This window comes from Aethalodelphis obliquidens, unplaced genomic scaffold (genome assembly GCF_003676395.1).
Source record: "Aethalodelphis obliquidens isolate GAN/ISIS:26980383/991018 unplaced genomic scaffold, ASM367639v1 scaffold13, whole genome shotgun sequence".
Classification (NCBI taxonomy): domain Eukaryota; kingdom Metazoa; phylum Chordata; class Mammalia; order Artiodactyla; family Delphinidae; genus Aethalodelphis; species Aethalodelphis obliquidens.
In genome coordinates, this window is record NW_020837957.1 from 34,660,123 (window position 1) to 34,948,480 (window position 288,358).

At 36.8% G+C, this 288,358-nt stretch overlaps 4 protein-coding genes and 2 long non-coding RNA genes across 21 annotated transcripts in view; 3 read left to right on the plus strand and 3 right to left on the minus strand.

Moving 5' to 3' along the window:
• Window positions 1-13,063: 13,063 nt before the first annotated feature.
• On the minus strand, window positions 13,064-64,849 carry FRRS1 (ferric chelate reductase 1). 8 transcript variants are annotated; one of them, XM_027114446.1, is made up of 17 exons: window positions 55,296-55,396; window positions 47,867-48,062; window positions 46,724-46,857; window positions 45,569-45,663; window positions 43,827-43,974; window positions 40,116-40,298; window positions 34,287-34,385; window positions 32,972-33,119; window positions 24,932-25,045; window positions 23,502-23,614; window positions 21,720-21,806; window positions 17,829-17,926; window positions 17,533-17,591; window positions 16,565-16,708; window positions 15,330-15,391; window positions 15,124-15,247; window positions 13,064-13,111 (listed from the first exon to the last, which is right to left on the minus strand). In XM_027114446.1, exons 1-16 carry the CDS (start codon window positions 55,353-55,355, stop codon window positions 15,155-15,157), a joined length of 1,833 nt encoding a protein of 610 aa, XP_026970247.1. In that variant the 5' UTR covers window positions 55,356-55,396; the 3' UTR covers window positions 13,064-13,111; window positions 15,124-15,154. The 8 variants fall into 8 exon arrangements, with proteins under 8 accessions (XP_026970247.1, XP_026970249.1, XP_026970248.1 ...); XM_027114448.1 differs by lacking the exons at window positions 13,064-13,111; window positions 55,296-55,396 and adding an exon at window positions 63,530-64,849 and having other exon boundaries at window positions 13,543-15,247; XM_027114447.1 differs by lacking the exons at window positions 13,064-13,111; window positions 55,296-55,396 and adding an exon at window positions 57,819-57,838 and having other exon boundaries at window positions 13,543-15,247.
• Window positions 64,850-66,869: 2,020 nt separating this feature from the next.
• Window positions 66,870-110,179, minus strand: LOC113624537 (uncharacterized). Of its 4 annotated transcripts, none has more exons than XR_003434378.1 (3): window positions 110,078-110,179; window positions 97,403-97,510; window positions 66,870-66,917 (listed from the first exon to the last, which is right to left on the minus strand). It is a non-coding gene; the product is annotated as an uncharacterized LOC113624537 (long non-coding RNA). The 4 variants fall into 4 exon arrangements; XR_003434377.1 differs by lacking the exon at window positions 66,870-66,917 and adding an exon at window positions 83,280-83,669; XR_003434375.1 differs by lacking the exon at window positions 66,870-66,917 and adding an exon at window positions 86,978-87,846.
• A 26-nt stretch (window positions 110,180-110,205) lies between these two features.
• Window positions 110,206-189,188, plus strand: AGL (amylo-alpha-1,6-glucosidase and 4-alpha-glucanotransferase). The gene is made up of 34 exons (XM_027114454.1): window positions 110,206-110,532; window positions 111,071-111,220; window positions 122,423-122,633; window positions 122,948-123,114; window positions 124,518-124,721; window positions 131,512-131,693; window positions 131,858-131,969; window positions 135,015-135,138; window positions 135,482-135,584; window positions 135,680-135,777; window positions 136,422-136,561; window positions 137,609-137,796; window positions 139,538-139,661; window positions 140,251-140,414; window positions 140,690-140,791; window positions 140,903-141,058; window positions 141,152-141,302; window positions 143,517-143,641; window positions 143,731-143,843; window positions 143,962-144,096; window positions 146,528-146,658; window positions 149,752-149,888; window positions 150,161-150,294; window positions 151,201-151,376; window positions 155,590-155,692; window positions 158,863-159,088; window positions 160,315-160,426; window positions 172,705-172,840; window positions 174,187-174,299; window positions 175,157-175,368; window positions 176,569-176,666; window positions 178,447-178,534; window positions 178,644-178,777; window positions 186,721-189,188. The coding sequence occupies exons 2-34, from the start codon at window positions 111,139-111,141 to the stop codon at window positions 186,836-186,838; spliced, it is 4,599 nt and encodes a 1,532-aa protein (XP_026970255.1). The 5' UTR covers window positions 110,206-110,532; window positions 111,071-111,138; the 3' UTR covers window positions 186,839-189,188.
• Window positions 189,189-204,762: 15,574 nt separating this feature from the next.
• Window positions 204,763-211,908, minus strand: LOC113624538 (uncharacterized). Its single transcript, XR_003434379.1, has 3 exons — window positions 210,861-211,908; window positions 205,335-205,450; window positions 204,763-204,941 (listed from the first exon to the last, which is right to left on the minus strand). It is a non-coding gene; the product is annotated as an uncharacterized LOC113624538 (long non-coding RNA).
• A 10,712-nt stretch (window positions 211,909-222,620) lies between these two features.
• On the plus strand, window positions 222,621-266,554 carry SLC35A3 (solute carrier family 35 member A3). Of its 5 annotated transcripts, none has more exons than XM_027114469.1 (8): window positions 222,621-222,641; window positions 246,038-246,242; window positions 248,830-248,984; window positions 249,062-249,184; window positions 251,139-251,310; window positions 255,312-255,430; window positions 257,248-257,381; window positions 262,775-266,554. In XM_027114469.1, exons 2-8 carry the CDS (start codon window positions 246,056-246,058, stop codon window positions 262,863-262,865), a joined length of 981 nt encoding a protein of 326 aa, XP_026970270.1. In that variant the 5' UTR covers window positions 222,621-222,641; window positions 246,038-246,055; the 3' UTR covers window positions 262,866-266,554. The 5 variants fall into 5 exon arrangements, 4 of the variants coding, with proteins under 4 accessions (XP_026970270.1, XP_026970267.1, XP_026970268.1 ...); XR_003434380.1 differs by lacking the exons at window positions 222,621-222,641; window positions 262,775-266,554 and adding exons at window positions 232,529-233,102; window positions 255,738-255,975 and having other exon boundaries at window positions 257,248-257,359; XM_027114466.1 differs by lacking the exon at window positions 222,621-222,641 and adding an exon at window positions 232,539-233,102.
• Window positions 266,555-267,362: 808 nt separating this feature from the next.
• The window catches only part of SLC71A1 (solute carrier family 71 member 1), a 46,437-nt gene continuing 25,441 nt past the window's right edge, over window positions 267,363-288,358 (plus strand). Inside the window, exon 1 of one of the 2 annotated variants that reach the window (XM_027114461.1) lies at window positions 267,363-269,204. In XM_027114461.1, coding sequence (XP_026970262.1) covers window positions 269,097-269,204 — 108 coding nt within the window. In that variant the 5' untranslated portion in view covers window positions 267,363-269,096. Of the gene's footprint in view, window positions 269,205-275,483; window positions 275,699-288,358 lie in introns of those variants that run through there. The other variant, XM_027114462.1, reaches the window with a different exon arrangement.

Below are 288,358 nucleotides of genomic sequence, written 5' to 3' on the forward strand. Positions count from 1 at the left end.
TGATGAGGGCAAGCATTACCTGGAGAGCATCAGCCTCAGATGAGGTGTCTGCAAGGGGCAGTTGTTCTCTAGGAGGAAAGAGCTCCTCTGCTGGCCTGGAATGTTCCAGGAAATCTGGAAGGTCAAATTTCAGAAGCACTTTAATACAAACACCCCTATCCCAGGTCCAAGGGTCCCATTCCTTCTTTTTCATGCTTCTGACTTTAGCATAAGTGACTTGTCAAATCTGCACATTCTTTTGTAGCTCTGCCATCCTTGTGATTAAATCACTGGGTTTGGGTTTTGGTTTTTGTACACAAAAGTTTATTAGAACACTGCCTGGCACCTAGTAAGTGATCAATAAGCAAATGAATGAATAAGTGGTTCAGAAGGGGAAAGATGTAGTCTGCAAGGGGAGGCTGTGTAACACCAGTTGGGTTCAAGCAACATAAGCCTGAATCTGTCTGGCAGATCATGAGGCACGGACCGGGGCTTGTATGCAGAAGTGGCCCAGCATGGCCAGAAGGTGTGGGAAGTGGGAACTGGTCTTTTGCCTGGGGGTAAAGCGGGCGCTGCTGCAGAAATGGCTGCCAGGTGGGCAGAATGGGGTCTGAGTGCAAAGCTGGAACCGGTCAGTCAGGGCTGCTGAGGTGAGTCTGGACCATCTACACACCAATCCACTGGCTCCTGTGCTCAGGGAAAAGGAAAGAAAGCTGGAAAACCGAAGTGAGGTGCCTTCTTGCTGCTATTGCCATGCAGCATCCCTCCAGTACCCTCTACTGGCAAAGGCTAACATTGCTTCAGCTGGCAAAGAAGAAATGTTTACATCACAAAGCAGGGCAAAGAAGGGTGGATTTGGAGATGAAGCATTAAATGATGAAGATAAAGATGAAGAATTAAACTGGCACAGTCCACTCGTTTTTCTACCCAGCTTCCGTGTTTACCTTTCTACATACTGTTGACCATTCAAGCAACTAAAAAACAACTGTTTCCATCTAATAAGATGCAGCTATCCTTTAATAAAAAAGATCTCACCTTCTCACCCAAATGAGGAGACACACACTCCCGAGTTATGCTACCCACAGCTAACTATATTCAACATTAAAGAACAGTTTTAGATTAAGAGAAAAATCCAAAACATAATACAAAGTTCCCATATACTCCACACCCAGTTTCCCCTATTATTAACATCTTACATTAGTATGGTACATTTGTTATAATTAATGAACCAATAATGATACATTATTATTAATTAAGGTCTTATAGTTTATTCAGATTTCCTTAGTTTTTACCTAATGTCCTTTTTTCAGTTCCAGGATCTCATACAGAAAACCACATTACTTTTAGTTGTCATGTCCTCTTAGGCTCCACTTGGCTGTGACTGCTTTTCAGACTTTCCTCGTTTTTGACAAGCTTGACAGTTTTGAAAATTACTGGCCAGGTATTGTGTAAGATGTCCCTCTATTGCAAATTGTCTGATGTTTCTTTCATGATTAGACTGAGGTCATAAGTTTGGGAAAGGAAGACAAAAGAGTAAATTGCCATTTTCATCACATCATATCAAGGGTACGTACTTTCAACATGAAAGTACATAATGTTAATGCTGACCTTGATAACCTGGCTGATATAGTTTAGTCAGATTACTTCACTGTAAAATTATTCTTTTTTGCTGTATGCTTTGGCAGGAACTCACTATGCACAGCCCATACTTAAGGAGTAGGGAGTTAGGCTCACTCTCCTTGAGGATAGAGTATTTACATCAATTATTTCAAATTCTTCTGCACAGGAGATTTGTCTATTCTCCCGCATTTGTTTATTTATTCAATCATTAATTTAAATCAGTGTAGACTCATGGGTGTTTACACTACACTTGAGTTATAATCCAACACAATTTGTTGCTCAAATAGCTCCAGCTCTGGCCACTGCAAGTTCTTTCAGTTTGTTCCTATGCACCTTTGACATACACCCATAAATGTTTTGAACATGAGATGACTTTCCATTTCATCAGATCTTCTTCAGTTTCTTTCAATAATGCGTTGTATTTTTCATTGTACAAGTCTTACATCTCCTTAAATTTATTCCTCTTTTATTCTATTTGATGGTTGTGAATGGAATTGTTTTTTTTTACATCTTTATTGGAGTATAATTGCTTTACAATGGTGTGTTAGTTTCTGCTTTATAACAAAGTGAATCAGTTATACATATACATATATCCACATATCTCTTCCATTTGCATCATCATCCCTCTTACCCTCCCTATCCCACCACTCCAGGCAGTCACAAAGCACCGAGCTGATCACCCTGTGCTATGCGGCTGCATCCCACTAGCTATCTACCTTACGTTTGGTAGTGTATATATGTCCATGCCTCTCTCTCGCTTTGTCAAAGCTTACCCTTCCCCCTTCCCATATCCTCAAGTCCATTCTCTAGTAGGTCTGTGTCTTTATTCCTGTCTTACCCCTAGGTTCTTCATGACATTTTTTTTTCTTAAATTCCATATATACGTGTTAGCATACGGTATTTGTCTTTCTCCTTCTGACTTACTTCACTCTGTATGACAGACTCTAGATCTATCCACTTCATTACAAATAGCTCAATTTCGTTTCTTTTTATGGCTGAGTAATATTCCATTGTATATATGTGCCACAGCTTCTTTATCCATTAATCTGTCGATGGACACTTAGGTTGTTTCCATCTCTGGGCTATTGTAAATAGAGCTGCAATGAACATTGTGGTACATGACTCTTTTTGAATTACGGTTTTCTCAGGGTATATGTCCAGTAGTGGGATTGCTGGGTCATATGATAGTTCTATCTGTAGTTTTTTAAGGAACCTGCATACTGTTCTCCACAGTGGCTGTATCAATTTATATTCCCACCAACAGTGCAAGAGAGTTCCCTTTTCTCTACACCCTCTCCAGTATTTATTGTTTCTACATATTTTGATGATGGCCATTCTGACTGGTGTGAGGTGATGCCTCATTGTAGTTTTGATTTGCATTTCTCTAATGATTACTGATGTTGAGCAACCTTTCATGTGTTTGATGGCAGTCTGTATATCTTCTTTGGAGAAATGTCTATTTAGGTCTTCAGCCCATTTTTGGATTGGGTTGTTTGTTTTTTTGTTATTAAGCTGCATGAGCTGCTTATCAATTTTGGAGATTAATCCTTTGTCAGTTGCTTCATTTGCAAATATTTTCTCCCATTCTGAGGGTTCTCTTTTCGTCTTGTTTATGGACTCCTTTGCTGTGCAAAAGCTTTGAAGTTTCATTAGGTCCATTTGTTTATTCTTGTTTTTATTTCCATTTCTCCAGGAGGTGGGTCAAAAAGGATCTTACTGTGATTTATGTCATAGAGTGTCCTGCCTATGTTTTCCTCTAAGAGTTTGATACTTTCTGGCCTTACATTTAGGTCTTTAATCCATTTTGAGTTTATTTTTGTGTATGGTGTTAGGGAGTGTTCTAATTTCATAATTTTACATGTACCTGTCCAGTTTTCCCAGCACCACTTATTGAAGAGGCTGTCCTTTCTCCCCTGTACATTCCTGCCTCCTTTATCAAACATAAGGTGACCATATGTGCGTGGGTTTATCCCTGGGCTTCCTATCCTGTTCCATTGATCTATCTTTCTGTTTTTGTGCCAGTACCATACTGTCTTGATCACTGTAGCTTTCTAGTATAGTCTGAAGTCAGGGAGCCTGATTCCTCCAGCTCCGTTTTTCGTTCTCAAGATTGCTTTGGCTATTCAGGGTCTTCTGTGTTTCCATACGAATTGTGAAATTTTTTGTTCTACTTCTGTGAAAAATGCCAGTGGTAGTTTCATAGGGATTGCATTGAATCTGTAGATTGCTTTGGGTAGTAGAGTCATTTTCACAGTGTTGATTCGTCCAATCCAAGAACATGGTATATCTCTCCATCTATTTGTATCATCTTTAATTTCTTTCATCAGTGTCTTATAATTTTCTGCATACAAGCCTTTTGTCTCCTTAGGTAGGTTTATTCCTAGATATTTTATTCTATTTGTTGCAATGGTAAATGGGAGTGTTTTCTTGATTTCACTTTCAGATTATTCATCATTAGTATATAGGAACGCCAGAGATTCCTGTGCATTAATTTTGTATCCTGCTACTTTACCAAATTCATTGATTAGCTCTGGTAGTTTTCTGGTAGCATCTTTAGGATTCTCTACGTATAGTATCATGTCATCTGCAAATAGTGACAGCTTTACTTCTTTTCTGATTTGGATTCCTTTTATTTACTTTTCTTCTGTGACTGCTGTAGCTAAAACTCCAAAACTATGTTGAATAAGAGTGGTGAGAGTGGGCAACCTTGTCTTGTTCCTGATCTTAGTGGAAATGCGTTCAGTTTTTCACCATTGAGGACGATGTTGGCTGTGGGTTTGTCATATATGGCCTTTATTATGTTGAGGAAAGTTCCCTCTATGCCTACTTTCTGCAGGGTTTTTATCATAAATGGGTGTTGAATTTTGTCGAAAGCTTTCTCTGCATCTATTGAGATGATCATATGGTTTTTCTCCTTCAATTTGTTAATATGGTGTATCACATCGATTGATTTGCATATATTGAAGAATCCTTGCATTCCTGGAATAAACCCCACTTGGTCATGGTGTCTGATCTGTTTAATGTGCTGTTGGATTCTGTTTGCTAGTATTTTGTTGAGGATTTTTGCATCTATGTTCATCAGTGATATTGGTCTGTAGTTTTCTTTCTTTGTGACATCCTTGTCTGGTTTTGGTATCAGGGTGATGGTGGCCTCATAGAATGAGTTTGGGAGTGTTCCTCCCTCTGCTACATTTTGGAAGAGTTTGAAAAGGATGGGTGTTAGCTCTTCTCTAAATGTTTGATAGAATTCGCCTGTGAAGCCATCTGGTCCTGGGCTGCTGTTTGTTGGAAGATTTTTAATCACAGTTTCAATTTCAGTGCTTGTGATTGGTCTGTTAATATTTTCTGTTTGTTCCTGATTCAGTCTTGGCAGGTTGTGCCTTTCTAAGAATTTGTCCATTTCTTCCAGGTTGTCCATTTTATTGGCATAGAGTTTCTTGTAGTAATTTCTCATGATCTTTTGTATTTCTGCAGTGTCAGTTGTTCCTTCTCCTTTTTCATTTCTAATTCTATTGATTTGAGTCTTCTCCCTTTTTTTCTTGATGAGTCTGGCTAATGGTTTATCAATTTTGTTTATCTTCTCAAAGAACCAGCTTTTAGTTTTATTGATCTTTGCTATTGTTTCCTTCATTTATTTTTCATTTATTTCTGATCTGATTTTTATGATTTCTTTCCTTCTGCTAACGCTGGGGGTTTTTTTGTTCTTCTTTCTCTAATTGCTTTAGGTGCAATGTTAGGTTGTTTATTCGAGATGTTTCCTGTTTCTTAAGGTAGGATTGTATTGCTATAAACTTCCCTCTTAGAACTGCTTTTGCTGCATCCCATAGGTTTTGGGTCGTCGTGTCTCCATTGTCATTTGTTTCTAGGTATTTTTTTATTTCCTCTTTGATTTCTTCAGTGATCACTTCGTTATTAAGTAGTGTATTGTTTAGCCTCCATGTGTTTGTATTTTTTACAGATCTTTTCCTGTAATTGATATCTAGTCTCATAGCGTTGTGGTTGGAAAAGATATTTGATACGATTTCAACTTTCTTAAATTTACCAAGGCTTGATTTGTGATACAAGATATGATCTAACCTGGAGAATGTTCCATGAGCACTTGAGAAGAATGTGTATTCTGTTGCTTTTGGATGGAATGTCCTATAAATATCAATTAACTCCATCTTGTTTAATATATCATTTAAAGCTTGTGCTTCCTTATCTATTTTCATTTTGGATGATCTGTCCATTGGTGACAGTGGGGTGTTAAAGTCCCCTACTATGAATGTGTTACTGTCTATTTCCCCTTTTATGGCTGTTAGTATTTGCCTTATGTATTGAGGTGCTCCTATATTGGGTGCATAAATATTTACAATTGTTATATCTTCTTCTTGGATCGATCCCTTGATCATTATGCAGTGTCCTTCTTTGTCTCTTCTAATAGTCTTTATTTTAAAATCTATTTTGTCTGATATGAGAATTGCTACTCCAGCTTTCTTTTGGTTTCCATTTGCATGAAATATCTTTTTCCATCCCCTTACTTTCAGTCTGTATGTGGCTCTAGGTCTGAAGTGGGTCTCTTGTAGACCGCAAATATATGGGCCTTGTTTTTCAGCCAATCTGTGTCTTTTGGTGGGACCATTTAGTCCATTTACATTTAAGGTAATTATCGATATGTATGTTCCTATTCCCATTTTCTTAATTGTTTTGGGTTCATTATTGTAGGTCTTTTCCTTCTCTTGTGTTTCCTGCCTAGAGAAGATCCTTTAGCATTTGTGTAAGACTGGTTTGGTGGTGCTGAACTCTCTCAGCTTCTGCTTGTCTGTAAATATTTTAATTTCTCCATCAAATCTGAATGAGATCCTTGCTGGGTACAGTAATCTTGGTTGTAGGTTTTTCTCCTTCATCACTTTAAATATGTCCTGCCAGTCCCTTCTGGCTTGCAGAGTTTCTGCTGAAAGATCAGCTGTTAACCTTATGGGGATTCCCTTGTGTGTTATTTGTTGTTTTTCCCTTGCTGCTTTTAATATGTTTTCTTTGTATTTAATTTTTGACATTTTGATAAATATGTGTCTTGGCGTGTTTCTCCTTGGATTTATCCTGTAGTGGACTCTCTGTGCTTCCTGGACTTGATTAAATATTTCCTTTCCCATATTAGGGAAGTTTTCAACTTTAATCTCTTCAAATATTTTCTCAGTCCCTTTCATTTTCTCTTCTTCTTCTGGAACCCCTATAATCTGAATGTTGGTGCGTTTAATGTTGTCCCAGAGGTCTCTGAGACCGTCCTCAGTTCTTTTCATTCTTTTTTTCTTTATTCTGCTCTGCAGTAGTTATTTCCACTATTTTATCTTCCAGGTCACCTATCCGTTCTTCTGCGTCAGTTATTCTGCTATTGATCCCATCTAGAGTATTTTTCATTTCATTTATTGTGTTGATCATCATTGTTTGTTTCATCTTTAGTTCTTCTAGGTCCTTGTTAAATGTTTCTTGCATTTTGTCTATTCTATTTCCAAGATTTTGGATCATCTTTATTATCATTATTCTGAATTCTTTTTCAGATAGACTGCCTATTTCCTCTTCATTTGTTAGGTCTGGTGGGTTTTTATCTTGCTCCTTCAACTGCTGTGTGTTTTTCTGTCTTCTCATTTTGCTTATCTTACTGTGTTTGGGATCTCCTTTTTGCAGGCTGCAGGTTCGTAGTTCCTGTTTTCTTTGGTGTCAGTCCCCAGTGGCTAACATTGATTCAGTGTGTTGTGTAGGCTTCCTGGGGGAGGTGACTAGTGTGTTGTTCTGGTGGATGAGGCTGGATCTTGTCTTTCTGGTGGGCAGGTCCACGTCTGGTGGTGTGTTTTGGGGTGTCTGTGGACTTATTATGATTTGGGGCAGCCTCTCTGCTAATGGGTGGGGTTGTGTTCCTGTCTTGCTAGTTGTTTGACATAGGATGTTGAGCACTGTATCTTGCTGGTCGTTGAGTGAAGCTGGGTGCTGGTGTTGAGATGGAGATCTCTGGGAGATTTTCGCCATTTGATATTATGTGGAGCTGGGAGGTCTCTTGTGGACCAGTGTCCTGAAGTTGGCTCTCCCACCTCAGAGGCACAGCACTAACTCCTGGCTGCAGCACCAAGAGCCTTTCATCCACATGGCTCAGAAGAAAAGGGAGAAAAAGTAGAAAGAAAGAATTAGTAGAAGTAGAAAGAAAGAAAGAAAGAAGGGAGGGAGGGAGGGAGGGAGGAAGGAAGGAAGGAAGGAAGGAGGGAAGGAAAGAAAAAAGAAAGAAGATAAAGTAAAATAAAATAAAGTAAGATAAAATATAATAAAGTTATTAAAATAAAGAAATAATTATTAAGAGAAAAAAAAAAAAAGACGGATAGAACCCTAGGACAAATGGTGGAAGCAAAGCTATACAGACAAAATCTCACACAGAAGCATACACATACACACTCACAAAAAGAGGAAAAGGGGAAAAAATCATAAATCTTGCTCTCAAAGTCCACCTCCTCAATTTGGAATGATTGGTTGTCTATTCATGTATTTCACAGATGCAGGGTACATCAAGTTGATTGTGGAGCTTTAATTTGCTGCTTCTGACGCTGCTGGGAGAAATTTCCCTTTCTCTTTGTTCTCACAGCTCCCAGGGGCTCAGCTTTGGATTTGGCCCCACCTCTACGTGTAGGTCACCGTAGGGCATCTGTTCTTCGTTCAGACAGGATGGGCCTAAAGGAGCAGCTGATTCGGGGGCTCTGGCTCAATCAGGCCAGGGGGAGGGAGGGGCACGGAGTGCCGGGCAAGCCTGTGGCGGCAGAGGCCGGCGTGACGTTGCACCAGCCTGTGGCGTGCCGTGTGTTCTCCCAGGGAAGTTGTCCCTGGATCCTGGGACCCTGGCAGTGGCGGGCTGCACAGGCTCCCCGGAAAGGGGATGTGGATGGTGACCTGTGCTCACACACAGGCTTCTTGGTGGTGGCAGCAGCAGCCTTAGCGTCTCATGCCTGCCTCTGGGGTCCGCGCTTTTAGCCGTGGCTCGCGCCCCTCTCTGGAGCTCCTTTAAGCAGCGCTCTTAATCCCTTCTCCTCGCGCACCAGGAAACAAAGAGGGAAGAAAAAGTCTCTTGCCTCTTCGGCAGGTCCAGCCTTTTCCCTGGACTCCCTCCCGGCCAGCCGTGGCGCACTAACCCCCTACAGGCTGCGTTCACCCCGCCAACCCCAGTCCTCTCTCTGCACTCTGACTGAAGCGCGAGCCTCAGCTCCCAGCCCCGCCCGCCCCGGCGGGGGAGCAGACAAGCCTCTCGGGCTGGTGAGTGCCGGTTGGCATCGATCCTCTGTGCGGGAATCTCTCCACTTTGCCCCCCGCACCCCTGTTGCTGTCCTCTTCTCCGCGGCTCCGAAGTTTTCCCCCTCCACCACCCACAGTCTCCGCCCGTGAAGGGGCTTCCTAGTGTGTGGAAACCTTTCCCCCTTCACAGCTCCCTCCCACTGGTGCAGGTCCCGTCCCTATCCTTTCATCTCTGTTTTTTCTTTTTTCTTTTTCCCTACCCAGGTACGTGGGGGGTTTCTTGCCTTTTGGAAGGTCTGAGGTCTTTTGCCAGCGTTCAGTAGGAGTTCTGTAGGAGCTGTTCCACGTGTAGATGTATTTCTGATGTATCTGTGGGGAGGAAGGTGATCTCCGCGTCTCACTCTTCTGCCATCTCCCCGGAAGTCTCCAGAATTAGGTATCCTTTGATCAGCAGCAGCATCTTTTGAAATTGAAGTTGGATAGATTATATGGTGATCTGCCTCTCTTCAGAGTTCGACTGGGATATATGAGCCTTGGGAAAGGTGATATCCAAGATCCATAACGGCTCTTCAGTTCCACAATTCTACAAGCTCCTAGAAGATTGGAAGTGTGGGCAGAACCTCATCATAAAGAGGAAATCTTTTCAGATGAAAGCCTTTTAAGCCGGGGTCCCACAAGGGTCCTCCTGCCGGGTGTTGCTGGCCCCAAGGGAAAGCTTCGTTCTTTGATGAATGCACACGGAGACCGAAATATTTTCTATCAGTCCCCTTAAAGGAAAAGTTAGCTAGCCCCTGCTTTGGAGAATGGGCCAGAGTTTCTTGGTTCTTTTTATGTCAGGTAATTTTGGATTGTCGTCGGTACATCATAAAATAAAATACTGGATTCTCTTATTTTTCACCAATGAATATGGCTTCTTTTGTTTTAGCAGGCAAATAACTGGGTTGGACTGCAAACTCTGTTTCTTGTGTTCCAGCTCCAATCTCAAGTTAAATTTTTTTGTTTGGTCTAGCTGCTTTGCACCTGCGTTATGCATGTGAACATATTCAGGGATCAGTCAGAGCTATGGGAAAACAGGATTTGGGATGCCCTCTCTAGTGTTTTCCTTTCCAAGAAAGGAACTCCCCTCCTTTCACCCCACTCTCTTGATAGCTGCAGTTGACCAGCCATCAGTCCTCTGGATTTCTAGGCCAGAAACACTGCAGTTCCCCTGCCACCCCACACCACATACACAGTTGACTTCAACTGTCCTGAAACTAAAAACAGTGAAAACAGGGAACTCCAAACAATTTTCCTCCTCTGAGTGTGGACACCTCATCCAAATCTTCCTGCTTCTCATCACTCTCTGGGGCTTTCAGACAGCTGCTTTTTGAAGCTTACTCTAGTTTTCTGAAGGAGAGTCTATTTGGCAGGATCTTAGCCATTACTGGCAGTGGAAATCACATATTTAGAATGTATGGGTTCAGGAAATTCTTATCCACAGAGCTTGATTACCATGTCTGAGTACCTGATTGGGAACAAAAAAGTTGTTTATGTTCTTACAAGAAACCCAGAGTACAATACAATTTCTTTTATGTGTTTATAAGATATATGAAGAAGATATACTTCTAAAGATATCACAGGGAGATCAGCTTGGTGCTTTGCAACGACCTAGAGGGACAAGATAAGGAGGGTAGGAGGGAGGCTCTAGAGGGAGGGGATATGGGGATATATGTATGCGTATGGCTGATTCACTTTGGTGTACAAAAGAAACTAACACAGTATTGTGAAGCAATTATAGTCCAATAAAGATCTATTTAAAAAAATAAAATAAAAATTGGGGGAAAAAATCACTACTTAAGGTTTTCGGTAAAAAAATAAATAAATTTTAAAAATTAATAAAATCCATGAAAAACCACTGGAGAAAAATAAAGATATGTTCTAGGAACTGTCTCTCCTCTAAACCAGAGCTATATGACCAGGCATTATATAAAATGACATTAACTTATTTGATAACGAAATAAGAAATTAAGCTGATACAAATTTTAGGGCAAGCAAACCTCCCAGATCTTTCCACCCAAAGATATAATCCAAGAGTAGTAATCAGATAAATATTTGTTTTACTGAGGTGAAATTCACATAACATAAAATAATCCTTTTAAAATGGCATTTCTTATATTCACAATGTTGTACAACCACCACCTCTATCTATCAACAAAATATTGTCAGCACCACAAAATAAAATCTTATGCCCATCATGCAATTACTCCCCATTCCCTCCTCCACTCCCTCCCCTCAAGGCCCTGGCAACCACCACTCTGCTGTTGCTATGCATTTACCTATTCTGGATATTTCATATAATCATAATATGTGACATTTTGTGTCTGATTCACTTAGCATAATAGTTTTTTTGTTTGTTTATTTGCTGTTCCTCTTCTTATTCCAGCCCTTTGATGTCTCTGGTAGCCATGGAGAAGCATAATGTTCTGAAGGTTCATCTATGTGACAGCATGCATCAGTACTTCATATCTTTTTATGGCTGAATAATATTTCATTGTATGTATGTACCACAATTTGCTTATTCATTTATCTGTTGATGGACATGTGGGCTGTTTCCATCATTTGGGTATTGTGAATAGTGTTCCTATAAACATCAAATTTTTAATTTTTTTTTTATTGTGGTACAATATACATAACACAAAATTTTCCACTGTAACTACTTTCAAGGACACAATTCAGTGCATTAAGTACATACACAGTGTTATGTAAGCATCACCACTATCAATCTCCAGAACAATTTCATCATCCCAAACAGAAATTCCGTACCCATTAAATAACAGCTCCCCATTCCTCCCTCTCCCCCAGTCCTGGGTAATCACCCTTCTACTTTCTATGAATTTGACTAGTCTAGGTATTCCAAGTAAATAAATCATATAATAGAGGTCCTTTCTTGTCTGGCTATTTCACTTAGCATAATGTTTTCAAGGTGAATATCAAATTTTTTATCAAATAAAAACTACACATTCCATAGGTAAAAACTACTAAAGTTTAACACTGTAATCAAAAGCAATGACATCATCAACAACATGTACAAAGCACCTTTTGCTGGTACCACTTCCTTCCTTCCTCATAACTGCCCTGTGAGATGGGCTTTACAGATGAAGGAATGAGGCTCAGAGAAAATGAGCAATTTGCCTAACGACATGAGTCTTATAAATCAGACAAGCATGCTTAGGTCTTCCAGCTCCGCTCCCAGACTCCCAGTCTTTTTTATGTACAGGGTTATCTGCCTCCCAGCATACCATTTATAAGGATGGTCAGGAGACACCTATGTAGAAGGAACAGTCAGGGAAGCCTCCAAAAACAAGAAGGATTTTTGAGCCAGAACTTAATAAACTAGTTTTTGCTAGAAAGAAGGGAACAGAAAGGGCATTCCAGGCAGGTGACCATCAGTGACCTGGGTGCAGAGATGAGCCTGGTGGGTATTGGGCAAGAAGGAAAGAAGCAGGGTGTGCACAGTGACACTGTGTAACCTAATCTGATTTGAAAAGAGCTTAGAAGAATCCTTTCTTTCATTCCCATCTACAATGGATTATCTTAAACAAGGACCTTTGTCCTTTTTTTCCCCTTGCTTCACCAGAATATACAGACAAATAAAATTTCAGCCAAAAGCTACAGGTCCCCCCTAGGGCTTCCTGGTTGGCATCTGCTGCATCTGTCTCTTCCCACCACAACCTGGACTGGGACAAGATGTGGAGGGATGAATATCACTTAACACACATTAGAGCCAAAATCCTAATAACCAAGTAGGCACTTAAGTGTTATTCGATAACTTATGCCATAGGCTACCCACGTCCTTAAGATTGATTTCCAAAGATAAGAAAATAATAAAAACAAAAATAGCCTCAGTTATGAATGCTACCCCAACCACAACTTTCTAGAATTTGTTTCACTTTTTTTTCAAAAATAAATAGTTATTTTTATTTTATAGAAGAACCCATCTTTAAGAAGAAAACTCATGATTTTGCTATTTGAGGCAACATTGCTGAAGATATAAAGGCATTTCGTTTAACAATTACTCCTATCAAAAGATATCTTTAGGGCTTCCCTGGTGGCGCAGTGGTTGAGAGTCTGCCTGCCAATGCAGGGGACACGGGTTCGTGCCCCTGTCCGGGAAGATCCCACATGCCGCGGAGCGGCTGGGCCCGTGAGCCATGGCCGCTGAGCCTGTGCGTCCGGAGCCTGTGCTCCGCAACGGGAGAGGCCACAACAGTGAGAGGCCCGCGTACTGGAAAAAGAAAAAAAAAAAAAAAAAAAAACTTTAAAAAAACAGATTGTTTATTACAAAATCAAGAAGGAAAACTGAGAGGAGCAACGAATAGGCATTTTCAATTTGTAGATGTCAACCATTCATAAGCAGAAGAATCATAATTTGATATTAATGAAAAGGTTTGTTGGTCTACTAAGGTTAGATGACAAAGACTTCTTTGGACAACTCTGTATATCAATTGATGATATATCAAAATAGTACCAACAGATGAATCAATGAAAAAGAAAAGTTAAAATAGGTTAGCCTCAGCACTGGAAATCCAGCAAGCTCACGAATTTGAAAACGAAACCCACCAAGGTTCATCTTCTCCTTAAACAAATCTTTCCTTGTCAAATGTATAATATAATTTATTAAGAGAATTTTATTAACCTTTAGGCCCCTAATAATTGAAAGTTAGAGGAAAATATTTTAGTATACATTTAACTTTCTATACTAAACAAAACGTTTTTAAATAAAGGCATTCAAAAGGAAAGTTTAGACTCTAAATAGCCTGGCACTTATAGAACATAAACACGGAAAGTTCACATCTCAAACCCTAAGCTACTTATGATAAACACCTGTATAAAGAACAAAAACATATCATTTTACCCAGTGAAAGATGTAAGATACATCGCTGAGGCTACTATTTATGCCAGATAGAATTTAGGTCCTTGGGCCAATCAGAAAGAACACATAAAAAAGTAAAATATGCCTCCCTAAACTTTTTATTTTAAGAATGTAGAGTTTTGCTTGTTTCCTCTGCCTAAGATAGTTATGTTCATTTGTTACAAGGTCACGGGAATGTAAAGGGAAGTATCAAACAACGGTTATAAACAATCATGGTTAGAAAACAAATAGAATTGAAACCAGAAAATAACATTGGTCCCTAATTTCAGTTTGTAACCTATAACTGTTAGGAAAAGAAAAAAAGACAGAAATTTTTCAAATAAATATTAAGAGTTGGTGAATTTTAAGAGAAATGCCATCCCAAGATATTATCTAAGTACTAAAAATGAATCAGCACAAGTGAACAGTAACAAAGCAGTAGTATTATGGCGCCACCCACTGGCTAGAAGTCCTCATAGCAAACATGAGACCCAGTCATAAAATAGAAATTATTGGAACCGGAAGGGAAATAACATTGATAATTCTAATTCATTATAGCATCAGGATCTTCTAACAAAACAGTACCACCCATATTATTTTATTACCACAAGGACAAAGAATAACTCTTAAATATGTTCACAAGAGTGAATTTTATTAATTTTGAAATGCAAGTCTACAATCTCCAAAGGCTAAGACAACCTCAGAGTCAAAACAATTAGCATATAGAATGCCATTTTAGCTCTGTAGCTGAATATATAAAGACACTCTTAATCAGAAGATGCACACTTGCATTTCACTGCTAAGAAAGAAATTATAATATTAATAATATATTTAAATGTTAATGAAATGGTGTTAGCCCTACTTTCACCTTTACCAGGGAAGTAACAAAATACATGAAACAAAGGATATGTCCAAAACACTGGACTGAAAACGTGTTTCCAAAAAATTTTTAAGAAAGGGGGTAAGGGGAAAAAAATCCTAAAAAAAGACCATTCAGATAAACTAGTAAAAATAAATGTTTTCTTTAAAGTACCACAGCACCTTTATAGTCCAAAATATATTTACCTTAATACTATCTGCATTTTATCCTATGACATCTTTTATGTTTTTCCAGTTATTTTCTTACATGCTAACATTCTTAAAACTTCAGCATAAAAAATATTTGAGTCATTTCTCCTCAAGTACAATCTTCCCTTTAAGACTCAGAATAATACGTAAAAGCTTGACATCAGTTTGTAGCCCATAGGACCCTAGTGAATGTTGATCTCTAAAGACCAGACTTCCGAATTTCTCTACAGACATGGCCTGGTCTTCCTAATTAGAAGTCATGAATACACTCCAGTCGATACAGGCATCAAGTTTTTTGGCTTCATGATAATTATCACCTGGTCTGCAAAAGCCAAGGTCTTCGCTCGCTCATAGATGGTTGATTGCAGATAAGAACATAGTGAGAAAAGTCAAATTCCCACAGACATAAATTGCTAACACTGCCTTTTTAAAAGCATAACCCTGAAAGAAAAAAATTGAGATATGAAAAAAAAGAATAACTATCATTAAGTTTTGTGTCAATAAAGAAGAAAAAAAGACTTACTTCTGCTTCAGCTGCAGTAAATGACTGGAGGATCTGAATTCTATCATCATCCAATATTTCATCTGTCAAGAATAAGAACATAAGTTTGTAAGGCCAGTGGCTATGCAGATAAACTAATTCTCAAAAAAAAAAAAAAAAACCTGATTTGTAGCGTTTGCTGATTTCCAGGATGTTCATTCTCCCATTTCAAGTGACCAAATGTTGCAAACTTCTTGAATACTTAAGGCTCTCACAAATTAGGTCAAGCTGGCTACAGCATACATTTGTTAAAAGACTTTCTCCTAGTCAATAAACACCATACCAAACTCCTAACAATCCAAGTTTTAAGTACATATGTATTTTAAATAGCAAGCCATAATCTAGCGATCAAAAGTCCTTTAAGACTCAAAACCCATACAATATTGTAAATCAACCATACTTCAATTAAAAACATCAAAAAAAGACTCAAACCCTTATGTATGTGACCCTATCAAGAACCAAAAAATGGTAGGACAGATATTTAGTACTCAGTTCCTAAAAGCTGCCCAGGCTCCTAGATTCACAGCACACACACTAAACAAACAGGTTTTGTTTTTAGAAGGCCACCTTTACTTATTTGAGGGGCTGAGAACTAGATAGGACACAAAAGACAGTCAGACTAGAAATCAAGCTAAAATATCACTGATTCTCTACTAATCTCTTCTAATGGCTACAGGTATCTTACCCTGCCTAGAGGTGAGACCAAAACAGACCTTGCCACTAGAGAGCACCGGCAAAATAAATCCTTCCTATCTAGCGTGTTGGTTAGCTAGCTACATATGATGTATAGGGCAACCTAAGTGACAGCACACAGGAAGTTTGTCAAATAGGTAAAACCTGTCTGCAGCTTTGCCCTGTGTTGACCATGGGCATCTCTTCTTCCTCCACCTCAGGGGTCTCTCAGCTCCAGGCATTCAGGGCTCTCAGTGCATTCTAGCCCCAAGTCAGACCACCATGAAAAGTAAAAAGTACCTACAAAGAAGGCCTCTTCCCTAAAACCTCTTTCCCTTGCATTTTACTCACTGATTCTAATACTAATGAATATAAAAAACAAACGCAGAAATTTTCCACTATTTTTACCACAGACTGAGTAATCAAAAGAGAAACTTTTAGTAAGCTACCATGTAAGGGTCAACAATTAGTGTCAAGAAACTAATTATATTCCAACAGTTTGTATAAAAGTGATTCTACATAACACTGCTCTTTCAACAGGTTACCTTTTCTAGAGAGTCGGTAAGTGTGTACCTCCAGAACAATCTCTGTCCCAACATGCCAGGCTACAAATCCAATCATTGTATAGGTTTTCCATGGCCCAGGAAGATTCAATCCTGGTAAATCCATTCCCAGGAACATTGTTGCCACTACATTCATAAGGAATAAATACATATACTCAAATGCAATTCAAGAGGTAACTGTGTATGCATGTATGCATGTGTGCTAATTATATCAAGTAAAATATACTCGAAGAGTTTATGATATCAATTAGATTAATATTTAAGACCAAATAGTTAATTTAGTCTTTTTTTTTATTTTAACACCAGAAAGGCTAAGATGGGAAATTATAATTACAATCTACCAATTGTTAAAAAAGAGGTACCCAAATTTTTCAAAATGTTTTAAGTCTGCAATGTAGGAAGCGAGAAACGTATGGAAACCATTTCTGATTATACCTCCCCTTCCACGAATTTCTACAGACTGTAGAAATGTGAGGGTAGGAGGTGTCAGCTTAGATATTTCTTACGTAAAGCATCAAAGTACACTGGATAATTATACTTGACTTTTGAAAAACACCTTTCCCTGGAAGGTACCATCCCCATGGAGAAAACCTGGAGACAGAGGGCTGGGACCCTGTAGCCCACTTCAGCCCAACCCACGACTGACCCTCAAGTTGAGCTGCTTAAATGTTTGGTCATCGGCATAGCTTATTCTGTTGGCAAAGGCAAATGCTAAAAAAAAGTCTCAAAAGGAGAGTTTTAAAGTCATTTTAAAAACCTTGAAACTGAAGTAATGGCTTAAATAGTTACCTCTAGAAATTACTTTCTGGATTTCAATGTTTGACTGATTTCTCCTCAACAGCAAATTACTCCAATTACTAATGCATCTAAAAATCATTTAAGCCAAATTACAACTTGCAATATAAACAACCTGCAATTATATATGAATAAGTAGCATCACAATTACTTACCTGCTATTATTCTAGCAGCTGTTCCCATACTCCAATGAGTCCACTTAAACATTTGCCTTCTACCAAATAAAGAACCAGTCAGTATTCTTGAAAGTGATGGAACTACAATTAATTCCTAAGAGAATAAAAAGCATGTAATTTCCCTATTGCCTAGGAATTAGATATCTGAAATACATTTTAAAACCTTTTAAAGTAAGTATAATTTATCACTGAATTTTATAAGATGCAAAAAAGGAATTGGTTTCCCAACTAATGACATCTACATTAAAAGCATTTACAAATAAAGACTTAAGTACCTTGGGTCATGTAAAGGTGGTCTGAAGGCTGCCGAAAGAAGCTGAAGAACTGCTAAAATCATCACTGTACAACCAAGGTATGGGTGATAACCTGCATGCTGAACAAAGTTATATCATTTTAATGGTCTCAATCTTGCCCATCGATTAAACCCTCAGGTTAAAAATAATACACACAGATGTATTCTTAGCGTTTTTCTGTAGCTTTAAACATTTAATAATGATAGTTATAATAACAGGCACCATTCACTGAGTGTCTATACCAGGCACAGACTTCATACATATTATCACTAATGTTCACTATGATGCTTGACAGTTAGTTATCAATATCCCACTTCTACAAATGGGGGAACTGAGGCTCAGAGATATCAAGTAATGCATCCAAGGCCACACAGTGTGTACATGGTTGTGGTGGAATCCATGCACAGAATGTTGCCTCTTCCCATCAGGATGTTAGATGACCACCAACACCAGCACAGCCATCTGAAGCCCACCTAGGACTAGTTAGTATCTGCATGTCAGGAACAATCAACCCAGTGTATTTTAATTACTTGTTCAGACCTCTATGTTTCCTGGAGCTGAAGGTTCTACTTGATTCCTTGTAACCCATATGCTTAACAGAGCCTTAGTCACTCAATAAATGTTTGCTGATCAAGAGAACAACCTGTACAACCACTGTATTAAAATCTCATCTCCTCTGTTCAGAACGAAGGTCTAAACCAAGAAAAATCATCAACACAATATCTCAACAGTTTCGGTTACACTCCTCCCTCAGTGATGTGTGCCTGCTGAAAACAGCAGACAGTTGGATTAGACCACTTTGCACAATTATTTCATTTGAAAACTTAAGAGAAGAATTAAGAAGATGCTCTAATATGTTACACGTTTAAATAGAGGGATATCACAGTCTGTTGTCACTGACTCCCATGCTTGGGAAGGCTCTAAAACCTGTGATCTAGAACAAGGACAGAGTGGTTTCCAAGCCAAGATAGGAAGATTTTGCAAATTAGGAACTAAAAGTTGACAGAAGAGCACTATAAAACTTTCAAGTCATGGACTCAGTTATACACAGATAAGTTATAACCTGGACCCTGGAGATGGAAAGTGCCTCTCTCTAATAAAAAACAGTAACAGCAGCAACAAAATTCTTATATATTTAGAATGTGCTGCGACTATCCTAAGTGCTTTCAGTTAATTAACTCTCAACCCTCAGAAAGCCTATAAGATAGATACTCTACTATCCCCACTTGAGTAAACCGAGGGACAGAGAAGTTAAGCAACTTGCCCAGGGTGTCCCAAGTAATAAATGATGACATGAGGATTTGAATCCAAGCAGTCTGGCTGTACAACTGTGCTCTTAACCTTTTTACTACCATAGTCATAAACTGCAAAGACTACAAACTACAAAGTTTACAAAATAAGTATTAACACTTGTCCAAATACCTGGATAAAATAAAGTTTCAATATCTTGAGTCATATCAGAAAATCTTCATAATTTCCTTTAAAAAAAAATTAGGTTGACCATGGAGGTTCCTTAAAAAAACTGAAAATGGAGCTACCATACCATCCAGCAATCTCACTCCTGGGCATATATCCAGAGAACACCATAATTTGAAAAGATACATACACCTCAGTGTTCATAGCAGCACTATTTACAATAGCCAGGACATGGAATCTAATCCAAATGTCCATCAACAGAGGAATGGATAAAGAAGATGTGGTACATATATACAACGGAATATTACTCGGCCATAAAAAAGAATGAAATAACACCATTTGCAGAAACATGGATGGACCTAGAGATTGTCATACTGAGTGAAATAAGTCAGAGAAAGACAAATATCATATGATATTGCTTATATGCGTAATCTAAAAAAAGGGTACAGATGAACTTATCTACAAAACAGAAATAGAGTTACAGATGTAGAAGATAAACTTACAGTTACCAGGGGGTGGGGGAAGAGGGGTAAACTGGAAGATTGGGATTGACATATACACACTACTATATATAAAATAAATAACTAATAAGGATCTACTGTAGAGCACAGGGAACTCTACTCAGTACTCTGTAATGGCCTATATGGGAAAAGAACCTAAAAAAGAGTGGATATATGTATATGTGTAACAGATTCAATTTGCTGTACACCTGAAACTAACACAACATTATAAACCAATTATACCCCAATAAAATTTTTTTAAAAAAAATAGGTTGATCAATCTATAAACTACCTAAAAAGCAGAAAAGAGGTTTCCTAATAATATTGTGACCCAAGAGTCATCAATCTTAGCCCTTGTAGCAACAGCCCAAACTGAAATATTAAATTTTAATATCAAATTCTGACTGGCTTTTAAACTAGAAGAGTATAATGGAAGCATAGGCTCTGACCTTAGGTACATCTCCAATTCTCAATAAGCCTCATTCATTCATTCCATAAATATCTACTGAATATCTCATGTGCCAGAATCTGTTCTGGGTGTTAGAGATACAGTAGCAAACGTACCAGTAAATATCCTGTCTTCTCATGGAGTTCACATACTAGTGTGAGAAGACGGACAAAGAAAAGATATAATATTTAAGTAAATTATCTGAAACGACGTAAGGTAAAGATTGCTTCAGGAAAAAAAATGAAGCAGAGCAGGGCTCTTTGAGAAGCTATTATTTGAGCAAAGACTTGAAGAAGGTGAGGGAGTAGAGGAGGCATGACCAAGGCAGAAGGAAGAATCTTTGCAAAGACTATAAAGCAGAATAAATAAATTAATTAATTAAAAAAAAAAGACTATAAAGCAGGAGCATACCTAGCATTAGCCCAGTGTGAAATGAAATGAGCTATTGGATGAGGAAAAGAGCAGATCAATTCGGAGAGTAACTGGGAGCCAATCATGGAGGACTTTGGTTTTAACTTTGAGAAAAACTGAGAGGCATTAGAGAAACCAGTTTGGGGCACAGGAATGACCTCATCTGATTTACATTTTTTAAAAATCACTCTGCTTCTTGGTTGAAAACAGATTGTACACGAGCAAGGGTTGAAGTAGAGAGATCAATTAGGTGCCGCCTGCAAAAAAGTCCAGGCAGAAGATGATGGTGGCTCGAAGCCACACAGTAGTGCCAGTGATGGTGAAAAGTGGTGTTTTTGACATGTAAAGCCAATGGGATTTCCTGACGGATTTGACATGGGGCGTGAGAGCAAAGTTAAGAATAATTCCAATGTTTTGGCCTAAGAAGGGAACTGCAAACAACTAATATGGGGATGGCAGCACATGGAGCAAGATTGGGAGGAGAGGTCAGGAACTCCGTTTGAGGTGCCTTAGACATGCAAGTTGAGTTCCTGAGTAGACAGCTGTTTGTGTGAGTCTCAATCAGGGTAGAGGTCCAAGCTGGAGATACACATTTGAGAATAAGCCTCAGTTTCTTCATTTGTGACATGGGATTATTATCAATAACAACTTCATTTGAGGTTTAAATTTGATAACACATGTAAAGCACTTAGCACAGTTTGTTCAGTAGGAATGTAACTAATGTTAGCTTAGTGATAGTCATAGTATTAGTTAGAGAAAACCACTTACAGTGTTCATGTTCCTCAGATATAATGCTTTCAATTTGTACCATTCTATAGCAAGAAAATTTATTAAAGCTATATAGTGTATATTTAAAATTTGAGGCAGTCTAAAAGTACATTCCATTACCAAGTAATCTGCACTTACATTCTCACTTCATCCCTGACCACCAACCATGTGAAATAGTCATCAGATGATTCAAAAAGGAAGGAAAGAGGGATACATGCAGAAATATCTTTTTACCCATCATCTGAGAATAAAACAGCAATCTCCTTTGGCACCAAAATGAATTTTAAACATATAAATAGAATAAAAACATTCTTTTTAAGATCTACTTACCCAATTCCAGCCTCCTCTGTAAATAAAAGGCAGAAGAAAAGCAATGAAAGTGAGGGCAGAAGTAGTAAGCATGAGCATTCGATGTACCTGCAAGGATGAAATCACAAATGAGAAGAGAGTTAACTACATAAGAGAAAGGAGTTGACGTCACTATGAAGGTCATGGGATGAGATTCACAGAAGGCATGCATTCAGTTGACACCTAGCCACAATTTGTGGTCAGTTAAAAACAAAAATCTTACTATTCCACTGAACTTTAAAGAAAAGCCTAAGCTGCCAACCTCATCATTCTAAAGCATCTGCCAAGAATCCACCTGCCCAGAACAGCAGGAATGGATATTTCACACACACAGAGCACTTACTTGCCAAGTCCATCATTTTCTTCCAAACACATTTATTAAGTTCCACCACCAAGCACAGTGCTTGGATACAATGAAACTGCAAGGAAACAGAAAGTACTGTTTCCTGGGGAGTCTGGGATTTAATTGAGCAGATAAGAGAACATATTTGAAATGTGTAATTCATTATCCAAATGAGGAGAATACCGAGAGTGAAAATGGGCACTGTTAGTTGATTATGTGAGGATAACTGGTGCAAACAAAAACTATCCCAGAGAATGTAGGACATATAATCACTATATACACAGATAGATAGATACATACACACACACACACACACAGACATATATGGGGGGGTGTGTGCATATATATATATACACACATCAGCAGAAAGTAGAACATATAGTCACCCTATATACATATAGACACCATAGTTTTAAAGACAGTGGAGGGTTTGAATTGGTAAAGAGGAGACATAAAGAGTTTTCCAGTTGGGAATATCCACATGAGAAGAGGGGAGAGAGAGAGAGAGAGCAATCAAAGGCAGAGACAGGAGCAAGGATATAGCAGTCATTACTGAGAACAAATAGAACAGATTAACACTGCCAACCAAAAGCGAGAAACAATTTTAGATAAGGTAAATCTTAAAAGCTACAAATTTATATAAAGTTTCAAGAATACCTCTTATAAAGTCAAAACTGTTCCAATAAGCAGTATTTTTTTCTATAAGCAGACATGTACATTCTATCTCAACACATAGTCATTGATCTTCCACTATATGTGCAAATATCTATACTCCATGACAAATGAAAGATAAAGGTTTGTTTTGTTTTGTCTTGAGGGGTATTTATTGACTCTTGCTCATGTTTCTATTAAAAGACTGCCTCCTCATCCCACGGGAAGGGACAGCATTAAAAAGGACACTTTTAATTTCTCTTCCGATCCACACAGGAGATACATGATCTTGACTGGTGAGCTAGGGACGGCCTAACATTCACTGGCCCATCAACCAGAGGACAGACCACTGCTTTGCAACATAGTAAGCACCCACTATTTCTTTCTTCTTCTCTGCTGCCTTCCTCAACCCATCTGTACTCAGTGCAGTGGGTAAATGTTCTTCTAGTCTCTTCCTCTGCAACTAGACATGTAACTCAAGATCGTTTGGGTCCCAAAATCCATGTTCCAAAGAAACGCACATGGCACTGATACATTCTCCAATCCAGCCTGGCCCTTCATAGAGCTGTCTTTATTTTTTTTTTTCCATCAAGTACCTTGTGTCTATTCTCAGTTGGTTAGGAAACCAAAGAGCAAAAAGAAATTATGAGGATTCCAAAATTACAACTATAACCATACATAAACAAAAAAAAAATCCGCTTACTTCATGTGTTTTCATGTTGCAATTTTCAAATAATATGGAAATTGCATTAACCTTTTTCTCCACCTACCTGAAACCAAGCTGCATCACCAAATAAAGGCTTTAACCAAACAGGTTTGAAGAACCGGGCAATCAGTACACCTATGCTAACTGTAGTCATCCATGCCACAAACATTAAGGCACCTACAGGTGAGAAAATGCAATGGTTGACAACACAGTCTAATTAAGCTGTCTCTTAAATGACCAAGCCAAATGCGTAGGAAATGTAAATAGACAACAAAAATACATTCAGCTGACATAAACATAACCTAAATATCAATGCTTTTACCACCACCACTACTACTTCTAATAGCTAACACTTCCAAAGCTCTATTTCATGCCAAGCACTGTCTCTGAGTGCTTTATGTGTATTAATCTAATTGATCTTTACAACAATTCCTATAAAGTATAATTATTATTCCAGTTTTGCTGTATGGAGAAGGAAAGCACAGAGAAGTTAAGTAACTTGTCCAAGGTTACTGAGTTGGAATTTGAACCCAGGCTGGTTTGAATAACTGTGCTCTTAATCATTATACTGTCTGAAGTTATACAGCCTTTCTGAACTTATCTCAGAATCTTCTCACATTTCACTCCAAAAAATAATGGAAAACAAATAGGCACATTACTTCTGAATCCAATTACTGTTCAACTAGAGCTACTGGTAGAAGCAAAATAGCAACAATAAAGATAGCGTCAAGCTTTATTGAAACTCTCACTAGAATGGATAACTCTGGAGAATATAAAGGAAATATACCAATTAAGGAAAGTTCCCACCAATATTAATACATTACAATAGTATAGTATAGTATACACTTACACTATTTCCCTATTTTTCTATCCCGTTTTTCAATAATCAACTGGACTACTTTTCAAATGGAATCAACTTTCACTTGTAGAACCAGAGTACATCAGAGCCTTATTTCTAGGCTACTGCTCTTCCAACTTGGTTCCCTTCATCACCTTAAGTATATAATACCTAAGTATAGCACTGAGTTCTTTGTATACCCTCAAATACTTGTACATTGATCAGTTCTTCAACAAAAAAATTGTATTTTTGAAACCAAACTACTATTATAATTAAACAATCACAAACCACTCTTTTATTAGCAATTTTTAATAAATGGTATAATTAATGTCTCATAAAAGTTAACCCAATGATACTCAATCCTGGCTGCAATTAGAGATGACTATCGTACTTTTTTTAAATTACAGATGTCTTAAAAGCTCCTCTGGTGATTTTAATGTGCAGTCAGGGTTAAAACCACTGAATTATTCCTACTCTTCATTTTTAATAAAAATTATCAAACATTAAAATAGATAATGCTACCTACAAATGTTATTGATTTATGAACGTTTGCTAAATTATGCCTGGTACCATTCTCAATCTAGCCAGCACTAAATTTATTCCACAAAGTTAAGTATATTCCACAAAGCAGTAATAATATTACACATGTAACTTACCATGAACCTTCAGAAGGAGTAAAGAATGGGATCCTCCTATGTTCTCTGGATAGCCTGTCACATTGTATTTGTCATATGTAATCAAAGGTTGCTGAGAATGCTTATGAATCCGACCTGAAATTTAAAAACAAAAAAAAAGAAGAAGAAGACGAATTACTTTCTCAGGAGAGAAGGAATGGAGAGACAATGGCATGGCATGGAAACAAAATTTCTTAAGGTAATAAAAAATAAATAAATTTCAATAGACATGATACATATATATACTATTATATATTGATATTATATTAATACACATGTATTAATATAATATAAATATATGTAGTATTAGTATATAATATAATAATATTCATTATGTATAAAGTTAAATCTGTGCATGTATAGAATTATTCCAATTAGTCTGTGTATATGGATATGTATGGGTGTGTGTTCATTCTGGGGATCTATCTTACAGAAATATTTACCAAAGGTATATTTTTAACCAAAGGTATATCTATAAGCATGTTAATAGATACTTTCTTTTTACACTGGCTAAAAAAAAATTTAAACAAGCTAAATGTCCATCATTAGGAGAATGAGTAAATAAATTATGGAAAATACATTGTTTTTAGAATACAATGCAAGTGTCAAAAAGAATAAAAATAATTAAGAAATTTGATATGAGATATATATGAATCTTTGTTTCAAACAAATAAGTGTTAGACCACAGACTACACCTCAATGATTTCCAAAAAGAAATATTTATATAGGTTATATTATCTATCTAAAATGAAACAAATTAACAACAGAAAGCTAGGAAAAAATGGTCCAGCTAGATATTTAAGAAACTCCTCTTCTAGGGCTTCCCTGGTGGCGCAGTGGTTGAGAGTCTGCCTGCCGATGCAGGGGACACGGGTTCGTGCCCTGGTCCGGGAAGATGCCACATGCCACGGAGCAGTTGGGCCCGTGAGCCATGGCCGCTGGGCCTGCGCATCCGGAGCCTGTGCTCCACAACGGGAGAGGTCACAACAGTGAGAGGCCCGTGTACCGCAAAAAAAAAAAAAGAAACTCCTCTTCTAAATAACCCTTGGGTTAAATAGGAAATCAAAACTTAAATCACAAGTCTTCTTAAAACGAATAACATTGAAGGCACTTACTTCATAGCAAAACACATGTGATGTAATTAAGGCACTATTCAAAAGAAGTTTTTAATCATCTTTAAAGCATTTCCTTAAAAAAATATAAAAAGACTTTAAAGTATTGAAATAATCATTTAAGTCAAGATGTGTTTAAAACAAAACATAACCCAGAAAACCAAAAAGGAGGATTGATTAAAAATAAAGGTAGAAATTAACAAACCAGTAAGTCTAAAAATGAGAAAAAATCAATTCTGTAAAAGGCCAATAAAATCGATTGATTTTTTGACAATCTGACCACAAGATAAAAAGAAATATCACAAACAATATTAGAAATGAAAACAGTGACATAGCTGCTGATATAGAACATATTCTTTAAAATTATGTGAAAATGCTATATACAACTTTAAGTCAGCCAAAAATATTTCAAAATCTAAATAAAATGGACGAATTTCTGAGGAAATCTAGAATTACAAAAATTGATCAAAGTAGTAGTAACTCTGGAGAATCATAACAATAAAAAATTTATTTTATTAGTCAAATATTTCCATTCCTAAAGTCTCAGGCTGTTATGTGGATGAGTTCTATCATACCATTTAAAAATTTTTTTAACTTTAAAAATTCATATTTATTTAAACTTTTCTTGAGTTCTTTCTATGAGATTATCATAACACTGAAACCAAAATGAGGCCAACATGCACACGCACACAAATGCACAGAATCCTATGACCATACACCAAAATCATTTATGAATATAGATGTGAAAAGCTTAAATAAAATATTGGTGAATTAAATCAATTATGCAATAATAAGAATAATAAGACATGACTTTCATCCCAGGAAAGTGAGGATTGTTCACCATTCAGAAATCTACAAAAGTAATGATAAACTTCAGCACACATCCATGACATGAACTCTTTGTAACATTAGGAACAGAATATTTCCTAAACACAATAAAATATATCCACCAGAAAAATACGACACGATACTGAATATCAGAAGCATTCCCATCAAAATCAGGGATAAGATAAGAATACTTACCATATCACCACTGCCATTCCACATTTTTCTGGGAGAAGTAAGCAATGCAGTGAGACAAGGAAAGAAAGAAAATGAGGGCTACTATGCTTGTCATTATTTGCACAAGATATGATGTTTCATCTAGAAAATCCAAGACCATCAACTGGAAAACTAGGTGGCTACATTCAAGATAAGCAGTCGAAGATCAATAACTTTCCTATACACCAACAAATTTAGAAAATGTAAGAAAAAATAATCCCATTCACAATAGTTTGTATTAGAAATCTATAAAATACATAGGAACAAAGTAACATAAATAAATAAGCCCTACAGGAAATATGAAGAAAACCACAGGATCTGAATAAATGAAATATCCCAATATACTCCTGGATAGGAAGACTCAAGGACGTTGATTATTCCACAAATTAATCTAAAATTTCATTTCAATTCCAGTCATAACTCCAATAGGATTTTTAATGAAATTTGATAAATCATTTCTGAATTTTATCTAGAAGAGCCGATACACAAGGAAGAGGCAAGAATTCCTGAATTCCTGAAAAAGAAGGCTAGGAGGGGTATCATGCTTTATCAAAATTCACAACCTATTATTAAGCTATAGTAATTTCAACCAGTGCAGTAATAGACAAACAGATCACTGGAAGAATAAACTATAAACAAGTTGATTTACTGAAAGATTTTTAGTGTATAATAAAAAGGCTTTTGAAACAGTAGAGATAAAATGGACTATTCAAAAACTGGTGTTTGGACACCAGGTTATTCATTTGGTGAACTATTATATCATGGCTTGTTATTACAGAGAAGATCCGAGATAAAGCAGAAAACGAGAAGAGTTTTATATCGTGAACACCTAGAGACCTGTGTCAAGAAGAAAGAGACAATAACTATCAGAAGCTACAAAAATGTCAAAAAGAAAAGAATGAAAAAAACTATTGAAAATGACAAGAAACGCACTGAAGAATATAAAAATACTGTATTAGTAGAGTGGTAGTGATAAAAACCAGACCACATTCCTAACAGCCTGAGAGTCAAGTTGGAAGAAAAGTGTTTTTAAACTCTGATTCACCATGGAGCCATGGGCTAAGATGAACTTAACCTTCATTAAAGCAGAAGTCCATCATAATTTTGAAGTTCCACTGTATGGCTCCATTATAATTTAGGCGTTATGCTCTAAGGAACGTTGGGTTCATGTGTAGTACACGGCTCTACAGTATTATTCCTAAATTGTCAAAATAACAGGTCATGTGATAACAGGGTCTCTACTTCATTAATTATTTAAATTGGTAGATTTCCAAATTGGGAATTACTTATTCACCCAAGTGAGTTCTATCTTTCAGTTCAAACACTCAGCATTTCACATGACTGCTTATTTCATGATAGGATAAAGTCAGCTTTCTGGGGGCAAAACAGCAGTTAGAAAAACGTTTTAAATTTGTTTTACTAAATATGACAGTACTTTCAACTCTCAATTATCTTTAGTTTGCTTCTGACCCCTCTTCCTAGGTGACTTCTCCCATTGTGGGCCATTTCTCAACATTTTCTTTTTAAAGGAAAATACATATCTTATTTCTTTTCATTGATCAGGTCTGTAAATGTGTGCTGAAAAAAAAAATCAGAGTTTATTTATAAACAGAATAATTTACTCACAGGGAAGGTTTTTTTCCTCACTGACTTTGTGTAATGCATTAATTCCATTTGTCACCAGTGGATTTCACCAGCCTTGTTTACAAGGGAATCGGGTAAAAATTTATACTGTTTTGTTCGTTGCATTTAGTAGACATGAATGTTCAATAGTTATTAAATTGTGTTGTAAAGAAATGTGACAATATTCAGGTATCTGTTTTCTGAATGTTTCAAATTCCAATCTATGAGCATTGTTGACACCCAGAGAAGAGAATAAAATTACCTGTGAAAGGGTGAAAAAAAACCTCAGCAGTTAGAAAAAGAACAGAAAGATAATTATGTGCTAGCTTACAGCAAAAATAAGGATAACATGAAAAATTAGTAGAAAATGAAAACCTGAAAAGTTATCTGAAATCTGAAAATGTTAAGCAATTTCCCCTGTATTTTAGTTTTGATCACTCTTGCTGAATCACTTTTGCATATTTGGATGAAGAAAGTAGTTAATTTTTCTATTTTTACTAATAATGTAGCATCCTTCAGAGCTTGGCATAGTCTTTAAGAATCATCTGAAGCATCTGACTCACCATGGTGTTCCCTCTGACCTTCAGACTGCCAGTAAACAATGCCTCCTGAGAAACAGATTTGCCCAGGACGACCTCATTCTACATTAACATGGGTTACAGAGATTATATGACTGCTTTGAAAAATGGTTTCAACCTAACAAAGTCTCACTGCTTTTAAGCAGTGCGCAGCATATAAATGATCCACATACATATGACTAGATATCAGAAGTGACAGTTGATTTATGTGGTAACTGTACTTTGTTCCCCAATACAAGGGAACTAGAAAGTGAATTCCCTGAAGCGGTAACGTTTAGATTTGGTTTTTTGAGGTTTTGTTTTGTTGCTTTGCACTCCACCAGTTTAAAAAAAAAAATGGGGGGCTTCCCTCGTGATGCAGTGGTTAAGAATCCGCCTGCCAACGCAGGGGACACAGGTTCGATCCCCGGTCCGGGGAGATCCCACATGCCGTGGAGCAGCTAAGCCCGAGCGCCACAACTACTGAGCCTGTGCTCTAGAGTCCACGAGCCCCAACTACTGAGCCCGCGTGCCACAACTACTGAAGCCCACGTGCCTAGAGCCCATGCTCCACAGCAAGAGAAGCCATGACAATGAGAAGCCCACGCACCGCAAGGAAGAGAAGTCCCCGCTCGCTGCAACTACAGAAAGCCCAGGAACAGCAACAAAGACACAACACGGTCAAAAAAAATAAAATAAATAAATTTTTAAAATTTAAAAAAAACAAAAACGAGTCTGTGACATATGTATATTTATGTTAATAAACGTATTTATGTACTATTGTTTTAACACATTATGACACTATTAAAATAGAACTTTTTAGTGAGATAAAATAAATCTAAGAAAAAAGTTCTGGTATTGTTTTCTGTATCCCCTGGACTACCTTACAATATGTACACCTTCGTTGGAAGAACATTGTCCTAGAGCAGTAAGTTATCGAACCACAGTATACAGAACAATTACCTGAAATGCTTGTTAAAATGCAGATTCCAAGCACAAATAACAGAGAGTGTGGGATGGAGCTAGGGAAACTGCCTTTTGAGCAGTCATTCCAGATGGTTCTGAAGCAGGTTATTTGAGCCCCATGCTTTGGGAAACACCACAAAACACAAGGTAGAGATTTTCCCTACCATGCCACGAGCACAGCAACACCAGCAGGAAAGGGGGATAAAACAGTGCTCTATTCTGTACATGAATCGTCCACAAACTAGGTTTTTCCAGGAAAATGTTAGAATTATTACTTAACATATTGTTTCTATCAGAAAATGCATTCCAAATTCTACAATGCTGGCCTAAGAAGAAATTTTTGGCATCACCATACACCCAAAACCACACATAATTTATTGCACAATAGAATTCACCCATTTAAATGACACTGCTTTTCTTTTAAAGTATAAACTTTTTAAGTATAAACTTTTTTAAAGTACAAATGCAAACTGTTAAAATCTCCTAGCAATTTTTCATCCATTCAAGTCAGTAATCATTTATGGAGCACCTATAACATGCTGGGCACAAAAGGAAGCAGTTTGATATGATGAAAAGGGCACAACTCCTGTAATTGCAACAGAGTTGGGTTTAATTCCTGACTCTGCTACTTGTTTGATTTTGAACAAGTTACTTCACCACTCTAGGCTCCAGTTCTCTTATCTCTACAATGGGCAACATAATATCTATTTACAAAGCCTCTGTGAGAAATAAATGAGATATATGTAATATACAATAAGTGACAGCTGCAATAATAACAATAAGACAATAACCTGCACTTTAGAAATATTTGTTTAAAAATGCAAATATTTGACCTTCTCCTTAAAAATTCATTTCCCACATTTCCCATGTTAGAAAGTGAAACACTTGGGCTCTGAGGTCAAAGAGTTCAGGTTCAAATTACAACTCTACCATTTACTTGTCTGGGCAAATGACTTAACCTCTCTAAGCCTGTTTCCTGCCAGATAAAATAAGGTTAATAATAGTACTTATCTTATGTAGGTTTCTATGAAGATAAAAATGAAAACATTAATGATAGTGCTGAGCCAGCAACTGGCGCTCATTAAGTACTAAGTAATTTTTGTTCATTATTATCATTTAACCAGGAAATTATTTCCAGCTACATTTGCTATTGCTGGTGCAAGTAAGAATACATGATTTGACTAAGATAACCAAACATATCATCCACAACTAAAGCTGCAAATATTTCTAAATTTTCTCTAACACTGAGTTGATATTTTGTCCTGCTTTAAAACCTTTTGAATCCCTACTTTACTTATAGTACAAAATTTAAACCACATGAGAGAATATAAACTACTATATATAAAATAGGTAAACAACAAGGTCCTACAGCATAGCACAGGGAACTATATTCAATATCTTGTAACAAACTAAAATGGAAAAGAATCTGAAAAAGTATATATATATATACATATATATATATATGTATATATATATATATCTGAATCACTTTGCTATACACCAGAAACTAACACAACATTGTAAATCAACTATACTTCAATTAAAATTAAACCACATGATTGGGCTTCCCTGGTGGTGCAGTGGTTGAGAGTCCGCCTGCCAATGCAGGGGACACGGGTTTGTGCCCCGGTCCGGGAAGATCCCACATGCCACGGAGCGGCTGGGCCCGTGAGCCATGGCCGCTGAGCCTGCGCGTCCGGAGCCTGTGCTCCGCAACGGGAGAGGCCACAACAGTGAGAGGTCCGCGTCCGGCAAAAAAAATAAAAAATAAAAAAATAAACCACATGGTAGAATACGCAAGGCTTTTCACAATTCTGCCTGTACCACATTTCTGTTCCTGCTCCTCTTTTACCTCACCCTCATCCTTCCATTCTATATGCTCAGCTTTTCACCATTTTCAAAGTAGGCCATATGCTCAAAGTTTGGGGGGTAGTATTATCTCCAGGGAGATGAGTCACTAAATATTACACTACCTTGGCATTTCCTGCAGTTCTTCAGAATATCATTAGCCAAGACCTTAAACAAAATCTAATTATTCTTATTAATATGTGTTGCAGTACCTACCAGGGCAGTCTTAAGTATAAACTAAACATTCAAACTCTTAAAACTACCTTAGGCTACACTTGGCATCAGACTGATTGAGAAGAACATGGGACAGGAAACACAGCACACCTGCAGGGCACCATGAGGCATTCTTTTTCAAAGGGAGGTCCTGTGGAAGCTCACTCAGCTGTCCAGGAGCTATTCTCTTTACCCCTCTACCTCCCTGGAGAAAGCTCAGGTCCAAGGCGATGAGATTCATACTGGATAGGACATCCACAAGAGCCGATATCTCCTGCAATAACCCCAAAGTCCTGCTTCTAGCATCCCTGCAAAGGATCTGCCAATGTCACTGCACTCAGGGAAGCCCAAAGACATGGCTTCTTACTAGGTATTTACTCCTGGTCGAAATGCAGTCTACCAGCCAGAAATCACTTTTATCATAAGCAGATTGCCTTATAACCCAGTAAACACTACCTTTACCTAGTTTCCAGGGGAACAAAGCTAGAAGGTCAACCAAAGTCAAATTATCAGGCAAAAATGGAAGAGGGTTTAATAACTCTTTACCCACAAATGTGTATCTTAAAAAAGAGCAATTACCATAGTCTCCCCCCAAAAAGAGGGAAAGGAATAAAGTGAGTGAAAAAAAACTTTAAAAGGTAGTTTTTTATCAATATACTTACCATGATCAGCTGCACCATCTGCTAGAAATATGTAGTAGCTTGCATTTAGATCAAATCTATTCTTAACCCCAGGAAAGGTAATGTTTCTTCTGAAAGAACACTGCATAACACCATCCGCCAACCTCCAAGCCATATCCTCAAGAGGATCCTGCAAACACATACAATGGGTCTTCTCAGCACTTTCCAAAGATTTGCTAAAAATAAAATATGATCAAAATCCTGACCTGTTCAATTTCCTTTCCCTAAGTTCCCCGTTCATGTTTTGTCTGCAGCGTCATTGTTTTCCCACTTCCTCTTTGAAGAGTACAAGAAATATATTCTCCCAGTTTATTTGTCTTTATCCCACTTGGCAAAGATAGTATTTTTACGACCTAGGCTAGAAACTTTGGACGATGTACTAACTTCATCTGGCCACCAATATACAATCAACAACACTGAAGAAACACTTAGCAAGTAATACTCTAGTGGCCAAAATGCAACATGCAACTGGGGAGAAGTTCCAACCCCATGAGAAAGCTATGCAGAGAACAAAACATGTCATTAGATGATAGCTACTGTTCCATCAGAGCTCATTTGCTTGTCAGTTGCCATGTGAAAATGACACTTCTCTACCAGAAATAGGCCATCTTTGGCACAGGTGCCAACAACGGGCACTTAAGACAATTGCCCAAGGCACTGAACCAGTACCTACCATATGTGCACCTCTTTCTCACCAATCAAGAAATTCTGTGTCACTTACATAAGCCTCTTAAAAATCTGTCTGTAAGTTTTGGAAATGGGGCTGATGACCCTCTTAATAAACCATAAAATATTTTTTGTAAGATGCATTAATAAAAGGATTTAAGTAACACAAGCAAGAATTCATCTTTTCCTCAAAGAGAAACTTTTCTTATGCTTTCTAAAGCATAGAAAAAGGGCACAGTATCTGTAGTTAATACTGTACTATATACTGGAAATTTGCTAAGAGAGTAGATTTCAGGTGCTCTTATCACAAAGAAAAAGTAACTATGTGAGGCAATGGATACATTTATTAGCTTGACTCTAGTAATCATTTCACTATGTAGAAGGATATCAAAACATCATGTTGTACACCTTAAATATATACAATTTACATATATATATATGTTAAAAATAAAACGCAGAAAGGCTTCTCCCAGATTATAGTAAGAGAGGAAACCTGCTGCCAGGCCCCTGCTTGGTCTCTGCTGCTAACTGCAGGTTTGGAAGCTATCTTGCAGCATAGCCATGCCACTGTCAGCCATATAGCCAGAAGGTGGACCGGCCAGATGGAGATTCTCAGAATTTTCACACCTACCCTGGAGTCCATTACAGGGTGACTTCGCCCTGTCAGATGGGAAGGTTGTATGTGCACAGTCTGATCTTCAAGAATACACACGTAAGCATCATCATCACCCTGAAAAACAATTGCAAGTGAGAAAAAGTTCAAGGGAATTTCATTTCTTTAAAAAAGAAAAGTCCCTGGGGCTTCCCTGGTGGTCCAGTGGTAAAGAATCCGGCTTCCAATGCAGGGGATGTGGGTTCAATCCCTCGTCAGGGAACTAAGATCTCACACGCCACAGGGCAACTAAGCCCACGCGCCACAACTACTGAGCTTGTGCGCCTCAACGAGAGAGTCCACGTGCTCTGGAGCCCGCACGCCACAACTAGAGAAAGAAAACACTCATGCCATAACTAGAGAGAAGCCCACATGCTGCAACTACAGAGAGAAGACTTCAAGCCACAACGAAGACCCGACGCATCCAAAAAAAAAAAGCCCCTAATGTTATCAAATAGTATTTGATGCTTTTAAAACATAATTTACTGACTCAATCTTAAAACGATACCACAAATTCTAAAGAATTGGCTGTCTGATATATTAATTAAAAATGATTGTTATCATGCAAAAGCAATAAAATTTCAGTGTATTAAAATAGACATATAACATGGTTATATGCCCATAACCCATCATCAATTGAACACCACTGTTAATGCTTTTGCATATATTCATCCAAACCTATTTGTATTTATAACCTATTTTTCTCCCCAAATGGGAAAATATAAAGTTTTGTTACCTTTTTCACTGAACTTTTCATAAACGTTGCTCTGGATATTTATTTGTAAATAAATGTGTCCTACAATTTCCATAACTGTAAGTGCACTGCATTCTATTGGATTTGGGGGGGTAACTTTTAAGATGTAAGGTACTATAATCAAATATTGCTAATATTGTACACACTTAATAGATTTACTACTGCATATTGAGACCACAGTATCTGAGCTCAAGGGGGCATTCTTTGTCAGTCTAATTTTTATCTATCCTTTAATCTCCAACATTCCTTAGCTCTAAAAATTAAATCTTATTTAAAGTGACTATCGGAGGGCAGACTGCATCTTTAAAGCACATTTAAGTCACGGTACAAAAGAATAATCTGGATTTTAACTTCTTGCGTATAGTTTTGGTTCTTTCATCTATTCTAAACTGCTCTCCATAAACTATCTAACAAGGTCTTTTATGTGCTTTAGTCACTAAACTCCTTAAACAAGATCCAAGACTAACCAGTTATGATTTAAATTTTGCTATGAATACCAATATGATATTCTAACACGTTTTAAATTTATTTTTTAAAGTTCCAGTTTTAACTCTCAAGTACATAACCTTAGCAAAGAAATTATTCCCTGTTACACATCTTATATTCAAATCAGAATTAGTGCAACTCAAGATAAGAAACTTGTAGTCGTCATAATTTAAACGGCTGCACACTACAGCTCACAGACCAACTTCAGCCTGATGCCTGTTTTTGTACAGGCCACAGGCTGAGGATGGTACTTACATATCTAAATGTGTTTTTTTTTAATTAAAAGAATAATATTTCATGACAAGTAAAAATATATTAAATCCAAATTTCAGTGTTTATAAATAAAGTTTTATTGGAATACAGCCACCAACTTACGGATAATCTACAGCTGCTTTAGCGCTATCACACCAGAACTGAGTAGCTGCAACAGAGACCATATGGCCCACAAATTCCCAAGTGGTTGCTATCTGGACCTCTGCAGAAAAAGTTGGCTGATCTCTGATTTAAACAAACAATGTGTGTTTTCTAGAATGTTTAGCATCAGTGAGGTATAGGAATTTTCTTGTTATTTAAAACAAAATTTAATATAACAGAATGGTTGATTTTGAGGCAAAGTGATGATAAGAAGTCAACTGAGTCATTAAGGCAGACCTCCCAAATACTGGAGAGGATGACAGGGATGGAGAAGAGGAAACTCTCAATTCTCACTACTCTACAATGAGGGTAAGATAAGGTGCTACGACAACCTTAGGCTCCAGGCAGCTGTAGAAACCCCAAATTTGGAGCACGGAAGGACACACATGAGGAGCTTCAACCAAATCCCTGAATTGGACAGAACCTCTTACCCCCGTTTGTTCCTCTCATTCCAGCATTTAGAATGCACTCTATGAGAAAATATCATGTGGAGGAAATAAAGATGACAACATAGTTCTTACAATCAAAGACTATGTTTTAATAGAGGAGACAGTTAAAATAGTACATGAAATATGATAAAACAGAGATTTAAACACAGTACTATGGAAAGACAAATTAGGTAGGGCCAAAGGATTGAAAAGGCTTATCAGAAAAGATAGCATTAACTAGGCCTTAGAGAATAAAAAATATATGTGGATAAGGTAGAGCTGCGATTAAGAGAAAAGTTTTTCAAACTGAGGAACTTCTAGGACCAAAGATACAGAAATATAAAAAATATAGGGAAACTTTAGGAAACAGGTAGTTTTGTGAGCTAAAACATATACAGGGTAAGGCCAGAAATGGACTTTGAAGAGTTTTGAAACTATGCTAAAGAAAAAAACATTTTCCTATAACTACTAAAGTTTCACCTTACCTACTAAAGGCTTTTGGGGCTAGGATTGAGATTACTTAAATGTGGTCAAAAACCATATTAACCTGAGTCTATTGTAAAAATTGTGGGACACTCTACAAAACAACTGGCCTAAAAGAAAAAAGGTAGGGTAACAGTTCTAAAGTTAAAGGAGATTAAAGAGATATACCAATAAAATGCATTGAGTGATAACTGATTAGTCTGTATCAGAAATTTTTAAAATATACATATACATATGACTTTACTGGGATAATTGGGGAAATTTGAATATAGGCTCTATTGCATAAAACTATTATATATTGTGATAGTGATCTTATAGATAATTGTAGGAGAATATCCTTCTTAGGAAACACATGCTGCAAACTAGACTTAAAATGTCATGATATCTGCAACTTAATTTTCAAATAGTTCAGGGAAAAGAAATGTGTGTTAATATACAGTGAATAAGTCAATCTACACATACACACACACAGAGAGAGAGAGAAAAAACAACAAATGTAGGTGAAGGGCTTACTGGTGTTCATTGTACTAGTCTCTCAACTTTCATGTAGGTTTAAGGCTTTTCAAAACAAAAAGTTGGGGTGCATGAGAGAAAGAAGCACCTGAAAGGTAAATAAAAAAGAAGAATCTAAATCACAAACGAAGTTTCCTTGAACACCAGAGAAGTTGGTGGCAGCAATGAATGAGATAGTCCCTAAATTGCCCCAGACAGTATCTGAAAAGAAGAAAGAAATCGATAATAGTAGTTGCTTTTTTTACTATTGTTGTTGATCATCAAGAATGGGAAACACAAAAGGACAGCAGGAGGGTAGATAATAAATTCAGTTTTACAGATGATGGTCTGTGTTGTCCAGAGTACTCAGCTGGAAGAGACCACCCAGCAGCTGGAAATTCCAATCTGGACACACACAAGAGAGGTCAGGATTGGGAACGTTCTGGAATTTGAGTGTTGAGAAATTATGTATAGAATAAGACAACACTGGGCAGGGGAACGCAGAGAACGGAAGCTAATATAGTGTATATACTTGAATACTCTATCTCATATAGCAAAATTTCTGAGATGAGGAAGAAGTGTATACTTTGAATTTCAGTTAAAATTCAGATATTAGCAAGTCACTGTTAGCAAAAATATGGATAGTTGTACTTTCACCAATTTTAGTGATGAGCTCTAATACCAAAACAACTGCTATCATTAATTTATAAACCAAACTGAAAAAGCTATAATTTAGGTTATCTAGTCAGTATTCATAACATCAGATACCTTCAGTATTTAAATTTACATTACATACTGATAAGAAATAGCAGGTCATAAAAATATCCTAAGATTTTTAAAATAATCAAAAATAGAAACAACCACTTCAAAAATATTTTTGACGATGATTTATTTTCCCCCAATTTAGGCAAACAGGTGTACAGATGATTTTAATCATCAAATAGGGTTTCTCTGTAAATCAACTGCACCTGCATAATTAAGTCTTTTTTATAAACACTGTTGATGAGTACTATACTAGAAACATAAGATTTCTAAGTAAGATAAATATATCTTGAATTAGAGATAAAGGTTTTTGTGTCATCTATGCCTACAACTTAGAAATAACTGGTCTACTTGCAGGCGCCTCATCACAACACTCACTGCAACAATACTGTCTTTTCCTCTGGCTGACAGATTTCATGTGACCAGAAAAGGAAATGTGTTAGTATACTTTTGCATGAAGTTTGGCTACAATGTGACTAGAATATTTTTAATGAAGTGACTAGAACACCTATCTAAATGTGTACCCTACCTTAGACATGCACCATAATGAAGCTACACACTTATTCCAACAAGGCTACCATTGTTAACCCTTGTTGAATTCATCTTCAGAGTTTCCTTCAGAGCCAGTTCCATTCACACAACAAGCCACCAACTTTCCTTACTGCTTTACAGTCATATTTTATTTTTAACCCAGCCCCCTTATGCACCTTAGGCATAAGGTTCATTTTTGCCAGAATTGAGAATACCCAAAAGGATATGCTGTAGGTCTGATGATAATTACAAAACGGAAATGGGCAAAATGTTTTGAACAATTGCAACATCATTTGAACAAGTATAAAATTTCCCATAAAATCAACTTTAAAAAGGAAAGAGTCATAATTTATATGCTCTTTTTAGAAGATGATGACATGTCTTCTATCTCATAGGTTTAAGGTATACCCTTCATTGAATGAAAAAAGATAATGAGCGCATTCCGGAACTATATAGTAAAATATACAGGTCATATCATATATTACAATGACATCCCCCTAAAAAAGTTACACCTGGCTCCCTGCAATATTTGCAGCCAGCGTAACAAGGACCACCATGATTAGAGTGCACTTTGAAGGAAAATATTTGTTCTTCTATCACAGATTCTCAGAGTTCCTTTTCTCTTTTACTGAAATAATGATTTCCTTAAAAAGTGATGTTAAGTTTAAAACCTGACAGGAAGAAAACTCTCAAGAAAAGACGCCTTGCATTTGCTAATGTGGAAGTAAAAAGCCTTCTCCATTTGTAGTCATCCCCCTCCACAGCCAGCTCTGCTGGAACGGGACTGTCACATGTCCTGGCCTTTACACCTTTCCTCCCTCTCCCTGGGAAATCAGAACGCTAATGCAGAACTCTGCTCTTCCACACCACAGCACAAGGCTGCCACCTACAGAATCTTTTAATCCATTCAGCACTACCCAAGGAGAGGGAGAATCAGGTGAAAATAAATGCTGCCTTCTGTAGACCTGGTAAAGAATCCATTTATGCCTGGACATGCCAGGTTTAATTTTCTGTTTGGGAAATGTGCCGATGGTGGGGGGCAAGAAGATGAGCACCCCATGCTGTCGTTGCTGGCCACTTGAGAAAACTAGGAGTTGAAAAACATCACAAACAACATGAGATTGTATGCAGAGCAACTTTTTCTTAACTGCACTTCCTGTTTATCACAGAGATAGACAGACAGAGGTAGACAGATAAAGTGGCAAATCCACTGAAAATACAACTAACTTTCCTAATGTCCTAACTTTCCTCAGGACAGCCTTGTTCTTAGAGGTATGTAAGTGCCCAACTCAAAGCTGCTTAAACTTAGAATCTAAGTTAGTTTCTCTGCCCTCCCTTTCCATTCCTCCCTTAAGTATGATAATTTGACTCTGGAACAAACAGCTAAACTGCTATTGATGAGAGCTCACCCCAGTGACTCTCATTTCATTACCACTTATGTAAGTGAAAGGTACAAACCATCCATTGGTCGTGAGAAAATGCAAAGGATAAATAGCCTTTACTGGGACCGCTCATTTCAACCATCACTGACTTGGCATCTCGTGTGAAGGACAAGAAGACACAGGCAAGCTCTTTCTCCGGGTCACAGTTCAAAGGACTCCTAATACAGAACTTCTTGTTCCCACAATCTGAAGCATTGAACTAGAAAAATGACAGGGGGAGAAAGTCAATTATCAAACAGGCAGTTCATTTCCAATGACAGAAGAGCTACTACTTTGAAGTATGGGTTTTAATAAGAATACGTTTTCATAATAAGGATTCAAACAAGGGAACAAAGACACATCCCAAATTAGAAATTATCAAAGCAGTAGTTAGGCTGTGAACTTTTAAACTTAATTAATTTTAATTAAACTTTAGAAGACACAACATTAATTGGACTGTAATTATGCATGAGTATTAAAATCCCTTTAATACACAAAATACTTCATGTTAATTATGTTCTGGAGCAAAGTTTCTGGTAAATTTTGAGAATTTCTTAGGGAATATTTACATCCACATTGACATTCTTGCCTAAAGGGTATCCTCTAGTTTTCAGAGATGGAATTTTTAAAAGCAAACCCTTACCAAGTTTTATATTTAGATCCTGGACTCTGCTTCTAGAATTCAGGTTCAAATTTGACATTAAGATAATGTAAGAAAAAATGGTTACTCCTGGGCTTCCCTAGTGGCACAGTGGTTGAGAGTCCGCCTGCCGATGCAGGGGGCAGGGGTTGGTGCCCCGGTCCGGGAAGATCCCACATGCCGCGGAACGACTGGGCCCGTGAGCCATGGCTGCTGAGCCAGCGCGTCCGGAGCCTGTGCTCCGCAGCGGGAGAGGCCACAACAGTGAGAGGCCTGCGTACCGCAAAAAAAAAAAAAAAAAAAAGTTTACTCCTATATATACCACCACTCCAAATAATAGTAAGAACAATGATTTAATACAGAGCTTCTTGGTGTGGCAAATAAGAAAGAACAATGATTTAATTCAGAGCTTCTTGGTGTGGCAAATAAGAAAGAGTATTGAAAAATGTCAGCTCTACAATCTGACAGGGCAAACAAGCAGTTATCTTGTGTTAGAATGAGCTGTGACACGACATTTCAGAAGAGAGCTAAACATTACTTTAAGTAACTAGATTTAATGGGAACTGTACAGAAAAACTCTCATTTCTCCTTCTACTCTACCAATACTTCTGGCCACCAAGTGGGTGCGGCTATTTCCCACACTAAGCAATTCTGCAATTCTTTGGAGACCATCAGCTGTGTGTCCTACAATTCAATTCTGTTCTGACACTATCTACCTGAAGTTAGTGTCAGATCCCACAAGTGAAGGGCTCAGTCCCACAAGACTGCACCCACTTCAGATGCCAATCACAGATGCCAACCACAAGTCCCAGGTTGTCACCTGTACTTCTGAATGGTCGGCCATAAATTGGAGGTTTCCAGCACCTAATCCTCAAGTTGGATAATTTACTAAGATGGCTCACAGAACTCAGGAAAATAGTTTACTTAGTAGATTACCAGTTTATTACATTGATAAAAAGATAACCCAGGAAGAGCAAGATGGAAGAGATGCATAAAGCAAGGTATGTAGGAAGGGGCACAGAACTTCTGAGGCACCACCTTCCCAGCACCTCCACGTGGTCAGGAACCCAGGAACTCTCTGAAACCCATATTTCTGGAATCATTATGGAGGCTCCATCACGTGGACATGATGGATGTTTAGCTCAATCAGCCTCTCTCCCTTTTCTGGAGAATGGGGGGAGGGGGCCTGAAAGCTGCAAGCTTCTAATCATGGCTTGGTCTTTTTGGTGACCAGCCCCCATACGGGAGCCCACCAAGAGTCACCTCATTAGAACAAAAGATGCTCCCATCATCCAGGAAATTCCAAGGGATTTAACAGCTCTGTATCAGGAACTGGGGTCAAAGGCCAAATATTAACAGAAACCAGGCAGAAGCTGTTTTATTTTTTTCCTTATTTATTTCACAGGAACTTAAAGAGAAATCCTAGTCGAGTGGAGAGAACAAGCCACGAGGAGCTAGGAACCATGGGTTTTGATCTCTGCTCTCCCCTTTACTCCATCACGTTTGCTAAAGAACTTATTCTCTCAGGGTCTCTTTACCTTTAACTATGCAGCAGTGACCCTGAGGTCTCTCCTAGTTCTCTACAAATGCCATCATCCTGTGACTCTGAATGAACCTCTCTATAATTAGAGATTATAACCTTGGTGCAGAGATACAATCAAAAGCTCCAACAAGCGCTAAAGCCTTTTATATGAATTTATGGAAAGATAATAATGCTGTCAACAGATTCCTACTGGGAAGCTCAGGTCCAAACTGACTGTGGACTCGCCTAAAGCAGCTTTTAAATAAATAAACATTAACACTAAATAAACTGAGAACTAGCACAAATAATAGATCGAATTGTTTGGTCAAACAAAAGTTCATAATAATGTAATCAAATGGCTCATCATATATTGCATAATGTAGAAAAGAAGGAAAACAAAATGAGACACTGTATTGGAGTACAAGAGGTTTATATAGTATGAAGAAACAAAGAGTTACAGGGCTTCCCTGGTGGCGCAGTGGTTAAGAGTCCGCCTGCCGATGCAGGGGACACAGGTTCGTGCCCTGGTCCAGGAAGATCCCACATGCCGCGGAGTGGCTGGGCCCGTGGGCCATGGCCGCTGAGCCCGCGTGTCCGGAGCCTGTGCTCCGCAACAGGAGAGGCCATGACAGTGAAAGGCCCGCGTACCGCAAAAAAAAAAAAGAGTTATAAAAAGACAAGAAAGGGAAGGAAGAGAAAAAAATGAACTAATATTTACTGAATATCTATTAAGTACAAAGCCATTAGAAATTAGTTCTCATAGTAATACTATGTAAGAGCTAGATATTATTTCTCATTTTACAGGTGAAGAGACTGAGACTTTAGGAATTAAGTAATTTTTCCAAAGTCAAACAGAAATTAGACAAATCAGGATTCAGGCCCAAATTTGTTCTTGCAACTGTAATAACCTAATTTACGACATTTTTCATTATATTTACTTCTGAATTGATAAGTATAATTTATCAGAATTGCTTTCAGTAAAACCTTTCTAATGTTTCTAATATGCATCACCCTTTCTAAGGTATGTTTTTTTAACAGTAATTCTTTTGAATCAGAGGGCTTAAATGGAATTCTAGCTGATAAGCTTGCAAAAGCGTTTCTGTGGTTCAACACACAGAATTCCCCAGGACTCATTGGCCTTAATCAAATAAGATTGAAGAGTGATATCACCATTTCAAGATTCTCCTCCAAATCTTGTCTAAATTTAGCTTAAGCTTGAAGTTCCCTCTCCATGTGTGATATTTGGCTGTGTTTTTTTGTTTTTTTTTAAAAAAAAAAGAATGGAAGAAGGCTGCTGCTTCAGATTCACTTTCAAATGAAAACATATCCACCGCTAGTACAGACTACATGTGAATGTCATAACCACACTTTGAACATGCAGGGTCTTACACTCCTCTTATTCTAACCTATAAATCATAATGTTACAATGAAGACTTCCTCCTGATTTCCTGAAGGGAATTCAAAAACTTGCTACCACAACCCAGGACAGCTACTTCTCTACACACGTTGCCAAGCACAGAACCACAATTTCTAAGGAAGCTGTTCCTTTAGATTGCATTTGGTGAAACCATAAAAATGTTACTTACTGATTTCGTTAAATGGGAGACTGGAGACAATGTTGGCATAGGTGCTATGGTAGCTTTCGGTGTTGTAAAAGGAAGGACGTTTGGTTGTGAAATTATAGGACCAGGAATCCTCACCCAGTAGGTATCGTACTTCTCAACAACTGTGGCTCTGAAATGCAGTACCAGCGAAAGTGAGATTAGACAGAACCATGATTGTGGCCCACCATAATCAAATCGAAAAAAAAAAGTAATGAACTAGGGACATACCACTTAATACAGGTATACCTTGGAGATATTGCAGGTTCGGTTCCAGACCACCACAATAAAGCGAATGTCACAATAAAGTGAGTAACAGAATTTGGGGGTTTCCCAGTGCATATAAAAGTTATGTTTACACTATACTGTAGTCTATTAAGTGTGCAATAGCACTATATCTAAAAGAAAAACAATGAATATACCTTAATTTTAAAATATATTATTGCTAAAAACTACTAACCATCATCTGAGCCTTCAGCAAATTATAGTAGTAACATCAAAGATCACTGATCACAGATCACCATAACAAATATAATAATGATAAAAAGTTTGAAATATTACAGCAATTACCAAACTGTGGCACAGAGACACAAGGTGAGCAAATGCTGTTGGAAAAATGGTGCCCACAGACCCACTCAATGCAGGGTTGCCACAAATCAATTTGTAAAAAGACAATATCTGTGAAGCCAAATAATGCAAAGCACAATAAAACAAGGATGCCTGTAATACCTGACAGAATTTCGTGTGAGGCAAATCTCTAATGACTCTCTTCCACTTCATCACCAAATGAATTTTAATTACTCTCTCTCTCTCTCTCTTCTCTTACTTGTCTGTTCTCTGGGCATATTCACAGCAACCAGGAATGTCAGACCCCGGGACTAAAGTGCACAGATTTCCACTCCTGACATAAGAGAACATACTACTACTACTACACTTTTCATAGTGGTCAAATTATTCCAAAAGCCACGTGTAACAGGCAGCTACAGCAAAAAGCTATATAGAGGCTGCATAAGCAACCATCAATTCTTACTGGGGTCATATCCCTTTTCTCACATTCCACTCAACACACAGGTGCAAAGCTGCATTACTGTGTGCCGGTGACCTGTGCACAAAGTGAAGCAGAAAATAGTGCCAGGCCAGGAAAGCAATTCTCCCTTTAAAATATGTCTATAACACGACTCAGGAATCATTGTATGGCTTTATGACATTCCATTTCCCCCTTGCATGTAAGATTAAGAGAGAAGTACTATTCTAATTCTACTGAATTTCATAATTCTGAGGAGCACACATGATCTTACTTTTTTGACAATCTAATCTGCAAGTTGTGACACTGCAAAAAAAAAGTCATCCAAATTTCAGGACTGCTTCTTTTCATATTCTCATACTAATACAGGAACAAATCTATAAAAAAGTATTAGTCCATATACCCTATAGACTCAATTATTAATTGATGGCTCTCATTAGTGTGAAGGCACTACAACACTTCATTCACTCAACAAACGTCTATTAAGTGTCCATTAGGTCCTTGGTCCTGTGCTAAGTGCTCAGTATATATGCTGGAAAAAAAACAAACAAAAAAGCAAAACAGCCACTTACATCAGTAAGGTGGTGTCATTAATACACCACACCGCTGCCATACAGGTGAATGTCCAATAGGTATAAAAAAAGATACAGACTATCATTATTTCAATTATACTAGTTACTGAGTTGTAAACTCTTCTACTCACAGAAACTTTATGTGGTTTGGGGCACTGCTTGGAGCATTCCAATAGACTTTAATTTCTCTTTTATTGGATGGACTTGTGTGACTCACAGCTGATCCCTGAAATAAAATGGAAAAGAACTACCATTCAGACACTCAGTAGCTCAACACAGCTGGAACTACAGCCATTTTGCAAAGTAATTTACCATTGCATGACCTTGGCATTGTGGTAGACTTTTATTTAGAACAGGGACTCAGGTGCTCAATAAATACATGTTGATTGATTGACACCAAATTAGCAGCCGGCTCTATGAACAAACTAGAGTCAGCAGAAATTTAAGAACTGAAGAGAGTTATGAATACTGAGTGTGTTGATGTTATATAAAGCCTGCTCATTATTTCATTTATACTGTAAGTTTATTTTTTTATTAATAGATGCAAACAGAATGCATAAGATTCATCAAAAGAAAAAATTCCTGCCTCCAAATATGCAATATTATATTTTAGTAATTCCTTTCTCTTGAACAATCTTGTTTCCCACATTCTTTCACCTGGCAAATTCCTACGCATTCTTTGAGGTCTAGCTGAGATAATCTCCACTCTCTCAATTCCCTCCAACCTGTGTGCAGCACCTCTGCTATGCTTCTCACCCACCCTGTGTATGGTTCTAATCTAAGTCATCATACTATTCCATTTATGTGTCTGTCCTATATCCATACGTTCTACTTATGTGCCATACAGCGTATGCCCATATGCTTTACTTATGTGTAAGGCTATGAGCTCTTCAAAGAACAAGTCCTGTCCATCACCATAATCCATGCAGGAAAGTTCCTGGTATAATAAATGTTCATTAAATTAATTAATTACAAAAATTAGACCTCTGTTCCACTCTAGAACTCTATCTTCAATATTAACATCTTTCGAAATTCAATATAATAGGAGTCTATACTATATAAAATATCAAAAGCCATAAACTCTTCAAGCTGCAACCCTATCTTTTCTAGGATGTTGTATAAAAATATCTTGCCAGTAGAAAAATTAGGGGGAAAGTCTGATCAACATGAATGTACTCAGATGTCTGCAATGCATGGGTAATGTCATTGTTTATCTTGCAAACACCACCTTGTAGTGAAAAGACCCATGGAAACTGACAGAAATCAGTTTCAAACTAAACACAAACCTGTATATCTTCACAGGTCAGAAGCTGTGACACTTGACTGTCAATCAATGTGAAGGAGCCAATAGGAGGGCCAGTCAAATTCTCATCACGTGCTTCTAAGAGAAAGCCTTTAAATGGTGGCCCTGACAAAGTAACTAAGAAACAAACAAAAAGATAAGTTAAGAGTTTAGCAACATCCCCCAAAAAACACTGTTTAAAGGAGGTACATCACCAAATCGGGTGTATATATAGAAAGCTACTCCAGGAGAGAAAACAGTAGAGATCATCCTATAGTCAAAGAAATTCTAAACCGTGTTCCACAGGACATTATTCCATGAGATGTAATAGCCATTCCACAGGGAAGAAAAGGTTGGTTATGGTCAGAGTGTGGTCCATGGGGCCAAAGTAGTTTGAAAAATGCTGGTTGAAAGTAAATACTTTTGTCTTTACTGCAAACGTCTCAGGCCCTTTAACACGCTACTGTGCAGTATGAAACTCTAAGAAATATAATATGTATAACAGAGTGTTCCAAATTTATTTTTCCATATACCCTTTCTGCTAGAGCGTATCTATTAATATTCTGCATTTCTAAAGTTGCAGAAAATAGAATTTGTAAAATGCTTTTATAGATACATCCTTAATAGACTATTAAGTTTCAGCCTACCTTTTGCCAGAATTAGGGAAACACAAGAGATTATACTATGTCAAGAAGGATAAGGGTTTAACATCTTAAGCCAGATAAAATAAGCTTTATTTTATGTATTTCTATTGAGTAAATGTACTGTTAATGAAGATATATTAAGTAATGACAAAAACATATTTTCAAACCTATTCTGGGGAATTCCCTGGCAGTCCAGTGATTAGACTTGGTGCTTTCACTGCCAGGGCCGGGTTCATCGCTGGTCGGGGAACTAAGAGCCCGCAGGCCATGTGGTGTGTCCCAAAAAAAAAAACACCTATTCTGAATGGATAGTAAATATACTACTTAAGTAATATAGTCATCTGTAGTAGTTAAACACAAAAATGAGAAGTATAAGATCATGGTATCTTATAAAAGCAGAGGAACAGATTAACTGAAACTGTATAAATCCAACAGTAATAACGATTCAATTTACAGTAAAAAAGTGAAATTCAAAATGTAAATTGTTAATACCAGCACAGTACCTTTGATCTGCTCTCCTGGCCTGAATGTCATCTGACTCACTGAGATGTAGCAAGGGGGATCAGACTGTGGAGTACGACCATGTTCAGGAATCATTCCATGGCATGACTTCGTTACTTTTCCATTGGGATAATTAGCCACAGAACTAACGAGCAACAGAAGTATGAAGGCACCAAGGGTAAATCCAGGAACTGCCATCTCAAAAAGAAGATTAAAAGCACATTATTTTTAAAGGTAATTAATTAAAATATAAATGCTTTCACATCACAGGATAGTAAGTTCTAGACAACTATTTACTTTCATAGTCAGTTAACCACATTCTCAAATATATGTACTATAAAGAATGTGATGTGTGAAGTTTGTCCTGGATTTGAATCTCAGCTCTACCAGTTACCAACTGTGAAACTTTAAGCAAGTCATTAAGTCTCATTCCTTACCTGAAAAATAAGGAAATGAAAACCCTCCTTTCAAAACTGTTTTAATAAAATTTAGATACAGCCAAAGGTCTGACAAGGAAGATAATAAATGTTAGCTTTCATTAGCATGATGGGGAAATAATAAAATAATCCAGTAAAAGCAAAAGGTTTTGCTCCACTTCATCCTAGAAAGCTTAAAGAACAAATAAGAAATGTTTCTTCTGGATTTAAATATCATCACCTGAATAAATCTCTGATATGATTTCTCCCAACTTCCCATTAAACTAGTCATGGTGACAATTTAATTTGCAACACTGAAAACTGAGGCTAACAACCAATTGCAAGAGACAGTATTTCTATTACCTATAGCCCAAATACTTCTGAATTAAGAAACATGATTGTTAACCCAGGCAATTTTCTTCTCTCATCCAGTTTATCTGCCTCTTACCATCTGCCTAACAGAAAACCAGTCCCACACTTGTCTAGCTCACTTTGTGCATATATGCAGAACCTGCAAATCATAGTATTTAACAAGGCTAGAGGTAGATGGGCAGGGACATGTTATATGGCAGTAAAGTCCACACGGTGGACAGGCTGCAGATGGGAAGAGCTCAAAGGCAGTTCATTCTCCACAGAAATGGGCGTTTTCTATACATGGTCATAGACAAAAATAAAAGCACCCTTAGAATCACTAGAACAAATTATCCTTTTATAGTCATGTAAATTATAAACCCCACATTGGACCAGAGCTAAACTATAGAAATTCCTGCTAGACACCAGAAATTGTGCTGGAGCTATACCCTTTAACCAGCCCTGCACATTACACCAGTAGCTACCAAGTAGATAGCTTTGGGTCCAACTCTATACCCCTATCTTTCATCAAACATTGATGCTAGATAGAATTCTTCTTATTTAAAGATAAGCAAAAGGAACAAATGAACCATTCAAGAGCTTCTGAAAAATTCTATATCATAAGAGCAGCATAAGATTTCTCTGTAGACTCAGAGGAAAAGCATAACCCTGAAAATAGTTAATTACGATAGGAAACAATATTTAAGAAAATAACTGCTAAGGAATGGAGCAATAGAAAATCTTCTGTTCAAACATGGCTTCCAGGTCCTTTCGTTAGGGGCAGACCTGATTTTAGGACCATACAAGGTTTACTGGAGAGGATCAAGGTAATTATTTTAACCATGTGATCCTGGCTAAGTTATTATGAAAATTAAATGCAGAAATGTGCCTTACTCAAAGAATGGTACAGTGGGAAGAGTTAGTTTGCTTTAACAAATATTTATTTGGCACTGACTTCCTGCCAGGTGAAAGTGGAAACAAGACTTTATTTCTAGTCTCTGCTATGCATTAAGTAGCTGAATAACATCAATCAGGTCACTTAATCTCTGTCTCAGTTTCTTCATTTGCAAAATATAACGGATGAACTGGAATAAATTCAGGGCAATACTAACATTACGATTTTAGGATAAAGCAAAGTGGAAAAGCATACTGGGAATTATTAGAGCATGAAGTATAAGATGGGAAAGGGAAGTGACAAAGACACCACTACCTGTCATTCATTAGGAAAATATAACAAACAAGGTCAGCGAGAGAAGTAGACAACAGCAATTACTTTGTCCTTAGTCAGATACTGACCACTCAAGGTAAAGTTCTATTTTCATAACAATGGCCAATGACGGTTTCCCAGTTAATGATTTAAGGAAATTTTTTCAAATGAATACATTAATTCATTAGGCAATCTATGCCAACAGATTGCATAGTTATGAAAAGGAATAAAGAGTTATACGTGGAAACATTTAAGCTAAAATTATGGAATGTGGATATGAGCAATTATATTACGAGATCATTCTTCAAGCTCTGGAAAAACTTGTATGATTTTTGTATTTTGTATGATTTTGTATGATTTTTACAGGTATGTAAAATTTTGTATGATTTTTGCAGGTTTTTAATATTTTGTATGATGTTTATAGGATATTAATATTCACATTCTACCATGAGTATAATATAGAGAAATAAAAGAGAAGATATCATAACTTGCATTTTGTCATCCCAGGACAAAGACAGACCTATTAGTTTAAAAGGTTAAAAGAGAGGTTATCCTGATTCTCTAACTGAAATATTACCAAACCTGATGAGATTTATACAGTTTTCTTTCTTGCCTGAAAGACAGGCACTTAGTAAAAAGGTGTAACGACTGCCTTTACCATGCGCTACATACATCTCACGTGAAGATAAAATTTCAAAACGAGTGTATTCTTTATTCTCTGAATACCAGATATTGATAGGCCACTCAATATGCTATTACTGAACTAGGCCCAGTTAACAGTAGCCAAAAGTCTCCAGACCATCTGTCTTACTAGTCTGTTATGGTCCAGGAAATGGTTCCCTCTTGTTGCTTCTTCCCACAACTAGAGTTACACTATTACAATCAATGATCTTATAGTACTATATATTTGGTCAATTGTTTCAGGTTTCCTAATCATCACTAAATGTATCTGAGGTTCAGCCACACGTTGGTAATGCAAGAAACAATAATTGTGTAAAATAGGCAGAATACAAATAATCCAGCTAGTAACATTAATAAGGTCATAAGTAAGAATTTAAGCTAAGAACTTCCATTAGGTATAGCCCAGTATCTCCCCAGGTCACCTGACCAGTTTGTTTCACACCAATCACTATCTTTAAGGGAAATAATATATTGGCATCGTACATAAAGTTCACCAAAGATGTCTGCATGTACAAGGTGTGTGATGGGTAATCAACCCCTTACTGGATTGAGAAAGGAATGTTATTTTTCAAGGAGTTACATGACTGGTGCCAGAAGAAAAATCGATCTTCATGGTTGAGCAGGTATTTCTGCCTTTGGGGAAGTCTGGTTAACCCATAATACAGATGCATAGTGCACACTAGGGGGGAGGGAGGGGGGAGTGCACACACAAAGGGGCAGAGAAAAAATATTATGTTTAAATTTTTCTTGTATTGCCTTAAAACGTGAATATTTATTTCATCATAACCATAATATACAAACACTGCAATCCCTAAAGCACTTAAATGCTCCATTCAAAATTTCCATCAAGTACATACTACAAACAATGTATAAAGTAAATAACTACTTATTCAATATTGTTTTTATTTTATTTTATTACTAAAACTGCAATGGCATTATATTCTTTTACTTTGTTATAAGTATAAAATTTTCAATTAACTTATGAGTTAAACATGCTTTAGTTTCTGGGCTTTTGGCCTAGTGACAGAACCACCATTTATAATATTGCTTCCATTAAAAAATAGAATTGAAATTCCAAGCTGAATTAAAAGTTAATTTTGGGACACAGCACATGTGTAATTTCAGCATTTCATCTAGGATCTGGGGCAAACCTGGTAGGCCTGTGACCAAAACCTAGATGGACTGGGGTTAGAGGTACAAATAGATGTTCACTTGTACAGTGAGAGAATTAGGCAGAAAGTTTTAGAAAAGTAGGTAGAACCAGAGAAGGATAAGGAGGTTGATAAAATCAGAAAAGTTAAGACTAAGCACAAGAGATATACAGAAAGCAATGAAATTTCTATAACAATAAGAAAGGAAAGGATTACTTTTTTTTTTTTTTTTTTTTTTTGCGGGCCTCTCACTGTTGTGGCCTCTCCCATTGCGGAGCACAGGCTCCGGACGCGCAGGCTCAGCGGCCATGGCTCACGGGCCCAGCCGCTCCGCCGCATGTGGGATCCTCCCGGACCAGGGCACGAACCCGTGTCCCCTGCATCGGCAGGCAGACTCTCAACCACTGCGCCACCGGGGAAGCCCAAGGATTACATTTTAATACGGGGTGGGGGCGGGGGGGAATAAAGGGGCCATAGTGTGAATAAGAAGAAAAAGAAACAGACATTTGGTGGGAAACTGGTAGATAGTACATCTAATGTAATCCTTACAACGAGCAGATCTTATCATCATTTTAGAGATGAAGAAACTGAGACCAGGGAGTGTACCCGAAACCGTGTACACTTTTAGGATTAGAACCTAAATCTAACTCCAACATTCTCATTCTCTTCACTCCACATCATTGCTCCCTCCTTGGAGAGAGAAGGATGTGGAAAGTAAACAGGTACAGCAAGAATCCAAATTTCACAATGAACAATGTGAGTGGGGGCATGCTGTGACAAACGTGAAATCTAAATTAGCCTACTTGGGCTTCCCTGGTGGCGCAGTGGTTGAGAGTCCGCCTGCCAATGCAGGGGACCCGGGTTCGTGCCCTGGTCCGAGAAGATCCCACATGCCACCGAGCGGCTGGGCCCGTGAGCCGTGGCCGCTGAGCCTGCGCGTCCGGAGCCTGTGTTCCACAACGGGAGAGGCCACAGCAGTGTAGACGCCCGCGTACCACAAAAAAAAGAAAAAAAAAGTAGTACAATGCCTAAAAACACTAAGTTGCCAATAAATGGTAATTGCCATTATTTATAATCACTAGCAACTTTCCGCATCACCAGTATGTGCTAATTTCTTCTGAACACTATTGTGGTTAAACAACGGAGGTTTCCATATATTTCTTTCATCTGCATTTAACTTATTCAAGCTTTCTGAAATATTTCAGAAAATTTGCTCCCCTTCTTTCCAGCAATTTAACTTTACATTCATAGAAAACTTCCACATCAAGAGTTAAATTGACTTTGATAGCTGGATCTCAAATTATAGGGAAATTGAAAAACAGGTCAAGTATTTCCACTTCCCCAGATAAAAATGTTTCAGACTCCGTTTTCACAGCAGGAAGTACAGAGAAAAATGATTTTTTAAATTAAAAATTGGAGTTATGACATTTTCAGTAAAGATTCTAAAAAACATAGAGCATAAAAAATGGTGGCACAATGAGATCTGTCAGGTCTGATAACCTAAAATGGTTGAAAAGAATTCTGAAAAGAATTTAGAGTTTAAGTAAAAGGAAAGGTAGAGGAAACCACTGAAGAAACAGGAATTGGGAGCTCTCTGATATAATTCTGATTCCTCTAATCACAGCATCATCAGAAAGCAACTTTTCTACTTTATTCATTCTCTGGAAAAATGATTGGAAGCAAATATCTTATTACACACAGAGCTTTCATCTGGATCATTCCACATGGCCCTCACAATAGTCCTGCCCTAAAAACAATATTAGGTGCTAGGTGGAATGGTCCCTTCTCTAAAGGCACAAAACTAATAGATGAAACAAAAGCAAATACCATTAATATATCATTTAAATGATGTTACTATTTATTGAATGCCTGTTCTATTCCAGTCAACATAGTAGGTGCTTCACATGTATGAACTCTAATCCCTGGAAAAAACAAAAACGTATTTTTATTGCATGGAAATTGAAGCTCACAGAGGTTATTAAAAAAAAAAAAAAAACTACTGCCTAAGATCACATAGGGACAGAACAGGAAAAAAACTGCATTTTATTATGGCAATTGAGAGGTAAAGGAGAATATGATAGAAGTGCTAAGGGCTCACAACATATCAGGCATCATGTCAAGGACTTAGCACACATTCCTCAAAACAACCCAGGAAGGTGTGAGGGGTATTATTGTCCCCAGTATGTAAAACAGGGCACTGATTAAGATTCTTGCCAAAGTCACAGCAAATGAGTGGTGAAAAGTATGGTCTCCAGTCTAGTCTGTGAGGTTTTAACCACTAAGTCATCCACAGCTTCAAATCAGACACTAAAAGCTGACACAGTAATCCCACAGGAAAAGGGATTCAGAATGAGCACAGTTTGGGAGCAATAAAAGAAGTAGAGATAGAAAGAGCAAAGTGAGAATGGACTTTGGAGGGCAGTGAAGAATAGCCTAACTAGGTCCAAGGTCAAATGTTAGAAACAGTCGTTATAAAAAATACTATAAATCTGGTCCCTCTTCATGACCCTTACATGAAGATATCCCCAAGACTGTTTTCCTTGACCCCCACATTTCTCTACAGGCTATCCCTTCCATAGCTTCAATTATCACCCCTGAATAATATTTCCCAAGCCTTTCAAATGCCCCCATCCCGCATCTCCACAATGCTTCAACTCAAATTTCCAACTATACATAGATTTCTGTTTGGATGACATTAAGCTCAATTTTTCTGAAATGAAATTCATTATTTTTTCCTCCAAACTAGTTCTTGAATCTGACTTTCCTATTTTGACGGTGGCCTATCAACACATTTCTAGTCAACAAGATTTGAAATCCCAGGACTTCCCTGGTGGCGCAGTGGTTGGGAGTCTGCCTGCCAATGCAGGGGACACAGGTTCAAGCCCTGGTCCGGGAAGATCCCACATGCCGCGGAGCAACTAGGCCCGTGCACCACAACTACTGAGCCTGCGCTCTGGAGCCCACGAGCCACAACTACTGAGCCCACGTGCCACAACTACTGAGGCCCACGCACCTAGAGCCCATGCTCTGCAATCGGAGAGGCCACCACAGTAAGAAGCCCGCGCACCACAAGAAAGAGTAGTCCCCGCTCGCTGCAGCTAGAGAGAGCCTGTGTGCAGCAGCGAAGACCCAACGCAGCCAAAAATTAATTGATTTAAAAAAAAAAAGATTTGAAAGCCCAAATTCTCAAGATTTGACTCCAAACACTCTTTGGGACCCCAATTTCCAAATAAGTTCAGCAGATTCAACCTCCACCCTTCCGGACATCTACCTATCCCTTCTGTTTCTCTCTTCTACCTTCCATTCCCTCTATTACATCTGTCTGCAGTTTTCCATTCCGACACCACCTTCAAGCACAAAGCCTTCATTATCTGTCACCCAGATTCATGAAATACTCTCAATTGGCCTCCCTGTTTCTGTATCTCCATTCGAATCCTACGCAACACCACAAGACCATTTTCCTAAGGCACAATTCTCATCATATCACTCCGCTCACCAAAAACCTTCAACAGCTTCCCTGGAATTATTCAATTAAAGACAAAAGCATTAGGCATTTAATGTGTATTCAGCCCAATCCATGTTCTATCAACAATGTACCATTTGTACTTATTTCTGGAACAAGTACCTCACTTTTTTTCCTCCCCATGTTCTGTCTTCTAACTGGGACCTCCATTATGCCATCCATCAAATTCCTACCTATGTAAAAACAGATATATGTTAAATGGGAAAAAAAATAGATACAGAAAATATCTGAACACTGTGCTTAAACTATGTTAAAAATAAAGGTACATTGCCTATCATTTCATGTAAAATGCAAAAGACTGATAATATCCAATATAAGCAAGCATGTGGAGAAATAAGTGTGCTCATACACTGAAGAGTGTAAACTGCTGCAATATTTTTGGAGGAAATTTGACAATTTCCTACTAAACTAAAATATGTTTAATCTTTGACTGAGGAATTTCACTTCTAGGAATTTATCCTATAAAAAACCCCACACAACAAACAGCACAGGGAATACAGTCAACATTTTATAATAACTTTGTATGGAGTATATTCTATAAAAATGTGAATTACTATGTTGTACACCTGAAACTAATATAATATTGTAAGTCAACAATACTTCAATTTAAAAAAAAGAAAGAAAGAAAGAAAAGGAAAGCCCCACAATTATGCAATGATTATTTGTAATAGTAAAAGTTTAAGACAATTTAGGTGGTTACAAAAATATACTATGCTATACCCAGACTCTAAAATACTGTGTACCCACTACTACAGATAACCAACAAGGATCTATATATAGCACAGAGAACTATATTCAAGATTTTGTAATAACCTATAAGGGAAAAGAATCTGAAAAAGAATAGACATATACATATGTGTGCATGTAAGTGTGTGTGTGTGTGTGTGTGTATCTGAATCACTCTGCTGTACACCTGAACTTAACACATCATTGTAAATCAACTATACTTTAATAAAAACAATTTAAAAATAAAATACCGTGTACCCATTTAAAAGAATGAAATAGAGTAGACGATGACCAAAATAACAGCTAATAATTCCTGACTGCTTTCTAAGAGCTAGGCATTCTTTTAAGTTCTTTACGAGTGTTAACTCTTTTCAGAAAAGCTTAGGACGTGAATCTGCATGTACTTAGGTGGAAACATGCTCTTGTCACAATGAGGAATGAAAACAAGCAAACTACAAAATGATACATAATGTACCAAGTGCATATAAAAGAAAAGGGAAAAGAAAAAACACCATGCTTTAACCGTTCTCAATAGTGGTTACCCCCTAGGAAACTGTTTTCAATATGGGAAAAGAAGTCAAGATTTGACTCCAAACACTCTTTTTAATTCTCTTTGAATTTTGCATATTTTTTAAAGCCTGTAGTGCTTTGTAATTTAAAAAACACTACAAGACATGCATATTTGAAGACTGTAAAGAAACACATTAAATTAATTGTAAGGTGTTCAGATTTTTTTCTTTTTTCTATTTTCAAACATTCTATATTACTTTTACTGTTATTGTCATTCAAGGTCCATTTAAAATGCTATCAGCTACTCTGTCCTATGAGATAGTGTGTGGTAAGGACTTTGAAATCACACAGACCTAGGTTTGAATCCAGCAGGTACCACCTTAATGACTGACCTTGGACAAATTATTTAATCTCACTGGGCCTAAAATTTCTCATTTTGTTAGAGACAATGCTACCAATATCAAGGGATTTATGTGAAGATTAAATGAAATAACATCTACGAAACATTTAGCACAGTGCCCACCATAAAGGTCTTCCATTAAAATCCTTTCTTCCTTGGAATTTTGCCTAATTCCGCCAACTTTAACCAGTCTCTTCTGGGACACTCCAAAAGCTTTGGTTTTTTGCTAATAAAAAATTTTTCGGCCACAACTGGTTGACTTGTCTTAAGGCAAATTTCTGAAGGCAGCAAAGGCATCCTACTCCTTGATTTCCTTTCACAATGACTAGCAGACAACCTTGAAAACAGCACTCAATGCAATGTACTACAATGTGATTTCCAGGGAATCTGACATTACCTAAGTGGACAGGTGTGAAACAGAAGGTACAGCCAGCAAAAAGAATCCACGTACTGGCTTATTAAAAGACTTAGTAGAACACATCCCTTTAAACAAAACCATCCTTTAAAAAGTCTAGCTCGTTTTTTTCAGTAAATCAATAGACCAAATTTTAGCCTCCCACTTCTCCACTATCCAAGTAAACATTCAAATCCTTCTACTTTTTCATTAATTCAGAGAAAAAAGAAAATATCTGAACTAAGAAGTTTAGCTTTATAAAGAAATACTTCTAATAATACATTTACAAACGGAAAACTCCCCTTTGCCCTTAGGGCAGCACAAGACAGGGCAGAGGTAACACCTAGTCACCCCAGAGAGTCTCTGAAATTCTAAAGGCACACCAGAGGTGGGGGTGAGGGGAGCTAAGATTTCTAAATTAGAAGACACTTTAAAAGCCAAATAGGGCTCTAAGTAACCTCCATATAGGTAATTACGCCATTAGCTTTAGATAAAAAGGGAGTTTCCGTTGCTTAAAATTAAAAACAAAAAATAAAAACACTGATGCATGAATAAAGTCAATGCTTTTCATGATCCCAGACACGTCTCTACTTACAATCACCCTTTTCATGGGATTAAAGCTCCGTAGTCAAAGTCACGTGTCTTGTCATTAATCTAACTCGTTCGTGAGCACTCATTAGCTCAACACAAGCTCGCAAGCTCCAGAACACAGTCTGTTAATAAAGCATCCATCCTGCGTCGCCGACCGCCCGGGTCAGCACAGGCGCCTGCTCTCTCAGTACTGTCACCGAGCTGGATTCAATTTGTAAGCGCTTTGCGAAGAGCTCGGACATAAAGAAAACAGGAGACACTTACCTCGAGAAGCAAAGGCAGCCTATCCAGCTTCCGGTTTTGTTACAACTTATATCTCATTTCAGCAGCTGGGTGGAGCCAGTTTACCCATAAAGAAAAGAGAACGTTTCCCAAACTGAAACGGAAAACTGGATTTGCAAGACCAGTGCTAGTCTTAGGACTCAGTTTCTGAGAATTAACCATTCTATTTTACACAAAGGAACACTTTTTTCCAACTAATAATTGTTTCACTGAGAAAATTAAGTTCTTGTCTTTTACTATAAAACCATTTGAAAATACAACCTGTTCTATATAATGCTAAGTAAAGACAAACCAAAGAACCTGTTTGTGTTTAGGTTAGGGTTGCCAAATTTAGCAAATTAATGTATAGGATGTTAAATTAGAATTTCAGATAAACAACAAATAATTCATTAACATAAGTATTGTCCTATGCAATATTGGGGATATACTTATATTAAAAAGTGATTCATTGTTTTCCTGAAATTCAAATTTCTATTTTATATGGCAACCCTATCTAGAGAATAACAGTAATTAGCAAACTATTCCAATTAACTACAAAAGGTGTAATAGAATCAGACTGCATAGAAATGAAGCCTTTGAAAGTGTAAATGACATAATGCAAAAGAATTCTTTTATTATGCAAAATTTACCTTGGAATTTAGGAGTTCTGTTTGTTTTTGTTTCTTTTTAAGCCTTTAATCATTGTTTTTCCAAGATTCTTTTTGCAAAAAAAAAAAATCAGGTCTAGGAAAAGATAATGTTCTGAAAATATTAAACACTTCAGACCATGACTAACATGTGCAGACTGGAAAACAGACTTTGTCACAGACGCCGTGACCTGTGATCACTGGTTGGCAATCACACTAGTAAACTCTAGAACCATTTCTAAAGGGGAGAAAAGTAGGGAAAGAACACCATCACTTTAATCTTTCTCTTTAGGAACTTGTCACAAGTAACAAAAGCCCCCTTTACAGGATTTTAGAGAGAAGCTTTATATAAAGAAGATGCAGCTCTGGTTTTCTATCCTAAAGCTGCTTGGAACGTGAATGAATTTAAACTAAGTCAGTTGATCTTCAGTCCTTCTATATAAAGCGCCAAGTGGTGACATAACTTTCTCTAGTTTTAGTTAGACTCTTTCCAGTAATAGTCCCCAGTGGACACTTTACATGCCAAAAGCATGATAAAAAGTCTATAAAACAAATAATTCTTAGAATATACTATCATAATCTTTAATCCTAAAGTACAGTAGAAAAAACTGAATGGAGAGGCTCAGCACTATCTAAAACTACCCTTTCCAGGCCTGTCATTTCCCTGAAAGTCCCCAGTTATAATTCCCCTTATCATTCCCTCCCAGAAGTTCACCTCTACGGGGTTCTTCATCAGCTACTTGTCAGCTGCCAGAAAGGAAACCCAATTTATTAAAGTCTACAATGGACCTTGGACTCTGAGAAGTACATACTAGCCTATTGGGGCCCGCTCTCATGTCTCTAAATTAGCAGTTCTCAAATTTTTTTGGTTTCGGGATCCCTTTGCAACTCCTAAAAATTATTGCAGCCTCTAAGAGATGTTTGGTTATGGGGGTGATGTCTGTCAATATCTATTGTATTAAAAAAAATAAAGTGAGAAATATTTAAATACTTATTCACAAATTCCACAAATTTATTTATGGACAAATGACAATAATGAACTCTACATGTTGACATGATATTTTTTTACTCTTGCTTTTATAAATGTTTTTCAAAAATAAGAATTTAGTGAGAAGAGTAGTATTGTTTAAATTTTTACAAATTTCTTCTGTGCCTGGGTTAATAGAAGACAGCTGAATTCTCATATCTTCTGTATTCGGTCTGTCGCAATATCATATAAGCACATCATGCAGCCACTGGAAAAATCTACTGCATACTCATAAGAGAATGAGAATGAATAAGGCAAATAAAGTATAGCAAGAACAATAATAACGATCTATTGAGCTTCTGTTTTGACCGAGGCACATGAATTATCCTATCCAAGTCTCACAAGGACTCTAGGTAAAAGGTATTTGTTATGGACATTATGCAGCTGAGAAGGCTAAGAAAGTGCCTGGCTAAGTAAATAGCCCAAAGTCAGGCAGAGAAAAGTGACAGATCCGGTTCTAAGCCAGAGCTATTAACTTTCTACACTGTCAAGTGTGAATGAGGGCTGATGGGCCAAGCTTAAAAACGGGAGCGGTGTGTTTCACTGGTGGCGCAGTGGTTGAGAGTCCCCCTGCCGATGCAGGGGACACGCGTTCGTGCCCCGGTCCGGGAAGATCCCACATGCCGCGGAGCGGCGAAGCCCGTGAGCCATGGTCGCTGGGCCTGCGCGTCCGGAGCCTGTGCTCCGCAACGGGAGAGGCCACAACAGTGAGAGGTACCGCAAAAAAAAAAAAAAAAAAAAAAAAAGGGGGGGGGAAGGGTAAGCTGGGACAAAGTGAGAGAGTGGCATGGACATACATACACTATCAAACGTAAAATAGATAGCTAGTGGGAAGCAGCCGCATAGCACAGGGAGATCAGCTCGGTGCTTTGTGACCACCTAGAGGGGTGGGATAGGGAGGGTGGAAGAGGCAAGAGGGAAGAGATATGGGGACATATGTATATGTATAATTGATTCACTTTGTTATAAAGCAGAAACTAACAGACCATTGTAAAGCAATTATACTCCAATAAAGATGTAAACAAAAACAAACAAACAAACAAAACCTTCCTATTATAGTCAACATTTCATTAAAAATTACATTGAAGTAAAACATCTCCAACTGATTAGACCCTGCCTCAACTCAATAAAACCAAACCCACTGTTCAGCCTTTAATTATGGCCATCTCATCCAAATTCATCCAAATTCATCCCCTCCTCTCTATCTCCACTGCCATCACTCTGGCTTAGGTCCTCATTACTTTTCAACTGGACTATGGTCATTATCTACTAAGTGCCTCCAGTTTCTCATCAACCTAATAAGCCATCCCACATGCTATCATATTAATCTTTCTAAAGTATAACTCACATCATGTAATTCGTCCACTCAAAAAACCTTCACTTACTACTTATTACTGAATGAATGAATGTCCAGATTCCACATACAGATGGTAAAATGAAATAATATTTGTAAATCACAGTGCCTGACACAGAAGTGTTTAAAAAATCATACTTAAAAGAAAAAAAACTTTTTTTGATTTGTGAATGAGATGCCCCATCTTCCCAGTGCTTCACAATAAGAAATTGTTCCAAAATTACCCATGAACTTCTAACCAAACTCTGTTCACTAAATCCATATTTCACATGTTCTCTGACAACACAAGCCATTCTCAGTATTAGATTAGTAGTAGCAACATTCTCCTTCATAATTTTCTTTCTACCAGTTCCAGGTCACTTCACATTATTCTCCTCTAAACACAGCCTACTCCTTAAATTACTCAACATAATGCGACTTCTCTATGATGAATGATCCTGAAGAATATCTGCCACTTCACCCAAACCCTGGCTAAAATTATCTGTGTCTTCAAAAGATAACTAACGTTGTGGAAAGTGTCCAAAACGTTTAGCTTATATGAAAAGGTTGTTTCGGGACAGCATTCTTGAGAACTCGGAAATGTCCTCGCACACAAGAGACAGCTGGCTGAAGGATCACAAATGGTTCCAGCATCTCTTTGAAGTGTTCAGAGAATTAAGCATCCTGGAACGACTTGTTCATGTTGTTTAAGAACAAGAAAAGCTTTAACAATTTAATTACTTTAATGGGTTCGCAAATGTTTTTGTACGAACTTGCCTGCAGGCCGAAACATATTTTGAAGCCGATGATCTGTATCTGATTTCTATTTTTTACTAGCTGAAAAACAAGCTCATTGTGTATCCAGTAAATAAATATGTGGACGGGCAGAGGTTTGGGACTCTTGACTGTTGGAGTCCTGAGTCCCCTGCTGTTCATCTGTTTAAATCCATTCTCCTTGTCCGCCTCTTCTTTGGGACCCGAACGACAACACTAATGTTATTACTGAGACCCAATTTTGACTTCTCTGGATAAAATTAATCTCTTGAAAAAATCTTTACTTTCACCATAATTTTTTTTACCATAAAAAAATGGAGATGATCTGAAGTCATAAAAGTCTACTCTAATGTAAATACATAGAGGATAACTCTTTGTGGCACAGGACATTGCCTTCTAGTAATTATTTTCAATTGAGATATTTCCTTGTTGTAACACACTGTCCTGCTCATTGTAGAATGTCTAAGCATTCCATTATTCGAGCTATAAAATACAGAAACCCTGCTCTACCCATTAATAGTGATAACCCAAAAAATGCCACTACACATTTCCAAAGTTGCAGCAGGAAGCAGATATAAGGTATGAGAGTGGATCCACTGTGTAAAGCTGTGATTAGATGAGTCACTCTGAGTCCCTGTGGAATGAAGCATTTTGCTTTTGAAGAAAATAAATACCAACAGGAGAAAGACCTAGAGTATTACTGCATTTTAGTAATAGTACTGCTTCTTTAGGTTGACAGGTGAACTCAAAAGAAGCTTGGCTTAAAACGAATGTGAAAAGGCAAAGGAGTGTGGTGAAAAGAGCACTAGATCATTCTAGACAAATCACTTATCTTCTCTGTTTTTGTTACCTCAAGAGTAAAAATGAGACTTCCCTGGTGGTGCAGTGGTTAAGAATCCGCCTCCCAATGCAGGGGACACAGGTTAGAGCCCTGGTCTGGGAAGATCCCACATGCCGCGGAGCCCGTGCACCACAACTACTGAGCCTGCGCTCTAGAGCCCACGAGCCACAACTACGAGCCCATGTGCCACAACTACTGAAGCCTGCGTGCCTAGAGCCTGTGCTCCGCAACAAGAGAAGCCACCGCAATGAGAAACCCGTGCACCACAACGAAGAGTAGCCCCCACTCGCCGCAACTAGAGAAAGCCCACGTGCAGCAACGAAGACCCAAACGCAGCCAAAAATAAATTAATTAACTTTTTTAAAAAATTAAGAAAAGTAAAAGAGTAAAAATGAGGGATTACAACCGGAACCATATATCCTCTAAGGTTCCATGCCAAATTCTGAATGCAGGTTTCTGATGTCCAAGAAGAGACACATAATGGACCAGAAAAATACTAGATTTTTAGGGCAAAGGTCACTTAAAAGGAAAAGAATTATCACAATCATCCAACAAATATTTTGTCAAGTACCTACAATATGGCAGATATTGTGCTAGGCACTAACCTATGTTTGTACAAAATGGTTCTACATCTACTCTAATATACTGTGATTTCTTAGGTGGATGAGAAAGAAAAGAAAAGAAAAGAGAAGGAAGGAAGGAAGGAAGGAAGGAAGGAAGGAAGAAAGGAAGGGAGGAAGGGAGGGAGGAAGAGGCACAATTACCTGGTAAACCCATGTGCCTATACACACACAGTCTCCAGAAGCTGGAGAGACAAGGAACAAATTCTCACCTAGAGCCTGTGGAGGGTGTGTGCTTCTGCCAACATCTTGACTTTGGCCCAGTGATATTGATTTTGGACTTTTGGCCTCCAGAACTGTGAGAGAATAAATTTTTGTTGTTTTAGATCCCAAGTTTATGGTAATTTGTGTCAAACAATAATCAGTATTGAGGCAGCAAAGAAAAAACAGCTTTATTTGGGGTCTTAGGAATTGCAATTTGGGAGACACAGATTCAGGGAAAACCGAAAGAGTGTTCTGGGGAAGAGAAAGAGTCAAGGGCCCACAAAGACTAAAGCCACATGGCTGCCAAAGAACCGTGACCACCCCTGATGCACGTCAGGAAACGTCTGTCCTCCAGGAATCATGAGCTGCTCTAGGGCAAGGGCCCAAACAAGCAGACAGGCTGCCAGGAGCCACCCTAGAGTAACGGTCCAACAAGGATTCTGAGCAGGACAAGAATCAAAAGACCAGATTTCATCCAGGCCAAGGTGCACACAAGTCACACCTCCTCAATGGCCTCCTGGCTCATTTTAGAGAGCTCTCTTAGCAACACCAACTCCATTTTTATTTTCCTTTAACATTTGTTACAGTAGCCACAGGAAACTTATCAACTCCCCTTTCCAATTTCTTCTTTATTTTTATCAATTAGTGGTACCCATTTTCCTCACCACTCAAACTAAACCTGGAGGACTTTCAACGTTTTTGTCTCTTTCATATCTTATAGCTTAGAGGTTTTCAACTCAGAGCCACAACCCATTTGTCAGTGGACTGTAGAATCTTTAGTGGTCACAATCAGAAAACTGTTAATGAAATAAAATAGAAAAAAAATCAGAGAAAATACCTTTATATGATAAGGGTAAGTGAATGCTATTTCATGAGCTTTTCTGATTATGAGTAGATATATCCTGGTTTGTGAGATGAAATGTATTTCTTACTGTGGGCAGCAACCCAAAATGTTGAAACCAATTGCTTTTAATTTCCCCAAGTCAATTATCAGTTCCTTCTTTCTCAATATTGTTGGGAATGAAGAAATTTTACTCCACCCTTCTAGGTTCTTCTGGATGGTTTAAGAATTAAATTGACATGAAACAGAATAACAAGAGAAAATCAAACAAAAGTTTAATAACATGAACACCTGGGAGAGATCCAGGAAAACTGAGTGACTTGCCAAAATGGCCTAAATCCTCACCTTAAGTACCATCTTCAGCTAAAGACAAAAGAGGATGTTGGGGGTAGTAGTTTGGGCAATTTAAAGAGGAGGAAGGTAATTGACATAGAGGCAGAAAAGTAAATGTTTGGTAAATAAATGTTTGCTGGGCCATGCAGAAACTATGGGACACAGAGTGGACTCTGATCTCTAGGTCCAGCTGAGTCCCCATCCCTCCCCCTCCCCCGACCACACTTATATCTCTGGTGATAGCTCTATTCTGGGAACAGGCCCTTTATCTAAATTATTTAGGCAGCCAAGGAGAATGTAGAAGAGAGACTTCCTGAGTCTTCTGTTTCTTAAAAATAATCAGCTTAAATTAATCCTCATGCCAAAGAGACACATTTAGGGGTGGCAAATTTTGCTCCCCTACAATACTTATATGTAAGCCTTCTTCCCACAGACATTAGACTATCGAGGGCCAAAGGCAAAAACAGAATGTGTAAGAGAAAGGGGATAGGACAAAAAAAATAATAATAATAGGCAGTCTGGAAATAGTGAAACTTTTTGTCCATTTTTAGCATAAGCGAATTCACTGATAGCTAACTAAGAGTCCAGTCTGGATGGTGTGCCATTGAGCAGGCTGGCTGGAGTCAACAAAGATAATAATTTCAGTAGTTTATGGATTCTCCAGGAAACTTTGATAATCCCTATGGAGCAAACAGGAGCAGCTGTCTCTTTATGATGGCTGCCATGTCTGTCCATTGGTCCCAACTCTGAGAGGCACTTCTGCACTCATCTAATACTCTCCTCTAGTCTCTTACTTCCCATCAGCCAACAGCAGAGCTGAGTACTGATCACATCAGTGATCTAAGTGCTTAGGAGAGTTGCTTAGTAACTAATCACTCCCAGTGCCTTCTCTGGGTCTAAATCTTTAACACACTGTTCTCTGCTGACCCCAGTAGGCCACGTTTGCTCTTCTCTAGCCTAAAATGGGATATTTTATTTTAAGATGTTAAAAATAAGACTCTAAGTTCAGAACACTGAATAAATTCTTGACCTGAATTACTAATAACTTTACCTCTCTGAGAGCAAAGGAAGCAACAACCAGAACTTTATCTCTTGAGTCAATTCTGATCAACAGAGAAATTTTGATGAATCCAAAGATAGAAAACTTGAGGGAAACAGGAAGAAGTTGGAAGTGGTGGCATCTATTTGGATGGGAAGATTGGTGGGAAACAGGGGAGGAGCAGGTTTGAAGGGTAGAAACCAAGAGATGAGTGTTGGATATATTAGGTTTTAGATGCCATTAAAATATTCAAGTGGAGATATCTTTTCATATACATGTATAAAGATACACATTTGAGTCATTGGCACTATGGTGTGAGCATGGATGGAAAAAAGAAGAGGTCTAAAGAATAAGCCTCAAGTGCACTAATGTTTAGAGGTTGGGAAGAACAGGCAAGTTCAGTAAAGGAAATTGTGATTGATTGGCCAGTAAAGTAGGAAGATAACTGAGAGAGTCCCAAAATGTAGAAAGTGGTACCGGAGGTGGATGAGGTCCATCATGTCCAATGTTGCTGAGAGCTTGAATATACTGGAGACTAACAATTGACAAATGAGCATGGTTCTCAGAGTCACCTGTGGACCTCCTGCATCAGAATTACCTACTTATTAAAATGAGATTTCTGGGCCCACCTCAGACCTACTGGACAGACTTTGTAGGAAGGCACTCAGAACTGTGCACTTAAACAAGCATAGGGTTATTCTCACATACCCAAGAGTTGCTGTATTAGAGTTTTTGTCATTGGAATGATATCAGTCATTTCTCTAGACCCATGGTTCTCAGGCTTTAATATGCATCAGAATCATCTGATGGATTCCTTAAAACACAGTTTACTAGAACCCACCTCCAGAGTTTCTGATTCAGGAAGACTGGGGTAAACCTGAAAAATTGCATTTCTAACAAGATCCTGGCAATGCTAATGCTATTAGTCTGTGGCTACAATTTGAGAACCACTGTACCAATTTTTTTTTAAAGGCCCTTTAAAAACAGAGTAAGAGGGGTTTCCCTGGTGGCACAGTGGTTGAGAGTCCACCTGCTGATGCAGGGGACGCGGGTTCGTGCCCCGGTCCGGGAAGATCCCACATGCCGCGGAGCGTCTGGGTCCGTGAGCCATGGCCACCGAGCCTGCGCGTCCGGAGCCTGTGTTCCGCAACGGGAGAGGCCACAACAGTGAGAGGCCCGCGTACTGCAAAAAAAAAAAAAAAAAAAAAAAAAAAAAAAACAGAGTAAGAATATGTGTGATTCAAAATGTAGCCCCCTTCCCTGGCTAATAAAACTCTAAGATAACATGGTCTTCGAGATAATAAATTTCTCTCAAGTTTTCTCTCTCTCACCATAGCTGGAATTTCTTCAGGGAAGTCTCTGCTTTTAAGGCCTTTTAACATGCTCATTACTGCACCATGCTCACCCCAATATCTCGGACAATCTCCCTTACTGAAAGTCAACTGATTATGGACTTGAATCACATCTACAAAATACCTTCACAGCAACATCTAGATTAGCATTTGATGGAATAACTGGGGATTATAACCGAGCAAAGTCGTTGACATCAAACAACTATCTAAAATAGTGCTCCTTTTAACTCTCTACCCGTACCTTACTTTATCTTCTTCACAGAACTTATCACTACCTGATATTATGTTTACATATTTATTTCTTTATTTATGTATTGGCTAGCTCATCTGCTGGAATATAAGTTCTGTCAGGGAAAGAATTTTATCTTTTGGCTTTGCTTTTAACTACTGTTTGTTCAAATAATCTCCTATTTTGGACATTGTGTTTCATTCTGCTGTTTTATTATTATGAACAACATTAATGTAAATATTCTTGTATATACATACATCCTGGGTCACTTCTTCAATATTTAATTTTTAAAAGTAATCTTTTTTAAATGTCATTTTTTGGTTAATTTTTTTCAAGTCATGTTTATAGAAGTATAATTCTACAAGGAGTGAAATTTTCCCTTTTTAGTGTAGAGTTCTGTGATTTCTGACAAACATGCAGTCATGTAACCACCACAATCAAGAAACAGCATTCATATCACCTCAAAATGTCCCGTTGTGACCCTTTATATTCAACATTTGCCTCACCCCCACTCTAGAAACCATTTGTATTAGTTTGCTAGGACTCCTGTAACAAAGTACCACAAACTCAATTGCTTAAAAAATAGAAAATCTATGTCTCAAAGTCCGAAATCAAGTTGTCAGCAGGGTTGGTTCTTTCTGAGGGCAGTGGGGGAAGGATCTGTTCCAGGCCTCTCCCCTTGGTTTATAAATGACTGACTTCTTCCTATGTCTCTTTACATCATATTCCCTCTATGGTTCTGTGTCCGCATTTTCCTTTTTTATAAGGTCACTAGTGATGTTGAATTAAGGCCCACCCTAAAGGCTTCATTTTTAACTTGATTACCTCTGTAACGACACTACTCCAATAAGGTCACATTCTGAGATACTGGAGTTAGGACTTCAACGTATGAATTTTGGGGCAACACAATTCAACCCATAGCACCATTGATCTGTTTTCTCTCCTTATAGATTTGCCTTTTCCAGAATATCATATGAATGAAATCATAGCTTCTATGGCCTTTTGCATCTGGTGTCTTTCACTTAGCATAGTGCATTTGAGATTCATCCATGTCGCATGTATCAGAAGTTCATTCCTTGTTATTGCTGAGTAATATTCCATTGTATGTATGTACCAGTTTGTTTATCCATTCACAAGCTGAAGGACATTTGAGTTGTTTCCAGTTTGCAGGAATTATAAGCATAGTGACTTATAAGTCTATAAACATTATAGTCATTATAAGTCACTGTAAACATTCACATACTGGTTTTTGTGTGCACAAATGTTTTCATTCCTCTTGAGTAAATACCTAGATGTGGGATTGCTAGATCATATGGTAAGTGTATGTTTAACTTTATAAGAAACTACCAAATTGTTTTCCAAAGTGACTGCTCCTTTTTTTTATGCCAACCAATGATATGTGAGGATTTAAATAATAAATAAAATTGTATTTTGTGACATCATTTGGTAATACTTAAGGATATTAATTCAGTATTGCAGAAATGATGGAAGCAAGGGGTATAGTTTTAACTCAGAGGTTATCTGCCTATACCACTCCACCCCAAGAAAAGCCCTTTGTAAGTAGCCTATTCTGAGGGGGGCGGGGGGGGGGGCGGATTCTTCTAATTGCAACAAGTTGTTTATACATATTTAGTTCTTAAAAATTTTATCAAAATAAAACATGCAAATAGGTTTTTAAAAACCACGTAGTACAGAAGCCATATAATGAAAAGCAATCATTCTGTGTTCCTCTGTCCCCTACCATCGGTTCCCTAACCTAGAGGCAAAATCTTTTACATATATCTGCTTTGGTTTTTTGGTTATTACCATTTTTGTTAATAATATACTCTTCCTACTATTTCTTGATACAATACCTTTAGACATTCTTTATTAATTTCCTGCCACTCTCCTCTGTTCACTTCTACTCTCTATATGTTCATATCACTATTATTAGCTCCTCTAACTGGCTACTTTTGTGACTTAATATAATACCCAAACTTCTGTCTACTTGTCTCAAACAAAGACATCATCCATTGAATTTCTCCTATAGTAGATGAGGATAATAGGACCTGTAGCATTCTATTTATATTCCTTTCCCCATCCCCTCCCATCTTCTGTCAATAACTTGGTCAAGGTGAATAACATATTTACAGTCTATTCTGTAACCCTAATTAGGTCTTCCCTGTTTTGCCTGGAAATTGATTTCAAAATTGAAAACTATAAAGATATCTACATTATGATTACTGATTATTTTAGTATTGTTCACTGAAGAGTCAAGATGGATTTCCTAATTTATGTCTCCAAGTCTTGATCCAAGTGCCACTCAATATGACAATGTACAAAACGGATTCTCTTTTCTTACTTCCCACCCATTGTTAGAAATCTAACTACACTTTGTGTTGCTTCATGTTTAGAATATTGACTTTCCCATACTGTTTAATGTTTCTTTGTTTTGCTTTGGGGTTTCTTAGAATCTTTTTGTTTTTCTTGTAGGATAAAGAAGTAAATGCATTCCACCCAATATCTTTAATATCATCCAGTTTCTTATTCATTCCATCTGTTGCTTAGAATCCATATCCATTCCATTTTCCTTTAAGTCTATAGATTTCCTATTTTCCACTGGATTTTAGATTATGAGTTTCTTGTATAGTTTTTTTTTTGAAGATTTTAATTGTTTTTCCTTTCTAAAAAAAATGCATTGTATGCTCTTTGCCATGTCCTAAAGTTCTTATCTTTTTTTTTTTTAACGGATTCAGTGGTTTCTTAAATTTTTCTGAGTATTGAAGGGCTTTATCTTGTTTCCAAATAGCTTCTGTTCTCTGAATTATCTATTTCCCTGAGAATCAGGTTTTTTCTTTCATTATTTTAGTTCCTCTTTTTTATATTGTAGGCTTCCTGCAAGTGACAGGAGGTTCAGCTGCTTATTTCAATTTAAGAATGTGGCAGTGGAAAGTCTGATGAGGCCTCAACAGGAACAACCTCATTCTTCCTCCGGTGCATGTCTCTCACTCCCACACTACTGCCACACTCACTTCTCACACCAGATGTGTATGCATTTTTCCTCACACCAAGCAATTCTCTGAGACACCATCTAGGTGTCCTACAATTTAACTGAATTCTGACACTATCTACCTGGAGATAGCATCAGATCCCACAGGTTAAGGGCTCAGTTCTACAAGACTTCCCCCCACCCTCCCACTTCAGATGCCAATCACAAGTCCAGGTTGTTACCTAGGCTTCTGACTGACTGAACTGAAGGTTCCCATAACCCCCTCCTTGGGTTCAATCAATTTACCGGAATGGTTCTCAGAACTCAGGAAAACAGTTTACTTCTAAGATTACCAGTTTATTATAAAAGGACATAACTCAGGAAGAGCCAGATGGAAGAAATGCACAGGGCAAGGTGTGTAGGAAGGGGCACAGAGCTTCCAGGCCCTCTCCAGGCCAGCCACTCTCCCAGGACCACCACGTGTCCACCAGCCCAGAAGTTCCCTGAATGCTGCACTTTTGGGGATGTTTGTGGAGGCTCCATCATGTAGGCATAATCAACCATGAACTAAATTTTCAGCCCCTGTCCTCTCTCTAGAGAATGGGGGTAGAGGGCTGAAAGTTCCAAGCTTCTAATCACAGCTTGGTCTTTCTGGTGACCGGGCCCCCTCCAGGAGCCCATCACATGTCAGCTCATTAGAACAAAACACATTCACAAAAATCCAAGAGATCTCAGTGTCCGCAACCCAGGTCAAACACCATATATTGGAACAAACGACTGCTTAGGAAATTACAAGGATATTAGAAGCTCTGTGCCAGGACCTGGAGGCAGAGGCCAATGTTTATTGTCTCTATTGTCTCACGCCTTTTGTAAGAGGACAGGGCTTACGGTCAGATCGCTTTTGTTTTGGGGTGGGTAACCTATTGGAGAATCAGCCCAGACATCCTACTGGCTCCCAAATACCAAAAAGTTAATCAATAGATCTAAATATGTAGCTGTAGGTAAACTTTGAACATTACTGAAGGCACAAAGCAGATGTAAAGAAACTTCCAGTGGGACCACTAGACCAGGCTGAAGGATGTAAGCAGAAGCTCTGTACAAGCCCCAAGTGGCAGCAGAGTCCTGGAGACAGCCAGGCTTAAAAGAGCTGCTGCCATTGCCACCACAGACCCAGAGAGGCTACCCATTCAATGCTAGGAGCGGAGAGTCATGAGCAGGACCCTCAGAGAGATGAGTTGAGGGGGCAGGAGGCTACCAGGACTCAGAGCTGCCCTTGTGGTGCAGGAGCTACATCTTCTTCTTTAGGCTATATTTTTGTGTTCACCCCCTTAACCTCGGCTCCAATAACAGTGCCTGGCACATAAATAGAAGTTGAAAGTCTCCCAAATGCTGAACTCTGAAAACATAATCAAACGCATCTCAGCGAAGAGGAAGAAGCAGCATTTGTGGCACACAATACTAATTTTTCCTCAGTGCTTATTCTTCCCTTCTCCTTTTAGTAATAGATACTCTTCCTCTTTTCAGCGGGGCATATGGCCACTCATCAAGGAAATACACTTCCCAGCCTCCCCTGCATTTAGGTTACATGATTAAATTCTCTCCAGTGGAATGCGAGTGGAGGTGACAGAAGAAACCAAGCCACTGGATGATCTTGAGAAATAAAACCAACAATAGGCCTTGGCTTGCCTGTCTACTATTGTGTAAAAGAAAAATAAAATTATCTCATATTTTGTGCTGTCTGGTACAGCAAGTGTGCTTATCCCTCAGCCAATACTGTATTCAAACAACATAATTTGACTACTGAAGGAGCTCTCCAACAATATCAAGTTTGAAACCAATGACTATGTAGAAATGGCACCAAAGCCAAAGACTTATGACAGAGAGACTAAAGCCCAGAGCCAACTGAAGTATTTTAATATGCCAAGAAGATTAATAAGGGCCTACCTGCTAAGGAACGCTTAAAGTACAAGATTGAGGAAGATAGAATCTCACTAAGAGAGCCAGATAGTAAATTTTAAAATGGCAGTGGAAAATAGAACTATCAATGCCTATTTTACTTTTTTCTCAATTAAAGAGAATAATCTTGAAAGTGGAAAGATTAAAACAAACATGATCAGAGAGAATAAAATGAACAAGAGAGAGAGATGATGAAGTGCAGCTTCTGCATCTTGGGCCCAAATTACTTCCAGCCACTGATGTCTTTTACCTGAAGCTTTGGTTCTCCCAAGTTTATAAATCAGAGAGCAGGTGTCAAATGCCAGACTCAGAGGTGCCTTAAAAAGACTAGTGAAAATATGCCCTTGGGGGTGGAGGGCAAGGCCTTGGAAGGTGTGGAACAAATGGCCTGATTTGTGAGAATTACTCGGATATGAATTCATTTGGTATTTTTTGTTTGTTTATTTGTTCGTTGTCTTCTTTCCACACACACACACACATCATGCGTCAATTAAAATGTAAACAGAGACATTGTCAGTCTTGTTTTCCACTGTGCCTAGAATAGTGATTAGTACACCCACTGAGAGGGTTGCTTGATTGACTCTCTTCAAGCTTGTTTCTGGCACACAGACATGTTGCTGTTTCTCCCCGCTTAACAAAAAATTTCCGTGACTCCATTCCCCCTGACCAAAACCATCCCAATTTTTTTTTTTTTTTTTTGTCTCCCTGTTACAACATAATGCAAGAGTTGCCTGTACTCTCTGTGTTGGTCTGCTCTGGCTGCCATAGCGAAATACCACAAACTGGGTGGCTTAAACAACAGAACTGTATTTCTCACAGTTTTGGAAGCTGAGAAGTCTAAGATCAAGGTGTCAGCTGATTTGGTTCCCAGTGAGAGTTTTCTTCCTTGTTTGCAGACTGCTGCCTTCTTTCTATGTCCTCACCTGGCCTTACCTCCATGTGTGCACATGGAGAGAGCAATCTCTCTTTCTTTCCCTTCTTATAAAGCCACTAAGCCTATTCTAAGGGCCCCAATCTCATCATCTAATTTAATCCCAATTACCTCCCAAAGCCCCCATCTCCAAATACCATCACACTGAGAGTTAGGGCTTCAACATATGAATTTGGGGAGATACAAACACTAAATCCATAACATTCTACCCCTGGTCCCCTTGAATCCATGTCTTTCTCATATGCAAAATACATTCATTCCATCCCAACAGCCCCAAAGTCTTAATTCATTCCCACATAAGCTCTAAAGTCTAAGTCCAAAGCCTCATCTAAATAACATCTAAATCAGGTAAGTGTGAGTCTCCAGGTATGATACATCCTGAGGCATACTTCCTCTCCAGCTGTGAAGCAAGGTATGTGCTTCCTAAATACAATGCTGGGCCAGGCATAGGAAAGACATTCCCATTCCAAAAGGGGGGAGTAATAAAAAGGGAAAGGTGATGGGTCCCAAGCAAGTTCAAAACCTAGCAAGGTAAATTCCATCAGATCTTAAGGCTCTGGAATAATCCTCTTTGGTTCAACACTGTCTTACTTTGTTCTGCGGCTTTGCTGGCAGTCGTGGGGGATGGGGGTTGTCATGCCCACAAGGCTCTGCAGGTGGTCCCAGCCCCATGGCTCCAGAGGGGACTCCTAGTCCCAGGGTTTTATTTGGAGGTCAGAGGCTGTCTGGCCTATTGAGACTGAGGTGGACGCCCTACTGATCTCTGAATCACCTTCGGGGTCACTTTTCCCTCTTCCTGAAGAGCAGCACACATTCACAGCCAAACAGCTCTATTGTCCTGTCCCATCAAATCCAGGAAGTCCAAAAGCCTTCCTTCATTTCATCCCATTTCCATCCCATTCAGCTCATACTGGTAGTATTTCTATTTATATAATCCCATAAACTCTTTATCAAGTGAGAGTCCAGCCACATCCTTGGTATTCTCTTCAGAACACACTTTCTCATTTTTTGCAATATGGATAGGCCAAGAATTTTAAAATCTTTAAGTTCTGATTCCTTTTTGCTTAACAATCCCTTCTTCAATTCATATCTCTCCTCCCATGTTTTACTATAAGCTGTCAGGAGAAACCAAGGCATTCCTTCAACACTTTGCCTAGAAATCTCCTTAATTTGTGAAATAAAATTCATATTTATGGCAAGACAAGAAAAATTTAAACATAAAAATTCTTCTCTGCCCTTTGGCCTCCCCTCTCCTCACACTGTGCATTGTGTATCCTCATTATGCATTGACCAAACCTCCCCCATCAGCAGGAATACCTTCTCAACCATAAATAGCAACATTCTCCTAGCATCAAGACAACTCCTTGGGACTTCCCTGGTGGCACAGTGGATAGGACTCCACGCTTCCAATGCAGAGGTCCTGGGTTCAGTCCCTGGTCAGGGAACTAGATCCCACATGCATGCTGCAACAAGAGTTCACATGCCACAACTGAGGAGCCCACGGGCAGCAACTAAGGAGCCCTGGAGCTGCAACTAAGGAGCCCGCCTGCCACAACTAAGACCTGGTGCAACCAAATAAATAAATAGATATTAAAAAAAAAAAAAGACAACTCCTTAAAAGATAACATTCCTTCTTGATCTTGTAAAGGGTCACATGATCCACCACGATGGCACTTAAAACTGGTTTATGTAAGCTGTCAATAATAAGTCATTTAATAAGTCATTTAATAATAATAAGTCATTTAACGTACAGCCCTCTGTCTCAAAAAACTTATATAAACTGTGTCTTGACTTCTAAAGGGTGGAAACGTTCTCAGAGCATCCTGAAATGGTCTTCCTGGTAATGGTAATCCTCAAATTTGGCTTGAATAAAATTTTCCAGTTCCTTCTTAGATGAACTGATTAATTTTTTGTCAGCAGTTAAACGTCCAATTTCATTGCTCAAAAGGTCTACATTTCACAAATCTAAAGTACAACACAAATGAACATATCTACGAAACAGAAACAGATTCACAGACATAGAGAATAGACTTGTGGTTGCCAAGGGGCAGGGGGAATGGGGGAGGGAAGGATTGGGAGTTTAGGATTAGCAGGTGCAAACTAGTATATATAGAATGGATAAACAACACGGTCCTACTATATAGACAGAGAACTATATTCACTATCCTGTGATAAACCATAAAGGAAAAGAATATGAAAAAGAATAAATATATGTATAACTGAATCACTTTGCTGTACAGCAGAAATTAACACAACGTTGTAAATCAACTATACATCAATAAAAAAAATTTTTTTTAAGTTCTACCTTCCACAGAGCACTAAAATGGGAACACAATTCATCAAGTTCTTTACCAGTTTATGCTAAGGATCACCTTTCCTCCAGTTTCCAATAATATGTTCTTCAGTTCTATCTGAGACCTCACCAGAATCACCTTTAATATTTGTATTTCTAGCATGAACCTCAAAATTCTTCCAGCTTTTACTCATTACCCAATTCCAAAGTCACCTCCCCGTTTTAAGTGTTTGTTACAGCAGCTCCTCGCTTCTCAGTACAAAACTCTGTATCAGTCTCTGCAGAGAAACAGAACCAATAGGCTGTATATATTTATATATATATAGTGACTCAATTCCTTATAATAAAACTCTTTATATTTCCTTTATTTTTATATTTAATTTTAAAATTTTGTATATTTTTAAAATTTTATGTATATGAAGAGATTTATTATAAAGAATTGAGTCACACAATTATGGAGGCTGAGAAGTCCCAAGTTGGGCAGTCAGCAAGCTGGAGAACTAAGAGAGTCAATGACACCATTCCAGTCTGAGTTCAAGTCTGAAGGCGGAGAACGCTGACATTCTAGCCCAAAGACAGTCAGACAAAGAGACTCTTCTCTTACTCAGCCTTTTATTCTATTCAGGCCTTCAATGCATTGGATGAGGCCCACTTTGAAGAAAGCGATCTGCTTTTCTCAGTCTACCAATTCAAATGTTAATCTCATCCAGAAACACCCTCACAGACACACACAAAATATCTAGGCACCCTGTGGTTCAGTCAAGTTAACACATAACACTAACCAACACAGTCCCTGACTCCAGCTCTTCTCTTCCCATTCTCAGCTAAGCCCACCCCAACAGGTTTCTGTCCTCAGCACTTCATGGAAACTACTTTTGTCAAGGTCACAGTGTCCTCTGCTCTGCTAAGTCCATCTTCCTCATCTAGTTTGACATATTAGAAGGATTTGACATGGTGACCACCCCTCTTCCTTGATATATTCCATTTGACTCCCAGGACAGCACACTCTCTGTGATTTTCTTTACCACACTGGTTCATCTTTCTAAGCCTCCTTTGCTGCTCCATTTTTCCATGATGCCTTTTTTTTTTTTAACATCTTTATTGGAGTATAATTGCTTTACAATGATATGTTAGTTTCTGCTTTATAACAAAGTGATTCAGTTATACATATACATATATCCTCGTATCTCTTCCTTCTTGCATCTCCCTCCCTCCCACCGTCCCTATCCCACTACTCTAGGTGGTCACAAAGCACCGAGCTGATCTCCCTATGCTATGCAGCTGCTTCCCACTAGCTATCTATTTTACGTTTGGTAGTGTATATATGTCCATGCCACTCTCTCACTTTGTCACAGCTTACCCTTCCCCATCCCCGTATCCTCAAGCAAATTCCCTAGTAGGTCTGCATCTTTATTCCCGTCTTGCTCCTAGGTTCTTCATGACCTTTTTATTTTTTAATTCCATATATATGTGTTAGCATATGGTATTTGTTTTTCTCTTCCTGACTTACGTCACTCTGTATGACAGACTCTAGGTCCATCCACCTCACTACAAAATAACTCGATTTCATCTTTATTGTGGCTGAGTAATATTCCATTGTATATATGTGCCACATCTTCTTTATCGATTCGTCTGTTGATGGACACTTAGGTTGCTTCCATGTCCTGGCTATTGTAAATAGAGCTGCAATGAACATTGTGGTACATGACTCTTTTTGAATTATGGTTTTCTCAGGGTATATGCCCAGTAGTGGGATTGCTGGGCCGTATGGCAATTCTAGTTTTAGTTTTTTAAAGAACCTCCATACTGTTCTCCATAGTGGCTGTATCAATTTACATTCCCACCAACAGTGCAAGAGGGTTCCCTTTTCTCCACACCCTCTCCAGCATTTACTGTTTGTAGAATTTTTGATGATGGCCATTCTATTGGTGTGAGATGATATCTCATTGTAGTTTTGATTTGCATTTCTCTAATGATTAATGATGTTGAGCATTCTTTCATGTGTTTGTTAGCAATCTGTATATCTTCTTTGGAGAAATGTCTATTTAGCTCTTCTGCCTATTTTTGGATTGGGTTGTTTGTTTTCCTGATATTGAGCTGCAAGAGCTGCTGGTAAATTTTGGAGATTAATCCTTTGTCAGTTGCTTCATTTGCAAATATTTTCTCCCATTCTGAGGGTTCTCTTTTCGTCTTGTTTATGGTTTCCTTTGCTATGCAAAAGCTTTGAAGTTTCATTAGGTCCCATTTGTTTATTTTTGTTTTTATTTCCATTTCTCTAGGAGGTGGGTCAAAAAGGATCTTGCTGTGATTTATGTCGTAGAGTGTTCTGCCTATGTTTTCCGCTAAGAGTTTGATACTTTCTGGCCTTACATTTAGGTCTTTAATCCATTTTGAGTTTATTTTTGTGTATGGTGTTAGGGAGTGTTCTAATTTCATAATTTTACATGTACCTGTCCAGTTTTCCCAGCACCACTTATTGAAGTGGCTGTCTATTCTCCGCTGTATATTCTTGCCTCCTTTATCAAAGATAAGGTGACTATATGTGCATGGGTTTATCTCTGGGCTTTCTATCCTGTTCCATTGATCTATATTTCTGTTTTTGTGCCAGTACCATATTGTCTTGATTACTGTAGCTTTGTAGTGTAGTCTGAAGTCAGGGAGCCTGATTCCTCCAGCTCCATTTCTTTCTCAAGATTGCTTTGGCTATTTGGAGTATTTGTGTTTCCATACAAGTTGTGAAATTTTTTGTTCTACTTCTGTGAAAAATGTCAGTGGTAGTTTGATAGGGATTGCATTGAATCTGCAGATTGCTTTGGGTAGTAGAGTCATTTTCACAATGTTGATTCTTCCACTCCAAGAACATGGTATATATCTCCATCTGTTGGTATCATCTTTAATTTCTTTCATCAGTGTCTTATGATTTTCTGCATAGAGGTCTTTTGTCTCCTTAGGTAGGCTTATTCCTAGATATTTTATTCTTTTTGTTGCAGTGGTAAATGGGAGTGTTTTCTTAATTTCACTTTCAGATTTTTCATCATTAGTGTATAGGAATGCAAGAGATTTCTGTGCATTAATTTTGTATCCCGCTACTTTACCACATTCATTGATTAGCTCTAGCAGTTTTCTGGTAGCATATTTAGGATCCTCTATGTATAGTATCATGTCATCTGCAAACAGTGACAGCTTTACTTCTTCTTTTCTGATTTGGATTCCTTTTATTTCTTTTTCTTCTCTGATTGCTGTGGCTAAAACTTCCAAAACTATGTTGAATAACAGTGGTGAGAGTGGGCAACCTTGTCTTATTCCTGATCTTAGTGGAAATGGTTTCAGTTTTTCACCATTGAGGATGATGTTGGCTGTGGGTTTGTCATATATGGCCTTTATTATGTTGAGGAAAGTTCCCTCTATGCCTACTTTCTGCAGGGTTTTTATCATAAATGGGTGTTGAATTTTGTCGAAAGCTTTCTCTGCATCTATTGAGATGATCATATGGTTTTTCTCCTTCAATTTGTTAATATGGTGTATCACATTGATTGATTTGCGTATATTGAAGAATCCTTGCATTCCTGGGATAAAGCCCACTTGATCATGGTGTATGATTCTTTTAATGTGCTGTTGGATTCTGTTTGCCAGTATTTTGTTGAGGATTTTTGCATCTATATTCATCAGTGATATAGGCCTGTAGTTTTCTTTCTTTGTGACATCTTTGTCTGGTTTTGGTATCAGGGTGATGGTGGCCTCGTAGAATGAGTTTGGGAGTGATCCCCCCTGCTATATTTTGGAGGACTTTGAGAAGGATAGGTGTTAGCTCTTGTCTAAATGTTTGATAGAATTCACCTGTGAAGCCATCTGGTCCTGGGCTTTTGTTTGTTGGAAGATTTTTAATCACAGCTTCAATTTCAGTGCTTGTGATTGGTCTGTTCTTATTTTCTATTTCTTCCTGGTTCAGTCTCAGAAGGTTGTGCATTTCTAAGAATTTGTCCATTTCTTCCAGGTTGTACATTTTATTGGCATAGAGTTGCTTGTAGTAATCTCTCATGATCCTTTGTATTTCTGCAATGTCAGTTCTTACTTCTCCTTTTTCATTTCTAATTCTCTTGATTTGAGTCTTCTCCTTTTTTTTTGGGTTCGTGGGCCTCTCACTGTTGTGGCCTCTCCCGTTGCCGAGCACAGGCTCTGGACGCGCAGGCTCAGCAGCCATGGCTCACGGGCCTAGCCGCTCTGCGGCATGTGGGATCTTCCCAGAACAGGGCACAAACCCGCATCCCCTCCATCGGCAGGCCGACTCTCAACCACTGTGCCACCAGGGAAGCCCAGTCTTTTCCCTTTTTTTCTTGATGAATCTGGCTAATGGTTTATCAATTTTGTTTATCTTCTCAAAGAACCAGCTTTTAGTTTTATTGATCTTTGCTATCATTTTCTACATTTCTTTTTCATTTATTTCTGATCTGATCTTTATGATTTCTTTCCTTCTGCTAACTTTGGGGGTTTTTTGTTCTTCTTTCTCTAATTGCTTTAGGTGTAAGGTTAGGTTGTTTATTTGAGTTGTTTCTTGTTTCTTAAGGTAGGATTGTATTGCTATAAACTTCCCTCTTAGAACTGCTTTCGCTGCATCCCATAGGTTTTGGGTCATTGTGTTTTCATTGTCATTTGTTTCTAGGTATTCTTTGATTTCCTCTTTGATTTCTTCAGTGATCACTTCATTATTAAGTAGTGTATTGTTTAGCCTCCATGTGTTTGTATTTTTTACAGATTTTTTCCTGTAATTGATATCTAGTCTCATAGCGTTGTGGTTGGAAAAGATATTTGATACGATTTCAACTTTCTTAAATTTACCAAGGCTTGATTTGTGATACAAGATATGATCTAACCTGGAGAATGTTCCATGAGCACTTGAGAAGAATGTGTATTCTGTTGCTTTTGGATGGAATGTCCTATAAATATCAATTAAGTCCATCTTGTTTAATGTATCATTTAAAGCTTGTGTTTCCTTATTTATTTTCTTTTGGATGATCTGTCCATTGGTGAAAATGGGGTGTTAAAGTCCCCTACTATGATTGTGTTAATGTCGATTTCCCCTTTAATGGCTGTTAGTATTTGTCTTATGTATTGAGGTGCTCCTATGTTGGGTGCATAAATATTTACAATCTTCTTCTTGGTTTGATCCCTTGATCATTATGTAGTGTCCTTCTTTGTCTCTTGTAATAGTCTTTGTTTTAAAGTCTGTTTTGTCTGATATGAGAATTGCTACTCCAGCTTTCTTTTCATTTTCATTTGCATGGAATATCTTTTTCCATCCTCTCACTTTCAGTCTGTATGTGTCCCTAAGTCTGAAGTGGGTCTCTTGTAGACAGCATATATATGGGTCTTAGTTTTTGTATCCATTCAGCCAGTCTATGTCTTTTGGTTTGAGCATTTAATCCCTTTACATTTAAGGTAATTATCGATATGTATGTTTCTATTACCATTTTAATTGTTTTGGGTTTGTTATTGTAGGTCTTTTCCTTCTCTTGTGTTTCCTGCCTAGAGAAGTTCCTTTAGCATTCTTTGTAAAGCTGGTTTGGTGGTGCTGAATTCTCTTAGCTTTTGCTTGTCTGTAAAGGTTTTAATTTCTCCATCAAATCTGAATGAGATCCTTGCTGGGTAGATTAATCTTGGCTGTAGGTTTTTCCCCTTCATCACTTAAACATGTCCTGCCACTCCCTTCTGGCTTACAGAGTTTCTGCTGAAAGATCAACTGTTAACCTTTTGAGGATTCCCTTTTTTTTTTTTTAAATTTATTTATTATTTATTTTTTTTAACATCTTTATTGGGATATAATTGCTTTACAATGGTGTGTTGGTTTCTGCTTTATAACAAGGTGAATCAGTCATACATAAACATATGTTCCCATATGTCTTCCCTCTTGCGTCTCCCTCCCTCCCGCCCTCCCCATCCCACCCCTCCAGGCTGTCACAAAGCACCGAGCCAATATCCCTGTGCCATGCGGCTGCTTCCCTTTTATGTTATTTGTTGTTTTTCCCTTGCTGCTTTTAATATTTTTTTTGTATTTAATTTTTGATAATTTGATTAATATGTGTCTTGGCGTTTTTCTCCTTGGATTTATGCTGTATTGGACTCTCTGTGCTTCCTGGACTTGATTAACTATTTCCTTTCTCATATTAGGGAAGTTTTCAACTATAATCTCTTCAAATATTTTCTCAGTCCCTTTCTTATTCTCTTCTTCTTCTGGGACCCCTATAATTCAAATGTTGGTGCATTTAATGTTGTCCCAGAGGTCTCTGAGACTCTTCTCAATTCTTTTCATTCCTTTTTCTTTATTCTGCTCTGCAGTAGTTATTTCCACTATTTTATCTTCCACCTCACTTATCCATTCTTCTGCCTCAGTTATTCTGCTATTGATCCCTTCTAGAGAATTTTAAATTTCATTTATTGTGTTGTTCATCACTGTTTGTTTGCTCTTTAGTTCTTCTAGGTCCTTGTTAAATGTTTCTTGTATTTTCTCCATTCTATTTCCAAGATTTTGGATCATCTTTACTATCATTATTCTGAATTCTTTTTCAGCTAGACTGCCTATTTTCTCTTCATTTGTTAGGTCTGGTGAGTTTTTACCTTGCTCCTCATCTGCTGTGTGCCCATGACCTCTTAATGTTGGGATACCTTAGGTTTCAGTTCTTGGACATCTCCTCACCTTACAGTCTTTCCATTGGAGATTCTATTCCATGTCATGTGTATAAACACATCTCTATGTCCACAATTCTTAAAGTTACATCTTTAGCTCTAACCTCTCTGCCGAACTCTCAGTTCATATGTTCTACGATCTCTAATAGACATATCAACCTCAGCATGTCCAAAATTGAACTCTTACTATCTCCCACCTTCAGACATGCTCTATTCACAGCCTTTTCCACCTCAAAAGATAACTTTCAGCTTACGTGATTTCCACGTGTCGTTGAATACTATGGGTCACTCCAGTTCTCTAGATATTTTCTTAGCTACTGTGACTCCACCTTCTCCTAGTTTTCCTCTGATGGCCCTGGCATCCTGAACTCAGCCTCCCACATGGACTTCTATCTATATTCTTAAAGTTTTGGACTTAAACATTAAGCTTCCTCAGACTTTCGCACACAAATTTGTTGCAGGAAACAGATCTGTTGCCGGAAACCAAATGTTTAAGTTTAGGACTTAAACATTAAGCTTCCTCAGACTTTCACACACTAATCTGTTGCAGGAAACCAATCTGTTCCAGGGCCCAAGAATGGGCTCTTGTCTAACCCCAGAAATGTATTGTCTGAGGAGATGCACATGCTGGCAAGAGAATTTATTGGGAAGGGGGCGCCCGCGCAGAGAGCAGGAGTGCAAGGGAGCCCAGGAGAAATGCTCTGCCACGTGGCTGACAGTTGGGTTTTATGGTGATGGGGTTAGTTTCCAGGTTGTCTCTGGCCAATCATTCTGACTCAGGGTCCTTCCCGGTGGTGTGTACATCTCTCAGCCAAGATGGATGCCAGTGAGAAGGATTCTGGGAGGTTGGTAGGTCATACAGACTGGTGTCTCCTCTCTCCTTTTGACCCTTCCCAAATTCTTCTGGTTGGTGATAGCCTGTTAGTTCCACATTCCTTACCAGGACCTCCTGTTGTAAGATACCTCATGCAAGTGGTTACTATCGTGTCTGGCCAGGGTGGGCAGTTTCAGTCAGTGGTTCCCCTAACAAATCTATTTTTCCAAATACCCATTCTCCAAGCTAGAAACCTGGTGCTCATCATAGTCTCCTTTCACCTATCCTCTACATTTTATTGATCATCAAATCAATACTATCCTACCTTCAAAATATTGTTCATATGCTTCCATGTTTTTCTACCCCCTCTATCTTAATCCAGGCCCTCATTGCTTCTTGCCTCCTAGCTGGTCCCCGTGCCTCCAGTCTTGTACCCCCTCTAAATCCATCTACTACACTGGTTTGTATTTTTCTAAAGTATAAATCATTATATCATTTCCTTGATTAAAATCTTTTCTTGTTTAAAATATTTTCCATATTGAAAATCTTCTGTTTTCACTATCAAGTCCAAGCTCTGTAGCATAACACTCAAAGCCCTCTAGAATATGATTTCTGCTTACCTCTCTGGCATAATCTGCTACTTAGACACACTCTGCACTCACCATTGAAAACTCTTTGCAGTGCCCCACAGCCAAGCTTGTTTCAATTATGCTGAAAAGATAATATAGTACTTTCTGAGTTTAAGCCTTACTTTATGTAAGCCTCTATACCAGAGCTAAATAAATACTGGTTTTCAAAAAGAGATATAAATTAAATTCTAGAAACTGCAGAGCTAGATGACAAGCCTCTAGAAAGCATTGGCTCTACAATAACATATATGAAATTTAGTGTACTTATAAAAAAACTCGTGGTTGTATTTTGGGATCAAGTTAATGGTCTATAATGACAGGGAGTCATTCCCTGTCCCTACCCTTGCCTTTTAGCACCACTTTCCTACCCATAGTCAAGTGTTTCATGGGGTAGGAAACATTTTTTAAATTAAGAATAAAGTTTAATATCAATCTAATAACTATAGCCACAATAGTGTAATACATCTTGAAGCTGACAAATTATCTGACAAGCTGTGAGCTCTCAGCTTTAGGCCAAGTTGTGCCACTGCTGGATTTAAGCCTGTCCAACCTTGTTTGGGGAATGACATAGGCAGAACCCACAGAGCTCTCTTTGTGTGAGGAGCTGAGTTATCACCTGAGAGAGAAATTTTCCCAAAGGAATCAGGCAAAACAAGCTGATTCAGTAACAGAGCTTTGGTGGGAGGAGAAGGACAATTCTGAGCACAGCGTGGTGATTGTCAATTATATTTACTGCCAAGAGCAATCTCCAAGGACTTATATTGCAGTCCTGTGAAGGGGAGAGTAATGTAAGCCAAACCAAAGAACTGTGTACTCATTATCTATTGTCATATAACAAATTAGCACATATTTAGTGGCTAAAAACAACACACATGTATCATCTCACAGAACCTGGGCATAGTTTAACCAGGTCCTCTGTTTCAGGGTCTCTCATGACGCTGCAATCAAGGTTTCTGGCATCTCATCTGAAAGCTCAACTGAAGAGGGATCTGCTCCCAATTTCACGTGCTTGTTAGCAGGATTCAATGATCTATGTCCTGTTGGGCTGGGGACCTCAGTTTCTTGCCTGCTGACAGCCAGTAGCTGCCCTCAGTTCCTTTTCACTGGGCCTCCCATACGTGGATGCTTGCTTCATGCATGCAAGCCCAGAAGGCAGTCAGGGGAGTCTCCTAGCAACATGGAAGTTTTAGTGCTATGTAATGTAAGTATGGAAGTGACACCCCATCACCTCTGCCATAGTCTGTTGGTTAGAAGCTAGACACAGATCCCACCCACAGTAAAGGTAAAATGGTTACACAGGGCATCAATACCAGGAAACAGATAATTGGGGACCATTTTAGAGTTTCTCTGTCTCAAACTGACTTATCAAAAACTCTAAGTCATTGACGTATCAGCAGCATGACTTTAGTACTGCTTTAACACAGTGCTACAAAAGAGAAGAGTATTTAATGATGGAACCTCATTGTGAGTTTGAAAGCACAGGGAACCTAGAGGGGACTTAGGAGACAATCTGAGGTGAAGAGCACTAAAACACACTTAAAATTCTTTGTATTTTGGCTTAGGACAAGCCTTTACGGGAAAATACTCATTTGAATTCAATAAATGTAAATACCCACACGGTGGCAGTAGATGCCAGGAAATTCTAGGTAATTATAAGCCAGCGAGGTACAGAAGAGCAAATTTATCTTCCTATATGGCAACCCATGTTTTCCTTTTTGTCTAATGCTTCTTTCTGAGAAGACTCAAGAATTTCCGGGTCCTCTTCAGATGGATGTGATAAGGGATTGTCTCCTTCTTTATGTATATTCTGCCACAGTCTCCTCAAGCCCTATAAGTCTGGGATATTCCAGAGAGACTCCCTCAGAAATCTCTAGACGAGAAATAGGCACCAGTCTCTATATTCACGTTTGCCCCAAATTCCAGAGGGTATAAGTCAAGTTCTCCTAATAATTTCATCACCATACTTCCAAGACAGCTCCAGGGGAGACCTACGTGTTCTGTGACTCAGCAAGCATCCAACTGAGAAATAAATGCCCCTCTCCTGCTTCTTGCAGGCTTAACGATCTTTTCAATTAACTGTCTTAATGCTCTCCTGGATAGATCTGATAGATTCAACCCTTGGGAAAATGGTTGGGGGAAGAAATGAAAAGAACAATGATTCTGGAGTCATGGTCAGTTTGAATAGACTCCTTTTCTATAAGAATAGCATGAGGGAAGTGAGATTGCCTATCCTCATAAATCAGCTACTGCTGGTGCTCCAGGTCCTAGGCAGCCCTAAAGCAAGGGGTTTAGCCCCAGTTATGCAGGGAAAACTTCTGAATTGAAGACAGGTACCTCCAGGGCAGACGTCAACAAGACAGCATCAAGGTGGTCTGGATCAATCCCAACCTCACTCTCACTTGCTCCTAAGGACTGATAATAAGTACACAAGGATTTCTGGACAAATAAAAGGAGGGCCTTGAGGGAAACGGACCAGAACTGCTGCCAGTATAGGCCTGTAGAGCCTCATGTTCTGTTCTATATCACTAATGGGAGCTATTTCCACCCCAAATTATAAAAACATTAGCCTCAATTACTTTTTTTAAATATTAGGGTTTGTAAAGAAGATTTCACAACTGAAAATAAGTGAGCCAATGCAATGTTCTTCACACCCTCAGGCAGCCTCCATCCATCTGATGCAGCTGTCTGCTGAAATATGCCAACTGGGCAGTTAAAAATAGATGGCAGCTCCCTTAAAGGAGTTGCATGATTGATTTCTATAGCCTTCTATATTTATTTATCTAGATCAGTTGTCTCCAAATGTTTTTTCCTGTGTACACGTAAAAGAAATTTGAAAAACAATGTATCCTTCACGAATTTTTTAAGTTGACCATCTAATGTTTTTTAATATGTTTAAAAGTTTATTTGTCCTTGGGTTAATATTACCTTATTACTACAATGGGTCAGGATTTAGCTATTCCTGTTTTTCATTTATATTTACAGCACTAAAAAATCTTATTTTTATACATAAGTAGATGAGAATGAAAGTTTTGTTAGTAAAAATTTAAATATATTAAGCATATATTTTGCATCTGATAATCAGAACGATATATTAACCTCAGAGAGGGAGAACTTGATTTAATAAAGCTGGTTTTCTGAAGTTTAGGGTACTATATCATAGGTGACTTTTTTTTTTTTAATTTTGTTCTACATTCCTTATATATTAGTATAGGTCCTACTTTTTTAAAAGCATGGAAAGGAATCATGAGAAAAACAGAAAGACAAAGAGGAAGAGAAATAGAAAAAGTATCAGGTCCAGGGATGGATTCAGGTTTTGTTAGCCTGAAGCCTATATAACATGAGGTGCAGACCTCTTTAAAAAAAGAGGACAACATTATAAATTTTAAAAATTAGGTGGAAAAGTAAATATTTATGTAACATGAGAATAAAATCATGACAAATTATGCATTTTAAAGGATGATAAATTCCACAAACATCATATAACCTAGAAAAGTATAACAATATCAATAACAATATTAATTAATATCTCTATAACAATTTTTCTACACTTTCTGGCTCAATACTTTTAATCATCTCTTCAAATGGCAATGCCTTTTTATACCATTTTCTATGGGAAAAAGATAATCGAGATTTTTCCTCAACATAGTTGGTACATTTTATTATTGATAGTTTAGAAAAGCTACTTTCTGCTTCATTGTTAGTGGAAGTTACTGGTTAAGCCACATCCACCATTTCCTCCCAGTTTCTTTCTCAGGAGGTGCTTCTTGCCAGGGCAAGCCCTTAGAGACTCTAGCCCTTTGACTGGCCAGGCTAAAGCTCTAGCATGGGGGCCACAGCCCTGGGGACAGATCTGCCAGGTCTCCTTGACCCCCTTTCTCACCTACCGCGTGAGAGTGCTGCTCTGATATGACTCCCTCAAGAGTAACTCATTATTTGATAATAGTGAGAATATGAAAGAGGTAAGTTAGTCAAACAACAAAAACAAGAATTGTCATTGCACCAGCTGTCCCACGCTATTGAATCTGGAACATCCCCCAAAGGGTCAAACTACCCCTTTACTAATGCCGTGCCTCACACTTACTAGACATTCATATTAGGCAGGAAAAGACAATGGTCTATGAAAGGTTTATGAGTATAAGAGGTTTCTCCAATACCAATATGTTGATTGTTCCTCTGAAGATTTTGCACCTCAGGGTGATGCATCATAGATGATTTGGGTGGATAAGAGGTATTTCTTTTGAAAAGTTGGGAAATGGTAACTGTAAAAGAGAATTTGGGCAAAGGAAAAGGAGAAACAGCATTAATATATATTCTCTGGTTGCTGGATATATTATTCTCCAAGGCTATACTGTTCTCTGATTCGAGCCAACATCGATACTGTTACTCCCATTATTCAAACCTTCTGTATCTTTTCTAATATTTTATCTGCTTAATCTATCATTAATTTTGTGATATATTTTGAAATAGTCTATTGTAATTGTAGAGTTATCAGTTTCTCCCTGTAGTTCTATCCACTTTTGCTTTGTAAATATTGAGTATGTTTTATTAGGTATACACAAGTTTAATATTGTTATATGTTTCTGGTGAACTGAATCTTATTCTAGCATTTATCCCATTATATTAATTACTAGTTCAGGAGCTTCCCTGGTGGCGCAGTGGTTGAGAGTCCGCCTGCTGATGCAGGGGACATGGGTTTGTGCCCTGGTCCGGGAAGATCCCACATGCCGCGGAGCGGCTGGGCCCGTGAGCCATGGCAGCTGAAAAAAAAAAAAAAAAAGTACAAACTTCGTAACTCATCATTCAAATTTCCCAATGACCTGAAATTCACTCATTTTCTCCTCACACACTAGAAAAACAATCAAACTGAAATCCTCACTAGCCTTACACAAATCCTACATCCCTTCTGCTTTCCACATATAATATTGAGATCATGGTATAATTTCCCTTCGCACTCTGCAAGTTCAAACCCTTTAAAGTCAATCTTAAAAGGCTCTTCTGAAAGTTTTTGGCATATTCACCCAAATAAAAATATTCTCTCCTCCTTTTGAATGATGTTATGGACTGAATGTTTGTGTTTTCTCAAAAATTCAAATGTTGAAGCCCCAAACGCCAATGTGACTATTTAGAGACAGAGCCTGTGATGAAGTGATAAAGGTTAAATGAGATCATAAGGGTAGGGCCCTAATCTGACAGGGCTGGTGCCCTTATGAGGAAGAAACCCCAGAGCTCTCTCTCTCCACCATGTGAAGGCACAGTGAGAAGATAGCTGTCTGCAAACAAAGGAAAGAGCTCTCACCAGGAATAAAATCAGTCGGCACCCTGATCTTAGACTTCCCAGCCTCCAGAACTGTGAGAAATACATTTCTGTTGTTTAAGCCACCCAGTCTGTGGTATTTTGTCATGACAGCCTGAGCTGACTAACACAAATGACAACATACTACTTTATCAATATCTCTTCTTGGGTTTAGATTTTTTCCATTGAATTATCATTGCTCATGTGGCATGGTTTTTCTCAGTTATTAATGTCTAATAATTAATAATGATTCAAAGAACCCAGCAACCTCCATACCAAATAAATAATCTCACATGCATGCTTGCAGAACGAGGTTTACTTGTCAGATTTATATTTATTTGGTATCTTGTCATCAAAAACTTGAGTCCTTAAAAGTTTGTTTACAAGATCTTATGCGATATTTTAAAAACTAAAATGATTCTTTGTTACATAATCCTTAACCTCTGAGACTAAGATGTTTGTTTTCAAGGTTTGTTATGAAAAATTATGTCTACTTATGTATTTAATATAGGAATTTGAATATGTTCTTCAAATATAAAATATTTGAGTAATATTTTTAACTCAAAGGCTCTGATTTCACTGATTGTGTTAGAATGAATTCACCCAGCATAAAAATTGTTTGAATTCTCCTAGAATTAAAAAAGCACCTATTTCCCTTCTAGCATAGGTTGTGCAAGTAAAGTGAATGACTATAGTAGAATTATTTTTAAAAACACAATGCAGAATCTCTACTTTTTCATCTATACAAATGTGCTTTGTATTTATATGGCATTTCTTTTTCCCAAACTCTTTAATTTATACATTACTCTGACAGTTACTGCATGCCTGAAATGTGTCATGAACTGTGTTGGCACTGAGGAAAAAAAATGAGCAAAAAAGTAGAAGATTTGCGACCACCTAGAGGGGTGGGATAGGGAGGCTGGGAGGGAGACACAAGAGGGAGGAGATATGGTGATATATGTATATGTATAGCTGATTCACTTTGTTATAAAGCAGAAACTAACACACCATTGTAAAGCAATTATACTCCAATAAAGATGTTTAAAAAAAAGAAGGTTACACTAATCTTTCTTAAATTCCTTAAAAATAAATAAAATTATAAGAGAAATTGATATTTCTACATAACCATTAATGGGATTAGAAACTGGAATAACTTTTTGGTAGGTGTGACAACTGTGATAATATGTGTGCCTAATTCTATGAGTAATTTGACTTTTAGGAATTTATCCTGCAAATAAACTTTCACAAAATGGGGGGGAAAAAAGTGGAAGAGACAGATTATAATTAAATTTTTTAAATTACAACTGATATTTACATAGTGCTTACTATGTTCCAGGCCCTGTTTTAAGCATTGTATATACACTAAATCATTTAAGACTCACAACAACCGTTAAAATAGGTTCTATTAGTATCCCCATGTTAAAGATAAGGAAACTGAGGCACCAAGAATTTAAGACCCAAGATTCCAAGCCAAGTAGTCTTGGTTTGAAAACCCTTGCTCAACTGTACTCACCTCACTAATCACACAAGTAAATGCAAAACTGCTACTGTACTATGCAGTAAGAAGAGATATACAAAGGCCATTAAAGGCCTCCATAATGGGAAGTGGGAGCTGGTCAGGAAGAACAAGGAAGGTTCCCTGAGGAAGTCTGCTTGAGTTGAGATTGGAAGAATAGGTTAAGTTGCAGAGATGGGTGAGAGGAGTCTTCCTGGCAGACAGGGCAACAAATAAAATAGCCCTGTGGTAGACCATGAACAAAGGACCGAACCACAGCTAGTTGCCTCAAGCAGGAACACAGGAGGGATGATGATGGAGGATGAGATTGGGGAGGGTAGAAAGCTATGAGAGGTAAGGGTGGAGGCAGATCATTTAGGCCTATCTAGGCCAATTTAAAGAATTTCACTCATCTTTTTTTTTTTTTTTTCCCACTCATCTTTGTCTATGTTATTCTGATTAAGAGCTAGTTTTCTACTTCAAAAGGTAGAGCTAGAAGCAGATTTTTTGTTTCCTCTAAAAGAGAAGGCTGTCACGGAAAGACTCACAAGCTATGGATAAATTACTGTATCCAGCTTTTTGTTGTTGCTGGTGGTGGGAGGGTTGACCTGTTCACCATACTGAAGCTAGTTCATCAAAGCTTGACGCACAAGTATAAAGGTGAATATTAAAGCTCTGCATGGGGATGAGAGTCCCCAGAAAAAGAGCAGAGTAGAAGAGAGTGCCAACATTTAATTGTCAATTGGCAGAGGATGAGCTCAAAAGATTTAAAGAAAGAGAAAAAGAAGGGGTTTGGGGGAGAGGAGAGAGGGAGAGAGAAGGAAAGAAAGAGTGAAAGAGAGAAAGGAAGGAAAGAAGGAAGGAAAACAGGAAGGAAGGAAGAAAAAAGAACAATCTGAGGGGTAAAAGGAAAATCAAAAGAGTGTTGTCAATAGAGGCAAGAGAAAAATGTTACAGGGCAGGAGATGTTAACAATTTCAGATACTACTGAGCTACCAAGTCAGATAAGAAATGAGATTTAGCATCGTGAAAGTCATTGGTAACCTAACAGGAGCCATGGGAATAGGGCAACAATTCTAAACCGGAGGCAATTTTGCTTTGCAGGGGTCATTTGGTAATGCCTGAAAACATTTTTGGTTGTCACAGCTGCAGGGAGAGAGCTGCTACAGGTATCTAGTGAATAAAGACCAGGGATGCTGCTAAACATCCTAAAATGTGCAGGACAGTGTCGCAAGTATAAAACATTGGCCTAAAATGCCAACAGTGCCAAGGTTAAGAAATCCTGAGATGGAGCAATGTAGGCAGAAGTTAGATTGGAAAAGGCTTAGAAATGGCTAGGTGGAAAGAAATAGAAACCGTTTTTCAAAAATTTGAACAGAGGAAATAGGGTAGTAACTAGAAGGGAACGAAGAAATCTAGAGAAAATTTCTCTCTCTCTTTCCTTTCCTCTCTTTCTTTCTCTTAATTGGGAGATACTTGATCCTGTTTTTAAAAGCTCCAATTGAAGAGAGTTTGAATATTCAGACAAAAGATAATCCATAATTTCAGGTACCTTAGAAGGTGGGAGGGAGTAAAATAAAAGTACCAGAGGAGGGGTTAGCCTCAGCAAAAATAATTACACCCATACTGTAATCGAAGGAAACTAGAATAGTATGGACAGATAATGGGACAGGTGATGCAGTTCTCATTTAAGGGCGGCTATTTTCTCTATAAAATAAAAATCAATATCATATTCTGAGAATTATGGGTGATGAGAGGAAGAAGGTTTGAAGAAGCTTGAAATAATCATTATGGAAAGTGGGAGAGAGCTTGACTGAGAATCCTTACAGGATCGCTGTACAGTTTGAAGTTGCTTTAATTACTTTTTTGTAATACCAATAGGCCCTATTGTGTAACTCTCTCCAGCAGTGCTTGGCTGCTCAGGCACAGATGCAGAGAAAGCAGACAGTTGGTTTATCTATGGTTGCAGTCTTTGGCAGATGCCACAAAGAAGACAGAAGGGGAAGTTTAAGCTATTAGCAACAGTATTATTGAACAGTACATCATGGAATCTTGCTGGACAAAGACAGATATGAATAAGGGAGACATATGGATGAGAAGAAAATGCATGAGTTAACAGTCATCAATAGGAGGACATTTTATCCAAGGCAAAATGGGAATATGGCAGTGACTTCAATCTATGCTACAAATATACAAACTGAGATATGAACTCCCCCAAAGCAGGGTATGCAGAACAAAGCCTTGATTATCATCAATAAATGTGCTGTACAAGATGGGTCCCCTGAGGTTCACCAGAGCTCTGGGTGAATTTTACAATATCATATTAAAGAATATGCTTTATCGAGGAAACTCAAGAAGTCAGCAACAAGAAAAGTCACAGGTCCTTTGATTTTCCAATTTTTCCCATGAGGAAGTACGCAGGGCCCCTGGCCATCTGATGGACACTTGGTCCAGTATTCTAGGGCAGATCCCCCACCTCACTGTTGCTCTCCTTTCTTACAGGGCAAGCATGATAGCAACCTTAATCAGAGGAGATAAGCACACAACATAAATGTTAGGCAGTCTGGATTGCATGCAATATATTTAAAGGGAGTAACTGTGAAAGCTAGCTGCCCAGCACCTGAGGACAGTGGAGATCATAGAAAGCTGTAGTTCCTGCACGAGGGTAAAATAATGCCATCAGTCTAATAGGAAGCTGAGTTCAAGTGTGGCTTCTCGCACTGGTTGAAGGGTGATTCCTGGTTCCAGATAGCCCAGTGCTTCGGTAACCAAGAGTGAGCTCTCAGGGTTACTTTCAGACAATCCTGCCCCTTGTGCCATGAACTTTTATACATTATTCAACAAATGACATTTACAATAGCTTGTTGTAAATATATTTCAGCAGACTTCTCTCACTTTATTTCTTCAACATCCTGTGTGGTTTTTAAAGAAAAGGAAGAAACAGAGGATATGGTTTCAAAGTGAAGAGAGGTCTTGTGAAACAAACCATAATGTTGTTGGCACTTATCAACTAAAAATGTTTAAGTGTAACTTACAGAGAATATCTCTAAATGTGATTTATGATACAGACACAAAAATAATATACATATAAATACCTAAATTTCATAATGGCAACATATTCCATGAGGGGTTTTTCCTTTTATAACAAAGATAGGGAAAAAAAAAAAAAGCTAAGAAAACAGAGAACAGAAAATGTCCAATAAAGATTTTCTTTAATTGGTTTAGAGTTCTAGAATAAAATAACAGAATGTTTATCACTAAGACACAGAAAGTATAGCTACTGCCAAGAGACATGAAATTTCTGAGGTCCAAGATTTCTGTAATATGAAAAGTTAAACAAAACAAAAAGTTGAACACAGCAGAGAAAGCTACCAAGTAGTCCTTTTTGTGGTTTTATTTTATTTTACTCTAAAGCTACTTAAAAATATGCAATATTGATATTAGTGGCAACTCACATTTATGATTGAATATGGCAGTAAACAGAACCTCATTACCTCAATGTTATTGAGAGAGATGCCGTGGGAAAAAGTCTTCAAGTTGATCAGAGAGAGAATATGTCCCCTGAAAGCTAGAAGTGATGGTTTGTCTCCAAAAACAAAAATCAACAAGTGAAAAGAGGTGAAAAACATGGGGAATGCAAAAGAAAAAGTCCCTTCTCTGACAAAACAAGGAAGAGACAGCATAGGGCACACAATGTCACAGGTTTAGAATTTAAGAAACAACCAAATGAATTGGCTAGCTGATAGCCTACAGATTCCAGAAGAGTAGGAAGTAGAGTGTGCCTAAAAATAGAGGTTTAGGAAGGCATGACCTTGAGCCACAAAGGTATAACTAGTGCTTCTTAAACTTGAATGTGCTTACAAATCACCTGGAGATCTTGATAAAATGCACTCTGATTTAGTAGGCCTAGCATTAGGCTTGATATTCTGCTTTTCTAACAAGCTCCCAAGAGATACCAATGCTGCCTTGTCCTTGGATCACACTTTGAATAGCAAAGCATCACACTGATGACACCAACTTAATGTAGCATCCTGGGAACCCAAATAGAAACTTTCCACATATTTGTTCAGCCATAGAAATGTACAGACCTTCACAAGACTAGGAAATTAGTGACATGGAGAAAGAAGAGTTTATTAACTTTACATGTGAGTCATTGAATTAATTTTTGCTTTATGCTAACCAAACTTTTTTTTAAATTTATTTATTTTTTGGTTGTGATGTGTCTTCATTGCTGTGCATGGGCTTTCCCTAGTTGCGGTGAGCAGGAGCTACTCTTCGTTGGGGTGTGCGGGCTTCTCATTGCGGTGGCTTCTCTTATTGCAGAGCATGGGGTCTATGTGTGCAGGCTTCAGTAGTTGTGGGCTCTCGGGCTCTAGAGCACAGGCTCAGTAGTTGTGGCACACAGGCTTAGTTGCTCTGCGGCATGTGGGATCTTCTCGGACCAGGGATTGAACCTGTGTCCCCTGCACTGGCAGGCGGATTCTCAACCACTGTGCCACCAGGGAAGTCTTATGCTAACCAAACTTATTAACATAAACCTGTCATGAGAATACCTGTGCTATTTTTCAGATAATCCCAGAAGCACTGATAAAGCAATATATGCTCACCTGTCAACATTCTATGAAAATACACATGGGACTTATTATAAAAGACAATAGCACCCATTTTACATGGAAACTTCACAGGTGTAAATCTGTGGACTTATGTGAGCAGAGCATCTCACTTAACTGTCAGGTAAAGCACATGCTTTATAAGTTGAACCATGTGTTCAGGTGCCAAAGAACACTGTTTCTTGCCCCTGCCCACTTGAGCTCTGTCCAGCAGAGAGGACTAAAGACATCTGACCAGCAGATTGCGCCCTGCTAATGAGAATACCTGGAATATGTCAAAGCATCTACAATTAGCCTATTTTCCTTCTGTTTCACTTCTGGGGTGACATCCCCCAGCCTATTAAATAGCAGCAGTCTCCTCCCCAAACATCATGCCCAATTCTCACTATGTTTCCCCAATCTTTTAGATCTGAGCAGCTATGCCAGTCCTGACTTGTGTTCTAATTCTGCAGCTAAGACTGGAACCTGGCAAAAAATCCTAGACAATATGGCTTCTGGGGGCCCTGATATTATGCTTAAGTCCTTGTGACCCTTCCCCACTTCTTCACTGTAGATCTGTCTGTGGTCCAACTCTACCCCCAAGAACAAAGATCCTGACATTTGACTAAAAGTATTATAATTAAGGCTATTTTTACCATAGCTTACCCAGTCAGATTGAATCCTTGCCTATTTATGCCATCCTGGACAGGATTCATGGCATCTCTGAAATTGTACTGTTTTATTCTACAAAAAAAATAGCAGTGTGCTCTAATATGTTCCCTCTGTCTGTATGTAGTCCATAATACCTTGTGACTGCACCTAGAAATCAAAAAACTTAGAAATTAGTTCCCTTCTACCACTGACTAGCCAGACTATATTACACACATCACTTTACATTTCAAGACACCATTTTTCTTATCTATAACATGGAGTTAGTTACTATCTTGTCTTCTTTGCAAAATTGTTGTGAAGATTAAATGAAATCATGAATGTTGCAATACTTTGAAAATCTGTAAAGTACTGTATAAGTATCAAATATTATCACTGATATTGCAAGTTTAATTTAGCAGATGAATAAATGACTTTTAAAAGCAATTTTTCCAAGTCTGGATTAATAAGTGACAGTTAACATCACATTCTGCTGGGATTTCCCTGGTGGTCCAGTGGCTAAGACCCCACACTCCCAATGCAGGGGGCCCAGGTTCAATCCCTGGTCAGGGAACTAGATCCCACATGCCTCAACTAAGACCCGGTGCAGCCAAATAAATAAGTTAATTAAATATTTTTTAATCTGCCTCTTGAACCCAAAGGACTAAAGGGACAACTTGATCTGTGGTTATGCTGCCAAATAAAATGCAACCAACTTACATGGCTTTAAGTACTCCTCTAGGTACTGACTAATAAAACATAACTACTGAACTAGTAGATGTCACAGTATCCTGTGGTTCACTTATTCTTTGTAGGAAAGCAAATTCTGTACTTCCATAATTTCTATTTTTTCTATTTTTGATATTATAAACCAATTAGATAATTATAAGATATCAAAAGGCAATTAGATTGTCTTGCACTGAGTAGGTTCCCAACAAATATAATACTAAATAAAGTATCAAAGAACTTTGTCAACCCAGAGATGATGCAACTCATGGTAAATCTGACCATATGAATATCTGACTATATGAATTATTCCTATAGTTTAATATTCATTTTCCAATATAGAAAATTTGGAAAAAATATATATAAAGTATAAATTGATTCCAAAGTATTCATACAAAAAAATCATATTATTTCACTAAATATTTCTCAGTGTTGCTGAGAAATTCCATTTTGGTCCAAGCTCATAGTATCTCAAATGAAGAGATGGATACAAGATACCTAGGAGGCTAGACACTAAGGGTTAAAGCTTACAGTGGTAGTGAGAGTCCCTGGGACTGAGCGTCCAATTAGGGAAGAGGACAGCTGTAAAGACCATTCTTTTTTTTTTTTTTTTTTTTTTGGCGGTACGAGCAGGCCTCTCACTCTTGTGGCCTCTCCCGTTGCAGAGCACCGGCTCCGGACGCGCAGGCTCAGCGGCCATGGCTCACGGGCCCAGCCACTCCGCGGCATGTGGGATCTTCCCGGACCGGGGCACGAACCCATGTCCCCTGCATCGGCAGCGGACTCTCAACCACTGCACCACCAGGGAAGACCTGTAAAGACCACTCTTAAGCTTACCTGTAACGCTGCCTGATCCACAGTGGATGATGAGCTCCTAACAGGAGTATTATGTAGCAGAAAGTGCAACGCCAAAAATGGTCCAAGGATCAGAACTCTCTCCTATATTTATGGGTCCCACCTAGATCCCTCAGGATGCCTGTAAATTCTATGTGGGAGAGAGACATGTTGGAAGTCTCAACATCCCCAGAGACTCTCCTCCCCATCACCATCCCACACCTCCTTACCTTGTTGAGTGAGGGCATGTCAGTGAGGCATGCTTGGGCTTCCTCAATTTACTGCTCAGAAAACAGCTATCTCATGAGTTAGGTTGTCCAAGATCCCTCCCAGTCTTCCTGAAATGCAATATCATCCAACTATGTTTAGAGAAATTGCTCTGATTTCTGAAGTATGGATAGTTCCTCACTGTGCCTAATGTACATGTCCCCTATTTATGCATTCTAGCTTAGAGATCATTGTATTGACACAAAAATTAAGGCTCTAAGAGTGACTTGTCCAAACAACTAGTTAGTGACTCAGCAAAGTTTTTAATCATCCTATCTGATGTGCACTCTAGTGTCCTTCCTTTTGTGCCACCTTGACTCCTAACAGTCCAGAATTAACACAAGAATGTTGTTTGACATCTTGATTTTAATGATACTATTAAGATATAACATGAAGGAATCAGAAAGCACCTTAAAATTTCATTACTTTTAAAATTGTTATTTTAAAATATAAAAAAAAAGTCAGTAAGCCTTGGGAAGGAGAGAAAGAAAAGTCAAGATGGGACCTAGAGAATATGTTAAATGAATATGATATGATTTATCAGTTCAAAGGCTAAATATTGAATCTGTTCTGAACTTAGTATATATTTCATATATTTGTACTTCAAAAATACCATTATTATCAAATTTAAGCCTCACTTTTTTCTTTTTAAAAGAAGAGTTATATTTCATTTATTTATTTTTAAATATCAATTACTCTATGTATTTATTTATTTTCAGACCTAAAGCAGGTATACTTTGCTATCCATTTTTCCTTCCAGTTTCAACGAGATATAATTAACATAAAGCACTGTATAAGTTTAAAAGTTGTACATCATAATGATTTGACTTGCATGCATCATGAAATGATTACCACAGTAAGCTTAGTGAACATACATCATTCTATATAGACGCAAAAGAAAAAAAAATTTTTCCCTGTGATGAGATCTCTTAGGATTTACTCTCTTAACAACTTTCATCCTTCCCCCAACACCCTCCCCTGCCCCCCACTGCCTCTGGTAACCACAAATCCAGTCTCTTTTCCTGAGCTTGCTTGCTTGTTTTTTTGTTTGTTTTCAAAGTATAATTGACTTACAACGCTATATTAGTTCCTGGTGCACAACATAGTGATTCTCAATTTTTTTAAAAAGTAAATTTTACTATGTTTGAATCTCTAACTAAATTCTTTCCAGTAAAACATTAAAAAGAAAAAGTGAAAACTTATTAGTATTTTTCTATAATCAAAGAAGCAATCATTTGCCTTGACAGGACATGTTACCTATGTTCATGGAATAAACTTTCCAAAGTGCTGATTAATTTAGTCTTAAAGTTTTGCTGATTATCCACTATGCTACATTCATGATATACAAGCCCTTTATCACTGTGTAAGCAGTAAAATGACTCCCACAGTCACTGTAAATTGAGAAGAGGGCTTTTTTTAAACCTTAGGCAATTAAAATAGATTGGCCTTTGTAGTTATACCATTGACCTTTCATCAGAATTTACTTGATCATCAGTGAAATACTTGGGTCAAGTGTTCTGCTAAATTAGGTTATGTTGGTCATCAAATTGAGAGTCTATAAAGCAGGTGTCACTCATAGATTATACTTCATTTAATTTTATTTTTACACAGTGTACTGTGATGCTTTTCATAACATTAAGCCTACTTTGAAAAGTTAGTCAAAGTACCTCTATTTTCCAATTCTGGCTTTATATTACAGTTTGTACATCTACCCTCAGACAGCCTATCAACTTAACTTTTGAGAATTAAATAATGCATGAGCCTATACAGCTTTGGAATAAGAAAATAATCAATAGTGACATGGTTAAAAAAAAAAAAGTACAATCCTCTCTTCATACCAAAATCTAAATATTTCAATTCAACAATACTAAGTCAAATTAAAATGCACAATTGCTCACTTTTGCACTATTTGCAGAACTTGGATACTTTCATATTTATACTTCACAATAAATTAACACTATGAAAGTTACTGAGTCTGATGCAATCTCTCTTTGGGAAAGGAGAGGGAATAAAGGGCAAGGGGAACACCGTTGTTCTTTGATACCCTCCAAGATGTTTTATTAAGTGTTTACTATACAACAATCTCCAGTTCCAGGTAACTGGGGATAAGGGGAAAAGATATTTTCTCCCCTCAAGAACTCACTCTCTGGGTGAGACAGACCTAAGACTGTTATTGTCAGGATATTTTATGCATTCTTCCATTTTGAAAGCTTTGTTCTGAGAAGTTTGTTTGTTTTCCACCATTTGAGCTGGGCTGTGGCTTTCCACCATGAAATCAGCTGTCCAATTGACTCTAATTCATAACTGAGAAAAAATTTAAACTTAACCAAAATTAATAATAATAATTAATTAATAATAAGAATACTACTTTTGAAAAGACAGTAAATGCAGCATTGTTAGCACCATGCTAGCCATGGACTTATTATAGTGTCATGAGAAACAGCAAATTCAAGCCCCGTGGGCTTTCCTATGACATTTCAAAAGGGAAAAGGAAATGCATATTCTTAAAAAGAAATAAAGGATCACCTCAATTGGTGCAGGAAAAAAGCATTTGACAAAAGTCAACATCCTTTTATTTAAAAATTCAACAAACTAGGAATAGAAGAAAACTGCCTCAACAAATAAAAGCCATGTATGAAAAAACCACAGCAAAATCATACTCAGTGGTGAAAGACTGAAAGCTTTTCCTTTAAAATCAAAAGCAAGGCAAAGATGCCCACTTTCATCACTTTTATTCAACATAGCACTAGTCCTAGCCAAAGCAATTAGGTAGGTTAAACAAATAAATAAGTAAACGGTATCCAAATAGAAAAGGAAGAAGTAAAATTATCTCTGTTCACAGATGTTATGATCTTATAGTCGAAAACCCTAAAGATTCCATGTACACACACAAAAAAGCAATTACAACTAATAAATAAATTCAGCAAAGTAGCAGGATAAAAGTCAACACAAAAAAATAAGTTGCATTTCTATACACTAACAATGAACATCTGAAAAGAAAATTACAAAAACAACTCCATTTGCAATAGTATCAAAAAGAATAAATAATTAGGAATTAACTTAACCAAGGAGATAACAGAATTGTGCAATGAAAAGTACAAAATATTGCTAAAAGAAATTAAAGACATAAATAAACAGAAAAATAACCTATGTTCATGGATTGGAAAGCTTACTATTGTTAAGTGTCAGTACCACCCAAAGTGATACACAGATATAATGCAATTTTTATCAAAACCCAATGACTTTTTTTTTGCATAAATACAAAAATCTATCATAAAATTCATATGGAATATCAAGGAACCCCAAATAGCCAAAATAACTTGAAAAAGAACAAAATTGGAGGACTCACACTTCCTGACTTCAAAACCTACTACAAAGCTACAGTAATCAAAATAGTATGGTAATGGAATAAAGATCCATGGAATAGAATAGGGAGCCCAGAAATAGATCTTCATATACATGGTCAAATGTTTTTTGAGAAGGGTGATAAGACCATTCAGTGGGGAAAGGACAGTCTTTCCAACAAATGATGTTGGGAAAACTATATACCCATATCCAAAAGAATGAAGTTAGACTCTTAACTAATACTACATACAAACATTAATTCAAATTGGATCAAAGACTTAAATGTAAAATTATATAACTATAAATGTACATATAAATATATATATATAAACTACAGCTATAGTTTATATAACTATAAGCTACAGAACTACAAAACTCTTAGAAGAAAACACGGGCATAAAGTTCAGGATATTGGATTTGGCAGGGATTTCTTGGATATGACACAAAAGGAACAGACAATAAAAGCAAAAAATAGACAAATTGGACCTCATGAAAATTAAAACTCCTGTGCATCAAAGGACACAATCAGGGCTTCCCAGGTGGCGCAGTGGTTGAGAGTCTGCCTGCCGATGCAGGGGACATGGGTTCGTGCCCCAGTCCGGGAAGATCCCACATGCCGCAGAGCGGCTAGGCCCGTGAGCCATGGCCGCTGAGCCTGCGCGTCCGGAGCCTGTGCTCCGCAACGGGAGAGGCCACAATAGTGAGAGGCCCATGTACCGCAAAAAAAAAAAAAAAAAAAGACACAATCAACAGAGTAAAAAGGCAACCCATGCAATGGGAGAAAATATTTGCATATCTATATCTGATAAGGGATTACAATCCAGAACGTATAGAGACCCCAACAACAAAAAACCAAACAATTCCATTCAAAAATTGGCAAAGGACTTGAATAGACAGTTCTTCAGAGAAGATATACAAATGGTCAATAAGCACACGCAAATATGCTCAACATCACTATTCATTAGGGAAGTGCAAATCAAAATCACAATGATGTATTACCTCACACCCAACAGGATCACTGCTATCAAAAAAAAAAACAACCCCAAGACAAACCAAAAAAAAAAAAGACAGAAAATAACAAGTGTTGGTATGGATGCAAACAAACTGGGAACACTTATGCATTGTTCACGGAATGCAAAATGGTAAAGCTGCTGGGGAAAACAGTATGATGGTTCCTCAAAAAATAAAAAATAGACTTACCATATGATCCAGCAATTCCACCTCTTAGTACATACCCAAAAGAATTGAAAGCAGGACCTTGAAGAGATATTGGTACGCCCATGTTCCCAGCAGAGGTGTAATCACTCCAACAAAGACTTAATGGATGGATGCTTTGGGCCTTGGACCAGGCTGAGAATATCTCATATATTCAAAGGAGTCTGTAGTGAAAGTAAGATTTCAAGGAAGGCTGAGATAGCAGGAAGGGCCTCTAGGCTCTGACCAAGCCAAGAAAGAATGACCAAGAAATTATCAGCTACATACATCAGTAGTTTTTGCCAACAGGATAACCAAGAATAAGATGAGACAGACATACTTCAGGTGATGCCAGTCCCTGCACAATGACCAGTTCAGGGTCATAGAGTTCAACTCCCACAATGCAACAAGTTCATGTGGGACCCTGCTCTGTGTGCCAGACACCATCTTAGAAGTAAGCAGAGGAAGAGGGGTTGAAACCATAAAACAATGATTTCAAAGAGACAGAGTTAAAGAGTTACTTAAATAACTGGATCAGAATTAGTTTTAAAACAGACTAAATTTTTTTTTTGTTTTCCATGCCTACCTAGCAGTTGGGGAATGGTAAAGAGATCAGAGCAGTTTGTAAGAATAAAGTATACATGGAAACAACCTAAGTGTCCATCAATGGATGAAGGGATAAAGAAGATATGGTATATATACACAATGGAATATTCTTCAGCCATGAGAAAGAAGGAAATCCTGCCATTTGCAACAATGTTGATGGACTTTGAGGGCATTATGCTGAGAGAAAGACAACTACTGTATGATATCACTTATATGTAGAATCTAAAAAAGCTGAACTTGTAAAAACAGAGAGTAGAATGGTGGTTACCAGGGCCTGGGGGAAGGGGGAATTGGAGAAATACTGTTTAAGGGTACAAACTTGCAACCAGTAGATAAATCCTGGAGATCTAATGCACAGCACAGGGGTTATAGACAACAATACTGTGTTATAAACTTCAAAGTTGCTGAGAGACTAGATCTTAAATTGTTCCCATCACAAAAAAGAAATGAATAAAATATGGACTGTAGTTAAGAATAATGTATCAATATTGGTTCACTAATTGTAACAAATGCATCTTACTATGTTAACAATAGGGGAACATATTGAAACTGGGTGTGAAGTAGTCAGGAACTCTGTACTTTCTTTGCAACTATTTTCTTAACTCTAAACTATTCTAAAATATAAAATGTATTAAAAAAATTTTTAAAGAATAAAGTATGGTTTTCTTATTGTATCTAAAAAGTGTAAATAACTTTACAACTTGCCATCCAGAGACAGAAAACACAGCCCCTGTCTAAGGGACCCCAGTGGGAAAGGGAGCTGTTATCATACAACATAACACAACATATACAACAAAGGATCACAGATAGGGAGCATCTACTCCAGACCCATGGGAGGGAGGAGAAGGCAGGGTAACTGAAGGAACTGTCCTGAGATGACTCTGTCTTAAATTAGCTAGAAAATCCATAGAAGCAAGAAAACAAACTCACTGTTGACACGGCCATAGATAAAGTAAGCAACATCCAACTTTAATTTCTAAAAACTTTATTGATTACCAGGCCATGGGGATAATGTTAGTGCCCTCAGATTTAGAGTTTACTGAACAGAATCACTGAGAATGCAATTGAAATCACATTCTTCCACTATCTGACCTTAAGCAAGTTACTTAAACTTGGGGACTCAGTTTCCTTGTCTTTAAGTTGGGGGTAATGACAGTGTTGTTTTGGGAATTAAATCAGTACATGTAATGGGCTTAAAACAGTGCCTGGTACCTCCTAGATGCTCACTAAATATTACTTGTTATTAGCTATTTATAGGGCATATATTCATTTTCAAAACATCTTATATATTTTATTTTTGCATATCCTTGGAAGAAAGATTACAGTTTAGGAATTGGGCACAAAAGAGGTTAAATGACTTGCATAATGCCTGAAGAAGAATGGTTTTCCCTAATTCTGTTTTCTTTAAAGAAAGGGCTTCCCTAACCTGGCTTCTCTTTGCTCTTTAACTTACTCCATTCCTGGGGAGGCAGAGTGACTTACCCGGTTGATGAATTTGGGAAGAATAACTGGGTGAGCTTGGCTCACCTCTGCCCTTCTTCCCTTTGGGAATAAACATGCAGTGAGCATGATTACCCCAGTCCTTTGTGACGTGAAGGGAAAGTTGGCCAGTTCTGAAGTTTAGTTTTAGCAAGATCATTTGGCTGACAGATATAAAGCCGTAGTCTCCCCGTTTGTTTTGTTTGTTTGTTTAGCAAGTGAATCATTGATTGATTCACCCCTAGACTTTCTGACAGAAAACTGTGAGATGTTTGTGAAACATCTCTCAGTGCAGTCAGGCATGTTACATAATAAGTTTTTTTTTTCCCCCTTGGAGACATTCCTCCTGAGCCTTCCATCCCCGTGCTCCAAACTGTGTTGCTTTCTAATAAAGTAAAAAATAAAGTACCATGCAAACTGTGTCAGAGACTACTGGTTATCTGCCAAAATCCATTCTTTCTTTCCGTAATAACAGAACCCGGGTTTTGGGTAGTCTCACTGCTGACTAGATAAAGGTTGCATTTGCATGTACCTTGTGACTAAGTATTGGCTAGTGAGATGCAAGTGGAAATGTGTAGTATTTCCAGGAATTCTTAAAGGTAGGAAAATCACCCTTCTTCTCCTCTTCCTCCATTCTGTTCCCTGAATGTGGATATGATAGCTGGAGCTCTGGCAGCCTTATTGTACTATGATGAGTTCCACATAATAAGAGGAAGGAAGCTGTGAACTAGAGAGAGTCTGGCTTCCTGATGATGTTATAGAGCTGCCATGCCAGCTCTGAATTGCTCACCTCACCTATGGACTTTTATGTGAGAGAAAAATAAACTCATCTCTAGTTTAAGCCACTGTTGTTTTGTTTTTTTCTGTCATATGCAGCTGTAGTCACCCTAACAAACATAGAAAATTAACTTCAAGGTCCTCTTCCTTGTCCTTTCTCCTCAACCAGACTGCCTACTCTAAACCCTCCTATATGGAAACTCTGTAGCCACTATTTTAACAGAAAGTTAAATTTACTTGCAAGGGAAAATGATTTAGCATTAATTGGAGACCAAAGAACTTTTTAAAGATCTAAGAATAAAGAAAAGATCACCACTAAAAATGCCCTCTTGAAGTTCCTCCTATCATGCTTTCCAAGCATTCCATGCACTGCTTTGGACTAATTTGTTATATCAATGCTTAGGAATTCTTTAATGACTTTTCCTATGTTAGCTCTAAGAGCCCAAGATATTTTGTTTCAATAGAAATACAACTATATTTCCCTCTATATATGTACATCTCAATAAATTTTCAAACAAATATTTACTATATACCAACTAACACTTACTTCATTCTTAGTCTCCACCCTTCCTCAGTTTTGTACAATTTAGGCTGAAAACTTGGGCTCTGACTTTGCTCTTTGAATTCACCTTTATACTTCATGGAGTAAGAGACCTTTCAGTGATGTCTTTTGTCTCTGCCATGCCCTGGAATCCTCTTCATCTACTTTGTCTGACGGCCATCTTTGACCCAGCAAAGGCAACTAGTCATCACCCCTTCTTTCTTTTTTTTTTTTAATATTTATTTATTTATTTATTTATTTTATTTAAGCTGTGCCAGGTCTTTGTTGCGGCATGAGGGACCTTTAGTTGCGGCATGCGGACTCTTAGTTGTGGCATGCATGTGGGATCTAGTTCCCCCACCAGGGATCAAACTCAGTCCCCCTGCATTGAGAGCACAAAGTCTCATCCACTGGACCACGAGGGAAGTCCCCATCACCCCTTCTTTTTTAAGGCTATCCTTATTAAAAGCCTAATTTTTGCTAAATGCTAAATGACACTATTTTATTTTATTTGTTTATTTCTGGCTGCGTTGGGTCTTCGTTGCTGCGTGTGGGCTTTCTCTAGTTGCGCCGAGCTGGGACTGCTCTTCCTTGCGGTGAGCGGGCTTCTCACTGTGGTGGCTTCACTTGTTGTGGAGTATGGGCTCTAGGCACGCGGGCTCAGTAGTTGTGGCTCGCAGGCTCTAGAGCACAGGCTCAGTAATTTTGGCATACGGGCTTAGCTGCTCCATGGCATGTGGGCTCTTCCTGAACCAAAGCTCGAGCTCGAACTCGTGTCCCCTGCATTAGCAGGCGGCTTCTTAACCACCGCGCCACCAGGAAAGTCCCCAAATGACACTTTAAATGCTTTCATTATTTCATCTCCTCTTCACAGTGACCCCACAAGTGAGGTGTTGTTCTCTCCATTTTATGGATGAATCAACTGTAATTCAGAGAGACTGAAACTAATCTGAGGTTTGTTTATCTCCAAAGGAGATGTTGTACTCTTTCCTTTTTGAAAAATCACTGTTTTTCCACACCTCTCTGACTTCAATTCTATTTCCTTTCCTATCTTCCCTTCTTCTCCTCACTGGCTATATCTGGATATTTCAAAACATGCAGAATAAATTATTCACCTTAGAAGGGATTTTGGAAACACAGTTCCAAATTTTATAAGATAAAACTATTAATAATATCAGTATACTATTGCTACAAAACAAAATACACAGAAAATACTGTTGAATATAAAAACCAAATAAGGCAGCCCCTCTACTTCAGACCCAGAAGATCACAGAATTGGGACCTAACCATAAATAATACCCCCAAATAACTCCTTTCCTTTCAGAAAACATACACATACATACACAAACCTGAAGAAAGCCCCTTCTGACCACAGCCCTTCTCCCACTCGCCAGCTGCATTAATATCAATGTTTTAGAAAACACTAGAGTCTCTGCCAAATAGCTGAGATCATCCATCAGTTGTTCCTCAAGGAGAGTCTTCTCCTAACAACTCCAGCATGAGATTATTGTGTATATATAGCTCGCTGTCACGCACAGGACAGGCACATGACAAATGTTCACCAAAATGAAAGCGGCACATGGCACCACTATTGCCCTAGACTGCAAATTCACTGGCATTCCAAGAACTTCGCAAATAGCATGCCAGGGTCTTTTCTTTTTAAGAAGGATAATATGTTGCTTATAAATTTAATCTTAGAGACACATCACATTAAATCATAATGTTTTCATTACTTAACATTCTTCACTTTCTTTCACAACATGAAATCTCCCAAATTAAGGCCATTTGGATTAACAAATCTTCTTTTTAAATTTAAGCGTTTGTTTAAGAAGAATTCACTACTAAAGCAATTCACTTCATCAATCTGTTTTACTTCTTATACCTGGCTGAAATGCTGGGCACTGAAGTGAGTGTTTTGCTGGAGGAAGGACAGGAGGCAAGGCTAATTTTGGAGCCCTGGTGAAGAGTGATCACCAGGTGGGCTGTGCGATGAGACAGTAATAGGAAAACCTGAAATCCAAAGGGGGTATGGAAAGGAGAGACTGAAGACAAACATAAATGTGGACTATGTTTCACAACAGGGTCAGCGCTGATATTTGTACTTACACAGTACTTAGTATGTATTAGGCACAGTTCTTAGGTCCTTGTTTAATCAATAGTAGGTACTATTTTTATCCCTACTTCACAGTTGGAAAAACCAAAGCACAAAGAAGTTGAGTATCTTCCAAAGCTTCACAGCTAGTTAGAGGCAGAGCCGGGATTCAAACCCAGGCACCATTTCATAATCATGAATTATTACGACTTTACACAGCATACATTCTACAGCAGTGGCTCTTAAACTTGTTTTTAACCCTGACCCCCCAGGAGGAATACATGACCCAGCATATCAAAACATAAGTAATAGAAACAGAAGTTTTGTGAAACAATACTTTTATTAGATGCAGTGCATTCAGAGCTTTCTTATTTCTTTTTTAAAATTGCTGGTTGCAACAAATAAATCAATTTTACAACCCTTAATGGGTTACGACTCACAATTTGAAAAACACTCCTTTGGAGACCAGGGCTACAAATGGTAACTCAGTATCTCCACTTGGATGTTTGATGGTCATCTCAAGCAAGTGGACAGTCATCTTCACTTGCTTATTGACAGTCTACAACAACACTCCTGAATTTCACCCTCCAATCCTGCCCCTCCCCTTTGCTTCCTCTCTCACTAAATGACAGCTTCTTCTGCACTGTCCACATGCCACATGAAGCTATCAAGCACTTGAAATGTCGCTATCAGAATTGAGACATGCTGGAAGCGTAAAACATACACTAGATTTAGAAGACGGTACAAAAAAGGAATCTAAAATACCTCATTAATAACCTTTTATACTGACTGCATGCTGAAATCATGTTTAAGATACAGTTAAATACAATATATTATTAAAATTAATTTCACCTGTTTCTTTTTACTTTTTTTTTTTGATGTGGCTACTAGAAGAATTTTAATTACCTATGTGGCATATTATATTTCTGTTGGACAGAAATAATGTCCTGGTTGCTCAGGCTAAAAAACTTTAAATCATCCTTGACTCCTTTCTCTCCACCAGCAGGTGGTGTAGGCTTCACCATTAAAATAGATTCGTAGTTCAACAACTTCTCTCCACCTTCACTGCTACACACACACACACACACACACACACACACACACACACACACACACACACACACATATACCACTATGTCTTGCCTAGATAATTGAAATAGCTTCCTAACAGGTCTCCTTGCTTCCTTCCTAACCACACCCTAAGGGTTATTTAGCTATTCCCTATAAAGTTGCCGAGTGACCCTTTTAAAAGTCAGTCAGATTACGTCACTGCTCTGTTCAAAATCCTCCAATGGCTCTTTTCCCCAGAGCAAAAGCGCAGGTCCTTGCAATGGCCTACAAAGCCTTTTAGGCCACTCACCCCTCCCCATCTATCTGTCCTAACTTTTTACCTCTAGTCCACTCAGCTACAGTGACCTCTTTGAATTCACCAAGTATGCTCCTACATCCCAGCCCTTGCACTTCCTGTACCTATGTGTATAACCCTCTGCCCTGGATATCCTCTACCTTCTTTCTCTGTTTTGGATCAAATGTCAATTTACCAGCAAGTCCTTTACTCATTATTGTACTTAAAACTGTAAACCACCCTCTCCTGATTCTTCCATAATTTCCCCTTCTTAGCTTTATGTCTTATGACCTTTAATTATTGTATGTAATTTACTTAATTTATCTGTCTGCTAACAATCACATGTAGGAGTTCCATGAGGGCAGTGACTTTGTTTCATTGCCGCATTCCCAGCACCTATGTGCCTGGCAAATTGTAGGTGTTCAATAAATGTCAGTTGAATGAACAAACGAGCTGTGGGTTTCCAAACTCAGTTTTGCACCACTTGCAACTAGCCATTCTCAGAAAACTACTGAAACAAGCAAACATTTCAGTATCTTTAGTTTTTAACCCATTATTCTTCTTGGACCTACAGTAATTCCACAGTAAAGAAAGCAAGATTCTTCTCCACACTCCAGATCTTTTGTCCATTTTCTCATGATCCCTAGGTGCCCTCCAAAGGCCCTGAAAAATGGGCTTTCCTTTTCCCTCAGGCATAAAATCTCCTTAGGCATCTGCACCACGTCTTGAATGTCTGGCCTAAAATATGTGCAGCTATAGCCAATATAGATTCTTAGTCTCAGACGATCTTCACGTCTACGTGGTGTACATTAGGTGCAACCAGACGTTGTAAACACACGTGTATTTGCCCCTTAGTCGTTCACAGACTGGCCACACTTCACCCACCTAGTCCTTACATGTCTGTATTCAGGAAGACGGGCCCGCTCTGTGATAGGACTAGAAATGTGGACACGCGAAGGATGTAATGTCTGAGACCGTAGCCAGGCCCCTCATTTTAGACACGGGGAAATCAAGGCTCAGGGAATTTAGGCCACGAAAACTTAGGCCACGTAACAAAGCCAAAACGAAGACACAAAACATAATGTGGTAGAAATGGCACAGGAAGCCAGGTGGCTTGCCTCCCGCCATTCAGAGGGTCGACAAAACGACGCTGTGGTGCAGCTCAACCTAGCTCGCGGCCCCCTACCGCGGCATTTTAATGTTCAACCATGCGCTCGCAGACTGTGAAAGGTGAGGTACGCACGCCCCAGCCGTCTCACCTTCCTCCAGGCGAGAAAAAAGGCAGCCCGCCGCCTGGTCCTCAGCCACCTCCTACACCCGGGCAGCCCGCGATCGGACTCTCGCGAGACTAGCGGTTGGGGCGAGCAGGTGCGGAGATTCCCGGAAGTGGGCGAAGGGACTTGTCAGCTCCCACCCAGGCTGTGTGCTCTCGAGGCCCAGTGGGGATCGAGGGGCTCCTCGGGGACCGGCGCGAGGCGGAGTCACGGAGAAGCTTTCTGTCACTCACACAGCGGCCTCGGCCCTGCCTCGGCTGCCGCCGCCCCTCCCTTTGCCCTTCACAGCGCCCGGCCCTCCTCGTCGGCGGCTTCTTTCTGCGCCTGGGCAGCCTGCCTTTTCCCTTTAACTTTCCTTTGCGTCTCCTCCCCCGACTGTTTTAACAACAGAGTCGCGGGCCCTGCAGTGTCCCAGAAGCGGCACGTATAACTTGCTCGGTGTAAGTGCTAGGAATGCCGCCGGCGTCCCGGGGAAATGCGTTCCTTCTATCTGTAGCTCTGTATGTACGTTCTATGTCCACGGCAGCTATTCTAGGGACAACAACTGCTTCCTTCTGTTCTCATCTCCCCATTGGTGGCTTCCGACCCGAATTTGGGAATGGGGAGATCTCCCACCTGTTATCTTTGAGCAGGCTAATCTCTTGTAAGCAGAAGTGCCATATGAAAGTCTTTGAAGCCGGTTGGCTTGGGACTGGGAATTTTACCCCATCCCCCCCCACCCAGCTCCAGGCTTTCCAAAATGTATTGATTATGTAAAAATACTTCATTTTTTTAAACTGTAATTTTTGCTTCGGTCTTGTGCTCGAAGGGAGGAAACAACTATCAATTTGCTTTTTCTGATCTTATGTATAAGATTCATTCTTTCTCGTTGCTCTGCTAGGGTTAAAACACATTTTGAACATGTAAGTGTGGCTGTCAGCCTTAGAGAATCTAAGGTACAGTTATTTTCTTTATCTTGATTCCTTTTTTGTTTCGTAGGGGTACCTCATTCGATTTCGGAGTTCTTTTCATTCTTCTGAAAGATTTCAAATCCTCTAGAAGCCAAAATGGGACACAGTAAACAGATTAGGATTTTACTTCTGAACGAAATGGAAAAGCTGGAAAAGACCCTCTTCAGACTTGAACAAGGTCAGTAGTAAGTCATTTGATTAGCTCTGTGTCTTTTACATTTTTAATTCATAGTCATGTTAAAATTTCTTTTAACTTTTAGACATCATTTCCAAGGACCTTTCTAAACCTGATTTGTGCGAATACGTTGCTGTGTTCTAAACAATATCACTAATGAAAGTGGATTTTAGTTGAAAATGTTTTATTTATATCTGTCATGTTAGAATGAGAATAAAATTGTTCACTTTACTTTGCATTCTAACTTCTACTTAAGACAGAAGTTGCATTTATAATCGGAAGATTGACCGTATTGTTTCCATTAGCATTTACTATTAAAACTTGGGAAATTGCTTCATAAGTAATTTTACTTTGGGTATATCTGTAGTTTTGCTTTTTTATAGCTCTCGCTCTTTTCCTTTACCAGACATTTGAATTAGTAAACTAGATCACAGCAAAAAGTAAACTATTATTTATGTTTGTCAAAAGCCTCTCAACTATGGAGAAGGTAAAAAAGCTGAAAATATTTTTTTGCTGAAAAAGTGAAATAACTGATCAGGTTGTGTTGAAAAAAAAAAAAAAAAAAAAAAAAAAGATCAAATTATATTTCTATAAGACTTATCGAATAGATGCTTTATTTTCTTAGACTTTATATTTTTCAGCATTAAAAAAAGCATTTCACACTCATTTATGTTAATATAACTTGTGAAGTAGTCAATAGAAGTTTAATGTATGAAAAATAAAATACAATCCCCTTTATTATTGTACCAAATGAATGTTGATAGTAGTAAACATTTGAAGAATTCTTTTTTCCCTGAATTTCTCAAGAGCTAAATTTTAAAAAAAAATTTCGTCCATCAAATGTGTTTCCTCCATGCCAAATCTTTATCTTCTTCCAACTTCAGCATTTAAGATCACTGAGTGCTTAGGCTTTCCTGACTCTGCAGTTTTCTGGTTTTAATTTTTTTTCCTACACTCTTAAGTATTCCTGTCAACTTGGTGGTGTCTTTTGCTGAGCTCTCTTCTTCCACATTTTAATTGTGTATATCTGCAAGGAATCCTTTCTTTTTCTGTTCTCCTGCCCTCAAAGAAGTATACATTCTCATGGCCTCAGCTGTTGCCTCCATACTGATGACTCCTTTTGGAAGAAAGGCCTTGAGCTTTGCTTGCTTCTTGGAAGCAAGCGAGTGTAATGGCAAGAGTAGGGAACTAGAATTTTCCTGGCTCTGCTGCTAACAAATTGTTTGACTTTGGGCAAGTCACATTAATTCTAAACATTAATTTATTTGTGATATGAAGGTATTAATTTCTGGTTTTCTACTTTCCTGAGTTTTGAGGCTCAAAATGAATAATAAATGGCTTTACAGCCCTAAATAGATATAAGGCATTGCTAGATCGCTATAGCTGTCTATTCTCACCATCGATTCTTGGCTTCATCCTAGTATCATGCTATGGAAGAGCCTTAGGATAGCTCCAGTCAGATTTGCTTAAATTTAACATGTCCAAAACCATCTCAAAATTCTCAAATGTTCTTTATTTCTCAGCTTCCCTGTTTACTTTTCCATTTTCATAGTTTCCAAGGCTAGAAACTTTGTACTATTCTTTGATGATTTTTTCTCTTTAACTGAAGTCTCTTTTTAAGCCCTATAATTTCTTTCCAGATGTCTCCTCTTGCCTGCCTGTCTCTTCCATATGCCTGAATATGGATGCTGAAATAATCTTCTTATGCCATCTCTTCTCTTTTTATTAATTGGTGTTTATAAGGTCAAATTTAAACACCTCTGCCTGGCTTCCAGGACATTCTATAATGTCTATAATCTGCCTTCCTTAGCCAAGATTTTATCTCATTGTTCCTCATTATTGGTGTCCTATATCTTTCTAGTTCCCTTGTTAATTCCCTCCCCAGTGGCTTTTCTCATGCCTGTTGTTACACCTCCACTCCTGTCAGATTCCTGTATATCTATTAAATCCCTTTACTATCATTTTATGTGTTGCCTCCCTCTCAGCCTTCAGCTAAAATTCCACCTACTCCATGAAGCTTTTCCTTAATTTGTTATTATCTCCTTTCCTTGATTTCTGATTACTCAATGGGCATAGAACAGTTAAGTGCTTAAGAATGTAGCAGTGTCTAAAAGCTTATAGTGTCCAACTGGAGTTTAAGATCTGTGAAGATAGAAATTATTACAAACCTAATGCAGTGTACAACAGCTAATAAATCCTTGCTGGTTGATTACTAAAGTGCCATTTAAAGCTAGCCAGGCTATTTGAAGAGGGAACTCTGAAGGGTTTATAAAATAAGAATATGGTGACTCTGTAACTCTGGTTAAAGCCAGTAAATTCATCCAAATGATATAAATGAGAACATGTCGAATTTTTTTCGTGCAGTAATGATGTCATTGTATTATTTTAGAAGACAATTATACTGTGAAAGATGAAGAGAAGGGACATTGGAGACAAGAAATCATGGAGAAGGCTATTTTAAAAACATGTCTGGTTTAACTACATCAGGGTTGAAAAAAAAAGGGACAGAGTATGAGACATTTTAAAATTCATAAGACTTGGTGACCAATTAGGTGTAAAGAAAAGCTCTGGCAATTTTTGGTTCTTTCACCAAGCCCTTCTTCATTTTGCCTTCCTTTTCACTTTTCCCTAAGAAATGATTCCTGTGCATTTTCAAGGCTAATATCTCTATAGACTCTTCTAATTTAACAAGTACAAGACTGCATAATTATCTTTTCTAGCCAAATGATAGCCTGGCCCTGTATTTCCTATCTCTTTTAGTGGCAAATAATGAATAAAATCATTATTCCCTAAACCTGGAATTCTTCCATTTTTTATATAGGTTGGTCAAATTACAATTTCTATTTTTTTAAAAGAAAATATTTATAAAGATTCCTTGATTAGGAGTCAAGTTTATATAGATTGAGTGGAGGGAATGGGGTAGAAAAACTTAGTTTACAGTAATAGTTTAATCACTCGTCTTGCCAGTTTAATTGCCTGCAAGAGGGAAATGGCTAATCTGAGTAAAGTATTCCTTGTGTATGAGGAATAAGATAAACACACCATCTGCTGCTGTGCTAAGCTAATTTTAGCAAACCGAGCAATTAATTATGGAAGCTGATACACTCTAGGTATTCTGATGTTTCATTTACTGTATATAAAAATTTTAGTTTCAGGGATATGGATTAGAGGTCTACAGAGTGGCTATATATATATATACCCTTGGGGGTAGCACTGACCTGTCTATTGGGATATAGAAAGAATAGGATTTATTTCTCTTTCTTTTCTCTCTTTCTTTCTTTCTGTCTACGTATCTACCTATCTATTTTTGATTTTTAAAGTCAACTAAGGGGAATTTCCTGGTGGTCCAGGGGTTAGGACTCTGTGTTCTCACTGCCAAGGGCCTGGGTTCGATCCCTGGTCGGGGAACTAACAGCCCACAAGCTGCACAACACTACCAAAAAAAAAATTCTATTTTAATTAAAGTAATTAAATTTTGCTAATATATCAATTGATATTGATGCTCTCAGTTTGTACGTCAGATGCGTTAATAATAAAAAAGATATATTCTGAGGAAAGAGTGGTGGTTATAGGTCTAGAAGAGGTTGACAGTCATACTGCACTGGTTTGCTTGCATTATGTTGCCATGAATTACACTTTTACCTAAACCAGGTTAAGTAGATATACAAGCTATATTATCTTAAATAGTAGCATCTTTACAATACTTTGTAATGAGAGGTAGTGTAACCGTACATACCTCTTTTACCTCAAGAGGTTGTCAAACTTAAAAATGAGTTAGAAAGTGTTTGAAATTTGCTGTTTGAGTTTTGTCCTTTTCAGAAATGACACACAGCTTTTTCTATAGTATACTTAGAAAATATTATCAGAAAAAATAAACACAATCTAACTCTGAGGTAAACATGAGTGTGAAAGTAAACTGCTTTTGTTGGGAATTGATGCTGTAGAGCAGAGTTCAACACATTTTTTTTCCTGTAAAGTTTCAGATAGCAAGTATTTTCAGCTTTGCAGGCCATATGCTTTCTGTTGCAGCTACTCAGCTCTGCCATTGTACTATGAAAGCAGCCATAGACAATACGTAGATAAATGGTGTGACTGTTCCAATAAAACTTTATTTACAGAAAGAGGGTATAGTTTGCCAACCCTTGCTTCAGGGAGAGCATTTTGAATATGTATTTTTAGTAACACTTTCATCATATGATTTTACCCATATAAATGAATATCTGCTCACTTTTAAAAGTTGATAACAAAGTTTTCTAATCTGTTTGAAATCTACCGAATAAAGAATTTCAGTTGGTTTTCAGATCATCTCTTCAATATATAAAATGGGACATCTTCTCTTTAGCTTGTAAAAGCAATTGATGTATGTCAAGGAAAATATTTATATTTACTAGCACATTTCAACAAAAATATTTACATAACTGATGAATGGAATTGAAAAGTTAAGGTCATGGACTAGTAAACATACCTACCAAGAACTTTATCCATTGGGATTTGGGTATCTTTATGTCGTATTTTTTTCAAATCTGAGGTCATTAAATCAAGTATCAAAATAAATAGGACTTGGAATCTTTAAATTACTTTATCAGACAATATTAAACCAAGACTTTTAAAATTAATGAAATTTATTTAATCACATTACTTTCATGACAGATATTACCAATATTAACTTTCAGTGAGAGCCAAAAGATTTGTTCCATTAATTAGTAAATAAAATTAATTATTTAAAATATTGTTTATTTTATTTATATCTTATTCTTATTTTTGTGTTTTATAAATTACATGATCTATTAAATTATCATACATGTATATTATATAAATAAATATTCAAATTTGGAGACTACTTGTCATTTTTTTTCTGAAGGTAGACCACTGATCCAAATACTGTTTTAGAGGTTTTGGATGAGTTTCAACCTTTGTTCTACAAGTTCTCTGAATCCTTGTGTAATTATAAAAACAATATTTGTATAAGCTGAACAAGGGACAGGTTATTTAGTTGTGCTCAGATGGCTAATCTCTGATATTTGTACTGTTAAAAATGACACCATTACTTCTGTAATAAATTTAATCATTCTTGCAAATATAAGTATGGTTCTCACAGTCACTTAAGTATTAAAACGTCACATTTTAATTCTTTGGGCAATTACTTCTCAATCTATCTCTTCATAATTATAGCTCTAATATAAAAATGTTTCCCAATTTTATACCTTTTTATAAATTATAAAAAGGTATAAAAAGTCTTTTATTTATGCTTTTTGTTTCAAAACAAAATTGGGTTTATACTATCTAAACAATTTTGATACCTGCTTACAATGTCATGGTATGTGAATTCCACCTCCCTGCTTACTGCCACATTTCAGTCATACTTTTTTCCAGAAAGGATTTGAAAGGATCTATATAGATGCATAAAATATAAGAAAACAGTAAAAGTAATCATGTTATTAAATATCCCTTGATAATATGATTTATGGTGGCTTTATACTATTCCTGCTTACAGAATACCATAATTTGTACCATAATTTAATCATTTCCAATCATTAGATATTTAGTTTGTTGTGAGTTTATTTAATTATAATAAACTGTGATGAACATCCTTATATATAATCTATATTTATATCACCGGTTAATTCCTCAGAAAATAAATGTCTTTATGAAATTATTGAGCCAAAAATCTAAACTTTATTAATATTCTTAGTATGTTTATACCAAATTGCTTTATAGAAAAATTTGTGCATGTAGCTACTTGGAAAAGAAATTATTAGTTTCACTGTATAGTAAAAGTAAGAAGTAAAAATGAGTCCCTCAATTTTTGCAAAGTTACTTAATAACTACATTTGAATAATTTGTTTCTTGCTTGCTAAATCCATTTACTGTGAATAAATTTATATCCATATTTTGGTCCAATCCAGGAATATGGTTAGCAGAACTTATCACTAAATTATAATTTTTTCCAGGAATGCCTAGAATTTCCATTCCCTCATGTTATATGTATTGCAGTATATAAAACAGCATTCATACTTCTCTAGGCAAATACAGAAGTATTTAATTGGATTAGCATAAATTGGAAGAGTCCAGCATTCTCTTAATGTCTTATACTGATATCTTTTCTTCACAAAGAATATCTTACCCAATGTTTAATATTGTGGTGTAGAATTTACCACCTGTCAAACATCACTGTGAGAGATTTACTTCTATCAAAGAGCAAGTTTAGACATGACTGAAATATGTCTATGTGTTCTCTATTTCAGGATTTGCCTTGAACCAAACTGACATTCTTTATATATAAATAAATAGCAGTTCACACTCATATTTCTGATTCATATCACCACAGCAGGGTTCATTGTAGCTGTCTCCCTTGCTTATTGGTAACATCTTTCTCTGACAGTGAAAAGCCTGGCTCTTATCACCTTTGTTTTTGAAAGATATTTTCAACAGGTATAGAATTCTAGGCTGACAGTTTTAATCTTTCAGTACTTTTAAAGATGTTGCTCCACAACCTAAGTGTCCATCAACAGATGAATGGATAAAGAAGATGTGGCACATATATACAATGGAATATTACTCAGCCATAAAAAGAAACAAAATTGAGTTATTTGTAGTGAGGTGGATGGACCTAGAATCTGTCATACAGAGTGAAGTAAGTCAGAAAGAGAAAAACAAATACCGTATGCTAACACATATATATGGAATCTAAAAAAAAAAAAAAAAGGTCATGAAGAACCTAGGGGCAAGATGGGAATAAAGACGCAGACCTACTAGAGAATGGAATTGAGGATATGGGGGGGGGGAAGGGTAAGCTGGGACAAAGTGAGAGAGTGGCATGGACATATATACGCTACCAAATGTAAAATAGATAGCTAGTGGGAAGCAGCCGCATAGCACTGTGCTTTGTGACCACTTAGAGGGGTGGGATAGGGAGGGTGAGAGGGAGGGAGGTGCAAGAGGGAAGAGATATGGGGATATGTGTATATGTATAACTGATCACTTTGTTATAAAGCAGAAACTAACACACCATTGTAAAGCAATTATACTCCAATAAAGATGTTAAAAAAAAAAGATGTTGCTCCACTGTCTTCTTGCTTGCATTGTTTCCCATGAGAAATCTGCTGTCATCCTTATCCTTGTTCCTCTGTACATACTTGTGTCTTTTTTCCTCTGTGGCTGCTTATAAGATATTCTCATTTTCACTGGTTTTGAGCAATTTGATTTTGATGTTCTTTGGTGTAATTTTCTTCATATTTCTTGTGTGGGGGATTTGTTGAACTTCTTGGATCTGTAAGTTTGTTGTTTTCACCAAATTTGAGAATTTTTTACCCATTATTTCTTCAAATAATTTACATCTCCCTTCTTCTCTCCTTTGAGGACTCTTTATTGTTAAGCCATTTGAATTGTCTGATGCTCTTTCAAATTTTTAGATTCTTTTTTCTCTCTTCATTTCTTTTTGCATAGTTTCTATTCCTGTGTCTTGAAATTCGCTTATCTTTTTTTCTGCCACGTCTCACCATCCATTAAATCCATTGTCTGTATTTGTCATCTCAGACATTGTAGTTTTAATCTCTAAAAGTTTGATTTGGATCTTTTTCTTTTGTTTCAATATTTTCCATGTCTTGACCTAAATTTTTGAACATATGGAATGCAGTTATGATAACTGAAATCCTACCTTGTTTACTAGTTGAACATCTGTGTCACTCCTGGGTCCGTTTTCATGGATTGACTATTCTCCTTGTTATGGGTTTTGTTTTCCTCCCTCTTCATATGTCTCATAATCTTTGTTTGGATGCCAGACATTATTAATTTTACCTTGTTGGGTGCTGAGTATTTTTGGATTCTTATAAATGTTCTTGGTCTTTGCTCTGGAATGAAGTTACTTGGAAATATTATAGTCTTTTGAGTTTTACTTTTATGATTTGTTAAGCCAGTCTAGAACTATGCCCTTTCTAAGGCTCATTATTCCCCACTGCTGAAGCAAGATCCTTCTGAACTTTCTACCCAGTGCCTCATGAATTATGAGTTCTCCCAGTCTAGCTGGTGAGAACAAGCACCGTTCCTGGTCTCAGGTATTTTTCTCAGAGACGTGCACTGATCAGTACTCTTCTGAATACTCAAGGGAGACCTTTGGCAGATCTCTGGAGTTCTCTGTGCAGTTTTCTCCTCCTTATCCACAACTCTCATCTGAAAACTCTAGCTGCCTTCATCTCCACAGATTCTTAGTTCCGTCTCCTCAACACAGGAAGTCAGTTGAGGTCTGCCTGGGTTCCTTCTCCCTGTGCCCCAACCTGGAAACTCTTTCAAGTTAGTAAGTAGGCAGGGGCAATTGTAGGGCTCATCTTGTTTACTTTCCATCTCTCAAGGATCACTGACTTTTGTTGCCTGATGTCAGGGTCTTGAAAAATCATTGTTTCATATACTTTGTCTGGTTTTTCTGTTTTTGGTGGTGGTTTCTTTCTTTTAAGTTTCAGGGAGCAGGGTAAATCCAATCCCTGTTATTCCATCTTTGCCAGAAGCAGAAGTCTCAGTCCTTTAGGTCTCTGTTTCCTCTGTGCGGAATGCCCTATTCCAGATATCTGTGTGGTCAACTCCCTCACCTCCTCTTTCTGTTTAGCAGTTTTTTCTTGGATGCTGGACATTGTGAATGTTCTGTTTTCATCTCTGGATTTTGTTGTCTTGCTTTAAAGGAGTGATACGTTTTTATTTTAGAAGTCATTTACATTATCTGTGGATCAGCTTAATCCTTTTGAGGCTTGTGTTTAAGCTTTGATAGGATAGGTTTATAGTAATTTTTACTCTAGGGCTACTTTAACCCTATTACTTAAGACATGACTCTCTTGAATACAACAGGTGTTCAGCAAGGTCTCTTAACTCTGGCTGCTTAAAAATTGTAATGTATCCCAGGCCTGAGTGAGCTCTGAGAATTGTTCAATTTACAGCTCCCACTAGTTCTTTTCCCAGCCTTATGTAGTCAAACCCTACTCATGTACAGTTTCGTATTCAGGCAGACTCAAGATGACTCTAGGTAAATTCCTGGAGCTCCGTCTCTGCATAGCTCCCTTCTTGTCATACTCTGCCCTGAAAATTGCAGTCTCTTCACTCTCCGAAACTCTAATCTCTGTCTCCTCAACTCAGTGAGATTACTATTCCTGCTCCCAGTGTCACAGTCCAAAAAGGTCCCCTAGTCTGATAACTAGAAGGTTCATAGAAATCATTCTTCTCTCAGGCATCACAGTCCTCTCTACCTGTTTTTGAGAACAGTTGTTAATGTAGTTCTTTTAGTTTTTCATCAGAGGGCAAGTCCAGTACCAGTTACTCCATTATGATCAGAAGCAGACATCTTCAGAAGGATATTTTTAACACACAAGATACGTCATGTCACTCCTGCTTAAAAATGTTCACTGGCTCATTTCAGTCAGTGAAGAAGCCAAAATACTTACAATGACCTTTAAGACTGCATGATCTGGCTCCCCTGTTACCTTTCTTTCCTTATATCCTACTATTACTCCCACAGCTTATTCTAGTGTAGCCATGCTGACCTTCTTGTTATTTCTGGAACCACCAGGCATGCTTCCATCCTAGGTCCTTTGTGCTCTCTGTCTCCTCTGCTTGGTCAGCACTTTCTCTCCATGGCCATGGTGAGCCATAAGGCTAACTCTCTCACTTCTCTCACGCCCTTCAACTTCTCAATAACCATCCTATTTAAAGCTGCTACTGTCTTCTCACCATCACTCCTTTCCCTCCTTTTTCTTAAACTGCTCTGATTTTTGTCCCTTAGCATTTATCCCTTTCTGCCATACTACTTTTTCTTATTTATTTGTCATGTCCATTGTTTAATGGCTGCCTTCCCCCATTAGAACTCAAGCTTCACAAGGGCAGAGATCATTGTCTTTTTTGTCCCTTATTACATCATATGCGCTCAGTACGTCATTTTTATTACTTTGTTGGATGTTTAATAAGTATCAAAAGTATAAATATTACTATACTTCTTTCTTCTCAAAAAGTTCCTTAAGCTTAAAGATTATAACCAGCAGAACTAAATTTCCCTGCCTTCATCAGTTATTAATACCCATCATGAATTAAAATGTTACACCCATGTTTAAAATATATATGCCTGAATTTCTGATAGACTTTACTATAGTCAGAATTTTCACATCCTAACAATTATAATCAAGGTTTAAAGTCGGCCTTGAACCAATAAAAATTTTTCTTTCATAATAAAGTTATAACTGTAATGTGTTAACTTTTTTTCCTCTTAGGGCAAAATACTTGTAATACAGTACAGAAAATCTCAGATATATTTTAAAAGAAATAGCCTAACTAAGGCAAAAGTGAGAATGTTTTGGCTTTCAGAATTCCAAGAAGGGCTTAAGTAACTAAACCATGAACAGTAGGTTTAGAGGCAGTAGCATGCTGGAGTTGCTGGCGTTGTCTCACAAGAGCTGATCATGCATATCTCTTCCCAGTTCCATGTTCAGTGATGCCATGTTGGTAGCTTGAGATGGACCATGGTGAGACTTGTTTCCTCCAGAAGTCAGCAAACACTGCAAATCAGGGTTCCTCACCACTCCTACCCCCGTCCCACTCAGCTCCACACAGCCACTTGTTAACCCTCTATTACCACATCTCTGGAGTTGAGCAGACATCAGGGACAACTGGTATCAGGGGCTCAAATGCCTCTAGAACTGTTAGAAATCTGAATTCTGCCTCTCTAGAGGTTGACTTCTCTCAGGGAAGACTGGCTTGCTCTATCTGGTAAGATAGTGTTCCACGATACCTCCCAACTTTTACGTACTATCACAGACTCTGATACCACAGAGAAACTCACTTTCTCTGCTGCAGTTTGAAAAATACCAGCGAAAGTCTCTAGTTAGATGCCCACCTCTGAGCAGTTCAGGAAGTGGAACGGAGGTAATCGTGGGAAATGGAATCATGTAAGAACTTGCATATCCCAAAGTAGCCATGCGACTAGGAATCAGTTTCCAGGAGAAGAAGAGAGGGACAGTACAGAGCAGACAGTTCTATGGTGTATACTGTATGTTAAAATACAAAATTAAGCTAAATTGAAATGCAAAGTGGTTCCAGAACAGCATTAAATATTTGAAGTTCTTTTAAACATAGTTGAGAAATCATTGTTGTATAATACTTTAAATAAACCATCTTTTTAATGTGGTAACTTAAGTCCTGCAATGAGTTTATTAAAATGTGCTTTTTGTTTAGGGTTTGAACTACAGTTCCGATTAGGCCCAACTTTACAGGGAAAAGCAGTTACTGTGTACACAAATTACCCATTTCCTGGAGAAGCATTTAATCGAGAAAAATTCCATTCCCTGGAATGGGAAAATCCAACAGAAAGAGAAGATGATTCTGATAAGTACTGTAAACTTAATCTTCAACAAGCTGGATCATTTCAGTATTACTTCCTTCAAGGGTAAGTCAGGCGTCCTGTATGTGAAAAAAAGAAGTTAATTTATTCTGTAACTTGAAGTTATCTAACTTGTAAAAAGTTACCATATGAACCATGGCAGTGCAATTTTTACAGGGCTTTCCTGAGATGCAAATAGAATATGATCCTTCGGTTTCTAGGAAGTAATTGTAAGCTTTTATTGCAACTTTTTAAATGGTTTTATGTGCCTAGAAATATATTTTTAAATGGGACAATTTACTTTCCAATTAGAGAGTCAGACTATTAGATGAGAATTATTTTTCCTATCATTAATTGAGAAGTTTTTGTTTTTTCCTTAGAAATGAGAAAAGTGGTGGAGGTTACATAGTTGTGGACCCTATTTTACGTGTTGGTGCTGATAATCATGTGTTACCCTTGGACTGTGTTACTCTCCAGACATTTTTATCCAAGTGTATGGGACCCTTTGATGAATGGGAAAGCAGACTTAGGGTTGCAAAAGAATCAGGTAATGTCAGCTTTCTTTCTTTTCTTCTTCTTTAAAATAAATGTAATTATCTTCTGTGATACAGATTTCAAAGGCTTTAATTCTTTTAATTTCATTCCTTAGTACATTTAGTAACATAAATAGAACTGTATGAAATTGTTGTTACTTGACCATTTTTAGCCTACAAAAATGGCAAATTTTATGGTTCAACTGAATAAATTAAGGAACTCTATGACAAAATAAGATTATTATTGTTTCTAAGACTTTACTTTGACATATAAAAATTAGTAAGCTACCAGAATGTGTTGGAATATATATTATCATGGACTTCCCTGGTGGCGCAGTGGTTAAGAATCCGCCTGCTAATGCAGGGGACATGGGTTTGAGCCCTGGTCCAGGAAGATGCCACATGCTGTGCAGCAACTAAGCCCGTGCGCCACAACTACTGAAGCCTGCGCTCCTAGAGCCTGTGCTCCTCAACAAGAGAAGCCACCGCAATGAGAATCCCTCGCACTGCAATGAAGAGTAGCCCCTGCTCGCCACAACTAGGGAAAGCCCTCGCACAGCAATGAAGACCCAACGCAGCCAAAAATAAATAAATAAAATATATTATCATTATATATAATTTTAATTCAACAAGCCTTGATTAATGGTATTCCATGTGGAAGTCGTGCTGCCATACATACCAAGAGTAAAATGAAACTTAAGGTGTATTTTACTCTTAAGTAAAGGGTAATGTTAATTTTCTACTTTCAACTTGAACATAGAGTGAAGAAAGAAGTGAGAAGTTCACTGACATAACTAAAACAGAATACAAGTACTATGGAACATTAAAACTAGGAGAAAGGGCTTTCCTGGTGGCGCAGTGGTTGAGAGTCCGCCTGCCAATGCAGGGAACACGGGTTCTTGCCCTGGTCCGGGAGGATCCCACGTGCCACGTAGCGGCTGGGCCCGTGAGCCATGACCGCTGAGCCTGCACGTCCGGAGCCTGTGCTCCGCAACGGGAGAGGCCACAACAGTGAGGCCAGCATGCCGCAAAAAAAAAAAAAAAAAAAAACTAGGAGAAAGATGTACTGATATACTTGCATAGGATATATTTTCTACATATAAATATATCAATTCAAGAAATATAAATTGAACCCCTAATAGTAACTAGGCATTGTGTGTGATTTTTTTTTCAAATACATCATCTCATTATCCCTGTCTTGCATATGAGGACACTGATAATCCTGAAAGATTTAAGTAGACTTGCTTGAAGTCACTTGTGGTACAGCTAGGATTTAAACCCAAGTCTTTAACCCCTTCTCTGGTAGCACGGTTGCCTTGCCATTTAGAATTACTTATGGAAGTTTAACCTTACATTTTGCCTAGTTTTAGGTATGTTTTTTCTTATAGTGGTCTTTGTTTCTTTTCTTGTGTTGCAGGCTACAACATGATTCATTTTACCCCACTGCAGACTCTTGGACTATCTAGGTCATGCTATTCCCTTGCTGATCAGTTAGAATTAAATCCTGATTTTTCAAGACCTAATAAAAAGTACACCTGGACTGATGTTGGACAGCTAGTGGAAAAATTGAAAAAGGAGTGGAATATTCTTTGTATTACTGATGTTGTCTACAATCATACTGGTATGTGCTTCATTAACTACTTCTATTAATTTTAATGAGAATATTATATTCTAATTATTTCATTCCTTGCTGTTTTATATAACATAAAGTTTGAAAACACAAGGGATGATTAGGTGTCCTTCAATTTAAAAATCGCTTTATACAATACCACTTTTTTTCTTTCAAAGAAAACAGTGTTAGTTGAAGATATAATCAATATATAAGTATTTTACATGTGATGATTATAAAAACAGGAGTGTGATCATAGAAAAGACCACATATTTCAATTTACAGTATTAATACTTTACAGACCAACTAATGAATCTATATAGCCATAGCTCTGGTACTATAGCATATATTTGAAAAAACTGAATGGTGTTATTTGAAGAGAAAATTATTGGTAAATTCTTAGAATTTAAATTTGAAAATTATATCTTTTACATGTTAAAAGATATTATTAAAGTTAACCTGTTTGGGCTCCCAGGATTTCTTACCAGTATACAATTCTATAAAAATGTATCAGAGGTTTCCAGATGCTGATCCTCAGGAAATGACTACTTCCATCAGCTATCAGAGTAACTGGGTCTGGAGAAGCCTCTGGCCCTGATCAGCTTTCAGTTTAACCCAGTGTACCTTGCAGATGCTCTTTTCTGTTTGCCATGATGTAGAAAAGTCAGGAAACCACTGACTTACATATGTAAACAATAGGAATTCCAGGTGGTACAAAACATTTAACAACAATAACAAAAATCTCTGGTGTGTGTGTCATAAAATTGTTTTCCAAGTAACCATAGGAACTATGAAGATGTTCAAAAGCTCAAAGATTTGGTTCATCAATATAGATAATAATCTCTAATGATAATAATAAACAATCAAAATTAGGCAAAGAAATAGGAACATTCTAAAATTTGTTGTTTCTGCATGCACCTGGAAACTAAGCATCAGGGTCCACAGTGAAAACTGCCTAATGTCTAAGAATTCAGTATTCTTCGCTTGAAAATTTGACGTTATTGATAACTACTTTGACATCTTTAATACTATTCACATCAAATTTATCAAACCACATAATGGCAGCGTATGAATTATGATATGGCTTAGGCAGCTGTAACAAAAAGATAAAAATATAGTGACTTAAGATTTAAATTATACTTATTTCTTATAAAAGATTAAGTAGGCATTCCAAGACTGGTGTGGTAGCCAACCCATGATAGGGAACGAAGTTCTTTCTCTAATGCTGCTCTGCTGCCTCCAGCACTTTGCTTCCATCTCTTAATCAAATATGGCCCCTCCAATTCCTTATATCACCTCCAACCGGTGGCAATGAGGAAAGGGAAGTAATGTCCTTTAAGGGCATGATCTGGTGTATATATCCCTTCTGCTCACATTGCACCAGATAGGATTTTGTCTCTAGCTATAACGGAGCTTGCAGTGTAGTATTTTGTTTGTCAGCCATGTCTGTCGCTGAACCTTGAGAGTTCTGTTACTAAAGGAAAAAAGGGAGTATAAGGTTTGGAGTACAGTCACAGACTCTGTCAGAGACTGTATTTTCTAAAGCATTTGAGAGATTCTGTGTAATATAAAAGAAGTGAATGTTGCTTCCACCTTGCATGAAACGTGTTGAGTATCATAATGTCCTTTCTATGATGTAGGTTTTCATTAAAAAGTTACTATCCCGGGAAAGTCAGCTTCCAGAATGGCACTGTTAAAGGTTTCACAGACCCTCTACCCTGAAAAACAGCTGTAACTGATGAAAATTATTTTTAAAAAACTAAAGTCTCCGAAAATTGTCCTAAGGGCATTCAGCATATGGAGAGACATTTATGCAAGAATATGTACTAAACCTCAGAAAGGATAGTGAGAGTCTGTGACATTTGAACCACAACCTGCTCCTCCCTCCCTACCCTTCCCCAGTCAGAGTGATGATAGGTCTGTTCCGCAGGTGCTGCCAAGGACACCAGGCTCCCTTTCTCCCTGGCTCCCAGTCTAGGGCTGTGGTTGCAAGAGGCAGGCTTCCAGCGTTTCTCATTCCCCCCTTTCAGCACTATGTTATGGAAACTATTCTAGGCAAGAGCAGATGAGAGGCCTGGGGCTCCCTTCCTCCGCCCAGCCCCCACTCAGAGAGAGAAAGTTCTACTTCATGCATGGCAGGTCAAGAATACTGGACCCTTGCTCCAGCTTGCTTGTGGGGTCGGGGTTCCACACCTGGAGGGGAAAGCCAAGAAAACCAGAGGCTCCTACCCCTGCCACCACTGGTGGAGCAGTGACACAGGTGTTCTGCCCCTGGGAAGAGATGTGCAGTAAGAACAGAGTAAGAATGGAACTGACTTTATTTGGTACATAGCATGGGAAAGTTCAAGCCTGTGAGCACTGTTGAAAACAATGGAGACTTCGGTGGTAAATGATCCAAAGGAGGCTGGTATCTTCATGAGAGCAACATGCTAAACCATAGGCCAGCTACTGGTCTAACAGAGAGAACCAGGGAAAGAGACAGCTAACAAGAGCCTTCTTGGGGTCAGAACAAGCCTCAAAGACAGGCCTCAAGACTACCCATGCCAAGGGACCCAAATTTAATTGGATCATATTGCAGTGCAATTTATGCTCCAGAATATTATCAAAAATAATAGCACAGTCAGCCTGAGTAACAGCTCAAGAGAGAAATAGCTGAGTGTGATACCAACAGAAGCAGACAGCTTAACAGATTTCAGGGAAAAAGACACTTAAGAGAGCCCTGCTAAAAACCACCATCACCCCAGGCTGACTACCCATGGCCAAGGCTGCACCCTCTGAGTCGCAACATCAGAGTCTGCACACTGTGGGGGAAATAGACTTCCCTAAAATAGTCCAGACAAGTCACAAACCAGCAACCAAAAAGACCTGAAGGGGATGGGATCAGTATCCAGAATTGCTACAACATTACTATCTAAATCACCAATACTCAACAAAAAATTGAGACATGTAAAGAAACAGCAAAGTGTGGCCCTTACGCAAGAAAATAACAAGCAACAGAAATCACCTTTGAGAAGTCCTAGATGTCATACTTGAAATAGACTTTAAAGCAAGTATTATAAATGTATTTAAAGAATCGAAGGAAACCAAATTAAAGCAGTAAAAGAAGATATTATGATGATAGCCCATCAAAGAGGGAATATCATAAATAGATAGAAATTTTTAAAAAGAGCCAAATGAGAATTCTGGAGTTGAAAAGTAAATAACCAAAATGAGAAATTTCACTAGAGCTGTTCAGCAGCATGTTTGAGTGAACAGTGGCTATGCAGTGAAATGTGGGACATGGAAACACCAGAAGGAGAGGAAAGAATGGAAAAAAATACTTGAAGAAATAATGGCTGAAAACCTCCCAATCTCCAACATTAATTGACACATCCTAAAACTCAGGGACCTCCAGATAACATAAACAAAAGAGAGCTACACTCAGACACATCATAGTAAAAATTTTGAAAGCCAAAGATTTAGGGAATCTTGAAAGTAATGTCTTGAAAGGCAGAGATTATCAGAGTCAATTAAAAAATAAATAAATAAAACAAGATCCAAATATATGCTGTCTACATGCCACACACTTTAAATTCAAAGATACAGGTAGGTTGACAGCAAAAGGATGGAAAAAGATAAACCTGAACTGGTTAGTTTAGGAGTTCCCTCTCTGACTGCTGCAGAGATGGCTCAGCCTTGGGCATACACAAGGTCTTCCAGACTGCCAGAGGTGAATGGGATTTCTTTTTAAGGCTGGCTTCCTAGAAGTCACCCTAGGTCAGAGTGTACTTCGTTGTTCACTCAGTGTGCCTGCCTCTCCCAGAATGAAACTAACCCCAGACTGGGAGGTAAGGGGAGAGGGCATCTCCCATCTTGGCCACACCTGCCTGGAGTAGAGCACTGGGGTAGAGCTTCCATAACACATGGTTGGTCGGGTGGGATAAGGGAGCAGGTTGTGGTTCAAGTGCCACAGACTCTTGCTATTCTTACTAAGAATTAGTAGGTTTTCTTGAATAAATGTTTCTCCATGTGCCAGATGCCCTTAGGACAATTTCCAGAGTCTTTCTTTACTGTGCTACTCTGGAAGTCCATCTTTCATTTTTAATTTTGATATGTATTAAGACATAGTTTGGAGTTTAACTCCTCTTTCATATAGAATGAGAAAAAATACTTTTATTACCTAATGTTTAGAATTCTTTCATTTTACACTTGATTTTGTTTCATAAAATTGAGATAAGAAACAAAGTTTCAGGATTTTACCATGTAAAAAGTTGGGGTTGCCTTAGTATTTTAATAAATGAAAATCCAAATTGGATATAATTATCATGACATTTTTCTCTTATATAATCTTGAATTTCAATGACTATGGTGATAAATCTTGGGAAAACTATCTTGATTCAAATTTGGAGAATTATCAATTTAACTTTTATTACAACATCTCTGCTTCTTATGTATTTTGTCTATTAAATAAATACTAAGTAAATCAATGACTTACTAAATGATTTATCATATACGTGAAACTAAAAATAATAATGATTTTAAAACTCTGTAAGGATTGTAATGGTTCTCAGCTGAGTGAACAAGGTATGACCACATTCATCTCAGCCATAGAGCAAAATGGTTAGACTGCAGATTCTGAAGAGACTTGCCCAGTTCTTTTTCTGGCTGTGTGACTTTTGCTGAGGTACCTATCTCAGGCTCTCATCTGTCAAATGAACATAATAGTATGTCCTATATCATTTGGAAGGGCATGAGGGTTAATAAATTAATGCACTTAACAGTTCCTGGCATATGGTAGGTATTGAAAAATTGTTACTACTTTCAGGTACCTTAACCACTCCTGAGCATGAATTTACAGGGCATTAGTCCATTTTAAAGATGAAGCAAAATGTGTCTAGCTTTTATTTGTTTATTAATAAATTAAAACAAATTACCTCCAATGTTGTGAACACTTGAAATACCTTGCAAAACTCCTGATTCTGATTCTGAACTTACTGCTACAAATGGGTAATAAGATACAAGCTATACCCTTATTATTTGAGTATATTTTTTTTTTGCAGTTTCTCAGCCTCACTTGTATCAGTTTTATCGAAACAATATATCTTATTAACCTTTCAAGATTAGCTATACAAAGAGGCTGCCTATGAGAGAACTGAGTTTTCTTCCATCAGGATTGTCTAAGCAAAATTAAAAACAAAAACAAACAAACAAAAAAACCCTTTCTAGAATGAAGGCTCCATGAGCACCTGAACCTTGCTCCCTTATTTTCTACAGAATATCTAGCTCCCAGAACAGTGCCTGGGATATATGACACTTTCAGTGTAGATATATGTGGACCTATGAATGGATTTTGAGTTAACAAGCTGTCCCCAGGCAGTGCTATCATCACATGCTTGGGTAGATGTGCCTGGGCCTCAGCTGGAGTCTGGGCCAGTTTGAGAGATGTACTGCGAAGAGTGGGTGTGAGGAAAGAGAAGGACTAAAATGTAGCAAACCTCCCTCCAGGGTTTAGGGGAGATGAGAAGGAAAACAGAAGGCACAAAAGAGAGAAGCAAAAATTTAAGGCAACCAAGATAACGACATCTTTTGAAAATCAAGGAAGAGGTCTTTTGTAAATCACGGAAGGACTAATCAGTAATGACAAATGTAGAGCTTGAAAGTGATGAAAATGAGAAAGTAACACTAAATTTCATGATTAGGAGGCTGGAGTAATCTCGGTGGAGCACTGGCTGTAGAAGCAGACTGTAGTGGGAGAAGGAATGAGAGTGTGGGGAGAAAGTGGAAGCAGTAGATACAGGTTGGATTTTCAAGATGTTTGGTCTCGATACTAATAGACCCTACAGAACTTAGAGAAATAACTGCATTTAGATAAGTTGTGTGTTTGTATTCTTAGCTTTGGGGAGATACAAGCATATTTAAAGATCTAGAGGAAGGAATCTCACCTCCCTCTCCCACTCAAAAGAAAAAAACCCCACAGGAATACATGATATGTAGGAGAAAAAGATATAAATGACATTTTGCATTCTAAGGATAGGTAAGAGAGAGAACCTAGAGCTTAGGTGGGGCCGAAGGAGGGCCCTGTCACTCAGGAGACCAGAAGTAAAAAGGAGAAGCTCCTGGGGAAAGTAAATGTCAGGGGGCTCTTCTGCCCTAGAACCTAACAGCCAGACACTGAAAAGCCCAAACCAGAATTGAAGATACAGGTAACTTTCTGCTTTAATGAGGCCAGAGAACTTGAAGTCAGGGCAAAAGCCCAGTCTGCCTTAAAGGAAAAGATGTCCTTTAGGTTTAGAAGGAGGATTCCAAAATAAGTTCACCCAAGAAGCATCAAAAGAGGCCAAGGGGGCTTCCCTGGTGGCACAGTGTTTGAGAGTCCACCTGCCGATGCAGGGGACATGGGTTCATGCCCCGGTCTGGGAGGATCCCACATGCCGCAGAGCGGCTGGGCCCGTGAGCCATGGCCACTGGGTCTGTGTGTCTGGAGCCTGTGCTCTGCAATGGGAGAGGCCACAACAGTGAGAGGCCCGCGTACCGCAAAAAAAAAAAAAAAAAAGAGGCCAAGGACAAGACCCTTCTTAACTCCCACTGCAATAGTAAACAATTTATACAATGGAAAACTCTTACAACAGGAAAGAAAAATATATGGTGAAATAGATGATAGGATACCACAACCAAAAAATTGTTTTATACTACAATATCGTTATAAAATATTGATATCTAATATATAAGAAAATGAGTGATAGATGTTGATATTTTATTTTACCTTTAAACTTAACTTCAGTTTAATTACATGATATTCCTTTATGTTTCCTTTTTCTTTAAGCTACTAAAAGTAAATGGCTCCAGGAACATCCAGAAAGTGCATATAACCTTGTGAATTCCCCACACTTAAAACCTGCCTGGGTCTTAGACAGAGCACTTTGGCATTTATCCTGTGACGTTGCAGAAGGGAAATACAAAGAAAGAGGAGTAGCTGCTTTGATTGAAAATGATCATCAAATGAATGTCAGTATGTATAGAGGAATACCACACTAAAACAATAGCAGAATTTCTAAAGTGTAAAGTAAATGTGTGGTTGAAAATCATTTAGAACCTGTCTTTTAATATGCTAACTAATGTTTAGTAAAAAGATTTTAAATGTGTATATTTTAACTATTTATATTTTTCAGTGCATTCGAAAAATAATTTGGGAGGATATTTTCCCAAAGATCCATCTCTGGGAATTTTTCCAAGTAGATGTTGACAAAGCAGTTGAGCAATTTAGAGGACTTCTTACACAAGGTACAGGATATACACTAGAATGTTTCTATCGATTTTAAGAAATCTAGTATTGCTCTTGAAGCGATAACTCTTCTCTTGGTTAACACATTATTAAATCTGTTATTATTATATGATATTTGTATTGTTTTTGATGCTCTAAAACTATGATTCTGGAAGCTATCTTAGAGTTAGCAGAGATATCTAAAGGGCATGACTTATTTCCCTCGGGGACTGTTTCTTACACTGATTCCTTAGCACAATGCTCAGAATACCGTAGAGCTCAATATGTATTTGTTAAATGCATGAATGGCAGGTAAGTAGAGCAGAGTATTTCAGCTGCCAAAGATTCAAAACAGTCTTTGAAACTGAGAGATGTATGTCCTCTGTTGGCTAACATAGGAATCTTAACTGAGGCAGAGGGGCTTCTAGCTGATGGCACCTACCATTAAGGCTACCTAACCACTAGTGAGACTGACTCAGGTACTAGCCAGTAGCAAAGATAAAGAAACAGATTTCCCTGACAAAGTAGGATAGAAAAAAACATGCTGAAAGAGAAATTAGGGTTTTTCGGAGGCAAATTAGAAAAATTATAAAGAATGTATCTTCAATTAGTATAGGACAGCCTAACAGCAAGGATCTTTGATGGCTAGAAATCCTCTTCCTCATCCAGAAACTAGAGCTTGCGTAGGGCCCAGAAATACTGCCTTCAAAGTAGAAATCAGTATGACCTGAGGCCCAGGAAGCTTAGGGTCAGATTTACTCTCTCAACTTTCACAATTGTGTAACATCTTAATACATGAATTTTTTATATTAACTTTCCTTCATGTTTTATTTTACTGAAGATCTCCCCTTCCCTCTGATGTTTATAAGCTGTATTATTTATTTGCAATAATGTGCAAAAATATAATAAATGGAATGTGTGAGTTCCTCTCCCCCAAAACCTACTTACTAGAAGGAACTATCAATTAATAGTTTCTTGTGTTTCTTTTCAGACTCTTTTTGAAAGAAATTCCAATTTTATCTAATTATATATATATAAATTATATTCGTAAGTTTTATATTTATATCTATTTTATACACACACAAATAAAACTATAGCATATGGATTGTTTAACAACTTGTTATTTTAGTTGACAGCATGATCTTATTACAGCTAATTATTTCTTTTAACCTCTAGATAGAATACACTGTTTTAAAGTACTTGAATTTCTTTAGCCTTTTAGATAGACTATTTGCAGTTCATTTCTCATTCATTCAATACGTATTTATTGAATCAACTGTTATGTGAAAGGCACTCTTCCAGGCGTGGGGATTCAGTGGTGAACATAGTAGCAAGCCCTTGCCCTAGGAGAATTTATATTCTTATAAGCAGTACTATAGAAAATATATCCTTGTACATGTTATCTTTACTTGCTATGTGAGTAAATCTGTAGGACAAATTGTTAGACATAGAATTCATGGGTCAAAGGGTATACAGATTTCATGATAAATTTATGATAGATATTGTCAAATTGCTTTTCAACACAAGTTGTACCAGTTTACATTATCACTAACTATACCATCACCAATGTTAGATACCATTAATCTTTATAATCTTTGTCAATAAGGGAAAATATTCATTATTTTAATTTACATTTCTTTGCCTATTAGTGAAATATCTTTTCACATGTTAATTAGCCATTTATAGTTCTTCCATTAATTCCCTATTAATGTTCTTTCCCTACTTTTCTACTGGGTTGTTTGTCTTTTTCATATTGACTTATTATTCTTTGTGATTCCTTATTATAGTGGCCTCAAATATATCCTCCTAGTATGCTGTTGATCTTTTAACTCTTGTTTATGGTAGTTTTTCCCCCAGTGTAACCAAATTTGTTAATCTTTTCTTTTATGGCTTCTGATTTCACATTGTGCCTAGACCTTCAAACAGCAATCTATGTTTTCTTCTGATAATCTTATTTATATTTTACTTTTAAATATTTAGTATACCTGGAATTTATATAAAGAAGATATTTAACTTTATTCTTATTTTTAAAAATGATATTGAGTTGATAATCCATCCTTTTATACTGATTTGGGGTACCACCATGATACTTCATAATGTATAATCATACACTAAATACACATGGACCTGTTAGCTGTGCTATTCCAGTGATCTGTCTTTTAGTCTACCAGTACTAAAGACTTTTATAATGTACACTGATTGTGTAGCTTTTTCTCTTTTTTAAACACTTCTGGAATTTTTCATGTATGTTACTCATCTGGATTAACCTCAGAAAATACATATTAAAATCTATTTAATTTTTATCTTAGTTTGTTTGGGCCTTTATAAGCCATTGCAAAATCTTTTTAGAATAAGCCAGGTATTAATTAATATAAAATCAAACCCAGTGGAGGCAATCCTGTACCAATACCTGATTTATTAGGAACAAGTTCCAGAAGAAGAGTGAAAATTCCCCCCATAAAAGGTTTATTTACTTTTTTCATTTTTTATTATTATGTAAGAATATGCTTGTTGATGAAAAGGAAAACAGTATGAAAACAAACCTGTGTGCTTCTTTCAGAGAAAGTTAGGTTGTTAATATGACTTACTTTTTAGAATAGAAAGCAATCTTTGAGGAAAAAAAAGTCCTAATGTTAATGTATTTGGTAGCACCTGTGAAGAAAATTTGTACCATCAACATCCTTAATGCCCTAAAGAATATATAGAATAACTGAATGCCAACTGAGGTAGAAAGATGGGACTGAGGCTGAACTGGTAGGAACTGCTGTGTTTTTCTTTTATAGTGTTTTTGGGGTTTTTTTCCTCAGTCAGTCTCTCTCTCTCTCTCTCTCTCTCTCTCTGTCTTTCCTTCCGTGTGTGTGTGTGTGTGTGTGTGTGTGTGTGTGTGTGTGTGTGTGTTAGATGGTGTGCAGGAGGATGAACAGGGAGGTGGGAAGGATGCTTATGAAATAAACATATATTTTATTTTCCAAGAAAAAACTATAAACTAAAAATTTGAAATCAGTAACAGTTATAATCTCCTTATGCATAGCTGCATTTAAGATATAATATTTTCTTTCTTTCAGGAAATAGGAAAACAACAAAGCCTGATCCAAAACAACACCTTAAGATTATTCAGGATCCTGAATACAGACGACTTGGCTGTACTGTAGATATGAACGTTGCACTAGCAACTTTCATACCACATGAGTATGTTTTATATTTTACTACATATTAAAGAGTACTATTACTTGTAAACCTTTATGGATAGTATTATTTTCATGCTATTGTTAAAAGCCTGAATATAAAATGAAAAAAAGTAATTCACCATAATTCTACTACTTCAAACGCATGACATTTCCCCTCTTGTCTGTGTGCTGGTCCATGTTCCTATACATAAATGTAAAAATGTATACAGTTGGAAAACTTCTTTAGCCATAATTAAGATCCTGATGAATATATTTAAAGTTTCTATGACCATTATTAGAAAATTTTTAAATGTAGAATTTGTAAAACCATTAAATAATGTTTGTATTGCTTTATCTGTTTCAAGTAATGGGCCAGCCGCAATTAACGAATGCTGCAGTTGGTTCCGGAAGAGAATTGAGGAATTAAATTCAGAGAAGCATCAACTCGTGAACTATCATCAGGAACAGGTTTTACCTACTTCTTTTGAACTGCTGTTTTTCTTTGAGTGTTAATACTGTTTCTTGTTGTTGTCGTTGATGTAATATAATTTCATGTTTTCTAGGCAGTTAATTGCCTTTTGGGAAATGTGTTTTATGAACGACTGGCTGGCCATGGTCCTAAACTAGGACCTGTCACTAGAAAACATCCTTTGGTTACCAGGTATTCCATTTTTGTTTTCTTCTCATTAAAGGTTAAAAATTGAAAATTGTATTAAACTCTTCAAATTAACCTAAATGTTTCCTTTAATGTGTGACTCAGTACATTTCTTAAATTGAAATAGAAGTTTTGATCTGGTAACTAAGCTTAATATTAATTAATTTTGTTAGGCACATCTTTAGTTAGAGAAACTATCATTATTATGAACCAATTTATAATCATTTACATTCATGTTTCTGGAGGACTGCATACTTACTAATAAATTCAACGTTAATCAAATTAAGCAAGCATTTAGTTCCTTACACTTTAAGTAATATACAACATAGATTAGGCAACTGAAGTGTAGTAAAAACCTTTGCAAAATAATGTCAATTCCTCAGTGATTTTCTTAGTAATTTTATGAGATTTTTAAAGTTATTATTTAGAATGTTAATCAGATATGCTATTTCTCAAATCCTATTAGGTTTACTCAAAATGTCTACTGACGATTTTTTTACCTATATTGCAGTTTATTTCCCATAAATGGTGTCAAACTAATCTTTTCTATTCTATTCACTAGGGAAGAAGTTTAATTTTAATAGTGCTAATTCACATTCTCTCCAAGGAGTTTCTCTGTATGGATTTCATACTTGATTGTATCTCCCTAGATATTTTACTTTCCCTTTTGAAGAAATGCCCCTCTCCACAGAAGAATCTATGATTCATGTCCCAAATAAAGCTTGTTTTCTGATGGCACATAATGGATGGGTAATGGGAGATGATCCCCTTCGAAACTTTGCTGAACCAGGTATATCATTTTTGTTAACTTCTCTATGGATAGGGAAATAAAAGTTCACGGCAAGCTCAAAATATAAATTGTTTATTGATTTTTCCCCCCACTATGCTAGTGTTTTTAAAACTATTTCATTACAGATGCCAGAGGTGCATACAGTTTGAGAGAGAAGAGAAGGGATTGACAGGATGGGATTCACCTTCTTCTTTTCCCTCCTTTCCCTTTCTACCCCTTATCTCCTCAAACAGAATAGCTTTTATATATCTATTTTATATTGTGGTTCTGCCTAAGAGTTTATTTGGGCAACAATTTATTGCGTTTTTAAAAGACATTTGAAACCTCTATTATTACAACTATTTACTATAAGAGATATTTTCACTCATTAGCCAGAGGAGTATTTAAGGTATTTGAATGGCAGTTAAACTAGAAACCAGTTGTTTTTAGATTCCCTCTCACTTAATACTAGCATCTTATTTTTCTACAGCTATTTCATTGCTGTAGAAGAATTTTGCAGGGGACCTATCAATATATTTATTTTTTAACATTTTAGAATTAGAAGCCTGTTTTAATGACATTAAATTTAATTCAGAAATCTCATTTTTAAAAAAAAAAAAGAGTGTAGCTTTGGATTTAAGTACCTCTGCCCTCTCCTTTCTAACCATTCTAAATGAAAAAAGACATTCTGCTCTACACCGTGGATTTAATGTAACCTATTGCCAAAAATTGGTAGCAAGGTGGAGATGGAGCTTTAAATGTTTTTGGTAGAACTGTAGCTTTAAAGGCCTACTATTATTGTTTTCCTTCAAAAAGTAACTTAAATTTTTGCCATTAAGCACACATTTTTAGAAGAGACAATAAGGTATAATTTTAGCAAAATAGATATGAGATCCAAATTACTATTAACTTTAAAAAATTTTATCCCATGCTATTTTAGATGTAATTTTAACCTATATATGGTTTGTGTTAGAAATAGTAAATGTGTTTTAAAGACAAGTTTTTCCTTGAAGTAAATGTTTTCATTTTGTTTCTCAAACCATTGAAAGCAAGCTCCTTTCTTAACAGGTTCAGATGTTTATCTAAGGAGAGAACTTATTTGCTGGGGAGACAGTGTTAAATTACGCTATGGGAAAAAACCAGAGGACTGTCCTTATCTCTGGGCACACATGAAAAAATACACTGAAATAACTGCGACTTATTTCCAGGGAGTCCGTCTTGATAACTGTCACTCAACACCTCTTCATGTAGCCGAGGTACAGAAAAACAATTCATCTACGTTAAGAAAAGAAATTCAGTATTCTCTCCTAGCTTTCCTTAAATAGAGTATACAAATATATGTTTCCTTTTGCTAGTTGGATACCAACATTGATTTGGTGGTAGTATTTAACACTTGCATAATTTGCATAGTTCTGACAATTTTTTGATGCAGCTGTTATGGAGTACTGGGCTATAAAATGTTTGAGTTAATATTTTTATTTTAAGTTAGGGAAGTACATTATATTGTCTCTGATAATACACACACAACCATATTGCTGTATATATATTATTAAAATATTCATATTTTAATATTAAAACAGAATTAATCTTATTAATATTTTAATATATAAGTATTAATTTGTCTTATTCTTGTTATTTTTAGGTTGCTTTCAATACATTAGTAGCCACTGTGAAGTTGAATAGCTTATTTCATATTATAATGATTATTTAAACCCTAACATTACAGCATATTGAAACTATTTTAGCCTCATTGATTCAACTTTTATTAATTGTTTATAAAAATGTAAATGTAAACATAAAAGTTTTCTATTCCTCTTTGGATTTTTTTACAGTAACTTAAGCAATGCCAACACTTACAGCATTATCTTTTACCTTTTGCAGCTTTGTAAACACTTCAAATTTTCATTCTGTTTATAAGATCTTTGATAGTTTTCTAGTCACAAGTTAGTGTTCTTTGGAAATGTGTGCTTATCTGAAAAACATCTATTTCTATACTTTTAAAGCAGTATTATGATGTATATGTTTCAAGTCCTGTGATGAAAAACTGATTTGATTTGGAAGAATTTAATGAACATTAGTTAAGGTGGTAGACGTTTTTTAGCTTCAAAAAATGGCAGAGGATTTTTTGTGTGTGCCTTTATAGCAACATCAAAAAAAATACACTTTTAAGATTGTTATAACATTATGGCAAAAGTTAGAATATTAAAATTTAATTTGCTTAATTTTAAGTTACATAATCCTCTAGGATCTTACTTGATAGAATTTCAAGTATTTTATTAGTCTTTGTGTAAATGTTATGTTAAAAAAAAACTTTTTGGAACTGATCTGATTTCTGATTAAGAGTTTTGGGGGAAAAAAAAAAAAAAGAGTTTTGGGGAATTCCCTGGTGGTCCAGTAGTTAGGACTCAGTGCTTTCACTGCAATGGCCCCAGTTCAGTCCCTGGTCAGGGAACTAAGATACTGCAAGCTGCAAAGCATGGCCAAAAAAAAAAAGTTTACTATCATCTGTAGGAAAAACTGGCTTCAGTCTGGTCAGACCTAATCTTTGCAATAGCTAAATGATTCACCAGTAGGGAATTTATCATGAATAGCTTAGTCAAGTGCCTGGAAATTAATGGTCTGATTAGAGGTATTAAAAACAAACATAAAACGGGGGGAAATCCTAGCAGAACTGCAGTGTTTTGGTTTACATTTTTTAATGTGACACTAACATTTTTCTTCTTTCTTTTTTCCTCCCCCTTGTGTCCCTATATCTGCAAAATCTAATCTTCCTTTTTAACTGTTATATTGTCTTTATAAATTCTCTTGTTTCCTGTGTGTATTGGTCTGTTTTATGTTTTCTTACATATGCACAATTACTTTATTTGGAAAATCTTCTTTTGTCTTGCTACATGATATTTTCCTTTGTCAAATCCATGCCTAATCTTGCCTCCTCTCCTTCCCCTTCACCATCTTGCTTTTCTCTTTCTGTTACATTTGTAACTGTGCTTTTTGCAGTACATGTTGGATGCTGCTAGGAAATTGCAACCCAATTTATATGTAGTAGCTGAACTGTTCACAGGAAGTGAAGACCTGGACAATATCTTTGTTACTAGACTGGGCATTAGTTCCTTAATAAGAGGTAGGCTTATTGAAAGTGTTTCTCCCATCTAAAGCTTTAGTTTTTGTTTAAGTAGATTAAAAGGCATTTAATAGCTTTATATACAGCATTTAATAATGTTCAACATAGTTACTGTTCTTTTAAATATTCTACTCAGAATTTCCTAGTATAACTTAGTCTGTTTTCATCAGTAAAAATTTCCACTTTGGGGTAAAATATCTCATTTTAACTTGAAAGAGCAGTGGAATGAACTGATGATTCATGAACAAAACCATTTTTTTGGTTGTTGAAAATATACAAATCTGTTTTTCATCTCCTACCTGCCTATGTGATATAATCTTTAGATTTTTCTTCATAGATTTTATATAACCAACATCCTAATAAACAACATATGTTCCCTTTTACCTGCATGAACCATTTCTCTGGTTAAGTTACAGAGAAGACTTTTTTGTCATTTAAACTAATGGACATTTGTTTAAATGTTTAAAGCTGTTTTATTTTTTATAATATTTATGTGGTCTTTTTTTGAAAATCAGTCATGATACGAAATCTAATCTCTTCTTGGACATTGATAATGAAGATTGTTAAAATATTCTGTAATGCCTTGCAGAGGCAATGAGTGCGTATGACAGTCATGAAGAGGGCAGATTAGTTTACCGATATGGAGGAGAACCTGTTGGATCCTTCGTTCAGCCCTGTTTGAGGCCTTTAATGCCAGCTATTGCACATGCCCTGTTTATGGATGTTACCCATGATAATGAGTGTCCTATTGTGGTAAGTATCTAACGTGTTTCTTGTATTTACTGATTTTGCTGAATGTTTTGATATTTAGTTCCCTGCTATTTAGTGGTAGTAATATCCACAAAACTTCAAAATAGTGCCTTAGTGATTGTGATACAAAGGTTTTTGAGCGTTTTGTTATTTGTTATCTTATCAAATGTATTTATGCACTTATCCTTTTACTTCATTATGCTATAGGATGGCACTTTGCATTTGAAAGAAAATAAACTTTTGGGTTTTTGTTTGTTTGTTTTTTTATTGTTTTCTAGCATAGGTCAGCATATGATGCTCTCCCAAGTTCCACGATTGTTTCTATGGCATGTTGTGCTAGTGGAAGTACTAAGGGCTATGACGAATTAGTGCCTCATCAGGTTTGTTTGTGTTGTTTTTTAAAACTACAAGGCAAAAAACTTTGATCATTTTTACCAAAAGTTCTCATTGTAATTAAAACGTACACATGGCTAAGTTGTAATTTTGTTCAGATTTCAGTAGTTTCTGAAGAACGGTTTTACACTAAGTGGAATCCTGCAGCATCACCGTCCAATTTCGGTGAAGTTAATTTCCAAAGTGGCATCATTGCAGCCAGGTGTGCCATCAATAAACTTCACCAAGAGCTTGGAGCCAAGGGTTTTATTCAGGCAAGAAACTAAATTTTCTAGGTTTCTTTCTTAAGGTTCAATTTTAGAGTCTTCCCAATTTGAGCACTAATGTGTTTTCTCTTTGTTTCTCAGGTGTATGTGGATCAAGTTGATGAAGACATAGTGGCAGTAACAAGACACTCACCTAGTATCCATCAATCAGTTGTATCTGTGTCTAGAACTGCTTTCAGGAATCCCAAGACTTCATTTTACAGGAAGGAAGTGCCTCAAATGTGCATCCCTGGTAATGGGATCTAAAAAGTGTTATTGTGATTATATTGTTAAATTGTTAATAATAATAATAATAAATATTATTAAATTGTTACATATCGTATATATTGTAACACAGTGCAAGTGTAGACGTAGTTGAGAAAAAGCATTAGAAATTTTTGATAGCTTATATTTTTACTACATGGAACAAAACCTGAAAATACTCTCAAATGTTAACATTTTTTGAGTTGTGAAGTGATTTTGTTTTCATCCTAATACATTCCCTTATCTCCTAATTTGTATAAAATGAACATGTATTTCTTCTATACCCAGGAAAATATATATGTATGTTCATGTGTTTGTATATATGTATATACATATATTCATATGTGTGTCCAAGTGTTTTTATGTATGTGTATACACATATTTACGTATATAAACCAAAATGGAAAATAGTTTGATATTTAAGGCTCTTTATAATCCATCCTCACCTACCTTCCTGGCCCTGTGTCACTCCACTATTTCAACCAAATAGATATTTTCACTGTTCCCCAAGTAGTCTTACTTACACTTATTTATGAATTCTTTACATCTTTCAAGGACTAAAGTTTCACCTCCTTTGAGAATCTTTCTCTAAGTATTCAGTGAACTCTCTCTCCTCTGAACATAAAGTAATTATATTCTCTCTATATCACTCTGACACTTAGTTATAAAATACATCCTTGAGATATATCCTTAGTATTGCTTGATTTTTTTCTAGACATGTGTATTTCATTTCCTTCCTTATTATTATATATAATATATTATGGCATAACATGCTCCTGTGCATACAGCAGCTGTCCAAGTCTGTTGATTAATTGAGTGAATGAAGATTCTCATAAAAATCATCATATTCTATATTGGTTGCTAGTTGCTAAATATTCATAACTCCCATTTTTAGAAATTATCAACTTGAATAGTTTCAGAGTCAAATGTTTATTACTTTTTTTGACTAGTCACATGTTTATATTCAGTAATCTTATTTGGTTGTTGCTAATATACATACATAGTTTTACATGGCTGCACTCAGTGTATACAGTAGTTTCTCAGGGGTTTTTTTTTTTTTTTGTCAGTGATCATCCTTAAAACATTTTCCACTTTATCAGTCCACAAAATTGTGATTTTCATTATGTTAAATATTTCATATTTTATTATGTTAGTATTCCATTTTTAATATTTTGGGGTATGTTTAGCAGTGTTCTTTAAGATTTGAATATACACTAGGAATAATTCTTTTTCTTTTGAACAATTTTCTTAGTATATATTTCCAGAAGTAGATTTCTGGATCAAAAAGTCTTTCATTGTCAGATTAATGGTTCAAATTATTTAAATAATTTAAATAATAATGTTGCAGTTTTATATATCCTTTGGTCCAGCAATTCTATTCCCAGGTATATATCTGAGAAACTCTTCTGCATTTCCATTAGGAAATATGCACAGAAATATTTATTGTAACATTATTTATAGTAGAGAAAAACAATAACAATGTTAATAAAATGAATGCATTTTGGTATATTCATACAGTGGAATACTATTTGGCATTTGAAATAAATGAGGTAGAGCTAATTTATATTAGCTGAACAAACCTAAAAATTACAGTGTTGTCCAATAGAAAGGAAGTTGCAGAAATGTATATATAACTTGAATCACTTAAATAAACTTGGACATATGGAGAATAGTATATATTTGCTTAGGGAAACATACATATGTAGCAAAAATGCACAGGAGCACTGAACTCCAACCTTCAGGTAGTGGTTGCCTCTGAAGGGGGAGAAAGGGTACACAGGGACATCAGTTGGATTTGGAATGTTTTCTTAAGTGAGGTAAAGAGATCTGGGTGTTTTAAATTTTTCCCTATTTTTTCTGTCTTTGAAATATTCCATTTTTTAAATGTAAGCCTTTCAAGTGATCTACTTTCTCTCCACTCAATATTAGGAAGGTTGTATATTGTTCCCCAGAGCTAAGCCATTATTACTTGATGAGATCTCTTTTCAAATAAAGCTTTGTTAATTAAGTTGTGGTTTTTTTTTAAAGCATTGTGTAAAAGCTGCATCTTGGGTAGAATTATCTACTTTCAGACTGGTTTTTTTTTTTAATTAACTGATATTTCATATTCAACTTTAAGTTAAGTGATTTAAAACCTCTTTACCAATTCTTAATTTCAGATGGTTTAATATGAAGTTTTGCTAAAGTTTTTATATATTCCTAGGCAAAATTGAAGAAGTAGTTCTTGAAGCTAGAACTGTTGAGAGAAATACGGAACCTTATAGGAAGGATGCTAATTCAATCAATGGAATGCCAAATATCACAGTAGAAATTAGAGAACATATTCAGGTATTTGGGACTCTCATCCCACTACTGTGTTTAACATTTTGAGGACATTAGAATTATTTATTGAACAGTTTTATATAATTTTTTTCAAGCTTAATGAAAGTAAAATTGTTAAACAAGCTGGAATTACCACAAAAGGACCCAATGAATATATTCAAGAAATAGAGTTTGAAAATTTGTCTCCTGGAAGTGTTATTATATTCAGGTACGTTAATTAGAGTTCAAACTGTTAACTTTACTTATATTTAAAGTGTTTTACATATCCTGTTAATTTTGAATAAATTACTCCTAAAAATTAACCATATTTTAATTAATGTTTTCAGAGTTAGTCTTGATCCACATGCACAAGCTGCTGTTGGAATTCTTCGAAATCATCTGACACAGTTCAGTCCTCATTTTAAATCTGGGAGTCTTGCTGTTGACAACACAGATCCTATATTAAAAATTCCTTTTGCTTCGTAAGTATGCCTTATTTTATGGAGATTTGCACTTTAATAACTGATAAGTTACCGCAAGCCTGATTTAAGCAGTTTTAAGAGTCCTGTATATCCTTGTTGCTTAAAGGATGGTCTAAGGACCAGGAGTATTTTCATCACTTAGTGTTAACATTTTGTCCTGTGGCTTGTGCCTGTGTATGCAAGCATGTGCTCTCACTCATACACTCCCAGATAGATAGATAGATAAACATGTATACATATATATGCTATACATATCTATCTATCTATCTATATACACGTCTCTGTACACATATACACACAGGTTTTCTGAACTATTTGAGACTAAGTTGCATACTTCATACTTCTTACCACTTCATTTATTTAATGTAAATGCATTATTCTAATATATGGCTATACCATAATTTATTTCATCAGTCTACATTTTTTGGACAGCTGAATTGCTCCCAATTATTCCCTATTATGTATGTCTTTGTACATTCATCTTTGCATAAATCCTTTGTTATTCCTTTACTAATCAGATTAGCCCTTGCTAGGTGGTACCATATAGTACTAAAGAGTATGGGTTTTGAAATTTAAGGCTGGGTTTAACTCCAGCTTCACCACTGTCAGTATGATCTTGAACAAATTATTTAGACTTTCTTCATCTCAGTTTCCTCATCTGGAAAATGGGGCTTATAATAGTTCCTACCTCTTAGATTTTGTAAGGATTAAATAGGATAATGCATATAAAGCACTTAACACAATTCATGGCACATAACGAATACTCAATATATGTTTGATATCATGTGTACTAGGATAATTTCCAGGGTTGGAATTTCGGAGTTAGACTGTCTGTATATATGAGGCTTTTAATACTGCCAAATCTGCTCCAGAAAGATTATATTAACTAATATTTTCAGCTCTATGTAAAAGAGTCTAGTATCGCACATCCTTACTAATACTGAGTATATATTATTGTAATGTTTAACAGCATAGAGGATGCGACTAGACTGCTAGGGTTTGAGTCTAATTTCAGACTCTTAGCTGTAAGACGTAAGACCTTGGGCAAGTTACCTAAGATATAATTATAGTGACTCACAGAATAGTGTCTGACACAGAGTGAGTGATCAGTAAGTGTTAGCTATTAGTCAAATTGGTAAACATAAAATACTTTAAAATGATATCTCAATTTATTTTAAATTTTAAGCTAATTTTTTTGTTCATCAGCCATTTGTATTTATTTGGTGATATGTCATTTTACATATTAGCTCATTTTTCTGTTCCGTTCAATTGTTTTTGTTGTTTTTTAAGAGCTTTTATTAATAAGGGTATTAACTCTTAATTCAAACCATACTTAGTAGTTACATTCTAAAGAAAAATCTGTGATGAAGCAGTTTTGTGTTTCTATGGAAGGTTTATAAAATGCACATTCCTCATCAGAGCTACTTAGATTATTTTGGGACAAGATCAAGAAATCTACACTTTAATATGCTTTGCAGGTGATTCTTATGCAAGGAGTTCACTGACTACATCTTGAAAAATACTGCACTAGAATGGACTTGGTACTGAGGCTACTGATAGATTTGACTCACTCTTGATTCACAAATTGCCAAGGAACGGTTAGTCCCAGCTGGGAGGAGGGAGGCTAACAAAGACCGAGGGAACAAAGCACAGCTGACAGTTTTCTAAGCTCAGAGGATATGTATTCAGTTATATAAAATGAAATTATATAACTGAGTAGTTAGAAGTGCAAGAAAAGAAAGTAGGGTTTCAGCTGCATTCAGGTGTAGTCATTTACACAATCTCACTGCTAACTGGACAAAGGGAAACCAAGGCGATGATAGTTAAACACTTCCTTCTGCTCATTATCAAGAAACATCTTTATCTAAGAAAATCTGGTTTCTTAAACAACCAAGCTGAAGGGTAATGCAACCTTAGGAGCTGAAAGGAGAAGAGGAGAGGAATGTAGCAGTAGAGTAACACATGATTTCTAAGGTCGTTAACTGTGACTTTTGATTATCCTTTTATTGGTCCTTTGATAATTATTTTGAGTTTAAGATAATTAGCATAAAAAGTTCTTATTGCCCCACATAGGAGAATATAAAGAAGAGGAAAAACTAAGTCTGAACTAGAAAGATTAAAAACAAATTTATAAGATAAAGGATATAGCAACCAAAAGATTTTTCCAGTATACTTCTAATTAATAAAATTTAGCACTTGATTATTTCTTTGGCTTGGGAGAAATGTTACTTCTAATTGAGTTTTTAGCATGTTTATCCTCTAATTATTATTTATAAATGTATATTGTTTACAATGTATAGTATAATGCTGAGTTCCTAAAACATACATTGCTAAAACATTTTTTGTTATGATTCATATTTTCTTTATTTTTATTGAGAGCAAGTGAAATTTCAGTATGTTTAACCAGTTTTCTTTATTTTCCAACTTTTAGTATTGCCTCTAAATTAACTTTGGCTGAGCTAAATCAGGTACTTTACCGATGTGAATCAGAAGAACAAGAAGATGGTGGAGGGTGTTATAACATACCAAACTGGTCATCTCTTAAATATGCAGGTCTTCAAGGTAAGCAAGTATAAGGATAGTGAAACTTTTCGGGGTTTTTTGTTTTTGTTTTTGTATTTAAGGGTCATATGGTGTCTTCCTTATAGGAATAAGAGTATGGGCTCAGAGTTCAACTGCTTTGGCAGTTGAAATTATGGCTCTGCCACCTACTCATTGACCTCTGGCAAGTAACTTAAATTCTCTGTGCCCCAACTTCTGCCTCCATAAAATGTGAATAATATTGTCTGATTCATAGACTTTTATGAGGGTTAAATGAGTTCATTCGTTTGGGCTCCAAATGGGACTAGGTTGTAAATATATTCATCTTCCTTTTTTGTCTAATTGGAAATATTTTTTTGTTGCATATTTGTTTTAACCTACAAAGAGAACTTTCAGTTAAATATTATGCAGTTAGAGTAGTTGTAAAGTGGGATACAGGAACTAAATATTTAACTATCAGTTTAATTCATTTGGCTGGTAATATTTTCTTAGATTTTTATCTAGGAAATTTGGTTTCTCACACATGTGTTCCTGGTTCATATAGTTTCCCACTTATCAAACCTCCTTTTCAACTCCTTATTTCTCTGTCCATCTAACCCATCTTTAAGGGCCAATTCAATTCTTAACATCTTCCACAAATCTTTCCTTAACTATTGCTTTCACAGTAATTTCTTTGTCCTCCAGACACCCATTGCATTTATCTATTATGTCTCTTATTAGCCCTTGGAATTTACTGCCTTATTTTAATAATAAATATAATTTTTGTATGAATCTTTATTATGGTGGTCAAGAAATAGGCTTTAGAACCACACTTTGTGGGTTGCACTGACTAGCTGTATAACTATATGGTAAACTCTCTGTGGCTCAGTTTTCTCATCTGTAAAATGAAGATAAAAACAGAATCTGGGCTTCCCTGGTGGCGCAGTGGTTGGGAGTGTGCCTGCCGATGCAGGGGACGCGGGTTCGTGCCCTGGTCTGGGAGGATCCCACATGCCGCAGAGCGGCTGGGCCCGTGGGCCATGGCCACTGAGCCTCTGCGTCCTGAGCTTGTGCTCTGCAGCGGGAGAGGCCACATCAGTGAGAGGCCCGCGTACAGCAAAAAAAAAAAAAAAAAAAAAACAGAATCTACCACAAGGGGTTACTGTTAGAATTAAATGAATTAATACATGTAAAGTACTTAGACAATGCTTATAGTTCATAGTAAGTATTCAGTGATAATTAGCTTTAAAACTCTACTACGTAGACTGTACCTTGAGAAAGAACAATGTTTGCCTTTTGGGGGATTCTTGGTTTTTAGCTTTCATACCTTCTACAAAATCAAGCACATAAGAAGCTCTCAATAAAAATTTGTAAGACTTTTTGTGCTTATGACATTTTGTTTTTTTCTAAAATATTCTCATTTTCAACAAAAAATGTTTTGTGCTGTGAGTAATAAAGAAATATATATCTTACCACTCTTAAGCAGATACCTCCCATTTTCACTCTGAGCTGTTAAACTCCTTCTGTTTGCCTGAAAAGACCATACTTGTGTGAACTTCTCTTCTGGCCTTTATGTTTCTTAAAGTTAAGTCTGGTTTTTTACTAATTTCTCTTTACCTTCTCATGAAATGATTTTTCTCTTTCTTTCTAAGTATAATTGCCCTTCCCTGATTTATTTTTTACTCTATACCAATCCCTTTACCCTCTGGCAATTTAGTATTTCCAGCAGCCACCTCATATTTCCAGCAGGCTGTTAATAGCAACCTCAGATTAAATCACACTTAACCATTTCACTGACCTTTCTCTCCTCTAACCAAAATCCCCCTTCCCTACTTCTTGTAACAATACATATTCAGTCATGTTGGAATCCAGGAATCCACTTTTGGACCTGCCCCTTTTATCCTCAACATTTGATCAATAATTAATCAAAATTATTGTATATGTGTTCACCCCACATCAATAATCATGACTTCTGGATTTTTTTCTGTATTCTCTTTTGGTATACTATTTCCTTTTTATTTCCATGGTTATCATCCTGTCTAGGACTAAGTCCTGTCTACAAAACCAACTAACCAGTTTTCCAACCTCTTGATACCTTTTCCACAAATCATACCATCCCATTGGGTATCATCAGACCTCTCTTCTAAACACTGCTCCGTCATGTCATTCCATTATTCAGTAAGTGGAGCTAACACTTACTGAGCAATATTTACCTTCCCTGAAAATGCTAGGGTGTATATAGACCATTATTTTATACTGTCTTGTTTTCTAGATTTTTTTATGTTTTAAGCTTTGTTTCCTAAAGAAGATTATAAGCTTCCTGAAGGAAAGAATATCTTAAATTTATATATTTATTTTTTAATTTCTCAAAACATGCTATATACTCAGTAAAATTAATTAAATTCTAACTAAATAAATTTATTTGAAATGAAGTCAATGAAGCCAATATAATTTTTTAAGGTGGAAATTACTACCTTATTAAATAATGAAAGTTGTACTCTTGCTCTGTCATTGAAATAATAGAATGTGCTATATATGCATAGGAATTCTAATACTTCTATCTGAGTAGTACTTGAGGATATGCCTGTATACCTCATTTTGATACTTCATTTAGTTCCAAGTACCTCCTGTTATATTTCAAAGAGCCTCTCCAAAACAGACTTTATTTATTACCACCATAGGTGCCCTTGCTGTCTCTGAAACCAGTTCTATGATTTTCTTAAATCTTGCCTGAATATTAAGGAATCCACCACTTTTCAACTGTGAAAAGATATAGACTTATCAGTTTTCTTCCCCCAGATCCTTAGGGCAGGGAAGCTATGCCAATTGCCTTTGAATATTGTAATATTAAAATTCAAAAGAGCAGGACCAGCTCCAGAAAATAGGAATCTAGGAAAACTCCGCATAGCTCCTGTGACAGCAGTCCCCTTCAGTATGCCTTTGTATCTTGGTTCAAGTCAGTGTTGCCACACTTATCTCCAGCCCTGGGAAGTGCCACTAAGGACTGTGCAGTCCTTCTGTCTACCTGTATATGTATTCACCCCAAATCTCTAGAGACTAGCAGCAGCCCAGGCTATGAGAACAAACTACCTTTGCCAGTTATTAAATTGTCATGATATTTCTCTGAATTTTCAGGATTAATGTCCATATTGGCAGAAATAAGACCAAAGAATGACTTGGGGCATCCCTTTTGTGATAATTTGAGATCTGGAGACTGGATGATTGACTATGTCAGTAACCGGCTTATTTCACGGTCAGGAACCATTGCTGAAGTAAGTAAAGCTATATTCTAGTCCAAAAAAACAAGGGCACAATAAGAAGTATATTAACATACTACATATAATATTTATATTGTTTTCTAACCTGAAACATTATTTTCTAAACTGAAACATTTTCCTCCCTTCTTCATCATCTTTCAGTTCTAATAAGTGAAAATCTGGTTAATAGATTGCTAGATAGTAGAATTGCATGTTTGGATTTAGCTTTTAAAATACACCTAGCCTATAAGCACATCAAATTAACTCTTAAAATTATTTTATAACAGGTTGGTAAATGGTTGCAGGCTATGTTCTTCTACCTGAAGCAGATCCCACGTTACCTTATCCCTTGTTACTTTGATGCTATATTAATTGGTGCATATACCACTCTCCTGGATATAGCATGGAAGCAGATGTCAAGGTATATCCAGCAAAGCTTGAGTAGATAAGCATGTTTGTGTAGAAGCCACATACAGTCAGTTTAAACACTCTTAAAAGACCAAAACATGAGGAATTGTCATACACGCATAGAGCTGAAAAAGTTGATAAGTGGGTAGTAAATTTATTAACATCCTTTAATCTGGAACACACAAAAACAAACAGTTATTAAAATCTGTTCTATAAAACTAAAAAACGTGTTGATGGGAAATTTTAATTGTTTTATGTTATCTGTTTCCGTTTATTCCTTGACTTGTTAAGTTAATGGATACAATTTCGTAAATCTACACACAGCATTCTTTTTTCTAATTTTTCATTAATTAACAGAAAAAATATTCTTCTATTATTATAAAGGAAATTTGCCTTTATTGGTGAATTTCCCTAAAATGAAACCACAGGTCGGAATGTACCAGTGAAGAGCTGCCAAATCGATTTGGGCATGATCTCAGAAGGAACAAAACTTCAGCCCTACCATTTGTTTTACAACAGGCCTTTTAAAGCCAGCTAGACAGAATACTGGGTGAAATGAAAGCAGTTCTGAAACCTTATCCAAATTGAAAATTTTGTTCTACTGATATTAGCATTGTTACACATTTGTGTAGAGAGACTTTTTGAAGGGAAGAAACCAAGTAAAATAATACTGCCAAAAATTTTTGAATCAATGGGTATAAAATTTCAGGTATGCAAGATGAGTAAGTTTTGAGATCTGATGTACAACATTGTGGCTATAAATAACAATATTGTGTTGTACTCTTAAAAATCTGTTTTACACAGGTAGGTCTCAACTTAGTTGTTCTTACCCTAATAAAATTTTTTGAATAAATAAATGAATAATAAAAAATTTTGTATTTCTACACATAATATTTTGAACTCCATAACATTTTTGCAGCTTTGTTCAGAACGGTTCTACCTTTGTGAAACACCTTTCCCTGGGTTCAGTCCAAATGTGTGGAGTAGGAAAATGCCCTTCTCTGCCACTTCTTTCACCTTCCCTTATGGATGTACCATGCAGGCTGAATGAAATCACAAGAGAGAAGGAGCAGTGTTGTGTGTCTCTAGCCGCAGGTAAGAAATTATGTACAAGGTTAAATGTGTAAGTCAGGATTTGAGAGGACACTATGAAGAAATTATTATTAAAAAAACTCATGATGTTATTCAAGATTTCATGTTACTGCTTAGTAAAATTTCATAGGTATTCACTTGTAAAAATAATGACCGTTCTAACTATTTAATTACCACTGTGCACCAGACATTTATTTATGTGCATTTTTTATTGTGGCCAGTTAATCCTTTTTTTCACGTTTATTTTTCCAACTTACGACATTTTGCATTTTTTAATCAAATTTGTTTTACTACCCTTTTTCCATTACACTGTACTTGTTTCCCAATATTAAAAATTAACCCAACCTTGTAAAATTAATCCAACCAAGTTACAAAACACGAAACAAATGTTAAATAATTTTTATTATGTGTCTAATTGCAATCGAATGCTTTCAGCTCTATTGGTATTTTTCCTGAAAGTAGATTTAAAACCCGAATCAAGTAACAAGTTGAAATCTAAGCAAAATAGGCTTTTGGTTTCTTCTTAATAAATTTCAAGCTATTTCTAAGAAGTATTTAATATTTGAGTCCACTGAAGTTTACAACTTTCCAAACTAAACTGAAAAATACTAACTGCAGGATGAAAGTAACAGTGTTGTCCGTGTGAATTCCTCTGTTTACCCTTAAATTTGCATTTGCTCAGACCAAGAAAAAAGACCTAGTGGACCCAACAAATAAAAAAGAAGTTAACTTTTCATTTGGAATGATCATATGAACCTTCTGAATGTTTTAATTATGTAATTGTGTTTTAGATTTTCACTCAACTATTTGATCTCCTTCTGGTACTTTCCCCTGTGAATCCATGCAGATGGTCATAAAACTGAACAGGGCCATTGTGAAAAAAAGTTGATAGGCAGAATTTGATTTTAAAGCTTATTGTTTAGAAGCCTATTACATAGAATAGTGATCTCAACATTTTTGATTATTCACTGCTGTTGTTAAGCACTCCCAAAATAAATATACTGATATATTGATATCATAAATGATATACTGATATAAGCTATGATACTTGGTATGTTTACATATCAGGTACAATGTAAAACAAAAAGAGAAACTAAAAAGATAAGTTCATAAATATAAATAGAAGTTCTGGGATTTCTTTCTAACATGCTAAAGGAGAGTTTTATATACTCCATACTAACAATATATAGGACTGTTCTCAGATTTGCAGATAGATTTCTTCGTTTCATTTTTAAATGAATACAAAGGCCAGGAATACCTTCCTTTGGTGACAGTGGTGCAATATATGTATATAATTATAAGCTTTTATAATAATTGACAAGGTAGAAATCATTCAGAAGATGTGTGATCTTAAGTCATATACTCTGAGAGGTCAAAAAGTTAATACAAACATTTCCACACATCAGTGCTAGAGATTTTAGTTTTGACTTTTTAACAAAGACTAACTGCCTGTATTTTGGGGCATACCAACTCAAACTCACCCTTGGATCTATCTATACTTACATTTTATGCAAGGTATTAAGTGGATTAAAGTACCAGGAAGTCTGTGCCGCACAGAGTACTATATATATATGTGATAGCTGCTGTCATCATCATCATCAGAATTACATCATCAACCATATATTGGGTTGGCCAACAGGTTCCTTCGATTTTTAAAGTAAAAATAAAAGACACGTTTTTAATTTTCACCAAGAAGTCTATTGAACATCGTATGCACCGTTTTGTTCCATTACCTTCCCAAAACTTTTTATCTTTTTGAGCAAAGAACTGTTCCAGGTGCCTTTTACAGTCTTCCAGGGAATTGAAATTTTTTTTTTCCATTAAGAGAATTTTGTAAAGACCGAAATTAATGGAAATCCAAAGGTTCAATGTCTGGTGAATACAGCGGATGAATCAGAACTTCCCAGCCAAGCTGTGCCAGTTTTTGACTGCTCATCAAAGAAACATGTGGTCTTGAGTTATCCTGATGGAAGATGATGAGTTTTCTGTCGACTAATCCCAGACGCTTTTCGTCGAGTGCTGCTTTCAGTTGGTCTAATTGGGAGCAGTACTTGTTGGAATTAATCATTTAGTTCTCCGGAAGGAGCTCATAATAGAGGACTCCCTTCCAATCCCACCATATACACACATCACCTTCTTTGGATGAAGACCGGCCTTTGGTGTGGTTGGTGGTGGTTCATTTTGCTTGCCCCACAATCTCTTCCATTCCACATTGTTGTACAGTATCCACTTTTCATCACCCATCACAATTTGTTTTAAAAATGGAATGTTTTTGTTACGTTGCAGTAGAGAATCTCATGTGGAAATACGGTCAAGAAGGTTTTCCTCACTTAACTTATGTGGAACCCAAGATCAAAGTGATTAACATAACCAAGCTAGTGCAAATAATTTTCAATGCTTGATTTGGATATTTTGAGTATGTCGGCTATCTCCCATGTGGTATAATGTTGATAGTTCTCAATTAATGTCTCAATTTGATCACTGTCAACTTCAACTGGTCTACCTGATCATGGAGCATCGTCCAGCGAGAAATCTCCAAAAGAAAACTTTGCAAACCACTTTTGACAAGTTCAATCAGTCACAGCACCTTTCCATACACTGCACAAATCTTTTTGTGCGTTTCAGTTGCATTTTTACCTTTCTTGAAATAATAAAACATAATATGCCAAAAATGTTGCTTTTTTTCTTCCATCTTCAGTATTAAAATGGCTACACAAAAATTCACCAATTTTGATAAGTTTTTTTTTTTAATGCATGACAGATATGACAGCTGTCACAATACAGTATAACAAAATTATGTTGAATGAAGTTAAAGACAACTAAGCGCTACTAGAGCCATCTTACAGAAAAAACCAAACAAACTTTTTGGCCAACCCAGTATATAAACTGTATATGTGAACCATGTATAAACAATACCCAAAGTGTTTAGGGAAAGTTTGTACCACTGTTTGAAAGACAATATAGAAAAAAACGTCTGATGTTACCTTTAGTTCTGATGTTTTCTTAACAGAAGAACATACAAGGTGAAGACCCAGTAAACAGAAACTTAAAGTTTTGTGAAGTATTGCCAATTTTTGTTTATCTTAGTCAAATTCTTTCACCTCTCAATTTGCCTTTTATAATTAATCTTTTATTTCATTCATTCAGTAAATTTTTATAGTGATATGTACCAGTTACAATTTTCAGTGATATGCTTTGGTAAACAATGCAAATGAGATTTCTGTTATCATGGATCTTATTTTCTATTGGGGAGAGACATTCATTCAACAAACCAGAAAACAAACAAGATATTGTCAAATAGTGTTAAGTGCTTAGAAAATAGTTATGAATGAATGCTGTGAACATTTTATGACCTCAGTTTTCCCTTCCTAAAATATTTGTTACATTTACTTCAGCATAGTTGGTTTTCTTGAGTGAAATGCTAATTTCCTTTGCTTTACTTTCCTACTGATTATTGTTTTAAGTACAGATAACAATTATATTCTTTTCATGTTTTGTAAGAAACCAAACTCAATCTAAAAGTAAAATTTTAGATTTTATCCATCAGTCACTCTGTTTTACTTCATGCATAAAAGCTGCAGTTACCTAGAATGTTCAGGTTATTTGGCATCTGAAATCCTTGTTTTCATCTGTAAAAATTGTCTCTGGCTAACAAACTATACACTTCTAAGTCATTTTAAATCAATGGGAAATTTGGTAATAAAGTAACTCTATAGTGATAGATTAATAAACATTTAATTATGTATCATTAAGGTAATCATCTCATATTTAGATTAATTTGTTGCCTTCGAATTACACATAGAACCTTTTAAAATATATCATTACTATTATATTGAGTTTCTTGATGTGTTAATTATTTGACCTCTGATTTTAATCTTTAACTTAAATTTAAACTTTAATTTACTAAAAGAAAGTTTATCTGTGTTTAAAGACTCACACATTTGAACCAATTCAGATAAGCATCGCTCTCTAGCACTGATTCTTAATCTATTTTGGGTGACAGATTCCTTTAAGAATCAGATATGATTATGGAACCTCATCACACAAAAGTTGACATAAGTATAGCCATACATTCTGCAGATACCTTAAGAGGGTTTAAAGACTCTTTTTAACTCATCCTTGACTCCCAAGTTTAGAGCAACTCATCTATAGTAATGGAGTTCATAGGTTTGTGTATATTAAGGTTAATATATTACTTTGTTGTGTTTTCTGTTAGGCTTACCTCACTTTTCTTCTGGTATTTTCCGCTGCTGGGGAAGGGATACTTTTATTGCCCTTAGAGGTCTGCTGCTGATTACTGGACGCTACTTGGAGGCCAGGTAGGAAATCTCTAAAAAGTTGCAATGCAGGTTTATGTTCGAATGTTTTTCACATGCTCTTCAAACTTTTCTTATTCATCTATTCTCAACATTTGGAGGCATGTTTTCCTTAGGTGTGTTTTTTAATTTTATTTTTTATATATTCAATTAATAGGATCGTAGAATTTCAAAGAAGTGAACATCTTTAAAGTTACCAAATTCTAACCCTTCATGTTACAGATCAGGTTATCTTTAGCATTTGCTACTTTATTTCAAGTAAAACTAAAAAATATATAACCATATTACTAACATCACACACTAAAGAGTAAAATTTCTATGCCCAAGTTAAGTGTAAGAACTCAGATGAACTTTTAGGTAAAATTGGAAAGTCTGCCATTTTCTGTTCTTCCATAATGAAGGCATTGCTGGCTTTTTGACGGAGTCCGGTAGAAAGAATTATAATACCAGGTTTTCTTCTTTTTAATGTCAGACCTTGTAACCTCCAGTTTTATGTTTTCTAGACTTAAAATGGTATCTTCTTATGTCACAATATTATATATGAATTTATCGGAGGTAGAAAAGAAAGGCTCTACATCAGTGCTGTATAGTGTTCCACAAATCAGCAGTGTCACCATCATCTGACAACTTGTTAGAAATGCAAGTTCTTGGTCTCTATGCTGGATCTGCTGAATCCAAACCTGGGGGTGGAAAGGGCAGATTTGGCAGATGGCAATCTGTGTTTTCGCAGGGGCTCCAGGTGATTTTCAGCGGCCTAAGACTAAAGTTTGAAATCACTGCTCTGCAAGTTAAAATTTGTAGCAAAAAAAGCATTTATATGATACCTTATTTTGATGTCACCCGAGAAATAACTGGAGGTTTGCCTCTCCAAATGACAAGTTTTATTTCTGATCCTTTTAACATTGGAAATTTCTAAGTGAGCATCTAAAATGTATTATATGCTTCCCTATACTAACCTAATACATAATAAGACCTTTTATTATGGACTTAAGATACTATTATGGGGCTATAGAAATTTGGGAGGCTGTGTGCTTCTTCCCCAAATGCCCCTAAATGATCGTGATTAAGAAGTAGGAAGTGGAACGTCAGGAGCATGGTATAGTGGTTAAGAACTTGGGTTTGGGCCAGACTACCAGGTTCTAATCCTGGTTCCAAATGCCCACCTGACAAATTATTTGTTCTCTTTGTGCTCTTCGTAGAATGGTTATAGCACTTACTTTATAGGGTTTTTGTGAAGATTAAATAAGCTAATACGGTTAAAGTATCTAGAGCAATGTCTGCCACATGCTAAGCACTCCATAAATGTTCATTTTTAAAATAATTATTTTTACTTTCATTGTTATCTGGGCTCCCAATGATCACTTCTATGTACTGTCAAAAATTTCTGCTACTTAGTTTTACATATGACTGTCTAGATCAGGCATCAGCTAACTATGGCCTGTCACTTGTTTTTTATGACCTATGAGCTAAGAATGGTTTTTACGTTTTTAAAGGATCATTAAAAAAAAAAAGAATATATGATGAGACCATATATGGCCAACAAAGCCTAAAATATTTACTGTCTGACCCTTTACAGAAAAAAAGTTTGCCTACCCCTGATCTAGATTATTTCCCAGAAGATAATGCATTTGTTATGGTAGTGCTAGCTGCTATGAATTATAAACTCTTAAATTTCAATGGCTTTTCACAAATGAAATTCATTTGCTTCTGATCCTGTATGGGTGTTGAGGAGGGAACTTTCTACTTAGTGGTGAAGGGATATAGGCTTCTTTATCTTCAGGATATACCATCTTTCAGGGACTCTAGGTTCTCTCCAGTCAGCTGGCAGAGAGGGAAAGAGAGCCTGAGGAACACACACCTGTTCCATGTACTTAACATTCTTTTGCCTTAGAATGCAGTCATCTGGCCACAGCCAAGTGTAAGGTAGGCTGGGATGTATAGGAAAGCCATTTTGGTGGACACATGGCTGTCTCTACCACAGATAGTTCTACTTCCACCCTCTGCAGAGATGTTCATGGACAGAGGACTTTTTATTCAACTTTCTCATGTATGACATGTTCTAGATGATTAAGATTGCTAATACTGACTTTTTATTAACTGGAAGTGTCACAGTCCATACTAACACTTTTGTACTGCGAAGATAAAAAGTTCCTCTTACACTATAATTTAAGAGATGGGCGTGGGACTTCCCTGGTAGCACAGTGGTTAAGAGCCCACCTGCCAATGCAGGGGACACAGGTTCAATCCCTGGTCTGGGAAGATCTCACATGCCACGAAGCAACTAAGCCTGTGCACCACAACTACTGAGCCCATGTGCCACAACTACTGAAGCCCACATGCCTAGAGCCCGTGTCCTGCAACAAGAGAAGCCACTGCAATGAGAAGCCTGCACACCGCAACGAAGAGTAGTCCCCACTCACCACAACTAGAGAAAGCCCATGCACAGCAATGAAGACACAACACAGCCAAAAATTTTTAAAAATTTTTTTAAAAAGAAATGGGCATTGAACTGATATATAGAATTAATTAAATTTCTAAATGGTTTAGCCAAAAAGCGTTGAGGCCTAGAGATTTTAAATGCCTTTTCCAAGGTCATACAGATGGCAACACTAGGATTTAAATCTCAGTCTTCTTATTTCTCAGTTTCATGCTCTTTCTAGAATGCCATGCCATCTTACAAAGTTGTCATTTGGTGTATGATAGTAGAATAACACTTTGAAAGATAAAATATTCTCTACAAGTTTTTGAAAATAAATTATGTTTTTCAAGGTCAGTTTTTACCCATTTATTTTCTTATATGGTTGTTTTATTCTTGGTATCTGCTATTTAAAGTAATAAGATTCATGTTCTTAGTTCCTCAGATTTTGAAATACGAGGGATTTCAAAAGTAAGACCTAGAGCTATGAGGGACCTTAAAAATCACCCAGTCCAATCCCAAACTCCACAGATGAAAAAAAATTCTCCCAGAGGTGGTTAGTCACACAGATTGTTAGAGAAAAAGACAGGGCTAGGCTCAAGGTTCCTGACTTTTAATTCAGTGCTTATTTTATATTATGACCTCTTTCTACATGAAAATACAAAGAAATAATAATTACCAAGAGTGACTTTTTTGTCTTCAATTTTTTAAGTGATTGTTTTCATGTCAAATGATTCACCTAATTCTGTTGTTTTAGGAATATTATTTTAGCATTTGCTGGTACCCTGAGACATGGTCTCATTCCTAATCTGCTGGGTGAAGGAATTTATGCCAGATACAACTGCCGAGATGCTGTGTGGTGGTGGCTGCAGTGTATTCAGGATTATTGTAAAATGGTCCCAAATGGTCTAGACATTCTCAGGTGCCCAGTTTCCAGAATGTATCCTACAGATGATTCTGCTCCTTTGTCTGCTGGTACACTGGTAAAGATCATTTCTTAAAATAATTTTTTTTCCTGAAAAATGACTTTTAGCTTCTAATATAAAATACATGTAAAATTAAGAATCTGAATCTTACAAATTCTTCAAATATTGCTATTTATTTAGCACCTGCTGCTACTATGAGAGATTACAGAGATAAGACTTGCTGTTTGCCTAAAGAGCTTGCAACATGGTAGAAGAGGTGATGTGTATATAATACAATCATTGCAAAAAAGAGGGAAGTGCTATGTAGTCTCATAAAAGAAAGAGAGATGATCTAGTAGATGGGTCTCAGGGAGGACTATAGAAAGTAACTTTCAAGTGAAACTTCTGGTGAAAGTAAATTTCACCTAAACTAAACCTTGAAAGGTGAGTAGGATTTCATCAGAGATGAGGGAAGTTGTGAGAAGATATTAAAGATGAAATGAATAATAAAGCACAGGGTGGATTGGCGCACAGTTTAGGACATACTGCTCAGTCTAGTTTGGCTTTTTGTGTAGGGTACCTATAGGGTAGTAAGGGATTGTGGAAAGGGTGGACCAGGTTGGAGAGCCTTGGCTACCAATCCAGGGAGTTCAGAGTTTATCTTATGAGCAGTGCAGAATGAGTAAACATTTTTTTGTGTTCTTTTTTCCCCCAGGGATATTGTACTTTTGCCACTTCTGATCTGCATTTATGTTATAGTTTATTTGGTATGGAGGACTTCTAAGCTACCTCAGGGCTAGCATAGATTTATGTCACTACAATGTTTCTATCATGAAGTGTTCAAAGAATATTTGTCCAAAAATTTTTTTAACCTAAAGTAAATTACCATTATAGTATATAGTTTATCTCCATTGCTATGTATGTGGATGAATTAGAACAGCAATGCCAATTTAAAACTCAGATTTCTGTATAATAAGCTAGATTCATTTATTAGCTGAACTGTTCACTCTAACGCAGATTACACAAGCTCACAAGATTATTTTTCATGTATCAGCAAATTACAAATTATTTCATGTCACAGAATTTATAGTTAAAACTACAGTATGTTAAATGTTCATATGCCAAAGGTCTGATCTATTATATGATGTATAGGAGCTGCTTCTTTCCCCAGTCCCACCCCTTATCCCCGTTTCTCCTTTTAAGGGAACAATATATGTTTCCACAAAACTTCAGTTGTGGAATTTGGGAGACGATAAGAAAAATGTGATTTCTAACAGAGGTAACATCCATTATATCTCAAACAGGATCAACCATTGTTTGAAGTAATACAGGAAACTATGCAAAGACACATGCAGGGCATACAGTTCCGAGAAAGGAATGCTGGTCCACAGATAGATCGGAACATGAAGGATGAAGGTACATAACTTTAGGTACATAGTAAAGATTTAGTGATGAGATGAAATTAAACCTTGTAATTGTTCATTTATTTCACAAGTATTTTATTTGTGTATAAAACTTCAGAATATAATAATGAAAAAGATTAAGAGTTTCTGATCTCACCAGTTTAGTTTTAGTTTCTAGAGGAAAGATAAAATGTTATATCTTTTGTCAGCCATTTTGAAAGGTAATTTTGGTGCTTGAATTTATAATCATAACAATAATTGCTAATAACTAAGTGCTTGCTATGTGCTAAGCATTGTGCTAACTACTTTACCTACGTTACTCCCATTTAACACTTCTGAGAACATTGTTCCCTTTTTTATTGATAAGGTGACTGAAGCAGAGTAGTTTGCCCAGAGTCACACAGGTGCTAAGTGGCAGAGCTAGGATTTCATCCATAGTTTGTCCGCCCCATAATCTAGGCTCTTATAAAATACGTTTTATAAACAGGTTTATTTGTATTCAGAGTTAAAATATACTTTTATAACCTCTTTGAAATTCATCATATTCCTATTTTTATGGCACACTGTCATCATCATTAGCCAGTGCAAGGCTAACAATAATTTATTTTATTACTCATTCCCCTAAGAGACATTCCAATGGGTTTGTTGTATATTCATGTATTGTCTTATAAAATATATATTGCTTTAAGTGCATGTAGACCTTTTTTTCAACTTTTTAATTTTGAAAGAATTGGGGATGGATAGAAAGTTACAAAAATGACACATAAGCGTACCCTGAACCCTTCATCCAGCTTCCCCCAATGAGGACATCTTATATAACTGCAGTACAATATCAAGATCAGGAAATAGATATTAGTGTCATACTGTTAGCTAAGCTATAGACCATATTCCTTTTTCACCAGTTTTACGTTAACTCATCTGTGTGTGTGTGTATATGTGTGTGTGTGTATGTGTGTGTGTATACTTCTGTGCAGTTTTACCTCATGTATAGTTTCATGTAACCACTACCACAGTCAAGGTACAGAGCTGTTCCGTCACCAAAGAGGTTTTCCTTGTGCTATCCCATTATAGTCACACCAACCACCCCTGGTCTCTAACAACTGCCAATCTGTTCTGCATCTCTATACTTTATCATTTTGAGAATGTAGATAAATGGAATCATATAGTATGTAACCTTTTGAGATTGGTTCTTTCACTAAACATAATTCCCCTTGAGAACTATCCAAGTTGCTGCATTTATCAATATTTTATTAGTTTTTATTGCTAAGTAGTATTCCCTTTTATGAATGCACCATTCATCTTTTGAAGGATATTTAGGTTGTTTCCAATTTTTTTGGCTAATACAAATGGAGCTGCTATTAACATTCATATACAGGTTTTTTTGTAAACATAAGTTTTCATTTCTCTGGGATAAATGCCCAATAATGTGATTGGGTGATGTGGTCAGCACATGTTTTGTTTTATAAGAAATTGCCAAACTATTTTCATTTCACATTCCCACCAGCAAGCTGGATAGATCCAGTTTCTCCACGTCCTTGCCAGAATTTGTTGTTATCACCTATTTTCAGATGTTCTGATAATTGTGTAGACCACTACACATTGTGGTTTTGATTTGCATTTCCCTATTAATGGTTTTAAACATCTGTTCATGTGCTTATTTACCATCCATATCCCCTCATTGATGAAATGTCTATTCATGTCTTTTATCCATTTTCTAATTGGATTGCTGGTTTTCTACTGTTAAGTGTGTGTGGTGAAATACATGTTTACCATTTTATCATAAAGTATATCATTTTAGCCATTTTTAAGTGTACAGTGCAGTGGCTTTAAGTACATTTGCACTGTTTTTCAACCATCATCGCTATCCATCTCCAGAACTTTTTCATCATCCCAAACTGAAACTATACCCAGTTAGCAATAATTCCTCATTCTCTCCCTTGCTAGCCCCTAGTAGCTACTAATCTACTTTCTGTCTCTATGAATTTGACTATTCTAGGTACCTCGTATAAATGGAAGTATGTAATTTTTGTCTTTTTATGTCTGGCTTATTTCACTTAACATTGGTATATCAGAGCTACATATACTATACTCTTATGCCCTTTGTTTAAACACTACCACATTCCTTTCCAGAATTACTGCACCAGTCTCTATTCCCATTAACAATCAAAGTAGCTTCTTAAGTGTCCATATTCCTACCAACATTTGGCATTATCCTCTAATGCCAAATATGGGTGTAAAGCCATATGTAATTGTTTTAACTCGCAATTCTCCTGTTATTGAATTTGAGTATTTGCTCATATGTTTATTGGCCTCTTTGGAAAGTTTCCTTTTCTATAAATTATTTGTTCATGTTCTATGCCTTTACTCATCTTTCTTTTGGCATTCCTGTATTTTTCATGTTGATTATCAGGAGTTGTTTGTTTATTCTAGATATTTGTCCATCATTAGTTTTAGAATTGCACAAACCTTTTCCCAATTTATCTATGGTGTTCTTCACCATATTTCATTTCAGAAATCCTACCCCACCTTCATGTCTCAAAGATAATCTCTCACATTAACTTCTATTAACTATGTGAGTTTGCCTTTTACAATTTTTTTTTTTTTTTTTTTTTTTTTTTTGCGGTACGCGGGCCTCTCACTGTTGTGGCCTCTCCCGTTGCGGAGCACAGGCTCCGGACACACAGGCTCAGCGGCCATGGCTCACGGGCCCAGCCGCTCCGCATCATGTGAGATTTTCCCGGACCGGGGCACAAACCCATGTCCCCTGCATCGGCAGGTGGACTCTCAACCACTGCGCCACCAGAGAAGCCCTACAAATTTTTTTTAAAAGAAACAATTCGTTCCACTTTAATTCATTTTATTTTTGTTCTTATGATTCTTGTTTTCAAGACCTATATCTGTATTAATTTACCATGTCTATGTTCATTTCTTTAACTTATTAAAATCTAACAGAATAAGTAATTTAGTGTGTGCCCCTCTCCCTGAATTCCTATTTGATATTATCTAGGTGGAATTTCAGTTTGAATTGTTATGACTGTACTTCTTTTTGTTTTCTTTGGTTATTGCTTTTTCTTAGGCAACAATAAACTTTTATGTGTAATTTGATCATCTTTTCATTCCATCTCTCTTATTAGTATCCTCTAAGATTTATTTCTTTCCTTAGTTGAGTTAATCAGATGAGCTTAATTATTTATGTTAATATATGAAAACCTCTCAGAACAGTGCCTACTACTACAGTGCCTTGCTGTAGTCATTTTATTGTTGCTATATGAGTATCTTTAGTGCTGCTATATGAATGTTTTTAAAGTTGGAACTTACATGTCAAGTGCTCTGAGGCCTTGTATGGCTGGCAGTATTTTTATTATGCTTTCATATTTAAATGACAGATTAGACATAAATGCTTTTTTTCTTAAATGCTTTAGAAAATATTATTCTGTTGACTTCTTGTTTCCAGTATTGCTATTGAAAGGTATATGGACCTATACCTTGTTCCATTAGAAGTGATCTACTCTTTCTTTCTTGAAGATTTTAGAACCATCTCTTTGTCTGAATTCAGGATTTTACTCTAATTTTCCTTATCTGTTTCATTTGGTACTGTATGAGTGCTTTTAACCTGAGATCTTTCTTGATTCTAGGATATTTATCATTTTATTTCTTCAAGTATTTTCTTCCTTCTCTTTCCACTTTCTGGGGATACTTTTGTCAGGATATCTTTTGATTTAATTCTATCCCCATAGCTTTTATTTTATTTTATTATTTTTGTGTGTGTGTGGTACGCGGGCCTCTCACTGTTGTGGCCTCTCCCATTGCGGAGCACAGGTTCCGAATGCGCAGGCTCAGCAGCCATGGCTCACGGGCCTAGCCGCATGTGGGATTTTCCCGGACCGGGGCACGAACCCGCGTCCCCTGCATCGGCAGGCGGACTCTCAACCACTGCGCCACCAGGGTAGCCCCCCATAGCTTTTAGCTCTTTTTTTCTATTTCCTCCCTTTAACCATTCCTGCTACCTCTGGAGAATTTTTCAATCTTATCTTCCATCTCACTAATTCATTCTTAGCTGTGTCTATCTACTGTTTAGTCCCTTATTATCACTTTATTGTTTTCTTTATTTCAACTATTAAAAATTTCAGACCTAACGTCTCCACTTAGTCATTTTTAATGTCTTTTATTCCTGCTTCATGTTAATAATATCTTACCTATGTCTTTGAGGATATTTAATTTGCTTATTGTATATTATTGGTCCATCTTGTCCAGTAATTCTGCTTCATGTGAAATATGTTACTCAGTTTCTCTTTTTATATAGTCATTAGACTCCTCTGGTATCTAATGTTTATCTTTTCCCAATAATGTTTATCTTATCTAATGTTTATCTTTTCATATTCCCTTGATTTATCTTATCTAATGTCATATTTCATATCCCTTATCATATTTCATATCCCTTGTTTATCTAATGTTTATCTTTTCATATTCCCTTGATTATTAGCTACTCTGTAAGCACTGAAAAGAAGCAATCTCCTTAAGTTGTAACACAGCAGCCTTACGAGCCGAGGTGGAATAAAAGTCCAAAGTGTCTGGTCAGGTCTCACATATTTTTTGTTTGTTTTGTTTTGTTTTGTTTGTTTTTTTTGGAGGGAGTTGGTTTTTTTAAGGAATTTATTTATTTTTGGCTGTGTTGGGTCTTCATTGCTGCACACGGGCTTTCTCTAGTTGCAGTGAGCAGGAGCTACTCTTCTTTGTGGTGCACGGGCTTCTCATTGCAGTGGCTTCTCTTTTTGCGGAGCATAGGCTCTAGGCGCGTGGGCTTCAGTAGTTGTGGTCCACGGGCTTAGTAGTTTGTGTCTCGTGGGCTCTAGAGCACAGGCTCAGTAGTTGTGGTGCACAGGCTTCATTGCTCCACGGTATGTGGGATCTTCCTGGAGCAGGGCTCAAACCTGTGTCCCCTGCACTAGCAGGCGGATTCTTAACCACTGCACCACCAGGGAAGTCCTCACGTGTTTTTATTAGTTTCTCCCAAACATTATGTGACTTCTTCACATCAATACCTCACATATACTTCTGTAGTTTCTCCAGGGTTGATTGTGAGGAGGGAGCCAATAGCCTGGAATACTTTGCCAACTCATCAGAAAGTGCAAAAATAAATTTTCTACCCACTTTTTGCATTTGAAACAACCTATTCATTCATAGTCATTTTGACTTGTGTACCTTTTTGTATGTGTTCTTATGACTTTGTAGCTAAATCTCTGAGATTTACTCACTAAACATTGACTATCCAATTATTTAATATCAAATAAATTAAAAAGCTCTTTGCCTTTGTGTCATATATTTAATATCAAATAAACTGAAAAGCTCTTTGCCTTTGTGTATCACTTGACAAACATTTTCCAGAAGCTAGTACCTCTATTCCTAGCTCATAATAGAGGAAATAGGAAGAGGTAAAAGTAGCTTGCCCAAGGACATACATCAACCATCCATTAATAAACATAGGGGGAAGCATTCAATCTCACCAGTACTCAAACAAATTCATGATAAGTAGATCACTGTATATATATATATATACACCACATCTTCTTTATTCATTCATCTGTTGATGGGCATTTAGGTTGTTTCCATGCTTGGCTATTATAAATAGTGCTGCTGTGAACATTGTGGTGCATGTATCTTTTTGAATTAGAGTTTTCATTTTTTCTGGATATATGTCCAAGAGTGGGGTTACTGGATCATATGGTAGTTCTATTCTTAGTTTTTTAAGGAACCTCCCTACTGAAGTGAGCCAGTGAACAGTTTTGAGCAGGAGTGATATGACCTAACTTAGATATTAAAAATATCACAGTGACTGCACCAACTTACATTCCCACCAACATTGTACAAGGGTACCCTTTTATCCACATCCTCTCCAACATTTTTTATTTGTAGGCTTTTTGATGATAGCCGTTCTGACAGATATAAGGTGATACCTCATTGTGGTTTTATTTTCATTTCTCTATTAATAGCTGTGTTGAGCATCTTTTCATATGCCTATTAGCCATCTGTATATTTTCTTTGGAAAAATGTCTATTCAGGTCTTTTGCCTATTTTTTATTTATTATTTGGGTTTTTTTTTAATATACTGTGTTATATGAGCTGTTCATATATTTTGGATATTAACTGCTTATTGCTTGCATCATTTGCAAGTATTTTCTCCCATTCTGTAGGTTGTCTTTTTGTTTTGTTGATGGTTTCCTTTGATGTGAAAAAGCTTTTAAGTATAATTAGGTCCCATTTGTTTATTTTTGCTTTTATTTCTTTTGCCTTAGGAAACAGATCCAGGAAAATATTGCTATGATTTATGTTAAAGAGTGTTCTGCCTATGTTCTCTTTTAGTTTCAGGTCTTACATTTAGGTCTTTAAATCATTTTGAGTCCATTTTTGTACATGGTATGAAGGAATGTTCTTATCTCATTGTTTTACATGTGTCTGTCCAGTTTTCTCAGCACAACTTATTGAAGAGACTGTCTGTTCTCCTTTGTGTATTCTTGCCTCCTTTGTCATAGATTAATTGACCATAGCTGCATGGGTTTACTTTTGGGCTCTCTATTCTGTTCCATTGATCTATGTGTCTGTTTTTATGCCAATACTATGCTGTATGATTACTGTAGCTTTGTAGTATAGTCTGAGGTCTGGGAGGGTTATACCTCCAGCTTTGTTCTTTTTCCTCAGGATTATTTTGGCAATTCAGGGTCTTTTGTGGTTCTGTATAAATTCTAGGATTATTTGTTCTAGTTCTGTGAAAAAAATGTCATGGGTATTTTGATAGGGATTTAAATCTGTAGATTGCTTTGGGTGGTATGGCCATTTTAATAATATTAATTCTTGCAATCTAATAGCACAGGATATCTTTCCATTTCTTGGAATCATCCTCAGTTTCCATCATCAATGTTTTATAGGTTTCAGAGTATAGGTCTTTAACCTCCTTGGTTTAGTTTATCCATAGGTTTTTGTTTTGTTTGTTTTGTTTTGTTTTTTTACTTTCTCTTTCTGATATTTCATTATTAGTGTATAGAAGTGCAACAGATTTCTATTTATTGATCTTGTATCTTACAACCTTGCTGAATTTATTTATTAGTTCTAATAGTTTTGGGATGGAGACTTTAGGGTTTTCTATATAGAATATCATGTCATCTGCAAATAGAGACAGTTTTACCTCTTCCCTCCCAATTTGGATACCTTTTATTTCTTTTTCTTGTCTGATTGCTGTGGCTAGGACTTCCAATACAGTGTTAAATAGAAGTGGCAAGAGTGAGCATCCTTGTCTTATTCCTGAATTTAGCAGGAAAGCTTTCAGCTTTTCACCATTGAGTATTTTTGTTGGCTGTGGGTTTGTAGTAAGTGGCCTTTATTATGTTGAGATATGTTCCCTTTATACCTATTTTGATGAGAGTTTTTATCATGAATGAATGTTGAATTTGGTCAAATGCTTTTTCTGCATCTATTTATTTCTTTTTATTTATTTATTTTTGGCTGCATTTGGGTCTTTGTGGCTGTGCAAGGGCTCTCTCTAGTTGCGGTGAGCCGGGGCTACTCTTCGTTGTGGTGCGCGGGCTTCTCATTTTGGTGGCTTCTCTTGTTGCGGAGCACGGGCTCTAGGCACAAGGCTTCAGTAGTTGTGGCATGCAGGCTGAGTAGTTGTGGCTTGCGGACTCTAGAGCACAGGCTCAGTAGTTGTGGCGCACGTGCTTAGTTGCTCCACGGCATGTGGGATCTTCCTGGATCAGGGCTCGAACCCGTGTTCCCTGCATTGGCAGGTGGATTCCTAACCACTGCACCACCAGGGAAGCCCTCTGCATCTATTTAGATGATCATGTGATTTTTTTTTCTTTCCTTTTGTTAATGTGGTGTAACACATTGATTGATTTGCCTATGTTGAACTATCCTTGTGACCCTGGAATGAATCCAGCTTGATCATGGTATATGATCCTTTTTATGTATTATTGGATTCAGTTGGCTAATATTTTGTTGAGAATTTTTTCATCTATATTCATCAAAGATAGTGGCCTGTAATTTTCTTCTTTGTAGTGTTTTTGTCTGGTTTTGGGATCAGGGTGACAGTGGCCTAGTAGAATGAATTTGGGAGTGTTCCCTCCTTTCAGTTTTTTGGAATAGATTCAGAAGGATAGGTATAAGGTCTTATTGATATGTTTGGTAGGATTCCCCTGTGAAGCTTTCCACTCCTGGAATTTTGTTGGCTGGGAGTTTTTAAATTACAGATTCAATTTCACTTCTAGCAATCAGCCTGTTCAAATTGTCTGTTTCTTCTTGACTCAGTCTTGGCAGGCTGTATATTTCTAGAAATTTGTCCATTTCTTCTAGGCTATCCAATTTGTTGGCATATAACTATTCATAGTATTCTCTTATGAATTTTTGTATCTCTGTGATAGCATATATTATTTCTCCTCTTTCATTTCTTATTTTGTTTGTTTGGATCCTCTCTATTTTTTCTTGATGAGCCTGACTAAAGGTTTATTAATTTTTGACAAAGTAACCTAGGTTGTAGGTTTTTCCCTTTCAGGACTGTAAATATATCATGCCACTCCCTTCTGGCCTGCAAAGTTTCTGCAGAGAAATCAGCTGATAATCTTATAGGAGTTCCCTTGTATATGACTCTGTTTTTGTCTTGCTGCCTTTGAATTCTCTTTATCTCTAACTTTTGCCATTTTAATTATGATATGTCTTAGTGTGAGCCTGTTTGGGTTCATCTTGTTTGGGACCCTCTGTGTTCCTGTACCTGGATATCTGTTTCCTTCTTTGGGTTTGGGAAGTTTTCAGCCATAATTTCTTCAAATACATTTTTGATCCCCTTCTCTTTTCTCCTTCTGGAACCCCTATATATTGACACATTTTATATTAGCCCATAGATCTCATATGTTGCTTTTTTTTTCCCATTTGTCTTTTTGTCTGCTGTTCTAATTGGATGATTTCCATTATTCTATCTTCCAGATCATGTATGCATTCTTCTGTGTCATTTAGTCTGTTATTCATTGCTTCTCAAGTGTTTTCTATCTCAGAAATTGAATTATCTCTTCTTTATCGGGTCTTCCTTATAGTTCCTTGTTAAAATGATCCCATGCTTAGATCAATTCTCTTTCTTAATTCAGTTAGCATTTTCATTACTACTAACTTTTTGAACTCACTGGTAGGCTGATATCTCTGTTTCATTATTTATTTTTTCAGGGGCTTTCTCTTGCCCTTTCAGTTGGGAGTTCTTTACCATTTCATTTTGCTTAACTTTCTCTGTCTCTATGAATTTAGGTGAAACAGTTATTATCATGGTCTTGAAAGTGTGTTTTTATGTGAGGGCATCCCTGTGTGGACTACATGTGCCAAATATCTTTAGTGTGAGGGCTGGATTTGATGTGGACACAAGCCATGCCTTTCCTCAGGGTGTACTGGCCACTATCACCTTGATATGGGGTGTAGCTGGTCTTGTAGGAGCTGGAGCCTACACAGGGTGTGAGGTGGGATTTCTTCTCTGCTCTTTCCTTTGCCCCAGAGGTGGGGGGGTGCTATAATAAGTGGGGCTCATACACTTGCAGAGGTCCAGTGTGCTGCCTGTGTAGGCATCCACTCAGACACAGTCCAAGGTCACATTTTTTTCCCCTGTTGTAGTTGTCCCAGATCTAGTGCAAGGTTATGGCCTGGAGTAGGCAGGGCTGAAGCATTCACTCAGCTGGCACTGGGATTCATGGCATTGTGGTTGTGGGAATTGAAGCAGCTTCACTCCTGTCAGAAATCTGGGCTGCTTCTCTGGCACTGTTTGAGTAAGTGCCAACAATGGCCACTGCCACCCTACCTGGACCACAATCCAGGGCCCCAGACTGCCTTCTGTGTCCCTGCATGGAGTCTTTTCCCAGGACCTGGCTGCCATAAATCCAGTGCCAAGCTGTGGCATGGAGTGAGTGGGGCCATGGTGTTTACTCAGCTCAGATTGGGGAGCACAAGGAGGCAATAGCCACTAGGATAGACCTCTCTCTTCACCCTGTCTTATGGAAAGCCAGCACCCACATACTCCTCACAAGTGGAATCTGGGCTTCTCAAGCCATTCTGTCTGTCCCAGGAGTTCTCCAAACAGCCAAGGGAGCTTGTCTTCTCCATATAGGACCCTAGAACTTGGAAACCCAGTCTGTGGCTCTACCCACTCACTTCCCAGGGTGAGTGTCTGCCCATGTGATCTCCCTTTTCCCTTATTCCCCTGCCAGGGACACAGGTTCCAACCCAATGCCTTTCTTTTCATCCTACTTGATTACATGGGAATAATTTTTTCAGCCTTGGTTGTGAAGGAGTTCTTCTGCCAGGTTCCAGTTAGTTTTCCATGAGAATTTTTCCAAATGTATATATATTTTTGATGTGTTTTGGGAAGAGGGGTGATTTCTACATCCTCTTACTCTGCCATCTTGATCCCCCATTGAAGGGAATCTTTTTCTTCTTTCTCAAAGTTGTTTTGGCTCTTTGGGGTCTTTTATGTTTCCATGCAAATTTTAGAACTAGTTCTGTGAAAAATGTCATTGTTATTTTGATAGGGATTGCATTGAATCTGTAATTTGCCTTAATAGTATGGTCATTTTAACAATTTAATTCTTCCAGTCCATGAGCACTGTATATTTTCCATTAGTTTGTATCATCTTAGATTCCTTTTATCAATGTCTTATAGTTTTCCAAGTACAGGTCTTTTACCTCCTTGGTTAGATGTATTCCTAGGTGTTTTAGTCTTTTTGATGCAGTTGTAAATGAGATTTTTTTCTTAATTTCTGTTTCGGATAGTTCATTATCAGTATATAGAAACACAACAGATTTCTGTATGTGAATTTTGTATCCTGCAACTTTACCAAATTCATTGATGAATGCTAGTCATCTTTTGATGGTGTCTTTAGGATTTTCTGTATATTGTATCATGTCATCTGCAGACAGTGACAGTTTTACTTATTCCCTTCCAATTTGGATTCCTTTTATTTCTTTTTCTTGTCTGATTGCTGTGGCTTCCAATACTTCCAATACTATGCTGAACAAAAGCAGTGAGAGTGGGCATCCTTGTTTTGTTCCTGAATTTAGCAGGAAAGCTTTTAACTTTTCACCATTGAGTATGATGTTAGCTGTGGACTTTTCATATATGGCCTTTATCTTGTTGAGGTACATTCCCTCTATACACACTTTGCTGAGAGTTTTTAATCATAAATGGATGTTGAATTCTGTCAAAAGCTTTTTCTGCATCTGTGGAGATGATCATATGATTTTTATTCTTTAATTTTTTAATGCGATGTATAGATACCACATTGATTAATCTATGAATATTGAACCATCCTTGCATCCCAGGATGAATCCCACTTGATCATGGTATATGCTTTTTCAAGTTGAATTTGGTTTGTTAATATTTTGTTGAGGATTTTTGCATCTGTGTTCATCATCTCTGAGTTATTTAAATTTTTAATTTTAATTATGAAATATCTCAACATACAGATAACAATGTAAATTATGCTTTGAACCTAGAACTGAAATTAGACAGATATTAACAATTGGCCAGATTTTCTTCAGATCGTTCTCTTTTGTTTTGAAAAGAAATAAAACACCACAGATACCGCTAAAGTTTCATCTCTATCTCTTTCTCTTCCCTCACTCTCTAGAATTAACAACCATCCTATAATCAGGATTTACTATTTCCATGTATATTTTTGTATTTTGTGTGTTTATGTGTGTTTGAGTATGTGTAAATTATGTATGATATATATTATGTAGCATATATTCAGTATATCATAGTATATACTGTATAATGTATATATATTATGTATTTTACGTTTTCTAATTTTATACAAATATTATCATATTAGACATAGCCATATAGACATACATGGTTATATGTGTTAGTATTATCTATATTTTAAATTTTACAGAAAAGGCATCTTATTATGCATATCTTTTGCAACTTATTTACTCAGTCATTCTGATTTATCCATTTTGCTTTATGTAGTTCATTAATCTTAAATGGTATAGAGTTTCCCATTATATAACTAGACTAGGGTTTTTCTGTTCCTCTTCTCAGCAGTTTTATTTTCTTACTAATACAAGCAGTGTTGCAATGTATATTCTTGTATGTGTCTCCATGTTCACATAGGTAAGCATTTCTCTAGAGTGTATGTCTAGAAACGAAATTATTATGTGGTAGAATATGCACATCTTCAACTTTTAAGGTATTACCAGATTACTCTCTAGAGTAGTTGTCCTAATTTATTATATTTTTATAAATGTTTTATTTTTCTTTTTTAGGTTTTAATATAACTGCAGGGGTTGATGAAGAAACAGGATTTGTTTATGGAGGAAATGGCTTAAATTGTGGTACATGGATGGATAAAATGGGAGAAAGTGACAGAGCTAGAAACAAAGGAATCCCAGCCACTCCAAGGTAGTGTTTATTTTTAGTGCTTATATAGTTATATCATTTGTAAAACCACATACTTGTGGAATCTTCTGTTCTATTAACCATGAAATCTTCATGTTAAATCAGTCAAAATCTTCCTTCCTTTCCCCTACTTCCCCTTCCACGCACTCCTTTCTCTCCCCTAATATACACGTACACAATCCTCTTGATATAAGTCATCAAGTAAAGCTATCTGTTCTCTTCTGGACGTTCTCATGGGTTGACTACCTGCAGGCACCTCAAAGGAAAGTTTTATGACTTATTATCCCCATAGTTAAGACATTTCTTTATAACATGAAGTGTTTTCTTTGTAAGTATTTCATTATTATTATCTTTTGTAAATATAGAAAACAACCAGTTGTCCTGTCTTTTATGAAATCCTTTCACTTTCTGAACATTTTCCCCTTAATTTTTAAATCTTTTATCCCATCATTTCTTTTTATGATTTCAAGTTCTTACTACAATATCAAGTCTGAGAAACTATTTTCTTATTCCAAATTTTATCTTCAATCAGAATTGTCAAAAAAAATTATTGAATAGTAGTTGTCATTACATGTTTTACAAATTCTTTTAAAAACCTGTTTATTTTGGTGAGTTATTAGATCTTATACTTCCCTTTCATTTTCCTTAAAAATGAGCTTTCAAATTATGATTTTTACCTTCCCTGGCTTTCTTCAATTCAATATCCCGTATGTTCTATCTTTTTCACTGGAACTCTATCTCAGTATTCTCTGACTCCTACTTCTGCCTTTTTCCAGCAGCTATCTCCTTTTACTCCATAATCTCTATTCTACTTCATAGAATTTTTTTTAAATACATTAAGTTGGTAAGCAATGGCAAAGTAATAAGAGGAATGATTTCTTTTTTTTTTAATTGGAGTATAGTTGCTTTATACTGCTGTGTCAGTTTCTGCTGTATAGCAAAGTGAATCACAATTTCTTATATATGCAGTGCACATTCCTATAAAGTGAGGATTTTTTTATAGACAGTCATTTTTATAATGTGTTAGTTATATAATTCTTCAAAGCTGTTTTTTGAATGCCCTTTCTTAAAAAAAATATTTATTTATTTATTTATTTGGTTACACCGGGTCTTATTTGCAGCTCGCCAGCTCCTTAGTTGCAGAACGCGGGCTCCTTAGCTGTAGTATGTGAATTCTGATTCATTGCAGCATGCATGTAGGATCTAGTTCCCTGACCAGGGATTGAACCCGGGCCCCCTGCATTGGGCGTGGAGTCTTTCCACCGCACCACCAGAGAAGTCCCTGAATGCCCTTTAGATAGTACTTAATTTACTCATTGTCACAGAGTAAAATTTATTTTTAATTTTAGAGATGGGTCTGCTGTGGAAATTGTGGGCCTGAGTAAATCTGCCGTTCGTTGGTTGCTGGAATTATCCCAAAAAAATATTTTTCCTTATCATGAAGTTACAGTAAAAAGACATGGTAAGCTGTTTCTTTTGTTTACAAAGAAACTCCAAATGTACTGTCTATATTCTTAACCTACGTAATCATCATGTGACTCAACGAACTAGTATTAGAAAACTCTTAAGATTAAGGGGAAAGACAAACCGTTAATTTACTAGTATGAAAACTGTAACAAGCCTGATTACTAACCATATTTTTATAGCAACTTTGAACTGAGATATGAAGAGCATCATACTTACTTGTTTTCCTCAGTATGACTGTGAGCAAGTTAAGTTTTGGTGAACAATTATGAAATCTTTACATCTCTTTTTCTAGAGCAGTGCTGTCCAATAGAAATATAATTTAAGTCACATACATATTTAAAATTTTCTAGTACCTACATTTTAAAAAAGTTAAAAGAGACAGGTAAAATTAATTATGATTATATTTTTTATTAACTCAATATATACCAAATATTATTTCAACATGTAATCAATATGAAATTATTCATGAACTATTTTACATTCTTTTGGGGAGTACTATGTCTTTGAAATGCAGTATATATATAAATATATATATATATATAAATACAGTATATACTTCTGGCACCTCTCAATTCAAACTAGCCTCCTTTCAAGTGCTCAATAAAGATAATTTTATCAAATGTAAGAGTGATCCAAACAAAGACAAATGATCTGGGATCATTTGTTAGAGTCTAATCCGTTTTTGGTAATACAGTGAAAGATAATTTTTAATTTCTGGGTAGTGTTCTTCAGAAAGCCCTGACAGTTTTAAAAAGTGGATAATTTATTAACTAAATATTACTCTTTAGCTGTAACTAAATGTATGGGTTTCTTTGAATGCCTAAAACTACCAAGTCTTTTGTAATGTTTCAGGAAAAGTTGTGAGAGTCTCATATGATGAATGGAACAGAAAAATACAAGATAACTTTGAAAAGTTATTTTATGTGTCAGAAGACCCTTCCGATGTCAATGAAAAGCATTCTAATCTGGTGCATAAACGTGGCATATACAAAGATAGTTATGGAGCTTCAAGCCCTTGGTGTGACTACCAGCTCAGGCCTAATTTTACCATAGCAATGGTTGTGGTAAGTGATTTGTTCTGTTCTTTCCAAATTTCAAAAATGTTATTATGATAGTGTTTATTTAGTTCTGTATTCCCATTTGTTTTCAAATTCATTGAATTGCTAAAAAGTGCATTGTTTACCAGCTAGTTTTATATGGTCTTTTCTGATGAATAAAGCATTATGCATATCACCATTAACCTATAACATTTGGTGTCAAAAAATAGAAAATAATGGATGATGACTAATGAAGTTCTTCTCAATGACACACATAGAAAATGATGATATTTGTACAGCATGTTGGCCCAAATGGATTAGGTCGCTGCCAGATCCAGCTGCTTCAGTTAGCCCCAGGCCCTACCCAGCTGTCTTGAAAGCAGAGGGCATCTGTATTTCAGCACACCTGTGCCATGACCAGTGCCTCAGCACACTAGTTGGAAACATCTGGACTAATGAACTAATATGGGTAGCTTCAATTCACATTCCGTTTTCTTTGTTGTATTGCACTAATGAGTTCTGTCTAGCCAAGAATTCTAGACTCTCCTTATTTTCCCTATACCTAGTCTAAAAATACAGTAAAATAGAGAAGGTATGTGTTCTTCTATGCCCGCCTAGATGTTGCCACTTTGTCAAAAAGAGTATTAAATGTAGTATTATTAATTATAGTAGAATAAAAAATACTAAGGTACATAATGGTAGCTTTGATTCAGTGTGCATTTGATTTCATTTAACATTTAAAATTAATGCAGATTCTTAGTCACCAATGCTTTCTCTCCTTCTCTACATCACAAGTAAATTTACTCATACTATTGGAGTGCAAATCCTTCTGTATTATATTATGACCCTAAAAGCAAAAAATGAGTTCCAGATGAACTTAAAGGAAGCTATTGTAAATCTTCTAAAGAATGAATTATATGGGTTTAAATGTGTTCTGCCTTCACTGTAGCTGTGACAGCTTCATTCTGGAGCTAGTATACTTTCTTAAGTGACACAAGGAAACAATCACCTCAAACAGCTTTCCTAACCTCTAAGGCCAAGATCAGCATTTCCAAGTTGGCCTGATAGGATTAGGTCTGATTAGGCATCTGCACTTGATTTCTGACCGGCACTGTATTTTTAAAGTTTTCGTTATTTTCCAAGTTTATAGTCTATTTTCCAAAGTGGGTGGACACTAATTCTCTGTGATCTTAAAAAGTTTGTATATTTGTTTTTAACACTCATTAGGCCCCTGAGCTCTTTACTACAGAAAAAGCATGGAAAGCTTTGGAGATTGCAGGAGAAAAATTGCTTGGTCCTCTTGGCATGAAAACTTTGGATCCAGAGTAAGTTATAAGTACTAAGAATTTTGTTCATATTATACTTAATATACAATTATATTCATATTGGCATGAAAACTTTGGATCCAGAGTAAGTTAAAGTATAAGTATTAAGAATGTTGTGGATATTTTGTTTGTTTTTGTTTTTGTTTTTTTTTTGCGGTACGCGGGCCTCTCACTGTTGTGGCCTCTGCTGTCACGGAGCATAGGCTCCTGACGCGCAGGCTCAGCGACCATGGCTCACAGGCCCAGCCGCTCCGCAGCATGTGGGATCTTCCCGGACCGGGGCACGAACCTGTGTCCCCTGCAGCGGCAGGCGGACTCTCAACCACTGTGCCACCAGGGAAGCCCCATGTTGTGGATATTTTATTGCATCAAGCCATAATTTCTTTGCTTATCAATAAAATCTCTAAAATTGCATTCAAACTGAATTTTTAAAAATCCGTTTTGTATCTTCATTAAACATCAGTGTTCAAAATGCCTTTGTCTTGTCCTATATTCAATAATCAGTAAAAGAATTTTAATTTTATAAACTAATATGTCATGAATATTTTCTAATGCCTGTTTTTTCTGACTGTAAAGGTCATACATGATTATCATTAACATTGGAAATATAGATGTATTGTCTCCTCAGAGACAACCTTGATTTTCTAAATTGTTGCTCGTAGTAGTTCCTTCCATATTTCTAAATGGTATGTGTTTGCACCTGTTTCTTGATTCTTTTAAATATTAGACATTATTTGCTTACTGCTTGCGATGACAGATGAGGATTTAACTCTGTCCTTACCTTGCCACAAACCCTTTCCATCCTCTCTAAGTAATTACACCACTATTTTTACTGAAACCAATAAATAATTTTGTTTTTATGATTATGTGTTTATCTTATTTTGTATTTCTTCTCTTTTTCAATTTTTTTTGAGTTTCTAATGACCTTTCTGTTTTTCTTCTACTTTTTTGCTTTAAAGCTTGATACCCATCATCAATTTGCTCTTTCATGTATGAGAGATCCTCATTTTTGTAGTACCTTTACCTTTGTAGATTTCTCCTGACTTATTATGTACTCATTTCAGTCTTGAGATGCAAAATTTTATGTGTGTGTACTTATCTGCATTCTAAAGTATTCTCAATATTTTCAGAGGTGTTAAGAACCACTGGTCAAAACTAAAACCCACAGTAAAAGCTTACTCATTGCAAGTTCTATCTATCTCACTAAAAGAAAAAAAAAAGTAATAATTTAATTAAACAGAGTGTAGATAACTGTCTTGTATTAAATGTTGCAGTGTTTGTAACTTTAATTTGTAAGTATGTGTAAATTGTGTGCATTTAGTTGCTATTTATAATCTAATAATGTACCAAGTTTACTTAATTTTAAAATAACTTCATGGAGAAGTTTAAAAAACAATCTTTCCAATATATAATAATTAATAAAACCTTATCTTTAATGTTTACTAATTCAAATTATTCTGTGTATATTTTAATTATTATAAGTATATTAGAGGCCTAGTGAAATAATTAAATTCAACCAATATTTAGTGCCTCCTTGAAGGCAAGATATCTGTATATTTTATATTTTTTGTATTAGGCAGTAAGTGTTTCTTAATCATTCCCTAACACATTCTGAATTCAGTATATACTAATTTAAGGTTAAATGGATGATGAGCTTTAGTCTAGAGATTGGAAAACAAAATAATTTGATTAGTTCTTACCTTTGCTATTAGGAAATTTTTCTAATGCTTTCCGTGTAATGGCTGATCTTTTTTTAACCTAAATTTCAATTATTTTGCAGTGATATGGTTTACTGTGGAACTTATGACAATGCCTTAGACAACGACAACTACAGTCTTGCTAAAGGTTTCAATTATCACCAAGGACCTGTAAGAATTTAATTTTTCTTCTTTGAGTTTTCAATTAAAGTTATTTTTCAAATAATTTTTGATATCCACAGCTCTTTTTTTTCCTTCACTTTTAAATTATCTTTTTCAGGAGTGGCTGTGGCCTGTTGGGTATTTTCTTCGTGCGAAATTATATTTTTCCAAATTGATGGGTCCCGAGATTACTTCAAAGACTATATTTTTGGTTAAAAATGTTCTTTCTCGACATTATGTTCATCTTGAGAGGTAAGTCGTCAGGGCATGTAATTTTCAAAATTAATGTTTAAGGGCTTCCCTGGTGGCGCAGTGGTTGAGGGTCCGCCTGCCGATGCAGGGGACGCGGGTTCATGCCCCGGTCCGGGAGGATCCCACATGCCGCGGAGCAGCTGGGCCCGTGAACCATGGCCGCTGGGCCTGCGCATCCGGGGCTTGTGCTCCGCAATGGGGGAGGCCACAACAGTGAGAGGCCCGCGTACCGCAAAAAAAAAAAATTAATGTTTAGTCTATTTATTAGCTAGTAAATGACATTTCCTTAGAATTCATTTCAGTATATTCTATGTGAAATTTGAAAGCTTTACTCTTTAACACAAGTTCTATGTAATTTTCAACTTCTTTTAATTATTTTAGGTTGTTATTTAATTTAAAGACTTGATATTGCATGATTTATACATGTGGTGGAATAGTCTTTGGTTTTTAAAATTTAGCTGATATTTTTGGGTATGGTTAGCACAGGATAAATACAAAAACTAAAAGTCTCAGGCTGGGCCTTTTGAGTTAACTGATTTAAAGATATATCAATAAATAATCTTCAGAAATGATTTCATTATAATTAAAATATCAGTGTTGGTGTTTTGACTATTTCAAACCCATTTGTCACCTCCTTTGTCCTAATTATTAGCAGATAAATAGTATCAGAGTTATGTGTATTTATAAGATGATATAACTCAGTCAAAAGGTATCTTAATTTCACAAGTTCTAGATTAAACCTAGATATATGTACATCTTATTGCTCAGAATAATTATGCATAAATATGCATAAACAACATAGTTTTATCTCCTCTATTATAAGAACATGAGGGACTTCCATCTAGCAACATGAGTGTTGCCAAAATTTTTCTTTTTATTTAAAGTTTTTTTTCATTAGCTTAAGTATAGTCACAGAAACCCTAATCCTGTCACACTTCTGCCTCATCTAGAGATTAAGTCTGAAGTCTGTGTGATGTGAACATTCTTATATTCCATCCTTTACTGGCCAAAGTATTTCTCAATATTTGCATTGCTTTTCTCTTTCTTCCTTTTTTTCCACGAGGAGTAAGAATATCTTGCACTGCAGAGATGATTCTTCTATTTTACCTATAATCACATACTTCCTACCTGTTCCATGACCTTGTCAAATAGTTATCCTTTCTTGGTATTCCACTTGATCCCTCCTTCCTAAGCTACAAAGATATCTGTCAGCCTATCCTAAAATAAAGTCCCTTCATGCTGTTCCTGCCTCAAGCCTTGTTTTATCATTCTGTTCTCTTTTCAGTACATTTTCTATACAATTAACCTCATTTATTTTTCTTTTCTGACACCCAGTCAGTCATCACCACGTACAATCTGGCTTTTGTTTTGCCCTCACCACTCTGGTGAAGCCACTCAAGAAGATCCTTTCTGGTTCCCAGATCCCATGGCTTCCTTTCACTTCTCTTCTTTGATCTGGCTATAGTATTTGACATTGTTGCTTTCCTCTTTTCATGAAAAACATTATGCTAGCCACAGCATTAGGTTTCTCTTGTTAACCTAGTAATAGTAACAACTATAATAATAGCAAATAATATTTATTGAGTAGTTACTATCTTCAGATATTGTTCTAAATGCATTCATATAACATTACTCATTTCATCCAAAAAACTATATAAAATAGCTACTACTATTATTATTATCCTATTATTGTTATTCACATCTCCACTTACTAGCTATGTGGCTGTGCGAAAGTTACTTAGCTTCTCTGAGCCTCAGTTTCCTCATCTTAAATGGATGTGCTGGTATTGTTTTGAGGATTAATATATTAGTACATGTAACACGGACGAGATACTAACTCAAGATATGAGCTACTGTCTCTATTTTATAAATTAACCTTAGAAAGTTAAGTAATTTATACAAAGTCAAATGGCAAGTAATTTGGTAGAGCTCTTACTGAACTCCAGGCAAGCTGACTTCACAGGCTGTGCTCTTAACCACTACACTATTGGCTCTATTTACTGTTTTTCTGGCTTTGCTTCCTGGCACCTAAATATGTTCATTCTCCAAAACTCTATCCTTGATCTTCCTTTCTTTTCTATCTGACTTGTCTTCTGTTATATTTCACCTAATTTCACATCTTCACTCTTCAGGTAATTTTTAACTTTCATAAACTCCACTTCTACTTTTTAGCTACCTGATAAACTTGTTACCTCAGATGGCCTTCTGCCATCACTCATTTTCTCTCACATGTTTTTTCTTCCTATAGTTCCCATCTTTGTTACAGTATTACCATTATTCATGCTCTGCAAGCTTAAACACCCCAGGTACTTTTAAATTTTACTTCATTACCTCTCCAGAACATCCAGATAGTTGTCGAGACTTGATTATAGTTCTGTTCCTTCTAACAGCCCACCGTGTTCCTTTCTGTTGCCAATGCCTGATTTGTAACTCATAACCTTTTCTATGGACTAGGCAATAACCTCCATACTTCCACTCTCTTTTCTCCATTTTGGCATATTACCCCAAACAAGATCAATCTTGTGGAAATATAACTCACAATTTTAATCTTATGTTTAAAAATCTTCAGTAACTCCCCACTGGCTACAGAATGAAATCCAAATTCTTTAATTCCCACAATTTTTTCTCAAACTACCTTTCCATTTTTATTTCTTGCTGTTTCCTGTAGCTACTTTTGATAGCATAATATTCTTTAACTATGAGCTTTGGATTCAGATTGAATTTCAAATTCTGTCCTTGCTGCTTATTTTTGCATGGGACTTTGAACAAGTTACTTAACCTCTCTGAAATAAATTTCTTCATCTATAAAATGAGAATAATATCTCATTACTTGCTGTCAAGACTAAATGAAAAGATAGATCAAAAATACTTGTCACCTGTGGGGAGGTGCATGGCTAGCACTGTCCCCACTAAGTCCTCAAGCCTTGTTCTCTTGGCTACATGAGGCTGGAAATGATGGAGTTCCGTGTCACTGCTTTCTACTGCTTTACCCTAATATGTAAAACTTTTTCCTCAATAAATGATAGAATAAGTAAAAAAAAAAAGTCACAATTCAAGAAATGGTTTCATCTAAAGTGCATTATTACTTTTTAAATTGTCTATAGAATCTGTAGTAATGTCAATATTCTCATTCTTGATATTGATAAGTTGTATTTTCTCTTTTTTTTTCCTGATCTGCCTGGCTAGAGGCTTATCGATTTTATTGGTCTTCTTAAAGAACCACCTTTTGATTTCATTGGTTTTCTTTTTGTATTGGTTTTCAGTTTCTATTTTATTGATTTCTACTCTACTTTTTATTATTCTCTTCTACTTACTTCAGGTTAATTTGTCTTTTTCTGTTTTTTCAAGGTGTAAGTTGAGGTCATTGATTTAAAGACCTTTCTTCTTTTCTAGTATAGGTACTTAGTGCTATAAATTTCCCACTATGTACTAAATTAGCAATACCCCAAAATTCTGATGTGTTGTGTTTTTTTTTTTAATTCAGTTGAAACACTTTCTGTTTTCCCCTTTGGTTTCCCCTTTGACTCATGTGTTATTTAGAAAGGTGTTATTTAGTTTTCAAGTATTTGGGAATTGTCCAGAGATGTTTCTGTCACTGATTTCAAAATTAACTCTATTGTGGTCAAAGAATATATCTAATATGACTTATCTTTCTAAACTTATTGATACTTATTATATGATGCAGAATATGTTCTAACTAGGTCACTAAACTCTTTGCAAGTGAAAAACTGTGCCTCCTGCTGTTGTTGGGTGGAGTGTTCTTAAAATGTTGACTAGGTCAAGTTGGTTGGTAGTGTTATACAAAGTACTCACAGATTTTCTGTCTACTTGTTCTGTGAGTTACCTAGAGATGGATATTGATTGGCATTTTCTGCTACAATTATGGATTTGTCTATTTCTCCTTGGAGTTGTATGGGTTTCTGCTTCAGGTATTTTGAAGCCTTATTATTAGATGCATAAGTGTTTGGAATTATTATGTTCTCTTGATGAATTGACCCTTTTATCATTATGAAATGAATTTCTTTATCACTGGCAATATGCCTGTGCTCCAAAATCTTCTTTGTTTGATATTAATATAAGCACTCCAGATTTTTTTGTGTGTGAATTTGTTTTTTTAATGGAAGTATAGTTGCTGTACAATATTATATGTTACAGGTGTACAATATAGTGATTCACAATTTTTAAAGGTTATACTCTATTTATAGTTATTATAACTCCAGATTTCTTTTGATTAGTTGTGAGAATGATATATATATTTCCATATTTTTGCTTTTAACCTTTTTGTGTCTTTATATTCAAAGTAGGTTTCTTATACATAGAGCATATAATTGGGTCTTATTTATCTATGCAGCCTGATAATCTCTTCCTTTTAATTGGGATGATTAGACCATTTACATTTAATGTGATTATTTATATGGTTAAGTATAAATCTATTTGCTTTCTGTTTATCCTGTCTGTTCTTTGTTAGTTTTTTCTTTTTTCCTGCTTCTTTTAGACTGATTATTTTATTTCCATTTTATCTCTTTTGTTGGCTGATTAGCTATTCTTATTTCAGTTTTTTGAATGTTTGCTTTAGGTGTATAGTATACATCTTTAACTTATCATAGTTTACTTTCAAGTGAAGATATAGTGCTTCAGGTGTACTATAAGAACCTTAAAATAGTATAGTTCCATTTCTTCCCTTCAGACCTGTATGCTATTATTGTCATCTATTTTGCTTTTACATATATTATAATGCCCATACTACATTGTTATATTTTTCTTTCAATCAGTTATCTTTTGAGGTTATTTAAATAATACAGAAAAAAAGTCTTATATAAATACATAGTTGCCAGTGTTCTTCATCTCTTTGTGAATATCCATATTTCCATCTGGTATCATTTTTTTCTGACTAAGGACTTCCTCTATTATATCAGGTCTGCTTATGATGAATTCTTTAAGCTCTTGTATGTCAAAAAAGTATCTGCCTTCATTTTTTGAAAGGTGTTTTTGTTGTGTATAGAATTCAATGTTGACAAGTTTTTCTTCTAGTACTTTAAAGTTGTTGCACTATTTTGACAAGAAATCTGCTGTCATCCTTATATCTAATTTGCCATTAATTTCATTCAGTGTGTTTTTCATTTCATACATTGTAGTTTTAATCTCTTGAAGTTTGATTTGGGTCTTTTGTATCTCTTCCATGTCTCTGCCTAATATTTTGAACATATGGAATACAGTTACAGTAACTATTTTAATGCCTTTGTTTGCTAATTGATTTCTGGGTTGGTTTCACTCGTGATATTCTCTTATTATGGTTAATATTATCCTATTCTTTGCCTATTAGTGTTTTATTGGATGCTAGATGTAAATTTTACTTTCTTGGATGTTGGATTTTTTTCTGTATTTCCATAAAAATATTCTTGAACTTTAGTTTGGAATGCAGTTAAATTATTTGGAAACAGCCTGATCTTTTCAGGACTTGATTTTAACCTTTTTTGGACCTAACCAGAACAGCATTTAGTTCAGGACTAATTAGTCTACACTAATGAGTCAACACTCATCTGAGTTCTCTATCCCATTTCCCTAAAATTACAAAGTTTTCAAATCTACCTGGTGGGAATAAGCACTGTTCCTGACCCTCTCTGAATGGCAGGTACTACTTCATCTAATACTTTTGGGTGGTTCTTTCCACATCCTTGGTTAGTTTTCTCTTGTGTATTTGCTAATGATTATGCTGCGAATACTTGAGTGGGACCCTTTACATGTCTCCAGAGTTCTCTGTTTGTGCAATTATCTCATCTCTAGTACTCTGACCTGAAAATTCTAGCTGTCTTCGTCTTTCTGGACTCTCAATTCCATCTCTTCAGCTCAAAGAGTCTGCCAGGATCCACCTGGGTTCCCCTCCCTTTGTCAAATCCTAGAAGCTCTCTCAAGACAGGAAGGTATAGTAATCATAGGACTCACTTCAATTTTTTTCTTATTTCTTAGGAATCATTCTTCTTTGTTGCTTAATATTCAGTGTCTTAAAAACTACTTATACTCTGCTGTCACCACCACATGGACCCAGCTCACCCTGCTCTAGCTCTGATATCCCATGCTGGGGTGCCACAAGACATAGATGCCCTCTTCACCTTCCTTGGGCCTGACAACCCCATGTAGGCCACTCTTATGCATGGATGCTCTCCTTGCACCACTTGGGCTCTGGACTACCCCCACCCTTGCTGTGAACTCCTTCCTCATACCCCCTAGACTCTAACATTCTACTCAGTGCTACTCCTGCTACCCTTCTCTCCTTCCCTCCTCAACTGTAGTTACTGACCTTCTTGGTCCCACCTAATGACTTGAGGAATGAATTTTTCAGAAAGCAAGGGAAAGGGGACTTCTTTATACAAGTATGGGTATCTTCCACGTTCTTGTGTTCATATCCAATTATGAGCAGCATTTAATGGTTCTGTAAGTTTGTTTTGTTTCTTAATTTTGATGCTATATTAGTTTGCTAGGACTGCTGTAATAAAGCACCACAGACTGAGTGGCTTAAACAACAGAAATGTATTGTCTTATGGTTTTGGAAGCCAGAAATCTGAAATCAAGGCATTTGCAGGACCATGTTCTGTCTGAAGGTACTAGGGAAGGATCTCTTTCAGCCCTCTCTCCTAGCTTCTGCCATTTCCTTGGCTTGTACAGCATAATTCCAGTCTTCTCATGGCATTCTCCTTGTGTTCATGTTTGTGTCCAAATTTCCTTATTTTGTAAGGACACCAATCATATTGGATTGGGGCCCACCCTGATCCACCTTAACTAGTTATATCTGCAACAACCCTATATCCAAATAAATTCACATTCTGAGGTACTGAGGGTTAAGACCTCAACATATGAATTTTGAGGGGGACACAATTTAGCCCATTATAGATACTCAGGAACCCAACTTCAGTAATCTGACATGTTACTCTGAAGTAGTTTGAACACTTGAAAATGAATAAGTTTTCTATGTCTTCTATTTCTCTATGACAGTTTTTTGAAATATGGTACCTAGCTGATATTATTATTAATTATTATTCAAAATATTGCCATATTTACCTAATTGAATCATTTTTTCATTTTTATTATGAAATATTTCATATCTTCAGAAAAGTATATGTAAGTTACAAAGCATAATAATGAAACAAAAAATGAACCAAGAAAATGAAACATTACAGAATTCTGTAATTTTTTAAATTTTCATTTCATATTTAAGGGATTACATTACATCAAAATGAAGAATAAATTTGATATGCTAATAATGCTGTGTTTTGATAGTGAGATCTGGAACAAGTCATTAACCTTCATAAACTTCTCTTACCTCCTCTATAAATAGGAATAGTTATGATACCTACCTTATAGAGTTGCTGTGAGCATTTAATGAGATAATGTATATAAAGCACTTAGTATTAGAACATAATAAATGCACAATAAATACTAACTGTATTATTATTCAGGATAATGAGAAATTAGTATGGAAATTTAGATTGTTTTTAATTGGCATTCTTTTCCTAGTCATAATCCAGTGTTTCTTCATTATTTCATATTCATTTTATAATTTTTGTCAAGATCAAACATAACACAGTCACATAATTACAATTTGAGTCTCATAAACTTACTCCAAAAGAAATAAAATTAGGCCTGAGAGGATGTTTGTATCTATACTTATATATTGCTTGGGATGGTAGTTTCCTCTGTTTTTAATACATAAAGGGATTCCTTTGTAATTGAAAGTCTTAAATCCAAAAGATTGAATATCAAAGAATAATTTCAATCTAAATTCTTTATACGTAAGCTTTAGGATATTCTGTTTTATTTTGTAGTAAATGAGTACATATTGTTTTCTAAAAGAGAAGACAAAAGCACCCAGGTGTATTGCCTATTTTGTTAATCCAACAAGATATGTGTTTGATTATATCTCATAAAATGGCTTTTCTTTCTTTAAGATCCCCTTGGAAAGGACTTCCAGAACTGACCAACGAGAATGGCCAATACTGTCCTTTCAGCTGTGAAACACAAGCCTGGTCAATTGCTACTATTCTTGAAACACTCTATGATTTATAGTTGACTCATGCATATGATTGCATTAAGTATGCAATCAATTTTATTGTTGAATGCAAGGTAATAATGTAATGTAAATGCTTTATCTGCACATGCTAAAGTCATTCTTAAAATCTCATTCATATAATACTGATGCCCAATTTAGGTAAGACTGTAAAGCATTAGTTTTTCTTTTTCTTTTTTTCTTTTTTTAAATAGGATGTTTGTCTTTTGAATTCAGGAAGTATTCTTCAAATGCCTAGAAAAATCAATAATTTGAAATCCAGAGTTTGAAAACGAAAAAATCATGTAATCTTCTATTTGTACATAAGTGAAAATGAAATATGACAATGTAATAATGAAAGAAATGAAAAAGTATCTTTAAATGGTGGTATATATTTTCTTCAGTAACAATATATACCAAATAGGCTGTGGTTAATTAATACTTTTACTATGGTATTTCTAGCACCTTCCACACTGCATTCAATAGATACTAAATGAATGCTGAATCATAGAAGTGTCCACCTGCAATATATGTTCATAACTGGAGCACAGATGTTTATAATGTGCTTTTATTTTTTTCACTGATATATTAACATGTTTTTAATATAATGAATTTCAACAGTATATTTAACATAATTTACTTGTGCTAATGATGCATAGGATATATGAAAAAACCACAAAGCATTAGGAATTTATTTTCTAAAAACAGTTTTATAAAATTAGTCTTGAGTGCCAGTGTCCTACTATGAGATGGTTTACCTTTTCGTAACGCAAATTGTTGGCCATGTTTGAGAACTTTAAAGACAAAAAATACTATATTAGTTTTCTAAAACTTAATAACTATTTTTTGTTTGTGTGTAAAAGTGTATTATACTGGTTTCCTAGTAACCAAAATGTGTTGACAAGTTTAACATTGAGAACAATCTTAACATAATATAAATAGAGATATGAATTCAGTAATTATCTTAAATTCAGTATAATCATTTGAAAAGCTTTTCATGGTATTTTAACATACCTTAAATCTGGAAAAGTCATAAAGGAAAAAGGCTTTTAACATTTATATGATTTGACATTTTTTGACAGTACTTATTTTCTAGATGAATTTTTTTTTTTACTGTCTGTTTTTGTCTCAAGAAGGCTCTTAAATTAGATCATTATACTTACAGTTGAAAGGAAATAGTTGCAAAAATCCATTTCATTATTCAATTGTGTATTTATAGTTAAAATAATGGTGCAATAACACTCTTCTCAGCTAGAGGTCACATATCCAACCACCTTAACTCTGCAGAAGGAGTAAAAATAAAGAAGAAAAACAAGTAAGCTAAAACTTCTGGGTAGTAAAAATGTAAAAATGCTTCAGATACCAAATACCCATTCTCGACCCTCCTTTAGTTTTAACTAGCTTTGTTCCTGGTTTCCCAACCTAAAGCAGATTAAATCCTACAGATTTAACGACCATTGTGATAGTAATCTGACCACTGTCTATAAACACATTGATTTCCAAGTTTCCCTTCCTTCTTTATTGCTCAATGTATAACCTTCTCTAACCTGTGCAGTTAAAAAGAATGACCTTCCTTGAGAGGCAGAACCATTAGTCATCAAAGATTCACATAGTTCTATTGTTCTAATTTAACTCCTATATTAAAAGTGGTAAGAAAAGTAACCGAAAACCAACATTAAATATGTTAAATATAAAAGCAAGAAGCAATGGCTGGCTGATGATTAAATGTGATAAATAAATAAGTAAATGAATATATTAACTCAAATAAATAATTGTCAAACAAGTTGACAATTTTAAATACATAACCATATTGGGTTATCTATGGTAGGGCAAATATCCACCTCAGTAAATTTTTAGGATATCGTGTTGCAGTAGAAAATTAAGTAATTCATATTCCTTACTAGGAATATTAATGAAAGAACATTGTTATAATCTGCATGACCTATTTTAAAGTTTAAGAGGTATGTTACACATTACTTCATCAAAGGTTGTTAAAATAATAGTTTTAGACTTTAGAGGGATAAATGTTGACTAAAAAACATTTAAATAGAATACTTCATTCCTGAGTGATGTTGGACGAGGTACCATTATATTACATATTGAAAATGGTTCTGTGCCTTGGTTCTTAATTAATTCAAATCATTCTTACTTTTTAACTTGAGAAGTTTGCCAGTTTAACCAGTATGCTGTGATAATTTAATACATTTCAAAGATAATTGAGGAAACATGAGACCTGTCATCGTGTCTATGAGCATTATAACCTATGTGAACTGCAATGCATTTCTGATATGTCTTCAACTGCTCTATCTAGTAGGCAAATGTCATTTTTATGTCTGTGTGCCAAGAAAATAAAAATCTTTTCTAAAGGACTATATTTTGCATTTATTCCATTATTTGCCAGTTAACTAATTTGTTGATGCTGACTACTACCATTTATTCAGGGCTTGCTTATTTTGGGTGCTTTATCTTTTGGCAGGATGTGTGGGGACAAAGAGAGGAAGAAGAATTTTAGGCTGTTCGGTAATTTATTTAATTAGCTATGTTGAAATTAGAAGCAAAGTTAACTTTTGATGTACAAACTGATCTGTTAGCAGCTATACATTCCCCAGGTATTTCTTGAAATCTTTCACGCTACTGTGAATTTTTTGTTTACCTTTCTTTCATGAGTATGAGTGAATTTGTCAAACTTGCCAAACTTATTTATATAGATCCTCAATGTGCCAAAATAATAAACTCAAGTAAGTTGCTCGGTTTTGGGTTTTTTTTCCATTTGTATGAGATTTGAATTATTAAGTAATTCTGATACTTTGTCATTTTGACACAATTTTTTCCTAATATATATTTCTTAATATATCTGGTATTGGTTGGAGGTTTTTTGTTTAACTTACAAAAGCTTTTCATTTTCCTTTGATCAAAATTTTTAGTGTTTATCTTTGTGAACTCTTCTATCTCTTCAAAATTTAATTGAAATTTTAATTGTCCAATAATTTAATAAACTTTTGTTTCTGTGTTATATTCTGGTTTTATATTTATCTATTTACAGCAGCATACAGTATGAGTTGAGACATTACTTAGCTTTTCTTCCAAAATTGTTATATCCAAATTCATGAACTGAATTTGATTTGTAGTGATTCCTTTTTTAAATTATTGAATTTTATGTAATAATAGGGTGTACTTCTGGGATGTACCGTTGAAGTTATCTGTGCCTGTTCACTCATTTAACTATTATAATTTTTGTTTTAATATTTGTTAGAGCTTTTCCTCACTGTCTTTCTCTCTCCCTACTCCTTTTTTAGAATCTTGTTTTATATACCTACCTATTTGTTCTTCTCAAGTACTTTTCCATGTCCAAAAAGTGTTCTTTTACCATTTTTACTAAACTTATACTTAACACTGTAAGGTAATTTGATAGGAATTCACATTTACAGTATTTAATCTTCTAAGAACATAGAGTGTCTGCATTTATTCAATTTTTATTTTTTTAGATTGCTGAAATTCTTCCTAATGTTTGTTTTGCCAGTTAGAATAAAAAACTCAGATTTAACAAACATTTATGAGCCCCTACCATATAATGGGCAATTTTATATTGGAAGTATTATACCCATTTTATGTATGAGAACATTGCTATAGCATCTTGCCCTAAGTCACACGACTGATAAATTACTGGACCAAAACTCAATCCCTGATCTTCCTACCACAAATCCTTTTTGAAAGATCCTCAAGACTGAAGTCTTCTGGCTCACCTTCATGCTTCTTGCCACCATCCATCCACAGGTCAAGCTGTGGCTATTATTAGTTGCCCACATGATTATGGAAATCCTTAGATGCTGTTCTGCTTGGGTCTATATATACTCCCTTAATATCCTGGTCAGATAATACATTTGACTCCCTGGTCAAAATGTATCTGTAGCAATCTGCCTTGATAGGATAACTAGTATATTACTGGCTCAATATTCAGACTCAAAATGCATGAGTTAGGTTACACAACTTGGATAAATTTGCAAATATAAGTGTCTTATCAAAGTGAGACAGAGAAAATTCAAAGGCAGTAGGGAACATATTGGTCCATGAGAATTTTGGTCAAAGGAAGCAAGTTATATCTGTAGAAGTTCACTAACAAATATGGTACTTAATTAGGCAAACACTCAATATATTTATTGTAACTGATATATTTTGAAAGTGCAAAACTGAGCGCTAAACATCTTTTCTTATAATCATAACATAAGGAAGTGCTCCAAAGATGATTCATCTTGACTCCCACATCACACTCAATGAATCTTAGGCTTCACTTTTAGTTGCCTGGGCTCTCATTTATTCCCCACTTTGTATTTGCATTCTTGTCTTGTCCTTAAACAAACATAATGATTGCTTAATTGATCACAACTTACACCATCCCTCATAGAACTGAGGAAAACCTTTCTTGAACACTGCTTATATCCCACCACTGATCAGATGACGTTTGGGATACTCTATGATTTGGCCCCAATCTCATTTCAGTTTTGTTACAATAACTTTTTGCTCTTTCCAAAGCTGATTACTTGCCACTCTGAGTCTTTGTTTTTTCAACTGTAAAAACAAGAATGATAGTAATACCTACCTTGCAGGGCAGTAAGAATTCATGAAGGCAACCCATAGTATGTTAGGATTAAGTTTGACTGCACATAACAGAGCCCATAACAGTGGTCTCTATGAGACAGAAGTCCAGAAGTGTGCAATCCAGGGCTGATATGCTGGTTCTGTGGTCATCAGAAACCAAGGCTAGTATCTAATGACAAAAAATATTCTATAATTTCTTATATATAATTTTCTTAATATGAATTCATTGTCTCCTAGATGTTGTGAACAAATGTACAATAACCTATTTACTTATTTTGATCGGTGGTTTCTCCAAATTCTTTTTCTTCTTGACTTCCCAAAGCCTTACCTTGAGGAGAAAAGAATTCAAGGTTTACATCTTTCAAATTAGTTGTAAATTTTATGGCTTGGTTAAAATAAGAACAAATTTTATAATTCATAATTTTATATTTACATTTTTTAATTCATAATTTTATACTTACATTAAAGTTTAAAGAAGCAAAATAGCAATTATTGAAGTCTCTACTAATAAGGCAAGATGGAATTTTGTACAAATATTTGTTGTTTTCGGTTTGGGTGGTTCTCATCACTGGTGAAAGGGGAAAAAATGTATTTCAGCAGAAAAATAAATGAAATGGTTTGGAATAATTACCTAGAATGCAATTGTTTAATAGACTTAGAATTCCCTTGTTTCTGAGTGTCTTTAGAAAACATAAGCTTTTTTATTTAAAGCAACTTCAAAGCACTAACTCTAAGACCTAGAGTAGCTTTCTATTAGAGCTTCACTTAACTTACTGGAATTCATCTCTGCTTACTCGGAAGTAAACAAATATGTTATTTTGAATGAAGGGGATCTTCATTTCTGTGTGTTTCTCATAATGTGATTGTTCCATTGGATCAATGGATTCTAGTGATTAAAAGATGTCATGTGATTCTAATGTTTAAGAGATGCCATTTTCCACAAAACATAGTTCCCTAAACCAGTGATTCCCAATCTTTTGTATATTGTGGAATATGTAGAAAAAGCTATTTAAACAGCATTTTGGTAAATGAAAGGAGGATGATTCTGGCTGCTGACAACTAGTCAGAGATGTTTGGCCTGTAGGGCTAAAGAAAACTATCTCATTACTCTTGGAACCTTTTTACCATGGGGCCCCACATTAGTTGGAAAACTGCTCTCAACACAAACTGCTCTCAACACAGAGGCTACTTTACCTTATGCCCAACCTAAGGAAGAGCAAACCATTTATAATTAAAGGGGTAATGGTTTGTTGGGCTTGTTAAAGACATGGCTTATCAGTTTTCAGTCTAGAAACGTCTTAAGGAATGTTCAAGTACAAGTGCTTTCCTAGAGAAAAATTATTTTGAAATATATTTTCCGTATAAAAAGTATATAACATATGTGCACCTTTAAAGAAGATTAATTAAATGAATAACCATGAACCCGACACAGAATTGAAAACTGAAACAAACTTCCTGTCCCCAGTTTAAACAATACTGAGACCAAGCTAAGATAATAGCAGTGTATTCCAGGAATTCTGCTCTAGGAAGATAAGACTGTAAAATAACTAAAACAGCCTGCACAGCAGTATTTTTCTGATGAGATTTGCAGCAAGATTTGCTTCACAGGTCCTTGGGAATGGAACAAGCTTTACACTGAACACTGGGAGTCAAACACCCTCCAAATTCATCAAACCATCTGACAGGCCTGTGAGAGCCACAGCATCAAACTCAAGACAACTAGTCAAGCTGCTATCTTCACAGAAGTAGTAAGCAGGATGATGGAAAGGCCACATGCTGTGTGTTAGAGCAGGGGTCCCCGACCTGCAGGCCACGGACCAGTAGCGGTCCGTGGCCTGTTAGGAAGCAGGCCACACAGCAGGAGGTGAGTGGCAGACGAGCAAGTGAAGCTCCATCTGTATTTATAGCCGCTCCCCATTACTCGCATTACCACCTGAGCTCCGCCTCCTGTCAGATCAACTGCGGCATTAGATTCTCATAGGAGCACAAACCCTACTGTGAACTGCACATGCAAGGGATCTAGGTTGCGTGCTCCTTATAAGGATCTAATGCCTGATGATCTGAGGTGGAGCTGAGGCGGTGATGCTAGTGCTGGGGAGTGGCTGCAAATACAGATTATCATTAGCAGAGAGGTTTGACTGCACAGAGACCATAATAAATCAATTGCTTGCAGACTCATATCAAAACCCTATCAGTAAGTGGCAAGTGAAAACAAGCTCAGGGCTCCCACTGATTCTGCATTATGGTGAGTTGTATAATTATTTCATTATATATTACAATGTAATAGTAATAGAAATAAAGTGCACAATAAATGTAATGCTCTTGAATCATCCCAAACCCACGCCCCACAACCCCATCCATGGAAAAATTGTCTTCCACAAAACTGGTCCCTGGTGCCAAAAAAGTTTGGGACTGCTGTGTTAGAGAATGCTCTCTAATTTAACATCATCTTTGAAATTACCAAAGTTGTTCTTAGGTGCTACATTTTATTGAAATTTAACTCGAGAATGCATTTACCAGATGGTTGTCATAATTCCTTTCCTATCCAGTCAGGTAGTTCAAGAATATTTTGTATGGGGACTTCCTTGGTGGTCCAGTGGCTAAGACTCTGCACTCCCAATGCAGGCGGCCCGGGTTCGGTTCCTGGTCAGGGAACTAGATCCCACGTGCCGCAACTAAAGATCCTGCACGCAGCAACAAAGATCCCATGTGCCACGACTAAGACCTGACACAGCCAAATAAATAAATATTTTTAAAAATATATATTTTATATAACCTACCGTTTTAAAACTTGGATAACAAGTTTTTCCCTCTTCTTTTTTTTTCTTCCAGTTTTATTTTTATATTTGACTCTTTTCTGTCTTTTGTAATCCTGTTGAAATGGTCATATATATATATATTTTAGAAATAAAAAAGTCCTATTTAGGAATAGCTGAACAGTTTTTTTAAAACCCTACTCTCCTTTTATCTCACCTTCCTTTTTTTTTGTGGTTTCCCTTACTCCCTTTTCCTCTTTCTTTCTTTCCCTTTTTTCCCCTCTCCTATTTTATTTTATTCCTTGAAAATACCTTATTCTTACCATAGGAACTATAAACATTGCATGGCCTCATAGCAGTATTCGCAGACGAAAAACTGCACAGCTTTGTGTTCAATACCTACAAAATCTAAAACTCCTTGGACTAAACTTTGAAAATAATTGTTCCAGTGACAAAGCATCCAGATTATTTGGTTCAATATCTTTGCTTTTGCAAGAACTCTGAGTGATTTTGACTAAGTTCCATCAATACCGTAATTCTCAGATTTTATACTAGAAATCTTATTTGTGTGTGAAGCAATTTCATTTTCTAATAATCTTTTAATATTCCCATTGTTCCTATAGGAAAAAAAAAAACTTCAGCAAAAACATTCTAAAACAGCTTAAGTAGTCACAATTACGTCAGGTAAATATCTCAACTATTTATTTAGATCATTAAAACCTGTGTATTCTGATCCTAAGTTGTTGAACCAAAATGATTTTTGGTGTTCCAACTATACATATTTCAAGCCTTGTTACAATTGTGTGTTTTAACAGTTTTCTCTAAACTTTCATACCATAGATACAGGAAAATTATCGCATGGTACTATATATAATACAATCTTCATTATCATTAAATAAAGTCAGGCTATACCAGTAAAGATACCTGGAATAGATGTTTTACCCTTGGTAGTTTATTTCACTCCACATCTCCTCTTCGGGTTGTAATAATTCCCACGGTAAGAAGAGGGTGGGGGTGAGTAAAATGGGTGAAAGTGGTCAAAAGGTACAAACTTCCAGTTATAAAATAACAAAGTCATGGGCATATAATGTACAGCATGGCAACTATAGTTAGGAATACTGTACTACATACCTGAAAGTTGCTAAGAGAATAGATCTTAAAAGTTCTCATCACAAGAAAAAAAAAATTTGTTAACTATAGTGACGAATGTTACCTAGTCTTGTGGTGGTCATTTCACAATATATACAAATATCGAATCATTATGTTGTACATCTGAAATGAATATAATGTTATATGTCAATTATATCTCAATTTAAAATTCTCAACAATAAAAAAAAATTATTATATGATGGGGAGAGGGAGAGAGATGACTGTTCTTCTCAGAAGAACCTTCAAAAAAGGGAAAAGTCAGTCAAGAGCCAGATGTGATTACAGAACAATTTGATTACAAATGGGAAATTAAAAATCCTGAAGGCAATAACCAAATAGTTCAAAGGTAATCAATAGAGTCAGGAAATTCAAACTTAAATTCCCAAGTTGAATCTTGAGCTGGATTAGTCCTATTTAATTATGTGATGTTTAAAAGTTAAAAGATATCTGAATCTTTATTTAGTTAAAAGTAGGACCTGAGGATTGTGTAATTATCTTTCTTTAGTAATTTTTAGCGACATATATATTTCTTCGGAATATTACATTAAATCTCATTCTATCTCGAGTAAAATATGCAGTTAAAGGGAAAAAATGAACAAAATTATTTGTAAATGTAGTGCACAGAGTTATTTATGCTTAGAAATTATAAAAATAAGCTCTTAGCATTCCTGACTTTGCTTACCAAATGGTTTAATTAGCTGAATTTTCTACCCTTTCTTTCTTTTAACAATTAGTATACCTCTTGTGCTAGTATTGATTCATCTTCCAGTAAATGGTTACTCCTAATGATAGTTGTCTGGGAAGTAATACAAGAGATATTCTCTTGTACACAAAGTCTTTTAAGAAGGAAGGTAATGATGAGCTTTAACAACTGAGAGAGAAGGAAAGTGAGTAAGTGACATTTGGGTTACTTAAGTGAAGCATGTTGAGATGGGCTGTTCTACATGATTCTATGTTTCAGTTCCTGATGAAAACCCAACAAACAAGTAAAACATTTCCTCTCACCAATATTTATCATGGAGTTGTCAAAGACCATGTCATCTATTTCTGTAAAAATTGAAAACTTCCAAGTCACTGCCAAATGTTGGAATATTATAACCAGTCATTTGAAAATTTTAACCACTGTAAACGTGCAAAACCTAAGTTCTGTGCTATTTATAAAAACAAAGATGCTTAAGAAAATCACTAATTCGTTTTATATACTAATTACAAATTCAAACCCTGCTTAGAAAACTCATAGCCTCATTCAATATGGCATGTATATACTTTAACTTTTAAAAAAATTATTCTGTATTCTATATCTTTTTCATTATTAAATGGGCCTTCCCTGGTCCTAGAGACCAGATTTCCTTATTATACTCTCTCATCGGACTCTGTGAAATTTCTTTGTAGCATTTAAATAGTTACAATTCTACATTAGACATTATTTAATTAAAATAGTTCCCCTGCTAGATAGACATTTCTAACCTGAAAACAGCATGAAGAATGGAGCTCAGTGCCTAGAACATTGTGATGGGGTTCAGGACACACTACCCCAAAATATGGCACCTTAACATATTGGATATTTTTAATTTTTTGGTTCTAGTGTATGACCTTTATTTCGTGAAACCTTTTGAGAATTATTATGGGGGTTTTGAGGTTTCCCCTACAAGAAGAAATTTCCATGAGTCTTGTTCACCCTTGAATATTCTAGCCTCACATACAGCATATGCTCAATAAATTAATGACTAAATTTCGTTTTATCAGGACTGACAAAAGAGGACCACAGTGGCTAAGAAACATCCACAACTGAACTGAAATATGACATCACAGCTAAACAAATATGTTATTCTATCTCCCAGGACCTACAACTCGCAATCTGATATACGTACGAAACAGGTAAACTTTCTAGTTCACATTGAACTTGTAGGAGTTCTTTATTGAAGAGGTGCACTAAAAATTGGGATTTGGAAAATAGTGGTGCTTGGACAGGCCTAAACAGTCTTCTATAACGAGTAGAGGGATGGAGGTGAGAGTAAGTGTGGTACATCTGAGGAATGTGGGCAACACAATTTGTTCTGGGATAAATTATGATAAGATTAGATACAGGTTAAGGCCTTGAAAAGCAAACTAGAATAAATACAAATCAGCTACACCCACCAGAATGGCTAAAACAAAAATAGAAAATACCAAGTACTGGCATGGATATGGAGTGGCTGGAACTCTCATACACTGCTTATAGGGGTGCGAACTGGCACAACTGCCTTTGGAAAACTATTTGGCATTGCCTAATGAGCTTAAACATACCAACAGTTCCATTTTGGGTATACACCTAAGAGAAACGTGTTCATATGTTCAACAGAAGACATACACAAGAATGTTCAAAGAAACACAGTTTATGATAGACCAAACTTGAGACTTCCCAAATGCTCATCAACAGAAAATAGATAAATTCTGGTGCGTTTGCACAGTGGAGTATACAGCAATGAGAAGAATGAACTACAGCTAGAGCAACTAGGAAGATAACTCTCACAAATAGTGTTGAGTCAGATGCAGTAGAGTACATATTAGATGACTTCATTTACATAAAATATGCAAATAAACAAAACTAATCATGCTGTTGGGAGTCAGGATGGTAGTTTTCCTTGTGTAGGGGGTGCAGTGCTTAGAAAAGGGCATGAGAAAGGCTTCTGGGCATTGGCAATGTTCTGTGTCCTGATCAGCTGCTGTTTATACGTATAAGGTCAGTTTGTAGAAAATCCTTGAGCTGCACAATTACGATTTGTGCAATATTCTGTCTGTAGGTTAAAGTTCAATAAAATGTCCCCCAGCCCTACCATTAAAACCTGTTACAGAGCCCTTGTATTATTTCAATAGTAATTAATTTATATTTTGTGATTTACTACTTCAGGTTTTAAAGGTTCACTATCTGCTGGTGAAGTAGTCCATTTTTTTTTTTTATTTAGCGAAATGTATCCTTTCAGAATTATTACTCAGTTTGATCAGTAAACCTGAGTTTATCCTAATTATATTTATATAATGAGCTTGATTATTTTATAGGCTTCTAGCATATCCCAACTCTTTTAATCTATAATCAGTTTTCTCTTTCTCTTTTTCTCTGTCTCTCACACATCTTTTACACACTTCTAAAAAAAAATTAGAGCCTAAGTGTTACACAGATTTTTAGATGTAAGTATCCTGATACCCAGCTCAGCACTCTTCTTCCTGTGTCTCCACGGTGTAAGACAAGAGCTGGGTGCCTCTGGGGGACATCCCTGATGTAAGTGCTGCCATTGCCATTTTGTGACAACACGGGGCTCTACAGTCATTTGGACCAAGATATAAAATTGACCCTATAGTGGCGAGGTCGGGGAATTCAAGAAATTAGAATTCACATCAAAATGATGTCAACATTTATTTAAAGTATTTGACTTCTAGGGAACATGGTAATTCTTCCTGTATTCTAAAGAGAATTTTCCAATTAAAAAACTTCTAATCATTATTTCTAGAATGTGACAAAAAGTCATCTTTGAAAACTTAGGTACAATTAAGCTTTTTTTTCATTCTTAAACTTATGATTATTTATTTATTATTTTTGGCTGCGTTGGGTCTTCATTGCTGCCCGTGGGTTTTCTCATTGCCATGGCTTCTTTTGGTGCAGAGCACGGACTTCAGTTTGTGGTGCGCGGGCTCAGTAGCTGTGGCTCGCAGGCTCTAGAGCACAGGCTCAGCAGTTGTGGTACATGGGTTTAGTTGCTCTGCGGCATGCGGGATCTTCCCGGACCAGGGCTCTAACCAGTGTCCCCTGCATTGGCAGGTGGATTCTTAACCACTGCGTCACCAGGGAAGTTCCTATGATTAATTTTAAGAAGTCCCTCCAAGAGCCATTCTGCCAGCTCAGTGAAGATACCGGAATGTGGTAGACAATCAGGAGTGCACCCCATCAAGGGCCTGCTTTGCTGAGTGCTGAGCTCCGCTTGAAGCTGAGCAAGCTTGAGCAAGTGCCAGCAGAGGACAGTGTGTGCTCACCTTATGTCTCTGAGTCACCCCCACTGCTCTGACAGATGCGGTTGAACAGTTCTCTCCCGTTGGGGGAACCAGCACTTTTAGCTAACTCAGGACTTTGCCAGCTGAAATCAGGGCATGTATGTTCGCTTTAAATTTCATAATGAATCTAACTTGATAGTAAGTTTAACCCTAATATAAATTATACTAAGACAGGGACTTTTTTCCCTTCTCATAAATGAAATTTTGCCTTCCTTTTTGGATTGATATTGAACGTAATTATATCTGCTCTGCCTTGTTACCCTTTACATAAGCCCTTCCAAATATCCCCAAACTTCCCAGCAATCTAATGGGATAGGTGATATTTCTCTTTGAGAAGAATTGACCAATTCTAAAAGAAATGAGATGGCTTTTTGGTGGGGAGGTGGGGTGTGTGTGTGTGTGTGAACAGAATTATTTATTTATTTATTTATTTGTATTAGAGTACAGCTGATTTGCAATGTGTTAGTTTCAGGTGTACAGCAAAGTGAATCCGTTATATATATATATATATTATTTTTCAGATTCTTTTCCCATATAGGTTATTACAGAATATTGAGTAGAGTTTCCTGTGCTATACAGTAGGTCTTTGTTAGTTATCTATTTTATATATAGTGTGTATCTGTTAATTCCAATCTCCTGAGATGACTTTTTAAAATAAATCATTCCGTAAGAGACAGTACCAATTGTCAAACTGTGCTCTGAAATTATGAATTCTTCACATTTTCATTCTCGATGTCCTGGTAATTTTTCCAATTGTCATCAGTCTCTTTATCAGTAAGTTCATTCATGGAACTTTATAGAAAAGAAATCCCATATTGTGGTAATCATTTGTCAATATATATGTATAGCAAATCATCATGTTGTTCACCTTAAATAAATATGTCAATTATATCTGAATAAAGCTAGAAAAAAAAGAAAAGGGACTAAGGCCGAAACCCCAAATTAAATACATATTATCTCAACAATAGATAAGGCTGAAATTTTAACTCATGAGAAAATTAAAGTTGGGGTTTTTTTTCCAACCAATAAAGAGATTTTAATTTCAGTTTAGTAATGGTATGGGAGAAAAAAAAAAAAACACTTTTGCATAAATCCTCTTTGGATAACAATGCCTATTAAGAGATGAGGTATTTCTATTGTTAAGAAGAAACAACATACCCTAAATGGAGTCACCTGTGTTAAGCCCGCGTCACCATCACCAAACCAGTTTATTACCTAACCTAATTGCAGTCTCACCTTCCCAGAAGTGAAACCTTTAACCAGTCAACCTATAATTAGCTGGTTGGCACTGAGGGAGGTAATCCCTACAGGCCCTCTGGTTCCCTTTAGGAGGGTGACCTTGCCTGAAACAATGCATTCTTTACAATTAACTTCCTTTTCTCACAGCCCTTCCACCTTTAAAAACCTTTCCTTTTTTACAGTTTAGAGGAGCTCCCATCTATTTGCTAGATGGGGTGCTGCCCGATTCATGAATCATTTAATAAAACCAATTTGATACTTGAATTTACTCAGTTGAATTTTTGTTGTTTTACATTATGCAGCCAATTTGGAAGATGATATTCCCACTGCCTTCAAATACTTTCCTGTAGTTAAGGGTCGGTAGGAAATTGAGTAAGATGGGAGACACTTCCTTATTGCAAAATATTAGAAGTTGGAGAGGTTGAAAGGCAAGCTCTGCATTCTCAGGATTCTTTAAAATGTCTCAGTATTTTATCAGTGGAACAGGATAGAAAGCCCAGAGATAAACCCACACACATATGGTCACCTTATCTTTGATAAAGGAGGCAGGAATGTACAGTGGAGAAAGGACAGCCTCTTCAATAAATGGTGCTGGGAAAACTGGACAGGTACATGTAAAAGTATGAGGTTAGATCACTCCCTAACACCATACACAAAAATAAGCTCAAAATGGATTAAAGACCTAAATGTAAGACCAGAAACTATCAAACTCTTAGAGGAAAACATAGGCAGATCACTCTATGACATAAATCACAGCAAGATCTTTTTTGACCCACTTCCTAGAGAAATGGAAATAAAAACAAAAATAAACAAATGGGACCTAATGAAACTTCAAAGCTTTTGCACAGCAAAGGAAACCATAAAAAAGACCAAAAGACAACCCTCAGAATGGGAGAAAATATTTGCAAATGAAGCAACTGACAAAGGATTAATCTCCAAAATTTACAAGCAACTCATGCAGCTCAATGACAAAAAAACAAAAAACCCAATCCAAAAATGCGCAGAAGACCTAAACAGACATTTCTCCAAAGAAGATATACAGACTGCCAACAAACACATGAAAGAATGCTCAACATCATTAATCATTAGAGAAATGCAAATCAAAACTACAATGAGATATCATCTCACACCAGTCACAATGGCCATCATCAAAAAATCTGGAAACAATAAATGCTGGAGAGGGTGTGGAGAAAAGGGAACACTCTTGCACTGCTGGTGGGAATGTGAATTGGTTCAGCCACTATGGAGAACACTATGGAGGTTCCTTAAAAAACTGCAAATAGAACTACCATGTGACCCAGCAATCCCACTACTGGGCATATTCCCTGAGAAAACCAAAATTCAAAAAGAGTCATGTACCAAAATGTTCATTGCAGCTCTATTTACAATAGCCCGGAGATGGAAACAACCTAAGTGCCCATCATCGGATGAATGGATAAAGAAGATGTGGCACATATATACAATGGAATATTACTCAGCCATAAAAAGAAACGAAATTGAGCTATTTGTAATGAGGTGGATAGACCTAGAGTCTGTCCTACAGAGTGAAGTAAGTCAGAAAGAAAAAGACAAATACCATATGCTAACACATATATATGGAATTTAAGAAAAAAAATGTCATGAAGAACCTAAGGGTAAGACAGCAATAAAGACACAGACCTACTGGAGAACGGACTTGAGGATATGGGGAGGGGGAAGGGTGAGCTGTGACAGGGCGAGAGAGAGGCATGTACATATATACACTACCAAACGTACGGTAGATAGCTAGTGGGAAGCAGCCGCATGGCACAGGGATATCGGCTGGGTGCTTTTTGACCACCTGGAGGGGTGGGAGGGAGGGAGACGCAAGAGGGAAGAGATATGGGAACATATGTATATGTATAACTGATTCACTTTGTTATAAAGCAGAAACTAACACACCATTGTAAAGCAATTATACTCCAATAAAAAAAAAGTCTCAGTATTTTGATGACCCTTATCAGTTTAATCTTTTCCCTTTAGTTAACAAAGTAACTCAATCATTTCATATTTTGTTCACAGCCAATTGTGGAAGAGAATCTCTCCTATTCAACTCAGAGACTTTCAGGGAACATGTGTCTGGAGAATATTTTAGAAACATGAGACATGATTGTACTTAAAATATGACAGTTTACTGTTAAGAAGAGAGATCCATAACCTTGGTCTTTTTTTTCCTGGATGAAGTCAGGAAAATGCCAGTCTTAACCTGGCATTTTAAGTCTTATCAAACAAGTTGTAGGTGGTGAATTAAGTTACCATAAATTTCTGTTTGGTGCTGGGAAAAAAGAAAAAGATCCTGGATGTTTGGAGGGGGGTTGTTTGTTTGTTTGTTTTCACCTCAAAATGATCAAAAATTGCTCTGGCGTGTCATTTCTAGTCAAAGTTAGTGTTTTTGAATAATAAATGTGAAGAAACTTGAGGTCCACCATGACTTTCACATTTATGACTCAGAGATTTATATGTAAAAGAAAACAGTTGTAAATATGACTTATGCAGATAATTATCTCCTCCTCATTTCTCCTTAATTGTAGGGATCTATTGTCAGGGAGGGGGAAGTTTCCCTTCTACCCCTCTTGAGTTCTTGTGGCTGACCTAATAATCACATTGACACGAGACAGATTAACAGGAGAAAAAGAAAAATTTTAATTCATGAGCGTGGAGGCCTCATAAAAATGGGAACTAAGAAGTGGCCAGAGCAGACAGTTTTTATACTTTTTAGACAAAACAAAAAACAAATTTGTGAGGAATTGATAGGACAAAAAAACTTAGGTTTTGGGTGCCCAATGAGTGAAGCATCTAAATAGAGTTTGGGATTGGGGTAGTGAATTAAAGAAGTAACAATGTTTTTTATACAAGCTTCTTGGCCCCAAAATTTATATCTAGTTTATGAAGGGTGTTCTTCTATCTCCAGATACAATGAGTGCACCTTTCACATGAGAGATTTATTAAGTAACTTTAATTCAAAATGTCAGTATGCCACTGAAGCACATTTTGGGACAGTCTACCCTGGGCCACAACAGTTCCCTCCTCTGAAACATACCTGGAAGACTCACATATTAAAGCTGAGCTGCTGACTGCAGAGAGAGAGAAAGTGTTAGTAAAGTCCTCCATTTCACTGAATAATTTTCTTAGTTCTGAGGTCAGTTCAGTTAAACAGTTATATCTCATTTCAGGAGGCAGTGATGCAGATGGGCTCCCAAAGCTAGTCCTATGGTACAAACAATCAGGCCTTTAATAAGAGGCATTTATATGGAAACAAAAGAAAGAACAATGGTTAATGATTGGAGCAGATTATAAGCCAGTTTCTGAGCCCAGAGGGCAGTCAGTCAAAAAGATTTCTAGATGTCAGTGTCATGCATCTTTTGCAGTTTGAAATGTCTCTGATGATGTCATTGGGTGTTCAGGTGAGCTTTCTGAGAGACTCATACAGAAACAGGCACAAGGATTGTTTAAATGTGAGCTGTTTGTGGTAATTTCTCTGAAGTTTATATCAAACCATCTAGCTTCAGTTTGCAGGATTTCAGAAAAAAGGCAGTTTTAGTTCTCGATGATTCCAAATCAAAAGGATGTGAGAAGACTGGAAATGTTAGAGAGTTATAGCCAGATTTTGGAGGAAACTAGAAAAATTCAGGATCCAGTCCAGTTTTCAGGAAATAACAAAACCTCAAGGAATATTAATAGCACTAGAATCTAATATCCACAAGTGTGTATTATAGTTTCTATTGAAACATAATTTTTCTCTCTAAAATCACCCTCATTTCTATCAAAGATAGCCAAATTAAAACTGATTTGTTTGCAAAATAAGTTTAGATTTGATAAACTTGGTCTGATTATGTATATAAGTACAGCAAGAATAGCGGTTGGCCATATAGGTTCTTTTATTATTTTTAATTTTTTTAAATTTTTAAAAATTTTTGGCTGCATTCCGTCTTTGTTGCCTCGCATGGGCTTTCTCTAGCTGCGGTGAGCAGGGGCTACTCTTCATTGCGGTGCCCAGGCTTCTCATTGTGGTGGCTTCTCTTGTTGCAGAGCACGGGCTCTAGGCGCAAAGGCTTCAGTAGTTACAGCACGTGGGCTCCGTAGTTGTGGCTCGCGGGCTCAGTAGTTGAGGCTTGCGGCTCTAGAGCGCAGGCTCAGTAGTTGTGGCACACGGGCTTAGTTGCTCCGTGGCATGTGGGATCCTCCTGGACCAGGGATCGAACCCGTGTCCCCTGCATTGGCAGGCAGGTTCTTAACCACTGCGCCATCAGCAAAGTCCCCATATAGGCTCTTTTAAATCTGCTGTGCTTGAACTTTTCATAATGAATTTCCAGATTGAACTTTAAATGCTTCTCAAGGCCTGGAAACCACATCAAAGACTTACCATCAGACTCACCTATAATACCTGTGGATTTGGGTGAATTTCTCTCTTCTTGAGGTCCCCAAAATATCCTGAGGTTCCTGCACCTGCCAGGAAGTGACCTTCCTTACTCACCTGATAAGGCTGCCGGGAATCCTGTAAGTAAGGTACCAGGCTGATTTTCCAAGGGGCTTTATTGGCTCCATAAAGTCAACCTTTGTTCCTTCAAACTGTCTAGTCATATCTGAGTCTACATGTCTGAGTTTCATATATGACATTCTAGTCAACGCCTTGGTAATATAACTAAATGTTTCCAATTGTGTCCTTTTATAAGGAGAACAGATTCTTATTGAACTTATGCAATAACTATATTGCCAAGAAAATAATACTTACTGAGAGTTTCTGAATTCTGAAGTGATCAGGTATGGAGAAAAAGATAAATGTTTCAATTCTGCTTACAAAGGTATAATTTACTAAGTTGCTGTAAGTCTTTAAAAAAGTCCTTGTATCTAGAAAACAAAAGATTTAAAAAACAGTAATATTTGAGGCAAAAAGTCATAAAAATTATAATCATATTCATCAGTTCATTCAATCCTATGTAATTAATCCTTGTTCTGCTTGAGTCCAGTTTTTCCATTAGATCTGTCAACCTTGCCTGATGACTGAGGGTGATAGGGACAGTGATAATTCCAAGAAGTTTGCAAGGCATTTTTTAAGGCTCTTATGAATTGCCTAGTGAAGTCAATGTCTTGATCACTGAAGGCTGTTGAAGGTATACCCAAGTAGGAAACATCTTTCCATTTTTTTGCTATTATGAGGGCATCGGACTTGCAGCAAGGGGAGGCTTTAACCCATCTGGAAAACATACACATCATAATAAGTATGTTTTGATAACCCATACTAAGTATCCGTTGAATGAAGGCCAGTGCAGGTGTTCAAAGGGTCCAGAGGGAAGAGGTCTGAGGCCTCTGGGGACAAAAATAGTTGGTTTTTTCTCCAGGGTTATGGACCTGACAGGTCAGGCATTGTTGGTAGACTGTTTCTGCAATTTTATAGAAGTCTTCCCACCAATGTCTACTTACAACTTGAGTCATCTTAAATGCACTATGGTGGGTGAAGGAATGCAAAACAAAAAAAAAACAAAAAAAACAAAAAATGAGGTTTGTCTGGAAGCTGGAAGAACAAAGCAGCCATCTTGGGTTTCCTATGGCCCTGACCGTTGTTTAATTTACAGCTCCTGTTTATCCATCTTAATTTCTCTGATTCAGGAGCAGACTGTTGCCATGTTATAAGGCCATCAGGATGGCAAAAGTCAGGCAATAAGGGATCAATTTTTTTTGCAGAAGTAGAATAGACTTCATCTACATGTGCCATAATCTTTACAGATTCTGTTGTTGTTGCCTTTGCGTGAAAGTCAAAGCATTTCCCTGATACTTAAGTTCAGTCCTTTTAGTGTGAGCCTCAATTTTGATAACAACATTTTATGCCAAGACATATAAGACTTTCAGGAATTTCACATAGTTTCTGGAACATGTATATTACATACCTATACAGACTCAACATAAAGAAGGCTTAACATTACTTCTTGACAATGCTTCCTACGTAATTTAACATATCAAATGCACTAATTAATTTAATATATTTTTATAAGGAGAGAGAACAAATCTTTGAGATATTTCAGGGGCCCTCTGAAATACCTTATATCTCAAAGTTAGTTCTAAGTCAAAAGGACTCATTTAGATTTGATTTGGGGGAATTTTGTCAAAAATATCAAAAAGGTTTTAAAACACTTAGTCAAATAAGCCACTGTGAAACAATGCTTAGTCATATATTTAACCAAAATAATAAAGACTTCATAGGCAAATACAGAAAGTTACATAGTCCAGAGCAAAACTTATCTCTTTTAATATTGAGAGGATTTGGTTTACTTAAGTAATCAAAGAACTGATAAATACAACATAGAACATAAGTGATTATTTTGACAAGACATAAGATTTTTTTTTCTTCCCCTAGGCAGATTACTTAAAGAACAAGTTTTCATAATCTCTTATTGTCAAGAACAGAACAATAGGAAAAAAAAAAAAGAGAAAAAAAAAAACCAACTTCGTTCTTTTAACAGAGAAAAAACAAAATTCCATTTTACACCAGTTTACTTTTGACATTAAAACTTATTTACTTAATTAAATTCATTCCAATCTTACTCAGTCCTGACAACACATAAAATTCCTTTCTAGGGGCTTCCCTGGTGGCGCAGTGGTTGAGAATCTGCCTGCCAATGCAGGGGACACGGGTTCGAGCCCCAGTCCGGGAAGATCCCACATGCCGCGGAGCAGCTGGGCCCATGAGCCATGGCCGCTAAGCCTGTGCGTCCGGAGCCTGTGCTCCGCAATGGGAGAGGCCACAACAATGAGAGGCCCGCGTATCGCAAACAAAACAAAACAAAACAAACAAACAAACAAACAAAAAATTCCTTTCTAAAGATTCCTTTACAAATATTTACAACTTTTTATGCCCATTTTAGTTTGTCCCTTGTTTTCCTTCCCATTTAGAATTAACCAGCTTTAGGATAAAATCACTTTCTATTTCTTTAACAAAAACATCTCCATACCTTATACATTTTCTTACTCAAAAACACATCCTATTTCTATTATTACACTGTTGGTTTTAACCACATATATTAGTTAGAATTCTTAATCCTTTGAAATCTTAATTTTTTAGTGAAAATAAAGAAGTGAACAATTGTGAACTGTATTAAAATTTTGTGTCTTGGCAAACTTATAAATACATTTTATAATTTCTAGAAACATACACTACTTCATAGTACAAGCTTTCAATAAAGCACAAAACATATTTACTAATAGACCCAAACATACTTAGTCTCTCTAATAAGAGGTCAAAAGTAGGTAAACTTAGACTTGTTTGGCAATTAATGTTCTAGTATCTTACCTTATTTGGAAATGATCTAGACATTCAATGAATTTCAATCATTTAACTTAGCAAAACTCAAAGGGTGTAAATTACCAAAGAGATTTAGGAAATTACATAGACATATCATAAAACAATTATTGTTAAAAAGTTCACCTAAAAAGTCTTATCTCATTTACATCTACTTAGTTCATTTGTTCTTTTTTTTTTTTTAATCATTTATTTTTGGCTGTGTTGGGTCTTCGTTGCTGCGTACGGCTTTCTCTAGTTGTGGCAAGCAGGGGCTATTCTTCATTGGGGCATGCAAGCTTCTCATTGTGCTGGCTTCTCTTGTGGCGGAGCATGGGCTCTATGTGCATGGGCTTCAGTAGTTGTGGCGCGTGGGCTTCAGTAGTTGTGTCACGTGGGCTCAGTAGTTGTAGCTCACGGGCTTAGTCGCTCCGTGGCATGTGGGATCTTCCTGGACCAGGGCTCGAACCCATGTCCCCTGCATTGGCAGGCAGATTCTTAACCACTGTGCCACCAGGGAAGCCCAATTCATTTGTTCTTAATAATCATACATAGATTACTCATGAAAATTTCATGAGACATTAAAGCAGTTAGTCATTATCAAGTGTTTTATTTTTCTGACAAAATTTGCAACAGAGACAAACATTTGCCCTTTGACTAGCAAACCTAGGTAGAACAAAAGTTATTTATATGCATTATATTTAATGCTAATTCTGAAGACATGCCTATATTAATTAAATAAACAAGCTTAAAATTAGCTTTTATTTACTAAAGAATATCCTAGATCACATAAACTTGAAAAACATTTGAGTTAGTTTTTATTATATTTTAAAGATTTTTTTATATGAGTGCTTGTTTGTTTAAGTCAATTAAATAGAACTCATAAATTAATTTTGGCAATACCATGCAGAGGTAGAAGGATACCATATTTATAACATACACATATAGACATATAGAAAGACACAACAAGAGATCTCATAGTTTCCATTTTAAAACTTTAGGTACAATACAAAACTCACTAGTTTATAAATAACAGTTGGAATAGCTAGGATTATTCCTTCAGATGGCTAAAGTCTTTTATTATTTGTGGAGAAGACTATTAAGATCTGTATTTGTTGTTGACAAGCAATTTTAAGGAGGCTATTTGGGCAAGAGAGTACTTTTAACAGCTTGTGTTGAAAAAGGCCTCTTTCCCTTTTCTTTCCTTTAGTTTCAGATCTACCAATTGAGCTAATCTGGGCTCAGTCTCAGAGGATGTGGGCTGTGTCTACATTTCAAAGACATGATAAGATTTATAACTTTAAGGGACAGAGAAAGAAAATGTAAGTTTTCTCTTAGGAGTTTTGTAGTATATTTGTCTGTTGTCATAAGTCTTAAGGTAATTTTTTTTTCTCAACAGGACAATTTTGCTCCAGTATCTTGATCTTTTATAATATCTACAAGATATTGAGAAATTTGAGAGAAACAGGCAAGGCCTTGGGACTGGTAAAGTTAGATGGGCCTTGACTTGTTTCTAGTGTTGTACTGCTGGTTGTGTAGACATTTGCAAGACAGACAGTTGTTTCTATTAACCCTTGAATATTGGACTCCAGCTGATTTATTTCCCGATTATTTGTAGGAGGGCCTGGGAATTGCTGAGGAGACAGGGCAATTTTTAAGAAGGGGAATTTATGTTGGACTTTTGTTTTCAGTCTGATTTTTGTTCTTTCTTCTTAATAAGGGCCACTTATTATACTTATCTTTTTCTCCTTTCAGTTTGATCCTCCCGTAAGTACCAGTGTGATGGTTGTTTATGAGAGCTCTCTCTCAAAAAAAAACCAAAATTCCTTTAAAATATAGTCAATTAGCCAAAGATGCAAGAGGCATATTCTCACAAGAGAATATGTAGCCCTCACAAGATCCAGAAAGTTCACTCTCGGAGATAGTCTAAGAAAGTAAAAGCCTTTCATTACTATAGGCAGTAAGAATGGTACAGTGGAAACAGTGCCTCTCGTGTCCCACAAAAATGTGGGGTTCCTCACAGCCATAGACCCACTAATTTATGTCATCAGGCAGTTGCTACTGGAATGGGACTTTTCCAGCATTAACAAGAAACAAAGTTTGAGTTGATAAACGCCCTTTACGGGACTTCCCTGGTGGCGCAGTGGTTAAGAATCAGCCTGTCAATGCAGGGGACACTGGTTCCAGCCCTGGTCCGGGAAGATCCCACATGCCGCGGAGCAACTAAGCCCATGTGCCACAACTACTGAAGCCCGTGTGCCTAGAGCCTGTGCTCCGCAACAAGAGAAGCCACCGCAATGAGAAGCCCATGCACCAAAATGAAGAGTAGCCCCGCTCGCCGCAACCATGTGCAGCAACGAAGACCTAATGCAGCCAAAAAAGAAAAAAAAAGGGCCCCTTATGAACTTGGACCCCTTATAACAAAATCCCCTGAAAGCTGGGATGGCCAAACAAAGAGCATGCTCATTGTGACTTCGTGTCTCAGAACCCTAGTCTATTCAATGGGACATCAGATGCACCCTAGTAAGTGCACCTTCTGCATGGTGGAAACCAGAGAGAATATTCTCACTGGACACAAAGCCAACTCTCCAGACATAGAACAAGGAAGAAGGAAAAACCTCATCTGTTTTTTATATATAGGAACCACAGCAAAGTCTATCTAAATACACACCAGTCTGATGAGAACTGTTAACTCACCAGTCTGTACGATCAGCTTGCAAGCAGACTTATAGGACCCATGCCTGCGGTCTGCCCTGTTTCTTCCTCATTATGACAAACAACACAATAGACAGAGACAAAGAAAAAGTGACCCTCTCTGGGAAGAAAAGAATCCCCAAGAGTCGCTAAGTCCAAGGGACTAGCTCCACAAATATTTTCTCCCACTAATCTAAATTGAGAGAGAGAGAAAAGGGGCTTTCACCGCTTTCCCTTCCACCAGACCTTGCAGGCAGAGATCTGGGAGGCTGACGTGGTAAGAAATCTTACCTTCTGTTGGCCTTTGTCAAATGTCCAGGATTTCTCAGTTGCAGCAGCTTTAAGGCAGGAAACAAGGTCCAGCCAGCTCCTGCCTGACTCGCCAACTGTTAGAGAGGGGGGAATTGCCCCCTCTACTCATCTTGAGTTCTTGTGGCTGAACTGATAATAACATTGACACAAGACAGGTTAGCAACAGAAAAGGAGCAAATTTTAATTCATGAGCATGGAGGTCTCATAAAATGGGAACTAAGAAGTGGCCAAAGTAGGCAGCTTTTATACTTTTTAGACAAAGAAACAATACATTTTGTGAGGAATTGATAGGACAAAAAAACTTAGGTTTTAGGTACCCACCCAGTGAGTGAAGAATCAAAACAGAGTTTGGGATCGGGGTAGTGAATTAAAGAAGTAACAATCTTTGTTTATACAGGCTTCTTGGCCTCAAATTCTGGAGACAAGGGAGGCCTACCTCCAGATGCAGGGCGTGCACCTGCTTTCAGGGAGACAGAAAGCAGGGTCGGAGTATCCCTCTTGCATTGGCTATCTCTTAAGTAACTTTAATTCAAAATAATCAATATGCCACCAAGGCACATTTTGGGGTATACTACCCTGGTCCCCAACTTTATGATTCAGGTCATTATGATTCTAAATTCAGAGCCTGGAAAAAGAGAAGCTTTAGAGGTTAAGTTGATCTGCACAATAAAGAGTTAAAAAAAACTGGGAAAGAAAAGAGAACTGTTGGAAAGTTAGATGAAAAGAATGACATAGCTGAGTTCAATCCCCACCCCACCTCCCTCCACCTACCACCTGAGTAAATGAATATTTCTATGTTTTCTCAACTCTGAGTCTTGCTGGGAGGGAAGATCCTTCAGATCAAGTGTAGAGTAATATTTTTATGAAGTAAAATGAAATTCACAGTTAGTGTTCAAACATCTGTTTAAGCTTTAGCAAAAGATGCTACCCAAAACGCTGACAATTCAATTTGTTATTCTTTTTTTTTTTGCGGTACGCGGGCCTCTCACTGTTGTGGCCTCTTCCATTGTGGAGCACAGGCTCCGGACGCACAGGCTCAGTGGCCACGACTCACGGGCCCAGCCACTCCACGGCATGTGGGATCTTCCCAGACTGGGGCACAAACCCGTGTCCCCTGCATCGGCAGGCGGACTCTCAACCACTGCGCCACCAGGGAAGCCCTGTTATTCTTTAAAAAAATTTTTTTTATTGCTGTATAGTTGATTTACAATGTGTGCCAATCTCTGCTGTACAGCAAAGTGACTCAGTTATACACATATAGACATTCTTTTTTTTTTTATTCTTTTCCATTATGGTTTATCACAGAATATTGAATATAGTTCCCTGTGCTATACAGAAGGACCTTGTTGTTTATCCATCCTATATATGATAGTTAACATCTGCTAATCCCACATTCCCAGTCCTCCTTCCCTCTCCCACCCTCCTCCCCCTTGGCAACCACAAGTCTGTTCTCTATGACAATTCAATTTGATTCCCTGCAAATACCTCTCACACTCTCTGGTGGAGATGTTAACATTACCAAAGAGCAATAAACTAAAGAGAGAGGAGACTTAGGGGAATGTTTATGATTTAAAAATATTCAGAAAGTAGAAAATTTGGCACCAACAAATTGAGAGCTGAGAGTTCAAATGAAGGAAAGATGGTCATCATCTACACAGTTCGCCAGAAGCTGGAAGAAACAATAAATCCTGAAAAATAGTAACTAGGACACAGTTCAAGATAACAGGCAGGACATTCGGACCTTGGCTTCCCTTCGCTTCACAGACCAGTTTTAATCAGAATGCTCTGCAGGCCAGTGCAGGGAAATGAACTGTGTGTTACAGGTCTGCAAATAGAGAAAAACAGACATCGAGAGTAAGCCTTTGGAAAATTTATGGCAGTCTGACATTGCCTGATCAGTGTGATTTCTATTTCATTTTTAGTAGCTGCCTTTTATTGTGTTTTACCAAGGTACAATCCAAAATGATTCGAGGGGAAAAGAATTGGTCTTTTCACTAGGATAATTGAGAAGTTCTGCCCTAGTCACCACTGCAAAGAGATTCAAATGTGTCAAGGCTTATCTGATGTAATAGTAGAAGAGGCCCAACAGTGATGTCCTCCATGGTCTCGGGAGCTTCATAGGAACAAACTCAGTAAGAACGCCTTTGCCATAGAGGGGAACAGAATTTTGAGAACAGTTCAGTGCTTGTCAATCAACTCTATTTCCATTTTTCTCCATGGATACGTAGGTCTGAGTACTGGAGAGAGAAAAGACTGCAAGAAATGCAGAAAGATTTTCCCTAAAGGTTTTCAAGCAGGAAACAAGCAGCACTAGCTAGAGACTTCCTCTAACTGCAGATGAAATAAGAGGGATAACACACCATTGTAAAGCAATTATACTCCAATAAAGATGTTAAAAAAAAGAAGAAGAGGGAAAGAGGCATTGCATCCCTCATAGCAGACCCTCAGTTTGCTTCGTTTGCTTCTGGTAACTGCCCAGTTTGAATAGGAGGCAGCGAGGTGGGAGCTCCTAGACTCTATTTCTATCTGCTGAAAGAAGGTGGCAGTACTGGAAGTGGGTGTGATGTTTGGAGGAGCAGGGCAGCCACCATTGAGAGGCTCATGTGCAATTGAGAGCATGAGAGGTGATGCGAAGGAGATCACACAGCAGAGCCACTGCAGCAGCCAGCAAAGTGAACTTGTTTATGAGAAGTGAATCCCAGTAAAACCCAGGGTGTGTGAGATTTGTAGGTGCCTGCAGACCTCACAAAACCCCTAGAAATTTGAGCTATTAATGTTAATATATGGAGTGGGTAGAGGAAGAGCACCCCTATAAAGAAGGCTGAGAAGGATCAAAGGACTACTCAGAGAAATAAGGGAAAGAGACAAGAGAGTGGCCTTAAGGAAACCAGAAGAGTATCACGGTAAAACACACAAAGAGATCAAGTATCTACTAAGTTTAGCAAAACTGAGGTCACTGGTGACCTTACTGAGAACAATGTTAATAGTGTGTTTGGTTGAAAGCCCTCCTATAATGGATCAGTGGTAAGTAAGAGGTAAGGAAGTAGAAACATCAAGTTTCACATCAAGACGAGTGTTCTTTCAAATCAGTAGATAGCAAAGGGAAGAGAAGATCAGTGGAGGATAAGGTCAAATGAGGGTTTTTCTGTTTATTGTTGTTGTTGTTGTTGCTTTTAATAGGAGAGCTTTAACCCTGTTTATATGTTGAAGGGGATGAACCACAGAGGAAGAGTAGCAGTCAGAGCATTCAATGGAGTAAGCTGTCTGTGGATGAGGGTGCAGAAGCGGGCAGGATCATAGCATAGATAGAGGTATTAACCACTGAGAAAGGAAAGAGGTACAGATCACTGAAGATACAAAATGGTTTGTACGGGGTTCCATTAGAGTTCTATTGCTGTGTAAAAAAATTACCACAATGTAATAGCCTAAAACAACACCCATTTATTAACTCACAGTTCTGTAGGTCGGAAGTCCAACACGATGTGGCTGGGTTCTCTGAGCTGAGTCTCACAGTGTGAAATCAGGGTGTTGGTCAGGTTGTAGTTCTCCTCTGGGGTTTGAGGAACTTTTCCAAGCCCATTCACATTGTTGGCAGAACTCAGTTCCTTGCAGTTGAAAAACTGAAGCCCCCAGTGTCTGGCTGGGTATCTGCTGGGTGCCACTCTCAGCTCCTAGAGGCCTCCTGCAATTCCTTGCCACATAGTGCCCATAGGCAGTTCACAGTATGGATGCTTGCTTTCCCGTAGGCCAGCCAAAGCACATCTCTCTGATCTCCTGTGACTAGCCAGGGAAAACTCTCTGCTTTTAAAGGCCCACCTGACTAGGTTCGGCCCTCCAGGGATAATCTCCCTGTCTTAAAGTCAACTGTTTAGAGACCCTAAATACATCTACAAAATCCCTTTTGCTATTAACAAAGACAAAAACTGGATAGGTAAGGATATTAACTTTATTCAAGCTATTGCAATAGGGAGAGTACCCCAGATCCAAAGATCAGAGTATCTCGAAGATGGTTTTGCCTTAAAATTTCATAGAGAAGGGTAAACAAGTTGTAGACAGAGTGATCTACAGTTGGAGTTGTTTGCAAACAGAGAAGGTATCAGTCAGCTTAACAGGATATGTTTATTTCCTTGTGGATAGCTAGTGTATTAGTCAGGGCTCTCCAAAACAACAATAACAACAACAACAAACAGAACCAAAGTGTATATAGATAGATATGAGGAGATTTACTATAGAGATGGACTCACACAGTTATGGAGGCTGAGAAGTCCCACAACCTGCCATCTCCAAGCTAGAGAACCAGGAAATCTGGTGGTATAATTCAGATTGTGTCCAAAGACCTGAGAATCAAGGGGTTGGTGGTGTAAGTGCCAATTCCAAAAGCCCGAGAACCAAGAACTCTCACGTCTGAGGACAGGAGAAGATGGAGGTCTCATCTCAAGCAGAGAGAGGGGACTTACCCATCCTCCACCTTTTTGTTCTATTTGGCATTTAAAGGATTGGATGACTTCCACCCAGCCCACCCACATTGGGAAGGGCCCTCTGCTTTACCCAGTTCAACAATTTAAATGCTAGCCTTTTCTGGAAACACCCTCACAGACACACACAGAAATAATGTTTTCCCAGCTATCCAAGTATCCCAATTAAGTTGACACATAAAATTAGCCATCACAGCTAGTTTCAGGGTGCAGAAAGTTCTAATCTCATCTAATCACGAGACAAAGAACGAGAAGTAGGAGGGTCTGTTGGGCCTTCTCAGCAGGTTCATACAAAAAAGGAAAGGTATATGTTTGACCGTGTCACAGGTAGATAGTGGAGTTATCCTTACGTCTTAGTCTTATAGGAGTCGTGGGAAAGAGTCAACAGGAGAGTGTGAACTCTAGAATGCAAGCTCATACCTCTCCAATTCTTTGATCAAAGAATAAAGCTTTCCTTTGCTTATGAACTGAAACAAACAAACAAACAAAAAGTGAACAGTGACTCTTATCTAAGTCATATGGGGAAGGATGGTTCTTTGCAGGAAGCCCTTTCCTGGAACACAAAATGTTGATGGGGGATGGGGGATTTCTTAACTGCTGCTCTTCTCCAAGAACATAGGGCTTAGGTGAAGTTCAACACTGTCTCTTTTGTTGAAGATGAATGAATATCCTTTTTTGCTGAACAATTCAGAGGTGAGAATAAACCTCTTGAGGAGGGTCAAGCAGGGTCCAAGAAATAATCTCTTAAAATCTCTTTTTGGTACTGTTTCTTCAAAATCAGTTGAACCATTTATGGAGAAGTGATAGAAATGTTCAGTTGTTTTAGAGTCCTGGACATCAGATATCTTAAAAAAGGAATGTCTGAAATGAAGATAGGAAGTATTAATATGAACGTTTGTACTGAAGTAAATAACCTTAAGAGCTGCACCTGAGAGTAACCTGTCCAATGGATTCTAAGAAGTTGGTGGAACACCACTCACTGAGTTCCTTGAAGTTAAGATGTTGATGCTCTTGGTGATGTGGTCCACAGCCTTGGTTACCTTTCATGTAAGGGCATATGTGACCCAGTATCTTGCCAAGCTTCCTTACTGGCCCAGACAATGGCTTGTCCAGGGAAAAATCCAACCCATGCATGGTCTGCTATGGTGATGAGTCCTTGAGTCCTTCAAGTTTTATATGAAGTGACTGGGCTTTAGCTCATAGGGTTTCTTCTGATCCTGGGATTAAAGGCCAGTGCAGCACACAAAAGGAATATGGATGGTCAGATTTTAGTTTCTGCACACGGGAAGCACAGAGTTTGGAAAGCTTAGTTTAGAGGATTGTAGCCAGATATTGAAGGAATCTGGAAGAATGGAACATTTGGTAAGTTTTAATGATTTGTGTTAGGTAAGAGGATCCAGTCCAAATCATAAGTAGGTTCCTAAACTGGTTTTTCCACAAGGGTGGGGCAGGGGGCCGGGGTTGGGGGGTGGGGAGGAAGTCACTTAAATCTCTACCAGAGAAGATGGAGTTTGCATATCCATCAATTACCTGTAATTTACTAAGTGAGCAAAGAGCACAAGGACAATAAACAAGGCTTGAGTCACAACTCTGACTATTGCTAACTTGGGATTAGAGTCAGAAGGGTGTGGTATTGTTTTCCACTGAAACACAAAATTTCTCTCTATAGTCACTTCCTTGTTAAAGATAACCTCAAAGAAAGATTATTTTTGATCATAAAGTAAATCTGGTCTCATAAAATTTAGCCTGAATATTTACATAGCTGCAGCAAAAATGGTATTTATCATATAGTACTTTTAAAATGTGCTTTGCTGAAAGTTTAATAAGAAATGTCAAATTGGATTTTCAAAAGCCTCTTCAGCTAAGAACTCACCGTCAGATTTCACTTGTAGTGTTATAAACTTGGGTAAATTCCTCTCTTCTCAAATTCCCGAAATGTCCTAAGGTTCCTAGGCTTGCCAGAAAGAGACCTTTGTTACTCACCCTGTAAACCAGAGAACAGTCCAGTTTTTCTAAGCATGCTTTGTAAGAATTAGTGCCATAAAGTTAACTGTAGTTCCTTAAAAATGTCTGGTCATGGGCTTCCCTGGTGGCGCAGTGGTTGAGAGTCCGCCTATAGATGCAGGGGACACGGGATCGTGCCCAGAACCGGGAAGATCCCACATGCCGTGGAGCGGCTGGGCCCGTGAGCTATGGCCGCTGAGCCTGCGCGTGCGGAGCCTGTACTCCGCAACGGGAGAGGCCATAACAGTGAGAGGCCCGCGTACTGCAAAAAAAAAAAAAAAATTCTGGTCATATCTGATTAAATTCAGCATTATTCTCAATTATTCATTCCAGGCAAGGCCTTAGTTGCATAACCAATGTTTTCAATTAAGTCCTGTTAACAAGGAAGACAGACTCCTATTGAAATTGTGTAAATACCTACATTGCCATGAAAATAAGAATACTCAATAAGAGTTTTCGAATTCTGGAGGGGTCAGAAAGAAAGAAAAAGATAAATGTTTCATTTTCTGTTTACAAAAGCAGAGTATACTAAATTATTATGAGTTATAGATAGCTTAAGAAGAAAGAGAAAGGGGTTCCTTTATCTAGAAAATATAACATTAACATCAACAATATTCTATTGGCTTTTAAAGGATTGGATGACTTCCAATCCACAATCATCCCTCATCAGTTTATTCAGCCCTGTGTAATTAATTTTTATTCTACTTGACCTTGGGTTAGCAGTCTCAGGAACCCATCTGTTTCTGGACTAGAGTTCTGGAAAGCCAAGAGTACCTGGGCACAGGACTCTGAGAAAGTCCATCTTTGTTGACACACTCTGGCCTGTGGCCAATTGCAGGTCCTTTCAGGAAAACGTCAGAGTAAAACAAAAAATTATCTGTAGATGACAAGTGACTTAAAATGGCTGTGGTTAATTTATTATTGATAACTTTCAAAAGTAAAAGATCTGATGAGAGTTGATTATCAGAATAATGAAACTGACAAAGAAGACTGTTTCTGTGACATGCAAAACAAAGTCAATCCAAAAGAAATTTTAGACAAAATATCTATAAACATAACAATCCTATTTTCAAAGACCAGTGTATATTACATTTATTTTATGAAAATGAATGAATATAATCTTTACAGAGAAAAAAACTTTAGATTTAACATATAATAATCCTGAGACATAACATACTATGGATATTCTAAGTACGTAATTAGAATATACCAAGAATATATCAAATTTATCAGGTAAAGAGATTCAGTAGAATGGAGTAAGACCTTAATATTTGTGTATTCATAGAACTCCATAGGTAAGTGATATGAATTCCCAGTTTAAAACCATTGGACTAGAAGAAGCTACATTCGAATTAAAGAAAGTGGAAACTAACTTAACATTTTAAAAAATTACTGAAATTATGATTGTATTCATTATCCTTTTGTTGTCTCATATCAGGCAAAGTAGCACTTAACTCTAATAAATAGAAACATACTATAGACAGTGAGGATACTGACAAATCTCTAGGAACTTCTCAAACAACATATAATTTCTGAAATATTTATATTAATAATATGTTACCTATACAAAATTAGCCTAGGGAAGGTTAAGCTTTTCTTCTGACTTGACAACTCTTCCCATGCAGCTCATTAATAGTAACATATCAAATAAACCTAATTATTTCTAGAACCTCTCTTTTTATAAGATAAAAGAACAAATTCTTTGTGATTTTTCAAGGGCCTTCTGAGAAATCAGTTTTAGATGGAAAATATATCATTTGGAATTTGATATTTGGAATGCAGAATATCAAGAATTGTTAGGAGGTTTGAACACTTGCTTAAATAGAATCATGGGTTACTGTGAAACAATACTGGGCCACCTATTTAACCACAATGAAAATATTTGGTTAAATGCATTAAAAGTGTACATAAGGGATAACATGATTGTAAAGAACCTAGCTCTTTCAAAAGTAGGAAGACTTTGTACTCTTAAATAATCAAGGACATGATCAAATCAACATAAAGCACAGGAAGTCATTCTGATATGACACAAGATCCTTGTTATACAGGCAAATTACTCAGAAGGTAAAGAAAAATCTCTTACAACCTCTTACTAAATAAAGCAGGCAAGTAATCCAAGAACAGAGAGAAAGCTAAAGTCTTTAGTTTTTATCAGTATATGTGCTACTAAAACACTTTTTGACAATCTCATGAATAAATCCATTAAACTTTAGCCACTTTTGACCACCACAATTAAAATTTCCTTTCTGAGAACCTGCTTACAACTTTCTATATCCATCCCAATTTTTTCCTACACCTTCCTCCTTCTCATTCTAAAACAAAGAGTCGGTTTACTTTAGCAGAAAACTTCTTTTTGCGTAACAAAAACCCATCCTGCATACCTTGCATACAGAGTTCCTCTCTCTCACTATTGCTCTGAGTAGAGGCTCATTTACATATATTGATTATAACTTTTAATCACAGTCACTTCTATTTCACAGGGAAAACTAAGAGGTTAGGTAATTGTGACTATCTGTAATACACTAGCATTTCTGGCAGATCAGCAGAGCTTATGAATATACATCTCACAACTTTTTATAGCCATACATATCCCAAAGCTGCAAAAAATGAACACATTCATTAACAGATCCAAATATATAGCCTCTGTGTATCAATAAAAATGAGAGGCAAAAGTGTACAAAAATTATATAAACTAAAAATTATGCTTTGCAATTAATGTTTCAGTATCCTATCTATCCTACTTAGAAATGATCTAGGTTTCTATGAATATCCATTAATTAACTCAACTTAGCTTTTGTCCAAGAGTTTAAGTCACCTAGAGATCTTGGAAGCTATTTCAAAGAGGACATGTTACAAAACAATTACTATTGAAATAAAGTCTGCCAGAATAACAATTCAATTTGGTTAAACACAAATTTACATTTTTCATAATCTTAAACATATAGTTGATACATGCTAGCTTATTTGATCAGTAAATGAACAAGTTTATGAAAAACATACCCAATTAGAATAAATATGTATCAAGAAAATATGCTTATTGCTAATACTCAGAAAATATAGCTTTTTATTAAACCAAGAATATTAAACTAGTGTCATTTGCCAAAGATTTACCTAAATAATGTGAACTCAAATTCCTAAGCCATTTGCATTAATATTATATATATATAAAATAAAAATTTTTAGATCAATTTCCTTAATTTCTGGGAATTTTAGAATTAGATAAGGCTTACTTATCTCTAAATCACTCCAAGTAGCACTCTTTTAAGAGATTTTATAATCTGGTAGTACCATGAAGGAAAGAAAATATTACATACTCACAGGCACATAAACATATATACAGACCCAAACAGAGAGAGCCTATAGCTTCAATTTTTAAATTTCAGTCAATTTTGTATTTCAGCCAAGTAGGAAAAAAAAGGGGGTTTTGTTCTCATCAGGTACAAATTTTAATTAATTAATTAATTTTATTTATTTATTTTCGGCTGCATTGGGTCTTCATTGCTGTGTGCGGGCTTTCTCTAGTTGCAGAGAGCAGGGGCTACTCTCTGTTGCGGTGTGCGGACTTCTCATTGCGGTGGTTTCTCTTGTTGTGGAGCGCAGGCTCTAGAGCGCAGGCTCAGTAGTTGTGGCACACGGGCTTAGTTGCTCCGCAGCATGTGGGATCTTCCTAGATAAGGGCTCGAACCCGTGTCCCCTGCATTGGTAGGTGGATTCTTAACCACTGTACCACCAGGGAAGCCCCTAGGTACAAATTTTTCATTGATTTGAGTTTCAAGTAGACAAAATAGAGAAAAACAGAGTAATAGACAAGATTCTCTGCTATGCTTCACCCACAGAGGCAAGATTTCTATAAACCATTTAAAACATTTACAGAGGTCATCAAAAGTTCAGCCCATAAAACCAAAAGAAGCTAGCACCAGAAATCAAGCCAGTACTCAAAAAGAATACAAATCAAGTCCTTACTGTGCTGCTGACGGACAGGAGTCTGGAACACAGGTCCACATGTGGGACTTGCTGTTGAATATCTGTGTAAGGTCGGATCTTAACAAACGGCACCGCAAAACAGAGGAAAGCTTCAAGTGAGCTTTATTAGGGAGCGCTCCCGGGCGAGGTTCACTGGTCCGAGAGAAAGGAGCCAGAGAAGTCGCACCCGGGCGAGGGTTGGGCAAGATTTTATAGGGGAAGAAGGGAAAGGGGTGTGGTGAATCTGGGAGGGCGCAGGGTATTCCTTATTTGGTGGTCTTTTCGGGTATCCTGGGGGACCGTTAGTCCCGCCTCTCGAAAGGCGGGAAGGCTGGGCTGGGTTCAAAGTCCCCAGGGCAGTTCCTGGAACTGGGTGGTCTGGAATGTCTCCAGGGCAGTTTCTGGAACTGGGTGGTCCGGAATGTCTCCAGGGCAGTTTCTGGAACTGGGTGGTCGGGAGAATTTCGGTCTGATGCAACCTGTGAATCTGATTGTGTTCCCCTGCCTCGGGCCAGTTGGCCTTACAATCTGGATCTCCAGTCAAGAGTAGAGCACAAAGGGCATGAGGAGTTCCCCTTGCTTGGATGGAGTAAAGAGGGATTGAGGGAGAGGTCCAGTCCCATATGATTCATGGCACCACACTATTGAAGGCAAAAGCTGGACAAGTCAGGATCTTGATTTTATTCAGGCTATTAGAGAGAGTGGATTAGAGAATCTCAGCAAGTGGTTTTGCCTTGGAGTTTCATAGAGAAATGCTATGGTCTGAACTTTTGTGTCCCCCCAAAATTCATGTAGAAATCCGAATGCCCAATGGGATGGTTTTGAGGTGGGGCCTTTGGGAGGTGCCTAGATGTGAGGATGGAGCCCTCATGAATGAGATTAACGCTCTTATAAAAGAGAATCCATGGAGCTCCCTATCCCCTTCTGCCATGTGCGAATACAGCTAGAAGGTGCCGTCTATGAATCAAGTAGCAGGCTCTCACCAAACGCCTAATCTGCCAGCGCCTTGATCTTAGACTTCCCAGCCTCCAGAACTGTGAGCAATAAATTTCTGTTGTTTATCAGCCACGCAGTCTGGCATTTTGTCATAGCAACTTGAACTAAAACAGGAAGGATCAACAAGTTGCAGATAGAGTGATTTACAGTTGGCATTGTTTTGCAAACAGGGGAAGTCTCAGTTGGTTAGCTGAACAGGAAATGTTTTCCCCTGTGGTTAGCTAGTTTCAGGTGGACCAAACAGTTCTAATCTCAGCTAATCAATCATGAGACAGAAAATGGAAGTTGGACGTTCTGAGTCTGCCCATGTCAGAGGATTCAGGTAAGAGGAAATTGTCACAGGTAAATGGTAGGGTCAACTGTGAGTCTTATAGGAACCATGAGAAAGTTGGACAGCAAATCTTATTTAAGTTGTATTGGGAGAAGTGGTTCTTTATAGTAAGCCATTTCTCAGAACCTGAAAGGGTAGAGGAATTTTGGAAAACAAAGGGTTGGGGGGATTTCTTAAGCACCTCTATTTTCCAGGCTCAGGTAAAGTTTAACATTGACACTATATAACACAATCTAATCATGGGTGTGACACCAGGGGCAGAGAACATTGGGGCCATTTTAGAATTCTGCTTACAACAGGGGTAGTTCAAGAAGCTGAGAAAGTTGCCTAATAACTTCGGTTTTTTCTTTGAGGTATGTGTGTGACGGGGAGGGTTGACATAAGGAGGAGGGCTGTCTAGAGATTTGTGAAGGCTTGAAATGATTACTGTGAAACATAGAGTAAGTGAATTGAAGATATTGAGTAGACACGTTATTTAATACCAGAGACTGTAAATTTGCAATGGCTCTAATCCACTAAGTTATGTGGTTGTGTAATTTTCTCCAGGAATCTTTGGCAGATTTGTTAACTGAGTGTATGAGTGGAAAAGGAGATCAGTGGACTGATCCAGGTTAAGTAATTCTGGGTGAATAGAAGTACAAAAGGACATGGCAGTGGATGGTAACAGGAAGAGGTTATGGACATTGGGGGTCAAATCTAGGTAGAAAAAGAAGAAAGAAAGAGGGGAAAGATAGAATAAGGCAAATGGAGGAAACAAAATGACTAAAAATCCTGAAGAATTCAAATAGATAGGTATAGTGAGTAAAGAAATGACACAGCTGAAATGAAAGGAAGTTCTGGATAAATACTGGACTATTGAGATTTATTATTTCAGGGATGGAGCATCATGGTGATAAAGTCAAAAATGTAGTCATGGGTATAGGCGGCTAAAGTACAGTAAAAGAAATAGACTGTAAAACATGTGGTAATGCTTCTGAGAAATGTGGAAATGTGGTTAGCAGATGTCAGGGATAAGAAGGGGCATAAGGTGGGAGAATAAAGATGGCAAAGGAGAAATTTTTTCCTTGTCAGTGAGAGAATAATATTTTAAAATTAGTAGTGAGGAGCTAGAAAAAAGACAACACAATCTTTCAGATCTGGAGCAGCTGTTTAATTGAGGGAGTGGCCTTCCTAGCACAGAATTTAAGAGGGAGGAATGTCAGTACCTTGTTAACATACATATTTCCCAAATACCTGGTACCTCCCTAATAAAAAAAAAAAGGGTAGCATAATACTTATATTTTCGTCAAAGGCCAATTTGCTGAAAATACCATCAAAACAACCTGCTGCCAAGACAAAGTTTAATTTATAACGTAGTGTTGGTAAAGGTATTTTATATAGAGAGATAGAGACAGAGAGGAAGAGAGAAAGAGACAATTTACTTTTTTAAAAAGGTGTCCAGTTCTATTAGGTTTAACACATGCATAGATTTATGCAACCACCACTACAATCAGAATACAGAACAGCTCCATCACCCCCCAAATTTCCTTATGTTGTTTCTTTGTAATCAAAATTTCTCTCCACCTCTAATCCCTGACAACTACTAATCCCTCCTACTTGGTCCCTGGATGTCATATAATGGAATCGTACATTGTATTGATGTACCTATTCAAAAACAATCGGGGCATTTGCAGGTTTGGGCAATCATGAATAATGTTGCTATAGACATTCATATATAGGATTTTGTTTGAACATAAGTTTTTAATTCTCTTGGGTAAATAAATACCTAGGAGCAGGATTGCTGGGTCATATAAGTATATATTTAACTTAATAAGAAACTGCAAAGCTGTTTTCCAGAGCAGCTACATGATATTGTATTCCCACCAACAATGTATGATAGTTTCTTTCTTCACATCCTTGTCAGCACTTATTGTCAATTTTTGTTTGTTTGTTTAGCCATTCTAATAGGTGTGTAATGGTATCTTACTGTGATTCTAATTTACATTTCCCTAATGGCTAATGCTGTTGACTATCTATTCCTGTGCTTATTTGTTATCTGTATATCTTCTCTGAGAAAGTGTCCTTTCAAATCCTTTGCCCATTTTTTAAATTGGGCTTTTTCGTATTGTTGACTTTTGAGAGTTCCTTGTAAATTCCATATACAAGTACTTTGTCAGGAGATTTTAAAATATTTTCTAGCAGTCTACAGTTTGTATCTTATTTCTCTTAACAGTCTCTTTTGCAGAAAAAATATTTTGAAGTTTTGATGAAGTCCAATTTATAATTTTTTCTTTTATGGATTGTACTTTTGGTGTCATACCTAAAAATGCTTTGCCTAACTCAAGGTCACAGTGATTGATTTCTTTCTATGTTTTCTTTTTTTTTTTTACTATTTTATTTATTTATTTATTTTGTTGCTCCAAGTCTTAGTTGCAGCCAGCAGGCTCCTTAGTTGCAGCTCTTGGGCTCCTTAGTTGTGGCATGCGAACTCTTAGTTGCAGCATGCATGTGGGATCTAGTTCCCTGACCAGGGATTGAACCTCAAGGCCCCTGCGTTGGGAGCATGGAGTCTTAACCACTGTACCACCAGGGAAGTCCCCTATGTTTTCTTTGGAATGTTTTATAGTTTGGGGGGTTTTTTGAGGTTGAGGTTTATTTTATTTTATTATTTTATTTCATTTCATTTCATTTCATCTCATTTCATTTTGCATTTGGATGTACAAATTTTTTTCCCTACCATTTGCTAAAAAGAGCATCCTTTATCCATTAAATTGACTTTGTACCTTTGTCAAAAAGCAGTTGACTATATTTGTGTCTATTCCTGGACCCTATTCTGTTCCACTGATTATATGTGTACACTTTCACCAATATCACACTGTGTCGACTACTATAGCTTTATAATGATTCTTAAAATTGGGTAGCGTGCATCCTCTAATTTTGTTCTTCAAATGTTCTTTTCTGCACTAATTTCATTCTCCTTTCCTCCTGCCTCTCAAATGCATTAAATGTTAGACAATTTGATATCATCCTACAGTTCCCTAAGGCTCTGTCCAATTTTTTTCCAATATTTTCTCTCTGGTTCAGATTGGATAATTTCTGTTGATCTTCAAGTTCACAGACAATTTCCTCTTTTCCATTCTGCTATTGAGCTATTGAGTCTTGTTCTGGTAATTCTGACATCTGAGTCATCTCAAACTGGGATTTGTTTTTTCCCTTGTGAGTTGCTACAATTTTCTTGCTTCTGTTTTATTTTTTTAACATTGAGTAATATTGCATTATATCCTGGATGTTTTAATTGCTATGTTATGAGACTCTAAGCTCTGTTAAAATCCTCTGGAGAATGTTGAGTTTTTCTTTGTTTTGCTTTAGCAGCTGGTTGTCCCAGTTGGGTTCAGGCCAACTGTCTTAGCCTACCTTCTTTGGGCCATGGTTCCAATGTAATTTCAGTTTTCAAACATTTGCAGTATTATTTGGATCTGTTCTATATGTTTCCCCCAGGGGCTAAACAGGCCTGGGTAGTGGTCTTTACCATAGACCAATGTTCAAAGCCTTTGGTCTTCTTTATCAGATTAGTTTCACACATGAGTTCCTGGGGTGATCCTAGAACTTCACACACATATATCTATAGGATTCACTTTTTGAGCTCCCCGCTCTCAAAATCTCCACAACATTCTCTGGCTCCAAGGGTTTCTTCCCCTGGTCCTCTGGCCAGAATGCCTGGCTTTCAGTCTTCTGTGCTATCAGACAGACACCTCCCACAACTGGATCTACCTTCAAGGCAGATCAGGAAGCTCAGCTGCTGATGCACTCACTGCCCTTAGCCACTGCCCAGAGAGAGTGCAGCTTTGGAAGTGGAGCCCTGCAGAGCCAATAGAGGAAAACAAAACCAGGATATTTCCCCATTCTCTGCATTCTTCAGGGGTCCCTTTTCCCATTCCTCTTATTTGAGAGAGTGATTTTTCTCTTGGCTGTGCCCATTGCAATGTTCCAGAATTTGGGTTGCCTTGAGACTAAACCAGGAAATAATAGAGGGAAAAAAACAGGGAACTCACTATTGGTCTTACTTTTGAGTTTTAATTTCCTTCCTGATTTGTCTGCTATTATTTACTTTTCAGAGTCCTTAGTTTCTTTATGTATTCGGTTCAGGATTTTATTATAGTCACTGGGAGAAATAGAATAGAGTATGCTTATGCCATCTAGAGCTGGAACCTATACTTTTAATAATAATTCAAGAAATTTTGCTATGTGGGTGTGACCTATTGAGATATACTTCCACAAGCTGTATGTTAAGTAGGCTGTATTGCTTTAAACATATTTGAAGTAGAACTCTCCTAGCTTAAAAATAATGTCTTTTATGCTAACAAGCACTTTCATTTTCACAAGTCTTATTATAAATTTGTCTTTTTACACATTATGGCAATGCTTAAAGTCACATGAGTAGACATTTCTCTCATACCATAGACTTGAACTTGTGGTACATAGCAGCAGGCAGAGATTTTAAAGATGGTTATGACAGAGATATGCTTGACTTGATCCTTGCCTAAAGGCCTAGTTCTAATAGCCTTTTTTGTTCCAAACGCTACTCAGTTTTATAGTTTACCAATTGGAGACAAAAAGCCTATTCAATTTTGTAATTTACCAACTGAGGTGAAAAGCATTTGCCACTCCCAACCCTGAAAGTTCTTGAACTTCTCTGTTCTCTTTATTCCTTTCCATTTCTGCTTATAAAAAAGTCAATTATTTCTTGAGTGCTTCTCTTTCATGAAGCATTTTGTCAAATGCAGCCAACACTAACCAACATATACAATTAACATTTGTTTTCTACTTTCTTCTCCCAGAGTTACAAGCCTACTACGTTCATTATTTACCTTCCAAGTTATTGTAGGTGACAGTTTTATCAAATATTCCAATGCATAACATAATCATTCTTCCAGCTTATAAAATCAGCTTACTTGAACGCTAAGGCACTTCTACAAAAGGAAGGTTTTTATTAAAACACACCCCATCTCTGGGTGTCAATTTCTGTATCAATCAATATATGCCAGGTTTTGTCAAAATTTTAATGACATACAATAACAAAGATTTATTTCTTGTTCATGCTGAATGTCTGTTGCCGGTTGCTGAGGACTTCACTTTACAGCTCCTCACTCTATGTAGGCTCATGGAATCATGATCATGAACATTGCCAGACTCAAAGCAGAGAGAAAGAGAGTTCCAGAGGATGACAAAATAGCAATTCAATGCTATGGCCCTTGTTGACACACAATCTGCTTACAACTGATTGGCCATGTCAGGGAGAAAGAAATTTTCCTCTGCTCTTCCAGGCTCTTCTGGCTGGTCTAAGAATTAAAGTTGACATGAGACAGATTAAAAGTAGAAAATCAAACAAAAGTTTAATAACATGTATACATGAGAGAGACCCAGGAAAACTGAATAACACACCCAAATGGCTGAAATCCTCACCTTAGACATCATCTTCATCTAAAGACAAAAGAGGGTGTTGGGAGTTAGTGGTTTGGGACTTCAAAGGGGAGGAAAGCAATTGCCGTGGAGATGGAGAAGCAAATGTTTGGTAAGCAAATGTTGCTGGATCATGCAGAGACAGTGGGACACAGAGAGAAATTTTAACAAACACTTTGCTAGGTTCCTCCCTATCTACACGCCTAGTTCATACTACAGTCCTCTACATTCCTCAGGCAGCTAGGGGGTAAGTCAAAGTTTCTTCCTGAGTCTTTTGGGCCATGATTGTTTTCAACTCGAAATTATCCACATACCAAAGAGAAATTTTGGGGTGGTAAATTTTGTTCCCCTATGGCCAGAACTAGTCATGTGGTCCCATTCAACCATAAGAGAGTCAGAATGCACAACCTACCACATGTCCTGAAGGTAGAGAGCAGGAAGTATTTGTGGACAGCATAATCCAAGTGCATATGAACTGTATAATCAAATGTACTCTAGGACTATATAGAGGCCAAACTTCACTCAATTGCACCCCCTCATCCATTCTCAGACTTAAGAGGCCCCTGACCAGCTTTAATAGCACAAGTACCTACTATGTACCTTTCTCCTAGACTTCCACAAAAGGATCTGTGGTGATTTTGTCAGGTAACTATGCCAGGTAAAAGAGAATCCCCTGACTCTGAGATAAAACCAATTCACTGATGCCCAGACCACCAAATTTATCTACCAGAGACTTAAAAGAATATCAGGTTATAACTGATGCTTTGACCAGAATCAACAAGATCCATGGGGCAGCAATCATCCGGGTTAATTTTCCCAGTTTCTGAATACATAGATAGAGCAAATGGCATCACTTCCATTAAAACACCCCTTGGTCCACTCCCCCCAGACAAAAGTAAGTCTGTTATAATAGGAAAAGCCAAGCAGAAGCCCCTCCTTGGAAAAGAAGGAAATAAAAAGTAAGTTCCTTTCAAACCTGTCAAATAGCTGTTCTATAGAGTGTTGAACTCTACAGATCTATCATGAAGCAAAAGAATCACATGACTATTGAGCTACTGATGATATGGAAGTGACCTCATTCAACTTCTCTTAGAGGTAAATGATGGACAAGCAAATAACCTTTGGCTATGCTTTCCACACAGGTTCTTTGCCCTGAAGAACTAACAAGAACATGCCAGATTCAGCTAATTTGGTAGCTTGAGGGAACAACTGGTTTTTCCTGTTTGTGAGCTATACTTTCAATTCAATAGTTTTAAGAACTATAATAGCATAGAAGCAAAGTATAAGTGACACCTGGAAACCTGAGGTTTAATTCCCTAAGCACTGAAATTTTTTGTATTTTAACTGTTTTGGTAAGCAATTCTTTAAAAATATAAATTGCCATAGTCCATGCTCTCTTTCTTTCTTGTTATCATTTTGTCTTTTCCTATGGAGTCTTAAGCCATTAAAGATTATAAACTATCAGCCTTGACTCTGCCTGAAGATACTGATCTGGGGAACGTCACTTTGTGTGCATAATGCTTGCAGTATCATCTACACCACAAATAATTTAATTTAGTCTTAATTTCTCTGGGCCACTCTTGGAAACTGCAGTTATTGTGCAATATTATAATGTACTCATGCTTTCAATAGGTTTGCCAGATTTAGAAAATAAAAATATAGGATACCCAGTTAAATTTTGAATTTCTGATAAACAATAAATTCTTTTTAGCTTAAGTATTGTCACTTGCACAACCTAAAAGTTGCAAGTTCAGTTTTATTTGTGAATCTTACTGAGGACTGTAGCCTGGGAGACAGCCTCTTCAGATAGCTCTGGGGAACCGCTCTGAAGAGTTAAGGGAGGAGCCAGGATATATAGGAAGTTCCTGATGAAAACAAAACATGCAGTCTAACATCAAAAGATTACTGCTAATCACAAAAAAACCAGACATCTAAAGTTAATTATGTTAGTGCTTTTCTCTCTATGGACCAATGCATTGAAATTATTCCTTAGATATACATCTCAACTATTTAAGGCCAGTATCCAGAAGCCTAGCCTGCTTCCTGTCTTTCTCCATCCTGAATTCCCCTCAGGGTGCTAGGGGTGGGGTGCTCTGCCTTGGCTGGTGGCTTGATCCTTGTACAACTAGAATGGTGGGCGACACTCTGTTTACTGGAATGGCAGGCAACATTCCCTTTCCACAGTGTACACCACATATTGCCTATACTAAACAATTATTCATTGTTTATTTGGAATTCAAGTTAAACTAGGTGTCCTGTGTTTTATCTGGCAGCACTAATCAAGTACCAGTGAGATACCTAGTCCTGTTTGGCTCTAGCTGCCCTTAGACTGATATGTTACTCTAATTTGTCTGTCTTTAGGGTGTCAAAATTTTGCCTTTGAGATCTGTTATCATAGAAACACCAAAGCCGGTCCACTGCCCCAGTGCCCCCAGATTGCTGTTTTTCTCTCTTCCTTCACAGCCATCTCTGTTCTTCACTGATACTTCTACCCCTATTGCTACTTTTGCTGCCTGCCACCTTTTTTCTATACTGTGCTCATTCCTTTTCTGTTCCATTTTTTCTTCCTATGACAGCTAAGTGTACTGTTTGAAAGCATGGACTTAAAGGCAGACAAATTAGAATTTGAATCCCAGTTCACCTTTCAGTACATATGGGAGCTTCAGTAATTACTTAATGTCTGTAAGCCTCAGGTTCTCCTTCTGTAAAATACAGGTACTAATGTCTACTTTATAGGGCTGTTGTGAGGGTTAAATGAGATTGATACAGGCAAACTACTCAAAGGTACAATCCTTACTGGATTATTATTACTAAAAGAGCTTCAGGCCTTGGGTGCTGACTTGAATCTTTAAATGTGTTGGATGCCTAGACTTGCAGTTTAGGCTCTGCTGGATACTCTTCCCTGGTGAGCTTTTGTACTGCCTGGCTTGTCTTCACCACCATTACCAACCAGTTCAGGTCCGTTCAGGAAATACGTGTTAAGTTTCTACTACTTCTACTCCAGCTAGGTGCTGGAGATCCGGAGATAAATAGGATAGCACTGACCTCAAGGAGAGTGTTGGGCAGAAAGGATATATATAAATCAGATCACAATACAGTGAAGTAAAATATTTTGATATGCACAAGATGCCTCAAGATGTTATGGAACCACAGAGAAGTTCAGACCCCTGGGAGGAAGGAAGCAAGAAAAGGCTTGAAGTTTGTGATAATATCTGAACAGAGAATTAAGAGATGAATGGGGCTAACTTAAAAAAATATAGGCAGGGGCTTCCCTGGTGGCGCAGTGGTTGAGAGTCTGCCTGCTGATGCAGGGGACGCGGGTTCGTGCCCCGGTCCAGGAAGATCCCACATGCCGCGGAGCGGCTGGGCCCGTGAGCCATGGCTGCTGAGCTTGCACGTCCGGAGCCTGTGCTCCGCAACGGGAGAGGCCACAACAGTGAGAGGCCCGCGTACCCCCCCCCCCCCAAAAAACAAAAAACTGATGACTATATATATATATATATATATATATATAGGCAGGAGCAGTGGAAACATATTCTACATTCAGTGAACAGCATGAGGAATAGGAAAAGGTACTATGAATGGTATATATGGGGAAACTCAAAGCTGTTCAGTGTTGTTAGAGTATAAATTGTAAAGCTAGGAGAGGTTAATGAAAGTATTACTATCTTTTGGTCATCAGTTTTGGGACTAATATCTTTACATCAATTGTGGGTCTCATATATTTAACCCTCTACTTTCATTGTTGTTTTTGTTTGTCTAGAGTTTTGGTCATTTTCCAAGATGACAAAGCACATGTTACTATTTTGTAATTAATAAGTGTCTCCATGTCCCTTTTTTTCATTTTAAAGCTTTTTGAACAGACTAAAAGCTCTTTTTTTTCTCTAAAAAGCTGTACTTATGTCATAAGGTATACTTTTTCTGCTCGTGTATTTTTAAAATATTTTAAATCTTTTTTTCCCCTTACAACCACACATAATTACTACTATTTTTAAAATAAATATATATTCATTATATATTATCTATATCTATCTATCTACCTCTTAATCTTAGAATAGTGCCTAGCTATTATTATTATGCACCAGGCACATTATACTTCCAAAATATATGGACAAACATTAAGATCTGATATATATTCCACCATCGGGGGAATTTCTCAAGATCATATTACAGAACAGTTTAAAGCCAGTTATTCTACTCTAACACAGTTATTTAATTTTATTTTACTGCTCTCTCTCCGTTTGTGTTTCTTGGACGTAGTTTTACTCATTTGTAATATAAAGCATTGCGTTAAGAGGAAAGGGACAATCCTACTCTATCTACTATTTGGCTGCGCTGCTTTGGGCGCGGCTCTGCCTCAGGGTCTAAGCCAGGGTGGGAGAATTGGTTGTTTCCAGCCGAACAAGCTTTCCAGATGACTGGGTGGCAGCCTGCGCCACAGCGAATCTCTTTGGTTTTCACTGTCAGTGACAGTCATTTTTAGAAGCGGGTTTGTTTCCTTCCCGAACCCACCTCCTCACTCCCTCTCCGGGTCCTTTGCCCCAAAAGGAGTTTGACTTTACTTTCGCAGTCTGACACCCTGGCGCCCTCCGCCACCGGGCAGCCCGGCAGAGGCCCGCCACTGGAGTTACTCTGTCCGCCAGGTCCCCTCAGGACACACCCAGCAGGAGGTACTGCCCCGGACGGTGAAGCCGGCACCGGGGGTCGCCCGTGGGGCCGCCCGGGTGCCTCGCCTTCGGGATGGAGCCGGCCAGTGCAGAGCTGCGGCCACCAGAGCGGAGCCGGGAACCGTATTCGCCCGGGCCGAGGAGGAAGCCGGAGCATTTGGGGGACTGGACCGCGGGAACCCGGAAACGCCTGGGCCGCACCGGGCCGGCGGCAGCGACGGCGGCGGGAGCGGGCGCCGCTGCGCTTCTCGGGTCGCGGGGGACCCGGCGGGCGCCGCAGCCTGGGGGGCCCGGCGGAGCTGAGCCGCCGCCCCCAGTGCGCGCAGCCGGCCGAGCGGCGCGGGAGGTGAGTCTGGCGCGCTCCTGGGCGGCTGCGGGCACGGGGAGGCCGGTGACCGTGGCTCCGGCCAGGGCAGTGATGTGAAATCCGTCTGAGTGAAGGGGACGGTGTGGATAGACTAAGTACTAGCTAAGTAGGGGTGGGAGTGGATGAAGTGACACGTTGTTAAGTCCGAGGGAATATATGAGGAATGTGCTGGGTGGAAGAGGAAAAAAGGGCCCGGGGAAAGGGGTGTGTCAAGCGAATGAAAACCGCAGTGTTTGCCTTAGAGGCTGGGGCGTGGGGAGCCGCGGCCGGAGGGCCAGGCTGGCGGTCATTCCGTCAGCGAACTTCCCCGGAGCTCCTGCTCGGTGTGTGGCCCTGTGGCAGGTACCGAGCCACCAGACGGGGACGCTGCGCTGAAGAAGTCGCAGGGACTTCATAAAATGGAAAAGCAGTCCTTGGTAAGGCTAATACATAGGCAAGGGCTGTCTGAGGCCAGGTGGGATTCCTATCAGAACAGGTGTGTGTGTTGGGAGAGGGTTCTGAGTGTTTAGGAAGGGAGCATTTTAATTAACATTTATTTAAACCAACTAAACTTCGGGGAACGCTGGTTCAAATGAATTAAAGGATAATAATATTAAATGTAGTACTGGGCCTTGCTTAGTAAAACACGTGTCATTACTTTATGGTAGAAGACTGAATCTTTTATTATGTTCTATTACATGTAGTATTTGAAAATGGAACCAGAGTTAAGTTTTTTGTTTTCGATCAACATTCAACTTTGGTAGTTAAAGATGAAATTTTGGTACAGTTTCTCACTTCGTGCGCTTACTCATTTTCACTGGTAAACTCAGGTTGTTTCCTTTAAAGGCATGACTTCTAAATTTATATTTCTGGTCCTAACTTTCCTCCCAAGTATTGATTCTACTTTTTCAGCATCTCAATTTGCTTCTTCCCTTTTTCATTCCTGTGCTTAACGTGGCTTCTCTTTCCTCTTCTTACTTATGCTATAGCAGTGGCTAGAGTTGCTGCCCTCAGCCTGTCTTCCTTCCAATAACTACCCCCCCATACTGCTTTTTAAAGCCAGAGGTCTTGTGTATTCTTTTCCCTCAGAAATACTCGGTGACTCTCTATTGAATCCAGAATAAATTTAAAATTATTTAGGGTAGTATCCAAAATTCTTCAAAATTTGTAGCTGTCCATGGCTCCAATCAGATCCAAAATCAGAAATCAGTATCATTGGGCTGATATCAAAGTGTCAGAGGGACTATGCGCCCTTTGGAGGCTCTAGGAGAGAATCTGTTCCCTTTTTCATCCAGCTTTGGTGGCTGCCAACATTCCTCGGTTTGTGGGTGCATCACTCCAGTCTTCAAGCCCAGCATCTTCAAATCTCTTTTTGCTCCATCTTTACATTGCCTTCTTCTCTTAAGTATCTGTATTTTCCTCTTCTGTCTCTTATGAGGACACTTACGTTGGTGTTTAGGCCTCACTTAGCTAATGCAGGATAATTTTCCCATCTCAAGATCCTTAACTTAATTTCATCTGCAAAATTCCCTTTTCCAAATAAGGTAACATTTACAGGTTTTAAGGATTAGGACCTGTTGCTCAGTAGGGTTATCAGCAGTTGGGAAGAGTTGACCTAAAGCAGGGAAGGGAGGATAACTGGAACCTGCCGGCACCTTTGCTTCTGTTTCACCACATTTAACTGAGAATCGTCTGGAGTAATGGCTGTTGCTTCACTTCTGCCTTCCAGATCTTGTGCAGGTTTTGTGCTTAGCCAATTCTGACCTGGCACCATATAGAGAAGGGGATTTGTGGAAATGTGTTTGAGTTTAACCAAGTTGATACAGTAATAATACAAGGACCATAATAATACAAGGATCATAATTTCCCTATGATATTTTCCTGTTATACACCATGTCATAGCAGTTTACACCCTTATACTGTTTCTTAAATTATTTGAATAATATGTGTCTTCCATGCTAGAGGATAAGCTGTATGAAGAAACAGATTATATTTGTTTTGTTCATCATTGTGTATCAGTGCTCATCGTAGTTCCTCACCATAGTTAGTATTTAAATATTGATGGTGAATTGTGTGATACCTTTATTTTCTACTTCTGACCGCATCTCCTGAATCTTGAAACCTTACTAATGGTTAGTGCCTGTGGACCTGTCATGGAGGAGGAATTTTTCTTTTACTCTTCTAGGTTCTTCTGGCCCGTCTAAGAATTAAATTGACATGAGACAGATTGAGGAGAAAAATCACACAAAGGTTTAATAACACGGATACATGGGAGAGACCCAGGAAAACTGAGTAACTTGTCAAAATGGCTGAAACCCTCACCTTACATACCATCTGCAGCTAAAGACAAGAGAGGATGTTGGGGGTAGTGGTTTGAGGCTTCAAAGGGGAGGAAAGCAATTGACATGGAGATGTAAAAGCAAAAGTTTGATAAATAAATATTTGCTGGGCCATGCAGAGACAGTGGGACACAGAGTGACTCTGATCTCTAGGCTCTGCCTAGAGTTTCCCTCCACCACACATAGCCCATATTCTTAATTCTTTGCAGATAATCTCAGGTGATACTGTGGGAACAGGCCCTCTATCTAATTTTTTTTTTTTTTTTTTTTATCAGTTAGGGGAAAGGTCAAAGATCTTGCTGAGTCTTTAGGGCCTTCACTGTTTCCAGCTTGAAATAACCCACATGCCAAAGAGATATTTTGGCATGACAAGTTTTGCTACCCTACAGATCCTACCCGGATTGTACAGTAGTCTCTGTTCTTTGTAGAATACCTTTAACATCAGCCTTTAGCTGTAAGTGGTGGGAAGTGACCATAGCAGAAAGTGGTAGAGCAGAATGGCACAGGGATGGGGAAATGAGAGGGTGAGAAAGGAGTATGTTTTTACATGGCACCTCACATTAGAAGGGGATCTTAGGGCTATATTTATTAGGTCTTTATGTTTTCCCAGTCACTGACATTATGTAAAGAGTACAATAATATTGAACAATTTATAATCTAAAAATTAGAATGCAGATAGGTTTTATGTTTGTTAAGTTGAAGAAATATTTGAGTACTATTGATTTTATCTGAATGTAGGAGTGGAAATTCTGCAGTCTGTAAAAGAACAAGTTAAAAATTCACACAGTACTCTAACTTACATACAAGTGATATTGTCTTATGTAAACAGATACCTGATACCTTGAGGAAGAAAAGGAAGGAGAAACAATGAAAACTTGTTTAAGTTAGAATGTAATAGGAGCCATAGAATGTAAAGAGTCAGTTGTTAAGTGTTGTCGAGCAGGATTTTGCTTTTCTTAAGCACTTAAGAGTGAACTTAAGTTCACTAACTTAGTGGAGCTTATTATTTTTATCGTAGAAACAAAATTGACTATGTCAATAATGTAAAGTACCTTTAATTCATATTTCTTTTGCTTTTATAAATAAGATTTTGGGTTTTCCACAGGATTATTATGGACGTCAAGTACAACATATTGTTGCTACTTTTGGAGAATACTGTCTCTACTTCTGAGATAGTTTGGCAGGAAGATATATAAATGCCAGTGTCAGAAGTAAAGCCAGTTGTGATGAATTTTGTCGTTATTTAGTACACAGTTATAGGTTGCAGTTTTAAAGTTTTGGCATCATGGAAGATAATGAACAAAAAATTGCAGCTGAGGTCAGCATTACTTTTTCTGTTCATTTACTTGGAAGAACTTTAAAAGGTTTGTTTTTATACCAATAGCTGTTTCTGACTAGTGTAATGTGAATTTATATTTGCATAGCACTTTAAAATATGTGTGTTTTCATATGTACTCTATTGTGTCATTAACCTAAAATAGATTATAATATTATACTTAGGGAATATATTTCAGAACTAATGTTTAGAAAATGTAAATATAGCTCACTCTAAAAACCTTAAGGTAGAAATTTAACCATTTGTTTTTATAATAGAAGGAAAATTGATTTGCAGAATTACTTAGGTACTTAGTAGTCTTTAAAAATCTGTATAAATTTTTTTTTTTTTTAAGTTGCTAGTCTCTTTCCTGCCTAAAGGAGTTCCTTTAGCATTTGTTGCAAAGCTGGTCTGGTGATGCTGAATTCTCTTAGCTTTTGCTTGTCTGTAAAGCTTTTGATTTCTCTGTCAAATCTGAATGAGAGCCTTGCTGAGTGGATTATTCTTGGTTGTAGGTTCTTCCCTTTCATCACTTTAAATATATCATGACACTCCCTTCTGGCTTGCAGAGTCTCTGCTGAGAAATCAGCTGATAACCTTATGGGAGTTCCCTTATATGTTATTTGTCATTTTTCCCTTATTGCTTTTAATATGTTTTTTGTCTTTAATTTTTGTCAATTTGATTACTGTGTGTCTCTGTGTGTTTGTTTCTCCTTGGGTTTATCCTGCCTGGGACTCTGTGCTTCCTGGAGTTGGTTGACTGTTTCCTTTCCCATGTTAGGGAGGTTTTCAGCTATTATCTCTTCAAATATATTCTCAGGTCCTTTCTCTCTGGCTTCTCGGTCTGGGACCCCTATAATGCGAATGTTCATGTGTTTAATGTTGTCCCAGAGGTCTCTTAGGCTGTCTTCATTTCTTTTCATTCTTTTTTTCTTTATTCTGTTCCGTGGCAGTGATTTCCACCATTCTGTCTTCCAGGTCACTTATCCATTCTTCTACCTCAGTTATTCTGCTATTGATTCCTTCTAGTGTATTTTTCATTTCAGTTATTGTATTGTTCATCTCTGTTTGTTTGTTCTTTAGTTCTTCTAAGTCTTCGTTAAACATTTCTTGCATCTACTGAATCTTTGCCTCCATTCTTTTTCCCAGATCCTGGATCATCTTCACTATCATTATTCTGTATACTTTTTCTGGAAGGTTGCCTAACTCCACTTCATGTAGTTGTTTTTCTGGGGTTTTATCTTGTTCCTTCATCTGGGACATAATCTTCTGCCTTTTCATTTTGTCTGACTTTGACATAATCTTCTGCCTTTTCATTTTGTCTGACTTTCTGTGATTGTGGTTTTCATTCTGCAGGCTGCACGATTGTAGTTCTTCTTGCTTCTGCTGTCTGCCCTCTGGTGGGTGAGGCTATCTAAGAGGGACTGGGTCTTGCTATGGTGGGCAGGGCCATGCTCAGTAAAACTTTAATCCACTTGTCTGCTGATGGGTGAGGCCATGTTCCCTCCCTGTTTGTTGTTTGGCCTGAGGCAACCCAGCACTGGAGCCTACAGGCTGTATGGCAGGGCTAATGGTGCTCTCTGGGAGGGCTCATGCCAATGAATATTTCCCAGAACTGCTGCTGCCAAGTGCCCTTGTCCCCACGGTGAGCCTCACCTGCCTGCCGCCTCTGCAGGAGACCCTCCGACACTAGCAGGTAGATTTGGTTCAGTCTCCTATGGTGTCACTCCTCCTTTTCCCTGGGTCCTGGTGCACACATGAGTTTGTGTGTGCCCTCCAACAGTGGTGTCTCTGTTTCCCCCAGTCCTGCGTAAGTCCTGCAATCAAATCCTGCTGGCCTTTACAGTCAGAGTCTCTGGGGATTCCTACTCCTGTTGCCAGACCCTCAGGCTGGGAAGCCTGAAGCGGGCCTCAAAACTTTTGCTCCAGTGGGAGAACTTCTGTGGTATACTTGTTTTCCAGTTTGTGGGTCGCCCACCCGGCGGGTATGGGATTTGATTTTATTGTGATTGCACCCCTCCTACCATCTCACTGCAGCTTCTCCTTTGTCTTTGGATGTGAGGTATCTTTTTTGGTGGGTTCCAGTGTCTTCCTGTTGATGGTTGTTCAGCAGTTAGTTTCGGTGCTCTCGCAGGAGGAGGTGAGCACATGGCCTTCTACCCCACCATCTTGAGCCAATTTCTCTATATAAATGTTATTACAATTTAAAGACATTGACTAAAGATTTAGTTTTGTGGAACTTTTAGTGGCTGAAGACATAACAGCAAAATACAGATATTATTGTCTCAGTAGAATAATGGGCTTCATACACAGACCGAAAGATTATTCATGTAACCTATTGGATATAATGTAGCCAGACTGATTTTCAGGTTTACCTACAAGTACCTATCTCTGTTTGAAAAGATAAATAGAAATTATTAGTATATAGTGTTTTGAATATTTTAGAACTTAGTTAATGCATATCTAGTGCAATAATGATGGTATAAACAACTAATTTCTCACTAACCCTGATTAATATAAGGGTGGAAGTAGTAGTAGTGTGCATTAATGATATATATACTTTGTGTAATATATATTTTTTAAATGTTTAAGGCCTGTAATGTATCTCAGAATTGACTGACAAAGCATTGTAAAGGCAGGGATCTTAGGGAGCGACTTTAATGGAAATGAGGGATATGTAATTAGCATATAAAATGTACTTAAATTGTACCTTCTAGCATGTTTGAAAAACCTTTTTTTCCCCCTTAAGAGTAATAAATAATTACTGAGAAATTTTTTGAACTCTTAATAAGCTTACTAATATTTTTTGCACACAATTCTAACCAAGTCATCATCAAATCCAAATGAATGGAGCTTATTAGATGAATGAAGTTTTTGTTGTACATTTTTCTTTCAAGAGGTGAGATGGCATTTAAAAATAGTAAAATTCAACTTTGTAAATACCAAACTTATCTAACAATTCAGGAGAAAAATAATGATTGGAAAGCAAGTACAAGATCTTTTGTAGTCACTAACCAAATCCTGAAATATTCCTGTGCAAAGGACTTTCAGAAGTACTAGCAGTGTGACTGTATCGAATAAGTATGATTATAGTATACACACACATACACAAAAATTATAATTATACATTATTATTATGCAATAATTATACACTAATAGTTTTACAATAGTTAATGATTATATATGTTATGTATTACTATATGTATACTCAAAGTTTACAATTTAAAAATTGAGACACTTTCAGATGAAAAAATTGAAATTACTTTAATAAAATTGTGTGTGTGTATTAGAATTGGAAGAGACCTGAGAAATCATATACAATATTAAATTTTAGCCAAATGGCTTGAAATATTTGTAGCTTATATAATATTTAGTAGCTACTTGTTGAAAAATTTTAAGAAAACTTTTAAATAAATCTTTAAAAGGAAAAGAAAGGATCGTAAATGTTTATCAGTAGGAGAATGGGTAAATAGAAGGTCTGCTTATTTGTTGGAACAACATAGAGTTATTAAAAGCAATGAACTAGGTCTGTATATCAATGTAGATGGCAAAACAATGCTGAATAAAGTAAGGAAGATGCTGAATAATGTATACAGTTTGATACCATGTATGTATATTAAAATATTTAGGCTTACGGATATTTCTATATAGGTGTATAAAATTTTAAAAGTGCACTGAAATACATACTCCAAATGTATGATAATAGGGGAGGGGAAAAGGAATAGGACTTAGAATTTGGCTTAAAGGGGACTTTAACTGTTGTGTTTTATTCCTTTAAAAAAGGAAAGGTAAGCAAATGTGACAAGACTGACAATTGTTAGTTCTGGGTGGTAGAATCATGGATGTTTGTTATATTCTTGGTACTTTATTGTATTTTTAAAATCCATTTTTTTCCCTCAAGAAAGATCTATTATTTTTCAGGAGAATTTGGAACTTTGTGATTACAAGACTAGTTTCTATATAACTAAGAATCCCCAAAAGTTGTTGAAATCCTTTCAGTGGGAGTATGAAAAGGTCTAGGTACTTTATTTTACCTTTGCTGCTAGTGTTCTTGAGTTTAGAGATTTCCAAAAAACTTAATAAAAATTGACAGAATCTATATCAAATTATTATTAGATGTCTTTGAGTGGTGAGATTATGGTTCAAATTTTTACTTATTAATATTTTTAAGTTTACTAATTTTTTCTCACTAATAATATGCTACTTTTTAAAGTAAATAAAATAATAAATGCTTTTTTAGAAAAACCAGAACAAACGAAAACAAAGGAAAGCAATCCAAATGAAATAGTGCCATTTACTCTAGTGACCAGGAAGAATACATTTTTCAGGTCTTAGCTGTTAAGGTAGAAGTGGAGCATCTAAGCATCCTGTCTCTTTGACATTGCTATAAATCTGAGAGCCTCACTGAACTCCAAGTGGGTTTACGGAGCTTAGTAATTGGGGTCTTTAATGGAACATGGGTAGTGATTTGTGGACTGGTTCATGACGTTTTTGAAAGTAAACTGAATGAGGCTCCATTTGTGAAAGAACCTAACAGTTTCTTATTATTGATATAAAAGTTTCTTGGATAGGAAATTTTTATGAAACAGAATAATCTGGAAACCAGAAGATTGGCAACACCTGAAAGGATAAAAGAAGGGGAATTCGGTGGTAAGAGAAAAAAATGTAGGAGAGACTGAAATTAAATCTTAAACATGAAATTGGTAAAAGATTGTTTTCAGTTATAATGAGAAAATATTATAGACTTTACAAGGAAGAAACAATGTTACTCTTGTAAATTATAGAGGTGGAACATAATCTTTTTTTGGTCTATTTCGTGTTTATGTATTTGCTTTGCATTTAGGGGTTGTATTAAGTGAAAGTACTAACTTTTACCTATATTGTACTAAGTGAAAGTACTAACTTTTACCTATATTGTACTCCAACCAAACTAAGTATTTGTATATCTTAGAAATGCTAGTATTTTGAATTTTTTCATTTTGAGTTTTTTCTTCCCTTAGGCAGAATTGTAAATTAAATTGTAATTCTTTACACGTGATCTAGTGCAAATGAGCATGTGTTTGCATGTATTTTACTTCTTAACTTCATATTAGAAAAGCAACGCCGTTCTTTCCTCCTGTCTGTCTCCTCTACTCCTCATACAGGATACTTCACTTCTGACACTTCTGGTCATCACATGTATGTGAGGTTTTTCCCCACACCAAGCAATTCTCTGCAACACCAGCTGGATGTCCTACTTCAATTCTCACACTGTCTGTCTGGAGATGGTATCAGATCCCACACGTTAAGGGCTCAGTCCCACAAGACTGCTCCCACCCCACGTCATATGCCAATCACAAGTAGTAGGTCCTCAGGTTATGCACAATTTCTGTCTGACTTGGACTTGGCTACAAATCAGAGGTTCTCACAACCTTCTCCTCATGTTTGATTAAATTGCTATAGTGGCTCACAGAACTCAGGGAAACACTTATGTTTACCAGTTTATTAAAGGATATGATAAAGGATACAGATGAACAGTCAGATGAAGAAATACATAGGGCAAGGTCTGGGAAGGTCCCCAGCACAGGAACTTCTGTCCCCATGGAATTGGGGTGCCTCACCTTCCCTGTGTGGATGTGTTCACCAACTTGGAGGCCCTCTGAACCCTATAGTATTGTGATTTTTATGGAGGCTTCATCATGTAGGCAAAATGGATCATGAACTCCATTTTCAGCCCTTTTGCCTTCTCCAGAGATGGGGAGTAGGGGAGCTTGGGGGATGGGGCTGAAAATTCCAAGCTTCTAATCATGGCTTGTTCTTTCTGGTGAGCAGCTCTCTTCAGAAGCCATCCAGAAGCCTGCCCAAATTTGCCTCACTAGAACAAAAGACACTTCTATCACCCAGAAAATTACAAGGGTTTCAGGAGCCCTGTGTCAGGAACTGGGGTCAAAGACCAAATATTAGAACAAAAGATGCTCCTACTGCTCTTATCACTTAGGAAATTACAAGTGTTTCAGGAGGCCTGTGTCAGGAGCCAGCACCAGAGACCAATATATATGTTTTTCTATTATCTCACAGACTTAGAAAAACAAAACAAAACATTGTGAGAGACTAAAAATATTACGAACTGTATTATCACAGTGAATGTTTATATTGATGTTGTATGTACTTGGAAATGGAAAAGCAAAATTGTACAAATAGTGTATCTTGGCTTAGAATCTGACCTTTAAATTTTCATTTGAAAAGAAATCAGAGTATTGCTGTTGTAACACATACATTGTGGTCTTAGTTGTACAGAATAAACAAAAGACTTTCTTGAACAGGTTTGAAATAATTGTTTGACATTTCCCAGGAAAATCAAATGCATGTGCTAAATGCAGATTGCTGGCAACTTGTCCTCCTTTTATACAGAGATAAAGGCCACCGGGAAGTCATTTGAAATTCTACAGTAGCTTGTAATGGGATCTGCAGAACTTGATATTTAACTTTATAACTGTTATTTTCAATTAATAATTATAAGACCTTGAACAAGTCATCTAACTTCTCTGTTCACTATTTTCTGTATTTTAAAATGAAGATATTGTACTAGATGATTTCTAAAGCATCTTCCACTTCTAAAATGCTATAATTTTATTTCACACTAGGATTCTTCTGCTAATGCAGATTTATAAAAATGAGGTAGTTGGTTGATAAAGTGGTTGTGGCATTTTACATTCCCACTAGCAAAGTTGAGAGTTCTATTTGCTCTAAATCCTCTTCAACACTTGGTAGCATCAATTTTTAAGATTTCAGCTATTCTAATAGGTGTATAATGTTATCTCATTGTGACTTTAGTTTGTATTTCTCTAATGACTGTGATGTTGAACATCTTTTCATGTGCATATTAGCCATTCATTTATCTTTTTTTGGTGAAATATCTATTGAAATCTTTTGTCCATTTTAATTTGGGTTGTTTGTCTTCTACTCATTGTGTCGTAAGAGTTCTTTATACATTCTAGGTACAAGACCATGGTCAGATTTTTGTGTTGAGAATATTTTCTCCCATGATGTGTTTTGCCTTTCATTATTTTTTCAGTGTCTTTGGAAGAGTAGATTTAAATTTTGATGATGTCCAATTTTTCCATATTTTTCTTTTATGGTTTGTGCTTTTTGTATCCTAAGAAATCTCGGCCTATTTTTATTTGGCTATGATTTTCTCCTATGTTTTCTTCTTGAATATTTATAGTTTTAGATTTTTTAAAAATAAATTTATTTATTTAATTTATTTTTGGCTGTGTTGGGGCTTTGTTGCTGTGCATGGGCTTTCTCTAGTTGCAGTGAGTGGGTGCTACTCATTGCGGTGGCTTCTTTTGTTGCAGAGCACGGTCTCTAGGCGCGTGGGCTCAGAAGTTGTGGCACATGGGCTCTAGAGCACAGGCTCAGTATTTGTGGCGCACAGGCGTAGTTGCTCCGCGGCATGTAGGATCTTCCCGGACCAGGGCTCGAACCCGTGTTCCCTGCATTGGCAGGCAGATTCATAACCACTGCACCACCAGGGAAGTCCCTGTTCTGGACTTCATTCTATCCCATTGACCTATTCTTCTGTCCTTATGTCAATATCAGTCTTAATTACTAGGGCTTTATAGTAAGTCTGGAATTTCAGTAGTTTAACTCCTTCCACTTTATTCTTCCTTTTCAAAATTGTTTTGCTGGTCTAGGTCCTTTGTATTTTCCTATAAATTTTAAAATCAATATCAATTTCTACCAAAAAAGTCCTTCAGAGATTTTGTTTGAGATTGAATCTTGAGATGAATTTGAAGCAAAGGATGTGACCTGGGGTGGAGAGGCAGTTGAATGATCATGCACACTACATTAAGTCCTTCCTTGAAGGAGGATCTTAGTGGAGCATCTCCAAGTCTACATACAGTGGTTGATAGTGTTGTTCAAATCTTCTATATTCTTACTGGGTTTTGTGTGTGTGTATATTCTATGAATTACTGGGAAAGGTGGGTTAAAATCTCACATTCTGACTGGATTTACCTGTTTTTCTTTTTAGTTCTGTCAGTTTTTGCTTTATGTATTTTGAAGCTATGTTATTAGCACATATACATTTATAATGGTTATATCTTCCTGATGTGTTGATTCTTTTATCATTACAAAGTGTCCTTTAATTCTAAAAATAATTCATATGTAATCTGTTTCGCCTGATATTAATCTAACCCCTCCAACTTTCTCATAGTTATTTTCCTCATGGCTTTTATCATTTTCCATACTTTTACTTTTTAACATATTTGTATCTTCATATTTAAAGTGAGTCTCTTAGAGTTAATATTAAATTGCTTTAGGAAAAATACAGAAACTTTGCTACTTTTATTATTGAGGGAAGCCAGGTGGAGGGTACATGAGAACTTCTGTTCTATTTTTTTCAACTATGTAAGTCTAAAATTATTTCAAGAATGTTTATAATTGCCTGTTGGTTGCTGCACTTTTGTAGTAACTTCTCTAAAATTCTTGTCTGATAATTCCAACATCTGTATCAACTATATGTTGTTGTTGTCTGTTGATTTGTCCTTATTCATCCTAGTTGAGATTTTTTTTCCTGTCTTTTGGAATGATGAGTATACTCATTTTGGATTGTATCCTGGACATTTTGAGTGTTATGAGACCTTGGTTCCTACTCAAATCGTCTATATTAGTAGGCAGCCACTGGAGAGGGAGGAATGGTGCTGCGTCTTTGCTGACATTCACCTTATGTAGGGCAGGAATGGTTGGCAGGGCTCTGCCCCCATAGTCTTTGTGGCTGCATCCTGGTGGGGGATGGGAGGGCCACCACCTCTGTTGTCATTTTTGCAGGGTTGGGATGGTCAGCAAGGCTCTGCCCCATAGATTATACAGCACCCATTTGGGAGGGTTGCATCCTTCAGGGCTGCTGTCTTCCCAGTCCTTTGGTTGGAGACAGTGGGTTTTTTCTTATGGCTTTTTTGTTGTTGACCTACACCTGTTGGTGGTTCCAGGTTGTAAACTGCTGTCACACCCAGGGTGAGATACATGAATGGCAAAAAATCTCAAGATTTTTTAATCACTCAAGATCTGCAGTCTCTAGCCAGTCTCTTTTCTACAAGAGTCTCCTTGTAGTTGCTTTGTCTTTGGTCCAAGGTTTATAGTTGTAATTAGCAGGAAGAATAGGATGGAATGCACTTTATCTTGTTTGGAACCAGACACCTCTTACTGGTTTTTTTTGTTGTTGTTGTTTTTACTGGTTTTTAAAATATTTATAATTTCTGTATTTTCTATTTATTTGCCCTGTGTATTTTGTTTTTCAGGCAAATGAAGATAAAATAATGTCAGCCAACCTAAAATACCTTTCCTTGGGAATTTTGGTCTTTCAGACTACCAGTCTGGTTCTAACGATGCGTTATTCTAGGACTTTAAAAGAGGAGGGGCCTCGTTATCTGTCATCTACAGCCGTGGTTGTTGCTGAACTTTTGAAGATAATGGCCTGCATTTTATTAGTCTACAAAGACAGCAGTAGGTATCTAGGTTTTTTAAGTCATTGCAATTTATTTAATTATTTTGGAGTTATTCACATGTGATATATATATATAGTATATATGTATAGATACCTATATATATGACATATATATATAGGTAACTACACATTTGAACACTTGCATTATTGAAGAACATTTCAATTTTCATTTTATTAAGATGGTTTTAGTCTAGTAATAAAGGTATTTTATTCTTATCTATGTTATGATTCATGTCCTCTGGTTAATGCTGTAAATATGAAGCAAAGTTTCTTGCATTAATAATAATTTGAGAATAAGTAATTTAGAGGAGTAATAATTTTTTACTAAAGTCAAGGCTTTTTTATTTTATTTGCTGCATGATTAGTCCAGCAGTGACTAATTTGATATAGTTTTTTTAAAAAAATATCTTTATTGAGGGAATTCCCTGGTGGTCCAGTAGTTAGGGCTCCATGTGGTTAGATTATTTGGGGGTACATTAAAATGAAAAACAGACTTTTTCATGTTTTTATATATCAAACCAAATGAGAAGACAAGCAACAGATTGAGAGAAGATGTTTACATCACAGGTAATCACTAATAATTAATATCCAGAATGTACAAAGAACTCCCACAACTCAATAAGAAAAAGATAAGAAACTCAACAAAAAAAGGGACAAAAGATATAAATAGGCAACTCACAGAAGAGAAAACCTGGGTGGCCAATCAATGTATAAAAAGATGTTCAACTTCTCTAGCAATCAGAGAAATCAGATTAAAGCCACAAGACTCAATTCCACTACCCTCATACTGCTAATGAGAAAAATATGTGACAGCATTAATTATTTAAAAATTTAATTTTAAAGATGAGCTTATATTTTATTTTTTTTCTGCTAAAACTAAAATAATCTTTTGGTAACTTTTGTTTTACTTACATAATTTTTTTACCATTATTTTAGTAAAATAATGGTAAAAATCCATTTTTACCATTAAATGGTAATATCAAGTAGCATTCTTTAGTTATTTTCATTTTGGAAACTAACACATTGTTACTCAACTAAACTCCAATAAAAATTAATTTTTAAAAAGGTATTTTCATTTTAAAACAGTTTTCATAAAGTTTGCAAGTTTTATGTTGCGAGAGAAAATCATCTGTGAAGTGTATTGTTGGTAAGGTGGTAGGGTTCCTTAGAATTTCTCCCTTCTTTGGGGATTTATATATCTCTTAAAGTTCTTTGGACATTTTTTTGTGATTGATACTGTGGGTTGGCTAGCTCAGAGTCCATTTTTAACTCCTTTCTCACTTTCTTATATCTAATGTGGAGAATATAAAAGAAAATAATTGATTTTCCAGCTCCCTTGCAGCAGGAAGTAGTTATGCAACACACAGTCTTGGTCAGTGAGAGGGAAGAAGATGCCTGCTAGGCCACTGTTTCCTCCTCCTCTTTCTTCCTTCCGGAAAGAAGAACCAGAGGTGCATCAGTCAGTTGGCAATCTGTTGCAAAAAATCACGTAGACAATACATGAAAAGCATGACAATAAAAAGCCAATATATATACAGAGAGAGCTAGGTCCCTGATGTCATCACGGAGCTGCTGTAGCAGCTTTTGACCTGGACTCATGACATGTGAGACAAATCCCTATGGGTTTGAGCCACTGTTGGTTGGGTTTTCTGTTGTTTGAGCCAAACCCACCTCCTGATATCCTTCTTTTTATGATTAAAGTCTTCATAATTATTAATTGGCATTAATGGCTGATGATAAAATACATTATAAAATACAAGGTATCAATATTATCATATTGCTATGATAAAGTAAGAATACTTGGTTGACAAATGAATACTTTGAGGTTTTGGTTATCATAAATACATATGTGTATATATAATCAATTTGATTTATTTCCCAATGAAATATATATTTAATATTTGAAATATTAGCATCATTAAAGGTATAGGTATACCTTATTTTACTGCAGATATTGTGTTTTTTATAAATATAAGATTTGTGGCAACCCTCCATTGTCAGATGATGGTATTTTTTTAGCAATAAAGTCTTGTTTTGTTTTGTTTTTTTGCGGTATGCGGGCCTCTCACTGTTGTGGCCTCTCCCGTTGCGGAGCACAGGCTCCGGACACACAGGCTCAGCGGCCACGGCTCACAGGCCCAGCTGCTCCGCGGCATGTGGGATCTTCCCAGACCGGGGCACGAACCCATGTCCCCTGCATTGGCAGGCGGACTCTCAACCACTGCACCACCAGGGAAGCCCTAAAGTATTTTTTAATTAAGGTATGCACATTATTTTTTTTATACATAATCTTATTGCCCAGTTAACAGACTACAGTAAAGTGTAAACATAACTTTTATATGCACTGAGAAACCAAAAAAAATTCTTGTGACTCACTTTATTGTGATACTCACTTTATGGCAGTGGTCTGGAAATGAACCTGCAATATCTCTGAGGTACGTCTGTATATTTTAGACCTAAAAGGATCTTAACATGTAGCCAAATTTTCATTTTTTACAGGTGAAAAAACTGAGGACTTCAGAGAGAGTATGTAACTTATTTGGAGTTACTTAATTATTGATTTTGTCCATTTCATGTTTTTTCTAGAATGTAGTCTAAGAGCACTGAATCGAATACTACATGATGAAATTCTTAATAAACCTATGGAAACACTTAAACTTGCTATTCCATCAGGGATATATACTCTTCAGAATAATTTACTCTATGTGGCACTGTCAAATCTAGATGCAGCTACTTATCAGGTATTTAGAATACATTTCTAGTAGTGTTTCTAAGAAAGAAAGAAACAAACAATAATATTAGCTGTTTTCTTTTTCAGGTCACATATCAGTTGAAAATTCTTACGACTGCATTATTTTCTGTGTCGATGCTTAGTAAAAAATTAGGTGTGTACCAGTGGCTCTCCCTAGTAATTTTGATGACAGGAGTTGCTTTTGTACAGGTAACTATTCAAGATAAGTATAACTTTTACTTTTATCACAGTTTCAGACCTCATTTTGGAAAATATGGTTCTGTTATTTGTTGAAGAAAATGCTTATTCTTACAACTGACATTTTTTGAGGGCTTCCTTTGAGCAAGATACTACATTGGGACTATAAATGACACAAAGAAGTAGAATCAAATTATCTGACGTAAAGAAATGAACAGTCTATTTAGGGAAATAAGACACTGTATGTAAAACAAAGCTGTTTTTTACTGAGTATCTGGACATTTGAGATCAACCACTCCCTTCCTATTGTCTCTCAGCTTCCCTGATACCACTCGCTCCTGGTTCTTTTCACATCTTTCTAATGATTCCTTATTGGTTTCCTTCCTGGGGTCCTCTTTCTTGATATTCCCATTAGATATTGTGTTGTTGATAGGCTTGTTATTTCTCTTAAATTATTTCCTTATTTTTGGAGATTTCATTCTTTCTGAAGGTTTTTATTAACACATATGCTGATAGCTTCTTGGTCTGTGTCATCAGCTCTGGTTATCACCTCTAGTTTCAGATTTATATATCTAAAAGCACATTGGACATCTTTGTTTGGTTGTTCAATAGGCCTTATAAACTCAGTGTATCCAAAGCTGCACTTTACCTTTTCCCCACCAAACCTGTTCTTTATTTGTTTTTTCCAGTCATGATTTACTTAGCCTGAGAGTTGTCCTAGACTCTTCCTTTAGCCTGTACATCCAGTCAATCACTAAGACTTTCTGATTCTGCTTTCTAATACTTCTTGATTCTGTCCTTGTCTATCACTAACACTTCCACATTTCATGCCTTCTTTGTGTCTCAAGTAATCTTTTGCCTCCTAATGGATTTTTTTTTTTTAACTTCTGTCTTACAATTCAGCCTCCACTTAGTCACCACTGTGGTCTATCTAAAAGAAATCCAATCATGTCAATCTCCTGCAGTCCAAAGCTCCCCTCCCCTACAATCACTTTCCTCAGAGTGTGGTATGTATATTTTGAATAAATATTTCTAATAGTTATTTAAGTGGTTATTAGAAAAATATAATTGGCATATCAAACCCATATTTTCATAGATTCTGCTTAAGGTAAGGTAAAGTTGGTATTCCGTTTTTAAAAGTGAGGTATTTTAGGGCTTTCCTGGTGGCGCAGTGGTTGAGAATCTGCCTGCTAATGCAGGGGACATGGGTTCGAGCCCTGGTCTGGGAGGATCCCACATGCCGTGGAGCAACTAGGCCCGTGAGCCACAACTACTGAGCCTGCGTGTCTGGAGCCTGTGCTCTGCAACAAGAGAGGCCGCGATAGTGAGAGGCCCGCGCACCGTGATGAAGAGTGGCCCCCGCTTGCCACAACTAGAGAAAGCCCTCACACAGAGACGAAGACCCAACACAGCCATAAATAAATAAATAAATTACTAAACTCCTACCCCCAACATCTTCTTTAAAAAAAAAAAAAAAGAAAGAAAAGTGAGGTATTTTAAATTAAAATATCAAGTAATAGTTTAGGGAGAACATACATTTGACAAAAACCATGAAGATGATAGGGAAATAAGTGAAGTTTTAGGAACACTGATCTACAGAATAAAGCTCAGAATGGTTAGCATGAAATGGACCTTCCATAATGAAACATCAGCTCCATACTCATTTTTGCTGCTCCAACACTTCACACTCTGAATTTCTACAACTGAACTGCTTGTGGAGGCTATTTTGTGCATCTGTGCGTTTATTATACTCTTTTTTAGGGTATTTTTGAAATTATAAATTACAACAGTAATATCACTATGGGAAAAAAAAAGTGATTCTAAGTTTTTCTTTCAAAAGCTCTTCTCTGCAATCCCCCAGAATGGTATTGGCTGTATTTTTACCTTAAGGTCTAAGAGTGGACTCTAAATGTGTATTTTGTAAAATATTATAGGAATTAAACTTCAATTTTTTCTTTTTGTTCAGTGGCCCTCAGATTCTCAAGAGCTTAATTCTAAGGAACTTTCAGCTGGCTCACAATTTGTAGGCCTCATGGCAGTTCTCACAGCATGTTTTTCAAGTGGCTTTGCTGGGGTTTACTTTGAGAAAATCTTAAAAGAAACCAAACAATCAGTGTGGATAAGAAACATTCAACTTGGTAAGTTTTAAATGTTTTCTAATATTATTTTTAAAGGATTATATTGTTATGTTTAAATATTTCTGTGTTTTCCTGTTTTTTTTAAAAATTTTTTGGCCACACCGCAGAGCATGCAGGATCTTAGTTCCCCAACCAGGGATTGAACCTGTGCCCCCTACACTGGGAGCACAGCATCTTAACCACTGGACTGCCAGGAAGTCCTATGTATCTTTAATTAAATAAACCTTTTATAAAAGCTGCTATTGATGCAAATATCTGTCAGGGTTTTTGCCTTTTGAAAAACTGTATTTTAAATGAATGTCTTTTCAAGAATATGGAATTTTGGGTCTGTGCTCATAAGAATGTATGAAGCCTGTTTCTGTCCTCACCATTTGGAACCTTTGTCTTTGGTTGCTGTGTTTTCCACAGATGTTGCAAATAACATATTTTCCTCCTGGAAAAAGAGATTAAGATAGTAAAAAAAACAAACAAACAAAAAGATAGTAAATTTAATTATATGATACAGTGTTATCAGCTACAGTCACCACGTTGTATATCAAATCACCACAATGTACACTTCACGTCTTAGAATTCTACTTATCAATTATACCTCAGTAAAGCTGAAAAAATAGATACTTAAATGGAGCAAGTTTGAAATGAAGAAATTTTGTCTCTTTAAAATCTTACTATGCTTTTTTATTTCAAATTGTTACATTTTAGCTTTTAAATACTACAGCATTTTTCTAACTGAAGGTGAATAGTTTAAAAGAAAAAAGAGATTGCCTTTGAATAGATATTTAAACTATTTGTATACAGTATTGTAATATTTAACTCCTCATACAAAGATTTCAGAATTTAGTATTCTTGTCATATTCATTTTGGAAGATGCTACATGTGAGAAGCAGCTCAACTGCAAATCAACATGTTCTGTTTTAAGCCTCTGTCCCTGTGACTTTGGAGCTCATCTTTGAAGCCATTGTTTTTTTCTTTGAAGCCACTGTTTTTTTCTTCCCATCAGCTTAATAGCTATACCATGTTTCCTGATAGCAGTCATAACAGGCCCTTCCAGGCCCTATACAGTGAATTGTCTGTAATCCTAATGGCCTGTATTTTAAGACAAACCTTCAAAATTTGATTAAAGTCCATCCTTTCAGCTGTTTTCACATAATATGATGACAAACAGACTGAACCTTCATTTTATCTCACAGTATTTATTTGTTTCTCTGCAAAATTTGTAGAAATGTATCGTGTGTGTTTTTTTTTTTTTAAGAACGTCAAGGTAAATATTTTTGAAAACAAAATTAAATTAGCTTCCCTTTGTTCAGTTTGTCTAGAAGGCAAGTTCAGACTTGAAAAGCATTCACCATTTCAGAAAGAGTATATCTATAGCATAGTGGTTAAGAACTCTTGGTTTGGTAGTCTGACCACTCAAATCCTGATTTTTTTTTTTTTTTTTTGCGGTACGCGGGCCTCTCACTGTTATGGCCTCTCCTGTTGCGGAGCACAGGCTCCGGACGTGCAGGCTCAGCGGCCACGGCTCATGGGCCCAGCCGCTCTGCGGCATGTGGGATCTTCCCGGACTGGGGCACGAACCCGTGTCCCCTGCATTGGCAGGCGGACTCTCAACCACTGCGCCACCAGGGAAGCCCCAAATCCTGATTTTATTACCTACCACATGTGTGGCATTACAGAACTTACTTAACCTTCCTCTCTGCTTCCTCATCTATAAAATATACTTAATTATGGTACTTATTTCATATGTTGCTATGTGGATTAAATGAGATAATACATGTAAAGTGTTTAGAATAAAGTGCCTTGTGCTTTATTAGTGCCTAAGCACTTATGTCAGCTATTTACATTAATACGCAAATATCAGAAAAGAAAGAAATATTCAGGTTTGTATGAGTTACCCCAAATTTTCTCGATTTTAAGATAAAAATGAAAGGTCAGAATTCATGACTGTGGTATTTCATGGATTTCTTATTCTTTGGTTTGACCTCATAACACAATCTAATGGTAATGGTAATAAATCAAAGTTTTGAAAAGGATACATAAATAAGTTATAGAACTCGAGATTACAAAAACAAAACAATGTATAGAAGCTTTCAAACATCAACGGTCAAAGATTAGCTAATTGATAAGATCCAATATTAGCCACAGAACGGAGAAGCAGGAACTCTTGTTACCTTAGGTTGCGAGGGGTACAGTTTTCCCTTGGTATCTGTGGGGGATTGGTTCCAGGACTGCCGTGGATGATCAAGTCCCTTGTATAAAATGGTGTATAGTGTTTGCATATGACTTATGCAATCTTCTCATATACACTGAATCATCTCTAGATTATTTATAATACCTAATACAGTGTAAATGCTTTGTAAATAAGTTGCTGTGCCGGCAAATTCAAGTTTTGTTTTTTGGAACTTACTGGAATTTTTTTTTTACATTTTTGATTCACGGATGGTTGAATCTGTGGATGCAAAACCTGCGAATATGGAGGGGCAACTGGTAGACTTATGTAACCTTATTGGATCTCAATTTGGGAATATATAACAAAATTTTAAATAAATTACAGCTTTAATGTAAAAATTCCATGTCTGGATAAGAATTTATCCTACAGATATAAATATTTATACAAGAGAACAAAGATAAATGTCCAAGTTTATTCATTTCAGCATTGGTTACAATTGTAAAAAATAGAAAACATTTAGAATGCTGGTTAAATAAATTATCAATATGATTAAATGGATCATAGACTTCAAAACCTCTCTGCCTGGATTAAAATCTTGAATCCATCACTAACCAGCAACATGAGTTTGGGCAAGTTTATTTAACCTCTCTTTGCTTCAGTTTGTTCATCTGTAAAACGAACTAGAAGTGTCCACCTCATAGGGTTGTTATATGAGTTAACATACATAAAGCACTTAGTACATTTTGTTGCATGTGGCGTTATATGTGTATTTCATACTGTTATTGTCCGTACGATGGAATATTACGCAACTGATAGAAAGAATGCAGTAGATCTGTACATACTGACATGTGTATACTCTTCTGTACTCTATACATTTTTTTAAATTATCAAGTGTTATTTTTATAATTAAAAAAGATATGAATAATACCCTTGGAAGTGTTTATTTTTGTGATTTTGTATTATACCAGTATTATTTTCATGTTCTAAATTAGACATATTAAAATAATATAGTTGGCATAAATAAAATTTTAGAAAGAACATTTCACATCCCTTTTAGTTCTTTTTCACTGTGGAATACTTTGAGTAGTTGCGGCTTTATAAAAAATTGCTTTACCCTGCACTCTTTGCATATCTTACTACAGACTGCCCCAAAGAGATGACCCCTGTAATATCCATTTCTTTATTCATAGTTTAGGATTGCTCCAGGAAATCTTAGATCCAGTAGTCATGTGATAAGCTCTGTGGTAGAAGTAAGGGATTCAGCAGTGAATAAGACACATTTCAGGCTCTCACTGAGCTGACTTGCCCTAACAGTGAGACTTCAATAACAACGTTCTGATGTTGCCTATGGCTGACTGTTTCTTAGCTCTAATTTTTTGTTTATTAATTATTGTACATCCAAAATTTCTAAATAAAGGAAAATGCTGGACCACATACCTGAGCTATTATATCTGCATGTATGAAGGTGAATATATGAAAATCCAGATCTAGCAATAGGAAGATATAAGATACAATGAAATACACCAAAAGTGAGCATTTTAGAAATATTTGAATGGGAGAGCCATTTAGTCCTGGAATGTATACATTATATTTTTTCAGTCCTCCAAAGTTGGTAATCTCTGTTCTTTTATATATCCCATGTCTATATTACAGTCATAATATAGTACTAAGTATACTTTTCTTAAGTTTATATAATTATACAAGTAAAAAAATTTTAAAGTAGTCCAATTTTATTGAAAAAGAAAAGTTAAGTTTAAAATTATTTGGAATGTTAATAGAAAAATATCTCTCCAGGCAAACTAAATGATGTTTGACATAGACTTTACTTTTATTTTAGGTTTCTTTGGGAGTATATTTGGATTAATGGGTGTATATGTTTATGATGGAGAACTGGTATCAAAGAATGGATTTTTTCAGGGGTATAACTGGCTGACCTGGATAGTTGTTGTTCTTCAGGTAAAGCATTTAAAGTCTTACATTTATGCTAATAAATTTTATTTTAATATAGAGAATCAAAGTAGCTATGATATACTGATATGAGGAAGAAGGGTCCCTCCTATCAGTACTCTCATTATCTCTAGTTTATTCAGGGAAGTTAAAATAGAACTGATCTAAATGCTGTAATGAAAACTTATTTGGAAATCATGAATGAACTTTATGGTATTTAAATTTAACATAACGAAAATGCAAGTTTAAGAATAAAAGTTGAAAGCTGAGGACAAATATAACTTGTAATTTTTCTACTGTTCTGATCATTTTACAGGAAGTCTGTGGTCAGCTATTTCAGGCTTAAGAAGCAGATCTAGATATTTAAATCTGTAACAGTTTATAGTTTACATTTTGGTTACATATTGGAGTACTCCTATCAAATTACCTCGGCTTATAACTTGAAATTATTCAAGGGTTGAGTAATTTCATCTTCAAAAAATACTTACTGAGTACTCTGGAGGATACAAAAATGAAGATAGAAGTCTCTGCCTTCACAAAGCCTTTCTCTAGAGGTATTTGAAGCTGTAAGAAACAAGGTCCCTTAGGGAGGATGGGTGAAGGTGGCAAAGGATAGTTGTGTTTTGAAAGCAGGAAGGATACTTCTATTTTTAATATAGGAGAAAAGGAGACAAGGGTAGTGAAAATTCAGAGAAAATTTGAGGTAGAGATAGGGTAAGTCAGGAGAGTTTATGTATGATGGCTTTTATCCTATCAAGGAGGGAAGCTCTCTTTCCTTAAGAGGGGCTAAAGACTTGAGAAAAATTTAAAAGGTTTGGTACAGTTGGTATGAGGGAGTAAATAGGGGAATGAGAACACTGCTAAGAAATACCAGGACTCAAACATCAATCTGTAGTGAGCTCACTTGGCATAATTTGTGACTTTCTCTCATAAAGCTTCTACCATTTGAAGAGGTACAGTGAAAGTGGGTAACCCAGACTTGGGAGCTGATATGTAGGGTTCGGTAGAAAACAAAACTATGAGATATGGTAAAACTTTGTTATTTAAGTAGCCACCATTTGGAATTTGAGAGGGATTTGGTAGAAAGTTCTTCACTCTTTTTTTTTTTTTTTTTTTTTTTTGCGGTACGTGGGCCTCTCACTGTTGTGGCCTCTCCCATTGTGGAGCACAGGCTCCGGACGTGCAGGCTCAGTGGCCATGGCTCACAGGCCCAGCCGCTCTGCGGCATGTGGGATCTTCCCGGACTGGGGCACGAACCTGTGTCCCCTGCATCAGCAGGCGGACTCTCAACCACTGCGCCACCAGGGAAGCCCAATTCTTCACTCTTAAAGAGAATGATTAAAGTGTTTTAGGAAGAGTAATCTGACAGCAATGAAAGGTAGATTAGAATGGGAAGAAACTAGAGGAAGAAGTCCAAGTTAGGCTATTAAAAGGCTAGTAAAATAACTTTCAAGTTACAGTTTATTTTTAATCAAAAGTAAAAATATTTCACTAATCAGTGTGTGCAATTTTCCCACATTTGTCTGAACAAGTGATGTTTAATTACTAAATTGGATGAGGATAGATGTTTTATTCATAATATGGTCAAACTCCATTATAACAAACTTCAGATTATGCTGGTAGTTACTTTGTCAGATACCTTTTGAAATAAGGGGGCTACTGAACAAAACCTATAATATGTCCATTTGTTATGAGATGTTTAATAAAAATCACTTACTTTAATGGGATTAGGTTATAGGACAAAGTCTGAAGCTTCATTGAGATTGTTTTGAAAAGCAGTTTTATATATGTTTATTTTTTAAAATAATCTTTTAAAACTTCTGCAGGCACTGGGAGGCCTTGTAATAGCTGCTGTTATTAAGTATGCGGATAACATTTTAAAAGGATTTGCAACCTCTCTGTCCATAATATTATCAACACTGATATCTTATTTTTGGCTACAAGATTTCGTACCAACCAGGTAGTGTATTCTTTTCTATTTCTTTAAACCTCCAAAAGTATATAGAAAAATAAGAGTCCTTCATAAGATCTAATCTGAAAAATTTTGTTCTATTACAACTTTTGAAGAAATATAGTAAGAGTCATTTATCTTTTTTTGTTGTTGTTGGTATGCGGGCCTCTCACTGTCGTGGCCTCTCCCGTTGCGGAGCACAGGCTCCGGACGCGCAGGCCCAGCGGCCATGGCTCACGGGCCCAGCTGCTCTGCGGCATGTGGGATCTTCCCGGACTGGGGCACGAACCCGTGTCCCCTGCATCGGCAGGCGGACTCTCAACCACTGAGCCACCAGGGAAGCCCCCCATTTAACTATCTTTTTAAAAAGGTTTCAAACTAAATGCATGAAAAAAAATCTAACACTGGAAAGCAATTTATACAATTTGGCTCGCCAGAATTTTCTCAATAGATCTGAATAGGTTTTTTTCCCCAAAGTTACAAGTCATATTTTTAAAAGTTAATAAGTCATAAAAGTCATAAAATAAGTCATATAATTACATTTTTAAATGAAGAATTTATATAGCTAAAGCCAAGAGAGAAGGTGACATTCTTGAAGAGGATAGTTGGTTTATATAGAGAAGGTGGCTCATGAGAAAATTCAATTAGGTGGTGGCAGGGAGAAGAATAGTCTGAAAAAGAATTGCAAAAGGAATGATGGGTGAGGCAGGAGACCCAGGATCGTGTAGTGTCATGGATGCCAAGAGAGAAGACAGAGTGAGGAAGAGTAAAGTGTAATAAAGTTCTATTTTTTTTACAATTACTAATTTGTAATCCCAGAGTAATGAGATTATGTTTTAATGGATTCCAGGTTTCCTCTAACTTCACTCCCCTCCTTATCTTCTCATTCTCTAAACTTCAGGAGTACTCTCTTCATCTATCCTTGGACTTCTTATATCTGCACTCACTCCCTTGGTGATCTCTATTCTCACGGCTTTAAATACCATCTATAGGCTAATAACTCTCAAATTTAAATTTGAATTCCAGGCTTTTATATCTAATTGTCTGTTTGACATTTTCTTCAATGTCTAACTCATTCCCCATCTCTGTCAGGGTTCCCAATTTAGTAAGTGGCAGCACCTTCATTCTTTCAGTTGCTTAGGCCAAAATCCTTTCTGACTTAGATAGGAACACAGTATATCCACAGTAACCTCAGAGAAGGCAGACTCTATAGCTATGGATATACATAGCTTTATAAGAGGAAGTTAAAATGTATGGAAATTTTAAATTTTCTTAGTGAAGTAAGGTCGTCAGTTTCTCTTTACTATTCTCTCACATGTCATTCTAATCCAGAAGCACATCCTGTCAATTCTTCCTTTTTAATATCTCCAGAAGCTGATCATTTCTCACAACCTCTACTGCTACCACCACGATCCAAGTCACCCTCATTTATCGTCTAGATTAAGGAAATAGTCTCCTGACTTATCTCCTTGCTGCTTCTCTTCACCTGTGTCCCTGAATTTTCTCCATTCAGTAACCAGAATTCAGTAACCAGAATTCAGTAACCAGGTTCTTTTCAGTGTAAATCAGATCAGACTCAGAAACCCTCTAATTGCTTCCTGTGTCACTCAAAAGTTGTCACCATCGACAGCCTATTTGCTTTGGCTTTATCTACCTTTCTATCCTTACCTGATATTACTTTCCTCTTGTTTACCTTTTTTTAATTTTTTTTTTTTTTTTTTGCTATTGTAACTTCTTTGCTATGGGCTTTGACTTGCCCTATTTTTCTTGGAAAACGCATCCCCTACATATTCACATGGCATACTCCCTCATGTCCTTAGATCTTGGCTCAAATATCCCTTTATCAAGAGATCTAAGAAAAAGCACCCCCTCTTCCAACATTCTTTCCTCCTGTCTTCAGAAGACTTACCACCATCTGATAATAAGTAAGCAAGGCTGGAGTTTGGCACATAATAGATACTCAGTATGTTTGTTGAATGAATGTTCAAGACCTTAAAATTTTAATACAGTTAGTAAAATTAATTTGTGTTAGAGTGAGATAGGATTGTGGGTGGAATTTGGTAGTAGAAAAATGTAATATGCTCATTCTTTTTCTATATTGAACATTTATGGTTTGGTTCTTCTCTAGCAGCTTGGACAATAGGTCTGGGACATGCGTGTTGAAATCTGTAATTTTTCTGAGGCATGAATTTAAAAGTATTTATGTTTTTAACTTGATACGGGAATGAATTACTTACATTGAGACAACCGTAATAATTAGCACCTATGTCTTAGTGATGCTTTATTCCCTACGTATTAAATGGGGAAATTACATGCTTTAATATTATTTGAGAATGTTTGGAACTTGTATATTTTTAGGGTAACTTAAAAAGGCATACCTTTTTCAAAAAAAAAAAAACATCAAATAAGGCCAAAGTGTTAACTTTAAATCTTCAAATCATGCAGGGAATAAAACAAGTAAATGATCACGTAAACCAGCAGAGGGACAAAAGAGTAGGAGTTTTTCAGTAAGCTACATACCTGTGTTTGTAAATCCATGTTTCTGAGGGAGCATGTAAGGTATGTTGGGATGAAGCTAAAAAGAGAAAAGACAATGATACTGTTATTATTGAATGAATGAATGTTTTGAGAATATGCATAGGACACCAAGTCAGATGGAGAAGACAGGTTATTTTTCCTAAAATAGATAGCTAAGCCCTCCATCTTTATGTATTCTTTCTTTTGTGGAGAACTTCTATTATCCAATAAATGCAATGATCTATATTGTGAATATAATAATATATTTTCCTTTGTTATACCCATTTCACCTCCTGAAAGTTTTTTGGTTTTTCAGAAGTAGTACCCCTGACCCCTGTACCTGCCTTTCTGATTGTTCCTTTGGTAACTGTCAGTCTTCACTCACTCTCTTATCTATCTCATCCACTGCCATGTCTTACCTGTCCTCTCTATGAAGATAACTCTAGATCCCTATTTTCAACTGACTGCTAGACATCTCTATTGATATATTACCAGTATTCCCTTTCCTATTTTTTTTGTGCTCATTATTTTGCTTATTGGTATTACCATCCTTGTATTTAGGCTTGCTTATTCTTTTATCAAAAATTTATTGTGTCCACTATATGTCTGCCTGCCAGTGTACTAGATCCTGGAAAAACAGGAATGCCTGAATAAGATATGATTTTCTATCTTCAAGGAGATCACAGTGACTGGAGAGACGGGCATGAGAATAAATTATAACTATGATCAATGCAGCAATGGAAGTATATACACAATTCCATTAGAAAGAGGGGGCTCAAATCCTTGAAATATTAAATTCTGATAGCTTTTTCCTTAACAAAATTATTTCTCTCAGAACCACCTAAAAAATAGCTGGCTTGGGAAGCAGGGGTTTCCTGACAGTAGATAGTCTAGTACAGCGGTCCCCAACCTTTTTTGGCACCAGGGACCAGTTTTGTGGAAGACAGTTTTTCCACAGCCTTACGGGGAGGGATGGTTTCCGGATGATTCAAACACGTTACAGTTATTGTGCACTTTATTATTATTACATTGTAATATATAATGAAATAATTATACAACTCACCATGATACTGACAAGAGGCAGAGCTCAGGCAGTAATGCAAGTGATGGGAAGCGGCTGTAAATACAGATGAAGCTTCGCTCACTTGCCTGCCGCTCACCTCCTGCTGTGCGGCCCGGTTCCTAACAGGCCAGGATTGGGGACCCCTGGTCTAGTAGATCCTGTTAGAAATATCATACAATGGGTTCCTACGGTGGGTAGAAAGTTGGATCAGACAACTTTCCAACTGAGCATGTGATTCTATGCAATTCCAGATTTCTGGAAAGTTAAGAGAAACTCATAATGATTGACAAAGAAAGTGCTCAGTCAGAAGCTTATGCAGCCTAAATAGTTACCAAATATTCCTGTGGTAGTAATTTTCTTCAAGATATTTACATTATAGGAAGTTTTATGTTCTCTTAATCTTATATGTATATATGTATTCAAGGCGTTTGAAAAGTTACACATCTGCATCAAGTCAACACTAGATTTATCATAACAGATAATGATTAAGCTCCCTATATATGCTAGGTACTAGGAATATAATGATGAATGAGGAACACATGGTTGAGCAGGGGAGCAGAATGTAAATAACACATTATTTACTACAGTGTGATAAAGTGTTACCATAGAGTAACTCTGCTTAAGGGAGTTAGTCTTGGAGACTTAAGACCTGAGTTGTTATGAATAAGCAGTTTTCTTGGGAGGGACACTGCAGGGAGAGGAATAGCATCTACAAGGATACTGCCCTGAAAGGCATGTTGTGTTCACTAAATGGAGTGGCTGAATTATAGATGGGGTGGGGTGGAGTGTGGGAGATAAGGTTGGAAGGACCATATTATGAAGGGCCCTTTAACTCATAATAAGGATTAGTGATCTTTTTCCCTTATAGAACATTTTTTTTTTTGAGGCAGGGGAGTGATTTCAAACTGTTAATAAAAACTGTAAAAGCACGACTAATTCATGTCCCTGTGACAGCACTTTGAAGAATATACATGTTAAAAGTTAAGACTGATATTCCAGTTTACATTCAGTTTGAGTTCCAGTACCAGTTTAAATTCATTTCCTGTTTATAGTAAGGTATATTATATATATGGATAGATAAACTAAAGAAGAAACCAAGTCTTCCTGCATTCAGTCTTATTTCCTTTTGTAAAACATCCTATAAAAATCCTGAGTTTTGTTTATTACTACCTTGTATTTTAAACTGAACTTTACTGTGGTTTGAAAAGAATGCAATTTTCCCTTTATATATTCAAATTTTTAAAAAAATCGAGATCTCTTATTATTCAATGTATTATAGGCAAAAGGCACATTACAATGAAATACTATATATACATATATGTATAACTGAATAACTTTGCTGTATACCTGAAACTAACACAATATTGTAAATTAACTATACTTCGATTTTAAAAAATGGTTTTGAAAAAAGATGAAATACAACCTTTTATACATCTTTGCTTTGGGAGACTACAGTATAGCACAGTGGATGAAAGTGCAGGCTTGGCTCTAGAGTTAAACATACCTGAGTTTGAATTCTATCTCCCACTTCAAGCTGTGGGACTTTAAGCAAATTATTTAAATTCTCTAAACCTGTTTCCTCATATATAAACAAATGAGGACAGTGCTAGTCCTTCCTTATAAGGTTGTTGTGAGAACTAAATGAGATAATGCATGTAAAACACTTAGCTAAATATCTGGAATGTAGTAAGTACTCAGTATTTGTTAGCTATGTTACTGGAACATTTTGTCCCAAATTATATTTGTTTTTATAGTAAAGAAATATAACTTGTTTTGTTTTTAATCTGATTTTCTCTTTTTCATTTCTTCTTCATCTATTTAGTGTCTTTTTCCTTGGAGCCATCCTTGTAATAACAGCTACTTTCCTATATGGTTATGATCCTAAACCTGCAGGAAATCCCACTAAAGCATAGTGGTAATACTGTCTTTATCTGGTTTTTCACAATGGTGCACTAGGAATCTCAACATTAATCCTGCACAGAGGACTTCTACAGATTCTAAGAAAAAAATCATCATGCTGAATCTGATCATAATGTTCAAATGGTTTGAAAATATGAAAGTTTAAGGATAAAATATATGTATATGTAACAAAATGCCTATTGCATCAAGAAATCAAAACTTGAAAGTATTTCCAGGGATTAGAATAATTATTGGAGGAAACTTGAAATCTGAGTTTAAAAAGATTTTATGTTTTTGATTGCTGCAGAAATATCCTATGCATTCTTTGCAAGAGCACACAACAAATGTCAGACATCAATTTTGCAAATTAGATATATTTAATCTTATTAAATGTTTTTTATCTTACTCTTTCTGTACAGATATATCAAATAACATGGATATTCAAAGTTTGAAAATTATAATTACCTATAAAGCTGTGAAGAAATAGGATGATTTGAAAAACATTTTCATGTATCTCAGATTTTTATATTTATACAGAAGATTACTAAACAAAAGATTGCTATATGTTGCAAATGTTCAACTGCATAAAAATTGATAAAGTAACATTCTGGGTCTGATTTGTCAGACAATAAAATTCATATTTAAATTTAATGTAAAGAAATATACACATCTATTTCTCCATCTACATTTTAAGATCTTTTAGTGCTTCAGAACTGCTGGAAGCAAGCAATCCAGTTGTTCCTGTGCTAGATAGTAGCCAGTTACTTTTACACTAATGGAGTTTTGTCCTTAATCTCTTAATTGTATTTCTTTTCTGTAAATCAGATAAATCCTTAATATTACTTTAAAATAAATTTCTGTGTGTGTTAATTTCCATTAAAGTTTTAAAATGTAATTTAAATACTCATAATAATTTAAAATAATAATTATTGTCTAATGTCTCCATTTGGAGAATTTTGAACTATCAAAGCATATACTGTATAATAACTAGAGCATTTTTAGATGAATATTTTACTCATTGATCTGTAAAAACTTCTTTTAATGTACAACTGTTGACAAAACCAAAAAAAATAGTAGTACAGATGTCAATAAATTGAGACCAAAATGACTTTTCTTGGAGACATTCCAGATTGCCATGATATTACATTATTTTAAATGGCACTGTAAGTATAAATTCAAGGCTGCTCAGAAGAACTTTCTAGGCCTCTCATAAACCCACCATTCCCAGGAATTCTCTGATGCATGTCTGGGAGAGGCAGCTGAATTCTGAATTCCCTTTCTGTGACCCTACAAAAGCTGCCAGGAAGGAGCCACAGCTTTGCTTTACAATAGTGGTTTCCTTTCCCTTTGATTAGCACTGGAGTTGAGATTGCAAATTACATGAGTTATTTAATAAATTGGTTCAGGGAGAGAAAATATAGCAGAAATGATCAAATGAACAGGTGGGCACAAATACTTTCTAAAATTGGAATATGGGTTTAATTTAATTATTGACTAGAGACAGAATTACCTATTATGTATAGGAATTTATTTTTTTCTTTCATACATTATATATTTTTAAAAGTCTCCTGTTCTAATAGTATAAATCTGTAAAAAATAAATATTTTTATATAATTCTAATGGATTTTGTTAAACAAAATTTGGCTGAAAAATACTATGTTACAAACTGTTGGCTATTCTTGGCTAATTAGGACTGGCTGTGTTACTTTGCTGAGGCAAACCTAGCCTCTACAGGACAAAAGCCTAATATATTCCATACAGAGTTTTAAAAAATGCTTAAAATCACAAAGTATTTTAAATTGATCTGCTGGTGATTCCAAGTTGGCACCAAGCAAACTTTCTGGAACTCTGACTTACGACTTTCAGTGACCACCTTGTAGAGTATTTATTTAATAACTTTACCACAATTTGAGAATGGTGTTTTTAGACTGTAACAACATTCAGGCTTACATCTTATTACTTACTTCTAAGGGACATCTAAATCCTATAATGCACAGAATTCAAGACTAAATATAAAGATTTATGTTCAGCTCACACTGAAGTACTGGTTGGGTACTTATGTGTTAATTCAGTGTGTATTCATAATTAATTGTTAATTCAGGTTTAGTCTCAATTTTAACACTTCAAAAAATGATACAGCAAATTATTGGACATCAGACGTGTTAGTTACAATAGTAATATATATTTCAGGTGTCCAAAATAACACAATTTTCAAGATTCCCACCAAAGTTTATAAAATGTACTCAAGAGTTCTGAGAAAGGGCAAAATAGTCTATTTGCAAAGCAAACTTTTATTAGACAGGCATAATTTATATTTTGCTTTTCTAGTAGGTTTGAAAACGTTATTAGAGATTTGGTTGTGTAGTTTGTGATTCATAAAGAAATAATCATATTTGAGAAGGTGGACCTGTATCCTAGATCATGTCATATATACAGATAATGCTGTTTTCTTCTGTGTGTGCTGTATATTTTGATGACCTCCAGAAGCCTTATTGTATCAATCTTTTATAATGATGCCTCCTTAATTATTTAAATTCTTATACTTTTTAGAGTTTACATGTTACTACTTTGTTCATTATAAAAATGTGCTAACTCATGGGAGAAGAGTGCCAACTGATAGTTCTATAAAACTTAAGAATATGGTATTTTGGAAGAAAATTTTGAAATGCAACATGTAGATGTATCAACACAATAATATTATCAATTCTATAATAAGTGATTTTTAGAGACATTGTAGACTACTTTTATGGTGGAAAATGTAGTTTAGAGATGCAAAACTTAAATGTTTACATCAATTTATATTGAATGTCACAATTTCATAGAAGGAAAGGTGGTTTGATATTTAAACTAGAATCTAAAGAGACAGAATATGAGTGGAAATTAATTGACTTTGTGCTCAGTAGACTTAGTGTAATACAAACTATCCTTAAGAATTGATACACTTTTCCTACATATCAAATTATTAGACTTTTAAAATGTCATTGTATAGTCACCTGAGTTGTTTTGTTTTTAAAAACAGGGTTTAGCATCACTCATTTTATTTACACTTTCGTTGTCGTAATATTTAATTACATATGAATGTATGCTCTACATAAGAAAGAGTTTATGAAAGTTATTTATGCTATATCGAAAGTCATCTTAAGGATCTCCCAGATATGTAGCATATTTAAAGTAATTATAGGACCAAAGAAAAAGCACCTTTATCAAAACCTGGTCCTATGTGCCTTGCTTTACCAAATACCTGACTTTTCTGGAGGACATTACTGTAATTCACAATTTTGGACACATAGGCAACATTAGGATGTTTTAAGAATATAATTCAATTTTTTCATTGTTTCAACATTTGCTATTTAAATCCATTATCTAACAGAATATTAAAATAGGTATATTATACAAGTATTAGTGAACAGAACTTATTTAAATAAATTATGGTACTATTGCTCCATCATTGAAATTTTGAAACTTTAACAATTGTATATAACTGTCATTTTGGTTTTTTATTTCTTATTATAAGATATAATTTACTGTGATTTTTAAACTATTTTTTTAATGATTTGGATTCTGAATTTGTCTATATGTGTATTTCCTTTGTTTAGGAAGATTCTTTTGGGTTTGGGGCTGTGATTTGTATATTTAAATTTTTTATGGACATAATTCAAAGGAATCTGTAAATTGGTCTTTTGTTAAATGGCTTTTTAATTGATAAATTTCTCTTTGTCATTTTTTGGTATCCAGTTATCTATTCAGTAGATTTATGGAAATAGATTATTTTCATAACTATGTAAATTTTTCCCTATATTTCCTTGTTTCCCTGTTCACCTGTGCTTGACTTAACCATGAATTAGTCTCCTCTCTATATATCAAAAATGACTCACTGAGCCTTTCCCTACCTCTCTAGTTACCTTTATCATGTGTGTGATCTTCCTTTTTACTAGCCTATGCCTTAGCATGAAAGACTGGATTTTATTTAAACTCGTTAGAATTTCTCTACCTGTATGATGATACCAGTCTAAAATTTTTTTGCTTTAAATAAATTATCTCTTTGCTAGCCTCAAAGTTAAGAAATTACAGTAATCGGTATATATTTTTTTCATATTTGTTTTTTGGCTGCACCGCATGGCTTGGAGGATTTTAGTTCCCCGACCGGGGATCAAGCCCGTGCCCCCTGCAGTGGAAGCACGGAGTGCTAACCACTGGACCGCCAGGAAATTCCCAGTTTTCTTCATAATTTGAATATAATTGTTTCTATTGTGACTATCAATTCAATGCATAGAGATCAAATGATAAGCAATATAAAGGATTTTATTTCCACCTTTATTACTGAAGTAGCCTTGTACAAAATGCTGTTTTAAAATGTTACTAAAATAATATCAGCATTAAAATGTATACCCTTCTTTGGTATCTTCTCAGAAGCACTAGCTGAAAATCTTTAAATATTTTTTTTTATAATACTTTCATTGAAAGTATATCAAAATCCTTGAATCCTGTGCTATGCAAATACGCCTCATAATCTAAATCTTATAGATACCACTGCCATTCAACACAGTCAGATAGTGACCAGTGTTAGTAATCATGATTGTCTTTCTTACTGTTCTTAAAAAGAGAATTTTTTCAAAGCAGGATTGATTACATACACATTCCAGAGGAGAAAATATCAGAGGAAATAAATTGCCGAATTTCAAATCCCAAAGATTTGAAATTGTACTATAGTAGAGTGTCTTGGTGACTATAAATTCAGAGGTTTCCCAAATTCACCTTCAGGTTCAATAATTCACTAGAAAGAACTCACTGAAAGCTATTATAATCACATTTATTCCAGAGAAAGAATACAAGTTAGAACCAGCCAAAGGAAGAGACACATAGGGCAGAGTCTAGGAGGGGTCCAAACTCCAGTCGTCCTTTCCAATTGTCCACTCCCTGTGGAGTCTTAGACGATGTTATATACTCTGGCCACAATTTATGATACTACACGCAAGTACTGCCAATCGGGAAAGTTCACCCACGCTTTGGTGTTCAGATTTTTACTGAAGTTTTATTACTTGGCATGATTGATAGATTCTTTGCACACATGGTTGAACTCACTCTCCAGCCCTGACCCTCCCTGGAGAACTAGCTGACATCAGGCTCTAGGGGCTCATGTTAGCATAAATTATAAGATGTGATTTGAGGAGCCCAATATGAATAACAAAGACACTCCTCTCACTGGGACCTCCTGACGATAAAGGCCAGAACTCTGGGTAAGGCCAAATTCCTTACACAGTGGCCATTCGTCTCTCATACACATTCTTCTGAACTGATGAGGATGACACAAGCAATGACAATTGTTTATGGAGACATTTATACATTGTCATTTTTAATTTCAGAAATTTTGTGAAATGATTCTGAACATGACTCAAGGGCAGAAAAACATAATCAGATACAGTGCTAAGTAGCATATGTAGTATTTATTTAGTTTTCAGTTCTGATATTTAATTACAATTTTATTAAATGTTGGAATACTTTAAAGACATTTAAAAATTAATTTATAAACTTTTAATCTATGCTGTATATTAACATACAATTTTGAGCTAATTTTATTTATTTAGAAGATCTAATTGGCTTTTTTGACGATTCATGAATTGGGCAGCATCCCATCTAGCAACTAGAAGGGTGCTCGCTGAGCTAACTGTAAATTACCAGTAGCCATCACTTTAGTTTGGCTCATAATAGGCCTTCACTGTTAACTGACAGCTCCACATTTCCAGTCATCCTTTATTGGGGTTAAGTATCAGCCCTCCATTGGATCTAATCAGGTTTTTTCATTTATGCATTTATTTACATTTATTTAGGGTTTCTAATATGTTAAAAGTAACTTCTTTAAAACAAACAGTAATGATACTCCTTTGGGAATAGTTTACCTGAGATACACACGTTCATCCTTTTTTAACTTGAACTTACTGAGGATTTAAAAGAATAATGAATGCTGTTACAGTGTTTTGGGGTAATCATCTGAAAATTCACTCTAAAAAAATGTACTTTAAATGTAAAGTATTTAAAAGGTTTAGTTAAAATGTGTTAAATCAGACTTCACTTGTATATTTTAAACAAAATCTGTGGATGTGAGTTTATTCTTTTAAAAAACATTGTATATACAAAAACACAATTTCTAATAATTGAGGGTTTAAGTTTTCTCCTTTAGGCTGAAGTTTTATTATGTTCCATTTTATTCTATTTTGCTTGGATAGTAAATACAGCAATTAAAAATTATGATGCTAAGTGCTTTTTCTAATATATGCAAGCTGCTTCAACAGGTTTTTAAAGATAGCAACAGTAATATTTCTTGGATGCTAATAGGATTACAGAAAAGGACAGAGGTGAGTTTATGTTTCATTTTACGGCTGTTTCAGAATACTGCTATGAATTCTAAACTTTTAAAATCTGAAGCTTACTTTGGATGTTATATATATATAATGCCCCAAATTTTCATTACTTTATATTTGTCTCCATTCACCTTAAAGGCCTTTTTGCCGCGCCGCACAGTTTGCGGAATGTTAGTTCCCTGACCGGGGATTGAACCTGGGTCTCGGCACTGAAAGCGCAGGGTCCTAAGCATTGGACCGCCAGGGAATTCCCCTGTTTTTGCTTTTAATATTTCGTTTTTATACTGTTATTGCCGTTTTAATGACTTCAATCATGCTATGATTGTCAGCTTAGTTTTGAAAAATTCATGGGTCATCTCCGTGTACTCACAAAGTAAGCATTGTTAAAAGACCTTTTTTTTTTAATTTAAATTTTCCCCAGCTTCTCATTTTGAAAAAATTTTAAAGTATATAAAAGTTGAAATAATAGTATACCCATTTGCCCTCTACCTGAATTCAACAATTAACATTTTGCCATACTAGCTTTATCAGGACACTTCTAAAAATATGGACATTTTTCTAATTAAATTCAATCCCATTATCACACTTAAGAAAATTTAATTTTATTGTATCACCTACGTTCATATTCAGATATTTCCAGTTGTCTCAAAAAATGACCTTTTACAGGTTTTTTTGGCTTTGATCCAGGATTCAGATGAGGATCATACTTTCTATTTGATTGTCTCTTTTAGTCTAGAAGATCCTTCCCTGTACCCCAATGGCTTTTTTTTCCCCATGATGTGACTTTTTGAAGAGTGTAAGTCACTTGGCATCCATCCATGATCTGTCAATATCCTTGATTTGTTCCCTTTATTCTTTGCATTTCCTTCAAACTGGAAGTCTGTAGGTTTGATTAACTTCACGTTAAATGTTTTGGGAAAGAATATTTCAGATTATCTTTTACGTTTTCTATTGTATCACATTAGAAGACACATAATTCTAGATTGTCTCATTATTGATGATAATCATTCAGTCAAGGTGGTGACTAACAGATCTTTCCATTGTAAAGGTCATTTTCTCCCCTTAGTAATTAGTATTCTTTAGGGTAGTATTTTGGCACCATGGGAATGTTCTTTTTCCTACCAGCCTTTCACTCAATGGTTTTAGCATCAACTGATGATTCTTAACTGAATCATTTATCACACTGAGGTGCAAAATAGTGATTTAAAATTTTTTAATTCTCTAATTTTCTTCTACATTTATTATATAGTTTCTATTCCTCTATTTTAAAAAGACTATTTTCCCTCCTTTCTTGTTCCCAAAGTCCTCTTTTTTTTCCCCAGATCTCTGTCCTTAATCTTCAATGTAAACATTGTAGCTAATTACAGTCACAGTTTTGTTGTTTTGTTTTGTTTTTCTGTTTGTTTTTTTAGCTGCGCCTCACGGCTTATGAGATCTTAGTTCCCTGACCAGGGATCGAACCCAGGCCCTCAGCAGTGAGAGTGTGGAGTCCTAAACACTGCATCTCCAGGGAATTCCCCAGTCACATTTCCTTTTGATGTTCATATTGTAAGCCAGTAGCCAGTGGAGGTCACTAGAAGCTAGCTTCTGTTCTGTTAGACATGATCACATTAGTCTCTGAGGTCCTCCTCGCTTCAGGTACAACAATATGTTCTAGACTTGCCTCGTACTTGTCCTGTTCCAAAGCTGGGGAATATCAGCTATTTCTCCAAGGAGCCCTATCTATTCCTTTTAGAGGGAATGGAATTTGAACTCCATTTACTTATGGGCCATATATCAGTGGGCAGAGCTAGGAAATAACATTTTTAAGAGTTCATGAATTTAAATCAATGTTTACAATTAAAAATTAGTATTACAAGCTGTTTTCTTATTTTATATTTGCCTCTCTTTTCTCTTACAGTGAAAATATTGGTTCTGAGTAACATTAGCATATTTGCTTATATGTTTTATTATATAGCTTATGTTTCAGCACTACAATACCAGTATTACTAATGGAAAACATATTGAATAAAATTTGCAGCTCTCTTTGTCCTTAGACTAGCCCACTGAGAGTACATGTTCAAAAGTTAATGTAAATTACTATTTTCTCTACATGGTTATGCTATCACTGTGATATAACTAGTTTAGTTTGTTTTTGTTTGTATTCAATTTCATATTTAATTTAAAAATTTTATTGCTTTTGAATACGTGAAGCATTTACATGGTTCAAAGTTAAAACTATATAAAAAGTATACTCAGATTAGCCAAGCTGCCATGCCTATGCCTCCAGCCCATTCCTAATCACCTCCTATAATTATTTTCATTAGTTGCTAGTTTATCTTTCCTGTTTCTTTTAAAAAAATAAAGTGTGTACATTGCTATATTTATTGCGTTTCACCATGTGAAGTGTGTTCCTTGCTTTTAAAATTTCTTTTTATATTTAGAAAGGGTTTTCTGTTCTAGTGGTTACCTTTTTACTGATAACATTTTATGTAATGCCATAAAAGACCTCTTTTTGCTTGTTTAAGCTTCTACTATTTGCCGTTTTAAATGTTCTTTGACTCCCATCTAATTGCCTTTGTGACAACCAATGAACTTATTCTACTCCTTCCATCTTCTCATATTTTTTAGTTGCCTTATTTCTATTCGAAATGTTTTAGAACATATAACATTTACACACTATTTTTTCACCCTAGTCCCTGCATTTGTTATAAAATTAAATATATTTTAAGTATATTTAATACTCTTCACCAGTACTTTAGCTGAAGGCTCCCCAGTCAACTCTTGGCTGGATGAAGCTCTTCTAGTAGAGTACTCAAGGAGGGCTTGTAAGTACAATATTCCTCAAGTTCTAGCATGTTTAAAATTTCTCTAGAGCCTAGATACTTTAAGTACAGCTTGATGAACTATAAAATCTTTGGCTCACACTTTGAGTTTTTTTTGAAAATGCTGCTCCATTGTTGTGTTGCTTGGTGTTATTGTCAAGAAATCTGGCACCATTTGATTTTTTTTCCCCCTTTGGAAAAAATATTAACTTTGTTTGTTGTTGTTGTTTTTTTTTCCTGGAGGCCCAGATAATTTTTTCCATGTCATTTTCTCTTTTTTTCCTTATAGCTGATTTATTCCTCTCCTCCATGTTCCTTATTTTCATGTGTGTCTGTTCTCTCTTAGGAACCCTGTAATTTAGTTTTCATTTTTTAGATGATTTTACTATTTCAGTAAATTGCCTGAGTTTGATCAACTCTCATCTTCCTGTTGAGTTTTTAACAGTTTGTTACATTCTTTCACATCTGCAATTGCTCATTTAATGATATTTAATTCATATTGGAGTGATGTATATAGTTTTCCTCTGCTTCATATTTTCTAGAGGGTAGTATTTTCTATTAATTTAAAAGTTTTCATTTTCTGTTTTCCTTTTATAGTAGCCTTTTATGGGGTTTTGGTGGCTTTTTCTGTCCCTCGTAAAACATGTAGGATTTTCTTGGATCAGCAAGAACAGATTGTTCTACAGAGGAAGGGGTGAAAGAATGTAGGTGACTGTTTCATAGTTAAGGAGGCCCTCTTCTGTTTGTATGGTAAAGTGCAGTTTCTTTAATAAACGGCACATTTGGGGGGATTGGATTCTGCCATACAATCTTGTTTCTTTAGGAATATTTAGCTTCAGCCACTTGACCTTCTCTCCAAGGGATTTCTCTCCCTTCCAAAGTGCCTCATGAAGTGTTCTCATGAACTTTCCAAATACTGGTTCTTGCCTGTTTTCAAGCCTGATTATTCACCTTCTCATTAATTTTGGGAACTTCCAGGATCCTTCCAAATCACTCCATTTTGCTTATGTTAGCTAATGCTAGTTTCTGTTGACTATAACCAAAGAACCCTAACTGACACATCAACCTCTTAACTTAAAGTTTGTGAATCTTCACAACCCCAAATCACACAGAAAGCCACAAGTATATGCACAGTAAGTCTGTTACAAGAGTCATCTCTTGTGTACTATTGCAGCTCTTCTAGCACAATGCCTGAGACATTCTGGACATTCAATATATGCTAAATTTCTCTTATTACCTTTTTTACAACAGCACTTACACAATTTGTAATTATCTTCATTTTGTGTTTGTTTTATAACTCTGTCCCCCAGTATAATTAAGCTCTACGTACATAAATATCATCTATTGATGTATCTCCAGTGTCTAGTAAAACTGTGGCAGACACTTACAGGCACTCAAATTTTTTTTTTTTTTTTTTTTGGCCGTACGCGGGCGTCTCACTGTTGTGGCCTCTCCCGTTGCGGAACACAGGCTCCAGACGCGCAGGCTCAGCAGCCATGGCTCACGGGCCTAGCCACTCTGCGGCATGTGGGATCTCCCCGGACCGGGGCACGAACCCGTGTCCCCTGCATCGGCAGGCGGACTCTCAACCACTGCACCACCAGGGAAGCCCTCAAATATTTTTTTGAATGACTAAACAATAATCAGTTGTTAAGGATGATAAAGCTGGTGCAGCTAGATGAAGTATGATTTTGAAAAAGGTCAGAGTAACCACACAATAAATGATCTTACCAGCCCTCTCTATCCATCCAAAACAAACTCCTGGGGATTTAACCATGAAATCTATCTCATCTTACTTTCTCTAAAGAACTTCAAGTCAGTTTCAGTAAGAGAATATTTTAAAACAAATGTTGAGTTTACTTATTGAGGAAACATGTAACTTGAATTATCAGGCTAAAATGCCTTTCTTCTCCCTTCCATGGAAATTGATTTGTTTTCTAGGTCTAGTCAGTTATCGAAATAGAAAATTCAATCAAATTTATTTTTTAACATTTTAAAATAATTTCAAGCTTACAGAAAAGTTGCAGTAATAGTACCAAGAACATACATTCCCTTTACCCTGTGTATTAGTTATCTATATAGCTGTGTGCTAAATTACCCCAAAGCTTAGTGGCTTAAAACGAGTACTTTTTATCTTACAGTTTCTGAGAGTCAGGAAACCAGGAGTGGCTTAGCTGGGCAGGCATTGCTCAGGGTTTCCTGAAGTTGCAGTCAGGATGTTGGCATGGGTTGCTGTCAGCCAAAGCCTTGAGCAGGACTGGAGGACTGGCTTCCAAGATGACTCCCTCACATATCTGTTGGTGGAAGGCCTCAGTACAGGCTGCCTAAGTGTCCTCATGACATGGCGGCTAGTTTCCACTAGACTTGGGTCCTGAGTGAATGAAAAAGAGAAAGCTAGCGGGAAGATGCAGAACCTTTTATGACCTAGCCTAGGAAGTCAGATAGTCACTTCTACAATATCCTATTAGATAACAGAGCCACTAAGCCCAGCCCACACTCCGGAGAAGGGGAATTAGACTCCTCCTCTTCCAGAAGAGAGTATCACTGAATTTGTGAAGATATCTTAAAACCACCACACAGAAATTCACTATTTTTTTTATCACCTTGCCATTTTGCTTTATCACTCTCAACCCCCTCCTCTCACATACATACATGCTATTTCCTAACCATTTTAGAGTAGGTAGCATGCATCACATTCCTTCACTCCTTAAGACTCCGGTGTATATTTCTTAAGGAAAAGGATATTCTCTTACATAACACAGTAATCGCACATTTAACATCGTGATACTTTAATTTGAAGTCCATACTCCACTTGTGACAACTGTTAATTAACAACGTTAATTTTTAAACAACACGGTAAAACAGGTAGTGGCCTAGACTATGTAAATTTTTATTGGCAGGGATTAGAGAAAAGATCCTGCCTGGGGCCAGGGAGCTCCTGGAAACAGGCGGGCTTCAGCTGAGCTCCAGGCTTTCTCTACCCCCGCCCCCGGCACCAGAAGGACAAAGACTAGGAAAACTCAGTTTATCTTTACTCCTTCAGTCACCCACTATTTCTGTAAAACTATTTCAACCGTTTCCTTCGGTTCCGGTGTTGGTTAGAACACAGTTGGAGACAGCCCTCATAGTTGAGGACACCTGGTTAAAATTCCAGTGCAACCGTTTATCAGCTGTACTTCCACTAGTAGGTAACTTTTAGAAACTTAAATTCTTCCTCTGTTTAGGGGATCTATAACCGTCCCCAGCGCCCAGGGCTGCGGTGAGGGCTGAGCGAGCTGGTGAACGGAGAGCACACGGATCTCTCCACGCGCCGCTCCCTCCACCGGCTGCCTCGGCCGCGCGCCGCCCGCTTCCGTCGGGGCTTCCCTTCGCGGGCGCAGACTGCCCAGCGGCTGAGCGGGCGGGGCGCGTCACGTGGGCGGGGCGGGCTGGTCGACCGATCGCACGATGTGACGCGCCGCCTGAGGCAGGCCGGGCCTTCAAGATGGCGGCGGGCGCCCCGAGCGGCTCGGCCCGGCAGTAGTGGCGGGACGGCACTCGCCGCTGGGGCCGGCCGCCCCGGGAGTGGCTGCAGCAACGCCAGGAATCGAGGATGGTAAAATGACCCAGGGGAAGAAGAAGAAACGGGCCGCGAACCGCAGTATCATGCTGGCCAAGAAAATTATCATTAAGGACGGAGGCACGGTGAGCTGGGGTACCGCGCCGGGTAGGGTCTTCTGGGGCCCGGATCTCTTTCTGCCCCTAACGCTGACGCCTGCAGCCGCCCCCGACTGCCCCTGCCCTCCCTCACCCCTCCCGCGGTGCCGGTGTCTCGGGCTCCCGGGCCCCCAGTGCCTGTGCTCCAGGGGCTTTCCTCCCTCGCCCCGGTCTGAGGCCTCCGGGGCCCGTCCTCTCGAATGGAGAAGCCGCCCGCCTCTCCCGCACCTGCCACCCTTTCCTTTGGCCGCCCCTGGAGGCCCTGCGGCCTTGAGCCCACGAGTGCCTCAGCCGCGGGGAGGAATCGACGCCGGGCTCCGCTGCCGGCCGGTCCGCCGGGTCGCCGGGTCGTAGCTGGTTCCGCCGTCCCCTTCGCCTCCGCAGCCTCGCCTGCGCCGTCCAGGCCCCGCGAGGCCGTGGCCGCGCTCTGGAAGCGGCCGGGAGCAATCCCTGCCCTCCCATATGCTGCTAACCGGGTGGCATCTGGCGCGGCGACCCCACTGGGGCCCCGTAGTGCGCTCGCTCTCTTCTTCCACAGCGTTCTGGGTCAGTGCTCCTGCTCTTGGCTGCTTCCAGTACGGTAAACACTGTCAGAAGGTGGGCTTTGCTCCTCACTTCCCGCAGTCTGGAGCGTGACGGAGGACACCTGGGGCCTAGACTTCAATCTGCTAGTTTTCAAAGAAGAGCCATCACCCTGTTGTTTTAAAATCACCTGGTGTATTTTAAAACAGAAAATACTAGGTAGAGTTGATCATGGCCTGAGGATTGGAAGACCTTTGAAAGGAAGACAGATTGAGGGCAAGGAAAAAAATTTTGCTTTTTAGAAACAGTTGTCATCACAGTCAACTTTATGCGTTGTGCTGTTAACCGGCAGGGGACGTAGGCCTTTTAATTGACAATAACTCGCCTATACTTTTTATTTTAGCTGAAAATTCTCCGTTGCTACACTCTCTGGTCTTTGTTGCATTCTTTGATATCACGTTCCGAAATAGAATGCAAAGGTGAAATACATACTTCACTTTTCCGAGAAATGTGCAGAAATGGTTCCTTTTTTCCATATTTGTTTGTGTTTTGTTGGAGCCCTCAGCTACTAGCATAGTGCTAAATATGTAATTAGGTCGCCATTGAGGATTTGCTAAATTCATTTGAAATCAGAGACAACTTTCTTTTGACATTTCAGAATACGGCCCAGTTAGTTATGCTAAAATTTAGAAAGCTTGGGACATATGTAGCAATTTCAGAATATACTTTTAGTTAACTGTCAAATCCATAGATGTCATAGCTTTGACATTTGGTGAAAAAAGAAACTTTGAAATTCAAGTCTTCAGATCTTTTTGTTGTATTTAATTTATTATTTAATTAATTAAAACATTATTTTGATTAAGTCAGTTATGAATTGTCATGGCTCTTTTGACCAAGTTGGTTAGAACTACTATGTGGGGAGAGAAATAGCTTGAAAGAATACTGGTTGCCTTTGTCAATCATAGGGATTTGATATTTTAAGTTCATCTACAATCTAAAAATTGAAGCATCAAAGAATTGTATTTTGTAAAAGCAAGTGATATTTAAGATTAGTAATTTTTAAAATGAATTTATTTATTTATTTTTGGCTGCATTGGGTCTTCATTGCAGCGCTCGGGCTTTCTCTAGTTGTGGCGAGTGGGGGCTACTCTTCCGTTGCGGTGCACGGGCTTCTCATTGCGTGGCTTCTCTTGTTGCAGAGCAGGGGCTCTAGGCGCGCGGGCTTCAGTAGTTGTGGCTCGCGGGCTCAGTAGTTGTGGCTCGCAGGCCCTAGAGTGCAGGCTCAGTAGCTGTGGCGCACGGGCTTAGCTGCTCCGCGGCATGTGGGATCTTCCCGGACCACGGCTCGAACCCACGTCTCTTGTATTGGCAGGCGGATTCTTAACCACTGCGCCACCAGGGAAGCTCCTAGTATTATTATTATTATTATTTTTTTTTTATGAAAGATAAGAATGAAGCTGTTTTCAAGAAACACACCTTTTACCTTGTAAAGTTCAGTTTTGTTACCTCTGACTTTTTAAATTTCGCTTTATAGCAATTAAATCCTGGGAGATTTGGAAGAGGATATTTTTTTTTTTATCTTGATATTTACTGAGGTTGTAGTGAATTCATAGCTTGCTTTTGGACACAAAATACAGTTTTTACCCCATCATAAAATAAATGAAAGCTTCTTTTGAGGGATGTGGGCATGGGGGTATTATCATTTATCATCTTTGTACACTTATGCTGAACTTTCCATTCTAAGAGCACTGGACACCTCTTTAGAATAGGGACTTTGTTTATGCATCTTTTAATCCTACAGGGCCTACTATGTGAATTTAAAGTGATAAAAACACATTTAAAGTGATTTTTAAAAATGTGTCTAGTAGCACATTCTTAAGATGATTTTTTTTTGCGGTACGCGGGCCTCTCATTGTTGCAGCCTCTCCCGTTGCGGAGCACAGGCTCCGGACGCACAGGTTCAGCGGCCATGGCTCACGGGCCCGCTCACGGGCCCAGCCGCTCCGCGGCATGTGGGATCTTCCCGGACCGGGGCACGAACCCGTGTTGCCTGCATTAGCAGGCGGACTCTCAACCACTGCGCCACCAGGGAAGCCCTTAAGATGATTTTTTAGTGTAATTTTATTTATTCCCATATATAATCAGGAGATATTTATATTTCTAGAAGTGCCAGGGTAATATTTTGCAGTATTTGTATTTTAATCTACTCTAGCTGTAAGTGAAATTATAGTAGTCATAATTATTATAGTCATAAAAATAGTTTTAAAATGACATTTACTTCTCTACCTCTCTACTTAAAAATTGGTCGGACTACTGTTATGAACATCCATGTGTCTGAGGCTATATGGTCATACATGACAGGCTCTGAACAGTATTTCACATCCCTGGCCAATGGTACTGACCTGATCCCCTTCCATTTTCTTCCTAGTGTTCAACAATGTTAAGATTATTTTGCTTTGTCCTTCTGCTAATGGCATCTTTGTAAGCTTGATCAACCAGTTGTAATATTCATAAACAAAATTAGTAATGAGCTGTTAATTTGTCAAAAGCTTAGCACATACCTATTGTAGTTTTTAACAGTTTTGAAGAAGTGAACCCTTCTAATCGAACCAGGTTAATCATAAGTAACTAAATGTTTTTTTCTTGAAATTGTATTTCAGTTGGCGCTGAAGCCAGGGTAAGGCTGACTGTTATGTTGTTCATTTGAGTAGTACACAATTAAGATAAATTACGTGAAGGTGTGTGATTCTGTATCAGGAATTCTTAACTTGGGTCTGTTCACCCTGAAGTTGTTTGCAAAATTTTCTTTGACTACACATTTTTCTAGGGAGATTCCACAAAAGGATCCATATTTCCTGAAAGTTTAAGAACAGTTGTTCTATATGAAAACAACATAAGTAACTAAAGAATAGTTTCACAGGTTAAATTCAATAAATATTTACTTAATCATCTACTTATACCATTTTACTGATGAAAGTAGCTGTGACATTATTGGTGATTTTGCTTTTTGAAACATCAGCACATAGGATTACAGTGTTTAATTATGTTTTAATGTATGTAACATTTTGCTACATCTCTTATTCATTGCAGACCATTTAGGACAGTTGAATTGAAAGTGCATTCTGACATTTTAGAATATTTCGGGTTTTGTTGTTAAATCATTACCATGTATTAGCAGATAGCTTATAAGTATTCTTGGTAGAGGCTAAGAGCCAAAGAATTACTTACACGAGTTATTTGTATTATCAAAGATAGAATTTTCCTTATGATTTTTTAAAGTTTTCTTTGTTTTGTATTGTGATCTTTATTGTTTTGTGAATACAGTTGTGAGTCTGCGTCTCTGACAAAGTGAAAAATGTCCATTTTTTTCACAAGTGAATTGGTAAAATGACTTTAAAAATTAGATAGAAAGCAAGGCATATGTGTATTGCTTTATTGGAAGTACCTAAAAAAAGTAAAATTGGCATTTCAGATATGCCCAGAGATGCAGAGCACCAGATACTTATTCCTGATATCTCTGATTTTAATCAGAATAAGTAGGAGTCAAAAATCATTTCAAATGTCTGGACCTAAGCTCTGATCATTTGCACTCTTCACCTGCTAGGATGGCTGAAGGAGTTGCAGAATAGCTCTTTGTAGCCCCCAGAGAGCAGCCTCTGGTTCCTAGAGTGCAAGCCATGAAGAGGGCCATGGTACCTTTCAAAAAGCAGCTGTTCTTTGAAATCAGTAGAGCATGCCTAGAAACATCAGGATGTATATATGTCCTTGGCAAGCTTGTGGCAGGCAGAACCATGAATGACTTACCTCCTTACCTCCTTGAGTCAACATTTGCTTTAGGTTAGTGTGTTTGAGGGTAAATTAGTAAACAGTTTTCTCAGTTTATATTTCCAGTTTGTCTTACTATAGTTTGAAGACCTGCTTTCCAATATCATCTGTGGAAATTCACTTACGGTTGAAGTGTTGAAGTTAAGTAAAAAGAATAGCTTTTCTCAAGTATCATTCTGATAAGTATATATGATTTAAAATTTTCAGTTATTTAAAAGCTTGAGTTGTCTTTTGGCATTTTTTTGAATTAGAAGTGTCAATTAAAGTAACAGGTGACCATTTCAGCCAGGGCGCATCAAGATCCCTGAAATGGGTTTATTTCTTTCAGAGCCAGATATAGTAGCTTATTCTTAATAATAGGTCTACTTTCTCAATAGTGTATAGATACAGTTATGAATTCTACCACAGGAAATACTTCTTAGGGAGTCTTTTTAAAACAAGAGGTGGTCTATATTTTATCATTTAGCTCTATAAATTGAGTAATTAGAGATTACCCTGAGACCGGTCTTGAGCTTAGGCTCCGTCTTAGACTTTGGTGACAGTTTGATTTTTGTGTTGATGGGGGTTTTTTAATTTTATTTTACCTTTTTAGTGAGTTTAGTTTGTAGTCATATGAACTGTGTAACCAATTCGGTGTTCATGGGGATAAGCACTTAACGTAATGATTTAACAGTCAGCCGCATATTTTCCCCTCAAGAATGGAGAGGGATGCAATAGATTGTCATGTTACTTATCTTTTCAAAATTTACCTCAAAGCAGTACAATCTCAAGCTGTAAACCTTTTTTATTTTTTTAAGAGTAAAACTTGATCTCACTATACTGTTTTTTGTTGTTGTTGTTGTTGTTTTTGTGGTACAAGGGCCTCTCGCCGCTGTGGCCTCTCCCGCCGCGGAGCACAGGCTCCGGATGCGCAGGCTCAGCGGCCATGGCTCACGAGCCCAGCTGCTCCGCTGCATGTGGGATCTTCCCGGACCAGGGTATGAATTCGTGTCCCCTGCATCGGCAGGCGGACCCCTAACCACTGCGCCACCAGGGAAGCCCCTCACTATACTCTTGTTGAATATTTATAGGAAGTGTATTCCACTCTGTTTAGGGGCAATCTAACCAATACCTCTTCACTTCTGTAATATACAAATATTGAATATCTCTTTTAAATTGATCCATAATGTATCCATAAAATAATTCTGAAGTCTCGCTGCAAATTAAGCCAAAGTGACTTAATTAGTATAATGGTGTCTCTACATGTTTATGGTGATTCATACTTTCAGGATATAAAGGATCAGTTTTCTTTTTGTTCACAAATGTAGTAAACCTTGCCTTGCCTGATTAAGGTCATAGAAAATAAGAAAACACCAGCTGACTTTGTGAGAGAGGAAACATGATGCCAAATACTAGTAGTAAAGCCTTATTTCCTCCAGTTATTCCATAATGTGTCAGGATCCCAGGAAAGCAGCTCTGTAGTTACGGTATTCTCTATAGAAATTTTTGTTTTAGTGTTCTTCCATGAAAAGCTCCAGGTCTTAGATGTCTATAATTAAGAATCTTTGTCTTTTTTTGTGTAAGACTTTTACATTAAATTATTTTAGTAAACTTAGTTATATATTGTTCAGAGAAAATTCAGTGTTTCTTTCTGAAGATTTATTTTATCCTCATTCTCGATTGATAACTTGTCAGTATTAAATTCTAAGTTCAAAATTATTCTCCTTCATACCTTATTTTTTTTCGTTGTGTTTTTTATTTCCCCAACTTTTATTTTGAGAATTTTCAAAACTACAGAAAAGTTGCAAGAATAGCATAGTATCTATTTGCCCATCCCATAGATTTGTGATTCAGCAATTGTTAACATTTTGCCACATTTGATTTTCCTTTCTCTATATATATTTTTTCATTTTTTTCTGAACCATTTGAGTTAGTAGTAGACATCATGACACTTTATCCCTAGAACATTCAGGATGCATCACCTAAGAATAAGGATATTCTCCCACATAACCACAATATAATCATTATATTCAGAAAATTTAACACTGATACAATAATATTGTGTAATATATAGGCCAGTCACATTTCCCCAATTTTCCCAATAACGTCCTTTATAGTCTTTTTTTGGATGCAGAATTTAATTATTACATTTAGTTGCCATGTCTCTTCTGTCTAGAATAGCTTTTTGTTTATTTTTGATAATATTGACATTTTTAATAGTCTAAGCCTTTGTTTTGAAGAATGATCCTCAGTTTGGCTTATTCTCATGGTTTACTCACATGATAACATTCTATTTAATAAAAAGGATTGTAATGCCCAGTTACTGGTGGAATTACTTCTTTCTCCTGGCCAACAACCCATGTAAGTCCCTGATTCATTGATAGGAATATAACATAAGTTATTAAAGTCCATATTCCCCACAATAACTGCTGGATTCATAAACTCATATTGATTGGACAATCATAGATGTGGAATTTGAGAGTTAGATGAGGATTTAGGTAAGAAATTAATAGTTTACCCCTAACTGCTAAGAGAGGTAAAGTGACTTAAGTCATTTAACAGCTACTGACTCTCATGACAAGGGTTATCAGTCAGTCCATGAGCATGAAATACCCTTTCTATACTAGGCATTGAGCTATGCATTGCGATACTAAGATGGTTAAGATTGGATCCCTACTCTTAAGTAACAGTCTGTGGTAATATATGCAGTGTAACTACTGCAACGAGTGTAGCTCCAGACTTGGGTGGGCTTTGCAGTTGCCTGGATTGACTGATCCATCTCTTATATGCTGTATTGGACTGTAAAATGGAGATAACAGTATCTAACTTGAAAGGTTAGAAGGGGTAAATAAGATTATGAATTTAAATCATTCTAAGTCTTTAGTGATTTTTTTATTATTTTAATCTCATGTATGTGTACAGTAAACCCATGTGATAGATGATACAGTAGCAGACAATAAGAGTATAGAGGAGGGAGTTAATAGGGGAAGTTGCAAATTTAATTAATGAATATATTGCCCTTTTAACAATATTTAAATACAGTAACCATATACTGAATGCCTAAAGTGATAGGTAGAGGAGACTTACAGAGTAATTCATTTCAGTTCTGCAAACACTTATTAAACCCTTTTGTGCTATGCATGTACCACATGCTCCAGATTGTAGAAGAATAAAGCATAGGGCTTGCCTCAGAGAGCGTGAGCTTGAAAAAGGTAAATTTAAGTTAAATAAAATGAAATAGGTACTTTACAAAACAAAATATAACTTTGTAAAAGTTATCTAGTGTTATAGAAGACTAAATAAGTAGATTTTTAAAAGGCTTAGCCAAAAGCCTAGATGATGAAACCAAATATGTTACCAATGGAAAGTATGCTTTGGGAAATGGAATTAGATTGGAGGGTGGAGGTGGGGTTAAAGGAGATTGTCCCTGACTTCTGAGGTTGAAGTTAGAGGTGACTGCCATGGAATCATCTCTCATGCCTCCATAAGAGGGAAATTACTCAGCTGAATGGACTTTTGGCATAGTAATTATTACGCTTTTAGGCGGAATATCTTGGCATTTGGGGTTGGGTACGTATTAGTTTATGTTCAAATTTGTCTCCTTCAGAATTTTCCACTGTGTACCTCTTAATTCTTTTGAGAATCTTCAAATGTCATATGTTGATATGATCTCATTATGCTGAACTTTCTACTCTTGATGCTGTAAACCACGCACTGGTCAAATATTTGCCCCCTACCTGTCTGTTAACCCTCTTCCCTTAGTCTTTCTGCCCAGGCCATGACCCTTGTATTCTTCCCAAATTGTCCTGGAATTTTGATTATGGATCGGTATTCCGTTAAAACTTAACATCAAAAGTCCTGCCTAGAAGTTTCTGTAATTCCAGATTAGTAAAATATTTTAAAAATTTGTCAGTTTTATTAAGATCTTGTATTACTTTTGAATTCATTTAAAACAGGATAGATGACTATGGATATAATACAACTCTCAAAATTACTAGTACCTTAGGGCAAGCAGCTGTCTCTCTCCCTGCCCTGCCTTAACACACACACACACACGCACACACGCACACACTTTTTTTCCCCCAACTCTGGGAAATATGAGAGAATGGCTTAGGAGGGACAAGCATATGCAACTACCTATCTTTTACATAGTTTTTCTCTTAGATAAGTAAAACATTTTCCTCTTATTTATTTATTTTAAAAAAATATTTTATTTTTATTTATTTTTTAATAGATCTTTATTGGAGTATAATTGCTTCACAATACTGTGTTAGTTTCTGTTGCACAACAAAGCGAATCAGCCATATGCATACATATGTCCCCATATCTCCTTCCTCTTGAGCCTCCCTTCCATCCTCCGTATCCCACCCCGTAGGTTATCGCAAAGCACCGAGTCCATCTCCCTGTGCTATGCTGCTGCTTCCCACCAGCCAACTATTTTACATTCAGTAGTGTATATATGTTGATGCTACTCACTTTGCACCAGCTTTGCCCTCCCACCCCATTTCCTCAAGTCCATTTTCTGTGTCTACCTCTTTATTCCTGCCCTGCAACTAGGTTCATCAGTACCTTTTTTTTTTTTAGATTCCATATATATGCGTTAGCATACGGTATTTGTTTTTCTCTTTCTGACTTATTTCATTCTGTATGAGACTCTAGGTCCATCCACCTCACTACAAATAACTCAATTTCATTTCTTTTTATGGCTGAGAAATATTCCATTGTATATATGTGCCACATCTTCTTTATCCATTCATCTATCAATGGACATTTAGGTTGATTCCATGTCCTGGCTATTGTAAATAGAGCTGCAGTGAACATTATGGTACATGTCTCTTTTTGAATTATGGTTTTCTCAGGGTACATGCTCAGTAGTGGGACTGCTGGGTCATATGGTAGTTCTATTTTTAGCTTTTTAAGGAACCTCCATACTATTTTCCATAGTGGTTGTATCAATTTACATTCCCACCAACAGTGCAGGAAGGTTCCCTTTTCACCACACCCTTTCCAGCATTTATTGTTTCTAGATTTTTTGATGATGGCCATTCTGACCGACGTGAGGTGATTATTTTTATTTTATTTTATTTTATTTTATTATTTTTGGCTGTGTTGGGTCTCCGTTGTGTGCGCGGGCTTCCTCTAGTTGCAGTGAACAGGGGCTACTCTTTGTTGCTGTGCGCGGGCTTCTCATTGCTGTGGCCTCTCCTGTTATGGAGCATGGGCTCCAGGCGCTCGGGCTTCCGTAGTTGTGGCTCACGGGCTCTAGAGTGCAGGCTCAGTAGCTGTGGCTCACGGGCTCCAGAGCGCAGGCTCAGCAGCCGTGGCGCACGGGCTTAGTTTCTCCACGGCATGTGGGATCTTCCTGGCCCAGGGCTTGAACCCGTGTCCTCTGCATTGGCAGGCGGATTCCCAACCACTGCGCCACCAGGGAAGCCCCTCTTATTTAAAGTACAGTCATGACTATTAGAAAAGATTTAGAAAATTCAGAACAACATAATAAACAATTTTATGTCACTTAAAATCACTACCTAATATAACTGTTGTTAACATTGAGGTGAGTTTTTATTTTGTTCTTCATAGTTGAAATTACACAATTTTATATCCTCCTTTGATTTTTTTAAATTTAACATTGCCATAAACATTTTTACTTGTCATTAAAGATTATCAATAAACAGTTTTTGGCTGCATATTATTCTGTCTAATTTATATACCATGATTTGATTATAGGCTATGTAACTAAAGGTTGAACATTTAGATTTCCATATTTACTATTATAAATGATGCTGCTGTGAACATCTTTGTGGTGGAGCTTTTACTGAATGTTTGGTTATTTCCATGATAGAATGTTATGAGCTATTTTTAAAATTATTTGTTTATATTCTTTATATTGTTATAGCATCATAGTGCTTTTGTATTGGTTTTCATGAATGCTTTACCTAGTTAAGATATTAATCTTTTGCTATTTCTTGCATAGTTTACTCATTTTGTTTTCTTTAAATTCAGCTAATGCTGTACGTGTTTTTCTCAAACTAGTATGCCTAAAACTAATCTTTTATTCTTTCCCTTTTCTTCACTGTCCAGCTGACCAAGGCAGAAACTGAAATCTTTTCATCTTTGATCTTCTCTACCCTCCTCTGCTACATCTAGTCATCCACTGACTGAGTCCTTATTCTACCTCTTAAATATTTTTTTGTAGCCATTCACTTTGCTCCATCCCTACTCCCTCTATGTTATTAATTCCTTTGCAAAGCTTTCCCAACACTGTCCTTGAATGATTAAGTGTTCTTCACTTAAGCAGCCACTTCCAGGCTTTTGGCTCTATGTGTATATTTATACACATTGTTATGAAATTATCATCTTACTTTTTATCAGTATTCCTCAGACAGTTTTCCAAGGAACTCAAGTGTTGGTGAGATACTGTCTCTTATATGACAGAGGATTTCATGGTCAAGTTTGGAAAATAATATCTTCTTGGAGATTCATAATATAAATAATATAATATAAATTAGCATGTTAAAGGCCCTGAGAAGTTCTACTTGGCATTTTAATAGATGCTGAGTGTGTGTGATGGTGAACAAAACTAGTTTGGAGCTTAACCAAATCCTGTGGACATTTGTTTTTACCTTATCTATTTGGTACTGGGCATTACCCCTTCCTTCCTAAAACTGCTGCTTTGTCATGTGACACTGTATTCTCTTGATTCTCCTGATGTTTCTCTGATTGTTCCTTTATCTTCATGGGTTCCTTTTCTTCTGCCCACTGCAGTTGACCCATGAACAACATGGGTTTGAACTGCCTGGGTCCACTTATACATGGATTTTTTCAATAAATACATGCTACAGTACGACATGATCTGCAGTTGGTTGAATCCACAGATGCAGAACCTGGATACGGAGGGCTGACTGTAAAGTTATACATGGATTTTTGACTGTGTGGGGCTCGGTGCCCCTTAACCCCTGCATTGTTCAAGGGTCAACTCTACTTAAATTTTGGTGTTTCTTGGGGCTCTGTCGTAGCCCACTGCTCTTTTCACACTTCATCTCACCTACTCTGGTGGTTTCAAATATCACATTTGCTGCTAACTAATTGTTTTAATCAGCCCTCAGAGGACAATAGAAATGTTTTAAGTACAAGGGTTATCTTGTAGATGGAATCTGAAGTAAATCTGAGCCTCATGGGGAAAAAAGAGCTAGGAAGCTACCAGCTTCCACTAGTAGACAACCAAGCTAAAAACTTGGAAGTCTTCTTGACTCTCCCTCCCACATTTATCAGATTCTTTCAGTTTCAAATCCTAAATTCTTATTTCAGTTCCCTCCCCTCCAGCATCCATGCCACTCCCCTATGTCATGCCCTCATCACCTTTTGTTTGAACTGATTCTAATAGCCTGCTTCTGCATGCAGTTTGCTCCTGTTACATCCTTTAGGAAATCATCGTGATGTATTGAAAAATGCAGGTCTCATCACACCATTCTCTTGCTTAAAACTTCAATGGTTTCCTGTATCTCTAGAGTGAAGATGAAAAACTCCTTACCAAAGCTTAGAGGCTACTTCTTCTGCCTTCCTTTCAGCCTTAAACTGTTATGGCCGTTGTCTACTTCGTCTGGTTTTTTTTCTCTGATGTGATTATCCACACTACTTCATTTTCTTGCAGTAACCTTTCCTTGCTTCCTAACTTGTATATATCTCTTTTACTGCATTTACATATAAGCAGATGATTATAGTGAGGCCTCTTCCTCTCTAAACTGTGAGCTCCTTGAGATCAAGGAGTGTGTTTTACTGGTTTTTGTAATCCCAGCACCTCTGGTACTCTGAATGTTTGTTGAATGAATGAGGAGAATGAATACACTCATTCCCAGCCATGGTCCTTCAGCTCTTATGTCTCCCAGCCCCTACCCCACCTCTGTTGTCTCTGATTCCTCAACTGCAGGTTCTCCTACCAAGGGGGTTTTCAGGTACCTGTATTCTGCAGGTTGGGAGAGACATCTATTTTTATAAAATGATGTAGCATCGTTTTTAGTGTATAGAGAAATCCAAATACTATTAATATTTTGCACATAAGACTACTGAATATATTTTTAAAACTTAAGTATGACATTGTTATATGTATTCATTAAAGTTGTCTTTCTGTTATATAAACTTGTTAATGGAGACTGAGTTAATGTTATTGGTCATTTGCTTTTCTATCAATTTAATATTGCCCTTAGAAATATAAAACCCAGCAACTGAAGTAATTCTTAAGATATCTCTAGCAGCAGTATAAAGTTAATTTTGTAATGTCTTTCTTGTGTATATCAAGTCCAAGATCTCTCATATACTACTCGG

Coding starts and splice junctions, on each gene's coding strand:
- FRRS1 (XM_027114446.1), bottom strand. CDS start 55,355: ATGGATGGCATAATGGAGGTCCCAGTTAGAAGACAGAACATGGGGAGG. Junction 45,664..46,723: donor TGACCTGTGAAGATATACAG/GTTTGTGTTTAG, acceptor ATTTTATTTCAG/GGATCAGCTGTGAGTCACAC. Junction 23,615..24,931: donor ACTCCTTCTGAAGGTTCATG/GTAAGTTACATG, acceptor TCTCACCTGTAG/GTGCCTTAATGTTTGTGGCA.
- AGL (XM_027114454.1), top strand. CDS start 111,139: ATGGGACACAGTAAACAGATTAGGATTTTACTTCTGAACGAAATGGAA. Junction 131,970..135,014: donor TAGAGGACTTCTTACACAAG/GTACAGGATATA, acceptor TCTTTCTTTCAG/GAAATAGGAAAACAACAAAG. Junction 136,562..137,608: donor TCGAAACTTTGCTGAACCAG/GTATATCATTTT, acceptor CTTTCTTAACAG/GTTCAGATGTTTATCTAAGG.
- SLC35A3 (XM_027114466.1), top strand. CDS start 232,830: ATGGAGCCGGCCAGTGCAGAGCTGCGGCCACCAGAGCGGAGCCGGGAA. Junction 233,103..246,037: donor CCGGCCGAGCGGCGCGGGAG/GTGAGTCTGGCG, acceptor TTTGTTTTTCAG/GCAAATGAAGATAAAATAAT. Junction 255,431..257,247: donor GGATAGTTGTTGTTCTTCAG/GTAAAGCATTTA, acceptor AAACTTCTGCAG/GCACTGGGAGGCCTTGTAAT.